We start from the raw sequence: 259,632 nt of genomic DNA, 5'->3' as shown, positions 1-259,632 counted from the left end.
TCTAGGACCTAGGGTCTTGTTCATGTGTAGTTTCTTCTCCCTTCCCCAGTATACCACGTAGCGCTTGTTCTAATGCTGATGAGTCACATGACAGAACAGGACACTTTCTCTGAATTTGGAAGCTGGTGAGATTTTTAAAACATGATTCCCGCCCCGCCCCCCATTTCCCCAAGATGACCTAAGCAACCATAAGAGGCTAGAAAGCTCCCACATCTAACTATGTCCTCTGTCCCTGAATTCTGACTAATAGGCTGTGCCTGTCCCCATCCCGTACGGGGGACATGTGATCAGTTTATCCACCTTGGAATTCTCCAATCCTCAAAAATCTCAGCGGTTAATTGCTTCACTTTCTGAGAGCATTCTCGCTAGGTCAGCTAAAGTTCTTTAAATAGCTGAGAGCCTTTTTAATACTTCTTTTGGTGACTTTTAAACAAGGTTCTGGATTCTTTTGCAATCACTCTTTGATGCCATTAAGCTTGTTGGTTGGTTGTTTTGTTCTTGTTTATACACCAGTATGGACCCCAGGTGGTTCCATTTTACGCTCTGAACAACTACCCTGCAAGGTAGCTTAGGTGGAGAGAAAATGACCAGCCAAAGCTTCCGTGGCAGAGTCTCCCAATCCCAATGTTATACTCTGATGTGGGCTCTCTGAAGCAACCAAATCGATATAGCAAGTATAATAAATGGTATACAACAACAACAAAATCCTATACCCGAGCTACAAAAAAAGAAGAACAGTTTGGATTTATATCCCACCTTTCTCTCCTGCCAAGGAGACTCAAAGGAGCTTACAGACTTCTTTGCCTTCCTCTCCTCACAACAGACACCTTGTGAGGTTGGTGGGGCTGGGAGAGTTCAGAAAGAGCTGAGACTAGCCCAAGGTCACCCAGCTGGAATGCAGGTGTGCGGAAACAAATTCAGTTTACCAGATAAGAGTCTCCCACTCATGTGGAGGAGTTGAGAATCAAACCCAGTTCTCCAGAATAAAGTCCACCTGCTCTTAACCACCAGGCCACGCTGGCTCTCAAATATAACCTTTGGGTACAAATTAAGTGCTAGAACATTTCTTGTGTGCTTGATAATCATTATCGCAGCAAACCCAAACTCAACATGTGAGTGAACACAAAAATATAGAGAAGAAACCATGAATATACAATCCATCAATGTTTGATAAAGTCCATAAAATGTTTAGTAGGCGACCCCCTTCCCCCCCAGTTTTCATGCCCCTTTCGTGATCATGATTCTTCTGCTTCGTCAGTTCAGATTTTATGCGTTGCCCACAAAAATGCTAAGAGTCACCTTCCATATACCCACATCTCATACAATCACAGGACTCTCTAAATGAATAGCGATTCTTCCATCTGCCAAGAAAGGGCTCTATCCAGCACAAAACTGAAATGCAAAGCCAACTTCCAATGCTGCCAACTTTTCAACCTTCCTCTGTGGTTGTTTCTTCAACGGTAGCTGTGACAGGCAAGAATTCTGCAGAGATAAACATTATCGCTTGCTGATGGCTGGCATTTGAAGGCATAGCGGAGTTAGAACTCTGAATAATCACTGGCATATAAACAGAGGTCTTACTTCCCCCCCACCCCCACGCTAGTTTTCTAACTCACTGCTAAATTTAAAGCTGTATTTCTAGGGAGCCTGGAAGCTCTTGCTGCTAGATCAGCGGCCCTCTTTTTATCCAAAAGAGCCCATGAATCCGAGCTCCCTTCCCCTCCCTCTCTATAAGACAGTCCAGGTACTCAGCAGCCTCTTACCATGACTCAGTGCTGGTTTCTGAGCCAAGAATCCACTTAGCTTAATATGAGAAAAAAAATATTTCTCCCCAAAGAGCTGCTGTTTTCCTCTTGTGGGTTAAGTCGCACTGCAGGTGCATAGCGGAGAGAATGCAGGAGCATTTAGATTTCCATTTGTACCGTCCTAGATACGATCATATTCTGTTTCCCTGGCGTTCCTGACCTTGGCCTATCGCTTCTAAACTCCTGTGCCATGAACTGAAGGTCCATCAAGGTGTTTTCTACTCAATAGAACCAGGGGGCATACATTGAAAATGCTTGGGGGGGGGGGGGGGAATTAGGACTCATAAAAGGAAACACTCCTTCACGCAACGTGTGATTGGTGTTTGGAATATGCTGCCACAGGAGGTGGTGATGGCCAGTAACCTGGATAGCTTTAAAAGGGGCTTGGACAGATTTATGGAGGAGAAGTCGATTTATGGCTACCAATCTTGATCCTCTTTGATCTGAGATTGCAAATGCCTTAGCAGACCAGGTGCTCAGGAGCAGCAACAGCAGCAGGCCATTGCTTTCACATCCTGCACGTGAGCTCCCAAAGGGACCTGGTGGGCCACTGCGAGTAGCAGAGAGCTGGACTAGATGGACTCTGGTCTGATCCAGCTGGCTTGTTCTTATGTTCTTATGTTCTTAACGGGTAGTGGCTTTTCAGCATCTCAGGTGGAGGTCTTTCCTATCACCGATCGTCAGTTTCTTGTAACTGGGGATGCCAGGAATTGAACCCGGGACCCTCTGCGTGCCCAGCAGGTGCTCTCAGGTGCACTTAGCCTCGTCCGTCAAAAGCCTGGGAGTAATCTTGGACCCGGCATTATCACTTGAGGCCCAGGTTACTCAGACTGCCCGGGCGGCATTCCATCACCTGCGGCAGGCACGGCAACTGGCCACATACCTCTCCCGTTCTGACCTGGCCGCAGTAATTCATGCAACGGTCACCTCCGGGCTTGATCATTGTAACGTGCTTTACGCTGGCCTGCCTTTGACTGTGATCTGGAAACTTAAATTCGTCCAGCAGACGGCAGTCAGACTCCTTATGGGGACGTCTAGTCGGGACCAGATTACACCGGTCCTGTACCATCTTCACTGCCTGCCCATCGAGTTCTGGGTCATGTTCAATGTGCTGGTTTTAACCTTCAAGGCTATAAGCAGGGACCATGTTTCCCCATATTGCCCCGTCAGGTCCCTCCGATCCTTGGAGGAGAGTCTATTGGAGGTCCCTGGTCCAAAACACATCCGGCTAGCCTCCACCAGGGCCAGGGCTTTTACAGCTCTGGCTCCTCTCTGGTGGAACAGGCTCCCTAGAGAGACCAGGGCCCTGCAGGACTTGCAGAGTTTCCATAGGGCCTGTAAAACGGACCTGCTCTGCCAGACATTTGGCCAGCCAGGCTGACTGTGAAGCCATTACATCTAGGCCTCCTGTGGGCTCGGTAGGAGGGTGGGTTTTTTTTTTTTAACCGCTGTCTGTTGCTATATATAGTTCCTATTTATATCATTTATCCTGGTTTTATTGTTTTAATTGTGAGTACCGTAGGTTTTAATGTGAAGTATATCATTAAATTATTGTATTTTATGTTCACTGCCCTGAGCCCTTCGGGGGAGGGCGGTCTAAAAATCTAATTCTAAATAAAAATAAAATAAATGCCACTGAGCCACAACTCCTCCTCATGGGCTATTACTGAGCCAGACCCCTGCCCCTTAATAGATGTTATGAGAGAGTCAACGAAAGCAAAGCTTTTCCTGCCATAAGAAGAAGAGGAGTTTGGATTTCTATCCCCCCTTTCTCTCCTGCAGGAGACTCAAAGGGGCTTACAATCTCCTTGCCCTTCCCCCCTCACAACAAACACCTGGTGAGGTTGGTGGGGCTGAGAGAGCTCCGAGAAGCTGTGACTAGCCCAAGGTAACCCAGCTGGCGTGTGTGGGAGTGCACAGGCTAATCTGAATTCCCCAGATAAGCCTCCACAGCTCAGGCGGCAGACCGGGGAATCAAACCCGGTTCCTCCAGATTAGATACACGAGCTCTTAACCTCCTACGCCACTGCTGCTCCCTTTAAATCTATAAATCTATTAAAAATCATTCCAGCTTGCTGGTTGAAAGAGCTGATACCTAAAACCAATCTGTTACATTTTTATCCTGTCCTCCTTCCAAAGAGTTCAGGAATAGCATATTATATCTCTCCCCCCCCCCCTTTTTTTTTAGCTTCATAACAATCCTGGTTATGTAGGGCAAGCTGAGAGTGACCTGCCTTAAGGTCACCTCGCGCCTTTCATGACCAGGTGGGTGCAGGTGGGAACCCAAGTTCTTCCCTGTCCAGTATTCTGACTAGGACACCATCTTGGCTGTTAAATGTGGCTGGGGACATCAGGAACGTGAGACGCACATGTGCTGCCTCGGAAATATTTCCCTCTCCTGTGGCAGGACACATATGAATTCACCTCATACTGAATCCGACTCCCTGTTCTATCAAGGTCAGTATTGTCTACTCAGACTGGTTCTCATGTCCTTCTACCTGGAGTAGTTAGGGGTTGATTTTGGGACCTTTTGTGGACAATTGAGGTGTAGTTCCTCTCCCGTGAGGAGCGTGAGGCTCCAACCCACGTCTCACAGCCAAGTTTGCTGAAACAGTTCAAAGCCATCCCTATCTGAAGGGTTCACAACTAAAATGTGTGGCTTCTCCTGTCCCCCATTTTATCTTCACCACCCTCTCTGAGAGATTGGCCTGACAGGAAAGGACAGGCCTAAAAGCCATCCAGTGTGCCCTGTGGCAGAGGAGAAGGGAGGTTTGAAACCCATGAACCCCTCCCCTCAAAGGGTGCATCTCCTAAAAATGGCCGCTAGCCTAGGGCAAGCAGTGCCCAGCATTGAACAACTTCCCCCTAACCTGAGAGAAGATGACAGTCATATATTAAAATGGAGTTTTTAATTCTGTATTAGAGCCAGACAGGGGATTTGTTGTTTATGATTGACAGGAAATGACAGTCTCCCAGGATGCCCAGTGGCCGGGGGTGGGGGGGTGCGAGACCAGGTCTCCCCCATCCACAAACCCTTCCCCTCAAGGATCTATCTACCAAAAAGGCACCAAGGGCAGGCAGTGCCCAGACTTGAACCACGTCCCTCCTAATCCTGACTTGTGCCCAGTGGTGGGATCCAAAAATTTTAATCACAGGTTCCGATGGTGGTGGGATTCAAACAGTGGCGCCACCGCACACACGCACCTCCAGTCCCTATTGGGCAGGGAGGTTGCTTTAGTAACCCCTTCTCGGCACTTGTAACCTCTATCTGTGGGTTCTGTGGGGCAGAACTTGGAAGGAGTTGCAAAGAACCAAATTTAAAACAAAATGGTTTACTTCCTTAACAAATAACACTTTTAACATTAACATTTAACAATGTACAGTCCTTTTAGGTTGCATTTCAAGTCCTTATATTTACAATCTACTGATAATGCCAAGTCCAATTCTTCCTGCTGGTGGTTGGCTTATGAAGACTTCAGAGGCTTGGTGAATGGGATCCAAGAGGATGAAGGTCCCCAAAAGAACTCCCATCAACTACATACATAGCAAGCCCTGAAACAAGGTGTTAAGAGCTTATAAAGGATTAAATCAAGGTCCCAGCCTGGCAGCCTTGCTTCCTCCAACTCCACCAGTTTTTGCAGCCTTCTGCTGCTTTCTCCACCCCTTTCTGGGTCAACCCATTCTGAACAGAGGGGTTCCACACTCAGAAAAAAAATTAGTAACCACTTCTAGAGAAGTGGTGAGAACTGGTTGGATCCCACCTCTGCTTGTGCCCATTATGTTGGTGAGGTAGGGGTGAGAAACAGAGCTTCTTGGGGGAAAGAGTGGGGGTACCCCATTATTCATAGGTTGGAGAACAGAGGGCGAGCTGTCGCAGGTGACAGAACTGTAGCAGGTGAGGTCGTTTCCCCCCTCCCCATTAAAGCAATTGAGGGGGGGGGGAGGGCGTTTCCTCTTTTTTGCTGTGCGTTGGGGGTCGTTGGGGGGAGGGGGTCAGCAGAGGCGACCCTGGGCTCCTCCTGGCAGGAGCCACCCGGAGGGGCGGGTTGGCAACTGGCGCCCTCCCGGCTCCGCCCTCCCGGCTCTCTGGGCGCCTCCCGGGGCGCGCCTCCCTGCCTGCACGTGCGCGCCTTTACAATTATAGCCCGTGACTGCAGCGGTGGCCCCGGATGGCTCTTGGACCCGCGGCGGGCTGGTTATTAATAGGGGCCGGCGGCCGGCGGCCGGGGCGGGGTCTCAGGCAGCCAGTAAACAGGGTGCAGCCCTATCGGCCAAAGGGTCTGGAAGGTGCCATCACCCCGGGACTCCCCCAGGGAAGGACCCCTGCGTCATTCTCGTGGCGATCTCTGCTGCCCGGTAGGTCGCGGTGAGGGGGCAGCTTATAGGGCGCATGGGTGATGGGAGAGGGGGGCGAACCTCCTAGGGGTGGGGAAGAGAATGGCGTGGCGTGGCTGCCAGTTGGGTTGCGTAAAGGCGCACCTGATACCGCAGCAGGCTTGACCCTTGTTTTGCCCTTGGGGACCCATCCTTGACTCTAACCTGCAAACACCCCTTGCAGATTTTGAGTGTGTGTCTCTGTGCGCGCCCGTCCTGTTGGCCATCTGCCTGCTCCTCTTTTTCTCGCCTCCTTTATAGAGATAACACCATGGGTGCCCTCACCACCCACTTTCCCTTGATCTCCTCCCCCCCCCCCGAGGGGGGTGTTATTTGCTAGCTGAGGGCATGGACTTGGAGGCTAGATGGAAGGCTAGATGGAAAGGACAGCTGGACCTCGTTGAGAGTTGCACAGAAGGTGGGAATTATTATAGCAGGTGCAGCGTTTGTGTTAGGGGAGCCAGGAAGCGGCACCTGTTGAAATGTCCCTGTTGCAGGAAGCCCTTGTTTGCTTTTGCACCTGCCCAGCTTGCATGGAGTCCAGGTGTGAGTTCCTGCTTCTCTGGTATCTCTTCAGGATGACATGATGTCCCACCCCCCCACCCCCCATGCACACACTTTTTTTTTTGTAATTGCAGCCCTCCTGGGTGCTTCAGCAGTGAGTGGAGGGGGGCTTGCAAAAAGAAATCAAGTGTGATTTCTTTTTTTTTCCTTTTCTCTTTGAATGTGTGCTTGTCTTTTTTGTATGTATGTATTTCTTTTGAAGAATTTAATAAAGACTTTTGTGCATTTAAAAATGTTAAAATGCATATATTTTTAATTTGTATTTTAAAAAAACAAATAAATAAAATTGGCCTAGTGTTTGGTAGGCAAATTTAGAAAAGCCAAGCTGGGCTTGGAAGGAGGGTTTTAATGGTTTTACAAACTTGCTTGGATAAATTATTAGGGACTGTTGTCTATACTGCTGTGTATAACCTATTGGAACTTGGCTCCAGTTATGTAATTTCTGTACCACTTAATGTGTCATGTGAATATAGCATATTTTTGGGTGGTTCCATATTTTTAAAATCCTAATGCATTGGCTATTGAATATCTCATTTTGTTGATAGTACTAACTTAGTATGTGTAATTCACCTTGAGTCGCTGTGAGAAAGGCAGACTATGGATAAATAAGTGAGCCTTGTATGGCATAATGTACTTAAGATTGCCCTTCTTCTTATAACTTTGTCTGTGTGTGTAACTTGCACAAAACATTTGCAAAGCTTGTGCCTTTGTGATCAAAGGTATTTTGTTGACCTGGCGACAGGTCCTAACAAAGAGTTTCAGGTACAGATTGAAACAATGGCTATACCAACACATTACGCGTGATAGTCCACAAAACACCGGTAGAAAAAAAGAAACAAACACAATACAGCTATTGAAATTTATCTTTATGGCAATTTGCGTTGTAGCTTTCTAGATAAGATTGACATAGTTTTCCCACTTCAAGAGCAATATTGTCACCTTTTTCTGTTGCACAGTTGGTCTCTGTAATCTAGAGCAGGGATGTTGAAGTCACTTGTTATGAGGGCCGGATATTATTATTATTATTATTATTATTATTATTATTATTATTATTATTATTATTATTATTATTATTATTATTATTATTACTATTACTATTACTATTACTATTACTATTACTATTATTACTATTATTACTATTATTACTATTACTATTACTATTATTATTATTATTATTATTATTATTATTATTATTATTATTATTATTAATTAGACTTTTATACCGCCCTATCCCCAAGGGGCTCCGGGCCGTGTACAACAATAAACATAATATAACATAGAATGGCTAAACCTTTAAAAGCAGCGATAAAACAAAAAAAGCTGAATCTAATAAATACAATACAATAAATACTAGCATAAATATAAATGGCGTCCAGCAACTCCGTATTCAGAATCCTCTCCCCAGGAGGGAGGAATGGCGAGTCCCGTTGAATGACAAACGGCCCAGGTGTAAAGGGCCAGGGAAAGGGGAAGGGGGCACCTTCAGCGGCCGGTTCCTCCGAAGGTCCGGCGGAACAGCTCCGTCTTGCAGGCCCTGTGGAACTCACTAAGGTCCCGCAGGGCCCAGACAGTTGGAGGGAGAGCATTCCACCAGGCTGGGGCCAGAGCCGTAAAGGCTCTGAATGATATGAAATAAATATGATGTGGTAGGGCCAGACTGGGGTGTGTGTGTGTGTTTGTGTGGCTCCCTGGGTTGGCAAGCTCAGAGCAGCCTCGCCAGTCCAGATCAACACTGGGGAAGGTGGCCAGCACTGGTGGGGAGGGTGGCTGTCTCAGCTAGTGAATTTGCAGTGGGCTCCCAGTCCAGAATGACTGGGGGAGATGGTCGGCACAGGAAGGGTGGTTGCCTCAGCTGGCAAACCCACAGTGGGGTGGCCAGCTGAGATTGGTCTGGGGACAGTGGCTCAGCAGGGTAGCTCAGGATGGGGTGGGCACCTGGATTGGCCTGCCTGGAATGGCCTCACCAGGCCAAATTGGGGTGGGGTGGGGTGGCTACCTGGGCTGGTGAACCTGCAGCAGGCTTTGGTGTGTATGTTACAACGGAGTAACGAAATAAATAAAGAAGCTCAAAGAAGCTCAAGCCAATACAGAATAAAATCAGAGATCTTTATTCGGCCAACTGCGGGCAAAGACAATAATCAGGGGAGCCACACTTAAAATGGTGGTGTGTTCACTTTTATAGTATTAATGACAAGCTATATCAAAATGGCAGCAAAGAATACACCCCAAAATGCCCACATCGTCAATCAATCACACAAAAGGTGGAGATTTTCCCTGTTCCCACAGCCCTTTGGGGTTGTCCAGAATCCCCATTGGAAGATGTCAGTATTTCACCCTTTGACGTTATATGAATCAAAAACCCTTGTTTCTCCTATCATGTATGTTTCAAGTTGCTTTATGTTTTAGATACAGAGCCTGAACTTTCCCATTGGCCTTCCTATTGTCTCAGGAAAGCAAAGGGCAACTTTAAGGTATCTTTTGGGTACAACAGGATCTTGAAAACAGTTTGGCTTGCACATTTTGTATAATTGTGAACAAAGGGGCATTTGGGAGCTATTTGGCTAAGCTAGCAATAGTAAAAGAATAGGTTTAAGGCCTGCATGATTTCTTTGGTCAGCAGCTTTTATGGTTGTCATCTCTCCATTATAGGAAAAATAATGGAGGGAAAGAAGAAATAACCTTTCTTGTTGAATCCAAAACCCTTTTCTCTGTCTCTCTCTGACTTTCTACCACTTGCTCTGACTTTCTACTACTTGCTCTGACTTTCTCTTTCTTCTGCGCCTACATCTACCTGGACTGCACCTGCTGCAGGGTGGGTGGGTGTTGGGACTGGTGAGCCCACAGTTGAGTGGGGTGGCTCCAGGCTGGCGAGGCCAGATCGGGAGCGGAGTTGGGGGGGGGGGGGTTCTGAACTTGCGAGGCTGCAGTGTGATGGGTTGTCTCTCTGGACTGGTGAGTCCACTGCGAGCTTGTCAGGCCAGAGAAGAAGTGGAGGTGAGCGATGGGTACCTGGACTTGCCAGGCCAAATTGGAAGTGGGGGGGGGGGTTGCCTCAGCTGCCTTGCAGGCCTGATAACCCCCCCTCAAGGGGCCAAATCCTGCCCCTGGGCAACATGTTTGACACCCCTGATCTAGAGTCCAGTGTAGTCTTTCCTCATGGGAACCAAAGGACAATAGATCCCTCACTCCATTCAATCACTGTTCTTATGGTCTTTGTGTTTTGTCCCAGAGCACCTTCCTGTGAGAAAAGATGGATGAAAATAGTGTTGCGGTTCTGTGGAGAGTAGCAGAACTTGGGGTAACCTGACGCCGATTGAAAGGAAATTCAAAATCGAGGGAACGCACTGCTAGCACGTCTGCTTTGCACAGGAGCATTTCTTACCACAGTACTTCATCGAGGACTGCCGTAGCGTGCGACTTAATAATAGCTATTCGTTTAGATGACTTTTTAAAGGGATATATTAGCCTTTTAAACCTATTCACTGGTCTCCATATACACAGGTAATATTCCTCTGATTCAGAAAACTATTATTTTCAGTGCACTTTTCAGTCAAAAATTGACTCCCCAAATGGCTCGTGGGAACCTTACCGTTTTGGGCTAAATTACTTTGAAAGTTCAATACAAAGAGGAAGGTGACTCTCAACTGAGCAGGCCTAAGACGTGGCAGGAAGGTGCCTTTTCTGAAGGCTGAATTGATGGGATTTGGAAGCTGAAGGGAAAGGGGGCCTCTCTGCTGGAGGTTAGCCCCAGCGTGATGGAGAATAGCAGAGGAAAGCTGCCGCGTCCTTCTGAGTTCTTAGCAGCATCTCTCTGGTTGCCATTGGAAACCAGATACTGGAGGAGACAGGCTCGGAGCTCGCACAGCGAGACAATTCTTGTGCTGTTCTGGCTACGTGTTCAGAAGTGTAATGAAAAATTAGCAAGGGGGGGGGGGCTCGGTCGTAGCTGAGCAGCAGCCTCTGAGGCACATTTCAAAGGCAGCCGGTCATGCCTGAGACACTGCCAGAATTTGAACTCGTGTGCTGCAGCAGCTTCCGGCACATCTGGCATGAAGGGAAAGTGTACCTCAAAACCGTCCCCTAGAGTTGCAGGGCCCTGTCCTGGATGATCCAGGCTAGCCCAATCTTGTGGGATTCTAGGAGCTAAGGAGAGTCTGCTCTGGCAGCTGTGAAAAATGCATGGCAGCTGTGAAAAAGGCAAACTCTATTCTGGGGATCATTAGGAAAGGAATTGATAATAAAACTGCAAAGATTGTCATGCCCTTATCTAAAGCCGTGGTGCGACTGCACTTGGAGTACTGTGTTCAGTTCTGGTCGCCACATCTCAAAAAGGGCATCGAAGAGATAGAAAAAGTGCAGAGAAGGGCAGGGAGGATGATTGAGGGACTGGAGCACCTTCCTTATGAGGAGAGGCTGCAGCGTTTGGGACTCTTTAGTTTGGAGAGGAGACGTCTGAGGGGGGATATGATTGAAGTCTATAAAATTATGCATGGGGTAGAAAATGTCGACAGAGAGAAATTTTTCTCTCTTTCTCACAATACTAGAACCAGGGGGCATTCATTGAAAATGCTGGGGGGGGTGGGGGGGGGGGAGAATTAGGACTAATAAAAGTAAACACTTCTTCACACAACGTGTGATTGGTGTTTGGAATATGCTGCCACAGGAGGTGGTGGATGGCCACTAACCTGGATAGCTTTAAAAGGGGCTTGGACAGATTTATGGAGAAGTCGATTTATGGCTACCAATCTTGATCCTCTTTGATCTGAGATTGCAAATGCCTTAACAGACCAGGTGATCGGGAGCAACAGCCACAGAAGGCCATTGCGTTCATATCTTGCATGTGAGCTCCCAATGGCACCTGGTGGGCCACTGAGAGTAGTAGAGTGCTAAACTAGATGGACTCTGGTCTGATCCAGCTGGCTTGTTCTTATGTTCTTATGCTCTGGTCAGCATTTGGATGGGAGATCACCAGGGTCGCTATGCAGAGGCCAGCAATGGCAAATTGTCTCTCAACAACGCTTGCCTCGAAGACACTGTGAGGTTGCCATAAGTCATCTGTGATTAGACAGCACTTTGCACAGAGAGAGAGAGAGTCGCAAGGCATTCTGGGCCACGTGTTAAGGGACACAGCCATGCAGGAAAGAGCGCACGTTCTGATCCACTTGCTTTCCTCAATACATGGTATCTGTTTATCAGTGCAGTTTTTTCCATTTGGCACATGTTTTCTCCAGAGCTGTTATCTTTCAAGCCAAGCTGCCTGCTTCAAAAGCCCAGTTCTAGGAAACCGCCAACAGCAGAGCTCAACTATCAGAGTGCAGAGTTTGTGTGTGTGGGGGGTGTCTTTTTAAGGGGAAGGGCCCCCGTTGCTAAATGTGAGACCTCACCTTCTCAGAACTGGAATCCAAGAAATGACGCTTGAATTTGATTGGGCAGTTTTGAAGGTAGCTACTGTCAAAATCAGGCAGGGAGATCAGGATGGAAATGATCAAGGTGGGGTGATCATTGGATGGTTTAGCACACGGGTGTCAAACTCGCCGCCCTCCAGATGTTATGGACTACAGTTCCCATCATCCCCTGCCAGCATATTGGTAAAGAGTGAATAATGGGTTTGATGGCTCATTCTGGGTGGATCAGATGTTAGACTGACTTTATCAATGGGTAGGTTGGGTTAGAGATACTTAAGGGTGGCCCAACTGTCTATAGTTGGAAATATTTCATATAGCCTTGCTGAAGTATCCCTCAGAGCAAGGAATATGGTTAGACTAGACATGCCAGAGAGGGGGGATGTAAAATGTTTTGTGCCTTTGTAACCTCTATCTGTGGGTTCTGTAGGGCAGAACTTGGAATGAGTTTGCAACAACAAATTTTAAAAACAAAATGGTTTACTTTCTTAACATATAACATCAAACATCAACATTAAACATCACACTTCAAGGTCCTGTTCAGGTTTCATTTCAAGTCCTTCTAGTTACAGTCTTCTGATATTGCCAAGTCCAAATCTTCCTGCAAGTGGGTTGGCTCCTGAAGACTCCAAGAGCTTGGTGAACAGGATTCAACATGATGAAGGTTTCCAGGAGAGCTCTCACCCATTACAAACACAAAAAACCCTTAACAAGGTGTTAAGGGCTTGTACAAATCAAGGTCCGAGTCTGGTAGCCTTGTCTCCTCCAAACTACATGAGCTCTGCAGCCTCCTGCTGCTTTGAGTCTCCACCCCTTTCTGGGTCAACCCATTCTGAGCATGGGGGTTACACATTCATGTGACACCCTTCCTCTGTGATAGAGTTTACCTGGGTCATGACAGACCAGGTGTGCTCTCAGGAAACCTGTCCCAGGGATCCTTGTGGCACTCATGCTTCAAGTGGGTGCCCCCCAAAACAACTAAGAGGAGACTTGGCATCAAATTGGGGTGTCTCAGCTGAGGAGCAGACAGGGGCCTTAGACTCCCAGATCTCAGTTTGAACCTCTAACCACTACACCACACTGGCTTTCATGGAGTGGCAGCTATTGAACAGTAGCAAGCATTCAGACTTAAGTATTGATCCTCCTTGATCTCAGATTGCAAATGCCTTAGCAGACCAGGTGCTCAGGAGCAGCAGCAGCAGAAGGCCATTGCTTTCACCTCCTGCACGTGAGCTCCCAAAGGCACCTGGTGGGCCACTGCGAGTAGCAGAGTGCTGGACTAGATGGACTCTGGTCTGATCCAGCAGGCTAGTTCTTATGTTCTTATGTGAGGTTTGTAGATCATGTGGTGGCAAGCCACCCAGGGGTTGCTAGTGGATCCGACCCCGTTAAGTCCTCCCTCAGTGGCCCCTCCTCTTTGCCTTTTACAGTCAGAAACCAAGAGTTGAAGGCTGGCAATATTATGTGGCTTCCAAGCAACAGCATCTGAGCACATTTGTTTCTTAAAGCTACTGGTTCTGCTTTTTTTATTTGGTGGCATTTAAGCACCTCAATATGGGGCTTTTTTTCGATGGGGTATGTTTAATTTCAGCTTTTTCTGCAAATCTGGGGTGTTTTTCTAATTTATAAAGAGATCTGCTTCGTATATTTAAGCATCCACAAATTTGGCCGTGTTGAGAACTAGGTGTGTAGATTTTAAGTAGACTGGCAGGAAGATAGTCCGGCTTGGAGCACATTTTGGTCACTTCACACATTATGCAGGCACGGGTTGCATTCTGGGATTACTCTTTGGATTGGATCTTGTTTGAAGCTGCTCTCTTTTTGGACCCCCTTCCCTTCCAGTTGGGCTTATCGATAGACATTTCAAAACATCTGATGCAGTGAGCTATGACTCATGAAAATTTATGCTGCAGTAAACTTTTGTGAGTCCTTAAGGTTCCACTGGTCACCTGTTTAATTCAGCCAGAGGTGGGATCCAGCAGGTTCTCGCAGGTTCCCGAGAGTAGGTTACTAATTATTTGTGTGTGCCGAGAGGGGGTTACTAATTGGTGATTTGGCCAATGATTTTTAGTTTTTATTACGCCTCTCCTCTCACAGTAGTGAGGCAGAACTTGAAGTAGGCCCAGTAGGAGGTGCACCGGCGTGCGTGGCAGCTCTGCACTCTGCGTGCATATGGTATCTGCTTCTCATTTATGACCATGCAGCGCCAAGGTCCTTTGCTACAGCTCCTGCCTAGGGAATGCCTCTGGGCTTCTCGAATGCTCTGGCTGCATTCCCTGGCGTGCCTCACCAGTCCCATTATGCTATGCTGCCTTGAATCCCACCACCATGGGAACCTGTTACTACAATTTTTGGATCCCACCACTGAATTCAGCTACCTGTGAGGGGCATATTTCTGCCAGCACAGTTCTGTCATATTCAAACCTTAAAAAGCATAAGTAGTCCTTTGCCTCCATGAGTTCCAGGAGTCTGGGATTCTTGTAGCTATATGCAGGTGATCATTTCTGCAAAATTCTCTGGCATGCTTTCTTAACCAAAGATAGATCGAAATCCACGGTGGGACACTTAGCACGTGTTGGGTGTTGAGACTCTTGCAAAGAACTCAGGACTAGGAATAAAAGACCATTTAGTATTGATCATCTGTGCCATAGATATTAGAAGTGTGTGTGTATGTCTTTAATTGTAGTTTGTCTTCAAAACTTTAATAAAATTTATAGCCTAATAAAAATTTATAACCCAGAAGAGTCTGAGAATGCACTCTAGCCTTCATAACACATTAGTGAACCATTGGGGGACTGCAGGGATTTGTACGTTGAAAGTAGACCGAGCAAGTGTGAAGTCAGCTTATTCTTGCTGTTAAGGCTGTTCAGAAAGCTGTGGGGAACAGGAAGCATACGGATATTTCTGTTACATCTTTAGAATGAAAAATGTTGTCTTAAATGTGGTGATGTATATTTTGAAGTTTAATGTTTCTCCGATTCCTTGAATTATTGTATCTATGCAGTAGGGATCCGTACTCTTAGTAATGCCAGGTCTTGATGCGGCTAGGATTCTAAACAGTGGTTAGCACCACTGGGGCTGGGCGGGTAATGATGTGGGGCGTGGCCAGGTGATTCCGGGGGTGGGGCATTCCTGGGCATGTGGTTAGAGACGCAGAGCGTGCACTGGATGCAGTTCCCCTTCACCTGTCTCTAGATTTCCTCCAAATAATTGACTGTTTAAAGCATTAAAAGTGTAATATATCAGGGTGGTAGTGTATTATTTCTTTTTTATATAATTATATTGATCGATTTTAAATAATAACATAAGTAAGGAGGGAAACCAAAAACTGTTTACAATTGTTTACATATTACAAACATATCTCTCCAATTGTCTATCTCTCTCTCAACCCCCCCCCCAACTAAAACATCCCATGTTAGCTCCTCCCTTCCCATATTTCCCTCCCTCCCAATTCTCTCACTTCCCCTTCAGATTCCTATAACTACTTTATCTATTCTACTTGAAAGAAAACTAATAGAGGGAGAGATCCAAAATCCTTAATCTAAAAGAGTAGTTTAAACATCTCTCTCTCCAGTATAAATTTCAAGGGGAAAAAAGTGAAAAATCTTTACCTATAATACTTTCCCAACCTTTATACCAATGAACAAAAAAAATAGAATTACTATATGAGCATTGTACATGTCATACAAAGCCCATACACACATGGGGGGTAGGGGAATTTGGGGGTTTATTTTGCATCCCCCACTTGACGAGATTTTTTGTACCCAGGGACAGAGATTACCCCCTTGTCCCTAGTTGAGTTAATCATTAATAACCAGTTCTCCGAACTGAGAAAATTTTAGTAACTGGTTCTACCAAATAGGTGTGAATAGACTGCATCCCACCTCTGTATCTGTGGCTAGGGTTGCCAGCGTTGAGTTGGGAAATAACTGGAGATTTTGTGGGTGGAGCCTGAGGAGGGCGGGGTTTGGTGAGGGGAGGGACTTATGTGGGGTATAATACCATAGAGTTCAGCTTCCAAAACAGCCATTTTCTGCAAGTGAGCCAATCTCTGTCGCCTGGAGATCAGTTGTAGTAGTGGGAGATCTCCAGCCATCACCTGGAGGATGGCAAGCACATCTTTAGTGTATTTTTTTATTGCTTCTTTTTGGTAAATCATCTTTATGATCCATCTTTCCTGTCTTGGAAAGGTTGTGGTTACGAAGCTGATATTCAGATTTCCTTTCTGGGGGAGATGCATCTTGACTATTCCACACATGGATGAAGATGCACACGCACTCACAAACACATATAAACGCAACAACGACAATCACCTTTATTGGTATATCAAGAAGAGGTTAAAACATAAACATGGCATTCTTAATAAAATATGGACAGAGATAGCAATTCAATATTGAAAATGTAATGATAATAATACGAATACTACGCCGATATATTACAACGTCATAGGCCTCTGGGTGAGGCTTGAATTGCAATGAAAGGCCAACTGGCAGCTGTGATATTAAACAAAATTAAGTAGTAATAATAATAATAATAATGACAACATACTACAAGGACTTATCTTTGTAGACCTTCGCCCAGAGGTGGGATCCAGCAGGTTCTCACCAGTTCCCGAGAGTGAGTTACCACTATTTGTGTGTACGAGATGGGTTGCTTCAATTGAGTCTGCTTTTCCGTTAGAAATTCCATTAGGTCCAAAAATCATGAAGTCCTGTTGTTTCCTATGTGGCTGGTTAGCGAAGGTAGAAAACGGGATAATTCTCTCTGTTGGGCTGTTTTAAAAACATGTTTTAGAAATATGGAAAAGTTCCTTGTTTAAGGAAAGTATCCTCCTTTTGATTTCTAGAAACAAAATTAAGTATTTGAAAGTATTAAGTATTTGACAGGCAGTCAATTAGAGGAGAATTAGTTGTTTCTGTTGGCAGTAGACAATAGGACTTGCTAGAATGAATTTAAATTATGGACAGAAAGATACCAGCTGGAAATTAGGAACTTTTTTTTTACAGTAAGAGTTTTTTACAGTAACAGAGAAATTATTAATGCCCCACCCCCGGAATGCCCAGCCACGCCCCCGTCGTGCCCCGCCCAGCCCCATTGGCGCTACGCCACTGTTTGAATCCCACCACCATGGGAACCTGTTACTAAAATTTTTGGATCCCACCACTGCCTTCGCCAGGACCTTTCCACCACCAGGGTGGTTTCAGGGACATGATAATTCAATAAGTACTGAATCATAAACTCCTTGTTTACAGATCCTTTAAACTGGAGTAAGGGGGAAAGAAATTCACTGGGGGGGAGGGGTCTTTGTGAATGTGACAGCCTAAAATTACATGATGTATTGAGTCAGTCAAACTCAATCCGCAAGGGCAGAGCCTCTCCTGAAAAGGAACTCCCCAACAACACACTTGAGGGAAATGCATTTAGTCCCGCCAACACGAAGGCTCTTCGTTGAAGGGAAATGTCAAAAAAGTAATGGGCCAGCATTCTAAACTGTTTTTATAGACCTGGTTTAGCAGATGAGCATAAATATGACTGTGTGGGAAAAAAGTTTATGGCGCTCATGATCCACGGCCTTCTGTTTAATAACACAAAAAATATGACTCATCAGATACTAGGAAGGAGATCTAACCCAATTTGGCCAAGGAGGGAGATATAACCCAATTTGATCAAGTTTTAACATAATTGTGGAAGACCAAACAGCGCTGTAGGGATCGCTGTAGTGGTGTTGATTATTGTCCTTGTTTCCCCAACCTATCATCTGATTTTAGCTCCTTATCAGAACATGCACTGAAAGTGACCATCGATGCTTCCTGCTGCTAATACAATGTAGGCAGAGTGCCAAGAACACTGAGATTCTGCATTCTTGGCATCAGCCCCACAACGTTCTCCAAAGAATGAAGTGGTCTCCATTATTAGATGAGGAATCGGCTGCTTTTTAAAAACCGGAAACGATGACAAGTTTGAGATCAGCTGTGGCTGATTCACTTCCGTCTGAAGACTCTATTTCCACCTATTCCCAGCTAATTATTTATTGTGAATCTAAGGCTAAACTGGTGTCTATGCCCACATCTAAGCCTTCTTCTTGGTTTGACCAGGAATGTCATATGAGAAAAAAGCTATATAAACACACAATGCCTGAGCATTCATTCTCTTCCCATCCCCAATAATCAGCTCAATGAGTGGTAACTTGAGGGGGGGAACGTAATCTTAATCCTTAATCTCCAGAGGGACTGGGTTATTTTGATAGAATAGCGACAACTCTGATGCAGTGAGGCTTATTTTATTTTTTCAAAAATTATCTTGCTGTCTCTGGTCAAAGCTTCCAAAGTCAACTCCTTGGTGAAGCGATTCCCAACACATTCTCCCAGTAGAAATTCATCCCCCTAGAAATGTTACTACCGCGTTTCTCCGAAAATAAGACAGTGTCTTATATTAATTTTTGCTCCCAAAGATGCGCTGTGTCTTATTTTCAGGGGATGTCTTATTTTTCTGCTCCACAGCTGCGTGCTCTGGTGTTCTGTTCGACAGGCATGCTTCCAAACAAAAACTTTGCTACGTCTTACTTTTGGGGGATGTTTTATATTTAGCACTTCAGCAAAACCTCTACTACGTCTTATTCTCAGGGGATGTCTTATTTTCGGAGAAACAGGGTAGATCTACATAAGCGCCTGAATCACCTGGTCAAGCAGGCTTCATTTTGTCATTCTGCAAAATGGAAGAGTGCCAATTTTTTTTCTCATGCTCCTAAAGGAGCAGCAGTGGCGTAGGAGGTTAAGAGCTCGTGTATCTAATCTGGAGGAACCGGGTTTGATTCCCAGCTCTGCCGCCTGAGCTGTGGAGGCTTATCTGGGGAATTCGGATTAGCCTGTGCACTCCCATACACGCCAGCTGGGTGACCTGGGGCTAGTCACAGCTTCCTGGAGCTCTCTCAGCCCCACCTACCTCACAGGGTGTTTGTTGTGAGGGGGGAAGGGCAAGGAGATTGTAAGCCCCTTTGAGTCTCCTGCAGGAGAGAAAGGGGGGATATAAATCCAAACTCCTCTTCTTCTTCTTCTTCTTCTTCTTCTTCTTCTTCTTCTTCTTCTTCTTCTTCTTCTTCTTCTTCTTCTTCTTCTTCTTCTTCTTCTTCTTCTTCTTCTAAATACTTTTAAAAAAATCCTGAAGGAAGGTTCCTTAAAAAAAAAAAGGTCTGGAAGGGGTAAGTGATTCACAAAGCTACTTGAATACATTATTAGGACCTATAATCTATACTACTGTGTGTAGTTTGCTGTATATTGGATCCTACTGTGCAAATTTGCTTCATTTGATGAGTCATGCCAACAATTGGCTTTGTTTCACTTCTGTTTTTAGATTTCTGGTTGGTTCGACCTCCTAAATCCTGTTTAATGGCTTCTTGAATGTCTCATCGTGTTGCTTTTATTGACTCACTCTGTATAATCCCTCTTGAATCCCAATGAGAAAAGTGGACTATAAATAGTGGAAATAAAAAATACTTTTAAAATCTGTATGGTCTGGTGATCTGTTGTAATTCTCCCAGTACCACCTGGAGATTGGCAAGCCTAGTTGGACAAGTCAAGACAATGAGGCCTTTCTTTTGAAGAAGAAGAATTTGGATTTATTTCCCCTTTCTCTCCTGTAAGAAGACTCAAAGGGGTTTACAATCTCCTTTCCCTTCCCTCCCTCCCTCCCCCACAACAAACACCCTGTGAGTTGGGTGGGGCTGAGAGAGCTCTGAAGAGCTGTGACTAGCCCAAGGTCACCCAGCTGGCGTGTGTTGGAGACATGCGCAAGCTAATGTGGTTCACCAGATAAGCCTCCACAGCTCAAGTGGCAGAGCGGGGAAGCAAACCTGGTTCTCCAGATTAGATACACGAGCTCTTAACCTCCTACGCCACTGCTGCTCCTTTAGGAGCATGAGAAACACCTACTCTTAACCACCACGCCACCCTGGCTCTCTTTTGTTTATTTGAAGCCAGCACCTTATATTGCTGATCTTTCAAAATTGGTGTCTCTCTCTTGTAATGAAGTAGTCCAGTGTGTAGTCTCTAGATTCTTTTTCATATGTAGCTTCGCAGATATCTAGGAGGAAAGTGTGTCCCTGTCCAAGATGGTTGTGATAATGGCTCCCATGATCCTACTGTATCCCAGTAATTTATTATTTCTTCCCACCACTGTGATGGGCTTTAGAGTGAATAGGGTCAGTGCAGGAATATACCAGGAGTCATACTGTTCTTTCTGTGCTTGCCTGCTTGAAATGCTTGTAGACCAGTAGTTCTCAACCTTCCTAATGCCGCTACCCTTTAATACAGTTCCTCATGTTGTGGTGACCCCCAACCCTAACATTTATCCATTTTACAGATGGAGAACACTGATGCAGAGAGTCTTAGGCGACCCCTGTGAATGGGTCGTTCGACCCCCAAAGGGGTCCCGACCCCCAGGTTGAGAACCGCTGTTGTAGATCTTTGCTGGAGGAACTTGGAATGGGGCCTGTGCTAAAGCAATTCAGAACAATGAGCGGCTGGCCGTTCCAATTCCCGCTTTGTTCTCTGTGCAGATAAATGTATCCAATATGGACCATATGCTGGGCAGCTTCTGGGGCCTCTTGTGGACTCTGCTGCTGCTGTGTTTGCCGCCACAAGAAGTCCACGGATTCTTCCCCAACTTCTGGTCTCGTGCGATGGCTTTTGCCTGGGGCTCCATCACCCACCAAGACATGACCGAAGAGGCGATTCTCAGCGTCACCGTGCGTCTTTTCGTGGAAATGCCTCATCCCAAGGGGAAGCGCATCCGAGAAGAGGACTTCAAGGTGAGAGGAAACGAGTCTGGGTTTCTTAAACAGTGACCAAATATGAGATCCTGGAAGAAGTGTTATTAGGGGGTGAAGCAGCAAATAGAACACTCTCTCCGAGAACACAATCGGTTGTTGCGAGTTTTCCAGTCTGTGCGGCCAGCCACGGTCTGGTAGTTTTTCCTCCTAACATTTTGCCCACATCTATAAGAACATAAGAACAAGCCAGCTGGATCAGATCAGAGTCCATCTAGTCCAGCTCTCTGCTACTCGCAGTGGCCCACCAGGTGCCTGGCATCTTCAGAGGGACGTCATGGTAAGATGTGTCTTCTCCATGGCACAGTCACTGAAAAACACATCTCACCGTGACATACGTCTGAAGATGCCAGTCATAGGCGTGGGCAAAATGTTAGGAGCAAAAACTACCAGACGATGGCTATGCAGCTCAGAAAATTCACAACAGCAGTGGATTCTGACTGTGAAAGCCTTCAACAATATGCACTCCTTTATCTTTAACTAGCAGTAAAGCCTGGTCAGTCAGTCAGTGCCTTTTATTAGCATAAAAGTAAAGCCTGTTGTGCTAAACAATACAACAGGTTCTAGACAACTATTGGTGGCGGGCAGAGGCGTAGCTGGGCCAAACTGCGCCCAGTGCGCTGTCTATATTTTCCGGCACCCCCCATGGCCCCCCGCAGTGCCCCCCCACCCCACGGCATCCCCCCTTCCCACACTTACCTCAGTTCCTTTCCTTTTCCTAGAACTTTTTCAGGCTGAGAAAAAGGCCTATTCGCAGTTCAGGCTTAAAAACGGCCTGATGGGAACTATACTTCCCAGGAGACCTTGTGAGCCCCAAGGTCTCCTGGGAACTGTAGTTCCTCAGGCCGTTTTTAGCCTGTACTGCGAACAGGCCTTTTTTTCAGCCTGAAAAGTTCTAGGAAAAGGAAAGGAACTAAGGTAAATGTGGGAAGGGGGTGGGAGCTCCGCAAGGGGGCACGGGGGGAGGGGGTGCCAGGGGGAAGGGGGAGGGGCCTGGTGGTGGGTGCAGCAGTGAGGCAGAATTTGTTTAAATCAGTAGTGTTTGTCCCTTTGCGCAAATGGATGGGACAACAGACTTACGTCACCCAAAAACATGGCATAAGTCTACTTCAGCGGAGTGGCAGGGCAGCGCTGCATTGGCGCCGTGCCCTACCACCCCGTGTTTGGATGGGGCTGTAAGAAGGGGTTCTTTCAGTTTAGGATAGCACTGTAAATATTGCAACAGGCAATGCTTCCAAGTCTGGTTTTTATGGTGGAAAGGGCCATCAAGTCAGAGACAAGTCATGGCAGCCTAGTGTGACCTGACATCCCGCTTTTGGCGGGACAGTCCCACTTTTGACTGATTTGTCCCATGTCCCGCGGAGTTTTTTAAATGTCCCAATTTTTGGAAGGCTGCTGCACTGCCTTCTGTGGCGCTCCCCTTTTCCCGCCCTGTCACAGGGCGGGAAACGGGAGTGCCCCAGAAGGCAGCGCGGGAGGCTGCCACACTGCCAAACCCCTGTTTCCTGCCCTGATTCATAAAAAGAGGAGATGCTCTTATTCTGGACCTCCCCCCTCAGAGCTTCCAAGCAAACAGTTTTACATTGATAACTACACGCGAATTACCATGCGCCAAGTAAGTATCACATATTCGCGCAAGACGAAATGCGCAGGAGCGCATCTTCATCTTTCTGGGGCGCTTCCTCCCATCAAGGGAAATGGGAGTGCCCCATAATGGTGTCCCGCTTTTAAAAGGTGAAAATCTGGTCACCTTATGGCAGCCTGATAGGGTTTTCAAAACAAGGGATTAATATAGATCATTTGCCATTGCCTGCCTCTGCCTCAGACTTCCTTGGAGGTCTCCCATCCAATAATTAACCAAGGCCCACCCTACTTAGCTTTTGAAATTGGACAAGGTCAGGTTAGCCTGGGCCATCCATGTCAGGGCCTGCTGTTTATGGCCATTGCTGTAGCTAAGACACTACACTTTCCTTACCTGATCCCCCTCTCCTCTCTCACCTAGGACAGGACCCTCCTGGCTGATGATGTCTTTGCAGCTTTCTTTGGTCCTAAGGTATCCGCCAAGCGTTTCCGTGGAGCCATTGCCCAGGTGGCCAACGCCAATGCCGCCATGGACTTCCTGAACACCACGCGGGACGACCCTGTGCTTCACTTCGATTCGGAGCTCATCCATTCCGCCAATGCCTGGCTGTTGCAAACTCGTAAGGAGGTCTTGCAAGCTGTGCGCTCAGAGCAGTATGGCATTGCCCGGGAAAAGTTGGGGCAGCTGCTGCATACATTACAGGTGCCGATCAAACTACATCATTGTCATTTTTATTTATTATCATTATTTATTATCATTACTAATAATATTTTTACTAATAATATTACTAATAATATTCAGAAACCTGCTTGGTGAGTGAAAAATGGAGGAAGGCGCGCCATGTATGCAATCCCAGGGTCCTCAGAAGAATGGGGGAATTCGGTTGTGGCTTTAGAGGTTTTACTCTATGGGTGATCCCAAGGAAAGGGAGCAAAGAAGAAATGGGTATCTGATTCTCCCACCAGGACCTTTGCGCCTGCTCAACTTACCCCCATCCCAGGTTTTCTACTGTGAGAGGGGCTGAGACTCTCCATTCTTCTTCTGTCTGGGAACTGTTCATCTTCTGTATATTTGCTGATTTATGGTTACTAAGCAATGAAGGAAAGGCATTCAGTGCCTCCGAGCATGGAAAACCTTATTTGCATAATAAAGAGGTTTGGAACCCACCAAGGATTGAATGCTGAATTCCCACCGCATCTACTTAATTAATGCTAGCAGCTTGAGTGCCAGCTATGTTGATTCTACCCCTTTATTTCACCGTCTGTTAACCTTTATATTATCTCTCTCTCTCTTTACCTTTATTCTGATTTATCTTAGCAGATTGCATGGTAGTGAGGATATAGACAAGTGATCTGTGGCCTTATTGACTTGCTTAGTTCTCTAATGAAACTTCTTCAATTCTCACATCTCTATTATCTTTGGACAGGATTTTTATAGCCACAGCAATTGGGTAGAACTCGGATACCAGCACATTCACCAACACCTGCTCAAGCCAGGACAGGAAATCAAGTCAATCGCAGAAGGTAACAGACCGGTGGTGTTTTCACAGATTTCTACCATGCCTCTCTGTTTTAAGGCCCTCAAAGTGACTTCCAGTGGTTGTATTAGAAAACTCAGATCAGTAATCTGAGATAAAAAAAAAATACAAAGCAGAGGTGGGATCCAGCAGGTTCTCACCAGTTCCCGAGAGTGGGTTACTAATTATGTGTGCCGAGAGGGGGTTACTAATTGGGTCCGCTTTTCCATCGCCACGCCCTCGCCTCCCCGAGAGGCATACTGCCTTTGAACATGAAGGTTCCATATAGCAATTGTGACTAATAATGTAACTTCCTGAACTGGGTTAATCCCTTTCAGGTACTGTAATTCATTGATTCTCAGCCTTTCGTACCTTTTATCTCACCAGTCTCTATCAAAGAACCTGTGTGTTTCACCATTGCTGTGTTCAGATTTTTGAGTTGGGGCATTTTCTATAATGTGATGATGATTTAGAAATGACCTGGTGCAAAAAAATTTTTTGAGGTCGTGGTGGGGTGGCTGCCCATGAGGGGGAAGCAAATTCAACCTGTGGCTTTGCCTTCCAGAACTCAGGCTCTGGTTCAGGCAATGCCTCCTGCCCCCTTTGCTGAGGGGGGGCTGGCGAGGGAACCTGTTACTAAAATTTTTGGATCCCACCACTGCTTTAAAGGAAGAGATATGAAGAAAATCATCCTTCTGTGGATTTACCACAGAAAAGATTCTGAAACTTGGGAGCCTTCTTTTCACCTTTCATCCAATAGGGTGGGGTCCCCCCCCCCACAGTTTTAAAATTATTATTGTCTGTTGCTTTTTGTTTATCTTTAAAAAAAGTCGTAACAATAACAAATTATTCCTCCACAAAAGAAAAAGGTCTTAAAGTGATATAATATCAGATCAGCCGATGCAGAAACAAGAGCAGACGTTGTATTGATTTGTTTTTACTTTCCATTTTTGTTTATAAAAGATAACATATTATTATATAATTTTTAGCTAGAGAAAACAATTTGGCTTCTGTCTAGTTTGATGTCCTCGGCAGCTGCCTGTTTTACTGGCTGTCGTAGGTTTTTTGGCTTGTGGTCTGGTAGTTTTTGCTGCAAATGTTTTGCCTGCGTCTGGGGCTGGCATCTTTAGAGGCACGTCACAATGAGATGTGGGGTTTTTTTGTGTGGCACAGAAATACACGAGTAATTTCTGTGTAACTGGGATTATATTCTTGTAGAATACTGAAAATACCTTAACCAAGAAGCAGAGGTGTAACTGGGCCAGAGTGCGCCCGGTGCACACTCTGGCTTTTTTGTGCCCCCCTTCCCCCCCTGCGGTGCCCCCCCTTGGCGCCCCCCCACTTACTTTAGCAAACCAAGCAGGCTGGAGAAGAGGCCTGCCTGTTCCCTTCCAGGCTGCAAACGACCTGGTGGGAACTACATTTCCCAGGGTCTCCTGGGGAATGTAGTTCCTACCAGGCTTTTTGCAGCCTGGAAGGGAACACAGGCAGGCCTTCTCTGCCGCCTGCTCCATTTGTTAAAGTAAGTGTGGGGGGGGCATCGCCGGGGGGGGAAGGGGTGAGCTGAGTGGCCGACTGACGAGGGGGGAGGGGTCAGGGGGAATTTTCTGCTCCCCACGTGACCCAAAGCCGTGCACCCAGTGCGTGGTTCACCCCCCTGTCCCCTGGTAGCCCCGCCACTGCCAAGAAGAGGTGATTGTCTTGAGAACACGTTGCCCAAAGTGGAGGTGGCCTCCGAGAACTCAGCAGTCCAGTCCATTTTTCCATTCCATTCCATAACCTTTGTTGGCATCACATACATATGAACAGTACACAAATCACAAAAAATAGGGTTACATAGTTTAAAATTAAGTTATAAAACTTCAAAATACAATATTATTAAAAGGGGGGAAGGAAATAAACCCATGGAATCCATCCTGGGATCACTTAAAATATGGGAACTGTAGTAAAAAGTCCTACAGTAAGGTAAACCGGGACTGGTGGGTAGGCGGGCGGCTGCATGCGCGCAGCCGCAGGAGCTCACTGCCTTCTGGGGCGCTCCCGTTTCCCGCCCTGTCACAGAGGCTGCCGCACTGCCTTGCGCCCCAGAAAGCAGTGCGGCAGCCTTCCAAAAATCAGGACACTTGAAAAAACCCGCAGGACGTGGGACAAATTGTTTTAAGGCGGGACTGTCCCACCAAAAGCGGGACGTCTGGTCAGCCTATCCTACAGATTAACACCATGACGAAGCTCTATTGCTGCTTGCGAGAACCTATCTACTTCTTCACGTTGGTTTGATCAGAAGTATTTAATAAATAAGATAGCTTTAAAATATCAGGAAGTCCAACTCTACAGATTAAAAGGGGATTTATGAACTCCTCGCAGATCACCTCATAAAAAGGACAGGAAAAAAAGAAGTTTCAACACCATCCGCCCCACAGGGACATATCCTCTGTGTTCCTGAGGGACATTATGAAACCTTCCATGCACTAATGCAGAAGGCATAACATTAAATCTAGCTAGCAAGAAAGCTCTGCATTGGGTACGTTTCCGCAGGAGATAATCAGCCAGCAGTTCAATCCACAAGTCATAGGGGGAAGGGAAACTGGAGCTCGTGCTGGATTGTGTGTGTTGCTCAAATCTAGTAACCGAACCCAGGACTACTGGATCACGGCCTTGTCCATTTACTTCTTGTGTCTTTCCTACACTTGCAGCTGACACCCAGACTTGCAGCAGCTGTTCTTACTGGACCTGTGAAGGGAACCTCTTAGAAAGCCTTGCTGCTAAGGGACTTTTGACCACCGGTTACTATGGTACCAAGCCGGAAAAGCCAATAGGTATGTTTTTAATTGTCAGGGAAACAGGTTTGAGCCAGAGGTTGCGTCATAAAGTATGTTTGTTCTTCGTATATGTATGTTGCCCGTGTGTTTTTCTATCTTAAAAATCAAGAAGGTTAAAAAGGGCTTTACCAAAACATAGAGAAGCATCCCCCCCCCCTCACCAGCCCATTTTGCACAACCAAGATTTTCTTTGCCTTCATCATAACTGCTGGTCGGTAAACGGGGTTATCAGCTCAAATATCAGCCCCCCAGTCCCTTACATTTGGGCCTCTTGCCATCTTGGGACTTGCCGCTCCTCCCTTTCAAGAGAGGATTTTTAAAAATGGGGTTGCTGGACGCCACTTTTATTCATTAGTCTTCGTTTATCGCTGCTTTTAAAGGTTTTAGTTGTTTTATCTTTATATGTGACTGTCTGTTGTGCACTGCCCAGAGCCCTTCGGGGATGGGGCGGTATAAAAGTTGAAAGGAAGGAAGGAAGGATGGATGGATGGATGGATGGATGGATGGATGGATGGATGGATGGATGGATGGATGGATGGATGGATGGATGGATGGATGGATGGATGGATGGATGGATGGATGGATGGATGGATGGATGGATGGATGGATGGATGGATGGATATTCGAGTTCTTCGTTTTCTTATGGAAGCCGATGTCTTTTTGCTTCTGGGAATATGCAAAGTGCTTTTCTCCTCAGGAACCAGCTTTTCAAAGAAATCAGTCTAAGAAGAAGAAGAAGAAGAGTTTGGATTTATATCCCCCCTTTCTCTCCTGCAGGAGACTCAAAGGGGCTTACAATCTCCTTGCCCTCCCCCCCCCAACAAACACCCTGTGAGGTAGGTGGGGCTGAGAGAGCTCCGAGAAGCTATGGCTAGCCCAAGGTCACCCAGCTGGCGTGTGTGGGAGTGCACAGGCTAATCTGAATTCCCCAGATCAGCCTCCACAGCTCAGGCGGCCGAGCTGGGAATCAAACCCGGTTCCTCCAGATTAGATACACGAGCTCTTAACCTCCTACGCCACTGCTGCTCACTGCTGCTAAGGACAATATTCTTCTGAAACAGGGTTGCCAATGGCCAAACGGGGCCTGGGGATCCCCTGGAATTCCAATTCATCCCCAGACTGCAGAGGTCAGTAACCCTGGAGAAAATGGCCGCTTTAGAAGATGGACTGAACAGCATTATACCCTGTTAAGGTCCCTCCTCTCTACAAACCCTGCCCTCTCCAGGGTCCTTCCAGGGTACTGGCAGAGGCTGATGGGAATCATAGCCCATTAATGTCTGGGGGGCCAGAGTTTGACGCTCCTGATAACTCACACTGAAATAGATGAAATATGTGGATAGGATTTTTGTGTGTGTGTGTATTGGGCGTGAGAGTCCATTTTCCTCCTCTCCTGTGTCATCTCTCCCTGTTTTGCAGGGAAGTGTAGTCACGGTGGGAAGTTTGACGACAGCCGCCACAGAGACCCTCACGGTGGCATCAATAAGGACAGTTCATCCTTGCTCTTCTCGCCCCACCACTATCTGCACCACAAAGCAGCTGCGCTGGCCCAGGAGGCTTCCACCCACTTCCTGGAGATGCTGTGGCGAGAAATTGGGAACAAGCCTTTCATGAGGTAGTGGGCCATTCTGTGACCCTGTGTTCAACTCTGTAATTCTTCCCTTCTCCTCATTCCCCTCTTGTACATGGGTCACGCCCCAAAGCCCTTCTCCGCTCCAAATTAACAGCAAGATCTCAGTGTGTCCTGTAACATTCCGCATTTGATGTGTACTGGGTTAAACAAAATGTCTGCACCCGATGGCTGGATTAATTACGCCACACTGATAACGTAGTCTTCCTTCTACCTTTTATTTTGGTCTGTCTTCTCTGTTGAGCCCTCAGCACCCATTCATAACATGTGTAAATGTTTAGATGAGCAAAATCTAAATGACAGCTGGACCCTCCGTCTAACACAGGGGTGGGCAATTATTTTTTTCCATGGGCCGCATAAGAAACAGAAAATACTGTGGAAGGCCGGGCCAAAAGGCAGGGGGGTGAGGTGCTTTTGAAAGCCCCGCAGAAGCTAGCAGCCAAGGCAACCGGCTTCTGCAGGGCTTTCAAAGGCGCTTCGCTCCCCAGCACAGCAGGGGGGCCAGTCAGGGTCATCCGGCAGGCCGGATGTGGCCCGCGGGCCATATAATGCACAGGTCTGGTCTAACAGGTGCCGTGTGCAGATTACAAATCTGCACAGCTGGTACCGCGTGCAAACCTGATAAGGTGAGGGCACCTGATTGGTACCAATTTTGTATATAGATAGCACGGACAGCAGTGTGATGTGTGCCTGAAAACACCTGTGGTCTGGCGAAGCACTTTGTCAGTAGATAGCAATAAATAGGACTGCACTGGTGACTGTGTGTCTGTCAGTTCTTGTCTACATTGCGTCCTGCAAGGTGGTCTACTCCGAGTAAATCCGCTGCTTCAACATTCCCTTCCGGCAAAGAGCAGATAGCCATTTGCTCACACACACACATATTCTTTCCTTATTTTCAAGGGCTGCGTGAGTTTTCTTTTCCAGCCTGCCTTTCCCACTGCTTTCTTCGACCACTGACTTATCTTCTGCCTTCCCAAGCTGCTTTTCTGCGCCCGCTGACTGCTTTGCCACCTTATTTTCATCTTCTCCCACATCAGCACTCAGTGACGACCAATATTCTATTGCTGACACTGTCTTTCTCAGGAGGTGACAGAATGTTTATGAACATTCCATAGGTTGCAACAGCTCAGGCAATGAGAGGGCTTTCAGACAAGACAGACAGATGATAGATCTTATACAAGATTTAAGCAGCACTGAATGCTTAATAATAATATGTATGTGGCGGGGGGAAATGTTCAGGGACTGAAGCGGGGCAAGGCGCACAGAAAAAGATTAGGAGACTTTGGTGGAGAACAGCAAGCAAAAGGCCATTCCTGATCTGGAAGCTTTTATGGAAACAATGTCTTATGACATGAGTTGCTGTGGCCCCACAGGTGACGCAGAGACTCTGCACATCTGGCTCGTGTGGAGTCCCATGTTCAGGATAGAATTTGGAGATGGCTTACAGGCTGAATCTCAACCTGACATGCCTTAATTTCAGAGCATGCTTCAGGCCTGAGTCCTGGTAGTTGTATAATAAGCATATAGGTCGGACTTGAATTTCTTTGGGTGGCTTTGAATATAGGTCCATGGTGACGAACCTATGGCATTCCAGATGTTCATGAACTACAGTTCCCATCAGCCCCTGCCAGCATGCTGATGGGAATTGTAGTCCATGAACATCTGTAGTGCCATACCCTGTTTCCCCAAATATAAGACATCCCTGAAAGAAAATAAAGAGGATGGTAGAGGTTTTGCTGAAGTGCGAAATATAAGGCATCCCCCAAAAGTAAGACATAGCAAAGTTTTTGTTTGGAAGCATGCCCGACGAACAGAACACAAAAAAATAAGACATCCCCTGAAAATAGCGCATCTTTGGGAGCAAAAATTAATATAAGACGCTGTCTTATTTTCGGGGAAACACGGCAGGTTCGCCACCACTGATATAGGTTATCCTGTTGTGTGACAGGAACCCTGACCCAGTGAGTTAAGAGGTGCTGTCCTACTCCCCATAGAATGAAATCGACTCTTCTAGCTGAAAAGACATTTTAGGTTTAATCCTGAGTGTGTATCTTTTTTCTTCCTGTGCCCAAAAGACTTTTAGATAAAGGCTCACCCACAGTTTCTGGGTTCTGTTCTCAGGTTACTAGATATCAGTCCAGCCACGGGTTTGAGCTTTGTTGTGGACACCACTGGGAGCATGGGAGAAGAGATCAACGCGGCCAAGTCCCAGGCACGGAAGATCATCGACTCGCGCCGTGGCACTCTCCAGGAGCCAGATTTCTATCTCTTAGTGCCGTTCAATGACCCTGGTGAGATAAGACTGGAGTGAGTGGAAGATTGCGGTGTGTAATAAATAGGTCTCTGTTCTATGAATCGATAGACGTGGGTATCATTCAGTGCCAGAGGCGTACCGGGGGTAAATGGTGCCTAGAGACAAATTGTGTCTGGGACACCCCCAGGCTCCACCCCCCACCACTGCCGGTGCCCTCAACCACGCCCATGTCACCACCTCCCCCCCAAGACTCCCCCTGCTGGCTGGGCTCAGAGACCTGCTTTTATAAGAACTGAGGCCAGGTGGTAGGGCTTGGGGAGCAGGAAGGGGTGGGACTTCCTGCTCACCAAGCCCCACCCCCGGCCTCAGTGCTTATAAAAGTAGGTCTCCAAGGCCGGGACTGCAAGGCTGGGACTGGTCCGGAATGGAGGTCAGAAGAAACTGCAGGCTGCTGGCTACTCCCAGCCGGCAGGGGAGGGAGGGGGGAGTCCAGGGTGGGGTTGAAGGCACATGGAGGCAGGAAGTCTGCTGCCCCGTTGTTTTCGCGTGCCTTGACCCCGTCCATGTGTCACTGACATGGGCGGGGTCAGGGGTTCTTGGAGACAATGAGGTAGCAGGACTTCCTGCTGCCTCATGGTCTTTGAGTGCCCTGACCCCGCCCATGTAGATGACGGGGTCGAGGCACGCGAAAACGATGAGGTGGCAGGACTTCCTGGTCATGTGGGGGGCTGATTTTGCGCCCCCCACGTGACCAGAAGAGTGGCGCCCCTTGTCCCTAGGTAGATACACCCAGATACGCCCCTTGTCCCTAGGTAGATATGCCCACCAGAAGAGTGGCGCCCCCAAGGTGTACCCTTTATCCCTAGGTAGATACGCCACTGTTCAGTGCCCTCTTCATCGGTTGTCACTACAGATCACTTCTTCCTATCCCTAATGCTGCTTTGCATCAAAGAAGAGGTTGTCAGCATGGGCAGTGGTGTTATGTGTGGTGGGAGTCAGAAGATAACTCTAAACAGGGGCAGACAAGTTCACAGAAGGTAGCTTTGCCTGGTTCTTGGCTGTAATAGGAAAATGGAACCTCCAGGTTCCAAAGTGGTATACCTCAGTGCTAGAGTCTGTAGATAAGCCATGGGGGAAATACCGCCTTGATGCTCTCCTTAAAGCTAGAAGTTCAAGACAGCACGGAAAAGGAAGACCCACCAGGAGATGGATTGACTCTACAAAGGAAGCCATGGCCTTCAGTGTCCAAGATCTGAGCAGGGCTGTTAATGATGGGATGTTTTGAAGGATATCGATTCATTGGGTTGCCTTGAGTCAGAAGGGACTTGATGGCACATGACACGCTTGTAAGCTTCCTGGGTGCATCCTGGGAACAGAATGTTGGACCGGGAAGGCGGAGCATAGTTTTGCTCCTGCAACACTTTTTGAATGGTCTCCATGTAAGTTTCATCTGTCCTGGCCCTACAGTGGTTGGAATGAAGTGCACAGCCTGAGGGTGCATTTTTTAGAATATTTCTTTCTTTCAAAAAGAAAAGGAGAAAAAAATTCAAGGGAAAAATCTCAAAATCCAGCAATTACGTAGAATAAAATTAGAAAAAGGGGGAAAAAATGCAAGATAGAGACGAAAATATAACAGTGATTTCAGATCTATGCTAAATTTCTATAAAGGTTTTCCACGTATCTGAAAATAAGTCGATGCACAATAGTCTATATACCGTGCATTCAAATATTAATGTCTCCCTTTTGTTTCTTCCAGAATTTGGCCCTGCGCTGAAGACCAGTGACCAGAAAAAGTTCTGGGAATTCCTTGACACTATCCATCCTTTGGGTGGCAAGGATGAGCCAGAAATGTGCCTTTCTGCCCTCGAGGTAGGCCAGTGTGGAGACCACCACCACCCTTCCCCGCTCCATCTGATATCTGCAGAATTGAAAGATCTTAGCTTATGAGAGGGATTTGTCTCCTGAAACTTTACTTTCAGACATCTCTGAGCTTCACCAAGCATCTATGCCCTGTCTATCTATTTAAAAATCTATCAGGGTGCCCTGCAAGGCAACGGGAGAGAGGGAGGAGAGCAAGAGGCCCCTTGCCCCTCCCTTGCAAGCATTGTGCAATGACACATGTTTGAACAGTTCGCTTCCCCTTTTCTTTCTTTTCCACTTCACCAGACTGAGCCACAGCAATGCTTGGCCGGGCCCGCTAGTTCAGGATAAAGATGACAGGAGATTTGTGCATTCATCCGCCATTTCCTGGACTTTCTTTGTTCTAGGATGCTCCATTTGGGTCCGGGTGCCTGGGGGACTGAACTAGGTAAGCAGGAGGACCCCAGCGGAGCATTCTAGAACAAAGAGGGTCCAGGAAATGGTGGGTGAACCCACAGATCTCCGGTCATCTTTACTGAGCTGCAGAGGATTGTAGGTAAAAATGCTGATACCTCAATTTGTCTTCGCAAGCTCATGGCAGCTGTCAAAACAGCAAAAGTTGCAAGGCCCAAATATTGTAAGCATCCAGCAAGTGAAAAGCAAATTAATGCCCTATGTGCACACTTAACGCAGCCAAAAAAATGACTTCCCAGCTAAATGCCCCTCTGCCCTGGAATATGATAGTCTTACAAGCCTTCCTGGACATGGCAGGCAAAGGAACCCACTGTAGTCCATAACTGGGAACTGTAGTCCATAACATCTGGAGGGGTGCAAGTTCGACGCCTATGGTCTAAATGAAGAGGTGAGATCAAAGGGAAACAGCACTTCTTTTATTACTCCCATTATCCAAATATTCTTATCAGCCCAGTCTTAATTTGACAAATGTATTACACCACAGCAAAGAAATAAAAACAGTTATAGTTTTTTATTTATCTCCTCCTGTCAGTCGCATTCTCTTTGCTGCAAGGAATTACTCTTCCTGCCTTTAGCCTTGTGGTCTTTAGTCATCAATATGCTGAAAAACCAGTAACCTTTGTTGAAATTATATGATGGGAGACTGGGGTAATATAATGTATGAGACTTGTTTCAAAAATGGAGGACAACCTCAAAGCCCCCCAAAGCAGTGGCGGGATTCAAATAATTTAACAACTGGCTGTTTACAAGGACCATTTTAGCAATGGTTCTGTCGAAGTGGTTCAAATCTGCTGAATCCCACCACTGCCCCATAGCACCCACGAATGAGCTTGTCTTTTTGTTCTGGGGGGAAGAATTAGGACTAATAAAAGGAAACACTTCTTCACGCAACGTGTGATTGGTGTTTGGAATATGCTGCCACAGGAGGTGGTGATGGCCACTAACCTGGATAGCTTTAAAAGGGGCTTGGACAGATTTATGGAGGAGAAGTCAATCTATGGCTACCAATCTTGATCCTCCTTGATCTGAGACTGCAAATGCCTTAGCAGACCAGGTGCTCAGGAGCAGCAGCAGCAGCAGGCCATTGCTTTCACCTCCTGCATGTGAGCTCCCAAAGGCACCTGGTGGGCCACTGCGAGTAGCAGAGTGCTGGACTAGATGGACTCTGGTCTGATCCAGCAGGCTAGTTCTTATGTTCTTATGTGGTCCTGTGTTTGCCATTGTGGTCAAAGCCAGTTATGTGCCTGACTTGTATCTGTCCTTGTTCCCAGCTTGCCCTCCAGAACTCACCTCCGTATTCTGAGATCTTCGTCTTTACCGACGCATCAGCTAAAGATGCTCACCTCCAGAACAGCGTGGAAGCCCTTATCCAGGAGCAGAAATGCAAGGTTTGGCTGAGGGGTTTGCTTCTGATGGGATTTGGGTTTCTGGAATTTATCTGGATTTCAATTGATGCAAAAGCCGTGTCTTGCGGCGACTTGGTGCAAAATTTTTCAACCCTTTCCTTTTAGAATACAAACTCCCAAAGGAGGACATAACATTTTTCCCCCTTTTTTTCCCCCTCCTCACCTCAGGTGACCTTCCTAATTACAGAAGATCCCTCCAGGACCCGGGTGAAACGGGAAACGCTTGCCCCGGACCGGTTCAACCTCTACATAAACTTAGCCCACAGCTCTGGCGGCCAGATCATATTTACAAACAACGAGAATATCCGCCGGGTGACTGAAATAATTGGTGAATCCAGCGTATCTTCGGTAAGGAGGGAGGAAATAAAGGAATACTTTGGATTTGAAAACAACTTGTAAAATACACACAAAAAACACATCATAACGTGCTTCTTTGTGGGTGTGCTGCAACTCACTAAATCTACAATTCAGAACACGGTGACCAGGTTGCCAGACACAGATGCAGGCGAAATGTTAGGAACAAGATCTACCAGACCACGGCCACACAGCCCGGAAAACCCACAACAACCAATCACTGGAAACTCTATGGCTCATTCCGCACATGCAGAATAATGCACTTTCAAACTGCTTTCAGTGCTCTTTGAAGCTGTGCGGAATTGCAAAATCCACTTGCAAACAGTTGTGAAAGTGGTTTGAAAACGCATTATTTTGCGTGTGCGGAAGGGGCCTATGATTTTACCACAGTTTCTGCCGACTCAGAAAGTGACATGGCATGATTTCTTGCTTTCTCCAGAAGTGCTGTAATGCATGTGTTGCCAGTACCTCCACCCCACAAGCTCCCACCAGCCTGGTAATCTTTTTGTTTAGCCTAACTGGCAGTGGCTGTGTAGGAGTTCAGGTTAGAGATCTTTTGTATCTCCTGCTACTTGATCCTTTTAACTGGAGATTCCAAGGGTTGAATTTAGCAACTTTTAACAGAGTAGACCTTTTAACAAGCGGAAGCTGTGTTACCGAGGTAGAATAAGTGCGGCTGCAACAGGCTTAGCACGGCAGAAGAAACAACACAACACCATAAAGCAGTTTCACTTCCAAAGAAGACTTTATCTTTAGGTGCAGGTTATTTACAGTGTAGACAGTATCAGTAAACAATCGGGCAGCATGCTCCGCAGCGACCCAGAAATCCCTAGACACAGTACAGTGGAACATGCTCTACCTATATACTACTGTTAGCCAATCACAGTAAAGGTCAGTGAACAGGATTAAACTGGTTCTGTACAGTTCCATCAGGTTCTGGCAGGTGTTTCTGTCTGACAAGTACTGTCACCTAGATCACAATGATCTGTCTGCTCACAAGATGCACACCACATATTTTTTTTATTCCCTGACAACTTTGGCCTGCAAAGCAGGTGTTCTACTACTGAACCATGGCCCCTCCCCAACCATGGTGATATTATTTTAGTATTGTAAATTGTCTATTTATTTCTAAATGTAAATATGCTAATAAATGGGCTGATTCATAGTGATCTTTTTTGGGGGGGCGGGGGTCTCTTTCTAGGTGACCCTCTTCAATTACCAGAAAGGAGCCAGCTTCAGCCTGGGGGGCTCTCGCAAGAGGATGAGAAGGCAAGCGACAATACAGGAGGTTCACCCATTTTGGATTGACAGCTTGGTTGACCAAGTGGTCATGACTATCCAAGGTGCCATTTGGGCCTTCACCATCCAGGATCCTACAGGTTTAATTCAGTTACTCCACAACTTCTGTCAGCTTTCTCACGTGCATCGGTCTTAGGATTCCCCCCCTCCCCAATATTGTATTACTTTGGGTGGTAAAATGTATATGAAATAATTACGGCGTTAATAGAGTTAGTGTTTTGGCTGTTTGTCTCCTGGTGGAGTCTAAATGGAAGGACAGGAAGTAGGTTTTGTGAGATGGCTTCTGGGAGCGGTTGCAAGTTGCAGCCTGTAGACCCAAATTGAATTATATACAGTGGTGGGATTCGGCAGGTTCGCACCACTTCGGCAGAACCGGTTGTTAAAATGGTGCTTGTAAACAACCAGTTGTTTCTCTCATGCTACAGACTTCTCTGTGACTCACGTGCCAGGCTACTCTATTCAGATGGCCTCACCTTTTCACCTCACAGTATATATACTCCACAGTATATATACTCCACTTGCTTTATTATGGGGCTTTCCCCACTCACCTTCTTCAAGGCGCATCGCTTCAAGACTCCCTCAGGCGCACATCATTCCTGGCGCTGTTGGGGTTCCCCATCACTACCGCTTCAGCGCCTAAGCGTAGATTAAATCAAAGTCGTGCCAAGCTTCTTCAGCGCCAGGAATGACGCTACTGAGGTGGTGCAAAAGCGCAGCTGCCAAAGGCTGCTGGGTTGCCGCCTACTTGCAGAATTAGTGGCGAGCTGGACCCCGCTGCACTTTTCCCCGGAGTAGCGCGCAGCAGAAGGTAAGTGGGGAAAGCCCCAATATACACAGTATATATACTCCACAGTATATATCAGGGGTAGGGAACCTGCGGCTCTCCAGATGTTCAGGAACTACAATTCCCATCAGCCTCTGTCAGCATGGCCAATTGGCCATGCTGGTAGGGGCTGATGGGAATTGTAGTTCCTGAACATCTGGAGAGCCGCAGGTTCCCTACCCCTGGTATATATACTCCACTTGCTTTCCATTCCTACCATCAGATCCTCTGAAGATGCCAGCCACAGATGCAGGCGAAACGTCCAGGAGAGGAATGCTGCTAACAGAATACTTCTACATACAGCCCTGGAAACCACAGCACCCCCCAAATTCAGTTGTTGGGAATTATTGCTGTATCCCACCACCGAACCCGCCTAAATTCCATCATTTGAATCCCACCACTGATTATGTATTGTAAATAATATATTGAATTCTTTCATCAGGGTCCAGGGTCAGTTCTTTGTAGGGTTGCTGCTAGCTCCAGGTTGGGAAATTCCTGGATTTCAGAGATGTAGCTGGGGTTGGGTTTGGGAGAAGGGGGTTGGGGGAAGGAACATAACTGGGCTACAGTGCCTCTGTAAGCTCAGAATGCCATTTCATCTAGGAAAGTTTCATTCCTGTTGGGGATCATTTTAATTCTGGGAGATCCATTCCCACTGGAGATTTCCTGATTGGCAACCCTAGTTCCTCAGGGAATGGGAAGGCTTTTTATAAAGCCCCATTACAACAACCTGTAGGGCAGATAAAAAAGAGCACATAGTGAACTGAACACAGTGGAAGCTTGCTGGATGACCTTGGACCACTCAGATGCTCTCAGTCTAACCTACCTCACAAAATTATTGTAAGGGTAACATGGAGGAAAAGAGAAGCCTAGGAGAGACATGTCAGCTGAGTTGGGTCCTCGCTGGAGGGAAATGCAGGGGTCCTAATGAAGAAAAATAGAATAAATAACATGTACACACTGATCCACACATTCAATCTTTGTCAAAGCCTATTTATAGGGAACGGTGGTTGTCAGACTCTGTTCCAAGGAATATCAGAACTGCTTGAATCTTTTCCTCAGCAAGAAGATGACAGCCAACTATGGACTATGATGCCTTCTTGAATAACCAGAAAGTTCTGTCTGGGTCCTTGTACTTTTTGCCTCATAGTTAAACCAGCCCTTTCCCGGCAGGTTCAACCCAGAATTCTACATCGGTTCGTGGTCCTTTAGCTGAGATCCAGTCCATCGGAGGCGTCTACAGAGTGTTACTTTCTTCCCCTCTCCGTCCTGGAGAATGGACTTTGGCGCTTCATTCTAAAGGAAACTATTCTGTGCACATCCAGGGTGAGCAAAAGATTAAAACGGAAATGTTTGCTCTCTAGCCAGTGTTGCCAACAGCCTGGAAGAGAAATGCCTCGCCCTTTGGGAGGGAGGCTTAATGGCACAGTAAGTGCCAGGCGAGATTATTTTCCTCAGGGCCGTGAAAAGCTTCAGCCGCCATTTCTATAGATTAAGCCTGTCCTGGAGGGACAGGCCATTCATGGTTCTAGGTTGCTGGCAACCTGAGCTCTAGCCAGTTACCTGCTCGTTTTCCACATGATCAATTTTAAAAAGCTCTTAGATAAATCATTTGTGAGTTGCATTTGTAACCTCAGCTTGTGGGTTCTGTGGGGCAGAACTTGGAATGAGTTTGCAACAACAAATTTTAAAAACAACATGGTTTCCTTTCTAACATATAACATCAACCATCAACATTTAACATCACACTTCAAGGTCCTTGTTCAGGTTGCATTTTCAAGTCCCATTTACAGCTCCTGATACTGCCAAGTCCAATTTTTCTTGCAAGGGTTGGCTCCTGAAGACCTTAAGGGCTGGATGAACAGGCTTCAATATGATGAAGGTTTGTGAGAACTCTCACCATTACAACCACAAAGAAACTTGAAACAATAAACCTAACATTTACAACATAGCAATAAGAAACAATTACCTTCCTAGTAGTTCCTAATAATATGGCAGTTACGTTAACAAGGTAAGTTAAGGGCTTATACAAATCAAGGTCCAGTCTGGTAAATTTCTGCCCTCCAACTACATGAGCTCTGCAGCCTTCTCCTGCTTTGGGTCTCCACCCCTTTCTGGGTCAACCCATTCTGAGCATGGGGGTTACACATTCTCACAGGATCTGTGGTTGGGCTGCTCTTTTGGGCTTGCACTTGGGATCTGCAGTTCAGGATTCCTACCCATCCACTCCGATGAAGGGAGTTTCAACTCTTTTAAAGCTTATACCACAGAAATGTTGCAAGTCTCCAAGATGCTACTGGACTTGAATCGAACAACTCTGAATTGGGACATTTCCGAAGGTGTGAGGGTGGAGATGGGGGAGGATGGCGTTTGGGGCTGGATTGACGGTGAGTTCACCCTCTAAAGCTGCCATTTCCCCCTGGGGGGTGGAGTAGTCTGGAGATCAGCTCTAATTCTGGTAGAATGCCACGCCTCACCTACCCTGTTTCCCCGAATATAAGACATCCCCTAAAAATAAGACGTAGTAGAGGTTTTGGTGAAGTGCGAAATATAAGGCATCCCCCGGAAGTAAGACATAGCAAAAGTTTTGCTCTGAAGCATGCCCAACAAACAGAACACAGAAAAATAAAACATCCCCTGAAAATAAGACGTAGCACATCTTTTGGGAGCAAAAATTAATATAGGACACTGTCTTATATTCGGGGAAACACGGTAAAAGTTGGCAACTTTATACCTAAGATGGCTTCTGCTCTGGGATGAATCCATGTGAAGCTCAGTCCTCCAGAGCCAGTGATTTCTCGGGGATAGAGTGACTTATTCGATGCCAGGCGACCCTTTTGAGCCACCTGACCTACAGCTGGAAATGGAAGGAACCTCTCCTTTCAGAGTTCCAGATCTCTCTTCTTTTGCTCGCAGGCCAGAGCACGCTTGACTTCCTGCATTACTTTGCAGTTCAAGTGGATGGACGGCACCCTGGGCTTTTGAAAATGGACAGCAACCCCGTAGAAGGTGTGTACGAGACCATTTCCTTTAGTGCAGGGGTCTTCAAACTATGGCCCTCCAGATGTCCATGGACTACAATTCCCATCAGCCCCTGCCAGCATGGCCAAGAACATAAGAACTAGCTTGCTGGATCAGACCAGAGTCCATCTAGTCCAGCATTCTGCTACTCGCAGTGGCCCACCAGGCCAAGTGGTAGGGCTCATGGGAATTGTAGTCTATGAACATCTGGAGGGCCATAGTTTTAAGACCCCTGCTTTAGTGGATTGGGCACTGGTTTGTGCAGGCGTTAAGAAAGCAGCAGGCAGTGCTTTCTTTGTTGGTTTTTTAAAATAGCACCTCGGTCTGTGTTGCAGTAGTTGCATATTATGGCGGAGTATAGCTGCCCCAGAGGGACTGAAAAATATCACCTTTGCTGCCAGTTTCCACGCACGACGCCATTTTCCCCAAGTAATCATAGAGGTTATGCCTCTCTAGAACACACATATTTGGTTCTTCGGGAGTGGGACCTGATGAGCTTTCAACTTCATTTTAAACAGGGGTTCCTGTATTCTTGGTTGTTATGGCAACAGGCTTGAGCCAGCCGGAGTCTGGCTCAGTCGATCTACAGGCCGTGAACTTGGCGGGGAAGGCGGGCAGCCTCGGGGAGCTGAGCCAGAGAGGCGCCAACAAGACTGATTTGTCTTGATGGCCGAGCCAGTTCCCCATCCCTATTGGCCGGCAGCTTCACAGTAATATTGCGCTGGACAGCAAGGGCTGAAGGTGGAGAGTCGCCCTCAGGCTGCTGCCACTGTTATGTGGATCCCTTCTGGAGGTAAGACAAGGGGCGGGTAGCAAAGTGGCAGGGCATGCTGTTGGATTCAAAGGAACGGACAAACGTTCGGTCTATTTCTTCTTCCCTGTGTCTCCATAGAGTTTCGGTCCTGCATCGAATTTTAGGGTTTTGACTCTGTTGTGCTTGACTCTCAGCCAACATGAATCAAAATGTCTGCATGCTACTGTGAGCCTTTGAGGGCTGTCCATGAGGGACCGCCAGTGAAATAAAACATGATTCCCTCTTCATTTATGTTGTTAATGACATGAGGTTATATATGTTACGAAGTTAATAACACATTTGAACCATATAAATATGAATGGTAAATGGTAACAAAATATGTATAGTAAATATAACCTCGAAATTGCCTTTATTATGATGCAGATAGTTAGTTGATAATGTATTAGTAGCAAGAAATTAAATTTGAAGGTGAAGTCCCATAAGTAATAATGTAAGATAAAAGACAAGAAACACGATTAATGTTTAGGTTAGAGTCTGGGAGAAGAAGGGTCAGAAGCAGACGTTGCCAGACGGTTGGTATCTTCAGAGGATCTTCGAAGATGATCCTCTGAAGATGCCAGCCACAGATGCAGGCGAAACGTCAGGAGAATGCTGCTAGAACACGGCCATACAGCCCGGAAACCACACAGCACCCAAGTGATTCCGGCCGTGAAAGCCTTCGACAATACAATGTGTTTCTCCTTATTTTCTCTCCTTTTAACCATCTCTACTCTCTCTCCTTTTCTTCTCAATATGATACTCTCATAGTAACTCTTCTTCTCTTTCTTCTCTCTATTTCTCTCTTTTTTATCTTCCAAATATGCGGTGTGACCTGAAGAATTTGTCAGTTTGTAGAACTATAACCAGATTACCTATTTTAATCATTCTATTTGTTTTGTTTTTCTGTAACGTCTTATTTGAATTTAATAAAGCATATTTTTTTTAAAAAAACATGATTCCCCATTTCAGGCAGAGCAGCCGCCATGCCAGGTTGCAGGTGGTGGTGGTACATTCGTGCCAGAATTGGCTTGCTATCAGATCCCTAGGTGAGGTGGGGTTGCATGTGTGAATTGAAAGCACACCGTGTGGAGGAAGGTCACGTGGAGCCAAGCTCTTCGCTTTCTCTGTGAAGCCAGTTTCCCTCCCAGTCGGGCTTAGTGATCTGAAATAATCAGAACACACATACCCTTTAAAACAAAACAAACAAAAAAATCTCGTTTTGATTGTGTTTGATTCCTCTGTTTTTCTCTCTTGATTTTCCCCCATCTTAGTATTTCTAAGATTTGTTCTTTTTCTTTTACCTTGTAATACTATAACATGTTTGTTCTCGCATCAGGGGAAGTCTTTTCTCCCTTCTCCATGTTATGCTTTAAAATACACGCACGCACGCACGCACGCACACACACACACACACACACACCCAGTGCAAAGGGGTAAGCTGGAGCACTTACCTCCTAACAACCTAGCCCCCATTCTCACCTTTATAGGGCTCCCCCCTTTCAGCAGGTTCGCACCACTTCGGCAGAACCGGTTATTAAAATGGCGCTTGTAAACAACCAGTTGTTACATTATTTGAATCCCACCACCGGAACCGGTTGTTAAATTATTTGAATCCCACCACTTTGAAAACGCCAGCTCCAGCCACAGTTCGAGCAATCCTACACCCTGGTTTGTTCTAGCTGAGCAGAGACACTCCTGTGTTCCCAGGGAAGCCGGTTTCCATCGTCTGGAAGTTAACAAATCCGGGTTCACTCAAGCAGTACGGTCTGAAAGCAAGCAGTGTTCCCCGGCTCCCAGTAAACATCTCCAGCTCCAGGTAATTCTGGGAAATGAGCCTGCATTGGGAGAAGCCGGCTTCCTATGTTGTGACTTGATGTGATTTAGCAGCCGATTCACACATTAAGGAGTACAGAGGCTGAGTTTGGGGTCCCCACCTTATGCAACAGTCGGATGTGAGTTGGGGGTTCCTGTGCATGGCAGCCCTAGTTTGGATTGGGATTGCAGTGCACATTGGGAAGACACTTCGGACTGCCTCCTCCCCATATCTCTTTTTTTGTGACTGGAAAGGATCTGGGGAGGCACTGGGGAGCAGCAGTGGCGTAGAAGGTTAAGAGCAGGTGCACTCTGATCTGGACGAACCGGGTTTGACTCCCAGCTCTGCCGCTTGAGCTGTGGAGGCTTATCCGGGGAATTCAGATTAGCCTGTTCACTCCCACACACGCCAGCTGGGTGACCTTGGGCTAGTCACAGCTTCTCGGAGCTCTCTCAGCCCCACCCACCTCACAGGGTGTTTGTTGTGAGGGGGGAAGGGCAAGGAGATTGTCAGCCCCTTTGAGTCTCCTGCAGGAGAGAAAGGGGGGATATAAATCCACAGAAGTCTTCCTTTATGTGTTTACTAAATTAACCAACTTTCCCTAAAAGCCAGGCTCTGACATCAGTATAGTCTCCTGAGGAAGGATTTTCAGCCTCCCTCTCGGAAGGCACAAACAGCGAAACTGAACTAACCGATTTTTTTCTTGCCCTCTCCTCCTATTTGGCCCATGGGCCCTGATTGGCTATTATTTGCTCTCCCCATACACGTCACAGATTTTTAAAAACTGTCTCTGGAACCCTTTTAAGTCAGGAAAACAGCTTAGAAGTGCAGGGCTGAAGACCCTTCTCCGTACATTTCATGGTCCCAATGCAAATTTGGTTTCCCATGCCTGGGAATTGAAAAGAACCTAGCACTCACACCTGGTGGGGACCCCAGACCCAACCTGAGTGCATAATAGGTGAATTGTCACTTGCCATCCTTGCGGCCATCTTTGATTTTTTTCCCCTCTGTTCTCCACAGGCTACAGTTAGGCCATAACCAGTCAGCCACGGGGCAGGTCACTCTTCACATACCCAGCGCTGCTGTTCCAGGATCCGTGGTCACCGTAACTCTCCAAGCCAGTTCTTTGCACCCAGCGGAGGATCCTGCATTTGCCCATATCCGCTTGCTTGTGATGCCCCCCTCTCCAGTAAGTCTTGGGGCAGAGGGGTGGGGTGGGGGGGTAGGAAGGAGTTGTAAGAAGAAGGCAATCGCTTGGAGGGATTGTGACGTGATTCTTCACCTTCATTAAATGGTGTTTTGTGGACCATCTTCTCCAATCTTGTCCAGTCCATGAGTTTAAGATTTGGTTCCCAAGCCTAGTTCTCTCTCCCTCCAAGAATGTGCAGCCTTTCGAGTTCTCTGAAAAGCTTCATCTGGCTGGATGTTTTGGAAAACATGTGTGCAGGAGAAGCAAATACAGTGGAACCTCGGTTTTCGTCGGTAATCCGTCCAAATTACCTCAGCGAAAACCAAAACTGACGAAAACCGAGGTTCCCATTGGCAAGCAATGGAGCCTGCATGGGTTGCCATTTTTCGTCGTGAAATTGGCGCGCACGCGTAGACGAAAACCGAAGCCCTCAACGATCACCGAGACGACATTTTCGCTGAAAGAATCGGCGAAAACCGAAACCGGGATTTAACTCCGGCGGCGCATTTAAAACCGAGGTCTTCGCTGCAGAGCACCTACCGAGTGCCTGGCCTGCATCTTAGGACCGATCTCAAAAGTTTCATCCCGCGGAGGCCGGCGTTACCAAGGCAAGGTCCCAGCTATTTTCTCCTGCACCAGCCTGATTTTGCAGCAGTGGCGTAGGAGGTTCCGAGCTCATGTATCCGATCCGGAGAACCCGGCCCCGAGTTCCCAGCTCTGCCCGCCCGAGCCGTGGAGGCTGGTCTCGGGCGTGGCCCAGGACAGCCTCGGCACTCCCACACACGCCTTTGCCGGCATCTCTGCCAGTCACTGCTTCTCGCAGCTCTCTCAGGGTGTTTGCAGCCAGCCGCGAAGGGCAAGAGGATTGTAGGTTCTTCTTGAGGCCTCCAGGAGAGAAAGGTGGAATATAGGGTCCAAACTCTTCTTCTTCTTCTTCTTCTGATTAAGAAGTTCTGGAGTAAGAAGAAGAAGAAGCACTTTGGATGGGCATACCCTGCCTTTCTCCCAGGTAATGAGTATTCAAGTTACATTGGAGAGTTCCCTTCTATTACTGGCCCCTCAAAGGACACACCTGTAGGAAGAACTATGACTTGAAGCCCAAATGACACAGTCGGAATGTAGAATCTGGTTCACCAGGTAAGACTCTGCTGCTCATGTGGAGGAGGTGTGGAATCAAACCCAGTTCTCCAGATTAGAGTCTTCTTCTCTTAACCACTCCACCATGTTGGCTTGTATGTTTTCTGTGTTGTGTCCGTTGAGCCTAATAAAAGGTGTGAGACGACTTCTGGTTTTGGCTTTGGGCCCATGTGGCTCTCTGCTTTGGGAATGCGTTAACATGTTCTCATTTCTGCTTCCTTTCAGGTGCATAACCTCTCCTTGCCGTTCTGCAACGTCTCTCGGGTCGATGGTTCCTGCGGTCCTTCTCTGCCCCGCTGCCACACCCGCCATTGGACGGTCACTTTGCAAATCTGGGATGAAGCCGGAGTTCGCTCTGTGCAGGTGGAGGGAGGAGGGGCGGTCCCCCACCAAGCTGATGGGCCGGCAGAGTTGGTCAGCCACACCTCAGACTGCTGCTTGCAGGAGGCCAGGCTGGTGGTCACCAACCGGCTCGGGGAAAAATATCTGTGCCGAGTGGAAGCGCCCCCAGAGGTTCCTGGGAAGGTGGTGGCAATGCTGCCCAACGTCCCTAGCAAGGAAGCTGCTGCTGTGTCTATCGCCACCCGGGTATAGGGTGTTGATTGGTTTCCCATGTCCTACGGGTTCTTTCAGACTTCAGGCCAGGCGTGCCACTGGAGCAGAGTTCGAGGCTGCCTCTCAACTCCCAGGCAATTTGGCCCAGGCCAAATTATGGACTTGGCTAAGGGGTGTGCTGCTAAGCAAGAGGAGAGACCGCATGGACGGTGGGAATAGGTGACCCATCTCAGAAGGACTTCTGGTGGGCCACTGGGGGCCAACTGGCAAGAAGCTGAGGACTTTGGGTTGGACTTGATGGCCCTTGGGGGTCCCTCCAACTTTATGTCTCCATTCAGTTGCCTGATTCTCAAGCTGCTCTCTGGTCTGGACTCGGCGATACATCCAGCAACAGATCCGAAGACTTTGCTGCTCTTGCGGAAGGCGCACAAGAGACAAAACTATGGTGACATCGAGCCAGACTGGAATCTCCTGCTCTGTGTGGCAGCCCCTCTCCTAGACCTGCTGTCTTTTCTGCTGTCCAAGGTTCTGCAGCGGACTGGTTTCTTCCTCTGGCAAAGCTTATGCTTGGCCAGAGAACTGTGGTTGCTCCCAGGGCAGAGCGTGGTAGTGACTGGTATAGGACCAGAGCTCATGGCTGTGGCATTACTATCCTCCGGTTCTGACCACATGAGCTTCCAAGCCACATCCGAAGCATCTTTCTCCCACCCCCAACGTTCTTGTCCTCCACGTTTTATGTCTCGATGGATTCTTGCCGAGTGAGCGAGCGCTTGTTTGGATCTCTCCCGCCTCCCTGTGATTCCATACCCTCCTGTTGCCTGGCTGCTTGAAGGTATTTCCTCCCAATTCTAGGCATGCGTTCAACGGCCTCAGTTGTGGCCCCTGAGAGCCTTGGCGGGCAAAGGAGGTACTTCCTTCCGCACATGCATCAGCAAGAAGCCTAATGAGAATTCATGGCTTCCAGACTGCAGGAGGAGAAGGTGGTTCCGTTTACACTGCATTTATTACATCACTCTTAAAGTCAACGCTACGAGGAAGAAGAAGAGGAAGAAGAGTTTGGATTTATATCCCCCCTTTCTCTCCTGTAGGAGACTCAAAGGGGCTGACAATCTCCTTGCCCTTCCCCCCCCTCACAACAAACACCCTGTGAGGTGGGTGGGGCTGAGAGAGCTCCAAGAAGCTGTGACTAGCCCAAGGTCACCCAGCTGGCGTGTGTGGGAGTGCACAGGCTAATCTGAATTCCCTGATAAGCTTCCACAGGTCAAGCGGCAGAGCTGGGAATCAAACCCGGTTCCTCCAGATCAGAGTGCACCTGCTTTTAACCACTGCTCTTAGCCACTACGCCACTGCTGCTCCCCAACGGCCGCCACTTGCTGGTGCTCCTGTCAGCATGCCGATTTACGCCTGTGAAGTTAAATTGGTCTGATCGCAGAAGCCAGAACAAATTCTGAGATGCGAACTAAAAAATAAGTCACTAGATAACTCAGGGCAAATCTTAGCAGGCTGCCGGCTGTTTTTCAGTGTCCTTGGAGCAGCTTAGTCTTGTCTGGAGTAAATCCTGCCATTCTTTGCTTTGTTGGGTGGACGCTCTGTAATTACAAGCGGATCTGCCACCTTCCGGCCCTTTCCGCACATGCAAAATGATTCACTTTCAACCCACTTTCAATGCACTTTGCAGCTGTGCGGGAGACCAGAATCCACTTTGAAACAATTGTCAAGGGTCGAATCCCCACTTGAAATTTGCACGCAGATCGAAACCTGTTTGTTGTGAAACCGTGTCCTCTTCATCGGAGTTTCTCCCTCCCCACCACAGCCAGCACACAGCAGACACACCCGGTTGCAGAACTCTTAGCAATCCCCACTACCAGGCGAGCTCGCTTCACCGCTCTCCCCTGATTGGCTGGCGTGCCTTGATGGGGTGGGACCTTTTCTCACTGCGGAAACGTACATTGTAGGGGCGTGATAAAAAAAAGCCAGCGTGTAAAAGTTTAACGTTTAACTGTTTAACTGTGCAAGCAGTTGATTGTTACCTGTGTAAACCATTAACAATTTAAGGTTACACCTTTGACTGATTAATGTTTACGTCCCCTTCTGCTGGCCGATCGCAAAAGCGGAAACGAAACCAAGGAAAGGCTGCGGGTGCATCGCAGCGCTGATTGGTTGCCCAAATTCCGTGTCACACTCCAGGGCGGGAAACGAGTCAAGGTTTCAACCCCCATCCCTCCCCTCGGATCAGCCCTGAACCGTGTCAATGGGGTCTATGCCACTTGCAACCAGGTCCTGCCAGAACGCAGATTAACGGGGAGAACGAGTGCCAGAAACGGAATCTGCCACGCCAGCCATGGGGAGGTTGTCCCTCAAACCTGGTTAGTTTGTGTTCTGAAACCTGGCTAAGATGGTAGTGGGGATTCGACCAAGGAGAGTTGAAAGTGCATTATTCTTCATGTGCGGAAGGGGCCTGTGTCTATTTCAAATCACCCTCCTTGGTGACTGGTAGTAAAAATGACTTCCTTTTTGGGAAGTGGATAACTTCCCTTTTAAGGTAGTTCCGGAGGTTAGCTGTGTTGCCTGCGGTCCAAGAGCCAGATTCGATTCCAGCAGCACCTTAAGAGACCAACAAGGTTTTCGGCTTCCAAGTTTTCGATGGTCAAAGCTCCCTTTTCCAGATCACTTTCATTCCTGAAAGCTTAAACCCTGAAAATCTTTTTTTTTTTTGGTTTCTAAGGTGCTGTGGGATTCATAAGAACATAAGAACAAGCCAGCTGGATCAGACCAGAGTCCATCTAGTCCAGCACTCTGCTACTCGCAGTGGCCCACCAGGTGCCTTTGGGAGCTCACGTGCAGGAGGTGAAAGCAATGGCCTGCTGCTGCTGCTGCTGCTCCTGAGCACCTGGTCTGCTAAGGCATTTGCAATCTGAGATCAAGGAGGATCAAGATTGGTAGCCACATAGATCGACTTCTCCTCCATAAATCTGTCCAAGCCCCTTTTAAAGCTATCCAGGTTAGTGGCCATCACCACCTCCTGTGGCAGCATATTCCAAACACCAATCACACGTTGCGTGAAGAAGTGTTTCCTTTTATTAGTCCTCATTCTTCCCCCCAGCATTTTCAATGAATGCCCCCTGGTTCTAGTATTGTGAGAAAGAGAGAAAAACTTCTCTCTGTCAACATTTTCCACCCCATGCATAATTTTATAGACTTCAATCATATCCCCCCTCAGACGTCTCCTCTCCAAACTAAAGAGTCCCAAACACTGCAGCCTCTCCTCATAAGGAAGGTGCTTCAGATCGCACTCTTCCCTTTTAAGGTAAGAACTGGCATGAATTTTTGTCAGAATAGCATTCACCTGACTTCTCTTCGTGTTGCTCTTATCACATTGGTGTTCAACTGTGAACCAGTTGAACTCTGGCCTTGATAGACCTTTTCCCCTTCCTAGGCGAACGCCCTCACTCGTGCGTTCTTGCATTATGCCCTCCTCTCTGCACCCCTCCTGCATTCCTTCAATTGCTCAGGAGATTCCTGCTTTTGCTGTACCTGGATCCAGGATTGCCTGTTGGTTCAGATATTTAGCCTGGCCCATCTTTCACAGGGTGGGAACCAAAAATGTGTGAAGATATAAGATTTTCATCTGATCCAACCCCACAATTGCCTTGCCCGGCTTCTCTGTAAGCCCTGAAGGCCATTTCCCAGCAGGTTAGATGTTTGTGGGAGGTGCAGTGAGAGAAATTCCGGCTTTTCATTTCTGTCGCCATGCCTTCTCGGAGCAAAATAATTTTAGAGAAGGGAAGGTGGGGGGAGGTATAGCGATGGGGAACGTTTACCACGTGGAGGCAGTCACGTGTCCTTTCTCTCTTGCTGCTGTAGCTTCCATTGTAGTAGTTTTGCTGTGGGACTTCCACATACCAAGTTTCCTCACAGTTTTGCTGTCCCAGCCCTCACCCAGCCCCCACCCCGGTGTGACTAAGGAACTTTTCAGTTTTTTAAAAAAAACTAACATTGAATATCGTTAATACCATCATAACCTGATATACATGATATGTTTAAACAAAACCTAAAAACTGCCCAGGGGTGGACCAAGGCCCTTTTCCCACTTACCTTTTTCCGAGGGTTGCTGCCCGCAATTCCCAGCGCGTGGCATCCCTGGCGCGCGCCCGGGTGTCCCCACGACCCCGCACTCTGTGCGGGGTCATCAAAAGGCGCCCTTTGAAAGAGCGCCAGGGATGCCTCGCGCTGAGGGGGCACGACAGCAGCAGCATCGGGGCGGCTGCGCTGTTGCCGCCCCTGTCGTGGGGAATGCCGGGGGACCCCGCGCTACTCTCCTCAAGTAGCGCGGGGCTTAAGGTAAGTGGGGAAAGGCCCCAAGAGGGCAAAACCGTCCTGGAAAAGGGCCCGTCTTCTGAGGGAGGGAGGAAGATAAAAACTACATGGCCAGCCCCCGGTCCATCTTGTCCCCGCTGACCAAAAGAAGGGAGGGTGAAGGCAGTGTGCCTGCTCAGGTGGATGTGTGGCACCTGTCCCCTGACCAGGTGAGCTGTGTGAGAGTTTGACAGGCACCACCTGTCCCTCACCCTGTAAAAGTTGGTTGGGCACCGCATAAGCCATTGCTGTGTGAGTGACGAACGAGGGCTGGACGGGCCCAGTGTCCTCACTGGCTAAGGACTGGGCAGACACTGGTTTCCCCTCACACTGCAAGGGCCAAATGGGTGCCATCTCCCCTTTGCTGTACATACAGAACAGCCCTTCTGCCTATAGGCTGGCATGATCAAGGTTGGAAGTAGGCCATTAGCCTACTGGGAAAGGTTCCAGTGGCTATAAGGGCCAGTTTGCTTCTGCTCTAGCTGCTTTCTTGTAAAGATATGCCTTTTCCTTTACATCTCCACAATGAAAGGTGCTAGCAGTGGTGGCGAACCTTTGGCACTCCAGATGTTATGGACTACAATTCCCATCAGCCCCTACAATTGGCCATGCTGGCAGGGGCTGATGGGAATTGCAGTCCATAACATCTGGAGTGCCAAAGGTTCGCCACCACTGTGCTAGAGACTTACTTTTTTGTTTGTTTGGATGAAACCTGAGGGTTCAGAGAATATGTTGGACATGCTAGTCTATGCAATAACAATATTCAGCTGCTGCTTTAAAAAAATTAAAATGGCTTCTTGTGGTGGATGGAAGGAATCACCGCTGTGGGGAAAATGGCTACTAAGCCTGTGAGACTGGGAAAATCCAAACGTCCGTGTCAAATGACAGCTGTCCAGGCTTTACCATGATTTCCCCCAAAGTTTTGCATAGAAGCAGGTTTGGGAGAGATTGAGGAAAAGATGGGGAAACCTCAGGGGGTGCCATGATGCTGTAAAGAAGAAAGACCCTCCACACTTCCCCGATAGATTCAAATAACCTGTGTGGAAAATTTCCCTGATGAAGAGAGAAAATGCCCCCAATGAAGAGAGGGTTTTGGGTAGATACGCCTGTGAGCTGGAAATTACATCTTCTTAAGTGTGAGAATGGGAAACTGCACATGGGGCGCACATTTTGAAGCATGCACATCCTGCAAGGTGACACGGGTCTTGTTGGCACATGTACATTTATCATGTGACTTGTTCATAAATGCCCTGCCACAGACAAACTACATGTCACCTTGCATCGCCTCAAGGGCAATGCGTTTTCAGTGGAATCTGTGTACAATTAAGAGATGTGCGCTCGCGTGTATTGTGCACTAATGTGTGGGTGGACGCAGCTGCTGTGCCGGTCCTTGGGCGGGAAACGAATGCACGCAGGCGCAGACTGCCATGCACACCGGTGCACCTCCTCCTAGACTGCTTCACGTTCTGTGCGCTACTGCTGAGAGGAGGGGCGTAACTAAGGCCAAAATCCCGTGGCAAAATCACCAATTAGTCACCCCCTCTCGGCACACACAAATAATTAGTAACCTACTCTCGGGAACCTGTGAGAACCTGCTGGATCCTACCTCTGGTGGAGCCCCAAAAAATACATGGGTGGGTGTGGGGTAACGGTTATGAGTGGTGGACTCTAAGTTGGAGAACGAAGTTTGATTCCCCACTCCTCCACATGAACGGCTGACTCTAATCTGCTGAACTGTGTTTGTTTCCCCACTCCTCTACATGAAGCCTGTTGGGTGACCTTGGGCCAGTCACAGTTCTCTCAGAAACCCCCGCCTACCTCACGAGATGCCTGCTGTGAGGAGACGAAGGGAAGGAGTTTGTAAGCCGCCTTGACACTCCTTATGCTTGAGAAAAGCATGATATAAAAAACAACTCTTCTTCTAAGAACATAAGAACAAGCCAGCTGGATCAGACCAGAGTCCATCTAGTCCAGCTCTCTGCTACTCGCAGTGGCCCACCAGATGCCTTTGGGAGCTCACATGCAGGATGTGAAAGCAATGGCCTTCTGCTGCTGCTCCTGCTCCTGAGCACCTGGTCTGCTAAGGCATTTGCAATCTGAGATCAAGGAGGATCAAAATTGGTAGCCATACATCGACTTCTCCTCCATAAATCTGTCCAAGCCCCTTTTAAAGCTATCCAGGTTAGTAGCCATCACCACCTCCTGTGGCAGCATATTCCAAACACCAATCACACGTTGCGTGAAGAAGTGTTTCCTTTTATTAGTCCTCATTCTTCCCCCCAGCATTTTCAATGGATGCCCCCTGGTTCCAGTATTGTGAGAAAGAGAGAAAAATTTCTCTCTGTCAACATTTTCTACCCCATGCATAATTTTATAGACTTCAATCATATCCCCCCTCAGACATCTCCTCTCCAAACTAAAGAGTCCCAAATGCTGCATCCTCTCCTCATAAGGAAGGTGCTCCAGTCCTTCTATATGTTGGGAGGGAGTGGGTAAGATAATCCAGGTTGCTCACTACACAATTTTGACTCTGAGCCGCTTGCTGAAACAGCAGGTTTTAAATATTAAATTAGTGCAGGATTCTCACAGTTGCTGATTGTCGGGATGATTAAATTCGAGCCCAAGAGCACCATAAAGACCAACACCCTGAAAATCTTGTTAGTCTCTAACTACTGGACTCGAACCTCACCATCCCAACTTCTATCATTTCAAGGAGGTATCTGATGGTGGTGTGCTGAGTTTTCTCTCAACGCGGCACACGTGAGAAGGTGAAGCAGGTGTTTTGCACCTCCAGAGAGCTGAGGGGGTGCGTTCTCTAGAACCGGGTAGTGAATGCCGGTGTGAGGAGATGGTGGAATCTAGATTCTTGTTGGTTTTTTTATTACATGTATGAAAGTTTTTGGCAGTCTTTGAATCCTCTATAAACATGTTCTTGCGCATCATGCAAAGAGAGAACGTGAATCTGTGTAATTTGATACAAAAGGGGAGTTAACCAAATCCACCCCCACCTTCTAATAGTCAAAATTACACTGGAACTCAAGAACATCTTAAAGGCTCATTCCGCACATGCAGAATAACGCACTTTCAAACTGCTTTCAATGCTCTTTGAAGCTGTGTGGAATACCAAAATCCACTTGCAAACAGTTGTGAAAGTGGTTTGAAAACGCATTATTCTGCATGTGCGGAAGCGGCCAAAGGAGCAGCAGTGGCGTAGGAGGTTAGGAGCTCGTGTATCTAATCTGGAGGAACCGGGTTTGATTCCCTGCTCTGCCGCTTCAGCTGTGGAGGCTTATCTGGGGAATTCAGATTAGCCTGTTCACTCCCACACAGGCCAGCTGGGTGACCTTGGGCTAGTCACGGCTTCTCGGAGCTCTCTCAGCCCCACCCACCTCACAGGGTGTTTGTTGTGAGGGGGGAAGGGCAAGGAGATGGTAAGCCTCTTTGAGTCTCCTGCAGGAGAGAAAGGGGGGATATAAATCCAAACTCCTCCTCCTCCTCCTCCTCCTCCTCTTCTTCTTCTTCTGACTAGCAAAATTTATTCCATTTCCTCCCATGCATTCTGACAGTATTTTTCTTGAGTACCTGTACATTATTGGCAATTGATCCTCCCCGCCCCCACCCTTTCCAATTCTTTTAGGTCCGGCTTCTTGAAATTAAAGCCGATCCGCACCTTTTGCCTACTGATCTAAACTCTCTATTTTTATGAAAATTATTTTTCATTTCCAGATGTTATCTTTTTTGCTATATGAGAAGGTTCCGCTCCCCCTGGGGGGGTTTAAAAGGTGAATGTCTGTTAACGCCAAGCAAACATTTTTTAAAAAGTGTATTTCTCAATAAATTAAATCTAAATCTAAATTGAGATGTTTGCTTTCTTTATTGCTAATTGGCTGCAGTGGAGTGTCATTTTTCTTTTGTCGGGGGGGGGGGGCGGTGAGTGGGACTTGGAAGTAGTGTTACCAGACTGACCTGTGGTGGACCAAGGGGGCCTGTTTTAATACAGTGGGACGTCTACCACCTCAGCTCAACCTTGGCTGCTTGCCAGCACAGCGCCTCGAAATGGGGGAACCTATTTTGGGCATTGGCTCAATGTACTTCCGAAGAAAAAAGAACTTGAGCTCCTTCCGCACATGCAGACTAATGCACTTTCAAACTGCTTTCAGTGCTCTTTGAAGCTGTGCGGAATGGCAAAATCCACTTGCAAACAGTTGTGAAAGTGGTTTGAAAACGCGTTATTTTGCGTGTGCGGAAGGGGCCTTGGTCTGAACTCTCTCCTTGTGAAGCAACTTGCATAATGTTCCCCCACACTCTTCCTGACAGGATGAAGTCTACACACAAAGATCTTGTGTGGAGAGAGTTCCCATTGTCAGCTCTGGACCATACACCCCAGAGAAGACAAAGGAAAGGTGCTTACCTGCCCCATATCAGGCTGATGTCTCAACCCATTAGACTGATGACCCACCTTTCAGGTGATGGCTGTCTCTTGTCCCTCCCAGGAAGGGCAAGAAATCCCTTTTGCCTACGGAGATTTAGGATCCCTCTGCGTAACCCCGAGGGTCCATTTTTCCCTACAGGAAGCCCACTGTCCCAATAGACAGTGTTCAGTATCTCTGGATGACTGTCTGTGATGCTGTTCCACAGAGCTAAGCATGAGTCGCTCAGATCTGTTCTTTGGACCATCCCACTCCTAGATCAGGTGACTTTAACTTCTGTTGCCCCTCCCTATATTCCTTATCTCTTAGGAGCAGCAGTGGCGTAGGAGGTTAAGAGCAGGTGCATTCTAATCTGGAGGAACCGGGTTTGATTCCCCGCTCTGCCACCTGAGATGTGGAGGCTTATCTGGGGAATTCAGATTAGCCTGTGCACTCCCACACACGCCAGTTGGGTGACCTTGGGCGAGTCACAGCTTCTCGGAGCTCTCTCGCCCCCCCCCCCCCTCACAGGGTGTTTGTTGAGGGTGAGGGGGGAAGGGCAAGGAGATTGTAAGCCCCTTTGAGTCTCCTGCAGGAGAGAAATGGAGGATATAAATCCAAACTACTACTCCTCCTCCTCCTCTTCTTCTTCTTCTTCTTCTTCTTCTTCTTCTTCTTCTTCTTCTTCTTCTTCTTCTTCTTCTTCTTCTTCTTCTTCTTCTTCTTCTTCTTCTTCTTCTTCTTCTTCTTCTTCTTCCAGATCTACCCCCTCACAACTATCTATATCCTAGGACTGTGTGTGTGTTCTGCTGCATTGTGTGCTTGGGTTTATCCCTTAATACAGTTTGTTAAACTTTGACCCACCCTCCTGTGTGTTTCTATATAAAAGCTGACTCTCATATAAATAGGCAGTCAAGACCCCATGCTGCCCGGCCTTTTGCAACGCCCAGAGTCTGCTCGGGCTAATTTCCCGCACACTAAAAGGGAGAGACTTCCCACCACTTCGGGTAACAGTAGGGTAGGATGTTAAAATGACTGCACACATTTAAATAAGTTTGTTCTTTAATCACACATTAACTCCAGTCCTTTGCGATGTGATAAACAGCAGAATTAAATACTCAGTCCTTGAACGGAGGAGGAGGGATCTGAGTACAATTTAAAGAGGAAGGGTCAAGAAATTAACATGTAATTATAAATATGGCCAGCCTCCAGGTGGGTCCTGGTATTACAACTGATCTCCTCCAGACCACAGAGATCAGTTCTGTAGAGGAAACGGCTGCTTTGGAGCATGGACTCTATGGCATTAACACTACGGTTGCCAGTTTCAGTTTGGGAAATACTAGCCGATTTTGGAGGTGGAACTTGAGGATGCCAAGATTCGCAGAGGGACTTCAATAAAGTATACCATAGAGTCTACCTCCCAAAGCAGCCATTTTCCCCGGGAGTCCATAAATTGGAGTTCAGTTGTAACAATGGGCGATCTCCAGCCACTACCTGGAGGTTGGTAATCCTGCATTATACCTGCTGAAGTGCTTCCCCAGATCCTGCCCACAAATCTCCAGGACTTTCTCATCACAGAGTTGGCAACCATAAGTTACACAGCAAAAAAAAAACACACAACCCTTTGCAATCTATTAAAGTTTTCATGTGGCATAGCCCTGTTAGGCGGGTGCCGCAAAAATGAAACAACAAAGCACCTTAAAAGACAGATTTATCCAGCACACCAAATTTTGAATGTATTCAATCAAACCTTTTATACGCTACAGCTCCCAAAAGTTTATGCTTTGATAAGTTTTGTTAGTCTGCAAAGTATCTGGATATTTCTTGAACTGGAGGAAGCTGCTTGTTATGCTCGTTCTAGCCAGTAGGGGGACCCAGTGACTCACAGAAGTGGATTGCTTCTGTGGTTACTAGTAAGGGAAGGAACAGGTCAAAGAGAAAATGTCCCCTTAAAAATCCCAGGTTTATTCATCAAAAGATCAGATATCAAACCTGAAAATACTATTTGGCAATAGCAGATGCTACTTCTCACCTTTCAGGGCTGTCCATGGTCACCTAATTTAAGCTGTTTTACCTGGTATTTTTCTTTTGTATTAGATAGCTGGCATTTTGTTAAATTTCTATGTGTTTCATAGTGAATTTTGAATGAAAAGTAATAGCATAGCACTATAGTACTTGATTTATGCCTATCATCAGCTTGAGACCCCCAAAATCCACATGAGGGGGTACTGACTTCATGGACCTAAGAGGAAAGTGACCATTTCAGAGAAAAACAAAATGGGGGAAAGTAACTGTGATTAAAAATCAGAGGTGAGTCCAGGGACCTAACAAAATTTGGGGATATGAAAATTTCTAGAGCCAACATTGCCTTAGCCCGATGAACAGATTTTCAACCCTTGCAAGCATATAAACCGAAAGTCTCAATAGTTTTGGGTTATTAGCTTTCAAGAGTCAAAACTCCCTTCGTCTGACTAAGGCAGCATTGGCTCTTGAAATTTTCATACCCCGAAAATTTTCTAAATGCTACTGGACTCCAACAGAGCTCTTCTAAAGCAGGTCAACACGGCAACACTCTGAAACTACGATGGAGAATGTTATGCAGAGAAACAATAGTGGTAACTTTTTAAGAATACTAAAGAGCGCCTCAAGGAGCAGCAGTGGCATAGGAGGTTAAGAGCTCATGTATCTAATCTGGAGGAACTGGGTTTGATTCCCAGCTCTTCTGCCTGAGCTGTGGAAGCTTATCTGGGGAATTCAGATTAGCCTGTGCACTCCCACACACGCCAGCTGGGTGACCTTGGGCTAGTCACAGCTTCTGGGAGCTCTCTCAGCCCCACCCACCTCACAGGGTGTTTGTTGTGAGGGGGGAAGGGCAAGGAGATTGTAAGCCCTTTGAGTCTCCTACAGGAGAGAAAGGGGGGATATAAATCCAAACTCTTCTCTTCTTCTTATTCAATGTAATGAACCTTCAGAAAAAAGGAAATAATCCCCTAAGGTTTAAAAAAAAATTCAAAATCTCCCAGAGGGCCCAATGTCTGACAGGACTGGACATGGAGCTGGGTTCATATTCTTACTAAGTCAGGCATAAGGAAGGATCTGTCAGCCTCAGTTCCTTGAATTGTGCAGAATGGGAATAACAACACTTTTTTGGTGCGGGGTTGAAGAACAGAAAGATGGCTACAGTGCAATCCTAAGGAGACGTATGCCCCGATCTGGGGAGGGGGGGGATCCACCCAGTGGTGGGATCCAAAAATTTTAGTAACAGGTTCCCATGGTGGTGAGATTCAAACTGTGGCGTAGCACCAATGGGACTGGGCGGGGCACAACGGGGGGCGTGGCCGGGCATTCCGGGGGCGGGGCATTCCTGGGAGGGGCTGTGGCAAGGAGGCAGCCGCTGCGCCAGTCCTTGGGCGGGAAACGAATGCACGTAGGCGCAGGCTGCCACGCACGCCGGTGCACCCCCTGCTAGACTGCTTCAAGTTCTGCGTGCTACTGCTGAGAGGAGGGGCGTAACTAAGGCAAAAATCACATGGCAAAATCACCAATTAGTAACCCCCCTCAGCACACACAAATAATTAGTAACCTACTCTCGGGAACCTGTGAGAACCTGCTGCATCCCACCTCTGGATCCGCCTATGGAGGCAGAGTGGGGCTGTGCCAGTGGATTTGCCCTCCCCGGGGCACTTACCCTGCGGGGGGCAAATCTGCTGGAAGGCAGCTGCCACGGCCCTCCACGGCAGCCAGGCGCAGCACAGAATTCCACATCAGCGCTCCTGCATCCTTGCCAGTATGGCCGGGGAGTAGACATTAGTTGGCTTCCACCCAGCCTTTGCCTGCCAGAATGTCAGCACCAGGAGCTTGGGCTTATGTCACCCTTTTGGGTGTCTTAAGCCCAAGCTCCTGGTGGTGACCTTCTGGGTGACATAAGTCCATAGACCCCACTGGAAGTCTTTTTGGGTGGAAGGGTGCTTTTTCTGTTTTTTGACTTCCCACGTCACTGAGAAGCCCTTTTGGAGGGAGCAGGGCGGCGCCAAAGCAGCACTGCGTCTCACCACTGGAGGCCCTGAAATGGGCTGCCCTTCCAGTTTAAGCCAGTGGTGGGATCCAAAAATTTTAGTAACAGGTTCCCATGGTGGTGGGATTCAAAAAGTGGCGTAGCGCCAATGGGGCTGGGCGGGGCACGATGGGGGCGTGGCCGGGCATTCCGGGGGCGGGGCATTAATAATTTCTATGTTACTGTAAAAAACTCTTACTGTAAAAAAAAGTTCCTAATTTCCAGCTGGGATCTTTCTGTCCATAATTTAAACTCATTATAGCAAGTCCTATCGTCTACTGCCAACAGAAACAACTACTTCTCCTCTAATTGACTGCCTGTCAAATACTTAATACTTTCAAATACTTAATTTTGTTTCTAGAAATCAAAAGAAGGATACTTTCCTTAAACAAGGAACTTTACCATATTTCTAAAACATGTTTTTAAAATAGCTCAACAGGGAGAATTATCCCGTTTTCTACCTTCGCGAACCAGCCACATAGGAAACAACAGGACTTTATGATTTTTGGACCTAATGGAATTTCTAGCGGAAAAGCAGACCCAATTAGTAACCCCCTCTCGGCACACAGAAATAATTAGTAACCCACTCTCGGGAACTGGTGAGAATCTGCTGGATCCCACCTCTGGTTTGAGCCCATTCATTTCAAAGGGCTTAGACTGGAGTAACTCTGCATAGGATTGCACTGTTAAATTGATGCTTACTAAAAGTGTAAAAATATTAGCAATGACACCTAGTCAGAGGCTGCCAAAGAGAACTGCCACGTCTTGTCTCGGGCGGAAAGCCAAACTTGGTGGTAGCCGGAAAGCCGTGTAAGCAAGAAGGAAATATCATTTAACCTCTAGGGGGAAGTGTGCAGTTAAGACAGTGCTTGCTGAAATTGACATTCTAGCCCCATTCCCACGCCACGCTGGAGAAATTTCAAAATATTGTTACCGCCAGGAAAATAAAATATTTTCCTAAAGTCAGGTTGCCTGGCTACACTGGCTCCATGCCCGGACGCGGAGACTTGTGTGGTTCAGAAGCCTCCATAAGGCTCACAGAGAACGTATATGTGTGTTTGTGCCAATGTTATACGGTTTGCTGAGCTGAAATCACTTATTGTTACCTGGCGAACAGCGGTAACAATATGATGGCAGATGAGAAGCGGGGCAGATGTAGAACAGCCCATAATAAATGTGCAAACTGAGAACAATTCTCTGCGGTCTCTTTTCCCCTAAATTTCCCCCTAATATGCACAATTTGGGCTATGGCAGAATGGGAGGAGGTCACAAAACAGGGAATAAAGTTTTTGTCCAGAAGTCCACGGTAGAAGCTCTGTTTGCAGAAACGATGCAGTGGCATAAAAGAGTAGACAAGGCAGTGGTGTCCTTGAATGGAAAAGATATGCCAGAAATACTGTCCTTTGACTGCAAAGGGCACAATGTCACAGAAGCTGAGCCAGAGGAGAAAGGGCTGCAGAAATATCAAACGAGAAGGATATCATGTTCGACTTCAAGAGGAAGCAACCTCCGCTGTCAGATAAAGGTGGACTCTTTGTGGCTGGCGAGGCGGTAGCCCCGGATCTCTTTCAGCTGTTTGCAAAGGGCTGCTTTCTCTTGTTCCAGTTGAGCGATGCGGTCGCTTTTCTCAGACACTTCCTGTGAGCCAGGCAGAGATGTTATGGTTAGGAATGCTAGCTGTCGTTACCCCACCCTTCCAAAGATGACCTCCTGGCCTCTCTAATCCCACCCAGATTCCACCCCAAATATACTACACGAGTTGCACAACTCCACAGATCCCATTTGTGTTCCTCTACTTCTCCTTCTTTATCAACCGAAACCAGTGGCGGAGCTACAAGGGGATGGGGGGTGCGCTGTGCACCGGGCACATGCCTGAGCACAGAAAATTGCCCCCAGGCCCCTCCCCCTTTCCCCTGCCCCCCACATGGCGCCCCCACCCTCTTCCCACACTTACTTTAGTCCCCCCCGTGGTGCCCCCCACCCCCTTCCCACACTTACCTTAGTTCGCCCCCCACCCCCCTTCCCACACTTACCTTAGTTCCTTTTCTTTTTCTTGAGTTTTTTCAGGCTACAAAAGGCCTGTTCACAGTAAAAACAGCCTGAGGAACTACAGTTCCCAGGAGACCTTGGGGCTCACAAGGTCTCCTGGGAAGTATAGTTCCCATCAGGCTGTTTTTACTGTGAACAGGCCTTTTGCAGCCTGAAAAAACTCAAGAAAAAGAAAAGGAACTAAGGTAAGTGTGGGAAGGGGGGAAAGGGGGGCGCCGTGGGGGGAATGCCACGGGGGGCCATGGGGGGCGGAAAATATAGAATGTGCACCGGGCGCAGTTTGGCCCAGCTACACCTCTGCCCGAAACTATAATAAAAGTCATTCATCAACCTGTGGCCAATTTCACAGCAATAAGCGCTGACAAGCTGCAACCTGTGTATGGTGATCTCTCATGGCGTTTTCAAGGCAAGAGATAAGCAGAGGTAGTTTGCCATTGCCTGGCTTTGCATTGCAATCCTGGACATTGTAAGTGGTCTCCCATCCTGGTCACCTTCCAAGCTCTCACAAGGTTTCTCGGGCTGTTGTACCCTAGACACCCAGAGACAATCCTGTATGCAAACGTCTCCGAAGAAGCTGGGTGCAAAGCAAGGGATCATGTAGGAAAATATGCCATGCACTATGCTGGTGCTTTTGCTGTCTGCATAAGGGAGAGGGTGGAGACTTATCTTTAATTGTATGTCCCCTCTTTCAGACTATAGAAGGTGTTTTCATATGGTAGAGTCAGCCTGGATTGATGTTACTGATTTTTTTTTAAAAAAAGATTGTCAATATGTTTAGTAACAGGGTGCATAAATAATCTGACTGATGTTTGAAAACATCTTCTAGATGGCAGAGAAATGTTAGTCTTAAAGAAGAAATCTTGCTTGCATAATTTCTCTCCCACCCAACCTCCCATGACAGCTGTTCCGTTATGAAACTTGCCATACGATAGATGCGCTATACCAGAGGTGGGATCCAGCAGATTCTCACCAGTTCCCGAGAGTGGGTTACTAATTATTTGTGTGTGCCGAGAGGGGGTTACTAATTGGGTCTGCTTTTCCATTAGAAATTCCATTAGGTCCAAAAATCATAAAGTCCTGTTCTTTCCTATGTGGCTAGTTAGCGAAGGTAGAAAACGGGATAATTCTCCCTGTTAGGCTGTTTTAAAAACATGTTTTAGAAATATGGTAAAGTTCCTTGTTTAAGGAAAGTATCCTTCTTTTGATTTCTAGAAACAAAATTCAGTATTTGAAAGTATTAAGTATTTCACATGCAGTCAATTAGAGGAGAAGTAGTTGTTTCTGTTGGCAGTAGACGATAGGACTTGCTATAATGAGTTTAAATTATGGACAGAAAGATACCAGCTGGAAATTAGGAACTTTTTTTTACAGTAAGAGTTTTTTTTTACAGTAACAGAGAAATTATTAACGCCCCGCCCCCGGAATGCCCGGCCATGCCCCCGTCGTGCCCCGCCCATCCCCATTGGCGCTACGCCACTGTTTGAATCCCACCACCATGGGAACCTGTTACAAAATTTTTTGGATCCCACCACTGCGCTATACGTTTGATGTGAAAGAAGTGTTGCCTTTGGTCTTGCTTTAGAAAGGTTCAAGTTGGGCTGAGTTTAAGGGTTCAGATCTTAGAACACTGTCCTAAGTCTGGGCTTGAGGAGATTACCTCACAGTGCGGGGGTGGGTTCAGATCTTGTATGTTAGAAAAGCCATGAAAATATCTATTTTTTTAAAAAAAGAAGGCCAGGTATTTTATATTACCTTGATCAACAGGTGGTTCTGTTCCTTCAGGACGTTGACTGCTTGCTGGCGAAACTCCTTGCCTGGCGGATAAAGGGGAACCCCAAACCCAGAAGGTGGGACCTCTGGCTGGAGAAGAAAGAAAACCCATGTGACTTATCTAAATGTGACTAGGCTACAGTCACGTGGCTGACTGGGGATCTGAACTTTGGTTGTCCTAATCCAGTACTCTAAACTCCACTGGTTCTCAGGAAATGGCAATGGAAGATCGGGTCAAGTAAAACTTCAGGGTCCAGTCACAAGTTTGCATACACACCTGGTGGGCCCTGAGAGTGCACCTTGCCACTCCTTAGCGCTTTCGATGCAACATCTGAATGGCCCATAAGAACATGAATTCCAACTCACGCACACCCTGTGATGTGCTATCCTTGCCGCTCATAATGAATGATTTGCAGACTGACTGTACGGCACACAGAACTCCATCCATGCCAAACAGAATTACATTCGAAATGGGAGGGAGGAGGAAGGCTAAGACGGAACGGGTGCAATCCTGGTGCCTTCCCCGCCCCCCCCCCCCCCGGTGAATTCATGAAAAGCTCTTTCCGAGGTTTAAAGGGGGATCATCTAAATAAGTGGGCTTAAAGAGGGAAAAGAAATAAGTGAGTCAGCCCTGGTCCATCAAGGCCACTGCTGCCTAAAATGCCTGGCAGAGGCAGTTCGGGGTCTTTCCCATCACTGCCTGACTGCCCAACTGAGCCTTTTAATTGGAGATACCACAGAGGCGTAGCTAGGGAAAATGGAGCCCGGTGCAAAATCTGAGTTTTGCTTCCCCCCCCCCCCATTTTTGTGGGTTTTTTGTATTTTTTAGTGTTTTTTCAGTTTTAGGCCTGCAGGGGGAGCAGTTGTTAGGCTAGCAGCATCAAAATTTCAGGGTACCTTTAGGAGACCATCCTGATGATACCAGCCAGGATTTGTGAAGTTTGGTTCAAGGGGTCCAAAGTTATGGACTCTCAAAGGTGTAGCCCCCATCTCCTATTAGCTCCCTTTAGAAACAATGGGGGATGGGGCACCCCTTTGGGAGCCCATAACTTTGGACCCCCTGAACCAAGCATCACCAAACTTGGGTGGTATCATCAGAAGAGTCCCCCAAAAACTCCCTGATCCTGCTAGCCTAAAAACTGCATCCCTTGCAGGCCAAAAACTGAAAAACACTAAAAAAAAAACCAAAAAAACCCCTGAAATCTTGGCCACCCCCAGGCGCGCCCGGTGCAACGTGCACCCCCGGTGCCCTTGTAGCTACGCCTCTGGATACCAGGGATCAAACTAGACATTCGCCATGCCAAGTGGATGCTCTGTCAGCAAGCCACAGCTTTCTTCTACCGTGTTTCCAGCTCCCATCCTTTCCTGCATCTTCTCCTTGCAGGCCTGGTCTTCCCATGTGCCACACCTCTAGTAAATTCAGAATGAATTCAGATGATGACTGTCCTCTGGTCATCGCCCACCCACCCTGGGGGGAAGGGTAGGGAGGGATAGGGGAGCCCATCAACTGGTTGTAACCCACCCACCCTGGGGGAAGTGTAGGGAGGGGTAACGCTAAAGCAGGGGTAGGGAACCTGCGGCTCTCCAGATGTTCAGGAACTACAATTCCCATCAGCCTCTGTCAGCATGGCCAATAGGCCATGCTGGTAGGGGTTGATGGGAATTGTAGTTCCTGAAAATCTGGAGAGCCGCAGGTTCCCTACCCCTGCGCTAAAGTTACCTTTGCCTTCTGTCACCATGACAACGCCTGCTCTCTCCTCAAGACCTCATGCTCACATTGTCTGGCTTTACATTCATTTCAAGTTTCTAGTCCACCTTAGCTTTCCACACTCTTCATTTCAAAACTGAATGTAGCCTGTTGGCTCCCTTTCCCTCCTCAGTGGGGGGGAGATACAGTAGGTTGAAATGGTTGGATCCAAAATGGCTCTTCTGAATAAGGGAGTCGTCAAAGTTGACTTCGAGTTTTCTGTATTTCACTTCCCTAGCCAATGCCGGCTTTAGGGCCCAAGGCAGAAAATCAATATCAATCCCCCGTCTCTCCAAATTAAAATGTCCAGGTTGTCTCTGGCAACCAACAGGAGCTTGGGAGGGTGGGAATATGAAGAGGTGCGTGCTGTCACATGCACCAGGACGACACTTCCGAGAAAGGGATGACGGCTGTAGAGATGGCAGAGGGGGGGATGGCAGAAGGAGAGGGGAGTGGAGGGGACGCAAAAAGCAACGCCCTCACGCACAGAGCCGCCTCCGGTTCGGCCCTCCACTCACCTTTCCTTCCAGCGCTGCTCTGGAAGGACACGCCCACACTACCCTTTGACCTCCAGGCCATGTGGAGCCGCAGTATAAGGCTGAAAGAGCCGCATGCGGCTCCGGAGCCGCAGGTTGCAGACCCCTGCTCTAGCATAATTTCTCCCAGTCAGCGGGGTATAATGGTTAAGGGCAGCAGACTCTAATCGGGGTTTGATTCCCTACTCCAGGGATGTCAAACTTGCGGCCCTCCAGATGTTCATGAACTACAATTCCCATCAGTCCCTCCCAACATAAGCATTGGCTAAACTGGCAAGGGCTGATGGGAATTGTAGTTCATGAACATCTGGAGGGCCGCAAGTTTGACACCTGTGCCCTACTCCATCACATGAAGCCTCCTGGGTGACCTTGGGCCAGTCACAGTTCTCTCAGAACTCTCTCAGCCCCCCCACCCCCCGCCTCACAAGGTGCCTGTTGTGGAGAGGGGAAGGGAAGGTGGTTTCAAGCCACTTTGAGACAAGGTAGGAAAAACGTGGTATAAAACCCTACTCTTCTGCCTACTCTTCCCAGAAGTTATGCATATAAGATTCATTAACATGAACAGGAATTGTGGTTCTCTTCATTTATACCGCAGTGGTGGCGAACCTTTGGCACTCCAGATGTTATGGACTACAATTCCCACCAGCCCCTGCCAGCATGGCCAATTTGCCATGCTGGCAGGGGCTGATGGGAATTGTAGTCCATAACATCTGGCGTGCCAAAGGTTCGCCACCACGGATTTATAGGAGGCTAGCATAGGAGACCTTATGCCCTGTGGTCTAGATCAATATAAGCCCCCTTCTGTAGTACCTTCTAAACTGCAAGCCTTCCATCTCAGCCAGCCACCTCACCTCATTCCACGATAGGGTCACCTCTGCGACACAATTTTCACCCCCTCCCTGCATTTTGGTGATAGCCCCTGGTCTTCCTCACCTTGCCGGAGGAGGTGAGCAAGTTTTTCAAGCACATGTTCACTTCCTGGATCCTGGCAAGCAGCTGGCAGCTCTGGTTGGCATAAGACTCCGGAATATAGTTCTGCAAATGTGCAAAATGCAGGCATGGGAATCTAGAATTCAGATCCAACGTTAGCCCGAAGGCTGGGTTTGAGAAAAGCGTGTGTTGAAAGGAGGCACTTTGGCGTTTGCTCTGCCACACATGTACTGTTTACACAGTTGTGTGGGTTTATTCAAATTGGCCAGCTGGTCAGTGGCAGGGGGGCCATGACAGCTGGAAGATCCCTTGCCCTCTCAGTAGGCCATCTGACCATGATCTTTAACCTGCACAGAGTGTTGGCAATGGGAAATGGCTCCTGGTTTTGCTATTCGGATTTTAAAGGGAAACAAAATCAATCGTGAAATCTTCACCTGGACTTTCTGAGCCCTTTCTGTTGCCCATCAGCCTTTTCAATAAATTCAGGCCCAAGATGTGTCCTGGACCATAGCGCTTATCTTCTGAGCTCAGGAGGTCCTTGAGCGCTTGCAATCTTGCGGCTCCTTCACTCAGGAGTTCCCCAGCAATTAAGGTTCCTTAGGTCGAATCCCCCACTGAGAAATCAAAACTAGATACAAGCAGGTTTCAAAATAAACTGCACCTTTTCATCGGGGTTTCAATGTCCCTACCGCAGCATGTATTCAGCGAAGACATGTAGGCCTATCTCAGCTTCCAGAAATGCAGCAATCCTAAAGTGACCAGCTGTCCCGCTTTTGGCGGGACAGTCACGCTTTTCAGCAATGTGTCCCGCGTCCCGTGGGGTTTTTAAATCCTCCCGATTAGGCAGTGCGGCAGCACGGGAGCGTGCACGAGGCCGCAGGAGCACATTGCTTTTTGCGACGCTCCCCGAACAGGGAAGCGCCACAGAAGGCAGTGCGGCAGCGCGGGAGCGCGCACGCGGCCACAGGAGCACACTGCCTTTTGCGGCGCTCCCCGGTAGGGAAACAGGGAAGCGCCCCAGAAGGCAGTGCGCTCCTGCGGCCGCGTGCGCCTCCCGCACTGCTGCACTGCCTTCTGGGGCGTTTCCCTGTTTCCCGACCGGGGAGCGCCGCAAAAGGCAGTGTGGTCCTGCGGCCATGTGGGTGTGTACGCACGCGCGCCCCACGTTGCAAAGGTGAAAATCTGGTCACCTTAAGCAATCCCCACTACCAAGCGATCTCCTTTGCGTGTCTCTCCAGATTGGCTGCCGTGCCGTGTTGGGGTGGGACCTTTTCCCCCGCAAAAACATGATCACATCATGACGTCATGACATTAGAATACTAACACATCTACCCCCCACTTTCTGGTTGGTTATCATTTTCTCGTGTTCACATGTGTTCTGGTGTTCTCGCGCTTTTGTTAGTGGCTAGTTTTTTAAAAGTTTTAAACATTTTTTAAAGGGTGAATGATTAAGCGTTTAAGCGTTTTCTCGATCTCCTGTGGCAACGGTTGACCGGTTCACATCTCCTCGTGCACGCGCTTGCCGAGACTAAAGGGGAAATCAAAACCCAGGCAAGGTTGCGCACGCATCGACCTTAACCTCAAGGTTGTGGCTGGTGATCCCCTGGGATTACAACTGATCTCCAGGTGACAGAGATCAGTTCACTTGGAGAAAACGGCTGCTTCGGAAGGGGGACTCCATAGCATTATACCCCATTGAAGCCCCTCCCCTCTCCAAACCCCACCTTCCTCAGACTCCACCCCCAAATCTCCAGGTGTTTCCCAATCTGGAGCTGGCAACCATAGTGGCAACAGATGAATCTCCACAAAAAAGAATGTCTGCTGTTAGGAAAGCCCAGAACCCACAAGATGCAGATCTGTAACTTCTCCACCCACTCTGGGGCTCATACTTACCATGTCAGTCCCCATGTGCTTATGACGCCTCTGGGCTTCCAGTAGGTGGTGCTGGAACCAGTTTCGCACCTGGTCGACCATCTCCAGCCCTTGCAACAAAGCATCTCGCTCCCGTTCCAGCTCCTGCATCCGCTTCAGCTGCAAGACAGAATAGAGAATTGGGATTCCTAGAGAGGGTTCTATTCCACCCTTAGCATCTTCAAGAGCAGCAGTGGCGTAGGAGGTTAAGAGCTCGTGTATCTAATCTGGAGGAACAGGGTTTGATTCCCCGCTCTGCCACCTGAGCTGTGGAGGCTTATCTGGGGAATTCAGATTAGGCTGTGCACTCCCACACACGCCAGCTGGGTGACCTTGGGCTAGTCACAGCTTCTCGGAGCTCTCTCAGCCCCACCTACCTCACAGGGTGTTTGTTGTGAGGGGGGAAGGGCAAGGAGATTGTAAGCCCCTTTGAGTCTCCTGCAGGAGAGAAAGGGGGGATATAAATCCAAACTACTCCTCCTCCTCTTCTTCTTCGATTAAAATTTACCAGGCTTAGGATAGCCAGAATCAACATCGCTAGCTGGCTAACAGAGGCTCTGGGCGTTTATGAACTTGTGGTCTCTTTTGCATTGAGCATACCTACCCGTTGGGTTGGTTTATTGGTTATGCACACGGTTGCCCTCTCCGGAACTCACTGCACTCTCAGATCAGAGAATGCCCACAGCTTTTCAGGGAAAGTGAAGGAAATCAACACGTTTTTCTCTTTTTTCGAGTTTTCTTGTTCCTGCCCACACAAGAGAAGTTCCTCCCGCACAGATTGAACAAGGAAGTGAGGGGGCGGGCCAAATGTCAGCTTTGTTTGGTTGTGTATGCTTCCCAGTGGGTTCTTCCCATATACACAAAAACCTGCTGGAAAAAAACCCACTGTGAAACACATCGTGAGGAGGGAAACACTGCGTGCATAAATGACCCCTGAGTCTGAATGAAACCAAGGCAGCCACCTTTAAAAATATATATCTATTTATCTTTTGGGCCTTGGAACCCGTTTGCAATACTCTGAAGCCTTAAGATGGGCAGAAGCCATTTAAATGAATGGGTGACACCTTGACCAGAAATGAAGGACATCGACATTTCAGTACAATCTACATTTTTCTACAGCAATCTCTTGCACCTACATATCAGGGACTTGGGGGGGGGGGGGAAGCGGGGGCGCAACTCCAGTTAGAAGCCATGGTTTATTCATGTATTTGTACATAAGCTTTCACCCTCCTTTCAGATTAGGTTAAACTACATATAACAGGGATTCACTAGTAGAGCATCATTTTAAATTAGGTAGGTAGGTAGGTCTGTGTATGTGTGAGTATTTATTTATTTATATTGTGTGTGTATGCATATGTATATATGTGTGTGTGTATATATAATGTATGTACGTGTGTGTGCGTGTAAGTATGTGTGTGAGCATCTATATATATAAAAATCTATCAGTGCGTTTTTCTGCTGACAGGTAATCTCCCAAACTACTGGACCAATTGCTTTGAAATTTTCACACAACATTGCATTCACATGCGGCCAGGTTTTCATACTGTTTCCACACCTCCTGTTGTGTACACGTCACAACTGTGCCAGTTATTGTGTACATGCCACACCTGTGACAGTTGGAACCACAGTTCTGTTCCGCAACAGCGCCATCTGCTGGCCGTCAAAGCAACACCCTCTGATAAAAGGGAAACAACCCTTGAAAATCCTCTGCCATCTGGAGTGAAAGGAATGGGTCTCGCCATCTGGACATGGCCCACCCAGCCTAGCAGAGGAAGGGGAAGGTGAGGGACGGTCCGGGGGTTTGCTGGACCAAACGCTCTGAAATTTGAACACAACGTAGCTCATGCCTCCCAGCGTGTTTTCAGCTAGGTCAGTCAGTCACAAGCCTTTATTGGCATAAAATAAACATACAAAATCAGCATACAAAATTTGCCCATTATTGCTCACAATTATAGACACTGGTACTAAAATACTAAATACTAAAATATATACATGGTCCTTCTGTAACTATAGGACATTCCTTCAGCTAAGTTAACTCACTTAAACGTCATCGGATACTGACAGAAGCTAGCAAAATTACTGCTGGCTATATGTGGTCATAATACATAGACATTGGTTGGTATTCATCTAGACTTACGTCTATTATTGTTAGCAGAAATTTTGCTACATTCTCACACACTGTGGGATCCATGTTGTTCAAAAGCATAGGTATCTTAAGAGCATCAGTTAGATTGTTATACAGAAATGGGATAAGTGCAGATTCGTGACATTCTGATTTTTGCAAACCTTTACACAAATGAAAGCAGGGTATGATCAAGTATTCCACCTGACCCATATTGCAGTTTTGGACATTATAGCCTCCTCCTGTTTATCAATTTGTTGATATCTGCCATAGAGCAGCATAGAAGGCATTAATTTGAATCTGGCCAGTAGTTAGTAAACTCTTCTTAATTTAGGGTTGGTGGTCCACTGTAAATAATTGGCCATGTGTCCTTTGTTCAAATTGGAATAAGCAGGGTCAGGGGGAAACACGTTTCCTCGCCGCGAGCTGTTATCATATCCCCATACTCTTTGTTCTAATAGCTTAGTTTTCAAGCAGCTATATGCTTCTTGATAGGGGAAAGAGGGACTAACCTAACTCTAATGAAAAGCTTCAAGAGTGTTGATTTTTCCCTCAACTAGTTTCCTGTAGCCACCTAGAATTTCCAAAGCAATAAATGGAAAGCATGAGGTGTAACAAACTGGAAAGTGATCCTGCAGATAGGTGGATAATGTGAGCTGCATCTGGACAGTTCTCAGCCAGGCCATCGGCATGCTTTTGAGATATTTGCCCGAAGTTCTAAACACATAGGGCTGCCATGAAGCACAATTTGGTAAGTTTCTCCATAATTTTGTGGAAGAAACGGGACTGGGCTGTGTTTATATTTTTTTGTTTATAGCTCCTATCCAAATAGGTGCTCCATAGAGGTGAGCTGGGAGAGTTTCCATTTAGCATTGGAACACCCCCAATGCGGATGGTATATACTGGGTGGCCCACAGTGAAAAAGAAACGGGCCACTTGAAATTGCTAGGGCACCGTTGTTGTTAGCTGCAGCGAAAAGCACTCGCTAAAAAAAATTCTGCCCTGTAAATTTACGCAGTTTGTTGAAGTGGTAAGAGGCTATGCCCCAAAATTGATTTCGGAACCGGTTTAACTCTGTTCTATGGGTCTGTTATTGATGGTCCATGTATGACTCAGGGGGTCTTTCAGCTACGGGTTAATTCATTATTTTGGTTTCCTTTTTTCTATAGTTAATTACCAGTTCGCTCCTCTTGCCACAATATTCAGTACAGCAATTTAAGAGACGAAAGTGAGACCAAACTTTAGTGTGGGAAATGAAGAACGGTGTCGCCAGCATACAGTAACGCTGGCACGTAGTTTAGTGCTTAGTTTGGGGAACATGCCCATTGGCCTTCTGAGGGTTGGCACTAGATCAATACTCAAGGAATATATTGAACAAAGTGGGGCCAATGTACAGCCTTGTTTGACCCTGGTTGTGATGATATCTTTCTGTGAGCGGTCCTTTGTTGCTGCTCTTATTCTGGCAGTTAGTGCAAGTGTGTAAAGGGCTGTTTTATAAGAAACAGTACGTCTGTGGGGTCCATGTGTAACGCCGCCTAATTTTCCTCCACAGTAGGGCTACCTCTAGATATGGGAGTCAAATCGCCCCTTTTAAACTCCAGGAAGGCTGCAACAGTTTTACGGTTATTATGAGTTATATCTCTTTTGTTAGCTAAGTGTGCAAGCAAACTGTTACATGATCCAGTGTTGATTTATTTTTAGTGAATCCAATTTGCTCCGGTCCTATTACTTCTGCTTGCTTGACCCAATCTTCCACTCTCCTAAGGAGTAGTTTTGCATATAGTTTGCCAATTACAGATAATAGGCTTATAGGACGATAGTTTGAAGGATTTGTAATATCACCCTTTTTGTAGATTGGGACAACTATAGACGCCAGCCACATCTTTGGGATGCGGCCCGTGTTATTTACATGGGTAAATAAGGAAGCCAGAGTTTTCAGCTAGGTAATTCGTCTGCAAGGGACGGGAGTGAAAGGGATAGGCTCAGCCACCTGGACATGGCCCTCCCACCCTAGCAGAGGAAGGGGAACGTTAGGGAGGGACGGGGTGGGGTGCCATGCAAGGGAACGGGAGACAGGGAGGGGAGCAAGGGGCCCCTTGCCCCTCCCCTCCCTTGCAAGCATTGTGCAATGCCACATGTTCAAACCATTCACTTCCCCTTTTCTTTCTTTTCCACTTCACCAGGCTCAGCCACAGCAACGCGTGGCCAGGCCCGCTAATATATATATATGCACATGTGTGTATATACATGCCTGATGTTTTATTGTATTGATAAATTATGTAACCTATGCAGTTAGTTACCCTGAGACCAGATTATGATAGGGATAGGGTGGGGTAGAAATCAAATAAATAAACCAAAAATATGCCAGCCACAGATGCAGGCGAAATGTTAGGAACAAGATCCACCAGACCACGGCCACACAGCTGGGAAAACCCACCACAACCAGTTGAATCCGGACGTGAAAGCCTTCGACAATACAAACAAAAAAAATAATTACAGTACTTTTTATAACACCATATCTGTTTGTGGTATCACTAAATAACAGAAGCACACAGAGAAAGAGAGAAATCTGTCCTTAGACGGCATAGTGATTACAGAGAGAAGAATCTGGGAGGCCCGGGTGAAAAACCTCACTCTGCCCCCGGAAGTTCCCTGGGTTTGACCTTAGACTAGTGTTCTCCATCAGCCTAACCTGCCTCACAGGACGGTTGTGATGCTAAACACAGGAGGGGGAAAGGATGCTGTAAGCCTCTTTGATCTCCAAATGATAAAGGGAGAAAGACAATAGAGGGAGGCTGCAGGGCAAGACGAAGGCAGAAAGGGACAGTTTGAGGAGATGCAGTGACAGGTTATGAGCCTAGTCACTGTGATAGTTTGGTGTGGTGAAAGCGGAGGGGTTCAGCGGTCACCCAAGAGGTGGCTTTAAGGGTCAATTCGAAGGAAGAAGAAGAAGAAGAGTTTGGATTTATATCCCCCCTTTCTCTCCTGCAGGAGACTCAAAGGGGCTTACAATCTCCTTGCCCTTCCCCCCTCACAACAAGCACCCTGTGAGGTAGGTGGGGCTGAGAGAGCTCCGAGAAGCTGTGACTAGCCCAAGGTCACCCAGCTGGCGTGTGGGGCAGTGTACAGGCAAATCTGAATTCCCCAGATAAGCCTCCACAGCTCAGGCGGCAGAGCTGGGAATCAAACCCGGTCCCTCCAGATTAGATACACGAGCTCTTAACCTCCTACGCCACGCTGGCCGCTGAGGCAAGATTTTCAGGACTAGGAGCACCACAGAAGGAAGAATAAAACCAGTCTGACAAGAAGGATAAACCCAACAGAGTGAGAAGCACAAAAGGTCATAGGTAGAGAGAGATGTCTCAGGTCAACACCAGGGAAACTTTGAAGGGAAGAACCAGGAGCCAGAACTAAATAAAGCAGAAGTTTGGTAGCCAGGGGAAAGCATTCCTACAGAAACAGTCTAATTTTTTGTCCAGTAAAATTCTAACACTCGGCTAGGCAGTTCACCCATATTACACAACCCATGACTCGAGGATAAAAGAGATCAAAATGAAAAATCCCCCCACGATTTGCAAGAGCAGCCTGGAAACATTGCCAGCTACCCTGTTTCCCCGAATATAAGACATCCCCTGAAAATAAGACGTAGTAGAGGTTTTGCTGAAGTGCAAAATATAAGGCATCCCCCGAAAGTAAGACATAGCACAGTTTTTGTTTGGAAGCATGCCCGACAAACAGAACACAGAAAAACAAGACATCCCCTGAAAATAAGACATAGCGCATCTTTGGGAGCAAACATTAATATAAGACACTGTCTTATATTCGGGGAAACACGGTAGCTCTGCCGAGAGAGAATCCCACAGACGAGACCCCAAGGCGGAGAAGTCCTTGGCACGGGCAGCAGCTGTAGATTGGGCCCACGCACCAGGGGCCTTCTCGCAGATTTCCACGGTCAGCAACTTTCCTTTCCTCAGGCTGACTGGCCGAGAGTCGTTCTCTGCATAAATTAAGTCCCAGCCCCCTGCCAAAGCCAGCAGCTTAGAGGCAGTGTGTGCGGAAGAAGGGGGTGGAAGTGAGGTGGTGATCCCAAAGAGGCGTGCCCCACGATCACTCACCCAGAAGAAGACCCGTAGAGCCTCCAGACTTCCGAGGGCTGTCCCCAGCGGGACGATGAGGATGGTGTAGCCTCTTTGCACCACCATGGAGGCACTGGTGTGGCAGGAGGACAGCAGTGCCAAGAGGACAAGAGGCGGGGGCCAGCCTGGCATTCCTGCAAGACACAGGGGACCCCCGCTCTGATGGAACTCCTCAGTTGGGGAAGGGTCTCTGAGGAAGCTCTGAGGATGCTTTCCTGGCCACTCTCCGCTCCAAATGGCCTCTTTTCCCCCTTTCTTTTCCTCTTTTCCTCACGCTTCTTTCACTTCCCCAAAAGACACTAAAACATCCAACCCGGATTTGTCCCGAACGCTCGCATCATTTCTCATTCCGGCCAGTCTCGTTGCACTGTCCCCTTTTCCATAAACCTTTGCTACAAAACCTTTCTCTCAACAGTTACTACTACCCCCTCCTGCACCCTCTCCTGCCCTGGGGCAAACTGACCCAGTAAGTGAAACTGTTTTTTCCCCCTCCTCTGTCTGCCCCGATTTGCTGAATTCAGCCATTTCCCAAAGCGTCCCAGGATACACTGTAAAGCCTCAGTTGCCTCAGACAATGGTGGCGCTAATCCCGGCCTTTCCGGCTGGCCGAATGAGCTCAGGGGACGGAGAGGCGCAAGCTGAGCATCTGCTTCGCCACAGGATTAACCCCTTTGGCCTCAGCACAGCCTCGTCCCACACTTTCTGGTCTCCAGCCAGCTCAGGGACGGCAGCTTTGGGTTCGGAAATTCATGGGAATTTTGGGTGTAAAGCCTGGGGAAGGCAGGGTTTGTGGACAGGAGGGGCCTCTGAGTGGTATAATGCCACACAACCCACCCTTGAAAGCAGCCATGTTCTCCAGGGAAATTGATTATTCTAACCTGGAAACCAGCCGTCATTCTGGGAGATTTCTACCCACTACCCAGATGCTGGCAACCCTAAGCCAACTAGGAGCTACTGACTGGAAATTGATCGTGTTTTGGGGGCACATCCCGGGATAAGCAGGATATGAGAAAGGGAGGGACCTCAGTGGGGTCTAATCAGAGGTGGGATCCAGCAGGTTCTCACAGGTTCCCGAGAGTAGGTTACTAATTATTTGTGTGTGCCGAGAGGGGGCTACTAATTGGTGATTTTGCCACGTGATTTTTGCCTTAGTTACACCCCTCCTCCGCTCCTCAGCAGTAGCGCGCAGAACTTGAAGCAGTCTAGCAGGAGGTGCACCGGCGTGCGTGGCAGCCAGCGCCTGCGTGCATTCGTTTCCCGCCCAAGGACCGGCGCAGTGGCTGCCTCCTTGCCACAGCCCTGCCCAGGAATACCCTGCCCCCGGAATTCCCGGCCACGCCCCCATCATGCCCTGCCCAGCCCCATTGGCGCTACGCCACAGTTTGAATCCCACCACCATGGGAACCTGTTACTAAAATTTTTGGATCCCACCACTGGGTCTAATGCGATGAAGGCAACCCTAAAAAGCAGGTATTTTCTCCTGAGGAACAGATTTCATAGTTTGGAGATCAGTTGTCATTCTGGGGAAGGGGGGATCTCTAGGCCCCATGTCTTGGTTGGCAACTCCAGGAAAACAGAATGTTCTGGAAGATGTTTATGAACAAAAAGCAGGGTTGCGGCATATTGGGATAATTCAGGAGGCTGCTTTTATAAGGGTATAATATTGTTGTCTACTGGACTGTTTATTCTATACATTATCTTCCCTTTACCACCTTGTGCGCTATTTTTAAGCCCAATTCCAGCATGATTTGTGGAATATTATGCCTTAGATCTTTTTATGTTCTTATTTTCTAAACCTAGCCCTGTTGCATAGTTAACTGGATGTCTTATGCTGTTTGACAGCTCTTGAAAAAATTGTAATCCACTTCATATCTCAGCAAGAAAGGCAGGCTATAAAGGAAGTAAATAAGGGAGACGAAATCACATAAGGAGACCATGAAGCTGGACAAATAGGGATGGCCAGGAGTCTGGAAACAGACATATGGAGGGGGTGGGCTGGCGATACAGATGCCATGATGTCACTTCTGGGAAAACCAGGAAGTGAGGTAGCCTTAGGAATTGCCGTTATGGTAAAACCATAGAATTTCCAGCAAGTCCTAGAATCTCCCAAGGTCACTTCCAGGTGTTCCCCAGAAGTGATGCCACAGTGCACACGACACCTTGGAGTGACCTGGACAAATTGTGATGGATGTTTACGCAAAGTCTAGTTTGGGTTAAGGTGATGGGGAAAGGTCCCATAAGGAATTTTTGCAGCATCTGTGCTCATGGTTCAAAGAAAACCAAAGCAAATAAAACACCTCAACTTTGTGGTGCAAACATAGCCTGAAGCAAAGGAGAATCAAAAGATAACTGGAGCCCAAGGCTGCAGAATGTAAATTAATTTTATAGGACTGATTAGAGTTTCAGGAAGCTTGCATAAAATTATGAACATGTCTGTTACTCGGAAGTATCTCCCATTTGCAATGAGAGTGCAAACTAAACAGGGCAAGGAAACTAAGTTGGTTTGGGCTGGTATGGGGCACTACTACTAGTAAGAAAACAGCCAGAGTGAGAAGAACATAAGAATATAAGAGCCATGCTGGATCAGACCAGTGGTCCATTTAGTCCAGAATCCTGTCTCACACAGTTGGCAACCCACTGAACTTCCTTCCATGAAAAAGACGCTGGCAGCATCCTACCACCCATGTATGTACAGCAGGCACACACTTCTCACCTATCATTCCTTCTTGTTTTTCTGTAACAATTGCATAATTGTTATTGTTATTGGGCATATATAGCACTGTAGTTTTAATTTTTGTATGGTTTTTATTTTAAAATGTTTTTAATGAATTGTTATTGATTTTGTTGTAACTCACCCTGAGCCCTGCAGGATATTCTTGGGGTTGAAGGATCCATGCAGATGAACCCCATGAGGTTGAAACGTGGAGGACATGAGACCCCTTTCCTCTTGTGGCAATTTCATCTCTTTCTCACTTGGTCTCCTCCAGTCTATAACTCTGAGAATTATCTTTCCAGAGGTCAGAAACAGCCGAAAAAACCAGAAAGGATGGCAAGAAAATGAGGCACTCGCTGCAGAGTTGCAGGATATTGGATAGTATGACTAAGGAATATAAGTTACTCAGAGGTGGGATCCAGCAGGTTCTCACCAGTTCCCGAGAGTGGGTTACTAATTATTTGTGTGTGCCGAGAGGGGGTTACTAATTGGGTCTGCTTTTCCGTTAGAAATTCCATTAAGTCAAAAAATCATAAAGTCCTGTTGTTTCCTATGTGGCTGGTTAGCGAAGGGAGAAAACGGGATAATTCTCCCTGTTGGGCTGTTTTAAAAACATGTTTTAGAAATATGGTAAAGTTCCTTGTTTAAGGAAAGTATCCTTCTTTTGATTTCTAGAAACAAAATTAAGTATTTGAAAGTATTAAGTATTTGACAGGCAGTCAATTAGAGGAGAAGTAGTTTCTGTTGGCAGTAGACGATAGGACTTGCTATAATGAGTTTAAATTATGGACAGAAAGATACCAGCTGGAAATTAGGAACTTTTTTTTAGAGTAAGAGTTTTTTACAGTAACAGAGAAATTATTAATGCCCCGCCCCCGGAATGCCTGGTCACGCCCCCATCATGCCCCGCCCAGTCCCATTGGCGCTACGCCACTGTTTGAATCCCACCACCATGGGAACCTGTTACTAACATTTTTGGATCCCACCACTGTCATCTCTATGATAAGAGCCCCTGGATTGGACAGAATACTTTGGCAACATGTTCATCTTTAGAGACATATCCTAAAAACCACTCACCACATCATATTCCAAGGCATTGGAAATGGTATGTCTGCGTGGCTCCTTGGGAATCCGAATGCCCCGATGTCGTCCAGCTTGGCAGAGAGAGCTGTTGATACTACGGGACCGAGTGACTCCTTTTCCACTGGATTCTCCTGCAGAAAAAAACCCCAGAAGCACACAGTTGTATTTTTATATATATTTATCATGCTTGTAAAAATCTTTTCTCACAGGATTTTTTTAAAAAATTAAGAACATATTCATTAGCAGATTAGGACTAAGTCCAAGGCACAGATACTTTAAAACAAAAAATCCAAACGAGGGATCTACTACATTCGTTATCAAAAGATTTTTGTTCCCTGTCAGCTAGGAGGCCTCACCCTTCCCTAAATAGACACCTTTTGATGTCCCTCCAAAATGACAACAATAACTAATGGAAGTTGCCCGTGAATATACTGTACAGACATTAAATGAAAGTCTAGTGCCAGTCCAACTAGAAGATTTTCTAACTTTACAGGAAGCGTAGTTACCTACTGAGTCTAATAATCCATCTCCAAAATCAAGTGAGCCATATAATTGTTCCACCCGGCTTTTGGTGGGGCTGGCCGCGGATCCACTGCCCCCCAGTGAGGCTGCCATATTCCATCTTGGCAGGGCCATGACTTCCATCTTGGGCTTGGCCCTTCCCCTCCCGGCTTTTAGATCAGGCGCCTGATTTTATTTATTTCTTTTTTTAAAATTCTGATGTATCTGTTGCTGCTGAAATATTTGTTGTTGCTGTAATTGTGTCATTTTATTGGGTTAACTTATATTTATGTTTTTATGTAACTGTTATTGAGTATAGTTATGACTGTGAGCCGCCTCAAGCCCTTTGGGGGTGAGACGGCCTATAAAATCCAATGAATGAATGAATGAATGAATGAATGAATGAGATGAGATGAGATGAGATGAGATGAGATGAGATGAGATGAGATGAGATGAGATGAGATGAGATGAGATGAGATGAGATGAATGGGCTGAGGGCCATTGAAGAAAATATGGCAAATATAATTCTACAGTATAGAGATGTGAAAGATTCCATCTCAAGAAACCAGTGAAGGGCATCGTGCGGCACAGACTCCCCAAGAATCAGAAATGATGGACAGGGAAAAGGAGGCTGACCTGGAAGCCCAAATGGAAGAACTTTCTTGTCCTGTGTAGTGGAATGAGTGCCCAAGGCCATAAAGGGTCATCAGCGAGTCACTGGATGAGCGAGTCACCCATGATGAGCCCCACTTGAACATAATAAGGACTAAAACAGCAATGCTAACTGAAAAATTTCAAACTTAGCTCCGAGCCCGAGAGGGGAGGAGCAGAATAGAAATCTAATAAAATGGACCTTTTCCCAGAGGCGTAGCTCCAAGGGACCGTGGGTGTGATGCACCAGGGGGGAGCCTCTGTGCGGGTGTGGTGAGGGCATTCCGGGGCGTGGCAGGGCATTCCGGGGTGGGAGGAGGCATTCCAGGGCTGGGGCAGATGGGGGCGTGGCAGGGGTGGAGGATGCACCAATGCACCGGACGCTTCCCCCCTTGCTACACCTCTGCCTTTTCCCTTCTGAATGATCAAAGTTTTAAAGCATACTACATGCAAATCCTCCATGACTGTTCCAACTACTACACAGCTGCCCATAAAAAATGCTGTAAAATGTTCAGGTGCGTGTTGGGTACATTTGATTAATATAGCAGAGTTTGCCCAGTCGTGGAAGCGTGATACTGAGTGCAGTAAAATCGGTCCTCCAAAAGTAAATTACAAAAACGTATATTCACTGGTATTCAAGTAGATTTTGTTCACGTTGTTGCAGTTGAAAGAAAGATAGAAGTCCTAATCTAAGGAATACACTTCCTTATACAAATAGCCAGCTAATCTGACATCACGAAATATTTGCTACAGACTGACTCCACGCACGTCTGTGTGGAAAAGCATGAAATATTTGCTACAGAGAGTTTTGGACAAGCGTCTGACTCCGTGCAGGTCCATGTAGAAAGCGATACAAAGAACAACGGCTACTAAGAGAGAAAGACGAGGGGTCAGGGAGCAGCTCCCAGATGCAGACAAAGAGAGGAACATCCTACCAAGAGATAACAGATTTAGCACCCCTCAATCTCCAGGCGTGCTGAGTTGCTCTCACTCCAACAGCGAGGACTATAGCAGTGGTGGCGAACCTTTGGCACTCCAGATGTTATGGACTACAATTCCCCTCAGCCCCTTCCAGCATGGCCAATTGGCCATGCTGGCAGGGGCTGATGGGAATTGTAGTCCATAACATCTGGAGTGCCAAAGGTTCGCCACCACGGGACTATAGCTACCCTCGCTAAGTTCTGTGGAGTAAAAGTGGAAGGTATTTTTCTCCAGGTCTTTTGTGCTGCATTTATGGAAGGCCTCAGATCTCCTCATCCGACCAGAACAGCTGTTGGGTTTTCTACAGGCCTCGCTTCAGTGCTGATATGCTTTTGCAAAGGAGTTGGGCGCACAAAATGTCCACAGATGAAGCTTTTCCTTGACACAGAGAAAGCGCACCTGCTTCGTTGTCGACTGCGGGGCGCCTTTTGCCGTTTATACGGTTAAAGGCATGGCAGCAAGGTCAGTCGCAGGGCGAGAACCGTGATTGCCCCAGAAACGTCCGGTTCCCCCGTTTCCATAGATTTCTACCCGGCCGCATTCACACTGCTGTAATTAAAGTCACTAATTACAGGCCCTCATTGATTAACTGAGCCAGGCCTGGCTTGGGTTCAGTGGGATTGATTGCCCCTGCCGATGTCCTCGAGACAGAATTAATGAGGGACCGACTGCACACGATGAAAGGAAACGAAGGACCCCGGGGGACTCCCCCTCTGGTCTGTGCTGCTGAATCCTGATCTCTGACTCCATCGCGCCAACTCCAATGTGATACTCCTCACTGACAGTAACCAGATTCAAAGAAGGATGTGGGTTCGTGAACTTTACAGTTGGGCAGCGTAGGGAATTGCAGTTGGAGAGTTCATCAAGCAAGGGTGGAAAAGGCTCAGTTGGCCAACTATCTATCTATCTATCTATCTATCTATCTATCTATCTATCTATCTATCTATCTATCTATCTATCTATCTATCTATCTATCTATCTATCTATCTATCTATCTATCTATCTATCTATCTATCTATCTATCTATCTATCTATCTATCTATCTATTTCTTCGATTTTTATACCGCCCGATCCCCAGGGGGCTCCGGGCGGTGAACAACACAGTTCAACATCAAACAGGAGCAAGTCATACACAAAAATATAAATACATAGGCTCCATCTCATAATCATCAATAAAACAACCCTAAAACTCATAAAACAGCGAATAACAATTAATACATAAAATTTCTTCCTCATGATTGGAAGAACAGGTATGACCAGCGTATAACCACACCTGTCATCTAGTCATGGCCCAGCTACCCTGGGGGGAGGGGCAGGGAAGGGGAAAACGGGGAGGGAGGGGGCCTGTCCTCCGGTTGAGGACCACCCACCCTGGGGCAAGGAGAGGGAGGGGGAGGGCCCCATCATCTGGTCATGGCCTGGGGAGGAGGGTCGGGTAGGGGTAGGGGGGAAAGGTAGGGAAGGGGCAGGGGGTCCGTCATCTGGTTGTGACCCACCCACCCTGGGGAGGAGGGGGAAGGAGGAGTCGGGGAAAGGAGGTCCATCATCTGGTCATGACCCACCCATCCTGGGGGAGGGGGTGGGCCACGATCAGTTGACACTGTGATGAGCAGTCAGAATTTCAGATTAGGGTCTGGAAGATTCAGGATTGAATTCTCACTCTCTACCATGGAAGCTTATTGGATGACTACGCCCAGTCACACCCTCTCTGTGTAACCTACCTCACAGGGTTGTTGTTGATTATGATAAAACAGAACTACATGTTCACTCCAGTCATTTTTAGAAGCCCTGCTTCGGTTACCCTCGCCATTAGAAGCTAGACAGATTCTGACCCAAGACAGGGCTTTCTCAGTCATGGCACCAAAACCAGAGGTGGGATCCAGCAGGTTCTCACCAGTTCCCGAGAGTGGGTTACTAATTATTTGTGTGTGCCGAGAGGGGGTTACTAACTGGGTCCGCTTTTGCATTAGAAATTCCATTAGGTCCAAGAATCATAAAGTCCTGTTGTTTCCTATGTGGCTGGTTAGCGAAGGTAGAAAACGGGATAATTCTCCCTGTTGGGCTGTTTTAAAAACATGTTTCAGAAATATGATAAAGTTCCTTGTTTAACGAAAGCATCCTTCTTTTGATTTCTAGAAACAAAATTAAGTATTTGAAAGTATGAAGTATTTGACAGGCAGTCAATTAGAGGAGAAGTAGTTGTTTCTGTTGGCAGTAGACGATAGGACTTGCTATAATGAGTTTAAATTATGGACAGAAAGATACCAGCTGGAAATTAGGAACTTTTTTTCTACAGTAAGAGTTTTTTACAGTAACAGAGAAATTATTAATGCCCCGCCCCCGGAATGCCCGGCCATGCCCCCGGAATGCCCCGCCCAGCCCCATTGGCCACTGTTTGAATCCCACCACCATGGGAACCTGTTACTAAAATTTTTGGATCCCACCACTGACCAAAACCAAACAAAAAATATTTCTCCCCAGGGAGATTTGTCTGTGTCCTTCTACTGGTGAATTCCACCCAGTGGAAAGGGAAGGAATTTGACATCTCCAATAGTGGTTATTGGCTCTCCTCTCTAGATCGGGTATTGTTTGCTTATGTGCTTTTGTTGAATTATTTTATCATTTTAAATGTTTTTAATTGTTCAGATGTTTTAAGGTATGCAGCTTTGAAGACCCCGATTGAGCGGAAAGTTGGCGTAACAATCTTTGAAACAAATAAAAGGGAGAATGGCATCATAAGCCACTCTTGGGTTTCAATGGGGAGAAAAGTGGAGTATAAATATCTAATGAAACGTAACTGCCCCAGTCTCTGCTGTAATTCCAAATTCCATGCCTATTTCTGTCCTGCGACGGATATTTAGGAGCGATGGTGATAACTCTCTCCTTCTTTCCCCTTCTTTTTAATTCATGCATCAGTGTAGAATCAGAAATTAAGTGGGGAGTGGAGGAAGCAGAGAGGGCCCAAACTGGAGGTCAACTATAGAGAGAAAGAGGCTATGGGCAGTGCAGAAAAAGGCCAAGAACACTACCCAAATCTCAGCTGATGCACAAAATCTACAGAGGGCAGGAATGTGTGGTGCCAGTCAATAGTCCTGGACTGATTGGCAGCCATCCAGGCAATGAGACAGCTCTGTGCCAACTCAGCAGATGGAGAGATGCCCGTGGCCCTGTGCCAAACACCGAGAGCTGCCAATTCTCCCTGTTCCAGAGATCACAGCTGGGGCAGCAGCAACGGCTGATCCACACACTCTTGTGAGACTTTATTTCCCAACCGGGAACCCTTGGCTGCTTTCTGAACCCTAACTCTACCGCCCGCTATTCCTCCCTCCAAAAATTCCCTCCATTCCAAGCTCACTTGCTTTCCATTCTCCCTGCAATGAATTGATTTTAATCTACTCTTTCATGTTTTGGGGAATTTTCTGTAAGGACTAAATAAGTAAAATGTGAGCCGTGGTATCGCCCTTCTGAGTGCCTCTCAAAAGAAACAGGTGTTTGCCAAATTAAAAACAAATGGCAATTTAATTTAAAAACTGTAAGCATGTTGGACTGGCCCAGCCTTTGGCCAACATGGGCCGAATTTGCCATGCTGGGAGTTGCCTCGGAAATATTTTCAAAGTTTAGTTGCCTCTCCGTCTATAAACTGCATATGATGGGCAACTTTTTCTTCCTAGATAATAGCAAAGCTAGATGGGGATCAGCAGATGTGAAGAAAGATGGTCCTTAGGGCCATTTGGCACGTTTTCCTCACAACCAGGTTGCTGCCGAGAACCATTCTTCATATTTAACTCCTGCATTGCTGTGGTGATGTGTAAAAAAAGTGTTACATGGATCACCTGGACCAGGTGGGTACTTATGTTGCCGATGGACCTGAGGGCCAGTGTGGCGTAGTGATTAAGAACAGTAGACTCCAATCTGGAGAACTTGGTTTGTTTCCCTACTCCTCCACATGAAGCCTGTTGGATGACTATGGGCTAGTCACAGTTCTCTCAGAACTCTTTCAGCCCCACCTACCCCACAAGATGTCTGTTGTGGGGAGGGGAAGAGAAGGTGATTGAAAGCCTCTTTGAGACTCCTTAATCAGAACATAAGAACTTGCCTGCTGGATCAGACCAGAATCTATCTAGTCCAGCACTCTGCTACTCACAGTGGCCCACCAGGTACCTTTGGGAGCTCACATGCAGGATGTGAAAGCAATGGCCTTCTGTGGCTGCTGCTTCTGAGCACCTGGTCTGCTAAGGCATTTGCAATCTGAGATCAAGGAGGATCAAGATTGGTAGCCATAGATCGACTTCTCCTCCATAAATCTGTCCAAGCCCCTTTTAAAGCTATCCAGGTTAGTGGCCATCACCTCCTCCTGTGGCAGCATATTCCAAACACCAATCAGACGTTGCGTGAAGAAGTGTTTCCTTTGATTAGTCCTAATTCTTCCCCCCAGCATTTTCAATGAATGCCCCCTGGTTCTAGTATTGTGAGAAAGAGAGAAAAATTTCTCTCTGTCAACATTTTCTACCCCATGCATAATTTTATAGACTTCAATCATATCCCCCCTCAGACGTCTCCTCTCCAAACTAAAGAGTCCCAAACGCTGCAGCCTCTCCTCATAAGGAAGGTGCTCCAGTCCCTCAATCATCCTCGTTGCCCTTCTCTGCACTTTTTCTATCTCTTCAATATCCTTTTTGAGAGTTTTCTCTGTGTACACAGTGGCGTAGCACCAAGGGGACATGGGGGTGCACGATGCACCAAGCGTGCGCCGGTGCAGGGGCGGGGCGCAAGGCACATGCCTGCCCTGGGCACAGTTTCTCCCAGCTCTGACCCTGTATGTACAACATGCATAAAGGGTCTCTGTTGCTAGTGTGAATTTCCTGCATGATAGGAGAATGGAGACTCCCCGGTGTGTGGCTGCAGGCAAAATCTGTCATGTGTAGGTTTCAATGTAAAACAATCTCTCACTTTGCAGAAGGATCATTTCAGTCACAAATGGTGTAAACAAACAAATACTTTTTTTTCCAGTTGGCAGAATCAGAGGCAGAAAGAACACATTTCAGCATGTCAGGTACTGTGAGGACGGGCGTGGAGACGGAGTGGCACTCCAAAGGCCAGCTCTCTGGCAAAGAAAGATAAGACGTGATAAATGGAATGACAGAGCAACAAATTCAAATATGCCCAAGTCTGCTATGCAAATAAACCGCACACAGGCAAGGAAAACACATGTCACTCATATGGAAGCCAGACACACCTTGGGTGGCCAGGTGCTAACATGAAGATTTGCTTTGTTCCTCGGAATTACCGCCTAAGCAGGAGACCGTTTCCCAGGCCTCCCTTTTTCTGCCTAATCAGCGTCTCACCTGCAGCAGGTCAGGGACGAGGTGGGGTGGAGTTAATGAAAAGTTCAGTGCTGGGGGCAGCTGCAGGTGCTGTTCATGCAGAAAGCTGCGTTATTTTGCAGCCCGTTTGCTTCCGTTCCGCGAGTCGCATTTCCCTCATTCCCGCAGCCGATCATCTGCCTATTCTGGTGGAATTAAGAAAGGGGTGTTGCAGCACCTCAAAGACTGACATAATATATTCCAGCAGAAGCTTTCATGAGTCAGAGCTCACTTCATCAGGTGCACCAGAGTGTGATTCCAACAGGCTGCCGCTACGCGCAACAATTATTTTGGTTAGATATACGAGTTTTAATTATTTATATGCTATTCTGCTTCAGCTGCTTTTAAAACTACATGTATGGAATGGTTTATATATGTTTACTAACTGAAAGGATAGGTTTACATGGAATAAAAACAAATAAATGCTATATTGCTCTGTTACATATTTAGAGTAGTAACTATGCACTTAAGACTATGTCTTGCTCTATGCACCAGAACAAAGAAAATAAGTCAGTGGTGGGATTCAAATAATTTAACAACTGGTTGTTTACAAACACCATTTTAACCGGTTCTGCCGAAGTGGTGCGAACCTGCTGAATCCCACCACTGAAATAAGTTAACTTTTTAACTTCTGATGTACGTGCTCACTAACATTTAAGCAACAGCTAATCAACAGGTCAACTAATTACAATATCACCTCAGCATCCTGTTTACATACAAACAGATGCTAACCTTTTCATGACTGTTTGTGACTGACACTTGTAAATACCAACAGTTTTCGAAGCTACAAAATCTGTGAAGCCTTGCCAGTCGTGACAGTGAACCTACGTAACATCGAATCCACTACACACAAAATAATTTTAAAAGGAAAAAACAGCACGTTCATGTAATTGGCACTGGAAATTGAATTTATTTGTGTACAGCAATGATGGAAATGATGGGCAGCCGCAATGCCAGAGGAGAAAACATATGTGGGAAATGTCAGCAAATGGAGAACAGCCAGAGAATCTATGAAGCGCCAGAAAATGGCGGGCGGCAGAGAAATGAACACAGAGGTACACATTCGGGCGGGAGCAATTAAACGTTTTCTGTTTTTCTGCACAAGCAAGCAGGAAACATTTTGAAAAAGTTTTAGGAAAAAAGATCGCTAGTTTACCTTATCCAAATAAAATGGTTTCAGGTTGAAATAAAATGTTTTCAAAATGTTTTGGGGGGAAAACCATGTGGACCTCCTGCATGAAAAGTTTTATTTTATTTTCTGCCTCAAAATGTTTTATTGGTGTTGTGCGGAAAAGACCAAGGTCAGGACGACAGGGCAGCAGATCAAAATATCAGCAGACAAAAAACACAAGTCAAGGACCAGGAGATAAGAAACAAGCCGAAAGTTCGAGTCGTGGAGCACTCTTCCCTGCCATGGATTGACCTCACCTGCCTGTTCTGGCGTTCTTCATAGCAAGTATGTGAAGATATGTGAGAAACATAATACCATTGCTACACAGCAAGATCCACGGCAAGATTCTACACAGCTGATCCAAAAGGCATTCAAAAATGGCTGCTCTTGGTCGAATCCCCACTACCGTCTTAGCCAGGTTTCAAAACACAAACTAACCAGGTTTGAGGGACGACCTCCCCGGTCGAATCCCCACTACCGTCTTAGCCAGGTTTCAGAACACAAATGACCTCAAACCTGGTTAGTTTGTGTTCTGAAACCTGGCTAAGACGGTAGTGAGGATTCGACCCTTTAGTGCTTCATGACTCAGTTGGAGGGGCTCCACAACCCATCTCACGGCCCTGACCAAGAGCTGAAAAATATGGTTTGGGCTCAAGATACCTGAGGCACAATCTACTGCTCTATGCATCTTTCTGTTCTTTAAGACGTGCCAACAAAACCATGCCCTGACCTGGATAGCCCAGGCTAGTCTCATCAGATCGCAGAAGCTAAGCAGGGTTTGCCCTGGCCAACATTTGGATGGGAGATCTTCAAGAGATACCAGGGTTGTGATATGGAGACAGGCAATGGCAAATGACATCTGAATGTCTCTTGCCTTGAAAACCCTCCAGGGTCACCATAGCTTAATGAGGAGGAGGAGGAGGAGGAGGAGGAGAAGGAGAAGGAGAAGGAGAAGGAGAAGGAGAAGGAGAAGGAGAAGGAGAAGGAGAAGGAGAAGGAGAAGGAGAAGGAGAAGAAGAAGAAGAAGAAGAAGAAGAAGAAGAAGAAGAAGAAGAAGAAGAAGAAGAAGAAGAAGAAGAAGAAGAAGAAGAAGAAGAAGAAGAAGAAGAAGAAGAAGAAGAAGAAGAAGAAGAGTGCCAAACTCTGAATTAGGGTACAAAGCTGCCATTTTCTCCAGAGGAACTAATCTCTGACATCTGCGGGTCAGCTGTAATTCTGAATGATTTCCCGGCCCCACGTGGAGATTGACAACCTTGTATGAAAATCACTCTCTAATTCTGTTCACCTGACCGGCCCCTCTTTGCCCTTTGCCAAACGGCAGGTCGAGAGACTGTGCTCTTCCCCCGATAATCAGATTTCATTAAGCCATGAACCCCTTTTTTGCCGCTAAAGTTTTGATTCTCCGCTTCATGGTGGTTTTTACATCCACATATATATGGGGGTTTTTATATCCACCTACCTCACAGGGTGTTTGTTGTGAGGGGGGAAGGGTAAGGAGTTTGTAAGCCCCTTTGAGTCTCCTATAGGAGAGGAAGGGCGGATATAAATCCAACTCTTCTTCTTCTTCTTCTTCCCACGTTTTAATTGCTATTATTTAACTATTGTGAACTGCTTTTAAAACCTTTTGGGCTTGTGGAGTGGGGAGGGTACATTAAAAACAGATTTTTTTAAAAAAATGAAATCTGAATTCCACGAAAGTGAGCAAAATGAGAGAGAGAGAAAAACAGAAAAAAAGATACATGTGAAGAGACAGAAGAGATAGTCTGGGTGGTTATTTATTCAGTCTAATCCGTCGTCTCCTCCTCCCAGCCTCCATTCTTTGTCCCATTAACCAAAGCTCCTTAGCAGCAGGCAGTTTGGCTCAGAGCAGCCGGCTAAGAGGATTGGTCGTCTCTATGGCTGGGGAGACGGGATCAGGAGCGCTAAACCTCTGGCCGTATGCTGTCTTGACCAAACGGTAGGCTGGGACGGGGCTTTGCCCGAGTGCTTGCAAAGCAGGGGACGGAAAAGTAATCTCAATCCTTGTATATTACTTGCAACGATTTCTCTCTTCATTTATTTCCTGAACAGACTCCTCCATGTGCATATTTACACACCTGTGCGCTTGCACACACAAACACACACACACACCACTAGCGTCGTGTCATGGTTACGAGTGGCATGCTCTAATTTGGAGAACCAAGTTTGATTCCCTCTCGTTCACATGTGTGAGGGGCTCTAATTTGGAGGAGCTGTACATGAAGCTCGCTGGGTGACCTTGGGCCGGTCCCAGTTCTCTCAGAACTCTCTCAGCCCCACCTTCCTCACAAGGGCTCATTCCGCACATGCAGAATAATGCACTTTCAAACTGCTTTCAGTGCTCTTTGAAGCTGTGCGGAATGGCAAAATCCACTTGCAAACAGTTGTGAAAGTGGTTTGAAAACGCATTATTTTGCGTGTGCGGAAGGGGCCAAGAAGGTGTCTGTTGTGGGCAGGGAAATGGAAGGTGATTGTAAGCTGCTTTGAGACTCTTTAAAAGTAGAGAAAAGCGGGGTACAAAAAATTTACACCACAGAATGAGAAGTGCATGGAATTTCCTCTATTCAGAACCTGCGATACCGAACTACATTCTATCCACCAGCATGGCCAATTGGCCATGATGACAGAGGCTGATGGGAATTGTAGTTCCTGAACATCTGGAGAGCCGCAGGTTCCCATACTTCCGTTCGTCCAGGGGTAGGGAACCTGCGGCTCTCCAGATGTTCAGGAACTACAATTCCCATCAGCCCCTACCAGCATGGCCAATTGGCCATGATGACAGAGGCTGATGGGAATTATGGTCCTGAACATCACGATTCTACTGTAAAGCATTTGACTTTGGGCCCCATAACTTCTAATGGCCTCTTCCAAATCACCCAGAAGTGATCTAAATGAGCATATCCCATACCAAGAGGAGAAGAGAATTAAACTTCCCTAGTCAAGAGGCACTTCCATGATGAAAAATAAAAAACCCCAAAAGATTTGACTCAGGTCATTTCCCCACTCATTTCCCATTTCCCCACTAAAAATGATGTCAGTTTCATCCGGCGTGGACGTTTTCAGCGCGGGGATTGTGTTCCCCGGCTTCCCCACTGCCCTGCATCAAAAGGCACCGATTTCAGCAGCGCCAGAAATGACGCGTGCTGAGGGGGCGCAAGAGCGGCAGAGTTGGGGCGGCTGCGTTGTCGCCACCCCTGTAGTGGGGAGTGCCGCTGGACCCGGCTCTACTTGGCAAGAGTTGCGCGCAGCAAATGGTGAGTGGGGAAAGGCCCACCGTTGAAGGATAGGCTTTCTTACTTAAATGTTCCCTCTCACATCAGTTTCCCTGCATGTAGCAAGTTAGCACATCAAGCAGAAAGGAACCTGAGCCTTTTCCTGGTGTGTGTACAAAAAGAGACAGAGAGAGTCTTATAAAGGGAAGCTGTGTGAACACTTGAAGCTGCCTCAAATAAGACCATTGATCCAGCAAGGCTTTCTCAAGCAAGCACCCCAAGATCTCTGGTGGAGACAGTTCATCTTGCCCTTGACCCAATCCTTTTACCAGCAGATGCCAGAGATTCAGGATACCAGGTGCCAGGTGGGAACTGGGAACCCCCAGAATTACAAATATGCTCCCCTTTTTAATATTCCACAGTGAAATAGTTCTCAGAAAGTCACATCACACATAGGATTGACAGCTTATGAACTGGCCTCTCTAGTTAACCCTTTAACATCAGTTTGACCTGCAGCACATACCAAGCGACGTTATGATTTTCCTACATCACCACTATCTTTAAGAGTGCAATGTCAACGTCAGCCCAAATAAACTCAAAAATACACACGTTGTACTCTGGCTGCGTCCAATCTTATATATTGATCTTACATATAATTAAACAACTTAACGCTTCTATTTGTATTTACATTTCCTTATTTCTCTGACAAAGTTCTTAAAGATACAACATACGTCTTCCAACTCTTAGAACTAAACATAAATAATCACTTAGTCCATTCAATTCTTTGTGCAGTTTGATCTGCAGCACATACCAAGCGATGCTATGATTTTCCTACGTGCCATAAAAAAACCTCCAATGTTCATTTCTACACATTAAGCCTCTATTAAAATGGCATTTTTTTTCCTGGCCAGTTGATACCCTGATCCCAATAGACATTCTCAAAGAAGGATAAAATCCCACGTACACAAAATGCTGGGGCAGAGTCATACTAAGGTCTACCGGCTTTTTGAGGTTTCACTCAAATTACCTCTGGGCATCTTGTTTGTGAAGGAATAATGCCAAATGCAAAACAGGAGACTTACGTTTGGTCAACTTTTTGACCAGACTTGCTCCTGTGCCTTTTACGGGGGTTAGATCTGCAGACGATAGCAGGTTTTATTCTGTACTTCTCCATTCCACGAAAATGTCTCCTAATGTATTGTCGAAGGCTTTCACGGCCGGAATCACTGGGGTGCTGTGTGGTTTCCGGGCTGTATGGCTGTGTTCTAGCAGCATTCTCTCCTGACGTTTCGCCTGCATCTGTGGCTGGCATCTTCAGAGGATCTGTGGCTGGCATCTTCAGAGGATCCTCTGAAGATGCCAGCCACAGATGCAGGCGAAACGTCAGGAGAGAATGCTGCTAGAACACGGCCATACAGCCCGGAAACCACACAGCACCCAAATGTCTCCTAATGATTTCTGCAGAGCAAGTGACTATTAAAGACACATCCCAGCTATTTGGCAACAACAGAAGGCTTACAAAACCCGGGGGTCATTTTATCTCTTTCATGCAATGCTGACAAGACCAACTCAGGTTGCCAACCTAGAGGCCGGAGCTCTCCTGGAATTACAGATGATTTCCAAATGACATAAATCTTTTCCCCCTAGAGAAAAGGGCTGTTTAGGAGGGTAGACTCTATGGTGTTATACCTGGCTGCAGTTCCACACTTCCCTAAACCCCACCCTTTCCAGGCCTCACCCGAAATCTCCAGGAATTTTCTGACCAAGAGCTGGCAACCCTGAGACAAATCAAGTTCTGCCACAATGAGGCGGAACTATCCTTTCCATAACCCTCGCACTGATCAGCACAACTACTTGGAGAAACCAGGAAGTTCTCCCTGCAGGCCCCTCATTTCTGTTTCACTTCTACCGGACCCCTTGCCCGTGCCAAAGAACTTCTGGCTCCTGTATCTTGTCTCGCCGAAAGGTAGAAGCTCAATTGTGACCACATACCCTGCTTCTTCCTGTGGAATGCTCCGCTGTGGGCATGGTTCTTCAGGAGTGGAGCATTCCACAGGAGGGGTATTTGGTCACAACTGAGTTTCTATCTTTCAGTGAGACAAGGTATAGTCTCTACATTCAATCGCACTATATCACACTTATTTCCCACAACCAGGCAACGGTGGAATTCTGGCCTTGTGATCCCAACCCACCACAATCACTCCCTTTACATCAAGCCTAGGTCTTCCTGGTGTGTCCCCCCCCCCCATTCCCACCGGTGGCCAGGGGGGTACCTGACCACCTTCCTTGTCACTTACTTATCCGGCTCAAATTCTTCATGGACTGTGACGAACTCCGTCCACTTTCGGCAGGCCGGGCACCGGATCTCTCCCTGGTCTTCTCTTCCTCTTCCTCAGCTCGGAGGAGGGCGATTCTCAATCCGGCCACCAAGCGGGGGAAACTCAAGTAGCCCCCACAGGGCTCGGCCACTTGCTGTAGAGCCTGGAGGACCCCCGCCGGGAGCTGACATCTCTCTTTGTCGCCCTGGGGGGTCACCCCGGAGCCTCCGCAACCCCAGCGGCTTTCGATTTCCGAGAGGTGGACGGTCCCACTCCGTTGATCGTCCAGGATTTCAAAGAGGGTCCGCAGGCTGCGGAGAAAGGGACGTGGCAGGCGGGTGGCCCGAGTCGGAGAGGGGTCCTCTGGGTTGGAGGGGAGGGATGGGGCAGCCAGCACAGAGCTCATTTGAAACAGGCCTACGGGTCCCACTGGATTCCTCGGGATGTGGAGCAGGGAGCTTTGGGAACAGGGATTCTTTGGTGCTTTGGGAGGCCAAAGAAACCAAGGAATGCGCAGCAGAGAGAGCTAGAGACAGGGCCTCAGTGATAGTCTCAGTGCAATGCTGGGGACTGAAAGCCAGAACCTCCGGGTTCCTAAGAGCAGGGAAGTAATTCTGCATCAGTGTGTGTGGGTGTGTGGACACCTGGGTTCTCTGGGAGGCCACCAGCTTGCAGCGGCTTAGCGCAGAAGGTCCAGAAAGCTGGGCGGCAGAGTTTCCCCGTCTCCCTTTCTGCGCTGCCCGGGTCGCTCTGATGTTTTGCTTCGGTCTCTGGCTTGTCAGAGCAGGAATATCTGATTGAGTCAGATTGGCCAAGCTGGTCCAGGAAGGGGGGGGGGAGGTTTGCTGGGGATGGAATCATGTGACCCATCCAGATAATCACCCTGGACGCCAGATGATTAGCGGCTCTGTGTCTAACAAGGTGGCTTCCCCTCTGGGGGAGAAAAGCAGAGATGGAGGAGAAGGCACAGGAGTCAGCTATCCCTGGTGGGACACGGTGAAATCAGAGCCCAGGGTCAGTGGGGGTCATCGTTCTCATTTCATTCTATTGTTCTTCTTTCCTTCTTTGTGGTCCCTCCCCTTTCCCCCCTCACCGAGGTGACAATATTGTCGAAGGACCCCCGAAGGGACGCAAGAATTTGGCAGGTACCTTCAGCAAACGAGGGCCTCATCCTGACCTTTTCTGGTCAAGGAAAGGCAGAAGGAAGCCAAATACACCATTTCCTGCAGCTGAACTGACCCGCGGAACCATTGTTTGTTCTCTTAGGATACTTAAACAACATTGCAGGGAAGGAAGTTTGGAACCAGTGTTGGATAATGTTCTTTCAGTGCGTTCGGCATTGTTTGCGGCTGGATTTTCCTGTGTAAAATGCATACCGGGTTATGCAGGCAGAGGTTAGATTATTTTAGCAGCCTCTCTCCACCTCTGCCTTGTCCAATGTAATTCCAACACAGAGAGAGATAAAGCCGCTGTTTGTAAAATCTGGGAGGCAGACAGGCTACTGGAAAACTGACAGAGGGCAAATAAAAACAAATGGTCCCTTCTCCCACTACAGAATGGTCAAAGCAGATAAAATTGCAAATGAGGGAGGATTTGGGAGCTCCGAACGAACGTGAGAAATCACAGAAGACTGAACTTCTGGAAGCTCTCAGCACCTTTATTTCCAAGTCAAGCCAGCTAGAGTGTTTCCTCCATACAGATCTCCCTTACTGCTATTAGCTCCAGTAGGGGTGCCCGTTTGTGGGAAGCTCACGCAAAACTGGATCCTGTAGATAAGGTCTGGCATAGTGGCTAGTGTCTGACTAGGATCTGGGAGACTCAGGTTCGAATCACTGCTTTGCCATGGAAGCTTGAAGGGTGGCCTTGGGCCAGTCACACTGTCTCCACCTAACCTACCTCACAGGGCTGTTGTGAGAATAAAATGCAGAAAAGAACAACGTAAGACCAGGTGGCAACGCTTGGGTACAAGCACAGAAAATGCCATTGTAGCAAAAAGCTGAAAGAGCCAAGTTATAGCCAGCAATGCATTTCCCACTGAAATAAAGAATTCAGACAGGTGTGAAGGGGTGTGTGTGTGGCTGAATGATAAAGCTGGGTGTGTGGAGAAGTAGTCCCATGTTTGCTTTCACATGTTCTAAATACTGCGTGGATCCATTCAGGCTCCACATTCATAACACACCTGGGTGGACACAAGAAATGAACAAAAAGCTTTATGAGTAGATCCAAAAGAAAAGAAAAGAAAACAATGTCACATTCTTGAACTTGGCACAGATCCACTGAGCACTCAGCAAATGCTGACAAGACCGGAGGTAACAAATGGTGGAAACAAGAAAGGGACAAACTGAACCCCTTCTGAGCCCCCTCCACATTTCCATGCAAATCTAATAAGTACTTCAGATACCACTGGTTGTTTCCGTAAGGGTGCAAACAGATAAGATGCTCCTTGAATAGAAGAAGAAGAAGAGTTTGGATTTATATCCCCCCTTTCTCTCTTGCAGGAGACTCAAAGGGGCTGACAATCTCCTTGCCCTTCCCCCCTCACAACAAACACCCTGTGAGGTAGGTGGGGCTGAGAGAGCGCCGAGAAGCTGTGACTAGCCCAAGGTCACCCAGCTGGCGTGTGTGGGAGTGCACAGGCTAATCTGAATTCCCCAGATAAGCCTCCACAGCTCAGGCGGCAGAGCTGGGAATCAAACCCTGTAGATACAAGAGCTCTTAACTTCCTACGCCACTGCTGAATACAGCAATTAGTATTTATTTTTCTCTGAAAACCAAATACACAGGTGCCCAATTCAGACTGGGACCAAGGCTCAAGGTAGGGTTGCTAATGCTAGACTAGGGAAATCCTGCATGATTGAGGGTGGAACTTGGGGCGGTTGGGGTTTGGGAAGGAGCCATTTCTGCCATCTCTGGAGATCAGTTGATTAATTATTGATCCCGGTTTTCCGCTGGGATATTTTGGCCGGGTCGCCTGCGTCTCAAGTCAGTCTGTGCCCTAGTTGTCCCTACCAGTCCATTAAGAGGCAGCATGGTGTAGTGGATAAGAGCAGGTGGACTCTAATCTGGAGAACTGGGTTTAATTTCCCACTCCTCCATCTGAGTGGCAGAATGGCAGACTCCTCCATTTGAGTGGCAGGGTGAAGTGGAATGGTTTCCCTGCTCCTCCACATAAAGTCTGATATGAATATGCTGAGCTTATAATGTTTTAAGCCATTGTATTTAATCATATAACTTATATGGGTGTAATTCACGGGGCACCAAGCACTTCAAAAACTTACTTTCGTTGGAAGAAACGAAACTCGTAGAGCAGCCTGACACTGAGCTTTGATTTGGGAAAACAGGGCCCCTCAGTAGAGATTAGAAGTTAGCAGAAGCTCACAAATACAGATAAAGATAAAATAGAAACCAGTAGTTGTTATAGAAACCTTTTACGCAAGGTGTTTTTGACTTAAGTTTCACCAAATATGGGAATGGGCAAGGTGTGGTAAAAGGCGGGATGAGATGACCAGGTCTGTACGTCTTCTTGACTCAAACCAATGGTCAGAAGACAAGGAGGGATGTTTGTAAGAGGGTATAAATTCTGTTACGCAAGCAACAGCCCCTTGAACCTCCTCCCTGCTGCTAACAGAGGAGAGTTCCCTCTTCTGCGCAGAATTGAAAGAAAACAATAAATCTCTGAACACTGAAGAAGCTTTTGGATGGTTATTTTTGTAACCGGTCAGAGCTTTTGCTCTGTGGACAAGGCCTTTGCCCTGTGCCTATCAAGTCTGCTGGGTGACTTTGGGCTAGTCACAGTTCTCTCAGGACTCTCTCAGTCCCACCTACCTCACAAGGTGTTTGAGTCTCCTTATATGCTGGGCATTCCCCGGCTGGTCACTCAAGTCTGCCAGGCCCACCTTGGCGGGATGACGGGCTGCTCTGTCGGTGTTGGACTTCCGCACTTCTTTGGCCGGCTTGCCCGCTCTTCTTTTCCTTTCCTCAGGGCAGAGCAGAAGGAAGATGCAGGGGATGGAACAGCCCTTGATGGAACAGCCCATCACCCCACCAGTGAGAACCTGGCCGATTGAAGTGGCCAGAGATTTCCCAGCATGCGAACTCGTCTCCCACCCATCCTCCAAGCACTTTGCCAGCAGTGCACACAGTTCTTTATCCCTCATTTTACCCACACAATAGCCCTGTGGGGTAGTGACTGACAGTTTGTGACTGGCCCAAGGCCATCCAGGAAGTTTCAAAGTGGATATCTGAATCCAGCTCTGCTAGATCCTAACCACACCAGCTGTAGTATAATAGAGATAGAATGGCCCAAACCAGCCATAATTCTCTAACATACTTTCATTTTCAACTACAGTAGCTTCAGGCATGATGAACAAGAAAAGATAGCTCAATGTGTCCTGCTTCCCTTTTCCTCTGTATTCCACTCCTGGAGAAATCAGAAATCTCACGTCTCTCTGCTGACATTTTAAACCTGGTTTATTCCCATCACGCTTTTCAGTTTGGAGAGGAGCTGGTATGGGATGGCAGACTCAGAGCCACAAAAATTCCACCTAGTGGCCAGAGGCAGACTTTCCCCTTCCAAGTTAATTAGTTTTTAAACAACCCCCCACCCAATGATGGGATCCAAAAATTTTAGTAACAGGTTCCCATGGTGGTGGGATTCAAATTGTGGCGTAGCGCCAATGGAGCTGGGCGGGGCACGACGGGGGCGTGGCCGGGCATTCTGGGGGCGGGGCATTCCTGGGCGGGGCTGTGGCAAAGATGCGGCTGCTGCGCCAGTCCTTGGGCGGGAAACAAATGCATGCAGGCGCAGGCTGCCACGCACGCCGGTGCGCCTCCTGCTAGACTGCTTCAAGTTCTGTGCGCTACTGCTGAGAGGAGGGGCGTAACTAAGGCAAAAATCCCGTGGCAAAATCACCAATTAGTAACCCCCTCTCGGTACACACAAATAATTAGTAACCTACCCTCGGGAACCTGTGAGAACCTGCTGGATCCCACCTCTGCCCCCACCCCCACACATGTGAGAACCTGATGGATCCAAATCATGCAAAGATGTCTCTTTTCTGGAACCACATCTGTTGATTTAAAAAAACAACTTCTGTAAAGCCAAAGAAGTTTATTGTGGCTGAAGCTTTTGTAGGCCACAGTCCTTCTTATCAGATGTGCAAAGGTCAGCATTTATTCAAAGTGCAGGTTTCGTAGCTGATATTCACACAGATCCCCGCCTTGGGAAGAAGCACAAGCAGCAGAAATTTAAAGGTTGTGTTATTTTCTGGCAGGAAAATGAGGCAGGAAGGGAAATTTCCCCTTTTTTAATTTCTGCCTATTTCACAGCAAGCAAAAAGTAATAAAAACCGCAGTCATGAGCAATTTTGTGCTTTTAGAGTAAAACTAGAAACGACAGATAATGTGAGAGATTCAAATGCCACATAGTACCCTGAAAAACAAGCGAAAAGACTCCTCCAAAAAGAAAATACTATCAAAATAAAGTTGCATAAATTATTAAAACAATAATAGGCAGAATTAATATGTCACCATTTTTATGGTACCCTGACTTGGAAAGCCTGGGCTAGTGTGAACTTGTCAGAGCTTGGAAGCTAAGCAGGGTCAGTCCTCACTTGTACTGGGATGGGAGACCTCCAGAAACATGCACGGTTACTACCCAGAGGCAGGCAATGGCAAATTATCTTTGGTCGAATCCCCACTACCGTCTTAGCCAGGTTTCAGAACATAAACTAACCTGGTTTGAGGGACGACCTCCCCATTGCTTGCGTGGCAGATTCCGTTTCTGGCGCTCGTTCTCCCCGTTAATCCGCGTTCCGGCAGGACCTGGTTGCAAGTGGCATAGACCCCATTAACACGGCTCAGAGCTGATCTGAGGGGAGGGATGAGGGTTGACACCCTGACTCATTTCCCACCCTGTAGTGTGACGCGGAATTCAGGCAACCAATCAGCGCTGCGATGCACATATAGCCTTTCCTTGGTCTCGTTTCCGCTTTTGCCATCGGCCAGCAGAAGGGGACGCAAATGTTAAATGTTTGCACAGTTAAACAGTTACACGTTAAACTTTTACACACTGGTTTTATTTATCACGCCCCTACAATGTATGTTTCCGCAGTGGGAAAAGGTCCCGCCCCATCAAGGCACGCCAGCCAATCAGGGGAGATCGGCAAAGCAAGCTCACCTGGTAGTGGGGATTGCTAAGAGTTCTGCAACTGGGTGTGTCTGCTGTGTGCTTGCTGCGGTGGGGAGGGAGAAACTCCGATGAAGAGGACACGGTCTCACAACGAACAGGTTTGGATCTGCGTGCAAATTTCAAGTGGGGATTCGACCTCCGTCCATCTCTTACTTTGAAACTCTATGAGGTCACCCTATGTTGGCTGCAACTTGGCAGAAATTTTCACCGCAATATGAAAGGAACTGAAGGTCATCCACATATTTATCTCAGTAGGCCTTACAACAACAGTGTCAAGTAGATGAATATTATTCTAGGGACTGACCCAAACTCAGAAATGTTATGACGAAGGGGAAGAAGTCCACTGCTGATATGCTGGGTGACGATCCAGTAACATCACATAGAACAGTTTATTGGTAGTAGTACTTCCCTACATATTCTAAGTAGGTAGGAGCAGCAGTGGCGTAGTGGTTAAGAGCAGGTGCATTCTAATCTGGAGGAACCGGGCTTGATTCCCCACTCTGCTGCTTGAGCTGTGGAGGCTTATCTGGGGAATTCAGATTAGCCTGTGCACTCCCACACATGCCAGCTGGGTGACCTTGGGCTAGTCACAGTTCTTCTGAGCTCTCTCAGCCCCACCTACCTCACAGGGTATTTGTTGTGAGGGGGGAAGGGCAAGGAGATTGTAAGCCCCTTTGAGTCTCCCTGCAGGAGAGAAAGGGGGGATATAAATCCAAACTACTCCTCCTCCTCCTTTTCTTCTTCTTCTTCTTCTTCTTCTTCTTCTTCTTCTTCTTCTTCTTCTTCTTCTTCTTCTTCTTCTTCTTCTTCTTCTTCTTCTTCTTCTTCTTCTTCTTCTTCTTCTTCTTCTCGTGATATCTCCCATTGTTTTGAAGAGACTGACTATTTGCCAGACTAGAAGAATAAAAAACATGGAAATTATGTGCCAAATGTCATATGCACTCGGCACAAAATCAGCATTTATTGTCAATTATTTTCTCCAGCTTTCTGTGTACATGGGCAGTGCCACAACTAGCTATGTGTAGAAGTTGTAGAAGAAACTATGCATCCACAATACTGGCAATCCAGGGAGAAGAGATTTGCTCATGATCACACGAAGAGCCCTATGATTGACGATACCTGCCCTCCTTCTGAAGACATATCGCAGGGCATAAGGCTTTAGGATAAGATTCAAAATTTACTGGGGAAGAAGCTGGATGGGGTGCTTGAGGAAGAATTAGTCCACACCATAATTACTACAATCAGAGATTCCTAAATTACACCTGCTTGCAAATATCCTCCTCCATCCTAGAAGTTATTCCCTAATACAAGGGAGGCAGCTGCCTGTGGTTAGTTGTGTTGATCCATTCTTAAGCCAGGGGTATTTCTTCTGGCTTGAGGATCTGTCCTCCAATTTAAGTGGCTCTGTTGTCAGAAGAAGGCCTCAACATTTTACTGAGTAGGGTGTAAGAAAACAGGCCACTGTGTACTGAAGGAACTTATTGGCAGCCACAGAACTGATTATTCGTGACCCAAATTTATTCAGATCATCCCAGAGTTCTGATTTTTCTGTAGTGAGAACCTGAGAGGTGATGGTGCTCTAAGACTGTTACACATTATGTCCCCTCAGCCCTTTGGCCTTCTGTGGTAAAGCTCTGCTTTTTCACCAGCTAAAGGTTCTGGAGCTACAACCTGGTTGAGCAATATGCTTGTTTGCTGATTTAGCCCCAGCCCTTGATTTCGAGGATAAGGACCAGAGCTTAGCAATGGTTTTACCAGTGAGTAAAAGACATTCTTATGTATTGAGAGAAGGCTTGCCAGTTGTAGCTGGCCAACCTACCAGGAGAAATGGGCTGCATTCGAGATATGCGCCGATATTGTGCTGATGTATGACATTACATTAAGGTGACCAGACGTCCCGCTTTTGGTGGGACAGTCCCGCCTTAAGCCAATCTGTCCCGCGTCCCATGGGGTTTTTTTACTGTCCTGATTTTGCCTTCTGGGGCACTCCCCTTTTACCGCCCTGTGACAGGGCGGGAAACGGGAGCACCCCAAAAGGCAGTGCATCAGCCTCCTCAAGCAAGATCGCTGGCTGTCACTGCATGTAGAAAAACGGGGAGCGCCCCAAAAGGCAGTGCGCTCCTGCGGCCACGCGCGCGCGCACACACACATGCACGCCCCTACATTACATCCAAGTGAGTGTGAGCATGGATTCGTCTGCTCCTCCAATCCCCCACCTCACCCACCTTGATGCAAATTTTCCAATCCAAACAGAGGAGGCATCCGTGATAGCATGTCTTACTCCAATTTTGTTCCGTGCCGGACCCACTGTTCCCGGCTTAACACTCTGGATGTCAAGAAGGGCAAAAGATTGCAGCGAAGGGTGCAGAAAGACAGGGTGATGGCACAGAGCAGAATTAAAGGGGCGCAGTTTATGATGCTTTATGTTTTCATCATCTTTTGTTTGTAAGCTGCCTCAGGCAACTTCCTTGGAGAGATGGACAGAAATCTTCCACGTAGATGAAAATAAATAAACCAAAAAGAGCTAGGGGCTTACCTAAAAAGAAAAGAAAGCTGGTACGTTGAGGAGGAACATGGCATATAGCTGAGGGCAGAGGAAAGGAACATTGCCCTAAATGTCTTCCTGTGGCTGCAGGTATAACGCTACATAAGAATGAAATCAGCCAGGAAGGGATGGAGCCTATAGAAGTGGCAGGGTGCAGAATGTATGGAAAGCAGAAGGAAGCAACAGCGCCTGCCTGGGAGCTTCAAGTAGAATTATAGGCTCTTGACACCTGTGTTGGTTTGGTGGGACTTCTCTTGGGACCTTCATCTTCTGAAGCCAAACAACCAAGACTTCACTTGAACAGTTCCTGGGCCACCTACAAGAAAGAGGAATTTAACTTGGGATTGGCAAGCTGTGAAAAGTGGAAAAGTGAATTGTTAAACTTGAAGAAGATCATGGCTTTGTTTGTTGTACTCCTAAGGTCTATGTTGATATATGTTGCGTTAAGTGAAAAGTTAAAAGGAAAGTTTGTTTTAAATTGTTTTGCAAGATTCATTCCAAGTTTGGCCCCACAGAACTCACAAGCTGAGGATACACATTGATTTTGCCCGTTTGCAAGGAAGAACAGAAAAAGTGTTTGGATTCATACCCCGCCTTTCTCTCCTGCAAGGAGTCTCAAAGCAGTTTACAAACTCCTTTCCCTTCCTCTCCCTACAACAGATACCTTGTGAGGTAGGTGGGGCAGAGAGAGTTCTGAGAGAACCATGACTATCCCAGCAAGCTTTATGTGTAGGAGCGGGGAAACAAATCCAGTTCAATAGCCACCACTCAAGTGGAGGAGCGGGGAATCAAACCTGCTCTTAACCACTGCAAATTTTGGGCCCTGCCCAAATAAGCAAAGCTTTCAGAGTGGTGCATAGCTGGCTCTGCAGATATGAAGGTCGAAGGTTGCCTACCGAAACCAGAAGAAAAGAGACTGACTTTCTCATAACCGTTTGTTTATTTCGATGGACTTTTATGGCTATACAATGAATGGCTTGCAGCTACTTGTTAAAAGCTACACTGAATTTTATTGTCTTTGGTGTTGAAGTCTAGCTTTCTTCTGACCACCATTCTCCCTTGTACTTGGGTTTTTCTGCTTGTTATTACTGCATTTGCATTCATTGTGAGTTCTGGTTTTTTATTTTTCTTTATGATCCGTGTAGGGTTGCCAGTTCTGGGTTGGAAAATTCTGGAGCATGAGGAGGGTGAGGCGTGAGGCCTAATCGAAAAGGATTTTCAGTGAAGCTTACAGAGAAGGAAAACTTGGAGAACTGCCTTAAATTATAATAATTAGGGTGAATGAAACATTAGCAAGTTTCCTAGTAGTACACCAGTAAATCCCTGTCACCATTTGCAATAAAAAATAATTGACGCACACACACAAACAAACCTGATGGATTTGTCAAATAACAGCCTCTCCCACATTTTGGGATTCAAAAGCAGGAAAGGCGATAGGGTTTGAACTGTGATATTCACATCGCGTGTTCTGCTTCGCAGCTCATCTTTCCTGATTTTTCTTATTAGCTGGGTTTGCAGAGAGGGGTGGGATGAAGTGCAGAGGCAGCAGCTGCTGAATACAGCCTGGAGCCTGGGAACCCCCCTTGCTAATCCGTCCCAGAAGGGGGAGGATGGGGTGGCTGAGGTAGCAGATGCTACATGGATGGAAGCCTCTAGAGTTTTGGCTGACCGGCCTCGTTTTCTTGCAGTAGCCCTCAAGGGCCCAGGGAAACACGAGGCGGCAGGCTGGGCTTGAACAAATATCAGAATTTATAGTGGCTGGATCAGATTTACGAAGGGGGCAGACGGCAGCTTCTACTCCCTTTCCTTGACAAAGGCGTTGCCCTTTTAACAGCATTGCCCTTTTAACAGCATTGCAGACCCCCATCACAAATCAACCACTGAAGCTCTTCCCGACCTCAAGTTGGGGAAAAGTGGCCCAAAGTTACCCAGCAGGCTTCACGTGGAGGAGCAGGGAAACAAACCTGATCCACTCAATTAAGAGTCTGCCGCTCATGTGGAAGAGTGGGGAATCAAACCCAGTTCTCCCGATCAGAGTTTGCTGCTCACATGGAGGAGTGGAGAATCACACCCGGTTCTTCATATGAGAACCGGCCGCTTCACATCACGTCGGGTGGCTGTGAAGTGTTAATTTTTCCCAAACACAAATCACAGGACATTCAATCTATTCCCCTCCCCTTCCGCCCAGAGAACCTGCAGAGAGCTCAGAAGGCTAAAAAACAAATCAAAACTGTGTGAGGGGTGTATCATTACACTTTTATTGCATGATAATGGAAAGCAAGGCATTGTGTATGCTACGACTGGGAACCCAAGGGAAACCTAGACCACACCCTGTGTTCAGTGGCTCACGTGGCCTTGCATTAATGTAGCGGGAACTTTACTAACAGCCTTCTCCTTGTTTAAAAGGTGCCTGTCATTTGGGTTTTACTGCACCAGGCAGCAGGTGAGTCTGGCTTAGAGAGCTGTGCAAGAGTTGATCCATGTGGTGGGTGTTCTTCCAAAATGGCACGACCCTTTTCCTCACATATGTTGTGGAGGAAACACAGGCTGCCCTTCCCTGTTGAATGGAGTGCGGGCGGCTCACATCAGGGATGTCACAATTCTCCTCAGTTGCACACCAAGTCAAGGTCATCTCTCTTTAAACCTGCCAAAAGCACACTCCACAACATTCCAGGCAGGGCACAAGGTGTAATTAAAGTTCCTTTCACACCTGTCCCTGCAGGATTCATAGGGTTCGGGAGCCAGGGCATCGGTGGAAATGCCCCATCCACAACCATTATCAGTGGCACAGCAATGCCTTCCAAAATTAGGGTAGCACTTCCTGGCACAAACACGCAGTTGTCTGTGGCATCACATATTAAGGAGTTGATAAACATGAAGACATCATGCAGTGGCGTAGGAGGTTAAGAGCTCGTGTATCTAATCTGGAGGAACCGGGTTTGATTCCCAGCTCTGCCGCCTGAGCTGTGGAGGCTTATCTGGGGAATTCAGATTAGCCTGGGCACTCCCACACACGCCAGCTGGGTGACCTTGGGCTAGTCACAGTTCTTCTGAGCTCTCTCAGCCCCACCCACCTCACAGGGTGTTTGTTGTGAGGGGGGAAGGGCAAGGAGATTGTCAGCCCCTTTGAGTCTCCTGCAGGAGAGAAAGGGGGGATATAAATCCAAACTCTTCTTCTTTTTAAAAAAGTTCCGTGTTGAATCAATGCTTCACAGGCTTACGCGGCTTTCCATCTGCCTCGTACACTTGATGCTTCAAAGGTTCCCCCCAGATATCACCAAGCAATCGGTACACCCTTGCCCACTACAACTGCTTTGGGCGTGGTTGTCCTCTGCTACTGCAGGTGTCCTTGCCAGGCTTCCGTGATTTCGATGAAGATTTGGTGCATCATGTGGAAATTGAACAATCATTGTGGAAGTGCATAATTCCATTATGGAAGCACATTATGGAAGAATCGTTCCATTATGGAAGCACAGAATTCTCCTGCCAGTTCCTACTTCTTGAGTAAACCCAATGTGGGATCCAAAAATTTTAGTAACAGGTTCCCCTGGTGGTGGGATTCAAATTGTGGCATAGCGCCAATGGGGCTGGGCGGGGCACAATGGGGGCATGGCCGGGCAATCCGGGGGCATGGCATTCCTGGGCGGGGCTGTGGCAAGGACGCAGCCGCTGCGCCGGTCCTTGGGCAGGAAACGAATGCACGCAGGCGCAGGCTGCCACACACACCGGTGCACCTCCTGCTAGACTGCTTCAAGTTCTGCATGCTACTGCTGAGAGGAGGGGCGTAACTAAGACAAAAATCACGTGGCAAAATCACCCATTAGTAACCCCCTCTCGGCACACACAAATATTTAGTAACCTACTCTCGGGAACCTGTGAGAACCTGCTGGATCCCACCTCTGCCAATAACAATGTGGGGCAGGCACACAAGCAAGAGTATACCACTGCATCTGCGCTGCCTGTGTAGGGCGAGCCGTGCCGTCTGCCGGCGCAACCTGTCTTGCTGTGGCTCTTGTCCTGCAGGAATGGTTGCGGCATATAAAGCTCTGCTCCTAATCTGCATCCTGTAAAGGTAAATCTGCAGAATAATCTGAAAGTTTATCTAAAGCAGAAGCATCAGATACACAGCTGCTGTGACTGAAAAATCCTGCGGCTCCCTCGAGACTGTACTCCAAACACAGAGATTCTCCAACGTGCAGTCAAAATGGTGTCCAGCTTTATTTGTTTGTTTGATTTATAGGCTGCCCTTCCCTGTCGAATGGACTCAGGACGTTTGGGTGCTGTGTGGTTTCCGGGCTGTATGGCCGTGTTCTAGCAGCATTCTCTCCTGACGTTTCGCCTGCATCTGTGGCTGGCATCTTCAGAGGATCTGATGTTGGGAAAGCAAGTGGAGTATATATATCTGTTGGAGTGTCCAGGGTTGGTAGACAAACACAGTCTGTGAGTAACAAAGAAGGCAACCAGGTCAATAGTTGAGGGCATCTGAATAGAAGTATGAGTAACAATGAAGACTATAGCATGGGAGTGTCAATGGAGATAGCAAGGTCACTGGTGGGAGCATCTGTAACAGAAGTATCCTGGCCTTTTGTTCTCTTTGTGGTCTATGGTCATCCTGTGTTCGTGTGGAGTTGGTTAGACACTGCCCTGAATCTAGTATTTTTCAACACTGGTAGCCAAGTCTCCCTGTTCATTTTCAGAGTTTCTTCCTTCCTAAGTTAAAATTATCCATGTGCTTATGGATTTCAATTGCTTCCTGTGTAGTCTCGACGTAGTGGCTTCTCAGAGTGGTCCAGAATTTCTGTTTTTTCAAATAATATTCCTATGTCCAGGTTGGTTTTATCATGTGTTCTGCTATTGGCAGATTTTTTTCTGGCATTGAAATAGTCTGCAGTGCCTTTCGTGGCAGCCTCTTTGATAATGCGTGGTTCAAGCCACCGCGCTTGGTGGTTCCTATGCGTAGACTCTGTCCACAGCTGCATGGTATGCTATAGATCCTCTGCAGTAGCCTAGCAGGATCCTCTTATCCCTTTGCTGAACGTGAGCATCTGTTGAATTTTCTTAGTGGGTCTGTAGATTGTTTGTAGGTTGTGCTTCTTCATCAGTTTTCCTATGCGATCCGTAGTTCCCTTTGATGTATGGTGGTAAGCAACACTTTCCCTTTCTAGGATGGCTCTTTTACTCTTTGTTCATGTGGTTTGTTCGTGGTCTTGGCAGCCCTTCTGATTTCTGTATGAGAGCAGCCATTAGCCTGTAGAGCCCTGTTTAGGTGATTCAATTCATCTTGTAGGAAGTGAGGTTCACAGATTCTGTTTATGATGTACCAAAAGTTTCTTTTATGGTGCTCCTTGCCCTGGATGCAGTGATTGGAGTTTTTGGTGTAGATATCTGTCCGTGGACGCGAGGGTTTTCTGTATACTTCGTGTGTCCCAATTGCTGGTTTGGTTTATGGATGACTAAAACATTCATAAAAATGGCAGTTTTCCTTCATTTTCTTTTTCCATAGTAAATTGGATGTTTGGGTGGATCTTGTTGATATGGTCCAGGAACTTGTTTAGTTCTTCTTCTCCGTGGCTCCAAATGGTGAATGTGTCATCCACATAACGGAACCATATGGTGGGCTTTTTTGGTGCTGTTTTCAGGGCTTGTTCCTCAAAATGTTCCATAATACAGAAATCAGAAGGGCTGCAAGACCACGAACAAGCCACACGAACAAAGATAAAGAGCCATCTAGAGGGAAACTGTTCTTACCGTACATCAAGGGAACCACGGATCGCATAGGAAAACTGATGAAGAAGCACAACCTACAAACAATCTACAGACCCACTAAGAAAATTCAACAGATGCTACGTTCAGCAAAGGATAAGAGGGATCCTGTAGTACTGCAGGAGTCTATCGCATACCATGCAGCTGTGGACAAGTCTACATAGGAACCACCAAACGCAGCGCGCAGACACGTATCAAAGAACACGAAAGGCACTGCAGACTATTTCAGCCAGAAAAATCACCAATAGCAGAACACTTGATAAACCAACCTGGACATAGAATATTATTTGAAAAAACAGAAATTCTGGACCACTCTGAAAGCCACTACGTCAGACTACACAGAGAAGCAATTGAAATCCATAAGCACATGGATAATTTTAACAGGAAGGAAGAAACTCTGAAAATGAACAGAACTTGGCTGCCAGTGTTGAAAAATACTAGAGTCAAGACAGTGTCTAACCAGCTCCACACAAACACAGGATGACCATAGACAAAAGAAACAAAGGCCAGGATACTTCTATTCAGATGCTCCCACCAGTGACCTTGCTATCTCCATTGACACTCCCATGCTATAGTCTTCATTGTTACTCATACTTCTATTCAGATGCCCTCAACTATTGACCTGGTTGCCTTCTTTGTTACTCACAGACTATGTTTCTCCACCCACCCTGGACACTCCAACAGATATATATACTCCACTTGCTTTCCCAACATCAGATCCTCTGAAGATGCCAGCCACAGATGCAGGCGAAACGTCAGGAGAGAATGCTGCTAGAACACGGCCATACAGCCCGGAAACCACACAGCACCCAAATGATTCCGGCCGTGAAAGCCTTCGACAATACATAGGACTCAGGACGGCTCACAACAGTTACATATTGCAATAGTAAAATCAAGCATATTTATAAAACCAGTATTTCTGTGCTCGAGAACTAAGAGGAAGTGTGACCGCGCTGCCTGGGTAACTTTTATTTCCCCAGATCCGCCAGCTCTCAGCAGCGCAGAGGAACAGAAACAGGACCCAACACAGCGAGAATATTGAAAATAAAAATGAGTTTATTGAGATGCTGACCTACGTGTCAGCACCTCCACACCACACCACTGCAACTGCAGCTGCCTAGCAGCTGTACAACAACTTAAATACACTTTCTCCCGCCCGGGAATCCGGGGGAATACAGGACAGCCTACAACCATTCATTTACAGATACATAGCAACCAATTAGAGTCTGGAGGGCAGTCCTTTCTTGAATTTTGCAGCAGAAATGGGGCGAGGCGATGACGTAGGCACAGGCGGGAAAAACACAAAAGAATCCTATGGGTGCTTGGGGTCAGGAAACGAAACCTAACGATGACAGCACCCTTATCTGCCTGCTGGTGGGATTAAGGCAGATGGATGTGCTTCTTCCGGGGTCCCTTTTGTCAAACGTCCATTCATGGTTTTTGCAAATGAAAGGGTCGTGCCCAGGTGGAGCAGAGGTGGATTCCTGCCTTGGGCAAAGGAGGCTCCATACAGATACAAATACAGAATACAACTTTAATTCCTACATTCTACCTAATACAACTTGTTCCTATCTAACTTATAATGAAATAAAACATGATTTCACCTCTATTAACAGCAAGATCAGAAATGGAACAATTCATCTCCGCTATCAGAAGGATACCAATTGGGAGGGAAAGCAAAGAAAATAAAGGAAGGAGATAGTGCAGTAAAGTGAAAAAGAAGGGATAGGAAAGAAAGAGACGGGGGAAGGGAGGTCGGTTAAGTTGAACACCATTGCTGTCCTCAACCATATGTCTGGCCGAACAGCTCCGTCTTACGGTCCCTGAAGAACTGAAGCAGATCCCGCAGAGGCCACCCAGGTCTCATCTGAAAGAGTCATAAAGCTTTAAGACCAGATCTAAGATTCTCAGGAAACAAAGAAGGCTCCTTTTCAAAAAGAAAATCATGGCCGCAGTGACCAATCATAGCAGACACAACAGACCCTACACAAGCGCGAGGTGTTATTGCATTAGCGACAATGCGCTAACGTGCAGGCACAATAGCATGTTTTCTCACTCAGCTGTAGCATGCATCATTATAAGAATGCATGCCCAGCCCCTCCCTCCCCCGCAAAAAAAAATTAGGGGAAAATAATGAGTGTCTAGCACCGTGGTGGCGAACCTATAGCACTCCAGAAGTCCATGGACTACAATTCCCATCTGCCCCTGCCAGCATGGCCAAGTGGCCATTCGAAGAGTTAAACGGTTGCTTCAAAGCAAAGCCACCGACTACCAACAAGCTTACTCCCGAGTAACGCACGCCTCGGAGTCAACCGTTTTTTCTAAATTTAAACCTCAGTATTCAGGTTAAATTTCCATGTTGGCACTTTTCGATAAATAAGTGGGTTTTGGGTTGCAGTTGGGTACTTGGTCTCGAAAAGGTTCGCTATCATGGTGATAGGCAGTATTCAAGCCTGACCACTCCCATTTTATTTACAGCCCATCTTCTCCTGAGAGCAAGGCAGATTGACTATTTAGTCTACATTGTGAACCAGTCAATTAACCAATTTTAATTAGTTGAATTAATGAAAATCTGGTAGGGTTGAGAAAGGCCAGATACGAGCACCTAATGTGAGTAAGAAATGACAGATCCCTATTAGGATCTGATTGAAAGATAGTGGAAAGCTTGGTAGGGAATGGTACACCATTCTTTTTAACATTCAGTCCAGCTTTCTGCAGTCCTATTCCTATTACATTGCTTACTGAATGTCCCACCCTGATGACTGTATTGAATTACATGGTATCACCTGCCTTTGAAACCCCAGAAAGAAAAGTGGACTATAAATAACTTAATTATTTAAAACACACACATGCACATATCCTCCTCCAAAATAAACATTATCCCTTTGTCATTCTGCTGTGTATATAAATCAAGCCTCCTAGTACAGTGAGTTCTGAACTCATAAAAGCTTATGCCGGAATAAATCTCGTTAGCTGGATTTGTTTTATTTTGCTGCTACAGACTGACATGGTTACCCACATGGAATCTTCGTTCTCTTCCCTACCCTTGGCAGACAGCTTTGCATAAGAAACACGGGAGTGTTCAAAAAAACAAGGGAGTGTCCGGAAGGAAACTGGGATAGGCAGGGCTGGATCTAGGGGATGAGGGGGGTAGGTGCCCCAGGGGGCAAGCAGAAAAGGGGGGGCAGCAGGAAGTGGGGGAAACTCAATTGACCGGAAGAGGTAGGCTCTAACTGAATGGAGGGCCTGTTCACATGCATTATGTGCTATCAAGTAACTTCTGACTGGTGAATCGATGACCTGCAAAATATCCTCTCATTGGGGCTTTCCCCTCTACGGAAGGGAGCTAAGGTCGACTCGGTTCCCTTCCGTGGAGGGCGATTCCAGGCTGTCCCCACAGCAACTGAGTTGGCCCCCTGGAACCGAGCTAAGTGGGCGGGATCATCTTGGTGCCTGTTCGCTCCTCGATCGTGATTGGCGCTTGTGTTACCGCGGGAAACGGGAGCAGTCTTTTTTTTTTTACAGTTTTTACAGTTTACAGTTACATGCGCTTTTCGCTCTGAATTTACTCTCCGTTTCAAGAGCGTGCCACAAAAGCGGCTCGTGATTGGTTGAACGGATGAGGTGTCGTTTCGATGCTTCCCCACTTCGAAGCCTCGAAGCGGTATCGACCTTGTTCCGGCAGAAAAGTGTAGTTCATAACTGCGACAAGGATGTCGCAGTTCTGAGGGGGGGGGGGGAACTGAGACAAAACAATGCTGAGCTCGGTGGCAGTGGGGATTCACTGAGGCGAACCTAGGTAGAAACCAATTCAACTCTGTCAGTGGGGAAAGCCCCATTAACAGCCCTTCTCAGCTCATGCCAAGGAAGGGCTGTGGCTTCCTTTATTATTGAATCAATCCATTTTATGGTGTGCCTTCCTCTTTTCCTATTGTCTTCAACATTTCCTAGCATTATTGTCTTTTTCAATGAGTCTTTTCCAATGACTAAAGCACAGTAGCTTCATTGCAGTCATTTGAGCTTTTAGTAGCATAATGACTAGACAAAGGTTTTCTTGAGCTGTACTTTATCAGGCTTCAAAGGAGGGTGACGTCAAAATGACGTGAGTTGTATATTTTTTTAATGTGCAGGAAAAAAAATGGGCTGAAAACTTTCTCCTTGATTGGATTTTTATGTTGGCAGAGTGATTGAGGAAATATTCAAACATTATAGATAAAATTGTGTAAAGGTGTCATTAGTCATTAAAAGTTCATAGACATAAATATATTTATTCTCCCATTTAAAAGCATTGTTGATTATATACATATGTACAAAGAAAAATATCTATATAATATGAGGGGGGTGTCATTTTGAACTCCCCCCTTTCAAAAATGTAGATCCAGCCCTGGGTACAGAATACAGCGTCATCTCTGGCGATTCTCTCCCCCCACCCAATAGTCTTCCTTGTTTAACAAGTTAGAACCCTTTCACAATATGTTCCCTCAGGTTAAACAATTACAAATGTCACAACCAGTTCATATGAAAACCTGGACTGGATTCTTTCTCCTCCAACACTGCTCCTTGCACAACAGTGCCTCCTCGCGCCACACAAGGGTTAATTACTGACACTAGAGGAAAGTATCACTCTCCGGGTCCAGTTTGGGATTTGCTTTCCATGTTTTTCTTTCTCCCTCGAAAGAACCTAGAAATGAATGATGAGTTGTGTTAAATGCAATGGCTTCTGGCCAGCTAGCCTCCCTTTCACCACAGCGCACAGAGGTTTATTGTGCTGTTCGCACTTCGCAGCCCATATCTACCTATTTCCATGTCCCTGCAGATTCCCTGGCGGGGGTCAGGAAATCATGACTGTTTAACTGGGAATAGGACCCAGTGAGCTGCCTCCTCTCACAAGGAACCTATGTGCATTCTTGATTTAAGTTTAACCACAAAAACCCTTAGGGTTGCCAGGCTCTAGGTGGGCCCTGGAGATCTCCTAGAACACAGGTGTCAAACTCGCGGCCCTCCAGATGTTATGTACTACAGTTCCCATCATCCCCTGCCAGCATGATGGAGGGGGGAAGGAACTCCATGAAATGATACCCTTCTATGGCCTCTCCCCTCCCCAAACATCACATTCCCCAGGCTCCACTAGCAACAATTGGGGGGCCCAGTCCTGAGTTGGCATCCCCCTGCCCCCAATATCTCTCAGAGTCCTTAAAAGGGCAAGCCAGTGGTCAGATCTCTCTAGATGTGTGTGAGAAGGCTGGAGCTTTGGAGAGAGGCCCTTTTCACATGCACAGAGACACCAGCTTCATTATTTTTTCTTTATGCTTCAGGTGAGCCTTGGCTGAGATAAAGTGTGGCCCCTTCCGCACATGCAGAATAATCCACTTTCAATCCGCTTTCAATGCTCTTTGAAGCTGTGCAGAATAGCAAAATCCACTTACAAACTGTTGTGAAACTGGATTGAAAACGCATGATTCTGCGTGTGTGGAAGGGGCCAAGGGTGAAGAGGGCAGGAGTAAAAGTCGGGGAGAAAAGACCACCCCTGTCCAAGGCAACCCTTTCCTTCCTCACGTGGTCTCCCCTCCAAGTACTAACCAGGTGGGCTAGGCTACAAGCTAATGCTGACCTCAAAAGTCACCCAATGAGTTTCCGTGGCGGAGCGGGGGATTCGAACCCGAGTCTACCCATACTAAAACCACAGTGCTGCACTGGATTTTTATAGGAGAAAGAAAGAAAGATGGCAGCAGCGGCTTGTGGGCAGAAAAAAAAATAATCGGAAGGACAGAGGGGGCAAAAAACAGGAGAGATGCATGCATGTTATTAAGTGCCCCCCCCCCCGCGCCAAGTCCCCCCTCCCCCCCCCCCCCCCCCCCCCCCGGCTCTTCTCCCGTCCGCCCATCTTGGGTGACTCAACCGGGCTCAGTTCCTGGGCGTGTCTGGAGCTCCGCGGAGGGAAGTTGCTTGAAGTTGTAAGAGGCTACTCAGAGCTGCGAGATCCGACCGCCCTCCCCCCCTCCTCCTCCTCCTCCTCCTCCTCCTGCACTTAAGTCAATAGAAACTTCATTTTTCTTCTTGCAACCCGGAGGAGCTTTCCCCCAGACTACCCCCGTCATGGCTGAAGACCAGCCTCAGGTGGAGCTCTTTGTAAAGGTAAGGGTCGCTGCAAGGGGGCGCAGGGATGACACAGTGGGGGGCTGACTTTTCCCCCTCCCAGGACGGAAGCGAGACAACGTGGAGAAAAGGGAAGGGGGGGGAGCTCTTCAGTTGCATTTCACTCTCTCCTTCCCCCCCCCCCCCCTTTGCCGGTTACAGGATCCCCCCCCCCCCACTCCCTTTCCCACTCTTCCCGCCCCCTCCCCACTTCCTCTCTTAGCCGATCGCCCAGGGAGGGGCAGAGAAACCCCACCACGCCCTGGGTTTGCTGGACGGCTCTTCTTGACAGCATCTGGCTCGCCGTCTGCTCCGCGCATCCAACGCGCCACTTTCTCTCCCCTGAGATCAGGGCGCAGTTTCAGGCGGGCAAAGTCCCGGGGAAGAGCCGAAGGAAACAAAGGGAACTTGCGGCTCTCTCAAGCACCGGGTTGCACGATTGCCCCCCACCCCCCATTTCTCAGGGTGTTTCTTTTGGAGAGTGGGGAGGAGATGCCTTCCCCCTAACTTCTAAATCTGCTGGTGCAAAGGCTGCAAGCGATCAGGGGGTCTCCAGTTACCATTTATAGACACCCCCCCCCATTATTTTTTGCTGATGGGGGACAGTATTGGTGCATACTTAACCCCCCCTTTTCTCTTGCAGCATCTAATTAGGGCCCCTTCCGCACATACTGAATAATGCATTTTAAATCCACTTTCAATGCACTTTGCAGCTGTGTGGAATAGCAAAATCCACTTGCAAACAATTGTGAAAGTGGATTGAAAGTGTATTCTTCTGCATGTGTGGAAGGGGCCAACGTCTCTTAATGCTCCTGTGGTTTCCTAATTTGGAATATAGAGTAATGGTAGCGGTAGGTAATCTGTGTGTTTCTTTTTCTAAAAAAATATTTTTTATAATGAAGTATCTTTTTGTTCATTATGCCTCTTGGGTGGACCTAAAGGCAGGATGTATAAGATTACATTCAGGCCCTGAGCAGAGGTACCCCTCCCCGCCCCCCAGTTATTTTTGCTGATGCATACTTAACCCCCATCCCCCAAATCTTCCGTTGTAGCATTTAATATCCTCCCTTTTTGCTCCTGTGCTTTCCTAATTTTGGAATATAGAGTAATGATAGTGGTAGGTAAGCCATATGTTTCTCTTTTTTTTAATCCTTTTTTTTAAATAATGAGGCTTCTTTTTTGGTTCTTTATGTTTCTTCAGCAGATCGAAAGGCAGGATGTGTAAGATTACATTCAGGCCCTGAGCAGGGCCAGAGGTAGTTAGCTTCGGCAACAAAGGCAGAGACACCTCAGAGACTCTTGCCAACGTTTTATTGCGGGATATTACTCCGGTGTTGTTTTCCTCGGGGGCAGGAACTGCCTGGTAAGGGGTGAGACGATGCCCATTTCTTCCCAGGTCTCAAGTGAAATCCCCCCTGCCCAGTTGGATGGATTCTGGAGCCCATCTTTTTTTTAACCTTATGGGTGGAGAGATGATAATGTAAGACTCCTTGGAAGCGAAATAGATTTCCCTGAACATCAGTTTCTGATCTGTCCATCGTCGGTCCTCCTTTTCCGTCCTTTGGTGCATGAATTGATGATATTGCATGTTAGGAAAAAAAAAGGTGGGCAAAGGATTCCGCACGTCAGATGCCGAGCAGTGTTCACGCCGTTTCTGCCACGGAGACAACACGGTTCATACAGTGCTTTTGTGATGTTCTGAACTTTAAAACTGGAGTGGAGACTGGGGTTATGATCTTACCAAGACTGATGAAGGGGCTGAATGGGAATTTCCATCCACTCGTGAAAATGCCACATACTTGCTTCGGTGGCTAGTTCCGGCGGTGCTGTTCTTTGCGGCGGATTTGTGTCACGTCTCTGATCTGTCGGCTTGATCGGTGGCAAAAAGGAAACGAGACTTTGTTTAGTTCAGTCTTCACGGGGCTGGGTGTGGTGTGTAGGGCCAGGCCTGTCGGTCCGCCTATTTCTTTAGCACTGGAGCGACAGGTCTTGTTTACATTATTAGGGAGGCCAGCACTGAATGGGGGGTTCTCAGAGGATGCCAGGAATCGAACCCGGGACGGTCAACACATGCTGTGCCGCGGAAGCGTGGCCTCTCCCCTTTACACCACACTTTCCAAATGGCAGCCGTTCTTCTGGCCTTTCTTCAATCTGCCCAACCCCAGATTGCTGTTTTCTACGCAGGCCTTTTTGGACTTTCTTCCCTCTTTTGGCCTGTTGTGCGTTTGGTGCTGTCTGTAATTGCTGTGGGGACAGTATAAAACGTTTCTAAGCAGAGGCCTAGTAAATCTGTTCTGTATTCCTTTAACTTAGTGTTTACTAGCTTGCCTTTCTCCTGTCGGAACCCAAGGCTGGCATATTTTTGAAGCCATTTTTGCTTAAAATCTGGAGAGAGGTGTGGGAGGGGCAGTGAGGAACTGATGTGTTCCTCCTCACGCCGCCACAACAGCCTTCCTTATGGGTACTGCCAACTGTTGTTGCTATTTGTGCTTTCCCAGTGTAACGTCCTCTTATTGCAGGACACCATTCTGGGGAGGGGGGGGGTGTTCTTCCTCTCTGCAGTATGCCAGACCACGTCTAATAGTTGGTTGTACCCCCTCAGCAGCAATTACTATATATAAGTTAAATAAGTACCTGGTTGTGCCAGAATTTTTGTGTGAGCTGATATGGTTCTAAATTTGAGGATCTGCAGTCTGCCACACAGCTTGGTAGGTGACTTTGCATCAGCCATTTTCCGTCTCACTTATCTAGCCTACCTCTCAGGGAGGCTGTGAAGATAAAATCAGGAGGAGGGAACTATCTTGCATCCTTCGTGCCTTTATGGGGTAGAAGAAGAAGAGTTTGGATTTATACCCCCCCCTTTCTCTCCTGTAGGAGACTCAAAGGGGCTGACAATCTCCTTGCCCTTCTCCCCTCACAACAAACACCCTGTGAGGTGGGTGGGGCTGAGAGAGCTCCGAGAAGCTGTGACTAGCCCAAGGTCACCCAGCTGGCGTGTGTGGGAGTGCACAGGCTAATCTGAATTCCCCAGATAAACCTCCACAGCTCAGGCGGCAGAGCTGGGAATCAAACCCGGTTCCTCCAGATTAGAATGCACCTGCTCTTAACCGCTACGCCTACTCTGATTCAGCTATGTCTCAGGATACTTCATGGCTCTGTAATATATGCCTTATAATGGTCAGATCTCCGGTCCTTCTATTTCAGCACCGTCTCGACCAGTGTCAGATAGAGTGGACCCGGATTTGAATCCTGCCATAGGAGCTTGCTGGGTGACCTTAGGCACATCTCAAACTGATGGGTCTATCACACAGGATTGTTGTTGTGTGAGAATGGGGTGGGGTAAAGAACGATGTTCTGAACCTTTTTGAGTGCCAGCTAAGGAGAAAAAAGGTAAAGTTTCCCCTCGAGTTGTATCCGACCCTGGGGTACCACTGCAAGCCGTTTTTGTGGGGTAGTTTGCCATTGCTTTCCCCGGCTATTCCTTACCCCCCAGCTATGTGCTAGGTACTCATTTACCAACCAAGGAATGGATGGATGGCTGAATTGACCATGAGCCAGCTGCCAGGATATCTGACCCACAGGGGGCTCGAACTCCTGACCGTGTAAGTGGCAGTGCAAGCACTTAACCACTACACCAAAGTGGGCTATACATAAATAATGCATTCCCTTGCCTGACTGGGATCTCGGTAGAGATTTCTCCCAGCCTTTCTTCCAGATACTGTATTGCAGATTCCGGGGACTGGACTGTGTGACTTCTTGCAGTGCAAAGCCTGGACTTTGCTGTTCCATTAATGCTTTCTTTACAACTTGCTGCTTCTCTCATTCTCGCTTTCCTTTTCTCCTCTGGCAAGCCATCCACCTGAGAGGTTTATCTTCACATTAAACTCTCCCCCGCACTCTCAGCCATGTGACTATCTTCCCAGAAGGGAGAGTAAAGGTAAGGAGTCTTGAGTTCATATATACCTTTGTGGTTTCCATTTTAGCTTGGATGTTTTGAGCAGATTCTGGAAGCTGGTGTGTGTGAGCTGGTGGGGAGATGGGGAGATACCTTTCTGTCTGAGGCACACAGTTGTGTTTCCCGTAGCTGTTGTGTTGTATTGTGTTTTCCCATAGGAACACTCTCTCTAGACCAGTGATGGCGAACCTTTCCGAGACCGGGTGCCCAAATTGCAACCCAAAACCCACTTATTTATCGCAAAGTGCCAACACTGCAATTTAACTTGAATACTGAGGTTTTACTGGGGTGCTGTGTGGTTTCCGGGCTGTATGGCCATGTTCTAGCAGCATTCTCTCCTGACATTTCGCCTGCATCTGTGGCTGGCATCTTCAGAGGATCTGAAACGTCAGGAGAGAATGCTGCTAGAATACGGCCATACAGCCCGGAAACCACACAGCACCCCAGTGATTTCGGCCGTGAAAGCCTTCAACAATACACTGAGGTTTTAGTTTAGGAAAAACGGTTGGCTCCGAGGTGCGCGTTACTCGGGAGTAAGCGTGGTGAAGCAACTGTGCAATGCTTTGAATGGGTGAATCACGACCCTAGGAGGGTTTACTCAGAAGCAAGCCCCATTGCCAGCAACCGAGCTTACTCCCACATCATGCCCAGGCCAGCCTAGATGTGTGTGTATGGGGGGGGGGTGATTTTCCACCCCCCAATGACAAACTCTGTGCACGTGTGCCCACAGAAAGGGCTCTGAGTGCCACCTCTGGCATCCATGCCATAGGTTCGCCACCACTGCTCTAGACAAACACTTTTAGCATCCTGAAGCAAGCTCTGTCTTGGTTTCTGCTGTTGGTGAGAATGCTGATGGTAAAAGAGACTCACTCCCACCCACCCAGCATTTTCAATCTCTAATGGACCCGGGGAACGCTTACCTTCTGAGGCTGTTATAGTGTTAACTGAAGTCTTGGAGTGAAGGAGACTGCTTAAGAATTTCATATTGCTTCTGAGGTGTTTTTTTTTTTTTAATGGAGGAGTAGGATCGGAATCTTGCCCATTTTATTGGTTTACACACGTTCTCTCCCACCTTTCTGTTAAAGCTAGCCCACAGGACGGCTTCAGACATTTAATGCCCAAGGAAAAGTCCAAAAGTGCCCCGAAACCCAGCAGAAAATAAAATATGAAATAGCAGCAATAGAATGTAAACTAGAAGTAAAAAAAAACATGTTGGAGGATATGACTGGGCCTTGTCCTAGCTTTCTGCTACACCTGCTTCTTGGAAATCTGTTTTCCCCCACTTCTTTTTGGTTTTTGTTTGGCCTTTGAGTTTCCTTCTCATCCTCCCTGATGGAACCTCCGTATTTAGAAGCAGTATACCGCTGGATCACAGATACTGAAGCCAAATAGCGGAAGGGATGGACTGCCTTCCCGGTTCTGAGCTTTCCGAAAGCATCCGATTGACTTCTGTTGGGAAGGAGATTGTGGCTGTTTGATCATTTAACCATACTTTATGCTGTTTGCTGCAACCTCCCTGTATAGGCTGCGAATGCTTTGATTCCCTTTTCCAAGACATATGAGTGCATATCTAACCACTTGACTTCCATATCATAATGTGATGCTGAGTAAAATTGTGAGACGTGTGTGTAGACCTTTAGTGTCTAATTATGCAATTTAGGACATATATTACAAGAATCCAATCCCCAGTGGAGATAAAAGATTTGGAGTTATTTTACTGGGTACAATATAGCTCTGGAAATCTTGCTAGAGGCCACTGTGTTCTTTGGGCGGAAAGCACTAATTAAAAAATAATATGCAGGTCTTTTGGGGTTTTGTTTTTTGCTTTTTAAAGGAAGAGGAAGTTACTCTTTACCCATAATGCCAGGTTACTTGGACTTCGTTTGCATGAGATGCTGAGTTTGTTGGATTTTTTTTTGTCATAAAGGTTCTGTAGGATTTAAATGCCATTCAAATAAGAATTTGAAAGAAGTTCCTAAGAGATAAGAGAATTCAATGACAGCATCATCATATATTTGCCTAACTTGTGCCCTCCGAACATGGACATTTACATTCATTTTGGTGAAAATTATAAAACTAAAACTCTATGTCCTGTCAACCTGTTCCAGGGAGTGGCTGAGATACTGTCACGTTAGCCGTATTTTATTCACCTTTTCCAGGCGTTTTTGTCTACTTTTCTCCCCAGTGGAGACCCAAAGCAACTTACACTATTGCTCTTCCCTTCTTCCATTTTATCCTTACAACAACTCTGTTGTGAAAAAAAGACTGAGAGGTGTGCAGGCCCAAGGTCTCCCAGTGGACTCCATGGAAGGGTAGGGATTCAAACATCTCACAGGACCTTCAGGGCAAAAGGAGGACATATTAAAATATCTGATTTACAGTCGCTTGAAGATTCTTTAAAAGTGTTGATTTTAACCTTGCCCAACCTGAAGTTTTACAACAAGCGAACATTTCCACATCCTTATAACTACCTGTAAAGGTAGGTCTGTGTAATTAGTTGCATTCCACAAAGGGAAGAGTAGAGGCTTGGCAGATAATTGACCTTCCAGAGGCTATCCCTAGTGACGATGACTGAGCTAGAGACACACTTTTCATGCGTTGCTTTTCCCTTTTAAAAATAGATGGATGGAAATAAACAGGAAAAGGGTTTGGAACAACACATCCCTAGATTTTAAAGGGTGAAGGCATGAGGTTTTGTTTTTATTTCAAAGGACTGCGTAATTGTTTTAAAGGAGTTCATAAACCTTCAGGTTATGAGCGAAGCCGTTCATGATAGGACATTTTGGAGGTCATGAATTCACGGGGTCACTGCTAGCTGGAAGCAACTTGTCTGCACATGACATACAACATCAGCATTCTAGACCTTTCGACAGCTGTTAGGCATGGTAGCTAAAAGGAACTTCCATGTGTAGAGGCAACAGACCTCCAAATACCAGATATGGGGGGATAGGTTGCAAGGGGGGATGCTTTTTTGAGCTTCCAGAGGCATATCTGGTAATGTCTTGGAACAGAATGGGCGATTCCGCACACGAGTAAAATAGGTTCGACCCAGTTCCCTGAGAAGGGTACTAACCTAGGTCGAAGCCATTGTTGTTCCCCACTGCAACCAGCTTGATCCCAGCTTGGAGGGCGGAATCATCCTGTGCCTCTTCGCCGCTCTGTTCTGATTGGCTACTGTTCTACGGCCATGTTCCGTCTATGCCCACACACGTTATAAAAAAAACTGCTACAGGAATGGAGGGACGAAGGTGGCGTTTTTTGATTGGCCAGCTGTACGCATGCCCGAAATGCTCAGCTGTGATTGGCTGAATGGGGGACTCCTGGCACCAGAGATTCCGCACTTTACTGGAATCGAGCTGAGTTTGAGCGTGGTTCCCTGAAAAGTAGTAGTTCCCAACTGGAGTCGGAAATTTGACCGTTACACGGGGCGAAGGTGGTACAAAACCACATCGATCCCAGTGGCTTGGCAGAGCACCTAGGTCGAGCGCAGCTCAAACTTAGGTCGATAACCCAAGTGCGGAATCGACCAACGTTGGACAAAATGGAACTTGGCTTGATATACAAGGGCAATTACGAACCCAGCGTGGCATGAGTATGTTTTTTTTTCCCTCTTGGATATCTGCACCTGAGTATGAAATATCTCTCGAGGAGATAGACCTCCAGATCCGTTTCGTGTAGCCCCTGCAGCGGTGCCGGATCCATCCCTGTGGGAGCTCTGTCATTTGTCCAGTATTCAGAGTTGCCAGGAAGCTGAATCAGAGACACAGAAGCAGAAGTGTTTATACCATCTGTGCCAGCATTAGAAAAGCGGTGGTAACCACACTGGAAATGGTTTACACAAGGAGGGGTGGGTGGGGCTGAATTCAGCAGAGCCAATGTGATAGGGCTTCTTGATCCTGTCATGAAGATAGTGGGCCTTTCCCCACTTACCTTAAGCCCCGCGCTACTCTCCTCAAGTAGCGCGGGGTCCCCCTGCACTCCCCATGACAGGGGCGGCGACAGCGAAGCCGCCCTGCCGCTGTCGCGCCCCCTCAGCGCGCGGCATCCCTGGCGCTGGAGAAAACGGCGCCTTTTGATGACCCCGCACAGAGCGCGGGGTTGTGGGGACGCCTGGGCGCGCTGCATGGGGGGATCGTGGTGAGTGGGGAAATGCCCAGTGACATAAGGGAACAGATGAACATAGCTGTGGGGACAAAATGGAGGAGAAGGAAACGATGTTAGCCACTTTGAATCTCCACTGGGGTGGAAGGTGTGGGTATGAAGAAGAGGTGTTCGGATTTATACCCCGCCTTTCTCTCCTGTAAGGAATCTTAAAGGGGGCTTACAAACTCCTCCCCTTTCTCACCTCACAACAGGCACCTTGTGAAGTTGGTGGGGCTGAGAGAGTTATGACAGAACTGTGACTATCACAAGGTCACCCGACAGACTTCATTTGTAGGAGCGGGAAACAAACTCAGTTCACCAGAAAGAGACGGAGGATGTCTCTTGCATTTCCTGAATTCATATGGCATCACTTAAAGCACAGGTGTCAAACTCGTGGCCCTCCAGATGTTATGGTCTACAGTTCCCATCATCCCCTGCCAGAATCATGCTGGCAGGGGATGATGGGAGTTGTAGTCCATAACATCTGGAGGGCCACGAGTTTGACTCCTATGACTTAGAGGGTGGTATTGAGAGAGAGAAGGAGCTCTTTTACAGTGTTGTTTATCCTTCCAGAGGCTGGAAGACAAAGCTCCATCTTAAGGAAATATCTTCCAAATTAAGTGGCTTTTCCTGAAGAGGAAGAACCACTTAACTTGAAGGAATGCTCCTCAGGCAGAGGAACCCTTCAAGCTTTGCTCCGTGAAGGGACAGAATACATATTATTGGCTTATCTCATAGACAAGAGCTGCAGACTGAAGTGTGAAATGCACTTGGGGCTTACCTCCATAGGCACCTCAGCTCTGTCAGGAAACTCGCTGATGGATGTTTGGTTACAAATAAGGGTTTTGATCATAACCTGCTGTTCTATTTCTTGGGATACAGGCCGGACAGAGATAAACTGCCTTCTGGAAACGTCTCCGGCGGAGCCACTGTTTTGACAGTTAGATTGTGACCGAAAAGGAGAAAGTAAACAGAGCACTGTTGTGATGGGTCAATCTAGTTGTGGGTGCCTGGAAGCTGTTTTTGTTTGCCGTAGGCAAAGCAGGACTTCAGTGGAAACAGCTGTTAGGGAAAGGAGTGTGAAAATAGAACAGGTCAGCCCCGTCGACTTAAGGGGCAGACACAAAGTACTGTTTTGCTCTTGAGGCCAAACGCTTTGGGCCTGCAAAAGGGGTGGGCACATGGACCGTGGAGTCACACTACATGGTTAGTGTGATGTGGCCTTAATTTGCGCTGCCGTCTTTTGTTTTTGCTGATACTTTTCCTTTATTGCTTGCTCTGCTCCAGCTTTTAAAATGGGGGGAGGTAAAACTTGCCTCAGGTAGGTTCTGGAGAGGCAGACCCCCCCCCCAAAAAAATATAGGAGGGGACACACAAAGAAAGAGAATATGAAGAAATTTCATAAACAGGTGATTTGTGGAGACCTGGGAGGAAATTCAGCTACAACAGGGGTCTTCAACCTGCGGCTCTCCAGACGTTCATGGACTACAAATCCCATCAGCCCCTGGGGGTTGGCCATGTTGGCAGTGGCTGATGGGAATTGTAGTCCATGAACATCTGGAGAGCTGCAGGTTGCAGACCCCTGAGCTAGAAGACCCCCATGAGTCTGCTGCAGCTGTTATGGAAGCTTTCTCAGTGATCTCAGGCCAAGTGATCTCAGCCTCATAGGGGTGCTCTGAGGATAAAATGGAGGAAGAAGAACAATCTTATGTATTGTCGAAGGCTTTCACGGCCGGAATCACTGGGGTGCTGTGTGGTTTCCGGGCTGTATGGCCGTGTTCCAGCAGCATTCTCTCCTGACGTTTCGCCTGCATCTGTCGCTGGCATCTTCAGAGGATCATCTGATATCAATCTTATAAGTTGATTTGGACCCCACTGGGGAGAAAAGCAAGGTAGATAAATAAGAAATTGGTTCACTTGCTCTTCCTTTGACATGGCTGTGCAACCTGTTTACTTTCTAGCTTATTTCCCCTTCCTCAATTCACACTGAAACTGAAACAGAAGAGCTCGGCTGATTCTTATCACTCGATGAGCTGGAATTTAGGGCTGTCAACAAATTTTAGTCACCTGTCTGGCTTTTTATTTTTTTTCTTTCTATTTTGAAATTCTGCCCAACCTTTCCAGTTGCTCAGAGCGATTCACGATAAAAGCAGGTTTGCATAGGGATGCCAGGTAAGGCATGACAGCTGGTGGGGAGACTTATGGGTAGTGGAGGCTCTTGTCTGTGACTGGTGATGTGTCAATGTCACTCCCTTGCGCCTGGTATGCCTGGAAGTGACTTCAGGACCCTGTGTGCCTTCCAGAGTTGTAGCAAGGGGGGAAAGCGCCCGGTTCTCCGTCCCCTGCCCCGTAATGCCCCCATCACCGTGCCCGGTGCGTCTCTCCCCCCGCCCCCGGTCCCCTTTGGAGCTACGCTTCTGGTTCCTTCCTGTTTGCTACCATTTTTACCCCATTGGTCAGCTGAGTAATGGCAGGGAAACACACTGGGTGCAAGGGATGCTGGGAGGCCAGCTTTGCTCACTAAACGAGCCAGTCACTACTATAGTATTTCTCAAACTGGGTAATGTGGCACGCTTTACAGGTCTGCAAAGTTGTTTATAAGCAAAGAGGTCAAATCCTTCTGCCAGGCCACGGAAATCAAAACATGATTAACTGAGAGCAGATCTTAATTTGAGTAACGTTTTAAAGACAAAAGAGCCGTTAAAGTTTTCCAAATAATGTTCCACAAAATCGACAAAATAATATTCTACAAAAGAATGAACTTACGGTAATTTGCTATGCTAACTAAAAAGTGTCAACGTACTGGTATGGATATTATTTTCTAAACTCGTATTATAAATCCTACTGTATTTCAAATCACCTTTTAAACTTTTGATTTTAAACCTCGTTGTTAATCATTTTCAGTGTAAAAGAACTTAGCACATATTAGTAATAAATAAATAAAAATCCATAATTTGTATGTTGCTTGGTAGAAAGGGCAGGGTTAACTGTCCCATATTTTGTCGGCAGGCTGTTACACATTTGCTGTTGCCAGCAATCCTTGAGTTTCCAGACGATCTGTGAGCACTAACAAGGAAAAGTGCTGACTGATTGTTGACATTCCGTAGCTCCGTCTTACCTAAGAAAGATAACTTGGGCTGATTCCGCATGGGCCAAAAACAGCAGTGTGAAAACGGTGTGAAAATGGTGTAAAAGGGTTTAAAATGGTGTAAAAGGGTTTAGACTGTTTTCACACCATTTTCACACCACTGTTTTTGGCCCATGCGGAGTCAGCCTTGGTGAGTGAAGCCTAATTCTAATTCAGACATCACAGTTATATCTGGTATAAAATGGAACTGTGCAAAGGGTTTCAGCGCAGATACAGAGAGATGCTGCTGCTATACATGCAATAAAATCCAAAGGCAGTTTTCTGACTAACACCATAAGTTTCGGTCTTGTTTGTTTCCGGTGTTTCCATGAGCAGCTCTGGATATTTTCCCAGGACCTTCTCCACTCCAGTACATCTCATATCTGTCTAGAAATTATTAACTAAATAAGTTTCTTGCTGTCTCTGATACACAGTCCCTTCAAATCAAATGACCACGATTAATTAAAACCTGGGTCAGGGCCATTTGAGTTATGATCCTATAGCATCAGCTGCCTTGTCACATTGCGTCTCGTACAAACAATAGAATAATTTCCCCCCACTAAACTTCCTTTTAAAGAATAGCTGATAAGGTTCTCACTGTATCCACGTGGCTAGAAGAAATAGCTGACTATGTGCAGGCTCATAAATGGAGATTTTTAGCTCCCAATTAGAGTTGCTAGCTAGCTGCTGGCACCCAGTGGGAAACCGAGGGGGGGGGGAAGCAGGGACATGGGGGGTGGGGGGACATTGCCAGGATGGTGTGTCACTTCTGGGATGAACTTCTGACACAGAGGAGATACTTTAGGATTCACCCTAAACACTATGGTTTTACCATAAAGTGTCAAGAGAATCCCAGATTGTCATGCCAGCTCAATTATGTCACTTCCAGGCTTGCCCTGGAAGTGGTGTCACTGCAGCTATTTTCCCACCACTTATTTCCCCGTTGTCCTATACAGCAGCAGCAGCAGCGGAGAAAAATGGCTGCAGAAGTAGGAAGTCTCTCACTATAGTGGGAAACCTGGCAGCCCTTCTCCCAGACTATGGAAGGGTTTAAAGCACAGGTGTCAAACTCGCGCCCCTCCAGATGTTATGGACTACAGTTCCCATCATCCCCTGCCAGAATCATGCTGGCAGGGGCTGATGGGAACTGTAGACCATAACATCTGGAGGGCCACGAGTTTGACACATATGGTTTAAAGGTAAGTACAAGAGATTGGGTCTGGAAGCAAAATGACATCTCATGAGGCTGTTTCAATAGAGCCATAATATTAACATTATGGCAAACCTTTTCACCCCCCCCCCCCCCCACCCCCCCCCCCCCCCCCCCCCCCCCCCCCCCACCCCCCCCCCCCCCCCCCCCCCCCCCCCCCCACCCCCCCCCCCCCCCACCCCCCCCCCCCCCCACCCCCCCCCCCCCCCACCCCCCCCCCCCCCCACCCCCCCCCCCCCCCACCCCCCCCCCCCCCCACCCCCCCCCCCCCCCACCCCCCCCCCCCCCCACCCCCCCCCCCCCCCACCCCCCCCCCCCCCCACCCCCCCCCCCCCCCACCCCCCCCCCCCCCCACCCCCCCCCCCCCCCACCCCCCCCCCCCCCCACCCCCCCCCCCCCCCACCCCCCCCCCCCCCCACCCCCCCCCCCCCCCACCCCCCCCCCCCCCCACCCCCCCCCCCCCCCACCCCCCCCCCCCCCCACCCCCCCCCCCCCCCACCCCCCCCCCCCCCCACCCCCCCCCCCCCCCACCCCCCCCCCCCCCCACCCCCCCCCCCCCCCACCCCCCCCCCCCCCCACCCCCCCCCCCCCCCACCCCCCCCCCCCCCCACCCCCCCCCCCCCCCACCCCCCCCCCCCCCCACCCCCCCCCCCCCCCACCCCCCCCCCCCCCCACCCCCCCCCCCCCCCACCCCCCCCCCCCCCCACCCCCCCCCCCCCCCACCCCCCCCCCCCCCCACCCCCCCCCCCCCCCACCCCCCCCCCCCCCCACCCCCCCCCCCCCCCACCCCCCCCCCCCCCCACCCCCCCCCCCCCCCACCCCCCCCCCCCCCCACCCCCCCCCCCCCCCACCCCCCCCCCCCCCCACCCCCCCCCCCCCCCACCCCCCCCCCCCCCCACCCCCCCCCCCCCCCACCCCCCCCCCCCCCCACCCCCCCCCCCCCCCACCCCCCCCCCCCCCCACCCCCCCCCCCCCCCACCCCCCCCCCCCCCCACCCCCCCCCCCCCCCACCCCCCCCCCCCCCCACCCCCCCCCCCCCCCACCCCCCCCCCCCCCCACCCCCCCCCCCCCCCACCCCCCCCCCCCCCCACCCCCCCCCCCCCCCACCCCCCCCCCCCCCCACCCCCCCCCCCCCCCACCCCCCCCCCCCCCCACCCCCCCCCCCCCCCACCCCCCCCCCCCCCCACCCCCCCCCCCCCCCACCCCCCCCCCCCCCCACCCCCCCCCCCCCCCACCCCCCCCCCCCCCCACCCCCCCCCCCCCCCACCCCCCCCCCCCCCCACCCCCCCCCCCCCCCACCCCCCCCCCCCCCCACCCCCCCCCCCCCCCACCCCCCCCCCCCCCCACCCCCCCCCCCCCCCACCCCCCCCCCCCCCCACCCCCCCCCCCCCCCACCCCCCCCCCCCCCCACCCCCCCCCCCCCCCACCCCCCCCCCCCCCCACCCCCCCCCCCCCCCACCCCCCCCCCCCCCCACCCCCCCCCCCCCCCACCCCCCCCCCCCCCCACCCCCCCCCCCCCCCACCCCCCCCCCCCCCCACCCCCCCCCCCCCCCACCCCCCCCCCCCCCCACCCCCCCCCCCCCCCACCCCCCCCCCCCCCCACCCCCCCCCCCCCCCACCCCCCCCCCCCCCCACCCCCCCCCCCCCCCACCCCCCCCCCCCCCCACCCCCCCCCCCCCCCACCCCCCCCCCCCCCCACCCCCCCCCCCCCCCACCCCCCCCCCCCCCCACCCCCCCCCCCCCCCACCCCCCCCCCCCCCCACCCCCCCCCCCCCCCACCCCCCCCCCCCCCCACCCCCCCCCCCCCCCACCCCCCCCCCCCCCCACCCCCCCCCCCCCCCACCCCCCCCCCCCCCCACCCCCCCCCCCCCCCACCCCCCCCCCCCCCCACCCCCCCCCCCCCCCACCCCCCCCCCCCCCCACCCCCCCCCCCCCCCACCCCCCCCCCCCCCCACCCCCCCCCCCCCCCACCCCCCCCCCCCCCCACCCCCCCCCCCCCCCACCCCCCCCCCCCCCCACCCCCCCCCCCCCCCACCCCCCCCCCCCCCCACCCCCCCCCCCCCCCACCCCCCCCCCCCCCCACCCCCCCCCCCCCCCACCCCCCCCCCCCCCCACCCCCCCCCCCCCCCACCCCCCCCCCCCCCCACCCCCCCCCCCCCCCACCCCCCCCCCCCCCCACCCCCCCCCCCCCCCACCCCCCCCCCCCCCCACCCCCCCCCCCCCCCACCCCCCCCCCCCCCCACCCCCCCCCCCCCCCACCCCCCCCCCCCCCCACCCCCCCCCCCCCCCACCCCCCCCCCCCCCCACCCCCCCCCCCCCCCACCCCCCCCCCCCCCCACCCCCCCCCCCCCCCACCCCCCCCCCCCCCCACCCCCCCCCCCCCCCACCCCCCCCCCCCCCCACCCCCCCCCCCCCCCACCCCCCCCCCCCCCCACCCCCCCCCCCCCCCACCCCCCCCCCCCCCCACCCCCCCCCCCCCCCACCCCCCCCCCCCCCCACCCCCCCCCCCCCCCACCCCCCCCCCCCCCCACCCCCCCCCCCCCCCACCCCCCCCCCCCCCCACCCCCCCCCCCCCCCACCCCCCCCCCCCCCCACCCCCCCCCCCCCCCACCCCCCCCCCCCCCCACCCCCCCCCCCCCCCACCCCCCCCCCCCCCCACCCCCCCCCCCCCCCACCCCCCCCCCCCCCCACCCCCCCCCCCCCCCACCCCCCCCCCCCCCCACCCCCCCCCCCCCCCACCCCCCCCCCCCCCCACCCCCCCCCCCCCCCACCCCCCCCCCCCCCCACCCCCCCCCCCCCCCACCCCCCCCCCCCCCCACCCCCCCCCCCCCCCACCCCCCCCCCCCCCCACCCCCCCCCCCCCCCACCCCCCCCCCCCCCCACCCCCCCCCCCCCCCACCCCCCCCCCCCCCCACCCCCCCCCCCCCCCACCCCCCCCCCCCCCCACCCCCCCCCCCCCCCACCCCCCCCCCCCCCCACCCCCCCCCCCCCCCACCCCCCCCCCCCCCCACCCCCCCCCCCCCCCACCCCCCCCCCCCCCCACCCCCCCCCCCCCCCACCCCCCCCCCCCCCCACCCCCCCCCCCCCCCACCCCCCCCCCCCCCCACCCCCCCCCCCCCCCACCCCCCCCCCCCCCCACCCCCCCCCCCCCCCACCCCCCCCCCCCCCCACCCCCCCCCCCCCCCACCCCCCCCCCCCCCCACCCCCCCCCCCCCCCACCCCCCCCCCCCCCCACCCCCCCCCCCCCCCACCCCCCCCCCCCCCCACCCCCCCCCCCCCCCACCCCCCCCCCCCCCCACCCCCCCCCCCCCCCACCCCCCCCCCCCCCCACCCCCCCCCCCCCCCACCCCCCCCCCCCCCCACCCCCCCCCCCCCCCACCCCCCCCCCCCCCCACCCCCCCCCCCCCCCACCCCCCCCCCCCCCCACCCCCCCCCCCCCCCACCCCCCCCCCCCCCCACCCCCCCCCCCCCCCACCCCCCCCCCCCCCCACCCCCCCCCCCCCCCACCCCCCCCCCCCCCCACCCCCCCCCCCCCCCACCCCCCCCCCCCCCCACCCCCCCCCCCCCCCACCCCCCCCCCCCCCCACCCCCCCCCCCCCCCACCCCCCCCCCCCCCCACCCCCCCCCCCCCCCACCCCCCCCCCCCCCCACCCCCCCCCCCCCCCACCCCCCCCCCCCCCCACCCCCCCCCCCCCCCACCCCCCCCCCCCCCCACCCCCCCCCCCCCCCACCCCCCCCCCCCCCCACCCCCCCCCCCCCCCACCCCCCCCCCCCCCCACCCCCCCCCCCCCCCACCCCCCCCCCCCCCCACCCCCCCCCCCCCCCACCCCCCCCCCCCCCCACCCCCCCCCCCCCCCACCCCCCCCCCCCCCCACCCCCCCCCCCCCCCACCCCCCCCCCCCCCCACCCCCCCCCCCCCCCACCCCCCCCCCCCCCCACCCCCCCCCCCCCCCACCCCCCCCCCCCCCCACCCCCCCCCCCCCCCACCCCCCCCCCCCCCCACCCCCCCCCCCCCCCACCCCCCCCCCCCCCCACCCCCCCCCCCCCCCACCCCCCCCCCCCCCCACCCCCCCCCCCCCCCACCCCCCCCCCCCCCCACCCCCCCCCCCCCCCACCCCCCCCCCCCCCCACCCCCCCCCCCCCCCACCCCCCCCCCCCCCCACCCCCCCCCCCCCCCACCCCCCCCCCCCCCCACCCCCCCCCCCCCCCACCCCCCCCCCCCCCCACCCCCCCCCCCCCCCACCCCCCCCCCCCCCCACCCCCCCCCCCCCCCACCCCCCCCCCCCCCCACCCCCCCCCCCCCCCACCCCCCCCCCCCCCCACCCCCCCCCCCCCCCACCCCCCCCCCCCCCCACCCCCCCCCCCCCCCACCCCCCCCCCCCCCCACCCCCCCCCCCCCCCACCCCCCCCCCCCCCCACCCCCCCCCCCCCCCACCCCCCCCCCCCCCCACCCCCCCCCCCCCCCACCCCCCCCCCCCCCCACCCCCCCCCCCCCCCACCCCCCCCCCCCCCCACCCCCCCCCCCCCCCACCCCCCCCCCCCCCCACCCCCCCCCCCCCCCACCCCCCCCCCCCCCCACCCCCCCCCCCCCCCACCCCCCCCCCCCCCCACCCCCCCCCCCCCCCACCCCCCCCCCCCCCCACCCCCCCCCCCCCCCACCCCCCCCCCCCCCCACCCCCCCCCCCCCCCACCCCCCCCCCCCCCCACCCCCCCCCCCCCCCACCCCCCCCCCCCCCCACCCCCCCCCCCCCCCACCCCCCCCCCCCCCCACCCCCCCCCCCCCCCACCCCCCCCCCCCCCCACCCCCCCCCCCCCCCACCCCCCCCCCCCCCCACCCCCCCCCCCCCCCACCCCCCCCCCCCCCCACCCCCCCCCCCCCCCACCCCCCCCCCCCCCCACCCCCCCCCCCCCCCACCCCCCCCCCCCCCCACCCCCCCCCCCCCCCACCCCCCCCCCCCCCCACCCCCCCCCCCCCCCACCCCCCCCCCCCCCCACCCCCCCCCCCCCCCACCCCCCCCCCCCCCCACCCCCCCCCCCCCCCACCCCCCCCCCCCCCCACCCCCCCCCCCCCCCACCCCCCCCCCCCCCCACCCCCCCCCCCCCCCACCCCCCCCCCCCCCCACCCCCCCCCCCCCCCACCCCCCCCCCCCCCCACCCCCCCCCCCCCCCACCCCCCCCCCCCCCCACCCCCCCCCCCCCCCACCCCCCCCCCCCCCCACCCCCCCCCCCCCCCACCCCCCCCCCCCCCCACCCCCCCCCCCCCCCACCCCCCCCCCCCCCCACCCCCCCCCCCCCCCACCCCCCCCCCCCCCCACCCCCCCCCCCCCCCACCCCCCCCCCCCCCCACCCCCCCCCCCCCCCACCCCCCCCCCCCCCCACCCCCCCCCCCCCCCACCCCCCCCCCCCCCCACCCCCCCCCCCCCCCACCCCCCCCCCCCCCCACCCCCCCCCCCCCCCACCCCCCCCCCCCCCCACCCCCCCCCCCCCCCACCCCCCCCCCCCCCCACCCCCCCCCCCCCCCACCCCCCCCCCCCCCCACCCCCCCCCCCCCCCACCCCCCCCCCCCCCCACCCCCCCCCCCCCCCACCCCCCCCCCCCCCCACCCCCCCCCCCCCCCACCCCCCCCCCCCCCCACCCCCCCCCCCCCCCACCCCCCCCCCCCCCCACCCCCCCCCCCCCCCACCCCCCCCCCCCCCCACCCCCCCCCCCCCCCACCCCCCCCCCCCCCCACCCCCCCCCCCCCCCACCCCCCCCCCCCCCCACCCCCCCCCCCCCCCACCCCCCCCCCCCCCCACCCCCCCCCCCCCCCACCCCCCCCCCCCCCCACCCCCCCCCCCCCCCACCCCCCCCCCCCCCCACCCCCCCCCCCCCCCACCCCCCCCCCCCCCCACCCCCCCCCCCCCCCACCCCCCCCCCCCCCCACCCCCCCCCCCCCCCACCCCCCCCCCCCCCCACCCCCCCCCCCCCCCACCCCCCCCCCCCCCCACCCCCCCCCCCCCCCACCCCCCCCCCCCCCCACCCCCCCCCCCCCCCACCCCCCCCCCCCCCCACCCCCCCCCCCCCCCACCCCCCCCCCCCCCCACCCCCCCCCCCCCCCACCCCCCCCCCCCCCCACCCCCCCCCCCCCCCACCCCCCCCCCCCCCCACCCCCCCCCCCCCCCACCCCCCCCCCCCCCCACCCCCCCCCCCCCCCACCCCCCCCCCCCCCCACCCCCCCCCCCCCCCACCCCCCCCCCCCCCCACCCCCCCCCCCCCCCACCCCCCCCCCCCCCCACCCCCCCCCCCCCCCACCCCCCCCCCCCCCCACCCCCCCCCCCCCCCACCCCCCCCCCCCCCCACCCCCCCCCCCCCCCACCCCCCCCCCCCCCCACCCCCCCCCCCCCCCACCCCCCCCCCCCCCCACCCCCCCCCCCCCCCACCCCCCCCCCCCCCCACCCCCCCCCCCCCCCACCCCCCCCCCCCCCCACCCCCCCCCCCCCCCACCCCCCCCCCCCCCCACCCCCCCCCCCCCCCACCCCCCCCCCCCCCCACCCCCCCCCCCCCCCACCCCCCCCCCCCCCCACCCCCCCCCCCCCCCACCCCCCCCCCCCCCCACCCCCCCCCCCCCCCACCCCCCCCCCCCCCCACCCCCCCCCCCCCCCACCCCCCCCCCCCCCCACCCCCCCCCCCCCCCACCCCCCCCCCCCCCCACCCCCCCCCCCCCCCACCCCCCCCCCCCCCCACCCCCCCCCCCCCCCACCCCCCCCCCCCCCCACCCCCCCCCCCCCCCACCCCCCCCCCCCCCCACCCCCCCCCCCCCCCACCCCCCCCCCCCCCCACCCCCCCCCCCCCCCACCCCCCCCCCCCCCCACCCCCCCCCCCCCCCACCCCCCCCCCCCCCCACCCCCCCCCCCCCCCACCCCCCCCCCCCCCCACCCCCCCCCCCCCCCACCCCCCCCCCCCCCCACCCCCCCCCCCCCCCACCCCCCCCCCCCCCCACCCCCCCCCCCCCCCACCCCCCCCCCCCCCCACCCCCCCCCCCCCCCACCCCCCCCCCCCCCCACCCCCCCCCCCCCCCACCCCCCCCCCCCCCCACCCCCCCCCCCCCCCACCCCCCCCCCCCCCCACCCCCCCCCCCCCCCACCCCCCCCCCCCCCCACCCCCCCCCCCCCCCACCCCCCCCCCCCCCCACCCCCCCCCCCCCCCACCCCCCCCCCCCCCCACCCCCCCCCCCCCCCACCCCCCCCCCCCCCCACCCCCCCCCCCCCCCACCCCCCCCCCCCCCCACCCCCCCCCCCCCCCACCCCCCCCCCCCCCCACCCCCCCCCCCCCCCACCCCCCCCCCCCCCCACCCCCCCCCCCCCCCACCCCCCCCCCCCCCCACCCCCCCCCCCCCCCACCCCCCCCCCCCCCCACCCCCCCCCCCCCCCACCCCCCCCCCCCCCCACCCCCCCCCCCCCCCACCCCCCCCCCCCCCCACCCCCCCCCCCCCCCACCCCCCCCCCCCCCCACCCCCCCCCCCCCCCACCCCCCCCCCCCCCCACCCCCCCCCCCCCCCACCCCCCCCCCCCCCCACCCCCCCCCCCCCCCACCCCCCCCCCCCCCCACCCCCCCCCCCCCCCACCCCCCCCCCCCCCCACCCCCCCCCCCCCCCACCCCCCCCCCCCCCCACCCCCCCCCCCCCCCACCCCCCCCCCCCCCCACCCCCCCCCCCCCCCACCCCCCCCCCCCCCCACCCCCCCCCCCCCCCACCCCCCCCCCCCCCCACCCCCCCCCCCCCCCACCCCCCCCCCCCCCCACCCCCCCCCCCCCCCACCCCCCCCCCCCCCCACCCCCCCCCCCCCCCACCCCCCCCCCCCCCCACCCCCCCCCCCCCCCACCCCCCCCCCCCCCCACCCCCCCCCCCCCCCACCCCCCCCCCCCCCCACCCCCCCCCCCCCCCACCCCCCCCCCCCCCCACCCCCCCCCCCCCCCACCCCCCCCCCCCCCCACCCCCCCCCCCCCCCACCCCCCCCCCCCCCCACCCCCCCCCCCCCCCACCCCCCCCCCCCCCCACCCCCCCCCCCCCCCACCCCCCCCCCCCCCCACCCCCCCCCCCCCCCACCCCCCCCCCCCCCCACCCCCCCCCCCCCCCACCCCCCCCCCCCCCCACCCCCCCCCCCCCCCACCCCCCCCCCCCCCCACCCCCCCCCCCCCCCACCCCCCCCCCCCCCCACCCCCCCCCCCCCCCACCCCCCCCCCCCCCCACCCCCCCCCCCCCCCACCCCCCCCCCCCCCCACCCCCCCCCCCCCCCACCCCCCCCCCCCCCCACCCCCCCCCCCCCCCACCCCCCCCCCCCCCCACCCCCCCCCCCCCCCACCCCCCCCCCCCCCCACCCCCCCCCCCCCCCACCCCCCCCCCCCCCCACCCCCCCCCCCCCCCACCCCCCCCCCCCCCCACCCCCCCCCCCCCCCACCCCCCCCCCCCCCCACCCCCCCCCCCCCCCACCCCCCCCCCCCCCCACCCCCCCCCCCCCCCACCCCCCCCCCCCCCCACCCCCCCCCCCCCCCACCCCCCCCCCCCCCCACCCCCCCCCCCCCCCACCCCCCCCCCCCCCCACCCCCCCCCCCCCCCACCCCCCCCCCCCCCCACCCCCCCCCCCCCCCACCCCCCCCCCCCCCCACCCCCCCCCCCCCCCACCCCCCCCCCCCCCCACCCCCCCCCCCCCCCACCCCCCCCCCCCCCCACCCCCCCCCCCCCCCACCCCCCCCCCCCCCCACCCCCCCCCCCCCCCACCCCCCCCCCCCCCCACCCCCCCCCCCCCCCACCCCCCCCCCCCCCCACCCCCCCCCCCCCCCACCCCCCCCCCCCCCCACCCCCCCCCCCCCCCACCCCCCCCCCCCCCCACCCCCCCCCCCCCCCACCCCCCCCCCCCCCCACCCCCCCCCCCCCCCACCCCCCCCCCCCCCCACCCCCCCCCCCCCCCACCCCCCCCCCCCCCCACCCCCCCCCCCCCCCACCCCCCCCCCCCCCCACCCCCCCCCCCCCCCACCCCCCCCCCCCCCCACCCCCCCCCCCCCCCACCCCCCCCCCCCCCCACCCCCCCCCCCCCCCACCCCCCCCCCCCCCCACCCCCCCCCCCCCCCACCCCCCCCCCCCCCCACCCCCCCCCCCCCCCACCCCCCCCCCCCCCCACCCCCCCCCCCCCCCACCCCCCCCCCCCCCCACCCCCCCCCCCCCCCACCCCCCCCCCCCCCCACCCCCCCCCCCCCCCACCCCCCCCCCCCCCCACCCCCCCCCCCCCCCACCCCCCCCCCCCCCCACCCCCCCCCCCCCCCACCCCCCCCCCCCCCCACCCCCCCCCCCCCCCACCCCCCCCCCCCCCCACCCCCCCCCCCCCCCACCCCCCCCCCCCCCCACCCCCCCCCCCCCCCACCCCCCCCCCCCCCCACCCCCCCCCCCCCCCACCCCCCCCCCCCCCCACCCCCCCCCCCCCCCACCCCCCCCCCCCCCCACCCCCCCCCCCCCCCACCCCCCCCCCCCCCCACCCCCCCCCCCCCCCACCCCCCCCCCCCCCCACCCCCCCCCCCCCCCACCCCCCCCCCCCCCCACCCCCCCCCCCCCCCACCCCCCCCCCCCCCCACCCCCCCCCCCCCCCACCCCCCCCCCCCCCCACCCCCCCCCCCCCCCACCCCCCCCCCCCCCCACCCCCCCCCCCCCCCACCCCCCCCCCCCCCCACCCCCCCCCCCCCCCACCCCCCCCCCCCCCCACCCCCCCCCCCCCCCACCCCCCCCCCCCCCCACCCCCCCCCCCCCCCACCCCCCCCCCCCCCCACCCCCCCCCCCCCCCACCCCCCCCCCCCCCCACCCCCCCCCCCCCCCACCCCCCCCCCCCCCCACCCCCCCCCCCCCCCACCCCCCCCCCCCCCCACCCCCCCCCCCCCCCACCCCCCCCCCCCCCCACCCCCCCCCCCCCCCACCCCCCCCCCCCCCCACCCCCCCCCCCCCCCACCCCCCCCCCCCCCCACCCCCCGTCCACCCCCCGCCCCCCCCCACCCCCACCCCCCCCCCCCACAACCCCCTCCACCCCCCACCCCCCCCCCACCCCCCACCCCCCCCCCCCCAAGGGGCTGATGGGAATTGTAGTCCATAGCATCTGGAGTGCCAAAGGTTCGCCACCACTGATCTAGTCCAGCATCCTGTTTCACACAGCAGCTAGCGAACAGGACACAGGCCCCTTCCGCACACGCAAAATAATGCATTTTCAAACCACTTCCACAACTGTTTGCAAGTGGATTTTGCCATTCCGCACAGCTTCAAAGAGCACCGGAAGCAGTTTGAAAGTGCATTATTCTGCATGTGCGGAATGAGCCATAATAGAGGTGAAGGCCTTTCCCCCTGTCAGCTCTGGTATTCTTGTTGCCTCTGAACGCCAGGTGCTTTTTTAGCTTCGTGGCTAGTCGCCACTGATGGCCCACTCCTCTGCGAATCTGCCTGACTTCCCTGTTTGTTTGCAGCCATTACTACCTCCATTGGGCGTGAATCCCACAATTTACAAAGTGTGCTGAAGCTGTTTTGTCTTTCATTCTTTCCCCATTCCTTGCTTCCCCGGTATGTTTTTTTACCCTGGTTTCCATTCACTCATCCATGAAGCTCAGGTCAAGGGAGGGCAAAGGAGGAAAATGCTGGCTGCTCACCCACAGAGTCTGGGCAGAGAGATGGTACGGGAGTGGCTGTGTCTAGTCAGGTGCCTAGGACAGTGATGGCAAACCTTTTCGAGACCGAGTGCCTAAATTGCAACCCAAAACCCACTTTTGTATCGCAAAGTGCCAACGTGGCAATTTAACCTGAATACTGAGGTTTTAGTTTAGAAAAAACAGTTGGCTCTGAGGCGTGCATTGCTCAGGAGTAAGCTTGGTGGTAGTTGGTGGCTTTGCTTTGAAGCAACTGTGCAACTCTTCCAACGGGTGAATCACGACCCTAGGAGGGTTTACTCGGAAGCAAGCCCCATTGCCAGCAACCGAGCTTACTCCCAGGTAAAGGATCGCGCTTTAGTTCTTCTTCCCATGAAAATCAGTGGGGTTTAACAGCACTTAACAGGGTTACCTACGCTGCTTCCCCAAAACTAGGTCTTAGGTTTAATGCTAATAATCGAGCCCAGCGGCCCAGGCCAGCCTAGATGTGTGTGTGGGGGGGGGGGGGGCTCTGCGCGTGCCCACAGAGAGGGCTCTTGAGTACCACCTCTGGCACCCGTGCCATAGGTTCGCCACCACTGGCCTAGGCTGTGGAGGCTGACAGGGAAAGGCCTGCCGGATTTCAGAAAACGAACCAAGAGCCTCCCATCTCTTGTTGCGGTTTGAATTCTTGCTCACAGCCTCCTTCATTACTCCCACGTTCTCACGCTTCCCTACACTTACTGGAATCAGGGCTGAATCTCTCTCTGTGAGTGTGTCTACGCAATGGGGAATAAACACCACGGGAACACCCAGAAGAGAGCACTGCCCTACCACATCCTTGGATCCTTCCCAGAGTGGTGGCGCTGGTTTCTACAGAGAGCTGCAGGGCAGAAGGGGTGGGCGGCAACTGGGACTTCTAGCTCTTCGTGGAGAGACCAGGTCGTGTTGCTGCCTTCTGATGCCCAAGGTTGAGCTACGCTCAGGCTAGGGGTGGATATTCCATCATTTTCTTCGAGGGCATGACCCAGGCATGAACAGCCAGTGTGGCCAGTTTGTCTGTTGTTGTTGTTGGAAGGTTCCTGAAATTGCTTAGGGGTAGAAGTAGCACTTGTTAGTCTGCAACGTAGAGGCAAATGTTTGTCCTGTTTAATTTAACATAAAGTGTTAATTGATCTTAAGACTGCCAGGTTGGTTCCTGGTCGCCCTTAGGCTGCCCTCAGTAGCATCCAGAAGGTCTGTAATACTTTCCCCCCCTCTGACTAGATCCTGGTTTTGAACATGAAGTTGCCACAGGAGGTGGTGATGGCCACTCACCTGGATAGCTTTAAAAGGGGCTTGGACAGATTTATGGAGGAGAAGTCGATCTATGGCTACCAATCTTGATCCTCTTTGATCTGAGGTTGCAAATGCCTTAGCAGACCAGGTGCTCGGGAGCAGCAGCAGCAGAAGGCCATTGCTTTCACCTCCTGCATGTGAGCTCCCAAAGGCACCTGGTGGGCCACTGCGAGTAGCAGAGAGCTGGACTAGATGGACTCTGGTCTGATCCAGCTGGCTTGTTCTTATGTTCTTATGTTCTTAAGTTGGTGGGACAGAAGGATTTACTAGTCCATCTTGGCAAGAGCTCAGGGTCTCATTGGAATGCTTTAGTACAGCAGCTAAAATGTGAAATCTTGATACTATGGAGGTCTGTAACTTGGATGGGCTTTGGTTGGTGTGTTCTCCGACTCAGATACTTTGCATGGATAGTGGCCCAGTTTAAATAAGGCACTGGGGAAGTTCAGGGCTGTCCAGGTGTATTAGTTTCTCTGCCAACTCTATCAGTTCATCTAATTCTAAACCTGCCCCTCATAGATTGACAGAGCCAGCAAGTGGGACCAGATTCAGAAGGGAGTCAAATTTTCCACTACCCTGGAGGGAGGACAAGGGAGCGGGTTTACCTGTGAGTTTTTCATGTGTCTCTAATTCTTCTGTTTAAATTGAGTGTTACATATGTCACTAGGAGCAGCAGTGGCATAGGAGGTTAAGAGCTCGTGTATCTAATCTGGAGGAACCGGGTTTGATTCCCAGCTCTGCTGCCTGAGCTGTGGAGGCTTATCTGGGGAATTCAGATTATCCTGTACACTCCCTCACACGCCAGCTGGGTGACCTTGGGCTAGTCACAGCTTCTCGGAGCTCTCTCAGCCCCACCCACCTCACAGGGTGTTTGTTGTGAGGGGGGAAGGGCAAGGAGATTGTAAGCCCCTTTGAGTCTCCCGCAGGAGAGAAAGGGGGGATATAAATCCAAACTCCTCCTCCTCTTCCTCTTCTTCTTCCTCTTCTTCTTCTTCTTCTTCTTCTTCCTCTTCTTCTTCTTCTTCTTCTTCTTCTTCTTCTTCTTCTTCTTCTTCTTCTTCTTCTTCTTCTTCTTCTTCTTCTTCTTCTTCTTCTTCTTCTAGGAATATAGCATTGTTAGCTTCTCTAAGAGGAGAGCAGGGTTAAGAACATAAGAACTAACCTGCTGGATCAGACCAGAGTCCATCTAGTCCAGCACTCTGCTACTTGCAGTGGCCCACCAGGTGCCTTTGGGAGCTCACGTGCAGGAGGTGAAAGCAATGGCCTTCTGCTGCTGCTGCTCCTGAGCACCTGGTCCGCGAAGGAATTTGCAATTTCAGATCAAGGAGGATCAAGATTGGTACATCGACTTCTCCATAAATCTGTCCAAGCCCTTTTTAAAGCTATCCAGGTTAGTGGCCATCACCACCTCCTGTGGCAGCATATTCCAAACACCAATCACTCGTCGTTTGAGCACGGTTGTTTGAGCACGGGTCCAGGCTGGGAGCAAAGTGATTCTGTGAACCTGCGTGTTCACGGTGTGCACCTGCTTTACTAGCACAGACAAGGAAAAGGTGATTCCCGATTCCTATCTGTGCCTGTATTTAGCAACAGCAAAAAGTTGCTTGCCAGTCAGCGTCTGTGTCATCGAGTAGTTTTCAAGTCTGGAGGACAGGTTCCCCCTGAGAATAGAAACCTCTGCTGGGCTGAGGTCCAGGCGTTTGTTTACAGTTCAGAATCGCTTCAGGGTGAAGCTCTGTTGGTTACCAATTTCCACCTGCTCTTGTTCCCTTTCAGCAGGCAGGGATACTTAATCCACAATCTGACAGGGCCGTCTGAAGTTAAGAGGTGAACAGAAAAAGAGAGTCCTGTTAAGGACGGCATCTTTCATCACTGCTTAGCTGCTGCAAAAGAGATACCTTTGAAAGGTTTGGCAGCCATCTCAGTCTGTACCTGGCAATTGAGTTACCACAGCAGATGAGCAGAGTTTCATTTCGTTTACAAGCAGTGTAATGTGGCATCTATTCAAATGCAAACACCAGATTATCTATGCGATCGTTAAAATTGGCCACAATCTTACAATACCCAGTAAAAACCAAAATTGGGTAGCAAATTACAACTTACATTGTGGGGTTAAAAATGTAAAATAGTCTTAACAACATGGAAAATTATTTAAAAATATATATCGTAAACGTGTTTGTTTCCTAATTAATCCGGCAGTGCACCACGGGTTTGACGCGTCTTATAAATTATTGCACAGTACTTAGCAACCTGGATGGAAAGATGGCTGTTTCCTGCCGTTAGCAGCATTTTAGTCCAGTCTTCTTCCAAGCCTCAAGAGATTTTTGATCTGCAGGGATCAACTAGTTGGCAGATGAGCAGAGATCAAGTGAACCGAAAGAACTCTAGGAAAGGTGTTAGTGGAAAGGCCTGTCAAGTCACAGCTGGTTTTTGGTGACCCATAGGGTTTCAGCCAGAGATACGCAGAGGTCGTTTCCCCACTTACCATCTGCTGTGCACTACTCTCCCCAAGTAGTGCAGGGTCCCGCAGCACTCCCCACTACAGGGGCAGCGACAACGCAGCTACCCCGATTCTGCCGCTCTCGCGCCCCCTCAGTGCGTGTCATTCCTGGCGCTCCTCAAAACAGCGCCTTTTGATGACGTCGTGGGGAAGCCCGGGAGCACGCCAGAAATGACGCGCGCTGAGAGTAGCACGCAGCAAGGGTGGTGGATGGTAAGTGGGGAAACGACCAGAGATGAGTTGTCATTGGCTGCCTCTGCGTGGTGTCCCATCCAGTTATTGACCAGGACTGACCCTGCTTAGCTTCTGAGATCTGACGAGATTGGATTAATCTGGGCCATCCAGGTTAAAGCAGGTTAAACCCGGGCCATCCAGGTTAAAGTTGGACTGGGAACAGTCGGCTCCTAAGTTTTCTGGAAAGGGAGTGGATTAAAGTAGGCATGGGTAGCATGGTGGCCAAGTTTGCGGATGATACCAAATTATGTAGGGTGGTGAGAACCACAAAGGTTTGCAAAGAGCTCCAAGCGGACCTTGATAAATTAGGTCAGTGGGCTAAGAAATGGCAAATGCAGTTCAATGTAGCAAAATGTAAAGTGATGCACATTGGGGCAAAAAACCCAAACTTCACATACACGCTACAGGGGTCAGTGCTATCAGTCACAGACCAGGAAAGGGATTTGGGCGTCTTAGTTGATAGTTCCCTGGGAATGTCAACTCAATGCATGGCAGCTGTGAAAAAGGCAAACTCTATGCTGGAGATAATTAGGAAAGGAGTTGATAATAAAACTGCAAAGGTTGTCATGCCCTTATATAAAGCCGTGGTGCGACCGCACTTGGAGTACTGTGTTCAGTTCTGGTCGCCACATCTCAAAAGGATATTGAAGAGATAGAAAAAGTGCAGAGAAGGGCAACGAGGATGATTGAGGGACTGGAGCACCTTCCCTATGAGGAGAGGCTGCAGCGTTTGGGACTCTTTAGTTTGGAGAGGAGACGTCTGAGGGGGGATATGATTGAAGTCTACAAAATTATGCATGGGTAGAAAATGTTGACAGAGAGAAATTTTTCTCTCTTTCTCACAATACTAAAACCAAGGGGCATACATTGAAAATGCTGGGGGGAAGAATTAGGACTAATAAAAGGAAACACTTCTTCACGCAACGTGTGATTGGTGTTTGGAATATGCTGCCACAGGAGGTGGTGATAGTCAGTAATCTGGATAGCTTTAAAAAGGGCTTGGACAGATTTATGGAGGAGAAGTCGATTTATGGCTACCAATCTTGATCCTCCTTGATCTGAGATTGCAAATGCCTTAGCATACCAGGTGCTCGGGTGCAGCAGCAGCAGAAGGCCGTTGCTTTCACCTCCTGCATGTGAGCTCCCAAAGGTATCTGATGGGCCACTGCGAGAAGCAGAGAGCTGGACTAGATGGACTCTGGTCTGATCCAGCAGGCTCTTTCTTATGTCCTTAAAGTTGACAGCAGGTTCAGGAGGTGCTAAATAAGTCCCTTTGCCGAATGCTGTTGGGTCTGTAACCCTAGTGAAATAATAGAAAGGGTGACAGAGGTTTTTTTAGGAGAACACTAGGAGCCATGTTCTTTGCCTACTACTGCAAGCTCAGCCGAACAAATTCCTTAATAGGGAAACGGGGTTTTGGTGCATTCTATTAAATGACTGGGTTTTCTGAGAACAGAGTTGAGTCTTGTTGCATGGGAAGTGAGGGTTTGTAGGCCGGATCCTTCAGGAATGGCGCATGCGGTAGCCATAGATCCATAGCCATGGATCAGGGCTTCTGGCTTTTTGGAGGAGCAGAACGTAGGAGGCGAAGATCAGCGGACGGCTGAATGCTGACCTGGTAGCTTCTGACTGCTGCGAGTGGAATTTCCTGTCTGCCATCCAAAGGTTGGATTCAAAGTCTCTTTCTGAGCAAAGCTTGAAGTCTAAGAATGACATCAGCTCAGGAAATCAGCCTCCCTCGCACAAGCCGGAGCAGACGGGCCCAGGCGGCAATTTCAGTTTCCCCGCACCCCTCGCGCACACCCATTTCCCCCAGAAGCTGCTTTTGACTTTACGGATTTATGACTCCTTCTTGCTTGAGCTTGTTCCAGGGCTGGGCCTGTAATTTTATTTCCATGTATGGTTCTGTGGTTTTGTTTTTTTCGAACTGATGGACAACCAGAGCGTTGGTTGGAGCTGGCAAATAAATGGTTCTTTAATAAGGACAATTAGCCACTGTGAAGGAAAGGGGTTGTTTTAAAAGCACGGGTGGAGTAGGAAAAGTGAGAGAGACCACTAGAGGGAGCTCCCATTTTTAAAAACAAAGATGAAGCAAAAATAAGAGCGAGTCGACTGGGTATTTAGGGGATTCCCTTGAAGAGGGCTTGTGTAGTGTTAATATTCGTGATGACGTGGTACTGTCTTTGGAGAGAAGTCAAATATCCGTGAGCGGAATGGACGTTCAATTCAAGAATATATGAAGACATTAAGTTATTTTGAATCTCTCCCTCTGCTAGCTTTCAAACTAACTTAGTTAGTTTGAATCTCTCCCTCTGTTAGGAGCAGCAGTGGCGTAGGAGGTTAAGAGCTTGTGTATCTAATCTGGAGGAACCAGGTTTGATTCTCCGCTCTGCCGCCTGAGCTGTGGAGGCTTATCTGGGGAATTCAGATTAGCCTGTGCACTCCCACACACGCCCGCTGGGTGACCTTGGGCTAGTCACAGTTTCTCGGAGCTCTCTCAGCCCCAACCACCTCACAGGGTGTTTGTTGTGAGGGGGGAAGGGAAAGGAGATTGTAAGCCCCTTTGAGTCTCCTGCAGGAGAGAAAGGGGGGATATAAATCCAAACTCCTCCTCCTCCTCCTCCTCCTCCTCTTCTTTTTCTTCTTCTTCTTCTTCCAATTGGAATAGATAAAGTAATTATAGGAATCTGAAGGGGAAATAGAAAGTAGGGAGGGAGGGAAATATGGGAAGGAGGGAGGCAATATAGGATGTTTTGGTTGGGGGGGTTGAGAGAGATAGACAATTAGATATGTTTGTAATATGTTAACAATTGTAAACAGTTTTGGGTTTCTCTCCTTACTTATGTTATTATTTAAAATCAATCAATATAATTATATAAAAAAGAAATAATACACTACCATACGGTATATTGCTTTTTTAATACTTTAAACAGTCTATTTGAATCTAGAGTCGGGGCGAAGGGGAACTGCACCTGGAATGCGGGCCCCCTGCGTCTTTGCCAAAGCCCCGCCCAGGAATGCCCCACCCCTGGAATGCCCGGCCACGCTCCCATCATGCCCCACCCAGCCCCATCCACGCTACGCCACTGTTTGAATCCCACCACCATCGGAACCTGTTACTAAAATTTTTGAATCCCACCACTGGCTTACACCGGATGTTTGCCCAACCCACCAATGTAAGGGGCATAGCTCTGTGGTGCCCAAATCCAGAACAGACTACTGCTCTGAGGCTTTGCTGGCATTGGAGACCACACCAGTGCCAAGGGCAGCAGACCGGGGGCTTTCCCAGGAGTGAAGCCCGTGTTAATCAGCTTCCAGCAGGCTTGCATCATGGGAATCCCCCCTCCCCGTCTGATTGCAGACTTACACCACCAGAAAGTGTTGTGCAAGTCCTTTTTTCAAAGAGGCTATGAGGGGGGGGGGGGGCTGTTTTGGTTTTGGGCCTTCCCGTGCCAGCTGGCACCCCTTTGGAGGCGATTGCAGGGGTACAGAAGTGGCACTGTCCCTGGCTGCCGTTTCTGGATCGGGCTGCCTGCCACCACGCCAATTGGCTGGACTTTTCCTGGAGAGAGGCTGCCCATGGGAGGATGGAAGGAAAAGCTGAAGAGGGGGAACAAATAAAAGGAGGGTGTCTGGTAAATGGACAAAAAAGAAAATGAAGCAGGAAAAGGCTATGTTGGTTGCCTGGTAAGGGGAAATAGTGAGCGATGTAGGGGGAAATGAGTTGCCTCCTGCAAGACTTTGTGGGTCCCCTTGTTGTTCCATTAAGCTTCAGGATAGGTAGTCAGAGTTCAGTGGTAGAACATACATGCACTGAAAGAAGAGGATCCCAGGTTCAGTTCATGTAATCTCCTGGGAATTTCAGGTAGCAGGTTTTAGGAAAGATCTCTGTCTGGCAGAGATGCTGGAGAGCCCCACCAGTTGAATGGTGTGTATGATGCATTGGTATATGGTCTGCCTTGGTATACAGCAGTGGCGGCGAATCTATGGCATGGGTGCCAGAGGTGGCACTCAGAGCGCTCTCTGTGGGCACGCGCAAACAGAGTTCCCCCCACACACATCTAGGCTGTTCTGGGCCGCTGGGCTCGATTATTAGCATTAAACCTAAGACCTAGTTTTGGAGAAGCAGTGTAGGTCACCCTGTTAAGCGCTGTTAAACCCCACTGATTTTCATGCGAAGAGTCTAAGGCGCAATCCTTTGCCTGGGAGTAAGCTTGGTTGCTGGCAATGGGGCTTGCTTCTGAGTAAACCCTTCTAGGGTTGTGATTCACCCATTGGAAGAGTTGCACGGTTGCGTCAAAGCAAAGCCACTGACTACCACTAAGCTTACTCCCGAGTAACGCACACCTCGGAGCTAACCATTTTTTTCTAAACGAAAACTACCGTATTCAGGTTAAATTGCCGGGTTGGCACTTTATGATAAATAAGTGGGTTTTGGGTTGCAATTTGGGCACTCGGTCTCGAAAAGGTTCGCCATCACTGGTCTACAGGGCCTTCGTATGGGAACTGTGTCACTGTGGCTTTATGTAATCCCGAAGCTGATAATCCTTCCAGACTGATTAATCTTGAGTGAAAGAGTGTGATGCTGCATTTTGTGTCTCATTCACTTCCAAAGATCCCACAGATACCTTTTGACAAGGTAGTTTTTGAACTTGGATATAATTGTAGATTTGCAAGAATAAACACTAGCGTGGCATTTAAGAATAAAACACTTTGATTCCACAGATGGGGAAAACAAAGCCCTCAGATTCTGGTCTCCTCTTCTTCCGTTCAGTCCGTTAGCGTGACTTTTTCCTTGCCCGCTGTGTTGGGAACAGGAACTCATCCTTTTATTTTGGTAAATCTCAGACACTTCTCCCTATGCAGTTTCAGTGGGACAAAATACATTTCTGGATTTTCCCACTTACTGTAACTCCAGGTGATATCCTGTATCTCTTATTTCTGACTTTGCATTACTGAATAAGAAAGTAAAACATGTATGCCATTAGAATTGTTGTTGTACCTTTGCAAAAAATACTCTATGGCCAATCAGAGGCAGAGGACCACTATAATATAATAATTATGTTGATGTATAGTATGTTTTATTTATAGCCGAGAGCTCCCAAAACAGACACAATCCGTTAAAAATTAAGGACTTCTCGCAACTCTTGAGGTGGGAAGACCATTTTGGTTACAACCTCATAAGAACATAAGAACTAGCCTGCTGGATCAGACCAGAGTCCATCTAGTCCAGCAGTCTGCTACTCGCAGTGGCCCACCAGGCGCCTTTGGGAGCTCACGTGCAGGAGGTGAAAGCAATGGCCTTCTGCTGCTGCTGCTCCTGAGCACCTGGTCTGCTAAGGCATTTGCAACCTGAGATCAAGGAGGATCAAGATTGGTAGCCATAGATGGTAGCCATAACCTCCTGGGTGCTCAGCCCATTTGGGTGCCGCCATAGCAACTCAGTATCCCCCAGTATTTCCTGTTAGGTTGGTGGGTTATTGCTCTGGGGTCGAAAAATGTGTGTTGGCTACCCCTCAATCCACCAGAGGCAATAAATTTCCTTGAGGAGAAGCATCTTGTTCTCATAACTATACATGGTTGCTGTAGGCCTCTAATAGCTTGTCTGTCTCCATAGCAACAGACTGCCGCTTGGTTTCCAAGGCTGAGGTCCTCCACTCCCTGGTAACTGTTGCCAAGAGGGGAGTTCCCTGTTCTTTCAGCCACCAACTGTTTAATGTAACCCATGTCATATAGCAGTGGTGGCGAACCTATGGCACGGGTGCCAGAGGTGGCACTCAGAGCCCTCTCTGTGGGCATGCGCAAACAGAGTCTCTTCCCCCCCACACACACACACACATCTAGGCTGGCCTGGGCCGCTGGGCTCGATTATTAACATTAAACCTAAGACCTAGTTTTGGGGAAGCAGTGTAGGTAACCTTGTTAAGTGCTGTTAAACTCCACTGATTTTCATGCAAAGAACTAAAGTGCGATCCTTTACCTGGGAGTAATCTCAGTTGCTGGCAATGGGGCTTGCTTCTGAGTAAACCCTCCTAGGGTCATGATTCACCCGTTGGAAGAGTTGCACGGTTGCTTCAAAGCAAAGCCATCGACTACCACCAACCTTTACTCCTGAGTAACGCACGCCTCGGAGCCAACCATTTTTCTAAACTAAAACCTCAGTATTCAGGTTAAATTGCCGTGTTGGCACTTTGTGATAAATAAGTGGGTTTTGGGTTGCAATTTGGGCACTTGCCCTCGAAAAGGTTCGCCATCACTGTCATATAGGTTACATAAAGAAAAATTGGTGCCCGAACAGGGGCCAAGTTCCGGAGGGCGTACACTTTCATTTTGGCTTTGTGTGACTGGATGTTTCTGAAGAGGCCGATGACAAGGGAACAGACTTTGCGGGACTCATCGTCGAAGAGGGGCAGCACTTCCAGGGGTCAGGGAGGTGACCCTCAGCTCAGGGAGGTGACCTTCACCAGCTTGAGCACCTTCACAGTCACCTCCCAGTCTGGGTTCCCCTTCCGCACGTGCAAAATAATGTGCTTTCAAACCACTTTCACAACTGTTTGCAAGTGGATTTTGCCATTCCGCACAGCTTCAACGAGCACTGAAAGCAGTTTGAAAGTGCATTATTCTGCGTGTACGGAATGAGCCTGGCTCCTGAAATCTTTTCTGAATTTCTGGTGAAAGAATCGGCAGCTTCGTCCCCTGGTCTGGATAGTTGGCCGGGTGGATCGTGCCATCCAGAGCAAGTGAGCGAAAGACGGCCTTGCGGGCGGCGAGCTGCTGGCCGAGGTGGTGAAGGAGGTCTTTGTCTCGCATGGAGTCAGTGTCAGAGCTCCGGAGAGACTCGGCAAATAAGACCATGGCGGTGACGTGTGCATTTCTATCTGGGCCATCGAGCACGGCCATGACGTGTTCCACCATCCATTTGTGCTTCAGTGGACTGGTCCTGACAGTCACTCAAGTAAAGAGTGACACTCCTTGGTGGAAAGTCTCTCCTCTGGAAAGAAGCTCCCAGCATCCCGTCTTCTTGATCAAGGAGCTTTTGCTCCCACAGATGACATGTTGCCGAACAGCTCGCAGAGTAGCAGCGGCTGACCTTGCGACGCTCAAAGAAGCAGATTCGGTGCTCTGTGAGATTTACGTCTTCACGCTCATGTTATTCTTTGCCCATGAAAGTCAGGGTCCTGAGCACTTCTTGCTGAGCCAAGGGATCAGTGATGGATTCCATGAGTTGATCTGACCTGCAATAGGAACAACTTGATAGGCAGAGGTTAGGGCTGTTGACTCTGGATTGGGAAATCCCTACAAGGTTGGGGCTGGGTCTCGGAGAGGGTGGGGTTTGGGGAGGAGAGGGATTTCAGTGGGGAATAACCCCGCAAAGCCCACCCTCCAAAGCATCCATTTCCTCCAGGGAAATTGATCCTTGTATCTGGAAATCAGTTGTAATTCTAGGGCAGGGGTAGGGAACCTGCGGCTCTCCAGATGTTCAGGAACTACAATTCCCATCAGCCTCTACCAGCATGGCCAATTGGCCATGCTGACAGAAGCTGATGGGAATTGTAGTTCCTGAACATCTGGAGAGCCGCAGGTTCCCTACCCCTGTTCTAGGGGATCCCCCAATACGCCCCCTAGAGGTGGGCAACCCCAGCAGGGGTGGAGAGAATCTTCACTTTATAGAGTCCTACTCGGTCAGAGCTGAACTATATTTCCCCACTATAGGAGTGCCTGTGGGTTTGGATCTGGACTAAAATTTGCACTCGTGGAATAGAACTTTCCTGGCTCTTCCCGTCGACTGCAGCCAATGATCTCTGTGAAAAGATGCTTCTGGAGGGTAGGGGACCCAGGGAAAATGGTGGGAATGGTCAGTTTAGTCTGGATCCAGGTGTCATCACTGCAAGAGTGCTACCTGATGACCATGAGAACCAACTGCTCAGTTCCTTGGAGTAGCCATGGTGCTTTGGTGACAGCCATTACGGTGACCTTTCATAGTTTGTTGCTCCCCTCTAGTGGTTTTAGGCAGTACTGCATCTCCTTTCCTGTAGATCTGTGTTTCCCAACCTTTTCGATGTTCCGGTACCCTTGACCTCGCTCTTCATATCTCACAGTACCCCATGGGTGGTATGCTCCTGACCTGGACAGCCCAAGGTAGCTCATCTCGTCAGATCTTGGAAGCTAAGAAGGACCAGTTCTGGTCAGCATTTGGATGGGAGACTACCAAAGAAGCCCAGGGTCGCCGCCAATGGCAAACTGAATAGCTCTTGCCTTGAAAACACTGTGGAGTTTCCATAAATTAGCTGTGACTTTATGGCAAAAAAGAGAACCTTCTCACATTGCTTGCCTCAGCTTATCTTTATACCAAAGGAAGTGTTGACAGGACAAAAGAGAACAGGCAGGAGTCTTTGGAGAGATAAACACTGAGTTGATGGTATAAAGAAGAAGAGTTTGGATTTATATCCCCCCTTTCTCTCCTGCAGGAGACTCAAAGGGGCTGACAATCTCCTTGCCCTTCCCCCCTCACAACAAACACCCTGTGAGGTAGGTGGGGCTGAGAGAGCTCCGAGAAGCTGTGACTAGCCCAAGGTCACCCAGCTGGCGTGTTTGGGAGTGCACAGGCTAATCTGAATTCCCCAGATAAGCCTCCACAGCTCAAGCGGCAGAGCGGGGAATCAAACCCGGTTCCTCCAGATCAGAGTGCACCTGCTCTTAGCCACTACGCCACTGCATAAAGACCCTGTGATGGGACACCTTGGAAGAGAAGGACACGTGGGTGGGATGAGACAAGGTTGTGGAGAACTTTAGAACAGCAGTTCTCAACCTGGGGGTCGGGACCCCTTTGGGGGTCGAACAACCGTTTTCAGGGGTCGCCTAAGACTCTCTGCATCAGTGCTCTCCATCTGTAAAATGGATAAAAGTTAGGGTTGGGGGTCACCACAACGTGAGGAACTGTATTAAAGGGTCGCGGCATTAGGAAGGTTGAGGACCACTGCTTTAGAGCATTCATGTGGTGTGTTTTATTTATTTAATAAATATTTAGGAGCAGCAGTGGCGTAGGAGGTTAAGAGCTCATGTATCTAATCTGGAGGAACCACTTGAGCTGCCGCTTGAGCTCTGCCGCTTGAGCTGTGGAGGCTTCTCTGGGGAATTCAGATTAGCCTGTGCACTCCCACACACGCCAGCTGGGTGACCTTGGGCTAGTCACAGCTTCTCGGAGCTCTCTCAGCCCCACCCACCTCACAGGGTGTTTGTTGTGAGGGGGGAAGGGCAAGGAGATTGTAAGCCCCTTTGAGTCTCCTGCAGGAGAGAAAGAGGAGATATAAATCCAAACTTTTCTTCTACGTCTTCTTCTAATTTGTACCCTGCTCTTTCAAGAAGCTTAGTGGGGTATATCCAGTCCTGCCCCCCCCCCCCACCACCTTATCCCCTCACCACAACCAGGTGAGATTGGTTAGAATAAGGAAGCTACTAGACACTTAGTAAGAAATAGTTTAAGGAAGGCGGTCACATTGGTACGCAGTAGAAGAGCTAGATTCAAGTCCAGAAACACTTGAGAGACCAACGAGATTTTTGAGATACAGACTTTTAAGAGTCAGAGCTCCCTTTGACAATGTGATTCTTCAGAGCTTATACTCCCCGAATCTATTGGTCTCCTAGGGCTTGAATCTATTTAGTGATCAATAGCCAAATAGACACCAGATCTGCCCAGCAGGTTCAAATTCTGTGCTCAAAGCATGCATGCCCATGTGAGCAAAAACAGCGTAAATCCCATTAAAAATACAAAAAAAAATCAAACCCATTAAAACTAGAGCTAAAATACATATAAAAACATGACAATAATAATTAAAACGTTGAACAAGGAGGAGGGAATTCTGAGGGAATGTCAAACAAAACAACAAAGTACTAGCTTGTACCATGTTTCTCTGAAAATAAGACAGTGTCTTATATTAATTTTTGCTCCCAAAGATGTGCTATGTCTCATTTTCAGGGGACGTCTTATTTTTCCGCTCCACAGCTGCATGCTGTGGTGTTCTGTTCGACGGGCATGCTTCCAAAGAAAAACTTTGCTACGTCTTACTTTCGGGGGATGTTTTATATTTAGCACTCCAGCAAAACCTCTATTACTATGATTGGTGTTTGGAATATGCTGCCACAGGAGGTGGTGATGGCCACTCACCTGGATAGCTTTAAAAAGGGCTTGGACAGATTTATGGAGAAGTCGATGTATGGCTACCAATCTTGATCCTCCTTGATCTCAGATTGCAAATGCCTTAGCAGACCAGGTGCTCGGGGGGAGCAGCAGCAGCAGAAGGCCATTGCTTTCACATCCTGCACATGAGCTCCCAAAGGCACCTGGTGGGCCACTGCAAGTAGCAGAGTGCTGGACTAGATGGACTCTGGTCTGATCCAGCAGGCTAGTTCTTATGTTCTTATTACGTCTTATTCTCAGGGGATGTCTTGTTTTCGGAGAAACAGAGTAGTAAAGTCACATCAGAGGAATGGAGTCTGGTCTCCAATCTCTGTGAACCTGAAGCGAAGGAGATCAGCTTGATTTGGTTTTCAGTGAATGATGGGACATGGTTTGGTAACGTCTGCGCCCCTGTGTTTTGTTTTCGTAGGCTGGCAGTGATGGAGCCAAAATTGGGAACTGCCCCTTCTCTCAGCGGCTCTTCATGGTCCTTTGGCTCAAGGGAGTGACCTTCAATGTCACCACAGTGGACACCAAAAGGTAGGTGAAGTGCTACTGATTCTGACCAGGACTTTCCCTCCTTGTCTCACAACTGTCTCCCTTATCCCGTTAGTTTTGCCTATTTCAACTCAGCTGCTCCCCTTTTCCCCTTGTAGGAGGACTGAGACGGTGCAGAAGCTGTGTCCTGGAGGTCAGCTGCCGTTCTTGATGTACGGCCACGAGGTCCACACAGACACCAACAAGATCGAGGAGTTTCTGGAAGAGGTTCTGTGCCCTCCCAGGTATGAGCTCCCTGAAGCCATGGGGCTGACTGGAACAGGGGCGTAACGAGGCAAACTGTAGCCCTGGGCAAAACCTGAGTTGGATGCCCGCCCTCATGGGCGGCCACTCCACCGCAACCAACTTTTTTGCACCAGGACATTGGTGCCTGCAGGGGGTGCATTTTTAGACATATCAGCACCAAAATTTTGGTGCTGCTAGCCTAAAAACTGCGCCCCTGCAGGCCAAAAATGGAAAACCCCTAAAAATACCCAAAAACAAACCTTGCATTTTGATGTCCCCCACAAGGTGGTGCCCTGGGCAGCTGCCCACCTTGCCCGATGGGCATTACGCCTCTGGACTGGAAGAGGGGAATTTCTTCCAGGAGGGGCTGGGGATGAGGTTTCTTAACAGTGAATGTTGATGCCCTTTTCCACAGGTACCCCAGACTGGCTGCTCGCAACCCAGAGTCCAACACAGCTGGGCTTGATGTCTTTGCCAGGTTTTCTGGCTACATCAAGAACTCAAATCCAGCCCTTGACTGCAGTGAGTATCTCGTCGTTCATCAAATCCTCACGGACAGCCTCTGGTCTCACTTTCAATTTCTGAACTGTACCTACCCCTCCGTTCCCTTACCTTGACTCCCACATCCTTGGTTTATCACTGGCTCCCTCCCACCATGCATTTCAGCTCTTGCTTTCCATTGGCTAGCCGCTTCTTCCTCCTCCACCCTGCCTTTTCTGATTCTAAATTTGTTCTGGTTTTCATTGGCTGTTAAATGACACTTTCTGATCATCTGCTTTTGTCCCTTCTTTCTCATTGGTTGCTGTCCAGCACTCTGGGCGTTCTTATTGGTTTCTTCCACCTCTTTCCACCTTTATCCGAGGAGTTTCAGAGCGGTTCTCTTGAAGCCTCATTCTCCTTCTCCTTCTTTGGGGAACAGTGGGATTTTAATAAGTAAAAAAATGGGCTGACTGCATTCTTCCTTTCACATAATTAGCACTGCAGCCCTTCTCATTGTTCAACTGCTTCATTTTCCCATTTGCTATCTTCTCCCCATTTTTGAGAGGAGGTGGGTCTTTTCCCACCCAGGCTATCCCAATCAAATCAGATCTCAGAAGCTAAGTAGTAGTGTTGGCCCTGGTTAGTAGGTAGGATAGACCAAGACACTCAGGCAGTGGTAAACCACCACCTCTATTTAGCTCTTACCTTGAAAACCCTATGGGTCACCATAAGTTAGCTGTGACTTGATGGCATTTCCCACCACCTGGTCTTTTCCTGGTGCTGTTACTGGTTTTCTCTCTTAATTCTTTACTCTCATCGATCCCATAAGAACATAAGAACAAGCCAGCTGGATCAGACCAGAGTCCATCTAGTCCAGCTCTCTGCTACTCGCAGTGGCCCACCAGGTGCCTTTGGGAGCTCACGTGCTGTACTGATGTGAAAGCAATGGCCTTCTGCGGCTGCTGCTCCCGAGCACCTGGACCGTTAAGGCATTTGCAATCTCAGATCAAAGAGGATCAAGATTGGTAACCATAAATCGACTTCTCCTCCATAAATCTGTCCAATCCCTTTTAAAGCTATCCAGGTTAGTGGCCATCACCACCTCCTGTGGCAGCATATTCCAAACACCAATCACACGTTGCGTGAAGAAGTGTTTCCTTTTATTAGTCCTAATTCTTCCCCCCAGCATTTTCAATGGATGCCCCCTGGTTCTAGTATTGTGAGAAAGAGAGAAAAATTTCTCTCTGTCAACATTTTCAACCCCATGCATAATTTTACAGACTTCAATCATATCCCCCCTCAGACGTCTCCTCTCCAAACTAGAGTGTCCCAAACGCTGCAGCCTCTCCTCATAAGGAAGGTGCTCCAGTCCCTCAATCATCCTCATTGCCCTTCTCTGCACTTTTTCTATCTCTTCAATATCCTTTTTGAGATGTGGCAACCAGAACTGAACTCAGTACTCCAAGTGCGGTCAGTACCCATCATTCTCTTACCTTGGCTCGGTTTGTTCTCTTCATCCTTCCTTGAACCCCATTGGCTCCCTTTCTACCTCAGTTGTCATCTCCTAGATATGTGTGTTGTATTCCTTGGATTTTCATTGGTCCCACATGTTCCTTCTCCTCCCTGCCCCCCAACTTTCCCTCATCCCCTAGACCTTGAGAAAGGTTTGCTGAAGGCTCTGAAGGTGCTGGACAACTATTTGATGACGCCGCTCCCTGAGGAGGTGGACGAGAACAGTGCTGAGGACGAGGGCCAGTCGAACCGCAAATTCCTCGACGGGGATGAACTCACACTGGCCGACTGCAACCTGCTGCCGAAGCTTCACATTGTCAAGGTGACGTCCTGTTCTTGAGTCTGTGGTGCGATGGATGAGGAGTTCTGGCATTTTCAGTCTCAAGTCAGGTGGAAGGAGCTTTCAGAAGTTGAGCTGGGAAAAGGAGATCTTGTGGAGGAGGCCACCCCTCCCCTTCCGGGCTCGGGGCAGCTTACAACATAATTTTAAAAGTTCATAAGCATGTTGAAGCAGCGGATTTACTCGGAGTAGACCACCTTGTAGGACGCAATGTAGACAAGAACTGACAGACGCACAGTCACCAGTGCAGTTCTATTTATTGCTATCTACTGACAAAGTGCTTCGCCAGACCACAGGTGTCTCTAGGCCAGGGGGTCTTCAAACTATGGCCCTCCAGATGTTCATAGACTACAATTCCCATGAGCCCTACCACTTGGCCATGCTGGCAGGGGCTGATGGGAACTGTAGTCCATGAACATCTGGAGGGCCATAGTTTGAAGACCCCTGCTCTAGGCACCCACCACACTGCTGTCTGTGCTAACTATATACAAAAATGGTACCAATCAGGTACCCTCGCCTTATCAGGTTTGCACACGGTACAAGCTGTGCACTCGGTCCTAATCTGCACACGGCACCTGCTAGAAGGAGGGTCCAGATGTCATTTAGATTTTGCTCATCTAAACATTTACACATGTTCTGACACCCCTTCCAAAATCGGCATAACAGCATGTAGATTATTTACAACATTGACAGACACCACATTTAGCTGTTCACACAGTAGATCGCATTTGTCTTTCGAAGTAGGTTTCGTTAATGCATCAGCCACATTTAATTTTGAATCAACATGTTTCAGTTTGATGAACCCACTCTGTACTAGTTCACGTACCTGTTCATGTTTGACACCTATATATTTACACATGTTCTGACAAAGCAAAACACCTAATTGTTTAATGAAAATATTCCAGCAATTCAATCAATGCAGCTAATCCAAGAGCTGCAGCGATCCTATAGGGGTGTAGATAACTCATCAATGTCCCAACTAGTTGGCAGAAAAGATAAGGAGGAGAAGGGAGAAAGCGGGGAGCTAAGGGAGAGAAAAAATGGGAAAAGAAAGGGGGAAAGAAAGGGGTGAAAGGCCAGATGAAAAGATGGCTGCCTCAACTATACACCTGGTGGAACATCTCTGCTTTACAGGTCCTGCAGAATTGCATGGGTTATTGGAATGTCTCACTTCAGGGAGAAATCCCATCTGTGCATCCATCCCATAGTGCCTGCAGCATCATACCATACTTGGCACATGTGAAAATGGTCCTCGCATCCTAGACTGTGTTTTTATACCGTCTCACATCATCTTTGACGCAAAACTGTACAAAATTTGTACAAAATTTGCCTTGGGCCCATGAAAATGGTGCCGTTTTTACAGATTGGTATTTGGGATGGTGAAGTCTTTGCACAATTAACACCTTTGAGAGAGCAGCAGTGGCGTAGTGGTTAAGAGCAGGTGCATTCTAATCTGGAGGAACCGGGTTTGATTCCCCGTTCTGCTGCTTGAGCTGTGGAGGCTTATCTGGGGAATTCAGATTAGCCTGTACACTCCCACACATGCCAGCTGGGTGGCCTTGGGCTAGTCACAGCTTCTCGGAGCTCTCTCAGCCCCACCCACCTCACAGGGTGTTTGTTGTGAGGGGGGAAGGGCAAGGAGATTGTCAGCCCCTTTGAGTCTCCTACAGGAGAGAAAGGGAGGATATAAATCTAAACTTCTTCTTCTTCTTCTTCTTCTTCTCCTCCTCCTCCTCCTCCTCCTCCTCCTCTTCCTCTCTGCCTCTCCCTCTACCCCCCCACCCCCCCAATCTCTGAAATTACTCCCTTGGGTGTTTTTAACACTCCTATTTCCTCCCTTCAAACAACCTTGCTGGAGGGCTGAGGTTGACTTCTAAAATAACAGCCAACCTGGTTAAAACCTGTGTATCCCATGCAGAAAGTCCTTTGCTTCCAAAGGTACAGGGAACTGCTGGAGGTTGACTCGGTGGCAAAGAAAAATGAGCCCTGTAGGACTTTCAGAGGTTCTCTCTTTATCATTGGCTGCTACACATAATCCGTAATGGGATTATCCTGGCGGGCCACTGCGAGTAGCAGAGAGCTGGACTAGATGGACTCTGGTCTGATCCAGTTGGCTTGTTCTTATGTTCTTATGAACCTGAGCATAGAAATGGGAATCTTTGTGACCTTGGCATCAGCTTCACAGAAAGAGAGAGAGAGTCTAGCAGTTCAAATGGCTGAGGGTGACTGGGAAATAGGAGGAAGAGGGGACCGGTGATAGGTGGGGCGGCGGCAGCGGGGGGGGGGGGGGCGGCTAGCAGCCAGTATTCGCCAGAGGCACAGAAGCAGCATGCTGTGCGGAAATGGCTCTTGCAGCTCCATGAGGTTGCTGGAGACACCACATAAAATGGATCCCAGCTTTCCGGTGGCTGTCGTGGCTTTAGCCACCTATGAACAGCAGTGTGGCGGGAAAGGAGATTTTGTGAGCAGTGCAGATAGAAAGATTTGCATCCTTTTGCTCAATGCATCCTGTCAGCTGCATAGAGAGGGTGACGCATTCTGCGAGGGACTTGCGCCCCACCGTCTGGTCCCTGGGGGTCCAGTTCCTGCCATCACCGTCACTCCACTCTTAAAGAGTTCACCAGGAGGAGGAGCAGTGGTGTAGGAGGTTAAGAGCTCGTGTATCTAATCTGGAGAAACCGGGTTTGATTCCCAGCTCTGCCGCCTGAGCTGTGGAGGCTTATCTGGGGAATTCAGATTAGCCTGTGCACTCCCACACACGCCAGCTGGGTGACCTTGGGCTAGTCACAGCTCTTCTGAGCTCTCTCAGCCCCACCCACCTCACAGGGTGTTTGTTGTGAGGGGGGAAGGGCAAGGAGATTGTAAGCCCCTTTGAGTCTCCTGCAGGAGAGAAAGGGGGGATATTAATCCAAACTCTTCTTCTTCTTCTACCAGTAAATGAGTACTTTCATTGCCTGTCTTGGCAGTCCTAAGAGCTAGAAACTTGGTTCTTTAAAGTGAAAGCGGAGAGCCTTAGGATACACTTGTTCCCTTTGTGGAGTCTCCGAATGCATAAAGGCCTGTTTATAAGCACAGTGGATTTTAACACATGTTATTTCTCAATTCCTACAGGTAGTGTGCAAAAAATACCGCGGTTTCGTCATCCCCGAAGAATTCCGCGGCATTCACCGTTACCTCAAGAATGCTTATGCCCGCGAGGAATTTGCCAGCACCTGCCCGGACAATGAAGAAATCGAAATAGCTTATGAGCTGGTTGCCAAAGCTTTGAAATAACAAACTTCAGCAGATGGAAAAGGATTGGGGAGGGGGGGGGCTTCCGTACCAGGATAATGGGGGAGGGGACCATTGGATAATATTTTTATGTACGGGCTTGCGTTTGGGGGTGAGGAATGTCTTGTTTCCCAAGCAGGAACAAACCCATTTTGAATTTAAATGTAAATGAGAATAAAATGCATGTTTTTAAAAACACCACATTTTGTTTTGTACCTCCCCCCCCCCCCCAAAAAAAAAGTAGCCAAAAATAATGTATCAGTTAAAAGCAATTGTAGCCTGTGTTGGGGGTGATTTTCACTACTATAACAGTAAAGCGTTGGACAGTTCAGCAAAAGGGTGGAGCTAAGAAGTAGGGCCGTCGCCATTGGTGTAATAAGCCTTGAAGTGGATTGTGGGTAAAATATTCTGAGGGGTTAATTGAGGGTCAGAGGTGGGTAATGTTTGGCATGCTGGAATCCTGCTCTTGATTTCTAGAGATCACCTTGCTCCAGTTTTTTTTAAAGGGATCTCTGGTATGGGAAAGCAATTTCTCTACCTGAGATCGTGGACAGCCACTTCCCCTCCAAGTAGAATACCAAGTCCCATAGCTCCCCGGTGGCTTGAAAGCCATGTGTGGCTCTTCCGAGCCCCCTTCCCCATTATCTGCCCCATATTTCAGGCAGGTGTGGTTGGCAGGTGGTTCCCCCATTGAAACTGCTGCCCGAGGGATGGGTAACCTGTGAGCCATCCTGAGGCGCAGGCCTGATGCCAGGGATGGAAATCAATGTGGCTGTTTCGGTTGATGGCAACTGCTAACGTGGCTCTCCGCAGCCATGGAGTGAGTGCCACACAAGCCAGATGAGCCTGTGGCGTAAGAGAGCTTTGTGTATTCAGTTTGTTGTGTGACCAGATCTGTGGCTGAGTGTTCGAGCACAATTCTTTCCACACACAAATTCAGTCCTTGGTGAAAAGATCTCAGGAAGTGGGTGTTGCCACAGATACTTTTTCCTGATACCGTCAGTTCTTCTAGGTCAGGATTGTTCAATCTCTGACTCTGTATATGGCAGTATCACATGTTCATATAGCCCCGTGGTGGTGAACCGTTGGCACTCCAGATGTTATGGACTACAATTCCCATCAGCCCCTGCCAGCATGGTCAATTGGCCATGCTGGCAGGGGCTGGTGGGAATTGTAGTTCATAACATCTGGAGTGCCAAAGGTTCGCCACCACTGATATAGCCTGTGGTTGGCTGCCTAGGGTCAGGAGGTTAGAAACGTTCAGAGGTTCATTGGGTTTTGATTGTGTACCGTTGGCCAACGGCCAAATGGCTACCATTGTCGGATGCGCTGTGGAAACCGTTACTGCTGACTAGAATTTGATGCCTTAGTGGGTCTCGAATAGCAGTTTGAAATATTTGGCTGTGGATTTTTTTATCATGAAAAAACTCGAGTTATTTATGTCACGAAAAAACCAAAGATTTCAAAACGTTGCAGATGTGTAGAATGTGGTGTCAACCGGGCTGTGAGGGAATACAGGATCTCCCCTTTTAATTTACTCTCAGCTGTTCTTAACGGTCTCCGCTCTGGAGGCATTTCCGGTCCTCTACAGGCCTTTTCTTAAGGCTCCCCTTTTCTTCAGCTTGATGGGTAAAGAATGTACAAATGATTTCTGTTTAAATTGAGCTGAATTTCAGTTTGACGCTTTGGTTGGTCCTGAATATCAGTTTGAAATGTTTTGAGTATAAATTTTTTCTGTCATGAAAAACTCAGACGTTCTTTACATTGCAATAGAAATTATTAATAAAATTATTATAGTGCTGCCAATTTTTTTCCTTCACTTTGAAAGTTCCTATTCCGCACTAACTGCTTCTTACTACCTGGTGAACCATTTCCTCATTTGTCGTGCGTGCCTTGTAGAATCCAGCTAGAATTCTTCTGAAATTCACTTTTCCTTAAACTGCTTCGACCTGTAAATTGGGATCTGCGAGAGAAGAAATAAAATCTCACATGGTTCTTAAATTTGGCAAAATATGATGATTGAAATGTTTTTTACCAGTGGATTCAGTGATGTAACACTTAGCTAAAGCTGGTTTGCTATTTTCTACCTCTGCATCACAACCCTGGTATTCCTTGAAGGTTGCCCACCCAAATACTAACCAGGGCCAACATGTAACATCAACATTTAACATCACACTTCAAGGTCCTGTTCAGGTTACATTTTCAAGTCCTTATATTTACAGTCTACTGATACTTCCAAGTCCAATTCTTCTTTGCAAGTGGGTTGGCTCCTAAAGACTCCAAGGGCTTGATGAACAGGATTCAACATGATGAAGGTTTCCAGGAGAACTCTCACCCATTACAACCACAAAAAGAACCCTGAAACAATAAACTCCAACATTTACAACATAGCAAAAATAAACAACTACCTTCACAGTAGTTCCCAACAACATTGCAGTTACCTTAAAAAGGTGTTAAGGGCTTATACAATCCAAGGTCCGAGTCTGGTAGCCTTGTCTCCTCCAAACTACATGAGCTCTGCAGCCTTCTGCTGCTTTGAGTCTCCACCCCTCTCTGGGTCAACCCATTCTGAGCATGGGGGTTACACGTGCAATCCCTGAGCCCAGTATCTGATTGAGGATGCCCACCCTTGATTTCAGTTCTGTTTAAAACATTGCTAAAGGCATAGTTTCAAAAGAAGTGACTCATGTAAAGTTAAGATGCATCCAACCAGACTAGAGGCGGAGCTACCTGGGGGATTGGGGGGGCATTGCACCGGGTGCATGCCTGGGAGCAAAAAATCACACACACACACACACACCACAGTGCGCCCCCACCCACTTACCTTAGTGAAACAGTGCAGGCTGGAGAAGTGGCCTGTTCCCTCCAGGCTGAAAATGGCCTGCTGGGAACTACACTTCCCAGGAGACCCTGCGAGCCCCAAGGTCTCATGGGAAGTCTCATGGGAAGTGTCGTTCCCACCAGGCCATTTTCAGCCTGAACGGAACAGGCGGATTCTCCAGTCTGCACTGTTTCACTAAAGTAAGTGTGTGCATGGTGCGGGGGGTCTCATGGGAAGTGTCATTCCCACCAGGCCGTTTTCAGCCTGAACGGAACAGGCGGATTCTCCAGTCTGCACTGTTTCATTAAATAAGTGAGTGCGTGGTGCAGGGGGACAGGGCGCCACGAAGGGTTGGGCAGAAAACAGTGCGCACCGGGCACAGTATGGCCCAGCTATGCCTCTGAACCAGACAGGTAGGTTCCAAAAGCTCTAGAAACTTATTGCTCAAGTATATTATTCCTTTGCAAGGGCAAAATAAAACACACGATCTGTAAAGTCATGATCTAATTTAAGGGCAGATATCCAGTCTCCTGGCTTGTAGGTTCAAGGGGGAAGGCAGGGGAGTGAAGTCAGGAAATCCCATCTGAACGGGGCCTCCTATAAGACCAGCTGCACCCCGACCCTGCCAAATTGATTTGCTAGTTAGACGATAAAAAAATCTGTTGACAATAAAAAAGAACTGAACAATATCTTATTTGATTTTTCATATTAAATATATAATTTAAGAATGATTAAGTCTGATAAAGTTAAGGGCCAATAACATACTTTCAGCTTAACGTATCTCAGGGTGGGTATGTTGACAAAATTGAAGACATAATAATGATGTAAGTCACTCTGGGTTCCTACTGGAAAGAAGAGTGGAGTATAAATCAGGGAAATAAAAATGAATACATAATGCTAAGACCAAGTTACATTTTTCACAAAGCAGTTTATAGTAACCTTTATCGGCATATAGATTGTACCATAACAAACTCATGTTAAATTTATGTTAAAAATATTAAAAACTATATTAAAAACTAAAGCTGTACATTGTTGATTATATTGAGATATATGTCAATGGAGAGAAGTGATTGAGAATCTTCCCTTTGAGGGCTTCCAGCAGATATTATGCAACAACAGCTGTAACTTCAGGATCACAATCGTTCCGTAAAAATGGAATTATTTGAATTTTATTTGCAAATTCTTTTGACTGAATTAAAGCAAAAGGTATATTTCGCCGGGGGCCTCATGCAAACGACAGCCCAGGATTATACGCCGCATGGAGCCCATCATAGTTTATTCCTATAAATAAGAGAATCTGTGTTGAAATCCAAATTTTTGTGCAATATAGTGCCACTAGTCTCCATATACTGAAAAAAAATACTTTGCACCCCCTGCCAAAACTGTAATTCTGTTAAGATATCAATCTCCAGTTATCTGCAGCACAGTCAAAAAGATCTAAGGATCAATATAAAAAAGGCAAACTATTCTGTTTAAGATATCAATCTCCAGTTATCTGCAGCACAGTCAAAAAGATCTAAGGATCAATATAAAAAAGGCAAACTATTCTAGAAAAGTCTTGAATACGACAATCTGCACACTTTGCCCGATCACTGATTGTCTTCTACGAGGGGGAAGTGATTGGAGGGATCAAATAGTGTTATTTTTATATCGATATTTCAATATACTGGAGATCCCTGGCCCCTCAATGATGCGGCTGGCCTGCACTCGGGCCAGGGCCTTTACGGCTCTGGCCCCTGCCTGGTGGAACACTCTCCCTCCAACTGTCCGGGCCCTGCGGGACCTTGGTGACTTCCACAGGGCCTGCAAGACTGAGTTGTTCCACCGGGCTTTTGGAGAAACCAGCCGCTGAGTGTGCCCCCCCCCCCCAGTTTAGGGGCCCAATATCAGCGAGACCCATTATTGAGACTTATGGGTCCCTAATACCATCAGGACCCATCATCTCTCCCTCCTCCTTCTAGGAGGATTAGGTTTAGGTGGGATGCCATCTTAGGATACAACAACTGCTGTTTTTATTATAATTATGGAAGTGATTGCGATGATTTTATGTGGTTTTACGTTGTACACCGCCCAGAGTCCTTCGGGGATGGGGCGGTACATCAAATTAAATAAATAAATTCAATAAATCAATAAATCAATATGAACATCTAAAAATTACGTTACAGTAAAAGTTAAAGCACGCATGCACAATTGCGAACCCACAAAAACAAGCAGAGATCTTCCTCCCCTGGATACAAACAAAAAAGCCAGCCAATGGGCAATAATGCTGAATAATACTGAATATCCCCAGGAACAAATTCTCTTTGGGGTCTTAAGAAGCGTGTGCATAATCAGCCAATGGTTGTTTGGCTACAATAAAGGCTGGAGCCATCCAATAGGGACGCTCACAGTTGTGCCTTCATTTGCATACTAGTCTCTATAAATGGCCATGCCTAGCAGAAGTCCGGTAGCATTTGAAGGCAGGGCCTTGAAGAAAGCAGAGATCAGCATGCCTGCCAGGGACCAAAACAGCAAAACCAGGAGGATGAACAACAAGAAACCTCAGAAGAGGGGTCAAAAGGCCACAAGGAAACAGAAGGGACTCCAACCTAAGAAGCAGAAGAAGCGCCAGGCCACAAACGGGAGGAAGGTGCTGAACCTCTCTTCCCCACAGATTTTAGCCACCAAGATCCTGCAGGACATAAACGTCCGCATGGAAACCAAGGCCAGGGGGCTGATGACGAAGTTGCTGATGGACATGGTGTATGACCACGCATTGAAGGAGATGGCGAGCCAAAGCCAAAACAAGCAGCTGCCCGCCATCGACCCCGCTGAGGTTCAAGCGATTTTTCAGGAGGCTGTGGTCACAGTGCTGGCCAAAGACTCTGCCGAGCCCACCAGCAGTGAGACTCTTCTTGGCCCTGGGGGCAACCCAGAAGCTGCTGCAGCGTAGAGGAACGTCCCTCCTCAAGATGGGAGAGAACCCGTGAAATATCTCTGTAGGATATTCTTAGTCAATCGAGAGTATTTTGGAATCTGCCCTTTGCCGGCCTCCAGCCTCACATCCACAAACCCTCATTTGCAGCATGGTTGGGACACTTCTGAAGGGGATACTCATCACTATGCTGTCGAGCCTCAACTCTCTGGTCAGGGGTGTTCCCTGCATATGAGCTAAGGACCTTCCTTCCCTCCGCTGTCCACCAGAACCAACAGAGGCAAAGCAAAACAAATACCACACAAAAAAGAATGGCTCGTGAGGAGATTTACAAAAAAAAGGATAAAGCAACAGCATTTGTTATCTTTCTCCGCTAATAAATCAGAGGCGGCAGATTTTGTGACTGGATTTTCCCGCATTTGTGTTTTGTTCTGTGGACCAATGTCGCACCAGAAAGCTGTCCAAAGAGGTCTGTTTCTGACGCCTCTTTAAGATTTGTCTGAAATGGGGCAAGACATTGTCATTAAACAAGTTGCAGACACGGCCTGCAACAGCTTTGTCCGGGTGATTTTTCTCCACAAACCCCTGCACCTTACTGCAAATCGATGAAAACCGAGGCAAATCGATGAAAACCGAGACAAATTTTTCACTAAAATCAATGAAAACCGAAACCAATGAAAACCGAAACCGATGAAAACGGAGGTTCCAATGTAGATGGAGGATTTGGCTGGGGAAGAGAACGGGGGGGGGGGGTGTTAAATGGGCGGAGAAAAGAAAAGGGTACATGTTATGTGGAAGAAGAAAACGTCTTGTTTAAGGGCAATAGTTAGAGTTTTCCCCAGCACTGGACAGACCAATGTGATTGGCAAAAATCTTGTGGTACTCTGTGTCTGAGGAAAGGAGCTTTGATTGTCCAAAGCTTAGATCTTGCCGATCTCTAATGTGCTCCTGAACTCAGTGCTACCTGCCCCTCCTTTAATATCCTCCAGACCAGTTGAGGAATCTACCTAACACTGTAAACAGTGGTCTCATCGCTTGGGTGAAGGCAATAGCATTTGTGCATGGAAAGCAGAGAGGTCTAATCAGTGGTGGGATCCAAAATTTTTAGTAACAGGTTCCCATGGTGGTGGGATTCAAACTGTGGCGTAGCGCCAATGGGGCGGGGTGGGGCACGACGGGGGCACGGCCGGGCATTCCGGGGGCGGGGCATTCCTGGGCGGGGCTGTGGCAAGGACTCAGCCGCTGCGCCGGTCCTTGGGTGGGAAACGAATGCACGCAGGCGCAGGCTGCCGCGCATGCCGGTGCACCTCCTGCTAGACTGCTTCAAGTGCTGCGCGCTACTGCTGAGAGGAGGGGCGTAACTAAGGCAAAAATCACGTGGCAAAATCACCCATTAGTAACCCCCTCTCGGCACACGCAAATAATTAGTCACCTACTTTCGGGAACCTGTGAGAACCTGCTGGATCCCACCTCTGGGTCTAATGAATTTCTTTCTGATTTCTTTCTCTGCCTTTTGTTTCACACCTTGGGAGAAAAATCTAGATTCAGATCTAGATTCAGATCTAGGCAGTCCAAAAAACATACCCCAAACACATTTTTTGGTGAATAAACATAGTATTTAATGCTGAAAACAGTAACAAACAATAACACCAGGACCAGCTTCAGAGCCAGTGGACCAATGCCTCACCAGAAAGCTGTCCAAAGAGATTCAGATCGCTCTCCTTTAAAAAACTGCTTCTTATATCTGAAACCTCCACTAGTCAGTGGAGCGCATGCTCGTCGATAATATTTATCTGCGCCGCAAGAGGACAGAACAAAGCATCCCACAAATAACTTTCCAGAATACCTTAACTGGAACATAGTTCCCTGCTCCAGTTTCCCTGGTTTCAGCTACAAAGCTGTCTTGTGACTTTGTGGCGTAGGAGGTTAAGAGCTCGTGTATCTAATCTGGAGGAACCGGGTTTGATTCCCTGCTCTGCCGCCTGAGCTGTGGAGGCTTACTTGGGGCTTAATAAAATCAATCAAGGTCCCAGCCTGGTAGCCTTGCTTCCTCCAACCTCATGAGTTCTGCAGCCTTCTGCTTCTTTTCAGACTCCACCCCTTTCTGGGTCATCCCATTCTTACATAGGGGTTACACATGCAAACATCCTCTATACCAGGGGTAGGGAACCTGCGGCTCTCCAGATGTTCAGGAACTACAATTCCCATCAGCCCCTACCAGCATGGCCAATTGGCCATGCTGACAGAGGCTGATGGGAATTGTAGTTCCTTACCCCACCCCCCCCCCCCCCCCCCCCCCCCCCCCCCCCCCCCCCCCCACCCCCCCCCCCCCCCCCCCCCCCCCCCCCACCCCTCCCCGCCCACCATCCACCCCCCTACCCCCCCCCCCCGTCCCCCCCCCACCCCCACCCACCCCGGCCACCCCCCCCCCCCCCCACCCCCCCCCCCCCCCACCCCCGAACCCCGCCCCCACCCCCCTCCCCCCACCACCCCCCCCCCCCGCCTACCCCCCACCCACACCCACCCCCCCCCCCCCCACCCCCCCCCCCCCCCCCCCCCCCCCCCCCCCCCCCCCCCCCCCCACCCCCCCCCCTCCCCAGCCCCCCCCCCCCCCCCCCCCCCCCCCCCCCACCCCCCCCCCCCCACACCCCCCCCCCCCCCCACCCCCCCCCCCCCCACCTTATAAAGGATGGTGAGAACAGAAGCATTGTTTAAGGACAGGTGTTTCACTCTTACGGAAGAAGGCAGATAAGAGTAGATGGTTAAGCTCTATTGACTAGTTAACATGCGAACGGGGGAGGCCTCCTTAGCCTCAAGAAATGTTAATAGCTGGGCCAGCTGTTGCCTTAATGCAGATGTACTAGATGCCAGGCCAAGAATGGCAAGGCTACAGATGGACTACTGTGAATTGAGCTGAAAATGGACTATGTAATTTCCACCAGGTGACTCATTTAAGAAGGTTTCTCTTAGTGGTTCTGGACAGCCAGCATAAAAGGTTGCTCTATACCATAGGTGTCAAACTCGTGGCCCTCCAGATGTTATGGACTACAGTTCCCATCATCCCATGCCAGCTGGCAGGGGATGATGGGAACTGTAGTCCATAACATCTGGAGGGCCGCGAGTTTGACACCTGTGCTCTATACTAATTGCTAAGACAACTAAAGAGTCGATATAGGAAATAATCTGGAGAGTGCTGTGTGGTTTCCAGGCTGTGTGGCCGTGTTCTAGCAACATTCTCTCCTGACGTTTCGCCTGCATCTGTGGCTGGCATCTTCAGACGTCAGGAGATAATGCTGCTAGAACACGGCCATACAGCCCGGAATTAGATTAAGACACCAGATTGTGTTCTTATGCCTATTTTATTGAAATGGATAATACTGAAGTTAGTGGCTCTGACTTGTGACGGGGAGAGCAGGACAATAAGCAGTGCCTCTGGAGATGTGAAAGCTGAAGAATATTTTATTTGAGAAGTTTGACATTTCAGCACAACAATCCGCTTAATTAATGCTTCCTGGAACCTTGTGAAAACCAAATTTGTGGGCATCTCTGCATTAGATGATTCAGAATTAAGGGTGTCAATTTCCAGGTGGGGCCTAGTGATTTCCAGGTGATCAAGATCAGTTCCTCTGGAGAAAATGCCTGTTTTTTTGGGGTGGTGGTGGTGGTGGAGGAGGATACAGTATGGCATTACACTCCACTGAGGTTCTTTACTTCCCAATCCTTGCCTTCTCCAGTCTCTACCTCCAAATCTCAAGGAATGTCCCAACCTGGAATTGACAACTCTAAACCTTTGGAGATTGTGTATGTAGCAAAAAATAAACAGCACTGCTGAAAATAGTTTTAGGGAGGCAGGAGAGAGAAGGATGTTGCTCCCCACCCCTCTAGACAGAAGTACTGATACCAACCCTGCAAATAGGCCCATCCTGTGACCATATCTGAGCCCAATCTGCAGGGTCTCAGGGGTTCATTGTGGGAGAAGGCCTGGAGCACGAAATGTCATAGCAAAAGATAGTTGATTTGAGGAAAACTCAGGAGTGACAAAGTCCTATCAGTCACAAAGTAGCTGAGGCAATATCTCCTATCTTCTGCTTTGAGCCTTCTGAGAGAGACTGAAAGGGTACGGGCAAGAAATTTAAAGATGTGTTCATCCCTGGTGAAAGGCAGGGCTTCTAGTGACTATGCTAAACTACGGAGGTACACAATGAAGGGACGCCAAGGCTAACGGAACAATAGACCCTTATTCTCCCAACTCACTGTTAGCAAATTCACACACATACACCTTTTCCTTCAAGTATCCAGTTGTTGAATCAAGCAGGTTTATTGCAACTTATTTACTTTCCATCGGCATTTCTGGTTGGGAAGAGAGAGAAAGAAGGCGTGGGAAATGGCGACATAATCGTAAACGAGTCATCCCAAAATGAGCTGTTTAGGGGTCTGGTGGGGAGCTGGGAGTGAGCAGTGATGTTGGGAGAGAGTGGTCTGAAGCCACCCATGTTCTCAGATAAGGCAGCTGCCTCAGTGGAGGTAAACCATAACAACTGACAGAAGGGGGATTGTCAACAGCTTCCAGGAAGTGCCTAGCCCCATGGCGCCTCTGTTGCAGAAGTCGGTAGAACAGCAAGAAGTGGAGTAGGTGAAATTGGTTCCTAGCATGGAGCGGGTGCCGCGGGCCCAACACATCGAAGGATCTCCACAGCTCTTCTCCTGGATCACCAGCTCAAGGGCACCTGTCGGGGAGGCAAGCCGACAGGAGAACGAAGTAAGTCCTACAGCCGTTTTTGGGCACCACAGATTAATATCTGGGGTACTTCTAGAGTAAGATGACCAGATTTTTACTCCTGTAAAGTGGGGGGCGCATGCACACCCGTGCGGCCGCAGGAGCACACTGCCTTTTGCGGTGCTCCCCGGTCAGGAAACAGGGAAGCCCCCCAGAAGGCAGTGCGGCAGCGTGGGAGGCGCACACGGCCGCAGGAGTGCATTGCCTAATCAGGACAATTTTAAAACCCCGCGGGACGCGGGATACATTGCGGAAAAGTGTGAGTGTCCCACCAAAAGCGGGACAGCTGGCCACCTTATTCTAGAGATATCCAAATCCATGCATACAATTTATCCGAGATCAATTGTGCCCTAATTTGCCTAGCCAAGGCTGGCCGGATCTCATCAGATCCCAGAAACTAAACCAGGCAGCCCTCGTTAGTATGCAAATGAGAGACCACCAAGGAAGCAGAAAAAATGTATTATCAAAAGTTTGCAACCAAGAAAGAAGAAACCCAGAAAATAACATTTAGCGAAACAGCTTCTGATTTCATCTGTACTATTAACACACTTTACAAAATTACTACTTGCTCTCTAATTACCTTTTTAAAATGAATTCTTAATTATCATTACTTATAACCTTCACATTTTTTCTATTATATCTTTTTTCTTAATCTTCAAATCCTCAAATCCACAAACCATTTATTTATTTTTCTTTTTTATGCAAGGAAGTCTGCTACACAGAGGCAGGCAATGACAAACCAGCTCTGTTCATCTCTTGCCTTGAAAATCCTCAGGGGTTTCAACTGGGAGTTGGAAGGGGTGGTAGTGGTGATATCTAATGGGTTTTCATGACTCAGCTGCAGAGGCGTAGCAAGGGGAAGAGCCCGGTGCACTGGTGAATCCTCTGCCCCCGGAACGCCCTGCTATGCCCCGGAACACCCCTGCCACACCCTTGCCACCCTACAGGGGCGTATGCCCGGTACGTCGCATACCCCCCTGTCCCCTTGGAGCTACGCCTCTGCTCAGCTTTGACTTAATAGCAAAACAAAATCACGATGACCCAATATGTTGCGGCAAGCTCTTTTCAGTTCTCCAGAATGATTTACCCAGCCTGATAATGACTTTTGGAGAACATGAAAATTTGCACGCTATCTGGTCAGTCTTAATCCAAAACATCAAATCAGTTTTGTTCCGGGGTGATTATTTCTTTGATCAACACAGCCGCGGAGAGCTCCTAATAATATTGTACGGCGAAAATTGTGGGCTGCGCTTTGGCACCTGAAAATATATAATTTCTTTTCCTTTTTTGGTAAACAAGTTGCTAGGCAGAGGTGGGATCCAACCAGTTCTCGCCACTTCCCTAGAAGCGGTTACTCATTTTTTCCGAGTGCCAAGAAGGGGTTACGAAAGCAACCTCCCTGCCCAATAGGGACTGGAGGTGCGTGTGTGCAGCGGTGCCACTGTTTGAATTCCACCACCATCGGAACCTGTGATTAAAATTTTTGGATCCCACCACTGTTGCTAGGGCTTACAAAAATATGTAGGTGGTGTCTAGTGAACCTTGGAGTTAAAAGGGGTGGTAGTGGTGGGCGGTTTATTAAATCTAACAAATAAATGAACAAGTTTGTCTATGTCACCTTTGCCTTTACCTAACTTTTATTTTGTATTTATTTTTTTTTAAAAAAAAATATTAGCGGCTTTTTGTCTTACGGCGCACAAGGTGGCTTACAATGCAGATAAAATACATTTAAAAACCATAAAACCCCAAAATTTAAAACCATAGTTTGGGACTGCACTAAACTTACTCAACTGCAATTCTAAATAAATGTCAACAATGGCCCTTGCTGCACAAACCTTTTAAAATGTTTTCAGACAGGAAATGGAACTTTTCCTCTGTGGAGTTCTATATTGTTCCCACCCCTACCCCCCGGTTCCAAAAACATTTTATTTCCAGCCTGGAAACATTTTATCTGAATCGCCTTTCAAAATGATTTTTTTGGTTCAAAAAGTTTGAAAGACGTCTTCCCTTCCTGTGCGGGCATATTTAAAACGTTTCCTGTTTCCCGCTGACATTTTCCGCACCTCTGTGCCATCCCCAAACTTTCTCCTTGGTGCCATTTTATCGTATCCCTGAACTCACTTCTTTTCCTCTTTATTTTTGTCATTTCTGTGGGGTTTTTTTTCTTTTGGGGTGGGGGTGTTAAATCTTTGAACCATCGCAGCTACAGAGAATCACAACTAGGAAGCATTGAAGCAACAATTCTACAAAGAGCATAAAAAAGGGGGGGCATCTCACAGCGGCCCTAAATCATTTTGAGGGGGTGAGTGTGGACAAAATGTTTTTATTTATTTATTTATTTATTATTAGGCTTGTATACCGCCCTCCCCTGGAGGGCTCAGGGCGGTTCACAGCATACATATACAACACAAATAAAGATGGATAAAGTCGGGACGTTTACTACTGGTTCTTATTAAAATGCAGCATTCAATTATGACATTTCATTATAAAACAACAACAGATGGCGTCCAACAGCTTAAAACTCCCCTAGTCGGGGGGGACGGGGACAGTAGGGCTCCCACTGTTAAAAGGGGGGCGGGGGGCACACATCAGCGGCTGGCCTCCCCAAAAGCCCGGTGGAACAGCTCAGTCTTACAGGCCTTGCGGAATTAATTAAGGTCCCGCAGGGCCTGGACAGCTGGAGGGAGAGCGTTCCACCAGGCAGGGGCCAGGGCTGTAAAAGCCCTGGCCCGAGTGGAAGCCAGCCGCATCATAGAGGGGCCGGGGACCACCAGCAAATTGGCCTCTGCCGAACGCAGAGGTCGATTTGGGACGTATGGGGCCAGATGGTCCCGTAAGTACGAGGGTCCCAGACCGCATGGTGAAGGGGGGAATCAAAAATGTTTCACAAATGTTTTAGGTGATTTGTGCAGAAGGAGCCAATGGGAGGGCCAGGCGCACTTCCTTGGGGGGGTTGTTCCATAATTCTGACGCTACCACAGCCAAGACCCTCTCGTATCAAATGACCTTCTTTAATTGATGGGACAGAAGAGTGACTCTCAGTGATCTTAGTTCATGGGCAGAAGTATATGGGTGAAGATGATCGAGTCCCAAGTCATGTTGGGCTTTAAAGGTCAAAACAACACATTGAATTGCGTTTGGGACTAGATTGGTAGCTGGCGTAATTGCTGTAGTGTTGGGGTTGCCACATCTCAAACAGGATATCGAAGAGATAGAAAAAGTGCAGAGAAAGGCAACGAGGATGATTGAAGGATTGGAGCACCTTCCTTATGACGAGAGGCTGCAGCATTTGGGACTCTTTAGTTTGGAGAGGAGACGTCTGAGGGGGGATATGATTGAAGTCTATAAAATGATGCATGGGGTAGAAAATGTTGACAGAGAGAAATTTTTCTCTCTTTCTCACAATGCTAGAACCAGAGGGCATCCACTGAAAATGCTGGGGGGAAGAATTAGGACTAATAAAAGGAAACACTTCTTCACGCAACGTGTGATTGGTGTTTGGAATATGCTGCCACAGGAGGTGGTGATGGCCACTAACCTGGATAGCTTTAAAAAGGGCTTGGACAGATTTATGGAGGAGAAGTCGATCTCTGGCTACCAATCTTGATCCTCCTTGATATGAGGTTGCAAATGCCTTAGCAGACCAGGTGCTCAGGAGCAGCAGCAGCAGAAGGCCATTGCTTTCAACTCCTGCACGTGAGCTCCCAAAGGCACCTGGTGCAGAGTGCTGGACTAGATGGACTCTGGTCTGATCCAGCAGGCTAGTTCTTATGTTCTTATGAGGTCACGTGCTCCTGCTTATTGATCCCAACTAGCAGTCTAGCTAGAGCTGCAGAACACTTTTCAAGGGTAGCCCCAAGCAGAGGATATTGCAGTAGTCCAGTCTCCTTGCTTCTATTCAGCCTGTTAGCCCCCCAGAGTAAGGTGCCTCTTCCCCATGAGAACAACTTGCATCCTAAGAGCCCTGTCTACTTTTGTTCATCCCTGTTTCTGTGATGACTAGAAAAGTTTGCATTTTTTCTGGGGATTCCCCATTCTCTTTTCTTTATGAATGGACCTCTGCTGCTGCCTCAGCGAATTTCACTGGAGACAAACTATGAAGAGAAAATAGGATTCCATAAAGCAGGGGTGTCCAACTCTGGTGCCCCAGATGTTCATGGACTACAATTCCCATCAGTTATGGTCAGTTGGTCACTCCTTTTGTAGAGGATTGCTTTCAGCCCATTTCTGTGCCTCTTTCGTGTCACCCTCACCCAGCCCCTGAGGAAACAAAGCCAACTTTGCTAATATCTCAACAGCTTCTGCAACACAACCTCTGTGCCCTCTTGCCACCGATGTGAGGCATTTCTGGGATGGGCCACACGGTGTGGAAAACTTCAAGCAGTCCATTGGAGAAATGGTAGGGAACAGGCACGTGTAACACCGCAAGGGGAACCCTGAGGGCAAAAAGAGCAACACAAATTTGTTACAGTGAAAAACCTGAAAAACAACAGTCTCACCCTAATACAATGAATACTCGATGGAGAGGCTGTCGCTCAGTGGGAGAGCTCCAGTCCTTCGTATTTCCACGTAAAGGATCTGGCAGTAGGTCATGTGAAAGCCTTCTGCTGCCAGCCTGTGTGGAAAATACTGACCTCAGCAGACCAATGGTCTGATTCGGCGTTAGGCAGCTTCATGTCTGACTTGAGAGACCTGGATTCTGATTCCCTGTGTAGCTGCTAAAACTCTCTTGGGCCAACCCCTCTTTTAACCTGACCTTTAAGGAAGATAAATTAAGAATACCACGTGCGGCCCAGTGGTGGGATCCAAAAATTTTAGTAACAGGTTCCCATGGTGGTGGGATTCAAACTGTGGCGTAGCGCCAATGGGGCTGGGCGGGGCACAACGGAGGCGTGGCCGGGCATTCTGGGGGCAGGGCATTCCTGGGCAGGGCTGTGGCAAGGACGCAGCCGCTGCGCCGGTCCTTGGGTGGGAAACGAATGCACGCAGGCGCAGGCTGCCACGCACGCCAGTGCACCTCCTGCTAGACTGCTTCAAGTTCTGTGAACTACTGCTGAGAGGAGGGGCGTAACTAAGGCAAAAATCACGTGGCAAAATCACCAATTAGTACCCCCCTCTCGGCACACACAAATAATTAGTAACCTACTCTTGGGAACCTGTGAGAACCTGCTGGATCCCACCTCTGCATGTGCCCCAGCCCTTGTTAGAGACAGATGGGATAAAAAAGCGGCAGAGCAGAGACTGTCAGACTTTAGCAACCTATGAACTCCTTTTTCAATTTTTTTTTAATGTCACCCTCTCACTTTCATAGCAAAAATGGGGCCTGGCCCAGGGTGGGGAAAACTGGCAGGAGAAGACATAAACAGCACATTTTGGCACAGTTTTGAAGAACAACCTCAAAACTCCTTTTTTTACCATGCTGCACATGTGCCGATCTCTCTCTCTCTCTCTTTCGATTTGGAATTTATCCCTTCCCCCTCCAATTGATTTTTAAAACTGTTTTACCACTAGAAAAGATACAGAAAAATAAAAAAGTTATTAAAAGGGTGGGGGAAAAAAAGAAAGAGAAACTTTTTTGGGGGGGGGGGAGGTATGAGGAAAAAAGCAGAGGGAGAAAGCAGCTTCTAAGAGTTTACCGGTAACTGTTCACGCACACTTGCTGATCCTAGTTGTTTTCAGAACTAGCGGGTCTAATAACAAAACCTAACTAGTCCCCCTGTTGAACTGAAGATCCCCAGATCTTGGGGAACTGAGGGCTAAATTTCATTCATTTACAAGCTGGCGAGATTGCCTCTTTCAACAGCGTTTGGCTGGGATTTGTTCTGAGCTCAGACTAGATAAACCACCATTTCTCCGGAAGTCCCTCCGATTTATTTTTAACAGTTTAGATTTTTGAACATAGGTTGGGATTCTCTGGGAGTTTCAGAACTCTACAAGGTAGCCATAGCTAGCCATGTCCTGCAGATTTTTTGATCCGCACAACCAGAGGTGGGATCCAGCAGGTTCTCACCAGTTCCCAAGATGGGTTACTAATTATTTGTGAGTGCCGAGAGGGGGTTACTAATTGGGTCTGCTTTTCTGCTAGAAATTCCATTAGGTCCAAAAATCATAAAGTCCTGTTGTTTCCTATGTGGCTGGTTAGCGAAGGTAGAAAACGGGATAATTCTCCCTGTTGGGCTGTTGTAAAAACATGTTTTAGAAGTATGGTAAAGTTCCTTGTTTAAGGAAAGTATCCTTCTTTTGATTTCTAGAAACAAAATTAAGTATTTGAAAGTATTAAGTATTTGACAGGCAGTCAATTGGAGGAGAAGTAGTTGTTTCTGTTGGCAGTAGACGATAGGACTTGCTAGGATGAGTTTAAATTATGGACAAAAAGATATCAGCTGGAAATTAGGAACTTTTTTTACAGTAAGAGTTTTTTACAGTAACAAAGAAATTATTAATTCCCCGCCCCAGAATGCCAGGCCTCGCCCCCGTCGTGCCCCGCCCAGCCCCATTGGCGCTACGCCATTGTTTGAATCCCACCACCATGGGAACCTGTTACTAAAATTTTTGGATCCCACCACTGCGCACAACCATCCCTGGGATTTTAGATACAAGGATTTGTCCATAATTCACTGCTAGGAAATGCTGGCCGAAACAGTGATTTGATTGGGATACATGATGGTTGCAGTGAGCTTTGACTACCACAAGAGGGAATTCTTTTTCTCCAAATTCTTCAAATCCTGTACTCTGGGGTGTGATGCTTATTTTCTCATTAAAAAACGGTCATGAGACCGTCTCCTTTTCCAACTCTGCCAGATGTTCCCAATTTTAAAGGACTGCCCTTATTTTAAACAGCTGTCATTTCCTTCCAAAAGATCACAGTTTGATAATTTAATCAAGGAAATGACTTATTGCAAAAACATCAGGGCTAGGCCCCTCGTGAGCTGTTCCGGGTGGAGGCCTGATACGGGTTGCTCTTCTCAGTCCTTCCCCCTTCCTCACTGAACAATATCCTTTATACTCAGTTAGATCATTGGTCCACTGAGCTAGGTGTAGCCTGCTCTGTCGAGCAGTGCCTCTCCAGATTCCCAGCAGCTACCTGAAGTCCTTCAACTGGAGATGTCAGGAATTGAACCAGGGTCCCTCTGCATGCTCTGCTATTATTCTTCCCTCTAGCTCTGCAGATGACCCTTCAGTTCCTACCTGGAGAGTTGCCAGCCTCATCTATATATATAAAAAGCTAGCAGTGTTTTTGTTGATGACAGTATACCTCAGCAACTGCTGGGCCAATTCCTCTGAAAATTCCCAGCCACTATAGTCAGCCAGGCGAGAGTGTTTTTAGATGTTCACATACCTGAAATTTCACACCTGGCCCAGGTAAAATGCATTTTTCCTGGTGCTCCATGGTGAAGGACATGCAGCTGCCTGTGTGTAACTGTCACCCTTAGAATGTTCGTGCCCTTAGAATGTTCACTCAGATGGCCAAATATGAGCAGTGGAAACAGTACATAGGCAGTAACTCGAGTGGAAGTGAAACACATACACACACATACACACGAGGGAGAGGGGAGGGAGGGGTGGCATGCAAGGGAAGAAAGGGAGGGAGAGGGAAGGGACGGAGGGGGAGGCATGCAAGGGAAGAGCAGTGAGAGAGGGGAGACAGTGAGGGGTGGCATGCAAGGGAGGGGAGGCAGGGGGCCCAGCATCTAGATATGACCCACCCACTCTAGTAAGAACTTAAGAACATAAGAACTAGCCTGCTGGATCAGGCCAGAGTCCATCTAGTCCAGCACTCTGCTACTCTGCCTCAGAGTTCATGTCTTGAATAGGCATGTGCAGAAGACAAAATGTCGGGGGTACGGCATCTCTCACCCCATAAGAGCCCTGGGGCAGTGCTAGGAGAAGCGACATTTCTTCCTTTGTGTCTCCTTAATGCGCAGAGGCCTTGTCACACACCTGAGGTGGAAACCCAGCTCCTTTACTCACTCTTTGCTTACTCTACTTTGGTCTTCTTGACCTGTTTCATGCTAGCCCAGCTAAGCAGGAGAGTTGTGGTGGTTGGGCCTATTTCCTTCTTACATCAAAATGGCTGCTCTATAAATGGCTGCATTATATTGGGGAGGAGAGGATGTCCCAGCCTAGATTTGAAAATAAGCTGACAAAAATGTATAAGCCCATTTGATTGTATAGATACTGTTATTATGACCCCATGCAGATTTTCCTGAGGTAATTTCCCCCTCTCATACATGACCAGCAGTGGTGGGATCCAACAATTTTAGAAACAGGTTCCCATAGTGGTGGGATTCAAACTGTGGCGTAGCACCAACGGGGCTGGGCGGGGCACAACGGGGGCGTGGCCGGGCATTCCGGGGGCGGGGCATTCCTGGGCGGGGCTGAGGCAAGGACGCAGCCGCTGCGCTGGTCCTTGGGTGGGAAACGAATGCACGCAGGCACAGGCTGCCACGCAGGCCGGTGCACCTCCTGCTAGACTGCTTCAAGTTCTGCGCGCTACTGCTGAGAGGAGGGGCGTAACTAAGGCAAAAATCAGGTGGCAAAATCACCAATTAGTAACCCCCTTTCGGCACACACAAATAATCCCCCCCCACCCCCCCCCCCCCCCACCCCCCCCCCCCCCCACCCCCCCCCCCCCCCACCCCCCCCCCCCCCCACCCCCCCCCCCCCCCACCCCCCCCCCCCCCCACCCCCCCCCCCCCCCACCCCCCCCCCCCCCCACCCCCCCCCCCCCCCACCCCCCCCCCCCCCCACCCCCCCCCCCCCCCACCCCCCCCCCCCCCCACCCCCCCCCCCCCCCACCCCCCCCCCCCCCCACCCCCCCCCCCCCCCACCCCCCCCCCCCCCCACCCCCCCCCCCCCCCACCCCCCCCCCCCCCCACCCCCCCCCCCCCCCACCCCCCCCCCCCCCCACCCCCCCCCCCCCCCACCCCCCCCCCCCCCCACCCCCCCCCCCCCCCACCCCCCCCCCCCCCCACCCCCCCCCCCCCCCACCCCCCCCCCCCCCCACCCCCCCCCCCCCCCACCCCCCCCCCCCCCCACCCCCCCCCCCCCCCACCCCCCCCCCCCCCCACCCCCCCCCCCCCCCACCCCCCCCCCCCCCCACCCCCCCCCCCCCCCACCCCCCCCCCCCCCCACCCCCCCCCCCCCCCACCCCCCCCCCCCCCCACCCCCCCCCCCCCCCACCCCCCCCCCCCCCCACCCCCCCCCCCCCCCACCCCCCCCCCCCCCCACCCCCCCCCCCCCCCACCCCCCCCCCCCCCCACCCCCCCCCCCCCCCACCCCCCCCCCCCCCCACCCCCCCCCCCCCCCACCCCCCCCCCCCCCCACCCCCCCCCCCCCCCACCCCCCCCCCCCCCCACCCCCCCCCCCCCCCACCCCCCCCCCCCCCCACCCCCCCCCCCCCCCACCCCCCCCCCCCCCCACCCCCCCCCCCCCCCACCCCCCCCCCCCCCCACCCCCCCCCCCCCCCACCCCCCCCCCCCCCCACCCCCCCCCCCCCCCACCCCCCCCCCCCCCCACCCCCCCCCCCCCCCACCCCCCCCCCCCCCCACCCCCCCCCCCCCCCACCCCCCCCCCCCCCCACCCCCCCCCCCCCCCACCCCCCCCCCCCCCCACCCCCCCCCCCCCCCACCCCCCCCCCCCCCCACCCCCCCCCCCCCCCACCCCCCCCCCCCCCCACCCCCCCCCCCCCCCACCCCCCCCCCCCCCCACCCCCCCCCCCCCCCACCCCCCCCCCCCCCCACCCCCCCCCCCCCCCACCCCCCCCCCCCCCCACCCCCCCCCCCCCCCACCCCCCCCCCCCCCCACCCCCCCCCCCCCCCACCCCCCCCCCCCCCCACCCCCCCCCCCCCCCACCCCCCCCCCCCCCCACCCCCCCCCCCCCCCACCCCCCCCCCCCCCCACCCCCCCCCCCCCCCACCCCCCCCCCCCCCCACCCCCCCCCCCCCCCACCCCCCCCCCCCCCCACCCCCCCCCCCCCCCACCCCCCCCCCCCCCCACCCCCCCCCCCCCCCACCCCCCCCCCCCCCCACCCCCCCCCCCCCCCACCCCCCCCCCCCCCCACCCCCCCCCCCCCCCACCCCCCCCCCCCCCCACCCCCCCCCCCCCCCACCCCCCCCCCCCCCCACCCCCCCCCCCCCCCACCCCCCCCCCCCCCCACCCCCCCCCCCCCCCACCCCCCCCCCCCCCCACCCCCCCCCCCCCCCACCCCCCCCCCCCCCCACCCCCCCCCCCCCCCACCCCCCCCCCCCCCCACCCCCCCCCCCCCCCACCCCCCCCCCCCCCCACCCCCCCCCCCCCCCACCCCCCCCCCCCCCCACCCCCCCCCCCCCCCACCCCCCCCCCCCCCCACCCCCCCCCCCCCCCACCCCCCCCCCCCCCCACCCCCCCCCCCCCCCACCCCCCCCCCCCCCCACCCCCCCCCCCCCCCACCCCCCCCCCCCCCCACCCCCCCCCCCCCCCACCCCCCCCCCCCCCCACCCCCCCCCCCCCCCACCCCCCCCCCCCCCCACCCCCCCCCCCCCCCACCCCCCCCCCCCCCCACCCCCCCCCCCCCCCACCCCCCCCCCCCCCCACCCCCCCCCCCCCCCACCCCCCCCCCCCCCCACCCCCCCCCCCCCCCACCCCCCCCCCCCCCCACCCCCCCCCCCCCCCACCCCCCCCCCCCCCCACCCCCCCCCCCCCCCACCCCCCCCCCCCCCCACCCCCCCCCCCCCCCACCCCCCCCCCCCCCCACCCCCCCCCCCCCCCACCCCCCCCCCCCCCCACCCCCCCCCCCCCCCACCCCCCCCCCCCCCCACCCCCCCCCCCCCCCACCCCCCCCCCCCCCCACCCCCCCCCCCCCCCACCCCCCCCCCCCCCCACCCCCCCCCCCCCCCACCCCCCCCCCCCCCCACCCCCCCCCCCCCCCACCCCCCCCCCCCCCCACCCCCCCCCCCCCCCACCCCCCCCCCCCCCCACCCCCCCCCCCCCCCACCCCCCCCCCCCCCCACCCCCCCCCCCCCCCACCCCCCCCCCCCCCCACCCCCCCCCCCCCCCACCCCCCCCCCCCCCCACCCCCCCCCCCCCCCACCCCCCCCCCCCCCCACCCCCCCCCCCCCCCACCCCCCCCCCCCCCCACCCCCCCCCCCCCCCACCCCCCCCCCCCCCCACCCCCCCCCCCCCCCACCCCCCCCCCCCCCCACCCCCCCCCCCCCCCACCCCCCCCCCCCCCCACCCCCCCCCCCCCCCACCCCCCCCCCCCCCCACCCCCCCCCCCCCCCACCCCCCCCCCCCCCCACCCCCCCCCCCCCCCACCCCCCCCCCCCCCCACCCCCCCCCCCCCCCACCCCCCCCCCCCCCCACCCCCCCCCCCCCCCACCCCCCCCCCCCCCCACCCCCCCCCCCCCCCACCCCCCCCCCCCCCCACCCCCCCCCCCCCCCACCCCCCCCCCCCCCCACCCCCCCCCCCCCCCACCCCCCCCCCCCCCCACCCCCCCCCCCCCCCACCCCCCCCCCCCCCCACCCCCCCCCCCCCCCACCCCCCCCCCCCCCCACCCCCCCCCCCCCCCACCCCCCCCCCCCCCCACCCCCCCCCCCCCCCACCCCCCCCCCCCCCCACCCCCCCCCCCCCCCACCCCCCCCCCCCCCCACCCCCCCCCCCCCCCACCCCCCCCCCCCCCCACCCCCCCCCCCCCCCACCCCCCCCCCCCCCCACCCCCCCCCCCCCCCACCCCCCCCCCCCCCCACCCCCCCCCCCCCCCACCCCCCCCCCCCCCCACCCCCCCCCCCCCCCACCCCCCCCCCCCCCCACCCCCCCCCCCCCCCACCCCCCCCCCCCCCCACCCCCCCCCCCCCCCACCCCCCCCCCCCCCCACCCCCCCCCCCCCCCACCCCCCCCCCCCCCCACCCCCCCCCCCCCCCACCCCCCCCCCCCCCCACCCCCCCCCCCCCCCACCCCCCCCCCCCCCCACCCCCCCCCCCCCCCACCCCCCCCCCCCCCCACCCCCCCCCCCCCCCACCCCCCCCCCCCCCCACCCCCCCCCCCCCCCACCCCCCCCCCCCCCCACCCCCCCCCCCCCCCACCCCCCCCCCCCCCCACCCCCCCCCCCCCCCACCCCCCCCCCCCCCCACCCCCCCCCCCCCCCACCCCCCCCCCCCCCCACCCCCCCCCCCCCCCACCCCCCCCCCCCCCCACCCCCCCCCCCCCCCACCCCCCCCCCCCCCCACCCCCCCCCCCCCCCACCCCCCCCCCCCCCCACCCCCCCCCCCCCCCACCCCCCCCCCCCCCCACCCCCCCCCCCCCCCACCCCCCCCCCCCCCCACCCCCCCCCCCCCCCACCCCCCCCCCCCCCCACCCCCCCCCCCCCCCACCCCCCCCCCCCCCCACCCCCCCCCCCCCCCACCCCCCCCCCCCCCCACCCCCCCCCCCCCCCACCCCCCCCCCCCCCCACCCCCCCCCCCCCCCACCCCCCCCCCCCCCCACCCCCCCCCCCCCCCACCCCCCCCCCCCCCCACCCCCCCCCCCCCCCACCCCCCCCCCCCCCCACCCCCCCCCCCCCCCACCCCCCCCCCCCCCCACCCCCCCCCCCCCCCACCCCCCCCCCCCCCCACCCCCCCCCCCCCCCACCCCCCCCCCCCCCCACCCCCCCCCCCCCCCACCCCCCCCCCCCCCCACCCCCCCCCCCCCCCACCCCCCCCCCCCCCCACCCCCCCCCCCCCCCACCCCCCCCCCCCCCCACCCCCCCCCCCCCCCACCCCCCCCCCCCCCCACCCCCCCCCCCCCCCACCCCCCCCCCCCCCCACCCCCCCCCCCCCCCACCCCCCCCCCCCCCCACCCCCCCCCCCCCCCACCCCCCCCCCCCCCCACCCCCCCCCCCCCCCACCCCCCCCCCCCCCCACCCCCCCCCCCCCCCACCCCCCCCCCCCCCCACCCCCCCCCCCCCCCACCCCCCCCCCCCCCCACCCCCCCCCCCCCCCACCCCCCCCCCCCCCCACCCCCCCCCCCCCCCACCCCCCCCCCCCCCCACCCCCCCCCCCCCCCACCCCCCCCCCCCCCCACCCCCCCCCCCCCCCACCCCCCCCCCCCCCCACCCCCCCCCCCCCCCACCCCCCCCCCCCCCCACCCCCCCCCCCCCCCACCCCCCCCCCCCCCCACCCCCCCCCCCCCCCACCCCCCCCCCCCCCCACCCCCCCCCCCCCCCACCCCCCCCCCCCCCCACCCCCCCCCCCCCCCACCCCCCCCCCCCCCCACCCCCCCCCCCCCCCACCCCCCCCCCCCCCCACCCCCCCCCCCCCCCACCCCCCCCCCCCCCCACCCCCCCCCCCCCCCACCCCCCCCCCCCCCCACCCCCCCCCCCCCCCACCCCCCCCCCCCCCCACCCCCCCCCCCCCCCACCCCCCCCCCCCCCCACCCCCCCCCCCCCCCACCCCCCCCCCCCCCCACCCCCCCCCCCCCCCACCCCCCCCCCCCCCCACCCCCCCCCCCCCCCACCCCCCCCCCCCCCCACCCCCCCCCCCCCCCACCCCCCCCCCCCCCCACCCCCCCCCCCCCCCACCCCCCCCCCCCCCCACCCCCCCCCCCCCCCACCCCCCCCCCCCCCCACCCCCCCCCCCCCCCACCCCCCCCCCCCCCCACCCCCCCCCCCCCCCACCCCCCCCCCCCCCCACCCCCCCCCCCCCCCACCCCCCCCCCCCCCCACCCCCCCCCCCCCCCACCCCCCCCCCCCCCCACCCCCCCCCCCCCCCACCCCCCCCCCCCCCCACCCCCCCCCCCCCCCACCCCCCCCCCCCCCCACCCCCCCCCCCCCCCACCCCCCCCCCCCCCCACCCCCCCCCCCCCCCACCCCCCCCCCCCCCCACCCCCCCCCCCCCCCACCCCCCCCCCCCCCCACCCCCCCCCCCCCCCACCCCCCCCCCCCCCCACCCCCCCCCCCCCCCACCCCCCCCCCCCCCCACCCCCCCCCCCCCCCACCCCCCCCCCCCCCCACCCCCCCCCCCCCCCACCCCCCCCCCCCCCCACCCCCCCCCCCCCCCACCCCCCCCCCCCCCCACCCCCCCCCCCCCCCACCCCCCCCCCCCCCCACCCCCCCCCCCCCCCACCCCCCCCCCCCCCCACCCCCCCCCCCCCCCACCCCCCCCCCCCCCCACCCCCCCCCCCCCCCACCCCCCCCCCCCCCCACCCCCCCCCCCCCCCACCCCCCCCCCCCCCCACCCCCCCCCCCCCCCACCCCCCCCCCCCCCCACCCCCCCCCCCCCCCACCCCCCCCCCCCCCCACCCCCCCCCCCCCCCACCCCCCCCCCCCCCCACCCCCCCCCCCCCCCACCCCCCCCCCCCCCCACCCCCCCCCCCCCCCACCCCCCCCCCCCCCCACCCCCCCCCCCCCCCACCCCCCCCCCCCCCCACCCCCCCCCCCCCCCACCCCCCCCCCCCCCCACCCCCCCCCCCCCCCACCCCCCCCCCCCCCCACCCCCCCCCCCCCCCACCCCCCCCCCCCCCCACCCCCCCCCCCCCCCACCCCCCCCCCCCCCCACCCCCCCCCCCCCCCACCCCCCCCCCCCCCCACCCCCCCCCCCCCCCACCCCCCCCCCCCCCCACCCCCCCCCCCCCCCACCCCCCCCCCCCCCCACCCCCCCCCCCCCCCACCCCCCCCCCCCCCCACCCCCCCCCCCCCCCACCCCCCCCCCCCCCCACCCCCCCCCCCCCCCACCCCCCCCCCCCCCCACCCCCCCCCCCCCCCACCCCCCCCCCCCCCCACCCCCCCCCCCCCCCACCCCCCCCCCCCCCCACCCCCCCCCCCCCCCACCCCCCCCCCCCCCCACCCCCCCCCCCCCCCACCCCCCCCCCCCCCCACCCCCCCCCCCCCCCACCCCCCCCCCCCCCCACCCCCCCCCCCCCCCACCCCCCCCCCCCCCCACCCCCCCCCCCCCCCACCCCCCCCCCCCCCCACCCCCCCCCCCCCCCACCCCCCCCCCCCCCCACCCCCCCCCCCCCCCACCCCCCCCCCCCCCCACCCCCCCCCCCCCCCACCCCCCCCCCCCCCCACCCCCCCCCCCCCCCACCCCCCCCCCCCCCCACCCCCCCCCCCCCCCACCCCCCCCCCCCCCCACCCCCCCCCCCCCCCACCCCCCCCCCCCCCCACCCCCCCCCCCCCCCACCCCCCCCCCCCCCCACCCCCCCCCCCCCCCACCCCCCCCCCCCCCCACCCCCCCCCCCCCCCACCCCCCCCCCCCCCCACCCCCCCCCCCCCCCACCCCCCCCCCCCCCCACCCCCCCCCCCCCCCACCCCCCCCCCCCCCCACCCCCCCCCCCCCCCACCCCCCCCCCCCCCCACCCCCCCCCCCCCCCACCCCCCCCCCCCCCCACCCCCCCCCCCCCCCACCCCCCCCCCCCCCCACCCCCCCCCCCCCCCACCCCCCCCCCCCCCCACCCCCCCCCCCCCCCACCCCCCCCCCCCCCCACCCCCCCCCCCCCCCACCCCCCCCCCCCCCCACCCCCCCCCCCCCCCACCCCCCCCCCCCCCCACCCCCCCCCCCCCCCACCCCCCCCCCCCCCCACCCCCCCCCCCCCCCACCCCCCCCCCCCCCCACCCCCCCCCCCCCCCACCCCCCCCCCCCCCCACCCCCCCCCCCCCCCACCCCCCCCCCCCCCCACCCCCCCCCCCCCCCACCCCCCCCCCCCCCCACCCCCCCCCCCCCCCACCCCCCCCCCCCCCCACCCCCCCCCCCCCCCACCCCCCCCCCCCCCCACCCCCCCCCCCCCCCACCCCCCCCCCCCCCCACCCCCCCCCCCCCCCACCCCCCCCCCCCCCCACCCCCCCCCCCCCCCACCCCCCCCCCCCCCCACCCCCCCCCCCCCCCACCCCCCCCCCCCCCCACCCCCCCCCCCCCCCACCCCCCCCCCCCCCCACCCCCCCCCCCCCCCACCCCCCCCCCCCCCCACCCCCCCCCCCCCCCACCCCCCCCCCCCCCCACCCCCCCCCCCCCCCACCCCCCCCCCCCCCCACCCCCCCCCCCCCCCACCCCCCCCCCCCCCCACCCCCCCCCCCCCCCACCCCCCCCCCCCCCCACCCCCCCCCCCCCCCACCCCCCCCCCCCCCCACCCCCCCCCCCCCCCACCCCCCCCCCCCCCCACCCCCCCCCCCCCCCACCCCCCCCCCCCCCCACCCCCCCCCCCCCCCACCCCCCCCCCCCCCCACCCCCCCCCCCCCCCACCCCCCCCCCCCCCCACCCCCCCCCCCCCCCACCCCCCCCCCCCCCCACCCCCCCCCCCCCCCACCCCCCCCCCCCCCCACCCCCCCCCCCCCCCACCCCCCCCCCCCCCCACCCCCCCCCCCCCCCACCCCCCCCCCCCCCCACCCCCCCCCCCCCCCACCCCCCCCCCCCCCCACCCCCCCCCCCCCCCACCCCCCCCCCCCCCCACCCCCCCCCCCCCCCACCCCCCCCCCCCCCCACCCCCCCCCCCCCCCACCCCCCCCCCCCCCCACCCCCCCCCCCCCCCACCCCCCCCCCCCCCCACCCCCCCCCCCCCCCACCCCCCCCCCCCCCCACCCCCCCCCCCCCCCACCCCCCCCCCCCCCCACCCCCCCCCCCCCCCACCCCCCCCCCCCCCCACCCCCCCCCCCCCCCACCCCCCCCCCCCCCCACCCCCCCCCCCCCCCACCCCCCCCCCCCCCCACCCCCCCCCCCCCCCACCCCCCCCCCCCCCCACCCCCCCCCCCCCCCACCCCCCCCCCCCCCCACCCCCCCCCCCCCCCACCCCCCCCCCCCCCCACCCCCCCCCCCCCCCACCCCCCCCCCCCCCCACCCCCCCCCCCCCCCACCCCCCCCCCCCCCCACCCCCCCCCCCCCCCACCCCCCCCCCCCCCCACCCCCCCCCCCCCCCACCCCCCCCCCCCCCCACCCCCCCCCCCCCCCACCCCCCCCCCCCCCCACCCCCCCCCCCCCCCACCCCCCCCCCCCCCCACCCCCCCCCCCCCCCACCCCCCCCCCCCCCCACCCCCCCCCCCCCCCACCCCCCCCCCCCCCCACCCCCCCCCCCCCCCACCCCCCCCCCCCCCCACCCCCCCCCCCCCCCACCCCCCCCCCCCCCCACCCCCCCCCCCCCCCACCCCCCCCCCCCCCCACCCCCCCCCCCCCCCACCCCCCCCCCCCCCCACCCCCCCCCCCCCCCACCCCCCCCCCCCCCCACCCCCCCCCCCCCCCACCCCCCCCCCCCCCCACCCCCCCCCCCCCCCACCCCCCCCCCCCCCCACCCCCCCCCCCCCCCACCCCCCCCCCCCCCCACCCCCCCCCCCCCCCACCCCCCCCCCCCCCCACCCCCCCCCCCCCCCACCCCCCCCCCCCCCCACCCCCCCCCCCCCCCACCCCCCCCCCCCCCCACCCCCCCCCCCCCCCACCCCCCCCCCCCCCCACCCCCCCCCCCCCCCACCCCCCCCCCCCCCCACCCCCCCCCCCCCCCACCCCCCCCCCCCCCCACCCCCCCCCCCCCCCACCCCCCCCCCCCCCCACCCCCCCCCCCCCCCACCCCCCCCCCCCCCCACCCCCCCCCCCCCCCACCCCCCCCCCCCCCCACCCCCCCCCCCCCCCACCCCCCCCCCCCCCCACCCCCCCCCCCCCCCACCCCCCCCCCCCCCCACCCCCCCCCCCCCCCACCCCCCCCCCCCCCCACCCCCCCCCCCCCCCACCCCCCCCCCCCCCCACCCCCCCCCCCCCCCACCCCCCCCCCCCCCCACCCCCCCCCCCCCCCACCCCCCCCCCCCCCCACCCCCCCCCCCCCCCACCCCCCCCCCCCCCCACCCCCCCCCCCCCCCACCCCCCCCCCCCCCCACCCCCCCCCCCCCCCACCCCCCCCCCCCCCCACCCCCCCCCCCCCCCACCCCCCCCCCCCCCCACCCCCCCCCCCCCCCACCCCCCCCCCCCCCCACCCCCCCCCCCCCCCACCCCCCCCCCCCCCCACCCCCCCCCCCCCCCACCCCCCCCCCCCCCCACCCCCCCCCCCCCCCACCCCCCCCCCCCCCCACCCCCCCCCCCCCCCACCCCCCCCCCCCCCCACCCCCCCCCCCCCCCACCCCCCCCCCCCCCCACCCCCCCCCCCCCCCACCCCCCCCCCCCCCCACCCCCCCCCCCCCCCACCCCCCCCCCCCCCCACCCCCCCCCCCCCCCACCCCCCCCCCCCCCCACCCCCCCCCCCCCCCACCCCCCCCCCCCCCCACCCCCCCCCCCCCCCACCCCCCCCCCCCCCCACCCCCCCCCCCCCCCACCCCCCCCCCCCCCCACCCCCCCCCCCCCCCACCCCCCCCCCCCCCCACCCCCCCCCCCCCCCACCCCCCCCCCCCCCCACCCCCCCCCCCCCCCACCCCCCCCCCCCCCCACCCCCCCCCCCCCCCACCCCCCCCCCCCCCCACCCCCCCCCCCCCCCACCCCCCCCCCCCCCCACCCCCCCCCCCCCCCACCCCCCCCCCCCCCCACCCCCCCCCCCCCCCACCCCCCCCCCCCCCCACCCCCCCCCCCCCCCACCCCCCCCCCCCCCCACCCCCCCCCCCCCCCACCCCCCCCCCCCCCCACCCCCCCCCCCCCCCACCCCCCCCCCCCCCCACCCCCCCCCCCCCCCACCCCCCCCCCCCCCCACCCCCCCCCCCCCCCACCCCCCCCCCCCCCCACCCCCCCCCCCCCCCACCCCCCCCCCCCCCCACCCCCCCCCCCCCCCACCCCCCCCCCCCCCCACCCCCCCCCCCCCCCACCCCCCCCCCCCCCCACCCCCCCCCCCCCCCACCCCCCCCCCCCCCCACCCCCCCCCCCCCCCACCCCCCCCCCCCCCCACCCCCCCCCCCCCCCACCCCCCCCCCCCCCCACCCCCCCCCCCCCCCACCCCCCCCCCCCCCCACCCCCCCCCCCCCCCACCCCCCCCCCCCCCCACCCCCCCCCCCCCCCACCCCCCCCCCCCCCCACCCCCCCCCCCCCCCACCCCCCCCCCCCCCCACCCCCCCCCCCCCCCACCCCCCCCCCCCCCCACCCCCCCCCCCCCCCACCCCCCCCCCCCCCCACCCCCCCCCCCCCCCACCCCCCCCCCCCCCCACCCCCCCCCCCCCCCACCCCCCCCCCCCCCCACCCCCCCCCCCCCCCACCCCCCCCCCCCCCCACCCCCCCCCCCCCCCACCCCCCCCCCCCCCCACCCCCCCCCCCCCCCACCCCCCCCCCCCCCCACCCCCCCCCCCCCCCACCCCCCCCCCCCCCCACCCCCCCCCCCCCCCACCCCCCCCCCCCCCCACCCCCCCCCCCCCCCACCCCCCCCCCCCCCCACCCCCCCCCCCCCCCACCCCCCCCCCCCCCCACCCCCCCCCCCCCCCACCCCCCCCCCCCCCCACCCCCCCCCCCCCCCACCCCCCCCCCCCCCCACCCCCCCCCCCCCCCACCCCCCCCCCCCCCCACCCCCCCCCCCCCCCACCCCCCCCCCCCCCCACCCCCCCCCCCCCCCACCCCCCCCCCCCCCCACCCCCCCCCCCCCCCACCCCCCCCCCCCCCCACCCCCCCCCCCCCCCACCCCCCCCCCCCCCCACCCCCCCCCCCCCCCACCCCCCCCCCCCCCCACCCCCCCCCCCCCCCACCCCCCCCCCCCCCCACCCCCCCCCCCCCCCACCCCCCCCCCCCCCCACCCCCCCCCCCCCCCACCCCCCCCCCCCCCCACCCCCCCCCCCCCCCACCCCCCCCCCCCCCCACCCCCCCCCCCCCCCACCCCCCCCCCCCCCCACCCCCCCCCCCCCCCACCCCCCCCCCCCCCCACCCCCCCCCCCCCCCACCCCCCCCCCCCCCCACCCCCCCCCCCCCCCACCCCCCCCCCCCCCCACCCCCCCCCCCCCCCACCCCCCCCCCCCCCCACCCCCCCCCCCCCCCACCCCCCCCCCCCCCCACCCCCCCCCCCCCCCACCCCCCCCCCCCCCCACCCCCCCCCCCCCCCACCCCCCCCCCCCCCCACCCCCCCCCCCCCCCACCCCCCCCCCCCCCCACCCCCCCCCCCCCCCACCCCCCCCCCCCCCCACCCCCCCCCCCCCCCACCCCCCCCCCCCCCCACCCCCCCCCCCCCCCACCCCCCCCCCCCCCCACCCCCCCCCCCCCCCACCCCCCCCCCCCCCCACCCCCCCCCCCCCCCACCCCCCCCCCCCCCCACCCCCCCCCCCCCCCACCCCCCCCCCCCCCCACCCCCCCCCCCCCCCACCCCCCCCCCCCCCCACCCCCCCCCCCCCCCACCCCCCCCCCCCCCCACCCCCCCCCCCCCCCACCCCCCCCCCCCCCCACCCCCCCCCCCCCCCACCCCCCCCCCCCCCCACCCCCCCCCCCCCCCACCCCCCCCCCCCCCCACCCCCCCCCCCCCCCACCCCCCCCCCCCCCCACCCCCCCCCCCCCCCACCCCCCCCCCCCCCCACCCCCCCCCCCCCCCACCCCCCCCCCCCCCCACCCCCCCCCCCCCCCACCCCCCCCCCCCCCCACCCCCCCCCCCCCCCACCCCCCCCCCCCCCCACCCCCCCCCCCCCCCACCCCCCCCCCCCCCCACCCCCCCCCCCCCCCACCCCCCCCCCCCCCCACCCCCCCCCCCCCCCACCCCCCCCCCCCCCCACCCCCCCCCCCCCCCACCCCCCCCCCCCCCCACCCCCCCCCCCCCCCACCCCCCCCCCCCCCCACCCCCCCCCCCCCCCACCCCCCCCCCCCCCCACCCCCCCCCCCCCCCACCCCCCCCCCCCCCCACCCCCCCCCCCCCCCACCCCCCCCCCCCCCCACCCCCCCCCCCCCCCACCCCCCCCCCCCCCCACCCCCCCCCCCCCCCACCCCCCCCCCCCCCCACCCCCCCCCCCCCCCACCCCCCCCCCCCCCCACCCCCCCCCCCCCCCACCCCCCCCCCCCCCCACCCCCCCCCCCCCCCACCCCCCCCCCCCCCCACCCCCCCCCCCCCCCACCCCCCCCCCCCCCCACCCCCCCCCCCCCCCACCCCCCCCCCCCCCCACCCCCCCCCCCCCCCACCCCCCCCCCCCCCCACCCCCCCCCCCCCCCACCCCCCCCCCCCCCCACCCCCCCCCCCCCCCACCCCCCCCCCCCCCCACCCCCCCCCCCCCCCACCCCCCCCCCCCCCCACCCCCCCCCCCCCCCACCCCCCCCCCCCCCCACCCCCCCCCCCCCCCACCCCCCCCCCCCCCCACCCCCCCCCCCCCCCACCCCCCCCCCCCCCCACCCCCCCCCCCCCCCACCCCCCCCCCCCCCCACCCCCCCCCCCCCCCACCCCCCCCCCCCCCCACCCCCCCCCCCCCCCACCCCCCCCCCCCCCCACCCCCCCCCCCCCCCACCCCCCCCCCCCCCCACCCCCCCCCCCCCCCACCCCCCCCCCCCCCCACCCCCCCCCCCCCCCACCCCCCCCCCCCCCCACCCCCCCCCCCCCCCACCCCCCCCCCCCCCCACCCCCCCCCCCCCCCACCCCCCCCCCCCCCCACCCCCCCCCCCCCCCACCCCCCCCCCCCCCCACCCCCCCCCCCCCCCACCCCCCCCCCCCCCCACCCCCCCCCCCCCCCACCCCCCCCCCCCCCCACCCCCCCCCCCCCCCACCCCCCCCCCCCCCCACCCCCCCCCCCCCCCACCCCCCCCCCCCCCCACCCCCCCCCCCCCCCACCCCCCCCCCCCCCCACCCCCCCCCCCCCCCACCCCCCCCCCCCCCCACCCCCCCCCCCCCCCACCCCCCCCCCCCCCCACCCCCCCCCCCCCCCACCCCCCCCCCCCCCCACCCCCCCCCCCCCCCACCCCCCCCCCCCCCCACCCCCCCCCCCCCCCACCCCCCCCCCCCCCCACCCCCCCCCCCCCCCACCCCCCCCCCCCCCCACCCCCCCCCCCCCCCACCCCCCCCCCCCCCCACCCCCCCCCCCCCCCACCCCCCCCCCCCCCCACCCCCCCCCCCCCCCACCCCCCCCCCCCCCCACCCCCCCCCCCCCCCACCCCCCCCCCCCCCCACCCCCCCCCCCCCCCACCCCCCCCCCCCCCCACCCCCCCCCCCCCCCACCCCCCCCCCCCCCCACCCCCCCCCCCCCCCACCCCCCCCCCCCCCCACCCCCCCCCCCCCCCACCCCCCCCCCCCCCCACCCCCCCCCCCCCCCACCCCCCCCCCCCCCCACCCCCCCCCCCCCCCACCCCCCCCCCCCCCCACCCCCCCCCCCCCCCACCCCCCCCCCCCCCCACCCCCCCCCCCCCCCACCCCCCCCCCCCCCCACCCCCCCCCCCCCCCACCCCCCCCCCCCCCCACCCCCCCCCCCCCCCACCCCCCCCCCCCCCCACCCCCCCCCCCCCCCACCCCCCCCCCCCCCCACCCCCCCCCCCCCCCACCCCCCCCCCCCCCCACCCCCCCCCCCCCCCACCCCCCCCCCCCCCCACCCCCCCCCCCCCCCACCCCCCCCCCCCCCCACCCCCCCCCCCCCCCACCCCCCCCCCCCCCCACCCCCCCCCCCCCCCACCCCCCCCCCCCCCCACCCCCCCCCCCCCCCACCCCCCCCCCCCCCCACCCCCCCCCCCCCCCACCCCCCCCCCCCCCCACCCCCCCCCCCCCCCACCCCCCCCCCCCCCCACCCCCCCCCCCCCCCACCCCCCCCCCCCCCCACCCCCCCCCCCCCCCACCCCCCCCCCCCCCCACCCCCCCCCCCCCCCACCCCCCCCCCCCCCCACCCCCCCCCCCCCCCACCCCCCCCCCCCCCCACCCCCCCCCCCCCCCACCCCCCCCCCCCCCCACCCCCCCCCCCCCCCACCCCCCCCCCCCCCCACCCCCCCCCCCCCCCACCCCCCCCCCCCCCCACCCCCCCCCCCCCCCACCCCCCCCCCCCCCCACCCCCCCCCCCCCCCACCCCCCCCCCCCCCCACCCCCCCCCCCCCCCACCCCCCCCCCCCCCCACCCCCCCCCCCCCCCACCCCCCCCCCCCCCCACCCCCCCCCCCCCCCACCCCCCCCCCCCCCCACCCCCCCCCCCCCCCACCCCCCCCCCCCCCCACCCCCCCCCCCCCCCACCCCCCCCCCCCCCCACCCCCCCCCCCCCCCACCCCCCCCCCCCCCCACCCCCCCCCCCCCCCACCCCCCCCCCCCCCCACCCCCCCCCCCCCCCACCCCCCCCCCCCCCCACCCCCCCCCCCCCCCACCCCCCCCCCCCCCCACCCCCCCCCCCCCCCACCCCCCCCCCCCCCCACCCCCCCCCCCCCCCACCCCCCCCCCCCCCCACCCCCCCCCCCCCCCACCCCCCCCCCCCCCCACCCCCCCCCCCCCCCACCCCCCCCCCCCCCCATCCCCCCCCCCCCCCACCCCTCCACCCCTTTACCCCCCCTTCCCACCCCCCCCCCCCCCTTCCCCCCCCCCCCCCAACCCCCCCCCCCCCTCCACCCCCCCCCCCCCCCCCCCCCCCCCCCCCCCCCCCCCCCCCCCCCCACCCCACCACCCCCCCCCCCACCCCCCCCCCCCCCACCCCCCCCCCCCCCCCCCCACCCCCACCCCCCCCCCCCCCCCCCCCCCCCCCCCCCCCCCCAACCCCACCCCCCCCCCCTCCCCCACCCCCACCCCCCACCCCCCCCCCCCCCCCCCACCCCCCACCCCACCACCCCCCCCCCCCCCACCAGTGGTGGCGCACCCGCGCACGCCTGGGTGCCAGAGGTGGCACTCAGAGCCCCCTCTTTGGGCACGCGACAGAGTGCTCCCCCCCCCATCTATAGGCTGGCTCTGGGCTAAGCTGGGCTCGAATATTAGCATTAAACCTAAGAACTAATTTTGGGGAAGCAGTGTAGGTAACCCTGTTAAGCGCTGTTAAACCCCACTGATTTTCATGCGAAGAGTCTAAGGCGCAATCCTTTACCTGGGAGTAAGCTCGGTTGGTGGCAATGGGGCTTGCTTCTGAGTAAACCCTCCTGAGTAAACCCTCCGTGTTGGCACTTTGCGATAAATAAGTGGGTTTTGAGTTGCAATTTGGGCACTCGGTCTCAAAAAGGTCTGCCATCACTGCCCTACTCCTACATACTTGCTGGGTGACCTTGGGCTAATCACAGTTCTGTCAGAACTCTGTCAGCTCCACCTGCCTCACAAGGTGTCTGTTGTGAAAAGATGAAGGGACAGGAGTTTGTAAGCCGCCTTGAGTCTCCTTGCAGGAGAGAAAGGTGAGCTATAAATCCAAACTCTTCTTTTTTTATGTGTTCTTGAAATAAAATTCTTTTAAAATTGTCTTTTTTGTCACTTCCTCAACAGAAGCTCTTGAGAGGGGCCCTTGTGAATCCAAACGCTAGACCTGCGTGCAGTGTAGCTCCACCATTAAATGCAATCCTTTTGGCAATAAGAACAGAAGAAGAGACCTGCTGGGTCAGACTAGTGTATATAAGTCCAACTCCAAGTATATAATTTCTACCAAGTCACCATTAGCTACAAGCTTGGTCACTTTCTCGAAAAGCTCTTCAAAAGTTTGTGAGACAGAAGCTATGCTGATTTTCCCGCTGCAGCCTTTAAAAAAAATGTACCTAGTAACTCTATCTTTTATTATATTTGCCTGGGTCAGGCTGACTGGCCTGTAATTTTCTGGTTTTTAAAAATTGGTGTAATGTTTGCTTCTCTCCAGCCTTCTGGTACAGTTGGTGAATTTAGTGACAAGCGACATATACAGGTTAGTATATATCACCTATTTCACATTTGAGTTCCCTAAGAACTCTCGGGTGTTGGTCATCAGGACTCAGAGAATTGTTTACCGTTTGTCTTGATGCGTTTAGCAACCTGCTTCTCAAATTCTCTTTTTGTGTGCAGAATGATCGACTTGCATTTCTTTTGCCAGAGCCTGCATCCCCAGCCTCTTTTTTTTATGTCTAAAGCTTCCTTGACTTGTGTTAACCATGCAGGCATTCTTTTAGGTTTGGCAGTGCCTTTCCTAACCTGGGCGATGCATTCTTGCTGAGCTTCGAATTAGTTTGGCTTCAAATAGCTTCCAAGCATCCTCTTGGGATTTGACTCTCTTGCGCTTCCTTTTAGTTTCTTTTTAACTGCTCTCCTCGTTTTTTGTAAAGTTCCCTCTTTTGAAATACTAGAGCGTTGGACCGTAGGGGTTTTTGCAATGGGTGCACCAACCTCTATATCTCTCATTAGGTCTTTTACACTCTCTCTCTCTCACACACACACACACACACACACACACACACTCAGAGAGAGAGAGAGAGAGAGAGCAGGTGGCTGAATAATAAAAATAATAAGAACATAAGAACAAGCCAGCTGGATCAGACCAGAGTCCATCTAGTCCAGCTCTCTGCTACTCGCAGTGGCCCACCAGGTGCCTTTGGGAGCTCACGTGCAGGATATGAAAGCAATGGCCTTCTGCGGCTGTTGCTCCCGAGCACCTGGTCTGCTAAGGCATTTGCAATCTCAGATCAAAGAGGATCAAGATTGGTAGCCATAAATCGACTTCTCCTCCATAAATCTGTCCAAGCCCCTTTTGAAGCTATCCAGGTTAGTGGCCATCACCACCTCCTGTGGCAGCATATTCCAAACACCAATCACACGTTGTGTGAAGAAGTGTTTCCTTTTATTAGTCCTAATTCTCTCCCCAGCATTTTCAATGGACTGCCCCCCCTGGTTTCTCAGATTGTGAGAAAGAGAGAAAAATTTCTCTCTGTCAACATTTTCTACCCCATGCATAATTTTATAGACTTCAATCATATCCCCCCTCAGACGTCTCCTCTCCAAACTAAAGAGTCCCAAACGCTGCAGTATGCATTGGTAATGCCATTCCCAAATTCCAAAAAGAAACTAGCATCTCCCAGTAGAACACGTCTCACCCACCAAAATCTAATCCCAGCTCCAAACTATCCAGTCTCCCTCCCCTTCCAACATCTAGAATCCAGTTTCTCCCAGTAAAGCACCAATTCTGCCTCCTAACTCTCAGCCCAATAGGGCATACACTCACATCTTTCCCAACAGCACTCCAGATAACTTCCAACAGCCAGTCTCAGAAAACAGATGTCTTCTCCTGAGCATTAGAAGAGTGCACCCCCATCCTGCTCCAAATAACCTGAAATTATAAGGCAGAGCAGCTTTCTCTAACCGAGACCCTCTCTTACCATTTTGTATTTCCCCAAAGGGAAGAGGGGTGCTGTTTAATATCAGACGTGTGGAAGATCTTTGTGAAACCTGGAAGCCAGCTCACTTTTTTTTAAAGCGATTCCCCCCCCTCCCCCCCGCTGGTGCTCTTCAATCGGGTTCGGCTTCTGCTCCAGCTGAGAGAGGGTGTGGTTTGTAAGCAAGCAGCGTTTTCCACCACGACCAGTTGCTACTACTCTTAAAGGGGCCAATAAAAACCTTAGGACTCCCCCCCACAAAAAAAAAACCCCACACACCCTACAAATTGCTCTGCTGTAGTTTTAACTTCACCATTAATTGTGCATGCTTGCCACCATCTCTGGGGGTGGGGAATGAATAGGGTGTTTGCTTTTAAAGCAACCCTCCCCCGGGGGGCGTGGCTCGAGGAAGCCCCGCCCCTCCTCCCAGCCCCAGCCTGGAGACAATGCGATCCCGACCCCGCTTTGCGCTAGCAATGGCGAAGCCGGCGCGCCCCTCGCCCCGCGGCTGCCTCTGGGGGTGAGCAGTCCGGCCGATCCCCGTCCCGTTGCTCCGGAGGACATCCGAAAGGCCCGCGGGGGAAGCTCCAGGGATCTCTTCATCCCTCGGCAGGGAGGATCTGCAGGAGATCAGCGGGACCCCAAGACTACCCCCCACCCGATCCCTCTTTCTTGGGCCGGGAGATCTTCCTCGTGGATGGATTCGCATTGCAAAAGGTAGGCGAAGAGATGGGATCCTAAAACCAGAGAGGGGGTGCTGGAGGGTGCTTTCTTGGGTTCCTTATTCATGGGAGGGGAGGGGACCGAGCCAGGACTCCGGGGTTCTCCTGGAAAGAGGGTGGGGGGGGGGGGGGGTCTAGCAGGTTGGAACCAGGACTCACGTCTTTAAGGAAAGATGCCTCCTGGGGCGGGGTCAGGTCTCCTCTGGGGTTTGTCCTTTTGCAGCGGGGGCCATAGGTGGGAATGGGCGCGAGCAGGGGGCTGTTCATATTAAAGGGGGATTAGGGGGTCTCAATCTGCAGGAAACCACGACATCTTAGGTCCTCACCGAGGGGAGTTTTGGGAGTGTTTAGCTGGGAAAGCCTGCGGGCTGGACGCTTGGGTTCCCTGGCTCATGGGGGGGGGGGGTCACAGTTTGGGCTGGGCGTTGTGTGAGGCTGTCAGAACGAGGGGATCTTGCCTTCCTGGCTAGGGAGTGGGCTTGTGGTTTTGCAGCGATGCCAGGTGGGCGTGGGCGCCTGGGGAGTTGAGCAGAGGGAATCCAGCCGGTTTCCTTGGCAAAGGACAGGTTGCCGAGGGGTTGGCGACAAGTTATTTGGATGCCAGTCCTGGGTCCTCAAAGGCAGAGCATCTCACCAGTGCGGAGGGATGTTTGCTCAGGCGTCAGCCCAGTTGGGTACCATGGGGTGCACCTGTAGTGATCTGAGCGTGGCAGGTTCCCTTCACATCTGGGGCCCAGCAGGGCAAAGTTGACTCCTCGATTAGTCTGAGGAGGGGCGCTCTGACTCTCGAAAACTCATTTCCCGGGAAAACTTGCTAGTCTCTGGGGTGCTACTGGGCTCAAATCTAGTCCTCCTTCTGCACCTCTCCTCAATTCAGGGATTGAATTCCAGAGTACAGAGAAAGATGCATTGGAGGATCATAAAAACAACTCTGGGGGGCTCCGCAGAAACGTTTCTTGGTTTCCACCATCCATAAGGTCTTCCCAGCCTTCTTTGGAACTCTTAAAACCCTTTTCAAGCAGGACTTTCAAAGACGTCTGTGGAAGGATTTTTTTAAAAGTGTAACTGTAGTGGCATAAACTTTTTTCACCTGGGAGTAAAGTCTTTTTAAGGTACAACCTTGTTGTAGTGTCAGAGAGTAGCCATGCTGGTCTGCAGTAGAAGAACAAGCCCAGTAGCATGTTAAGAGACCAGCAAGAATTTGGGGGTATTTGAGAGTATCCGATGACGGGAGTCAAAGTTTTTGTGGACTCTATGGTGTGACTAAACTCCAATCCAGCCTTGTAGACGTTCTGGGATTCCTAGAATCTCTGGAAGGGAAGGAGATCTGGATTGGGGCCAGAATTCCTGGGGCGTTTGGGAGGGCAGTGAATTGTCAACAGGTCTTTGTTTCTAAAAAGGGAGGAGGTTGGACCAGGTTATTGTCATGCCCCTGGACCCGTTCGACAACAAGACTCTGTGTTCAGATGATTTCTTTATTATGAAACGGCACCAGGAATAAACATTTAGACTTCGACTGCCGGAACTAAAGCACAAGCAACAAAGCGCCCTCCATTATACCCCACGTCATGCCTCCACGTCACACAACACCACCCCTGACTACCAGTTCCCAAAGGGGAATGGCACCTCCCACATCTCACCATCCAGACACAAGGCAGTCTCCCCCGGGGTCAAAACCAGAGGTGGGATCCAGCAGGTTCTCACAGGTTCCCGAGAGTAAGTTACTAATTATTTGTGTGTGCCGAGAAGGGGTTACTAATTGGTGATTTTGCCACGTGATTTTGGCCTTAGTTACGCCCCTCCTCTCAGCAGTAGCGCACAGAACTTGAAGCAGTCTAGCAGGAGGTGCACCGGCGTGCGTGGCAGCCTGCGCCTGTGTGCATTCATTTCCCGCCCAAGGACCGGCGCAGTGGCTGTGTCCTTGCCACAGCCCCGCCCAGGAATGCCCCACCCCCGGAATGCCTGGCCACACCCCCATCGTGGCCCGCCCAGCCCCATTGGCGCTACGCCACAGTTTGAATCCCACCACCATGGGAACTTGTTACTAAAATTTTTGGTTCCCATCACTGGTCAAAACAACCTACATTTCACACTACTGACAGAACCACAACAGCAAGTGTCTAATGATCTGATACGCCATTGTCTGGGAAATGCAGAAAATGAGCAGTAATGAACTAATGAAGAGCGTGGGGGGAAGAGGAGTTTGGCGGATCCCACATCTGGCCGGGAGACATGGCAGGATCACAGCAGAAATGGGCTGATCATGCCACAGTTGCTCAAGTTGAATTTACGGATTGCACAAAAAGAGACTGGTGTGACTTTGCAGGCCACCGTAGGTGTGGCCGTTGTCTGTTCACCCGGCAGTAGCTCCTGGACTGGGGTTGTGCCTTCTGAATTTGAAGCACCCGGTCCTCTTTGAACAGATGGATGGGCTGATCATGACGGTTATCCTTGTTCGGTGGCCAAGAAAATGCACTAGGCGCATATTCAGAAGAATGCGCCTGTTGTTTCATGTGCCGCCAGCGCTTGGTTGCGGGTTTGCACTTGTCTGCCAATATGGCACAAGGACGATCTGGGAGATATAATCCTCACTCTGCTGCGAAAGCTCGTTGGTCAAACTTGAACCAGTCATCCTTTCTCAACCTGACACACCTTGCAGGGTTGTTGTCACAATAAATTGGGGGAGGGGAATGAGATGCTGTAAGCCACTTTGGCTTCTCATCGAGGAGATAACCAGGATATCTAAATACACAAAATTCACATTTTATTATTTTTTTTAAATTCCAGAGCTCTGCTTGCTGATGGGCGCCCAAAAGCAATCCTATAGACAGGCCTTAAAAAAAAAAAACCTATTATCTCACACTGCCCCCTCCCAAAACTCCTCTAAGGACCCTCCTGGTGTCCTTTTACCGCTGTGCTATAGAGAGTGTCTTAACCTACTGCATCCGTGTATGGTTCTCCAGTTGCACAGTGGCAGATAGGAAGGTGCTCCAAAGGGTGATCACTACTGCACAGAGGATTATCGGCTGCCCTCTCCCCTCCTTGGAAGAACTCTATCATTCCCGAAGCCTAAAGAAAGCCCAAAATATTCTGAGAGACCCGTCTCATCCAGCACACTCTCTTTTTGAACTGTTACCATCCGGCAGACGATACAGGTCTATCAAAACTAGGACAGAGAGGCTTAGAGACAGCTTCTACTCTAGAGCTGTGGCGATGCTGAACTCCGTGGCTTCGTGTTGATGTGTTTGGGGCTGTGTAGGGATGGGTGGAGGAAGGGGAAAGTGAGGATGGGGTATGAGTCTGAAATTGTGTGCATCGAGGGTTGCTGCTGTAAATTTCATTGTGCGTGCGCAATGACAATAAAATGCTTATGCTTATGCTTCCGCACACGCAAAATAATGTGTTTTCAAACCACTTTCACAACTGTTTGCAAGTGGATTTTGCTATTCCGCACAGCTTCAAAGAGCATTGAAAGCAGTTTGAAAGTCCATTATTCTGCATGTGCGGAAGGAGCCTAGGCTTCCCAAATTTCTATTATCTGATAACCGTTTCTTAGCAAAGGGTGGGATGTCTCTCCAGTGCCAGCTGGAAACTTGGCACCTCTCGGAGTTCAAGTTACAGAGCGGGATTTCTGAAGCATCCAAAGTTTATTATTTCTGATCCCACACAGGATTGATTCCCTCCCTTTCCTCCAGCCAAAACCAAGATCCACTGATTGATGGATTAGGCGGCCTCGTCTTCTTTTCTTTTTTTATGTGAGGGGATTAGGATATAATGGACAACCTGTTCCCTTCTCTGGCCTTGGAGGCAATGAGATAAAAATAATGAATTGGCCACTCAGAAGGGAGTCAGAAAGAGCAGAAACTCTGTGATTCTTCTCCATACTCCGTCCCTTTTTTTTGTATTTAAGAAATGGGAAAGATATATAACCTACTCAGACAAGGCTTTACGAGGCGCGTTCTCTGTCTGAAGGCCTTTCCCTCATTTGGGGTTTTGCCTTCCAGCTGCTCTTGATTGCTTCCTTGCTTTATGGATCCGCTTGGGGTGGTGATTTGTATCGCCGAGGAGGCTGCCTTAGATTTGCTTTCCAGTTGATTAGCGGAGGCTAATTCTGGGCCACCTTGTGCATGCGCTCGCGCTTTGGACAAGGAATGCTGGTTCTACGGCCAGTGGGAGTAAATCACTGCACCCAGGAGTATCCCCCAGGAGTTTCTGCAACACAAGGATAAATTCAAGAGGAAGGTGTGTATTCAAGGCTGAGCTCTTTGGACTCTGAATAATTAAAACAGCCATTCTCAACCAGGGTTCCCTGGTACCCTGGGGTGCCGTGAGCATGTCCCAGGGGTACCGCGGCAACACTACCGCCCCCCCTCATTTTTGTGGTATCTCCCACTGGCGCCAGCAAGGACATGGAGCTGGCCCATGGGGCAGGGCCTGCCACAAGGTCAGCAGCCACCACCACCCCCAGTGCTTCCCTTCACCCTGGGAGGAAAGGTGGGAGGTGTGGCAAGCAGGGGCAATGGGAGGGGAAGGTGGAGGGTGGCGGCAGGGGTACCGTGAGATATGAAGAGTGAGGTCAAGGGTACCCTGACCTCAAAAAGGTTGGGAAACACTGAATTAAAATGTGGGCCGTGCACAGGGCAGCTGGAATCTGTCCCCTACCCTTTTCGCGACAGCCCCCTTTTAGAAAACTGGGGGGCAGAGATTGGGGATGCTGGGGGAGTGGACTTTGACTATCTCGTGTTTATTGTCTTCATGTATATCCTGCCTTTCTCCCTGATGAGGACTCAAAGTGGTTTTCAGCATTCGGTTCTCCTCTGCTTCAACCTCACAATAGCCCTGTAGGGAAGGCAGAAAGAGAGGACACCCAGGAAGTTTTTACACAGAGTGGGATTTTGATCCTGGTTCAGCGTGGTGTAGTGGTTAAGAGCAGGCACACTCTAATCTGGGGAACCGGGTTTGATTCCCAGCTTTGCCACTTGAGCTTTGGAGGCTTATCTGGTGAATCAGGTTGGCTGCACTGGCGTAATGCCCATTGGGCAAGGTGGGCAGCTGCCCAGGGCATCACTTTGTGGGGGGCATCAAAATGCTGGGTTCGTTTTTGGGTATTTTTAGTGGTTTTCCATTTTTGGCCTGCAGGGGGCGCAGTTTTTAGGCTAGCGGCACCAAAATTTCAGCGTATCATCAGGAGACTGTCCTTATGATACCCCCCAAGTTTGGTGAGGTTTGGTTCAGGGTCCAGGGAGGGTTCAAGGAGGTTTGGTTTGATTCAGGGAGTCCAAAGTTATGGACTCCCAATGGGGGTGCCCCTATCCCCCATTGTTTCCAATGGGAGCTAATAGGAGATGGGGGCTACAGTTTTGAGGGTCCATAACTTTGGCCCCCCTGAACCAAACTGCACCAAACCTGGGGGGTATCATTAGGGAAGTCTCCTTATGAGACCCTGAAAGTTTTGAGACTGTGCCTTCAGAAATGTGCCCCCCCCCAGCTTGCAACACCCATTGACAGCAATGCAGAAAACTCAATGCAGAGCAAAGATTCTTGGGCAAATTTCGGGATGTTCTTGCAGGGATGGCATTCTTGGACATATCAGCACCAAAATTTCAGGATATCATCTGGAGACTGTCATGATGGCACCCCCACGGTTTGGTGCAGTTTGGTTCAGGGGGTCCAAAGTTATGGACCCTCAAAATGGTAGCCCCCATCTCCTTAGCAAAGAATGGGGATGGGGCACCCCATTTGAGGGTACATAACTTTGGACCCCTTAAACCAAACTGCACCAAACTTTGGGGGTACCATAAGGACAGTTTCCAGATGATACCCTGAAATTTTGGTGCCGATACATCCACAAATGCACCCCCTGCAGGCACCAATGTCCTGGTGCAAAAAAAATTTGGTCGTGGTGGAGTGGCCGCCCATGGGGGGGGGCATCCAACTCAGGTTTTGCCCAGGGCTACAGTTTGCCCAGGGCTGCCTCGTTACGCCCCTGGTTAGCTGGCACACTCCAACACATGCCAGCTGGGTGACCTTGGGCTAGTCACAGCTCTTCAGAGCTCTTTCAGCCCCACCCACCTCACAGGGTGTGTGTTGTATAAAGAGAAGGTAAAGGAGATTGTAAGCCCCTTTGAGCCTCCTCCTCCTCCTCCTCTTCTTCTCAGAGCCTAGTCTGACACTAACCACTATAATACACTGCCCCCATCATTTCCCACAAAAATTTGAACACTGATTGTGATCTTGTGTATAGTCAGTCTTATGGGCCTTGCGTGTAGGGGTTCCTCATTCCGATCTCCTAACTTTCTCTTTCCTTCACAGCAGTGGTGGGATCCAAAAATTTTAGTAACAGGTTCCCATGGTGGTGGGATTCAAACTGGCGTAGCGCCAATGGGACTGGGCGGGGCACGACGGGGGCTTGGCCGGGCATTCCGGGGGCAGAGCATTCCTGGGCAGGGCTGTGGCAAGGATGCAGCCACTGCGCCGGTCCTTGGGTTGGAAACGAATGCATGCAGGCGCAGGCTGCCACGCATGCCGGTGCACCTCCTGCTAGACTGCTTCAAGTTCTGCGCGCTACTACTGAGAGGAGGGGCGTAACTAAGGCAAAAATCACGTGGCAAAATCACCCATTAGTAACCCCCTCTCGGCACACACAAATAATTAGTAACCTACTCTCGGGAACCTGTGAGAACCTGCTGGATCCCACCTCTGGATGAGACCCAAGGCAGGTGACAAGTGCATTATAAAAATGTCCAAGAATGCCCCTTAAACTGACCAGAAATAAATCTGAAACAGACTCCAAGCAGTTGTCCTTCAACTTCAGTGTGTTATAAATGGTTCACGCTCGGATGTAGCAAAAGCCATTCTGAACTGTTCAGGCTTCCATCCTCTCTGAAACAGCAGAAGGCCTTTGGGTTTCTGTTGTCCTCTGGGTGATTGTCTCACAGCGCTGAAGTGGTTACTGGAAAAGCCCCCAGATGGGCAATCCTTCTGGGTATTTCCCGGCACTACTGAGTGTAGGAAACGTAAGATTGAAGACGGAGCTTCTGTACTTCTGGGATGTATAAGAAACTGGAAATCCAGGAAACAGCTTCATCCTCATGGCAGGAGAACGATAGTTCTCTTGGAAGAGATAAGACGAAAGTATACCAGGATCTGAGATCGCTACATGACTGGTGGTTGAACTTCAAAACAGTTCCACTGACCCTGCAGGAATTCACAAAACTGTTGCATACTGGACAAGTATTTCATGTAGCTAAGTATCGTGTAGCAGTGAATGTCCACTGTTTTGGGTACAAATTTGCTAGATAAGATCTTTTCTGCAAAGAAGGTTTTCTGAGGGGTGGGCTGCCTGATTGGGGTGGTGGGGAGGAGGCTAAGTGCGCTCATTTTGGCGGGGCTTATTTTAGTGGAGTGGCTAGTGATCTGTGTCCGGTCACAAAATGAGGCAGCTTGCTAGAGATCCACTTGTTTTTCCTTTTCTCCTCAGCGTAGGTCTGTCTTTTCTCTCTCTGCCTCCAACATGAATTTAAACGGAAACATATGTTACATTTTTTCCGCCTTAGCGCATCCTGGCTTCTCCCCTTGGCTCAAATTCCTTCCTCCGCAGGGTCCTGGTTTCCTTTCTCTAAACACCTCCAGCTGCAGAACGGCCTCCGCTGGCGACCCTTGCTGACCTGGGCTGTCAACTTTCGACCAACCTGTCCCCGCCCGGGAAACGGCGAGGCCAGGTTTTGTGGCTGAGAAGGGCTCGTCCCCGGCAACAAACTGATCTTTTAGTCTAAACATCCTCCGTTCCGAAAGAAGTGGCGTCTCTTGCTATCATTTGGCTAGAAAAGCCTTCTCTGTTGACCAAGATATGGTCTTAGTGTATTATAAGGCTCTCTACCCTGTTTTCCCGAATATAAGACATCCCCTAAAAATAAGACATTAGTAGAGGTTTTGCTGAAGTGCAAAATATAAGGCATCCCCCGAAAGTAAGACATAGCAAAGTTTTTGTTTGGAAGCATGCCCGACGAACAGAACACAGAAAAATAAGACATCCCCTGAAAATAAGACCTAGCGCATCTTTGGGAGCAAAAATTAGTATAAGACACTGTCTTATATTCGGGGAAACACAGTAAAAGATTGCTTCCTTCCTCTTCGTACATCCCAGTCTCAAAGGCAAACTGAAAAAGCCCTCTTGACTGTCGATGTCATATTGGAAACAAAATTTGGAATGGCGGAAAATTCGGAGAAGTGGAATTGATAAATAGGAATGCGGAAGGGTGTGACGGAATGTTTTGTTTACCCATTAGCCAAGAGATGTATGCGTTCTGTGCTTCTGTTTTTTTTCCAGATGTGAGGAACGAGCAGGGATTTTGTGGCCAGCATATCATTCCAAATTTGAAACCGCTGTGTTGAAGTAGTCAAATATAGACACCCGAGTGAAATGGGGTTTCTGTTTCTCCGAGCATCCATGGTCCTAAAACCAGAATAAAACTCTGAGTTAGAAGGTTATTGGGAAAAATCCAGCTTCAAATGGTTGAAGTAGCTGCGTCTTGATAGTGCAACAATCCAAGTTAGTCTGAACCACCAAGTATCCAATAGTACTTCTTTCTAGGCTATTTTCCCAGTGGAGGGGTTAGCACCGACTATCGTTTCCACAGGTCTCTGTATTGTGCATCCGCAGGGCTCAGGTTGGCAGCACGTATGTCTTCATTGATGGTGCCCATTCATCTTTTCTTTGGCCGTCCATGTGGTCGTCGTCCTGCTGTCTCCAGGAGGACGCAGGAGCAGCAGTGGCGTAGGAGGTTAAGAACTCATGTATCTAATCTGGAGGAACCGGGTTTGATTCCCAGCTCTGCCGCCTGAGCTGTGGATTCTTATCTGGGGAATTCAGATTAGCCTGTGCACTCCCACACACGCCAGCTGGGTGACCTTGGGCTAGTCACAGCTTCTTGGAGCTCTCTTAGCCCCACCTACCTCACAGGGTGTTTGTTGTGAGGGGGGAAAGGCAAGGAGATTGTAAACCCCTTTGAGTCTCCTACAGGAGAGAAAGGGGGATATAAATCCAAACTCTTCTTCTTCTTCTTCCTCCAAATGTAGAGCTCTTTGAGCTACTGATGTTGGTTCTCTTCTCATGACATGGCCGTACCACCGTAGTCTGCCTTCCTGCATTTTCTTGCTGATTGCTTTTAGTCTTTGACGGATGTCATCATTTGGCACATGGGCAAGAAGTGTCAAGCCAAGTGTCCATCTCAGCATTTCCATTTCCACTGTGTTAAGGGCTTGTTCGTGTTTCTTTGTTGCTGGCCAGCACTCTGCCCCGTAGAGGGCTACTGGGCGTACAACTGTAGTGCAGGTCTTCGACTTGAGTTTTTCAGGCATTTTAGAGTCACATAGAATGCCAGTAGTTGGCCGCCATTTCAACCATGCTGCAGAAGAAGGAGGAGGAGGAAACGGGCCATGCAGAGGTATGGCGGTGGCTCAGTGGGGGCGTGGCCTTCCATGTGTAAGGTTCCAAGTTCGATTCCCTTCTCCGGTCGAAAGGATCTGGCGGTAGATGATATGGAAGACGTTCACCTGACATTTTGAACAGCCACTGCCAATCAGAGTAGACCAGTGGTGGCGAACCTATGGCACTCCAGATGTTCATGAACTACAATTCCCATCAGCCCCTGCCAGCATGGCCAATTTTCTTGCTAATTGCTTTTATTCCTATTCCAATTGGCCATGCTGACAGGGGCTGATGGGAATTGTAGTTCATGAACATCTGGAGTGCCATAGGTTCGCCACCTTGGGAGTAGACAGAACTGACTTTAGGTCAGGGGTCTGTCAGATTAGTAGAAGGCACCCTTTTGTGTTCAAATCTGACAATAAGCCATGAAATATTCTGGGTTTGTTTGGCTTTTTTTACCATGGAAACTCAAGTTTGTGACATAAATCTTTCTTGGCAGATATCTAGATCTGCTTGTTGCTGAACAAGTCCAAGTTGAAGCCAGTCTGTATTGAGTACAACCAGATCCACAGAGAAATCAAACATTCTGATAATCATTTTTCCCCCCCTACGGAAATGATTACGCTCAGTTTGCTAACATGCTGTTTCAGAAGCTGGTGCTGACCAGGCAGCGGCCAAGTAAATGATTACACTGTCTAGCAGGAGAAAAAGAGCCTTAGCAAGATTTAACAGTGGAGTGTTGGCGGGGAGAGGGGGGGTCACCGTTCTTTCACAAGTATGCAAGAAGTGCCTCAGTTTTGTCCTGGGAAATCTAGCAGCATCCCTGTGTCTTTGGTGATGAGGTTAAAAGGATATGGGCATTGTTCAGTGAAGTTTCAGGAAGTCAGAGTAGTGTATAGTGAGTTAAAACAGGGGACGAGGATCGGGCGGCCAGCGTGGCGTAGTGGTTAAGAGCAGTGGACTATAACCGGAAGAACTGGGTTTGATTCCCCACTCCTCCACCTGAGCGGCAAACTCTAATCTGGTGAGCTGGATTTGTTTCCCCACACCTCCACACGAAACCTGCGAGGTGACTTTGGGCTAGTCACAGTTCTCTCAGGACTCTCTCAGCCCCACCTACCTCACAAGGTGCCTGTTGTAGGGAGAGGAAGGGATGGAGTGTGTAAGCCACTTTGAGATTACTTACAGTTGCGAAAAGCAAGGTATAAATCCAAAACTCTTCTAGGTTCAAATCTCTGTGCTGCCATGAAGCTTTCTGGGCAAGTCCTTTCTCTCTGTATAAACTGTATGACTAAGGTGACCAGATGGTCACCTTTGTGATCCGGGACGGGAAGTGGCTGCGCACAGGGTAGCAAATGGCAAGCCCCAGAAGCCTGTGCACGTGGCCGCAGAAGCGCACGGGCTTCTGGGGCTTGCTGTTTGCAGCCCTGTGACAGAGCGGCAAACGGCAAGCCCCAGAAGGCCATGCGCTCCTGCGGCCGGGCGCACGGGAGGCTGCCACACTGCCTTGCGCCCCCAAGGCAGTGCAGCAGCCTCCCAAAAATTGGGACAATTTGTAGAACCCGCAGGACGCAGGACAAATTGTCTAAAGGCGTGACGGTCCCGCCAAAAGCGGGACGGCTGGTCAGCCTATGTATGACAGAGGAGGCAAGAAACGTGTGTAGTACTCCGAACTCTCTGAAGAAAGAATTGGATAAAACGGTGATAGAAACTGAGGGGGGTGGGCAGTAGAGTAAATAGGGACTGTAATGGCTGACATAACTCTGCCTTAAACCACAATAATCCATACAAATGGGCGCAGTCAAAAGAATGCAGTGTACATAGTGGTGGACTTAGGCCATTAAACATCCACAGCAGAGGTTAGGAAAACATAAACCAAAATTAGAGTGTGTACGTGCATATCTTAAGACGAGACACAGTGTGCTGAGCTTTTTCTCCCTCACACGGTGGTCGTTTGACTTCCAACCACCTTCGCAATGCCTTTGCTACAGGGCTGGCCAAACTTGTTTCACATAAGCATAAACTTTAGATCTTTGAGAGCCAAAAGACTTGAACAAATATGACACGTACATTTTTATTGTTACATGCACGTTTTGTTACAAAGCTTTTATGTAAGTATTAAGAAATGCAAGTGCATAGGCCCCTTCCACACATGCAAAATAATGTATTTTTTTGCAAATTTATTTTATTGTAATATTTCACATAATACAAATATTCCGAACAAACTAATAAAAATATGAAAAATAAAAAACACAATAGTTTCATGACAGTATACTTCCATATTACAGGAGGATTAATTTATCTCGTTACTTAATATTTATTAGCTCTTATCTTTAGTAACTTTATTGTTTGTCTTCTTCATATTGATTAGTCTACTCTTCATATTGATTAGTCTACTCTTAATTCTTACTTTTTAACCAGAAATAATAAAATTACTACTAAACTATATAACATACTAATACATCTAACACATATCTAAGAACATAAGAAAGTCTGCTGGATCAGACCAATTGGCCATGCTGGCAGGGGCTGATGGGAATTGTAGTCCATAACATCTGGAGTGCAAAAGGTTCGCCACCACTGATCTAGTCCAACTCTCTGCTACTCGCAGTGGCCCATCAGGTACCTTTGGGAGCTCACATGCAGGAGGTGAAAGCAATGGCCTTCTGCGGCTGTTGCTCCCGAGCACCTGGTCTGTTAAGGGCTTGTTCGTAGTCATCTACAATAAATATGGAATTAACCATATATTCCTCTCTTTTTTTTGGTATCCTTAATAAAATAGACTTCTTCACCTGGCAAGGGAGACACCTTGATCAGAATAATGTATTTTCAATGCACTTTGCAGCTGCATTTTACTGTGTGAAATAGCAAAATCCACTTGCCAAAAATTGTGAAAGTGGATTGAAAGTGCATTATTTGGCAAGTGTGGAAAGAGCCATAGTCTCACTGCATGGCTGAAAAATAGATTTTATACATTTCTTGTCACCTCCCAGCATCAATTTCTGCAAGATGGCCATTTTTGCCTCCAACTCCTGCCCCGTGCCCCATGCTGCCCTTCCAGCCTCGCCGTGTCATAGCAAAGCATGGCAGTGGTGGGATCCAAAATTTTTAGTAACAGGTTCCCATGGTGGTGGGATTCAAACTGTGGTGTAGCGCCAATGGGGCTGGGCGGGGCACGACGGGGGTGTGGCCGGGCATTCCGGGGGCGGAGCATTTCTGGGCGGGGCTCTGGCAAGGATGCAGCCGCTGAGCTGGTCCTTGGGCAGGAAATGAATGAATGCAGGCACAGGCTGCCACGCACGCCGGTGCACCTTCTGCTAGACTGCTTCAAGTTCTGCGCGCTACTGCTGAGAGGAGGGGCGTAACTAAGGCAAAAATCACGTGGCAAAATCACCCATTAGTAACTCCCTCTCGGCACACACAAATAATTAGTCACCTACTCTCGGGAACCTGTGAGAACCTGCTGGATCCCACCTCTGGTTAAGGGCATGAACAGCAGGAGACAGGTTGAGAGAGGGGGGGTCCCAATCCACTAACCAGCCTCCCCAGCTGTGAGCCAGAGTTTGGCCGCCCCTGCTTCCCTGGACGTATTTCCCATCTTTCTGAATGCTGACTCCGACTTCTGCTTTGTAGTCCCCCTTGTACTTCAGACAAGATGCACACTTTCATTTTGAATCCCTCCCACCACCCACAAAAGCACCGCCTGTGAATATATTCAGTTATTTGTTCTCGACGTTTTTTTTTCAAGTTGGAAAAAAAAAGTCTTTGGGACCATAAGTTCATGACACTGCGGGAATTAGCCCATCAACGGTTAAGCCGACCTGATCAGCTTTGGAGAGGAGATGGTTCATTTGAACGTGGTAAGCATGCTTCCACAGTGACACAACCTCCCCCCCCCCCCATTTTCTTTAGGAAGGGCACACGTTTTTGGAGGCGCAGCTCAGAATAGGTCTCAGCCAGTTATATCTCCTGCCAGATTCCCTTTACCAAGAGAGGCTGAGAAACCCAGGACTGAATGCAATGGAGACAGGAATGGATAAGATGAATAAGACACATGTAATTGCCAGACAGGAATGGATAAGATGGAAGGGGAGTGAGGAAGGGGAGGGGAGGGAGGGAGGGGTGGCATGCAAGGGAAGGGAGGGAAGGGGAGGGGCATGGCATCTGGACATGTCCCACCCACCCTAGCAGAGGGAGGGGGAGGGGAAGGGGTGGCATGCAAGGGAGGGGGAGGGAGGGAGGGGAGGGAGTAAGGCAGAGGTGGGATCCAGCAGGTTCTTACAGGTTCCCGAGAGTAGGTGACTAATTATTTGTGTGTGCCGAGAGGGGGTTACTAATGGGTGATTTTGCCACGTGATTTTTGCCTTAGTTACGCCCCTCCTCTCAGCAGTAGCGCGCAGAACTTGAAGCAGTCTAGCAGGAGGTGCACCGGCGTGCGTGGCAGCCCTCAGCGCCTGCAGGCCGCATTCATTTCCACCTGCCCAAGGACCTACAAGCAGCGGCTAAGGCCTTGCCACAGCCCTCCTTGCCCCAGGAATGCACCCCTGCACCCCGGAATGCTGCCCAGCCACGCCCCATGCAGTGCCCTGCCCAGCCCTGACATTAGCTCACGCCTATTGACAGTTTGAATCCCACCACCATGGGAACCTGTGACTAAAATTTTTGAATCCCACCACTGGAGTAAGGGTTGGCATGCAAGGGAAGGGAGGGAAAGGGAGGGGGAGGGGGAGGGGGAGGGAGGGGAGGGCAATTACATGTGTCTCTGGGAGAATCTGGAGAACGGGGTTTAATTCCCCACTTCGTCTCATGAGCAGCGGAGTCTTACTGGTAAACCAGATTTGTTTCCCCACTCCTACACATGAAGCCTGCAGGGTGACCATGGGCCAGTTACACTTCTCTCACAACACTAGTAGCCCCACCTACCTCACAAGGTGTCTGTGACAGGGAGAGGAAGAGAAAGGAGTTTGTAACCTGCTTTGAGACTTATTACTTGAGAGAAAGGTGGGGTATAAATCCAAACTCTTCTTCTTCTGTGCTGGTTTCTAGGACCAGCAGTCCAAACATGGTCTGACAAGGAAACGGGGTTTCACCACTCTGTAAAAACATGGCAACCAATTGCCAGGAAACTGCCTAGTTGATTGAACAGTCTGCTGCACCAGGTGAGAGTGCTGCTGACCCTTTGCTCTGCCAAGGGTGGCTGTTCTTGCAATGGAGACTTGAGGCTTATTTGAAGACCAGCTACTAGTCCAGTGGTGGCGAACCTACGGCACGGGTGCCAGAGGTGGCACTCAGAGCCCTCTCTGTGGGCACGCATGCACAGAGCTCGTCATGTGATAATAGTGCAATTATTTCAGGGAGATTATTACACTAAACCTAAGACCTAGTTTTAGAGAAACAGTGTAGGTAACCCTGTTCAGCGCTGTTAAACCCTGTTGCTGTTGTCTGGGAGCAGGGCTCTGCATAGTCATCCAGTTTGTAAAAGCTATGGCTGTCACCCCATTGAAGACTTCCTAGTCCAGGGGTAGGGAACCTGCGGCTCTCCAGATGTTCAGGAACTACAATTCCCATCAGCCCCTGCCAGCATGGCCAATTGGCTATGCTGACAGGGGCTGATGGGAATTGTAGTTCCTGGACATCTGGAGAGCCGCAGGTTCCCTACCCCTGTCCTAGTCAATTAATTGTAATGGATGGATTGAGTAAATGTGGAGGAATGTGCGTGTGAATTTAGCTAATCCATCTTAACAGAGAAGGGGGTTCTTTTTTCTTTTTGGAATGACATATGCATGTAAGAGGCATCTCTCTCTTGCAGGGAAATGCCTCTTCTAACGTGATTCCTCCTACCTGCCATCTTCACAACTGCAGCACAGAGTAGTGGTTAGAATATCGGAAAAGGATCGAAGACTCAGGCTCAAATCCTCATTGTGCCATGCAGGGGTGGAGCGAAGAGGAACTGTGCCTGGGGCACACACGTGTCCTGTGCCCCTGCCGCGGCGCCCCCCACCCCACCCCCTCCATCATCTGGCCACGCCCCTGTTGTGGCGCATGCCTGGGGCGTTGCCCCCCTGTCCTGTTGGTGCTACGCCACTGGTGCCATGGAATTTCGCTGGCCCCGTCAGTCTCTCTTAGAGTAACCAACCTCACAAGATAGTTGTTGTGAGGATGGAATGGAGGAGGGTAGAATGCTGTTGTAAGCCACTTCCTTATCGAGGAGAAAAGCAGAGGCACAAATATCTAAAAATACATATAATTAATAACTAACTTCAGTTTACCAATGCAAAACCATCTTTACTGCACAGTTATTAGTTTTTTAAGCCTTACAATCTTTTCAAAAACGATATCTGATCAATCAGGGCCTCTTTTTTTTAAATAATTCAAAAGGAGATTCTTTAATAGTATTTTAATTGGTTATTTGAATAAAAGAATTGGTTATTTGAATAAGAGCATTTTAAAAAACATGCCATTTCTGAAATCGGCAGCTGTGTTCCTGGATTAATTTTAGAATTGTACTCGCTTCCCTTGGTTCTGGAAGCTGTTCAGCCAAAGGATGAACATACTCTGAGAAGCTGTCGCATATTTTTGCGCTCTGGCACAGTATTCTGATTTCTGTGCTGTGGAAACAAAAGAGACCTTGTCCACGAACAGAATCAAACAAACTGTTTTCTCAGCTTAGCGTGTGAAGCCTCTTTGGCATTAGCAGCAAGGCAGATCTTCATGACTTGGCCCGGCTGGCGCATATAATGAGGTTTGTGACTGGTTCGTGGTCCCTCTGGGTTCCAAATGCTTTATGTGGTTGTGTGTGGAAAGGTCAGGTCAGTAGCAGACTGTTTCTGAACAGAGCATGACCAGTGGTGGGATCCAAAAATTTTAGTAACAGGTTCCCATGGTGGTGGGATTCAAACAGTGGTGTAGCGCCAATGGGGCTGGGTGGGGCACGACGGGGGCGTGGCCGGGCATTCTGGGGGCAGGGCATTAATAATTTCTCTGTGACTGTAAAAAACTCTTACTGTAAAAAAAAGTTCCTCATTTCCAGCTGGTATCTTTCTGTCCATAATTTAAACTCATTATAGCAAGTCCTATCGTCTACTGCCAACAGAAACAACTACTTCTCCTCTGATTGACTGCCTGTCAAATACTTAATACTGCGTTTCAAATACTTAATTTTGTTTCTAGAAATCAAAAGAAGGGTACTTTCCTTAAACAAGGAGCTTTACCATATTTCTAAAACAGGTTTTTAAAACAGCCCAACAGGGAGAATGATCCCGTTTTCTACCTTCGCTAACCAGCCACATAGGAAACAACAGGACTTTATGATTTTTGGACCTAATGGAATTTCTAACGGAAAAGCAGACCCAATTAGTAACCCCCTCTCGGCACACACAAATAATTAGTAACCCACTCTCGGGAACTGGTGAGAACCTGCTGGATCCCACCTCTGAGCATGACTAAGATCTCATAATGTAACCAGGGCATAGTAATGATAATACTATCTGGCACACCACCCTGAGCCCAACTTTGGTTGGGAAGGGTGAGGTGTAATTTTAATAAAATAAATACAAATCGGGGGAGGGGCTGTGACTCAGGGGGATCCCATGATTTCTGCGTAACAGATCCCAGGTCCAACCTGTGGCTTCTCCAGTGGAAAGGTCACAGGTGTAGGCCTGAGCAGTGGTGGGATCCAAAAATTTTAGTAACAGGTTCCCATGGTGGTGGGATTCAAACTGTGGCGTAGCACCAATGGGGCTGCCTGGGGCACGACAGGGGCGTGGCCAGGCATTCCGGGGGCAGGGCATTCCTGGGCGGGGCTGTGGCAAGGACACAGCTGCTGCTCCGGTCCTTGGGCGGGAAACGAATGCACGCAGGCGCAGGCTGCCACGCACGCCGGTGCACCTCCTGCTAGACTGCTTCAAGTTCTGTGCGCTACTGCTGAGAGGAGGAGCGTAACTAAGGCAAAAATCACGTGGCAAAATCGCCAATTAGTAACCCCCTCTCGGCACACACAAATAATTAGTAACCTACTCTCGGGAACCTGTGAGAACCTGCTGCATCCCACCTCTGGGCCTGAGACCCTAAAGAGTCACTGTTAGACACAGCGGAGACAATAAAGAGCTAGATGGATCAATGATGGGATTTGGCGTGAAGCATCTTCATACTTTCGCATAAATACTGTAACGTCCTGTCATAGCTTTGCAGTAAAATAGATCCGTATTGTAATCCTTATATAGGATGTGTGTAGGGGGCTGAGTCCTGTGTTTGTGCTAAGGAACCTGAAGGGAAGGTAGGGGCCGGTCATGTCCACAGTGAACAGCCGGCCACTACAGCCTGCCAAAATGTGCGGATTTCTTTTTTTATTTTTAAAAGCACTAGCATCAAAACTATTTTTTTCCCTGTTACTAAGTAACAAAGCCCTATAGAATTGGTCTTCTGCTGGTTGAGTAGTGTCCCGCATCTAGGTTGATCGCTTCCATGGTACCGCTGGTATCTTTTTTATTTTGATTGTTTAAGAATGCACAATACGAAAGAAGTTGAAGAATGAAAGAGGTTAGAAAAACTGGGTTCAGTCCTGCCTAACATTTTTTGCGGCTGGAAGGGGGGGTTCGAATTTTTACCGTCCCTCCCCTCCCACTGCCAACTTCCAGCTTCCCCCTGATGGAGGTCCCCATGATCCCCAGGGACAGCATTTTGGGTGACATTTGAAAGTACAGTGGAAAGGGGCGGATGAGAAACTCGCATTCTGTTGTCAGCAGTCTTTCTATCAGTAGCAATTTTCAGCAGGATCCAAGCCCAGGAGGAGTGAAGAAAGGGAAAGCTGGAGAAGGGAATATTTGCTGCCGTACATTATGAGTAAGTCCTGTGTGTCAGGTTAGACATGTCCGTGGTCTAAAACAAGGCAAGCTGAGAGCAGAGTTAATACCCTTTAAACCCCTCGAAAGACAGCACTGTTGGCGAGCGATCCTGAGGAGATCTACTTGAGTTTGATCAGTTTGGTTTACTCCCAGAAACATGTCGTTAGGAGCACCCTGTTCATGTATTAGAGGTTGTTACGTGGGATGGATTTTAATCATGGATCTCGTTCTTTTTGGGGAAGTATGAGAGACGTTGGCGCTCTTACTCCAATCAAATCCCCTGGATCTATGTATCTCTACTGATGCAATAAGCGCTTCCTCTCAGTTCACAGCCTAATGAAGGGAAAGGATTTATAAACTTTTTTAAAAAAAAATTAAATCTACAATCTTAACATTACAAACAAACAAAAGGAAAATAAATAGAAAGGAAACAATAACAAAATAAAAAAGAAGGGAAGAAACAATACATATGCCATATTTTCCTATCACAAATAAATATGACTTCCTGCTAGAGTTGTAATTTTCTTTAAAAAATATTACAGTTTTGTTACATTTAATTACAAATTCAAAAACTATTAGCCTTAAACAAATTAATTCACTTACTTGAGTAATAATATGATTGCATATTTCTTTAAGTACTGACACCTTTACTTGTACATTGTTCTTTTATAACATCTAGCGACGACTTATAAAATATTCCCAATCCTAAAAAGTCAGTATTGCAAACTAAAAGTGGTTGTTATGGGCTTTCTGGGCTGTCTGTCTGGGGTCTGGTAGATCTTGTTCCTAATGTTTCGCCTGCATCTGTGGCTGGCATCTTCAGAGGTGTAACACAGATAGAAGTCTCTGTGATACACCTTTGAAGATGCCAGCCACAGATACAGGGAAAACCTTAGGAACAAGATGTACCAGACCACGGTCCCACAGCCCAGTTGAGTCCGGCCGTGAAAGCCTTCAACAATACATTAAACATAAAGTATTCACAGTCTTGTTCCGTTTTCAGGAAGACAGTTATTGGATCCCAAATTTCAACAATTTTTCCAGGTTGTGATATTAAATTACTGTTGATAATTGATCAATTGCTGAAAGATCTATTAATTTATTTATCCAGTTCTTTATCGTTGGTACATTCGAACATTTCCATTCTTTTGCTTTAAGTTCCTAGCAGCAGTAAACGCATAAAATATTAATGTTTCATTTTCTTCTTTTTTTACCAAGGAGTCTAGCTAGTTTAACAGCAATGTTTCTGGTTTAAATTTAAATTCGTAACCCAATGTATATTTCATTGTATTATGAATTTTGTGCCAGAATTTCTTAACCAGCATGTTTACGTCCTAGAGGGGATGGATATTAATCATGGATATCTTTCTTTTTGAGGAGGTGTGAGAGATGTTGGTGCTCTAACTTCAATCAAATCTCCTGGATCTACGTATCTCTGCTGATGCAATTTGCGCTTCCTGCCTCTCCATAGCCTAACAGGGGGAAAGGATTTTTCATTAACTTCCTGGCTGTTTCAGAATGTAACAGTAAGGGGGAAAAAAGCCTCCGTGGAGAAGAAAAGATTCATCAATTGGAGATGTGGACACAGAGAAGCAATTAACTTGATCCACTGATTAATGCACAGAAACCAGGAAGGAATTAACTGATCAGCGAAGTATATTTGGTTGATGAACTGGATCCTTCAGTTGCGTGCTAGAGAAGGGGGGGAAATCAATGCCGAGGGAATTCTTTGCCCAAGAAGAAAATTAATTCAGAGTTTGGAGGGCCGTGGTTGCCGATTGGAGGCCTTTTCGCTCAGGGGGTTGAAAGGGATCTCCCTGCGGCATCTGAAGGAATAATAGATCGGGATCAGCAGGAGACGGGCCCGTTGCAGCGAAAGGAGGAAACCGAACGAGGGAGCCCAGTGGTGAAGGTAAACATTTCCCCCTGCTGAGCTCTGAACGGCTTTAAGATGAGCGGTTAGACAGGAACAGCAGACTAGAAAACTGGATTATAAAGGGAAATTGGAGCAGATCTCTAACCGTTATGCGTATTTGGTGTGGTTTATCGCTGGGGCAAACTACTGGATATGCCTAGAATGATTTCTCTTCTGTGTTGTCACTCCGGCCGAGGAGATGCGTTCTTGTGTTTTCTTTTTTCTACACTCGCCTCTGTTAACGTCTGTGTGAAGGAACCATGCGGAGAGGGCGGAAAGTCGTAGGTGGGTGAGCTGGCCCGTGTGGTGCCCCGCGACTGACCTTACTTGCTCTGGAGGGGAAAAGGTCCTGGCTTCTGTGACTGGCAGCAGTAACACGTAGAAGGACTCTGTGCTCAGCCTGGCTTATTTTAATGCAAAAATTTCCCGCCTTTTCCATTGGGGTGCCTGAAAGGGATGAGATGGCTGGTTGGAGGGCAGAGAACAAAACTGCTTTAGTTTTCATGAGTGGATTTATTTAGCTGGAGTGTCCTTTTCAAAAACTGCGTCCTCCATGCTTCTAACATAGTGCAAAGAAATGTGGGATAGTTCTTGCTCCTAAAACCTCTGCCCCGCCCCCCCCACAAGGAGGAGGAGGAGGAGGAGGAGGAGAAGAAGAAGAAGAGTTTGGATTTATATCCCCCCTTTCTCTCCTGTAGGAGACTCAAAGGGGCTGACAATCTCCTTGCCCTTCCCCCCCTCACAACAAACACCCTGTGAGGTGGGTGGGGCTGAGAGAGCTCCGAGAAGCTGTGACTAGCCCAAGGTCACCCAGCTGGCGTGGGTGGGAGTGCACAGGCTAATCGGAATTCCCCAGATAAGCCTCCACAGCTCAGGCAGCAGAGCCGGGAATCAAACCCGGTTCCTCCAGATTAGATACACGAGCTCTTAACCTCCTACGCCACTGCTGCTGGAGGAACCCAATAACTAAAGTTGGATCTGACATTATAATTATAATTCTTTGTTATTTTTTTTAGTTTACTTCATTTGTACTCTGCCTTTTTCCCTAATGGGCATGCAAGGTGACTTATATGATTCTCCCCTTCTCTGCTTTTTCTTATGACAACCCTATGAGGTAGGTGAGACTGAGAGAGTGACTGGCCCAAGGTCTCCCAGTGAGCTTTCATGAATAAGTGGTGACTTGAACTTGGGTCTTCTCTTATCTGAAATTGATCTAGAGGGGGGAATTAGCTGTTAAAGGCATCTCCAAAAGGATTTTTCCTGTGCGTAAAGATAAAGGTAGTCCCGTGTGTAAGCACTGGAGGTTTTATTCCACAGCAATATTCCCACGAAAACAGGGACAGAGACTAACCAAATAGAACTAAATGAAGTATTTATTTACTAACAAACAAATACACAGCAAACCAACACAGCAAACCTTTGAAAGCACAAATACACCACACTATCCGTAGCAATGTACACTCACCCACACACTATAAGGCAGCGATGGTGAACCTGTTCGAGACCGAGTGCCCAAATTGCAACCCAAAACCCACTTATTTATAGCTAAGTGCCAACATGGCAATTTAACCTGAATACTGAGGTTTTAGTTTAGAAAAAACGGTTGGCTCCGAGGCGTGCGTTACTCAGGAGTAAGGTTGGTGGTAGTCGGTGGCTTTGCTTTGAAGCAACCGTGCAACTCTTCCAATGGGTGAATCATGACCCTAGGAGGGTTTACTCAGAAGCAAGCCCCATTGCCAGCAACTGAGCTTACTCCCAGGTAAAGATCACGCTTTAGTTCTTCGCATGAAAATCAGTGGGGTTTAACAGCGCTTAACAGGGTTACCTACATTGCTTCCCCAAAAGTAGGTCTTAGGTTTAATGCTAATAATCGAGCCCAGCGGCCCAGGCCAGCCTAGATGGGGGGGGGGGGCTCTGTTTGTGCATGCCCACAGAGAGGGCTCTGAGTGCCACCTCTGGCACCCGTGCCGTAGGTTTGCCATCACTGCTATAAGGGTAGGGTAAGGATGAGAGACGAAGTCGTGGCGTCGCACACCTGCTCCCCAATCGATGTTGTAATTGGAGGTGTCTGGGATGGAACTGGGAACCTTGCGTGTGTGCTGTTTCAGTGTCACCACCCCTCCCAGAGGATAACACAGTTAACCCTCTTCCATATGTTTCTGACAAATCGTAGTGAAGGCACCAGGCTATTAGCTGTTCTGTAAGCAAGAATAAGGAAGTTTTCTTGACTGGGAGGTTGGCAAAGGAAGGGTTGTTTTCTTGTCTAGGCATAATGCACCAGGGACACCTTGGCTAATTGGTTTATTGCGATGTAAGCTGTAGCTGCAGACTGCTTGCTAACCTCATTGGGCCTACCTGACTGGACAGTTGCCTCAGAAAGCTGAGCCTGGAGCAAGCCAATTAGGGCCTTCCCATATGAATATTCAGTTCCCACTGGGAGGGGAACTCAGCTGGCTGTTTGAGCGCTACGAAGCTATTCATCTGCATCCACGGCCCTATCTCCTATACTATAGCTACATGGGCATGGTTGGGTTGTCTATCAAATGATAGACAACACCCCCCCCCCCTAAAATAAATTCTAGACAAGCTGAACTCACAGCCCTCTGAAGGAAAATACATGGGAAGACAGGGGAATTATTGAAAATGCAACTAGTGACAACGGCACAGTCACTAGCCAGTAGGTTCTTGTGACAATTGATCAGCAACCTCACCGTCTGGTAGATTCGTAGTAGTAGGCAAGCCTTTATTGGCATTCCAAAATACAATAAAACAATTGTCCATAAAAGACAGATAGATACAACAAACATTCAGAGTCTTATCAATAGTGCAGTCCAAATGAACTCATCAAAAGTGCCAGTCCCATACACCTCTCCACAGACCAGACTGAAGACCCACCAACAGAGCCCAGGCGTCACAACAACATACAGTATCAACACTCCACTATAAAACGCAGAGTTTGTTGGAGTGGCACCAAACACAGAACAAGGGATGCGGGACAAGGAAATGGGCGAACAATTGATTTGACTCCAATAGGTTGCCACAGCCTCCAGTTGTCACACCATCTGGCAATCGATAACAAAACTACGGCATCTCTCTATGAATCACCCACAGGTTATTTGACTTTGGATGACTGTGAACCCACAGGTTATTGGCAGAGGTAGGCACTGTATACCCGTAGCAGTCTGGTAGATTCCTGTAACTCCTGTACAGTAACTAAAGAATGAACCATTCTTGTGCTTGAAAGCAAGTCTACTGGCAAAACTACAGTGGCCTGAATTGCTTCCCTCTTTCCGGTCCAATAATGGAGGACACTGGCTGGGATAATCTGAGTTGATTGTGTTGCTTTTGGTAGGAGAAATACTGTGTCTGCAAAGACCTTTGGGCCTCTGAGAACGCTGGCACCTGTTTGTACCTTTGCTTTCACCAACCCTTGCAATCAGTCTTGTGAAGTCAACAAATGTTTGAGGCACAGAAAACTGCTTTTATAGTGCCAGTTTCCTAGTAGGCTGTTCAGCAAGTTACTCAGTAGGCCTTGCCTGGTCACTTGTGGCGTGTGAGGATTTTTAAAATACAAAGTTGACTCATCTCCCTGCGTTACCCCCAGTGGTGGGATCCAAAAATTTTAGTAACAGATTCCCATGGTGGTGGGATTCAAACAGTGGCGTAGTGCCAGTGGGGCTGGGCGGGGCACGACGGGGGCGTGGCTGGGCATTCTGGGGGCGGGGCATTCATAATTTCTCTGTTACTGTAAAAAACTCTGACTGTAAAAAAAAGTGCCTAATTTCCAGCTGGTATCTTTCTGTCCATAATTTAAACTCATTCTAGCAAGTCCTATCGTCTACTGCCAACAGAAACAACTACTTCTCCTCTAATTGACTGTCTGTCAGATACTTAATACTTTCAAATACTTAATTTTGTTTCTAGAAATCAAAAGAAGGATACTTTCCTTAAACCAGGAACTTTACCATATTTCTAAAACATGTTTTCAAAACAGCCCAACAGGGAGAATTATCCCGTTTTCTACCTTCGCTAACCAGCCACATAGGAAACAACAGGACTTGATGATTTTTGGACCTCGTGGAATTTCTAACGGAAAAGCAGACCCAAATAGTAACCCCCTCTCGGCACACACAAATAATTAGTAACCCACTCTTGGGAACTGGTGAGAACCTGCTGGATCCCACCTCTGGTTACCCCCACCCCTCGTCACAAAGGCCCAATATTATAGGCAAGCGGGCCTGGCTAGAATGAATATATCCCGGGTAATAACTGATCTGAATTTATCTACTTCTGTTCTGCGACTCCAACTGCAGAGCTTGGTCATTATATAAATGTTCTGCAGCTCTCTGCAGACCATCTGACCTCTCACTGACTTCCTGCTCAGGGAGGGACAAGGGCAAAGTTTTGTAAAACATCACCCTAGGCTCATCCTGACTGCTGCTCCCCCATCTGGGCTCCGCCCCCTTGCAGCTGCTCCCGCCCCTGAACCCCCTGTGGAGTTTGGGGCCGGGGTGCAGTTGAACGCCAGCCAGGCTTGGCCCGCCCCTGAGCTCTATGTGGAGTTTTGGGAGCTGCACTGTGTAGGCCTGTCTGATGTGGCCTCGGGTCTCTTGGGCCCAGCTTTAAAATGCAGGCTTTGGGTCTGTAGTTCGAAGCTCAACTCAAGCCTCTCCAAGGCCAGGATCAAACTGAGCACCTGGGTGAACCGGCTCCAGCATTATACTGCCCACTAAGCTCCGCCTCCGGTCAAATGAAGCTTGGGGGCGGAGCCAACAGTATAAAGCTGGAGCCTGTTCGCCCAGGTGCTCAGTTTGATCCTGGCCTCCGCGGTGGCTTGCGTCGAGCTCACGGCCTGCAGTTTAAAGCTGGACCTGAGTGAATTGAGGTCAGCATCAAATGGGCCCAGCTCCAAAACTCCCCGTGGAGTTTGGGGGCTGGGTGAGGCTGGTCAGCCCTGATCCTGAGCTCCATTGACTGGCTACACCACTGGGAATGGAGCAGATACAAGCACGCTGGCCCATCTGTAGGATTGCTGTGTTGTCCACTCAGCGCAAATTCACAGAAGAAGTGTTCCCATCCCCGTGTGATTACCCAGAGGCAGCATATGGGGCCAGAGTATGGCAAGTATAGCCGGGCAAGCAGTGGGAGAAAGGGGGCAGGGAGTCTGTGCAGGGCCTTCTGTGGCAGCCATTTTGTGGTGACACCCGTTCCGTATCCTCAGAATTCCAAAAATGCCCACAGTTTCCACAGGACTGAGACCCCTTGAAAGTGAATGTTAAAAGGAAGTGTCAGAGGCATGGTTGTATTCATTTGTGGCTACAAGAACAACGTACATCCTTGTGCCATTTATTGTAGCATGAGATTTTGTGGACTGGATGGCCTGTTTGTCAGATGAAGGATCTGGTCTCTTGATTGATAGAGTTACCAACCTCCAGACAGTGGAGTTTTTTCAGTATTAAAACTGAGCGTCTGAGAAAAAGGCGGTTTCAGAGGGTGAACTGCCTGGCGTTGTATTCCTAGTGAGCTCTTTCCCCTCCCTAAACTCCACCCCTTCCAGACTCCACTCCCAAATCTCCAGGAATTTGCCAACCCTGCAGGGTAGAGCGGATTCTGGTCTACCAAAGCCGTGGAAAAAACCTGTTCGTTTTCAAGGAGCCGGAAGGTTGTCCAGTTTTCAAAGAAAGCCAAGACTCTTGAATGATTACATTTAGGGGAAGTGTTCACTTGGGGGTTTTGGCATTGCGGTTGGGTGGAAACGCGCCCGGCTCTGCTTTGACCCTTCTGCAGGCCATTGATCGGTTGGCTTCCTGTTGCTGGCAATTATCTAATCAGCTTGGTGGGCGGGTGGAATTGACCGTTGCCCTCCGGACCTTATCGATTCGGCTTTTGGAAACTGTTTGCGGCCTCTGGGGGAGTTGGGAGGGTTGGTGGGACCAGGGTGCTGCTGGGGAGGGGCTTGCAAGGTCGAGCCCAGACACGTGCAAGATATTTTGGGAAAGGAAGCGGGGTTTTTTTGGTGTTAAATCCAAGAGATGAGTCTGGCAAACGAAAGGATCAGTCTCAGAAATTTCAAGCTGGTCGAAATGGGGAAGGGGAGCCAAAATGAAGGTACGTTGAGGGGATTTTTGCTTGTACCTCACACTGGGCACGAGCTGTTGCCTCTTCCTAACCTTCAAGGATTCCCTGGGCCAGAGGAGACTCCTCTACTTCTCCACCTCCATATGGATAAAGGAGGAAAATACATGGAGCAGAATGTGCTTGGTGTGTTTATATCTACTTGCAATTATACTATTGCCATTGAGTTAAATGGGTATTGTAAGTGTGGTTTTAAATGTATTCATTGCACTATGGTTGCTATTTTTTGTATTTCTAGACCGTTGGATGCTGCCAGTGGTGGGATCTAAAATTTTTAGTAACAGGTTCCCATGGTGGTGGGATTCAAACTGTGGCGTAGCTCCAATGGGGCTGGGCGGGGCATGACGGGGGCGCGGCCGGGCATTCCGGGGAGCGGGGCAATCCGGGGCGGGGCTGTGGCAAGGACGCAGCCGCTGCGCCGGTCCTTGGGCGGGAAACGAATGCACGCAGGCGCAGGCTGCCACGCACGCCGGTGCACCCCCTGCTAGACTGCTTCAAGTTCTGCGCGCTACTGCTGAGAGGAGGGGCGTAACTAAGGCAAAAATCACGTGGCAAAATCACCAATTAGTAACCCCCTCTCGGCACCCCCTCTCAGAACCTGTGAGAACCTGCTGGATCCCACCTCTGGATGCTGCCCTGGGTTCTGAGTGGCTCATAGCAATTTCATTAAAGTCTCGTTTATCATTATCCCCGTGGGTCTCACGGCCTAAGTAGGGAGAGCCCCGAGCATCCAATGTGTGCCTGCATAAAACTACACCCTGGGGTTTGGGTTCTGGCAGCCTCAAAAAATGCGGATAGGGGGATAGCTTTGAGTATGATGAGGGGGATAGCAGGGATAGGGGGAAACCCTCTGTCAAAGACTTTAGAGAGCCGCTGCCATTCAGAGTACTGGAAAACCACTGTGGTTTAATTCAGATGCGGATATCACCGTTTTAATTCAGATGCGGATATCCCAGTTCTGTTGCATTTCTTCAGTTAATCCCAGCATTCCCTTTACTACAGACTGTTTCAGGGCATCTTCTGTTACCGCTTGGAGTGTTTGGCTCGGATATGAATGACATGTCATGTTTTCTTACAGCAGCTGGGAGGAGTGGCAATTTAAGGTCCACAGTAGCTCGGCCGCCTCTAGAATGGGGCAAATGGCTCCTCCCACAAGGACAATTCTAGCTCCGGAAAATGATACAAGGGGAAGAGGAAACACTGCCATACTGCAGCCCTGAACTGTTAGGATCCTGCAGATGTTTCAAATGCCTGACTTCTTAGGAAGCTGAATGTGTTGTTGGCCCTCATTCTTGTTGTCAAATTCCTCATCTTGACAACGCTTAACAATCCGGGCCAAGAGACACATAGTCACATGAACGTCACGCGACAGAATCCTTCCCCTTCATGCAAAACTCTGTCCTATGCATATCATTGTTTCTTTTTTGGAACCCTCCCACCCCACAAATTTTAAAGGCATGTTTGATTATATTTTTGTATTTAACAAGGGCTCTTTGCAGTGTTCAGAGTGTTTATCGTCTTTATATTGCGTTGAGGAAGGTTGAAGCTGCGATAAATTCAGCTGGTAGCTGAAAAACCACGCCCAGATGTGAGCTGGGCTGATAAAGCCTTCCTTGGGTGGAATTCAGAAACCAGAAGTTGAAATGGACTCATAATCTGTCCATCTATCCCGTGGGTCCTGAACATGGTTACCAGGGGGGCTACCACGGTGCCTGCCAAATATTTTTGGGGAGTGGATAGGACCAGCTGGGCTTTTTGCTCAGCAAAGCTTCTCTTTGCCTATTAGAGATTGGATTGGCTGTGCAGATTTTTAACAACATTATTTCCAGAGTAGCTGCCACCACAGCGCAAAGATCTTCGTTGTGTGACTGAAAGGAAGATGCGGCAGCCATCATGTGACTGGTTATGCCTCCTGCAGCCGCCATTTTGTGGATGTGCCTCCTGCAGCCGCCATATTGTGGATGCGCCTCCTGCAGCCGCCATTTTGTGGATGCGCCTCCTGCAGCCGCCATTTTGTGGCGGTGTCCAGGACTAAATTCCAGGTCAAAATTCCAGAGGTGCCCACCTCATGAAAAAGGTTGGGGGCTTCTGGTCTATCCGGATCTTTGGCTGCGCTGCCAAAAATGCATCTACGAACTGGTGTATGTGTTTTACTCTTGCTCTGAGGTATTCAGGACTTTGTTTTGAGAAAAAAAGTGGTGTAATCACTAGTGTCAGGCTAGGCCCTGGGAAACCCAGCTTCCAACCCACCCTCTGCCACGAAAAACTCAGTGGGTGTCCTTGGGTGATTATTGTGTCTCCCCCTCCTCTAGCTCTCAGGATTATTGTGAGGACAAAATGGCAAAAGGACAGGGAACAAGGTACACCACACTCTCCCCCTAGCAGGAGTAAAATGCCACCATTACAGCCTACCCTTTGTTTGAGTTTGGATGATTGGCTCAGGTTCCTTAAACAAACTTGCTGATTTGAGTAGGAATTTGAACCCAGGGCTGCCCGAGCCACTTCTCTTATTTTATTTACTGTGGCAGATTGTCTCTTAGTTAACAACATGCTTGACTACCGGTACTACTTAATTTTTTTTCCTTTGGGCCAAAAGGCACAGAACTGGGAGATATCTGGTCAGTACAAGAAAAGGAGTACCCCGTTGATGCAACTCAGACTTGACTAAGAAGTGTTGCGTTCTTGGTGGAGCGGTGGCTAAATGGCACGTCCTTTTGTTTCCCTTCCAGACCATGGCCTGCATCTCCTCTTTTGGGAAGTACACCCATGCCATTGTCCGGTGCATCCCTTCCTCGTTTGGTACCTTGGAGACCACAGCAGACGGGTCTGAAGGGGGGACTGAGCCGGTGGACCTGGCCAAAGCTCATCGACAGTATGGAGTCTATACGGGCATCCTGCGCCAGAAGTTGGGCCTGCAAGTCATTGAGTTGGCGGCAGACGAAAGCCTCCCTTGTTCAACGCTAGTTGGGGATTTGGCAGTCATACAAGGGGACACCGCACTGCTGACCCGACCTTGGGTGCCATCACGGCGAGATGAGGTAATGTCTAAGTGTGCTTAAAGGATAGTTGGGCTGTGTTCACTGCTTTTATTTGCTTCATTTATACCCCCACCCCCCCTTCTCCACAATGGGTCTCCAACGTGTCTCCAAATGCCTTAGCAGACCAGGTGCTCAGGAGCAGCAGCAGCAGAAGGCCATTGCTTTCACATCCTGCACGTGAGCCCCCAAAGGCACCTGGTGGGCCACTGCGAGTAGCAGAGTGCTGGACTAGATGGACTCTCGTCTGATCTAGCAGGCTCTTTCTTATGTTCTTAAGGTGCTACTGGACTTGACTCTTGTTACTTTAAGATGTCAGTGGTTCTTTCTATTTTCTGTGTTCTTATGCTGGGCTGGGATTTTAATTCTGAATCCTAATATTTATGGCTACCAATCTTGATCCTCCTTGATCTCAGATTGCAAATGCCTTAACAGACCAGGTGCTCGGGAGCAGCAGCAGCAGAAGGCCATTGCTTTCACCTCCTGCACATGAGCCCCCAAAGGCACCTGGTGGGCCACTGCGAGTAGCAGAGTGCTGGACTAGATGGACTCTGGTCTGATCCAGCAGGCTCGTTCTTATGTTGTTATGTTGTCTTCGCTTCCATTTTATCCTCACGCGTGTTCTCTTCTCCTCCATTTTATCCTGACAACAACCCTGTGAGTTGTGTTAGGCTGAGACTGCAACTGGCCCATGGTCACCAATGAGATTTCACGGCTGAGTGGAGATTTGAATCTGGGTCTCCCAAATCCTAATCTAGCACTCTAACCGTTACACTGTGCTGGCTTCTTTGCGAGGATTTTCAAGTAACTAGACCTGAATGTTTTTTAAAAGAAGATATACAGATATTCATAACAGATATAGAGACCCTCCTTCCTGCACACTCCCATATCAGTTATGTAGAGCCATCTGTCTTCCTATTTACCAAAACAGTTGTGTGATTGTGTGGTGGCAATTCTTACATGCGATTGGCAGTCAGACAAGAAGCTGTGTACATTCCTGGCTGTGACTCCTCATCCGGAGATGTAGGACTCCAACGCCTGTCTGTTCCCACTTACCTGTGGTGCTCATTGGGTCGTCTTGGGTCTGTCACAGTCTATCAGTATAACGCACCCTGCAGGATTGTTGTGAGGACAAAATGGAAGAGGGTAGCACTGTATACACAGTGGGGGGGGGAACATTAAGAGGAAAAAGGGGCATTCATTGAAAATGCTGGGGGGAAGAATTAGGACTAATAAAAGGAAACACTTCTTCACACAATGTGTGATTGGTGTTTGGAATATGCTGCCACAGGAGGTGGTGATGGCCACTAACCTGGATAGCTTTAAAAGGGGCTTGGACAGATTTATGGAGGAGAAGTCGATCTATGGCTACCAATCTTGATCCTCCTTGATCTGAGATTGCAAATGCCTTAGCAGACCAGGTGCTCAGGAGCAGCAGCAGCAGAAGGCCATTGCTTTCACATCCTGCATGTGAGCTCCCAAAGGCACCTGGTGGGCCACTGCGAGTAGCAGAGAGCTGGACTAGATGGACTCTGGTCTGATCCAGCAGGCTAGTTCTTATGTTCTTCTTAAAAACTACCAGACCACAGCCATGCAGCCTGGAAGACCCACAACAGCCAGTATACGCACAGCCCTGAGCAACTGTGGAATTTAAAATATAATCTTTAGTAGTAATATTTGTGGCAGACCCCTAGGGAGAGAGTGTGTGTGTGTGTGTGTGTGTGTTTAATTGAGCTTGATGTGTGTGTACTAATAGTTATGGAAATTGGTTCTTAACATTTGTCAGAGTATACTTAGGATGAAGTGAATTGTCGAAGGCTAGATCAACGTCTACTGCTTAGCTTGGATAATGTGGTCCAGTCTTATTAGATTTCTGGGGAAAGAGATGATGCCTGATGGAGGGGGTGGGGGGGGATGCAGAAAAATGTCCCAAACCTGTCAAAGATCGGATGCCGGCTATGAATAAAAGGAATATCCCCATCCAGAAGAAGAAGAAGAAGAAGAAGAAGAAGAGTTTGGATTTCTATCCCCCCCTTTCTCTCCTGCAGGAGACTCAAAGGGGCTGACAATCTCCTTGTCCTTCCCCCCTCACAACAAACACCCTGTGAGGTAGGTGGGGCTGAGAGAGCTCCGAGAAGCTGTGACTAGCCCAAGGTCACCCAGCTGGCGTGTGTGGGAGTGCACAGGCTAATCTGAATTCCCCAGATAAGCCACCACAGCTCAGGCGGCAGAGCTGGGGATCAAACCCGGTTCCTCCAGATTAGATACACGAGCTCTTAACCTCCTACGCCACTGCTGCTCCAGAGGTTGAAAAGCACTGAATACCACAGGCGTAGCTCCAAGGGGGCGGTGTGTGTGCGCGCGATACACTGGGCACATGCCCCTGTGGGGGCTTTCTGGGAGCATGGTGTGGCGGGACGGGATGTTCCAGGACGGGGGCGGATGGGGGCGTGGCAGGGGTGGAGGACGCACCAGGGCATCAAGCGCTTTCCCCCCCTTGCTACGCCTCTGCTGAATTCTAGCACCAGGCTTTGACTTCTGTTGTTGGAAGTAACAATGTCTAGTGTGCAAAGGAACTGAGAAGAAGACCCAGCAGGGGGTGGGCCAGTGGTCAGCAAGATAGGGCTGTAGAGTTAGAGACCCTTCTGTCCTACATTGTCTATCCTTAGACTGATAATCTGAGATCTAATTTCCTTTTTCTTGGAAGTCTTCTAGTCCTTCCCTAGCTGAAGGCAATCCCCGTCTCTCCGCTTAGTTCCCCAATAAACATTTAGCTTTATCTTTAATCATGGAGTCTGCCCCTTGTCTGCATAATTACCACTCTGCCAACAGCTGTGTCCTCTTTGTTGGCCCTCAGGCTAGAGGAATCTGTGGCCTGGTCCAACAGGTCACCTCTTACGTTTTTAAGGTTTTGTGCTTTTACTCCTCTGTCTGGAGGTGCAGAGAAAGAGGCCCAAATCCAAAGCTTCAGGTCAGCTTCTGTCAACCTTGAGCTTGGCACAAAGTACCACTGAACCCAGTGGGTCTTGGGATACAGGGTCAGGTTCTCAAACAGCGTGGGCAAACCAAGCATTGGACTGCAGCACTTTCATGCCCTCTTCGTAATTCATCGAGTTACATGGGATGGGCAGGATTATGGGTGAAGCTATATACTTTGTCCTTAAAATAATTGCTCAGCGAGGTCACCCAAGTTCCATGCCACAGTAGGCTTGTCCTTTTCTGATTAAACAAATCAAGCTGATTAACTTGGCATATGTTTGCTCTGCATAATTTATTCTGCGTCTGTCTGATGGCTGTGTGGAGAAGAGCCTGTAAGAGCTGTGGAGAGCAATGCAGCCAGAGGTGGCATCCAGCAGGTTCTCACAGGTTCCCGAGAGTAGGTTACTAATTATTTGTGTGTGCCGAGAGGGGGTTACTAATTGGTGATTTTGCCACGTGATTTTTGCCTTAGTTACGCCTCTCCTCTCAGCAGTAGCGCGCAGAACTTGAAGCAGTCTAGCAGGAGGTGCACCTGCGTGCATTCGTTTCCCGCCCAAGGACCGGCGCAGCGGCTTCATCCTTGCCACACCCCCGCCCCCGGAATGCCTGCCCATGCCCCCATCGTGCCCCGCCCAGTCCCATCAGCGCTACGCCACAGTTTGAATCCCACCACCATGGGAACCTGTTACCAAAATGTTTGGATCCCACCACTGGTTTATATCTCACTCAAGCCCAGCAAGACGGACTCAGGGCAGTGAACGACACAACATCACACTATAGGAATATACTTAGTAAAACCCAGTCTAATATTACTGTACTATAATTAAAACAAGTCATTTAGATCTGCATAGGGGAGGGTGAAAAGGGAAGGGGCGAGGGGAGGCCAGGTTAGATGTTGAATCACGGCTGCCTCAACCGTGGGCCTGGCGGAACATCTCTGTTTTCAGGGCCCTGTGGAATCGTACTTCATCCCACAGGGCTCCAATCTCGGAAGCCAAGACACGCTGAGTTCTTGGGGAAAGTCATCAGGGCCTTTGCAAGGGGAGGTTTTCTGAAACGGAGTCGTGAGCCAGGATCGCTGGTCTCCAAGGGAGGCAGGCTGCAGCCTTTAGCTGTGCATTAAACCCTGTCCCATCTGTTCCTCTGCTGAAACCTCTGGGATTAATTCTGCCCTTTTCCCTGAAGCGATTGGGCGGCTGCCTGACCTGTTGACTCCCCAGTTGGAGACATGCCTTATCCACCCCTCATGACCCAGTGCTCTGTTCCAATATCACTTAGTGCATGTAGGGAGGGGTGGTGGTTTCACCCCAGTCCTGGGTATGTTTGCTCTGAAGCAATCCCCATTGTCTCCCACGGATCTTATTCTGAGATTTGTTTACATAGGATTGCAGGCCCTGCCTTGCGATGCATGCGCCCCACCTAATTCCTAGGTAACGACTGGCCGGCTGTTGTTGGTTTTCCGGGCTGTGTGGCCATGGTCTAGTAGGAGCAGCAGTGGCGTAGTGGCTAAGAACAGTGGCTAAGAGCAGGTGCACTCTGATCTGGAGGAACCGGGTTTGATTCCCAGCTCTGCCGCTTGAGTTGTGGAGGCTTATCTGGGGAATTCAGATTAGCCTGTGCACCCCCTCACACGCCAGCTGGGTGACCTTGGGCTAGTCACAGCTTTTCGGAGCTCTCTCAGCCCCACCCACCTCACAGGGTGTTTGTTGTGAGGGGAAAAGGGCAAGGGAGATTGTAAGCCCCTTTGAGTCTCCTACAGGAGAGAAAGGGGGGATATAAATCCAAACTCCCTCCCTCCCTCCCTCCTCCTCCCTCCCTCCCTCCCTCTCCTCTTCTTCTTCCTTCTTTCTTCTTCTTCTTCTTCTTCTTTCTTCTTCTTCTTCTTCTTCTTCTTTCTTCTTCTTCCTTCCTCTTCTTCTTCTTCTTCCTTCTTCTTCTTCTTTCTTCTTCCTTCTTCTTCTTCTTCTTCTTCCTTCTTCTTCTTCTTCTTCTTCTTCTTCTTCTTCTTCTTCTTCTTCTTCTTCTTCTTCTTCTTCTTCTTCTTCTTCTTCTATTGCTGCTTTTGCTGGCATCTTCAAAGGCATGTAACAGTGAGATGTGTTTCTCTCCTTAGCACAGTATGGCGTGATCCTGTAGCCGGGTATATGTTTTGTGTTCCTCACAGGCAAATTGTTAGGAGCAAAAACTACCAGATCAGCACCACACAGCCCTGGAAAATTCACAACAGCTGGTTGATTCCAGCTGTGAAAGCCTTTGACAATAACAATTGGCCCTTTGTACAGAGGAAAGACCTCCATATCTCTCTTCCTCTCTGAGGAAGAAGGTGGTTCTGTATGTTTTTCACTCGTTGTTCTTCCATTTTTAATAAATATTTAATAATCTAATGCTTTCCACAAGTTTTGGTGCTGTCTCACATAGAATTTCCCCCAAGGATATTACTTGTGTGCAAAAAGAAAACAATTTGTGCATGTCAGGTTAACCTCTCTTTTTTTCCCCGCTCCCTGATCTGGTAATTTCCATTCGAGTGCTTTTGAAAACATCCCATTGGGAAGAAGGGAAGGGTGTCCATAAACAAACAGAAAAGAATAAATTTCTGCAGATTTATTACCCTGTTTCCCCAAATATAAGACATCCCCGGAAAATAAGACGTAGTAGAGGTTTTGTTGAAGTGTGAAATATAAGGCATCCCCCAAAAGTAAGATGTAGCAAAGTTTTTGTTTGGAAGCATGCCTGATGAACAGAATACAGAAATATAAGACATCCCCTGAAAATAAGACATACCGCATCTTTGGGAGCAAAAATTAATATAAGGCACTGTCTTATATTCGGGGAAACACGGTAAAACAAAATCCCTGTGAGCATGATTGCCTTGTAGCCTATGCAGGGTGCCTGAAAAGTATCTTGTTCGATACTTGGGAAATCACACCCCAACTCCCTTTCCTGATACGGTATCCTCTGTAATTCTGTGTGAATTCTGTGTGAAAACTGTTGTGTCTAAGTGAACAGGAAGAAGAGGCCAAGGTTGAAGAGTTTACATTTGGCAAAACAGACATGTGTACTCTTTCTTTGTTTATAATGTGACTTCATGGGGATGGGGGAAAGGGAGTTTCCTCTATGCTACTGACATCCGTGTAAGAAATGTCATCTCGTGTGAAGCTGCCAGGAGTCTTGTGTGTGTGCGTGCGTGTGTGTAACGAACTCCCTGGTCCCGAAGTTCTGCAATTCCTTCTTGTGGGCGTTTTTGTGCGTGCGTGCAGAAATTTAGACAGCGACTGGCTCGTTGCCCTACATTCCCGCAGAATGAGAGTAGAGGCAACTCTCGTCCGCTGTCCCCACCCCTTCTGGTACCGACCCCTCTTCCCTAGCCGCTGCAACTTATCTTTGTAAAGAAGCAACAAAGCTGTTTGCCTGAGCAGATGAGATCATCTCCTCCAAAAGCAAACCAGCAAACTGCTTCTTTTAAAAAGATAACAGCAACGGCTGCAGACCGCTGGGGCGATGTGGGGCCGGGTGTGCGTACTTTGCTTTTGTGTCGTCATCTTCTCTTACGGTTCAGTCATGACTTCGCAGCCCTTCCCCCCCCCCCTTCCAAAATAAAAAGTTAAATACATGGAACTTCTTTTATCTTACACGCCTAGTAAAATTTTAAATGCAGGCTCCTAGGGGGAAAGGACTCTTCTCAGTCATTTAGATTATTGTGCTTTTACAAGGCCCAAGTGAACCTTGATGTTGCTATATAAATAAAGTGATGGGTGACATCTAGAAACCTCTGGCGTAGGAGGTTAAGAGCTCGTGTATCTAACCTGGAGGAACCGGGTTTGATTCCCCGCTCTGCCGCCGAGCTGTGGAGGCTTATCTGGGGAATTCAGATTAGCCTCTACACTCCCACACACGCCAGCTGGGTGACCTTGGGCTAGTCACAGTTTCTCAGAGCTCTCTCAGCCCCACCTACCTCACAGGGTGTTTGTTGTGAGGGGGGAAGGGCAAGGAGGTTGTAAGCCCCTTTGAGTCTCCTGCAGGAGAGAAAGGGGGGATATAATTCCAAACTCTTCTCCTTCTTTTGGGGTAGTAGAAAGCTGTGAGGATATTGCCCATTTGAATTAGTTCAGCACATTGATTTGTCACCATGTGTTGCTGGCACGTTTGAAATAACTGCAAAGAGGAGGCTGCTGCTGTTGGGTCCTATCGGTGACTGGGTCCATTTGGTAAACCATCGTGTGTATGACGATTTGTTTATCCTTTTGTGGTGATTTTTTTCTCTATCTTGTAAAGGTATGGGGTGAGTAAACCTATGTCAGCGGCACACCTTGAAAGCTTCCTTCACAGTCTGAAACAGCTGCCACGTAGTGAATGGTTTATATAGCCTTTCATGCAGTGGTCATTTTGTGTACTGTCCATATGTGTAGAAGAAGAAGAAGATGAGTTTGGATTTATATCCCCCCCTTTCTTTCCTGTAGGAGACTCAAAGGGGCTTACAATCTCCTTTCCCTTCCCCTCTCACAACAAACACCCTGTGAGGTAGGTGGGGCTGAGAGAGCTCTGAAGAACTGTGACTAGCCCAAGGTCACTAGCCCAAGGTCACCCTGTGAGGTAGGTGGGGCTGAGAGAGCTCTGAAGAACTGTGACTAGCCCAAGGTCACCCAAACACACCCATGGCGTGTTTGGGAGTGCACAGGCTAATCTGAATTCCCCAGATAAGCCTCCACAGCTCAGGCGGGAGAGCTGGGAATCCAACCTGGTTCCTCCAGATTAGATACATGAGCTCTTAACCTCCTACGCCACTGCTGCTCTGCTGCTCTGAAGGCCTCTGAAGCCTTTGTAGTAGTGATAAGACTAGTATAGGCTGACCAGACGTCCCGCTTTTGGCGGGACAGTCCCGCCTTAAAACAATTTGTCCCACGTCCCGCGGGTTTTTTTCAAGTGTCCCGATTTTTGGAAGGCTGCCGCACTGCCTTCTGGGGCGCAAGGCAGTGTGGCAGCCTCCCGCGTGCGCGGCCACTGGAGCGCACTGCCTCCTGGGGCGCTCCCGTTTCCTGCCCTGCGACAGCGCCCCAGGGCAGGAAACGGGAGCACCCCAAACCATCTGGTCACCTTAGACTAGTACTTAGGGAAGAAACCATTGGAAATTAAGAAAGAAAGAAGACTTATAAGGAAAGTGACAGGACAATGGCAAATATCCATCTTTTGATTGTGCTCTCTTTTTAAAAATATTTTTAAATTAATTTTCACAGTATAATTTAACAGACACAGTAAAAAGATTTGAAGCGGAAAAAAATCAAAACAGGCAGAAACAGAGCCAAAAAAAGAGAGAACACAATAGATCTACCCAAAACTGCACTGATGTAATCATAAGATGTTGGATCCCAAAGTAACATTCTAATATAATCAGAGAAACCATCATGAGATCTTAAATTCACTATCTTCTGTCAACCAACTGTGCAACGTCTTCACTAACCAGCCTCTTATATCTCAATCGTTATCAAATTAATAATCCTCCAGTTGTATTTATTTTCACATGATTTACCAGCTTCATCCTATAAAAAATAAAGTTCCCATCTCTCGTCACGTTTATCTCTCTCCTTTTCCCTTATATTCCCCCAGATCAGCAGCATCAAGAAGGTCTTGGAAGAACTGAAATTGCGTGTTGTGGAAATCACGGATGAGGGAGCCACCCTGGATGGGAGTGATGTACTTTTCACAGGTGAATGACATCTCCATTACGGGGAAGGTACCTTATATAAAGCCGTGGTGCGACCGCACTTGGAGTACTGTGTTCAGTTCTGGTCGCCACATCTCAAAAAGGATATCGAAGAGATAGAAAAAGTGCAGAGAAGGGCAACAAGAATGACTGAGGGATTGGAGCACCTTCCTTATGAGGAGAGGCTGCAGCGTTTGGGACTCTTTAGTTTGGAGAGGAGACGTCTGAGGGGGGATATGATTGAAGTCTATAAAATTATGCATGGAGTAGAAAATGTTGACAGAGAGACATTTTTCTCTCTTTCTCACAATACTCACAGAACCAGGGGACATCCATTGAAAATGCTGGGGGGAAGAATTAGGACTAATAAAAGGAAACACTTCTTCACGCAACGTGTGATTGGTGTTTGGAATATGCTGCCCCAGGAGGTGGTGATGGCCACTAACCTGGATAGCTTTAAAAAGGGTTTGGACAGATTTCTGGAGGAGAAGTCAATCTATGGCTACCAATCTTGATCCTCCTTGATCTCAGATTGCAGATGCCTTAGCAGACCAGGTGCTCGGGAGCAGCAGCAGCTGAAGGCCATTGCTTTCACCTCCTGCATGTGAGCTCCCAAAGGCACCTGGTGGGCCACTGCGAGTAGCAGAGTGCTGGACTAGATGGACTCTAGTCTGATCCAACAGGTTAGTTCAAAAACAAAAAAACAACCTCCAGGTGAGACCTGAAGTTCTCACAGAATTTCAGCTGAATTCCCACCTACAGAGATTACTTCCGCTGGAGAAAACAGCAGCTTCGGAGGGCTGACTGTGTGGTATACTGCAGCTTCCAAGTGAAATCCCTCTCCAAATTCTCACCTCCACACCCAAATCTTGAAGAATTTTCCAGGCTGGAGTTGGCAACCCTAAGCATTGATGGTTCACTAGACGGCTGAAAGTGAGCGACAAAGACCAAAGCAAGTTCAGCCTTGGGTCTTAGGTAAATCTCATCCTTGGTACCGAATCTGTGAAATATAGGGCCATCACTGCTTCAAGAAATCCTGGTAGATTTTTGAGTTTGTTTCATTCATTTAAGAACATAAGAACATAAGGACTAGCCTGCTGGATCAGACCAGAGTCCATCTAGTCCAGCTCTCTGCTACTCGCAGTGGCCCACCAGGTGCCATTGGGAGCTCACATGCAGGATGTAAAAGCAATGGCCTGCTGCTTCTGCTGCTGCTCCCGAGCACCTGGTCTGCTAAGGCATTTGCAATCTCAGATCAAGGAGGATCAAGATTGGTAGCCATACATCGACTTCTCCTCCATAAATCTGTCCAAGCCCCTTTTAAAGCTATCCAGGTTAGTGGCCATCACCACCTCCTGTGGCAGCATATTCCAAACACCAATCACACGTTGTGTGAAGAAGTGTTTCCTTTTATTAGTCCTAATTCTTCCCCCCAGCATTTTCAATGGATGTCCCCTGGTTCTAGTATTGTGGGAAAGAGAGAAAAATTTCTCTCTGTCAACATTTTCTACCCCATGCATAGTTTTATAGACTTCAATCCTATCCCCCCTCAGACGTCTCCTCTCCAAACTAAAGAGTCCCAAACGCTGCAGCCTCTCCTCATAAGGAAGGTGTTCCAGTCCCTCAATCATCCTCGTTGCCCTTCTCTGCACTTTTTCTATCTCTTCAATATCCTTAAGGAGGAAGAGGAGTTGGTTTTAATACCCTGTTTTTCTCCCCTGTGAGGAGTCTCAGAATGGCTTACAAACTCCTTCCCTTTCCCTCCCCACAACTGACACCTTGTGGGGTAGGTGGGGCTGAGAGATCTCTGAGAGAACTATCGCTGGCCCCAGGGTCACCCAGCAAGCTTTGTGTGGAGGAGTGGGGAATCAAACCTGGTTCACCAAATAAGAGTCCACCTCTCTTAACTATACCACACTGACTCCTATGAGGAAAACCTGGTCATGCTCAAAACACATTTTGACTTCAGATGATGGTTGCACTGACTGCAAATCATTGGGTAAGCAAGCTCCAAGCGTGATCTGGAGACCTCCCAGAGTTACGACCGAACTTCAAACTACAGAACTCAGTTCCTCTGGAGAAAACCTTTGGAATTCTGACACAGAATGGCTGGTGCAGCTACAAAATGGCTGCCATAAAGTGGCTGCCACAGGTGATGGAACCGGCCGGCAAACAGCTGCTGCCACTTATGTCGAGTCACACAGTGACTATCTTTGTACTGCTGCGGCAGCTGTTGCTATAACATGTTTACCAATATGCTCCACAAGTCAGAAATTTTGCTGGAGAAAAGCCCCATCTGCACCCATCTTGCCCTGCTGACTTTCTGAAAACGCTTGGCAGACCGTAGGAAAAATGTCCGCAGGTGCCCAGGTGCCCACGGACTCCATTTTGGGGACCTCTCATGATGCCTGGCTGAACTTCATTCCCTCTCCAGGCTCTACCACCCAAATTTCTGGGAATTTCCCAACACAGAGTTGGCAGGCTTTTAGCAGGTACTACCTTAGAAGTGGCTAAAAACAATAGGATAATGGCAATAGGATAAACAATAGGATTGTGGCATATGCTAAGAGATAGTATGGGATAATGGTTAGTGTGTCAGGCTAGGCTATAGGAGACGCAGTTTCAAATCCCATGGAAGCTCACTGACTGACCTTAATCTGGTCTCCTCTCACCCAAACCTACCTCACAGGGTTGTTTTGAGGTTACAATGGAGGAGGAGAAAATAATGCCCATTGTCCTGATCACCTTAGAGATAGTGTGGATTTAAACTGTCTTAGACAGATAACTGGGTACCACTGGGATGAATATATATTGTCTTTATCTTTCCTTCTACCTTCCTCCCCTCTCTTTTTAGAAGAAAAAGAAGAGTTTGGATTTCTATCCCCCCTTTCTCTCCTATAGGAGACTCAAAAGGGCTTACAAACTCCTTTCCCTTCCCCACCTCCACCAAACACTGTGTGAGGTGGGTGGGGCTGAGAGAGCTCCAAAGAACTGTGACTAGCCCAAGGTCACCCAGCTGGTGTGTGTTGGAGTGCCCAGGCTAATCTAGTTTCCCAGATAAGTCTCCACAGCTCAAGTGGCAGAGCAGGGAATCAAACCCGGTTCTCCAGATTAGAGCGCACCTGCTCTTAACCACTACACCAGTGCTGCTCTCTCTCTCTCTCTTTTTAAAAAATCTCCTTTAGGTCTAGTTTTAAGATGTTCAGCTCCTCAGAACAGGGGCCTGTTATCTTCAATTCCCTGGGCAGAGGTGTTGGGTAATAAATAATAATAATAATGCTGAGTAATGATAATGTGACGGATTAACTGCTTAATCAACTAAACTTTGCAGCCCTTGCCAAATGTGGAGTACCTTGAAGAGGTTTTTTTTTTTAATATGTGTGAGGGTGAGCCAGCATTATCAGTCACTTTTTGTATCAGAAGCGCTGTAGAAATGATTGACGATAGTTATGCCTTTCAAGGAGATGCCGGGAAGATTTCATGAAGCGTTTGTCCCCTGTGCGGTTAATTTATGTTTGACAAAAATACAAAGGAGGCACAAAGACTTTCTTTCTCCGATCTGGAATCCTTTCCTCCTATAATCTCCATGTGTGCACAGGGTATTTAGAGGTGTAGAACTCTGTGCATGCTCAGAGATGCAGTTTCCATAATTATACTGCTTTTTCCACGGCTGAGCCTCAGTACTCGAACACTGGTTTTATGGCAGACCCCAATTTCAGATTGAGCCTTTTCTCTTCTACTGCTGTGGTAGCCAGCTGACCTGGAGAAAAATGTCCGGTGCTTTTGACAGAAGCTGAATGTGTGGAAATGCTGGTTTCAAGTCCAGGGGCAACAATATTTTGGGGGTATAAGCTTTCGAGAACCAAAACTCCCTTCATCAGATGCTCTCAAAAGCGTATACTGTGAAAATCTTGTTGGTGTCTAAGATAGTACTATGGACTTGAGTTGAGTTGAGGTGTTCTACTGCAGACTCACACAGCTAGGAGCAGCAGTGGCGTAGGAGGTTAAGAACTCGTGTATCTAATCTGGAGGAACCAGGTTTGATTCCCAGCTCTGCCACCTGAGCTGTGGAGGCTTTTCTGGGGAATTCAGATTAGCCTGTACACTCCCACACACGCCAGCTGGGTGCCCTTGGGCTAGTCACAGCTTCTCGGAGCTCTCTCAGCCCCACCTACCTCACAGGGTGTTTGTTGTGAGGGGGGAAGGGCAAGGAGATTGTAAGCCTCTTTGAGTCTCCTGCAGGAGGGAAAGGGGGGATATAAATCCAAAAACTCTTCTCCTTCTCCTTCTCCTTCTCCTTCTCCTTCGCCTTCTTCTTCTCCTTCTCCTTCTCCTTCTCCTTCTCCTTCTCCTTCTCCTCCTCCTCCTCCTCCTCCTCCTTCTTCTTCTTCTTCTTCTTCTTCTTCTTCTTCTTCTTCTTCTTCTTCTTCTTCTTCTTCTTCTTCTTCTTCTTCTTCTTCTTCTTCTTCTTCTTCTTCTTCTTCTTCTTCTTCTTCTTCTTCTTCTTCTTCTTCTTCTTCTTCTTCTTCTTCTTCTTCTCCTTCTTCTTCTTCTTCCCTCTGAAACTATCTGTGTGGAAATGGGCAGCTAAAGCTTTTCATGACATGGAGGTCAATAGCATCACCTGGAAAATAACATTCCAGTAAACCGCTATTAAAGGCACAGAGCGCTTTTTTCTCCCCCTGCTGGCCACTCAGTTTACAGCTCCAAATCATATTGGAGCTAGCAAGAGAGAGAGAGAGATCAGTGTTGTTATGTGGGGCAACACATGGGAAGAGTGGGGCCCCAGCTTTTTCCTAAACCATTGATGACTTTGATCTTTACAGGTCGAGAGTTCTTCGTGGGGATTTCCAAGTGGACCAATCACAGAGGAGCGGAGATGGTTGCCGATGCTTTCAGGGTGAGCCTCAGTCTCAGAAGGGGGCTTTCCTCCTGTCCTCGTCACATTTCAGTTTTCTCTCTAATCCGAAGTTCTGTGCATCCCGTCTTCTTTTCGTATCCCATTAAGCTCGCCGGCCAATTTCCTAAAACCTAAAAATAGAGCGAACACAATGAGGTTCAGGATTTCTTTCCATGTTGACTCATCGGCTCAGGAAAGCCCCGCACAGCTGTCTGGGGACAGAAGGTTTCAGGGCACATTCCCTTCGTGTGCAGCACTGGCTAGCTTTGCTAGGCCTCTTTGCTTCCTTGACGTCCACGAGAATAAGAACAGCTAAATGTCCCCCTGCCTTTGTCCTTTGCAGGAGAAAATTTAAGACCTTCCTTCCCTCTGCAGCAGAGGTGTTCCTCTCATTGGGCAAAGTGGGCAGTTGCCCTGGGCACCGCCTTGTGGGGGGCTCAAAAACTGCTAGTTCGTTTGTGGGATTTTTTATATTTTCAGTGTTTTTCCGTTTTTGGCCTGCAGAGGGTGCAGTTTTTAGGATAGCAGCACCAGAATTTCAGGGAGTTTTCGGGAGACTGTCCTGATGATATCACCCAGGTTTGGTGAGGTTTGGTTCAGGGAGTCCAAAGTTATGGACTCCCAAAGGGAGTTCCCCCATCCCCCATTGTTTCCAATGGGAGCTAATAGGAGATGGGGGCTACACCTTTGAGGGTCCATAACTGTGGACCCCCCTGAACCAAACCTCACCAAACCTGGGTAGTATCATCAGTAGGGACTCACGAAGATACTCTGAAATTTTGGTGCTGCTATCTTAATAATTGCACCCCTGACAGCAGGCACCCCCTGACCACAGGCATTTCCCCAGATTTTCCTTTTAAATCCACCCCCTTCCTGCCAATGCTTGTTTTCTTTCTTTCTCAGGTTTTGCCCAGGGCTCCAGTTTGCCTAGGTACGCCACTGCTCTGCAGGTTCCAGAGTGTAGTTGGGAGGCCTGTGATGCCAAATGCGTTATAGAATGAGGGTCCCCAATATTTTTGAGCCTGCAGGCACCTTTATAATTCCAACACAATGGGGTGGGCACAGCACAAAATGGCTGCCGCAGCTTACTTCAAACACTCCACGAAAATCCTTCTCTCTCTCTCTGTGCACAGGATTTTGCTGTATCTACCGTTCCTGTCTCTGGCACGTTGCACCTCCGTAGCTTCTGCAGTATGGCTGGCTCCGACACAGTCGTGATTGGCAGCAGCGAGGTGGCCAAGAAAGCCATGAAGGTAATGGTTCGTGTCCCCGGGGGGGGAGAGGGGGTTCTGGAAGGAGATATAAAGTGGCTCCTCTATGGGATGCAACTGTTCACCAGCCCCGCCACCCCCGCTGTTCAAGGATCATTGTAGACAACTAAACCCCACTTGTGAGATTCTCTGCAACATCTGGAAGCCATTTTTGGTTGATGAAATTGACAGAAGATTTGTTAGAACAGATCCGGGGCACTTCAGTCCTTCATCCGATTGGCAGGCAGTGGCCAGCTAAAAGCCTGTGGGGCAGGTCACACACTGGGGTTGAAGCTGATGTCCTTTTCCAGCATCTTGTAAGGCTGAACACACTCAAACGAAGTTGATTTATTAAAAAAAGGAACGAATTTTATCGATCTGTGTCACCCTAGCTACAGGGTGCTGGAACTGAGGGTTCTTGCCCTCAGTTCCAGTATATATGAGGTGTGTGGGTGGACGGTTCTCCGTTGTGGCAAGAACTGGGGGATTTGGAGAAACAAAACTTAGTTCTGACACATCTAGCATTCAGAGATACACTACTAGGTGTCAATTCTGGCAGGGGATGATGAGAACTGTATTCCATAACATCTGGAGGGCTGCAAGTTTGACACCTGTGCGGGAGGTTCTGTTAGCTGTTGCAACTAATTGTAGCACACTACCTGTATTGCTTAATAAGCCCTGCTCAAAGGAGAGCCATAATGCTCGCCAGGTTTAATGTTATGCCTTCTGCCTTGTTACATGGCAGATTTAATAAGCAAGAAAAGGCTAAAAGATTGTGCCCATGTAACGATGGCTCAGTTGAATCTCTGGCCCACCAATTACTACACTGTCTCAGATTCAAGGAAATCAGATCCAAGTATGTGAATCTTATTCCTTTACATTTACCCCATCTCCCCGATTTAATTAGATTACACTACTTGTTGGACAACCCTGATCCTTCTCTCTGTATGATAGTGGCAGACTTTCTCCTGGAAATTACTAAACGCCAGTAGATTTCCTTCAACCTAACATTTATGTCCTGTATTGTATATGCTTTTTAAATCCGGTTTTTGTTATTGTTGTACTGTTGTCTATGCCAATAAAGGCTTGCTTCTAATTGTAGTTGGATTCCTCTGAATTCGTCTAAACTTGGCTGAAAGGCTTCTAAATTAACAGCATTCACTGTATTGTTTTGGCTAAGACTCTAGGTTCGTCACGCATTCTGAGAAAATGATTCCCCCCTGCACAAAGTAGATCATGATATCCAGCAAAGCAGTTTTAAATTACCTTCAGAGCAGGCAGCAGATTGCTTGAGATGCTGGAGCTAGAGAGAAAGACCAAAAGAAAAAGCAAACAGAAAGAGAACAAATTAAAAGTCAAGGTCATTGTCCAGGCTAAGGGGAGAGAAGTTGTCGCAGGACTTCATGCTGGAATTTAGAAACATAGAGCTGGGAGGGACCTCAGGGATCATCTAGTCCAACCCACTGCCTAATGCTGGAAATTCACAACTCCCTTCCTCCCCACACTCCCCCAGCGACCCTTGTTCTATGCCCAGAGGAAGGCAAAAACCCTCCAGGATGCCTCCCATTTCCCACCTTTTCTCTCTAGACTATGGAGCAACTAACCGATCACCACTATGAAACGCTGACTGTGCCCGATGACCCAGCCGCCAACTGCATCTACGCTCGGCTTGGACAGAAGACCAACGTCCTGTTGCATCGGAATACAGAGGAATACCCTAACAGCATACAGGTAAGAGGGAGGGGTGCGTCGGGGAAGTGGGGTGGAGGGTGCACAGTGGTGTGTATGTGTGTCTGGCCCAGCCCATCTAGAACAGTGGTTCCCAACTTGGGGCATGCGTACCCCTAGGAGTATGCACCAGAGCATTTGGGGATATGAAAAAAATACAATGGGTTTGCTAATATGGAGGTACAATTTAAGGGACATAGGTTGCCAAGGGGTGATCTAGAACAGGGCCTGCGACCTGCGGCTCTCCAGATGTTCATGGACTACAAATCCCATCAGCCCTTGCCAGCATGGAGAGCCGCAGGTTGCAGACCCCTGATCTAGAACTAATGTGTACTTGAGACAATTGAGGGTCAATTCAAATGCTGCCGTCTATCCTTGCCACGTGTAAATAGCTACAGCGTCTGGGAGGGTTTTGTGCACAGGGTCTTATTCCGTGAAAGGGCCCCCAATAAGCAATAGACCTTTCCACAGCTACAGGAACCACAGCTATATAGGAACCACAAAACGCAGCATTCAGACACTTATTAAGGAGCACGAAAGACACTGTCGGCTTAACCATCCTGAAAAATCTGCAGTTGCAGGACATGTGTTAAACAAAACTGGACATAACATTTTATTTGAGAACACTGAAATTCTGGACAATTCCGAAGCTTACTATGTCAGACTGCACAGGGAGGCCATTGAAATTCACAAATACCAGGACCACTTTAATAAGAAAGAAGAGACGTTCAAAATTAGCAAAGCCTGGCTCCCAGTACTTAAAAAATGGACTGATAACCCCACCCGCAATACAATGCACTCAACCACACCTTTGCATAGCAAGTTCCACCCAAACACTTAATGATTGGTTCCCCACTGTGGGACATGGACAATATACCACACTAAACTTTCCCCTCTCACCTAGACACAGTGTGAAACGGACTTTTCTCTGTGATACGCCTCTGAAGATGTCAGCCACAGATGCAGGCGACACGTTAGGAACAAAATCCACCAGACCACGGCCACACAGCCTGGAAAACCCACCAGAACCAGTTGAATCTGGCCGTGAAAGCCTTCGACAATCCTTTCTTTTCCCCTCTCACAACAACACTCTGTGAGGTAGTGAGATAGGAGAAGTAATATCTAGTCCCCCTAAGCATGGAGCAGGGCTACAGATGCCAGATGGGATCGGGGCATCCCCCAGAATTATAGACTACAGAGGTGAGTTGCTCTAGAGATGCTGGATTCTCTGGAGCATAGGTGTCAAACTCGTGGCCCTCCAGATGTTATGGATGACAGTTCCCATCATCCCCTGCCAGCATCATGCTGGCAGGGGATGATGGGAATTGTAGTCCATAACATCATGCTGGCAGGGGATGATGGGAACTGTAGTCCATAACATCTGGAGGGCTGCAAGTTTGACACCTGTGCTCTGGAGGGTGAACTCTCTGGCACTGACTTCCACTGAGGTCCCGGTCTTCCTCAGGTTCCACTGAGGTCCCGGTCTTCCTCAGGCAACTGTACCCCCATCTCCCGTTGGTGTCCAAGGCAGACCTGGCAACTCTGAGCAGGATTTTGGTTTGTGATGGCTGAAAGGTTCAAGTCCTTATGTGAGCTGTTAAGGGACAGGCTTGAAGTATATTTGTAGTTTCTAGCAGATGTGGCTAGGCCCACTATGAGAACCTTCCACTCCCTCGATTCTTTCTTACTAGGGTAGGGAAGAAAGGGGAAAATCATCTATCCTGCTATCTTGGGAATCCTTTAAAATCCTTTAAAAAAACAAACCTGAACTGGACTACCTTTTTTGCTTGAATTTTAAGGAACAAAGGAGGAAGTCTGTATTTGCTGAACATCTCAGGGCCAAAGGCAGACCGGAGACCCCCCCACTCCAGATGTTTGTGTTACCTTGCCAAAGAAAAGAAAAACTTGGAGATCCCTCTGTGCTCTGGACATGACTTGGGCTCTCTAGGATGAGAAATTAGGGTGGGTTTTTTTAAAAAACTGGAAAGAGGATTAATGTTTTTGTGCGCTTGCTTTTATAGCCTTTCCAGAAACTTCCGGACTACACCCTCATCCCAGCTGCTTGCACTGAAGTGGCCAAACTCGGTGGGACTCTCAGTTCCTGCTCTCTTCTTATCAACAAGAAGCTGGAGATCTAGTGCCTATGGAACCCCCCAACCCCCCCCCCCCCAAAAAAATGCAATCCTTGAAGAGGAATCTCTTTCTGTATTTCCTTTGTGCGAGCGTCCCTCTTTTTCTTAGTTTCACGAGGCAGGAATACCACCTTTCCTCCCCTAACGTGCTCACTTGTTTGGCCTTAAATTTTGCCATTTTCTTCTTGGAAAAAAGCAAACAACAACATTGGATCTTAGTCGCCGTGTAGTCCCACCAGTCTCTTCCTTCCTCTTTTCCTGATACTGCATACTCTTAAAAAAAGGTTTCCAGCTCTCAACAGACTGGTGATTTTATCTGGTTGTCCAGCGCCGAGGAAAATCTTGTAAGTGAATAGGAAAACTATAAGTTTTGTTTCTCTTCAGTCAGAGGTACAGTGCTTTTGTTCAAGTTCTCTCAGCACTGTAGCCTTGTAATTGATAAGTTGAAGTATTTTTGCTTTTTGCTCCTGCTAGGCTTTCTTTGGGACATGTTATTAAATCAACTATAGAGAACTACTTTTAGGCAGCCATTTTAATCGATTCTGTGAGCACCCATCTAAAATGATTTTGTCTCATGAAGTCTGCACGCTACATCAGCAAGTTCTGGAAGAGCCAAAGAGCAGAAAATGTTCTTTTAACGGAGGTAGCCCTCTTAAGTGTTATTACATATAGCTATCAACAGGAGGCTGCAGGTTTGGGGTAAAGGCCGATATTGGTTTGCTGCAGAGCTGGGTGATTTCATTGTTGCAGATATCCAGGATATAGGAAAAGCCTTTATTTGGGGGCTTTGCTTGATTAAATCATTCCAGCTATAGGAAAATGGCACAAGTACAACGCAAACCCCTCAGTCAGTACTACAGAGAAGTTTCCTTTCCCTCAGTAGCTTAGTCCTAATTCCAAAGCATCTCGAAACACTAGCCTGTATGGCCGTTCTGTCTGCCACATACATCTCTATGGTGCTGCTGTTTTGGGACAAGGGAGTTCAGAGTCAGGCCTACACTCCCGACCCCTGCATCTCGAACTCAGAACTGCTTCCTCACTGCCACCTCAACAAATAACTTCCGTGGATGTTCAGTGGTCATGGAAGAGCAGCTAGATTAAAAAAAATATGTATACAGGCTTGAGAAATGCTGCTTCCTCTTACCCAACGACACTGTGTATGTGTTTGTGTAACGTAGCTAGGAGGGGGCGTTCGTAGGAATGTTCTGGAAAGCAATAGGGGGAGAGGCCTATGTTGGGGAATAGGTGTGATGACAGAAGTAGGATTTTTAGAACCACGCACTGCCTCTTGAGAGCCCCTTGTGGAACCAATGACAATAATAATAATTAAAAAATTGAACCAACTTTGCATTTTGTTGAGTTGTTTTTTTTTTGTTTTTTGGCTTTCTTTTTGTGCATTTCGGCCTCTGCACCGGGCTCTTGCTTTAAAAGCAATTATCATTTCTCCAGGACAAAAAAACCCACCCTCAAAACAATTCCTTCTAATTTTAAGTGTCGCGTTCTAACACCATCTGCGGTTCTTAATTGTGGGTCTCACGCGTCAAATAATCACGGAAATGGCCTGCAGGGGTTATTTTGGGCAAGGCCTTTACGAAAGGGAAGAAATGCTACATTGTCATGGAAACAAAGCCTATTGTTAACTCAGGCATTATAGCGGGATGGTATATCACGCAATGCAACCTATGAGGGTAGCTCCTTGGCTGCTGCGAAACAAAATGCAGGAGTAGGTGGAGCACTGGTATCCCATTACGTTGTTCCAGGCCTCATGTGTCTAGTGTTGTCGAGCGGCAGCTGACTTATAATGGCCCCCTTGTGGGATTTTCATGATCAGCGATGAACAGAAGTGGTTTTTCGTTGCCTGCCTCTGTATTTCAGTCCTAGGCTGGACCCCAGCAAAGTATAGTGGTTAAGAGCAGAGGAAACTGGGTTTGACTCCCCACTCCTCCACAGGAGCAGCAGACTCTAATCCGGATTTGTTTCCCTGCTTCTACACATGAAGCCTGCAAGATGACCTTGGCCTAGTCACTGTTCAAACTCTCTCAGCCCCACCTACCTCACAAGGGGGCTTTCCCCACTGACAGAGTTGAACTGGTTTCTACCTAGGTTCGCCTCAGTGAATCCCCACTGCCACTGAGCTCAACATTGTTTTGTCTCAGTTCCCCGCCTCAGAACTGCGACATCCTTGTGGGATTTTCTACACTTTTCTGCCGGAACAAGGTCGATACTGCTTTGAAGCTTCAAAGTGGGGAAGCATCAAAATGACACCTCATCCGTTCAACCAATCACGAGCCGCTTTTGTGGCATGTGCAGAACGGGAGAGTCGTGGCGGGCAGAAAGCGCATGTAACTGTAAACTGTAAAAACTGTAAAAAAAAAAAAAGAACGCTCCAGTTTCCTGCCATAACACAAGCGCCAATCACGATCGAGGAGTGAAACAGGCACCAAGGTGATCCTGCCCACTTAGCTCGGTTCCAGGGGGCCAAGTAAGTTGCTGTGCGGACAGCCTTGAATTGCCCTCCACTGAAGGGAACCGAAGTCAATCTTTTGTAGCTCCCTTCTGTGGTGGGGAAAGCCCCAAGGTGTCTCTTCTTCCTTGGTCACCTTTCATCCAAATACTAGGGCTGCTCCTGCTTAGCTTTTGAGATCGGGCTTCACTGAGCCGTCCTAGACAGGACTTCAAATCTTAAGCAGATACAACCCCCCCCCCCCCCCAAAAAAAAACCTGAAAGATTTGTCACACTCCTAGTAGGTCACAACATATGGCTGGTGGACAGACTTCAACTTGTGGAGGGTCACACAATTGTTTAAGTGTCCCTGGTGGGTACAAGTTGTCCCCCTGTTTTTGAAAGCTATTCCCAGCAGGTTTTTTTTAAGGTCTTGTTTTGGGAAGATTAGGAACTCAGAAGGCCTTCCTTGGAAGACTTGCTGCAAAGCAGCTGCTGAGATTTTTTAACCAGCTAGCTTATGTCGCAGTTGTTGGGTTGGAAAACAAAACTGTTGCGGAGGAGTTTGTAGAGAAGTGGGAAGCAAGTATCGGCCTGATGAAAAATCTATAATTAACAAGACACGGCTGCTTTCAGCAGGGGCTGCGAAGAGGGAAGAAAGATATGCTCGGTGAAAACTTTGCACGCCCTCCTAGAAATAAGCCCGGTGAAATTGATGGGGCAATCAATTCCAGATGCCCAAAGGATGCCCTGTTTCATTCCATGATTAATGTATTGTGGGATTTGCTGCCAGAGGACGTAGTGATGGCTATGAGCACGGACGGACTTCAGAGTGGGGTTGTAAAGGCTTAAGGATGGTTAAGTCCATCGGTAGCTACTATGGGGCTAAAGGAAACCTCCATAGCTGTCATCAATAAACCTCTGGCTCCCATTGCTAGGAGGCAACATCAGGGGAAGATCTTAGCCTGAATGCCCTGCTTACTGGCCCCCCAGGGCAACTGGTGGCCACTGAGTGGAAAAGGATGCTGGACAGAATGGACCACTGGCATCATCTCGTGGGGCTTTTCTCGTGTTCTTGAGCAATCCTAAGTTCATGTTTCCCCAATAATAAGACATAAGAACTAGCCTGCTGGATCAGACCAGAGTCCATCTAGTCCAGCTCTCTGCTACTCGCAGTGGCCCACCAGGTGCCTTTAGGAGCTCACATTCAGGATGTGAAAGCAATGGCCTTCTGCTGCGGCTGCTGCTCCTGAGCACCTGGTCTGCTAAGGTATTTGCAATCTCAGATCAAGGAGGATCAAGATTGGTAGCCAGAGATCGACTTCTCCTCCATAAATCTGTCCAAGCCCTTTTTAAAGCTATCCAGGTTAGTGGCCATCACCACCTCCTGTGGCAGCATATTCCAAAAGACCTGCCCCCAAAATAAGCCCCAGCATGATTTTGGGGGCATTTTTGGAGGATGCTTGAAATATAAGCCTTGCTCCAAAATATATATAGCCCTAGTTCAGGGGGCTGCAACCTGCGGCTCTCCAGATGTTCGTGGACTACAATTCCCATCAGCCCCTGCCAGCATGCTAATGGGATTTGTAGTCCATGAGCATCTGGAGAGCCGCAGGTTGCAGACCTCTGCCCTAGTTACAGATTCCCCGGCACAGCTGATCTGGTCACGGGAGGGGCACATAATCATGGGAAAATAAATAAGAAATCCCCTGAAAATAAGCCCTAACGCATCTTTTGGAGCAAAAATTAATATAAGACCCTGCCTTATTTTTGGGGAAACGCTTGCTTTTTGCTCTTTCCTGAATTCAAGCCCATGCTCAACTATGGAAGCTCATGGGTGACGCTGGGCCATTCTCTCTCAGCCTAACCTACCTCACTAGATGGGATGGACAGTATGGGAGAGCCACATGCCCCTCTATGCTCTTTGGAGGAAGGATGGAGTAGAAATGTACTAAATAGAATATTCCCAACCCTGTGAAACAAGACACATGCCAAAGAAATAACACTATTCCTAGACATGAAAAATTTCAGTAAGTTGATGCAGCTTTGTACAAGTTTACATATAGTTTGAAATCAAAAATATATTTTAAAATAAAGGAAAAAGAAATCTGGCGTCTTCTAACAAGTCGTCGCAACAGATCTTGGAAAAAGTTGCAGCTGTGCCGACTACAAGAAGAAATCTTCAGGAATACAGTCTTTTGATGCCACCGAATCATTTTTTTCCCAGCGATATGTCAGAGCAACTGCCATCTCCGGCGCTGTACAGCGAGTGTCATCTGGAAGTCTAAGCCTTTGTGTCTATCACTGCTTGAATGGCTAATGTGTTGTTAACAATATAAGTTGTTTTTGAACCGTGGAGTAAGTTCAACGGGAAGAACTCTGGAAAGCCGCTGGCCACGTTGTTTTCGCTCACGGGACGCTGGAAGGAAGAGGATGATTGCAAAGGACGGAAGGAAGTGGAGAAGTGGTGCTTGTCGACTTGGTCCAGTAGAGTGAAGGTGACCTGTTGAAACAGGATAATTGAATGCATGGCTACATGACAAAAGTCAATTAAAGAAAAAGAAACATGATTGGGGTGCTGTGTGGTTTCCGGGCTGTATGGCCGTGTCCTAGCAGCATTCTCTCCTGACGTTTCGCCTGCATCTGTGGCTGGCATCTTCAGAGGATCAGATGTTTAGGCTAGCAGCATCAAATTTCAGGGTATCTTTAGGAGACTCTCCTGATTATACCACCCAGGTTTAGTGAAGTTTGGTTTGGGGGGTCCAAAGTTATGGACTCTCAAAGGTGTAGCCCCCATCTCCTATTAGCTCCCATTGGAAACAATGGGGGCACCCCTTTTGGGAGTCCATAACTTTGGACCCCCTGAACCAAATCTCACCTAACTGTGTTGGTATCATTAGGAGAGTCACCCGAAAACTCCCTGAAATTTTGGTGCTGCTAGCTAAAAACTGTTCCCCCTGCAGGCCAGAAACTGAAAAACACTAAAAAATACAAAAAAAAACAAACCTGAAATTTTTGCTGCCCCCCTTCAGGCGCGCACCCGGTACAACGTGCACCCCCGGCTCCCTTGTAGTTACGCCTCTGTGTCTTGTGTCTTTACAAATCTGGAGTGCTTAATCGTGCTCTCACGGGAGATAAGGTATAGCTAATCTGAGGTGAGTGAGCTTGGTTAGGGACCAACTCTGCCCAGACCAATGCTATTGGCAACAATATGAGCAACTGGCAGAAAAAAGCTGGTGTATCAGCAACTGGTTAGTGGTCCACTTATGGTCTTAACTTCCATCTGCCCTTGTTCTAGAGAGTTAAGATGTAACCCCACATTCCATCATCCTCAGCGGTCCTAAAATAGGAGCCAAAACTCTGAAATGGGGGAATGGCCCTGTCTCTGATCTCATAGCTCAGGTGTACCCAACCTTTTTGAATGTGTGGGCACCTTTGTAATTCTGACAGAGAGTTGTGAGCACAACCACAACATGGTTGCCAGAGGAGACACAGTCAACCACAAAATGATTCTTCAAGAGCCAAAGGCGACCCCAAAATGTCAGGTAGTTAGGTTATGCATAACTCTAAAAATGATTCTGTAGCATTTCAGGTAGAAGATCTGTTTGGTGGGATGCCTTTTAAAATGAACGTGCTTTTTCTTCTGGAGCAGCAGTGGCGTAGGAGGTTAAGAGCTCATGTATCTAATCTGGAGGAACCAGGTTTGATTCTCAGCTTTGCCGCCTGAGCTGTGGAGGCTTCTCTGGGGAATTCAGATTAGCCTGTGCACTCCCCCACATGCCAGCTGGGTGACCTTGGGCTAGTCACAGCTTCTCGGAGCTCTCTCAGCTCCAGCCACCTCACAGGGTGCTTGTTGTGAGGGGGGAGGGGCAAGGAGATTGTCAGCCCCTTTGAGTCTCCTGCAGGAGAGAAAGGGGGGATAGAAATCCAAACTCTTCTTCTTCTTCTTCTCCCCTTCAGTACATACGCAGCTTCAGTCGCCCATTGGAGACCCTGTGATGTGCTGGCAGTTTCTCCCGAAGCAACGTTTTAAAAGATATACACGGCCAATCGGATTTCCAATGGCCAAAACCCCGCCATTATGGGCACTCCAATGGCCATTAGCCCCATACCTTGTGCTGGAAGGGCCACTTGAGCTGGAAATCATATTCCCCTTTCATCAAGACCAGGAAAAGTGAGATGTGGGTCCTGTTGCCCGTCCCATCTCCATTCAAGAAGAGTTTGAGACGGAGTTTGTATCCGTAGCGGCTGGTATAAAAACCTTTATTTGGGTGAAGAGAAAAAGAACAGAGGGCATTAAAATGGGAAAAGATGTGTGACAGTGCCCTCTAGTGGACAAGTTATGGTAGTGTTCTGTTCCAAGGAGAACCTGAATAATCATACAATGTAATAATTGTATTTAGGGTGGTGACAGACGATTTTCTATGGAACAGATGAACAGGGAAGGTTTGCGATCGCCTTCCTCTGCACAGCAACCTTGGAATTGTTTGCTGGTCTCCCATCCAAATAATGACCAGCGCCAACCAGAGGCATATAAAGGTAAAATTGTCCCCGGGTGTCCCCCCACTGCGCCTGGGGGCAGGGCTCCACCTTCCCCCCTGCCCCAGCTCCCAGCTGGCAGTCCCTTCTACCCTCCCCTCTGGGGACAACAGAAGGACCTCCCCCTTCCTCCAAGAGCTGATTTTATAAGCACTGAGGGCAGGGGATGGGGCTCAGTGGGGGTCGGGCCCCGTCCCCACCCCCAGGGGCATGGCCCCGCCTCCCCAAGCCCCGCCTCCGCCCTTAGTGCTTATAAAAGCAGTTCCTGGAGGACGGCAGGGTGGGCGAGGCTGGGGGACAGTGTCCTCAGGCCTCCTTGGCCTCAATGACTACATGGGCAGGGCCGAGGGGGCCCGAAGATGACAAGGCAGCTGTCTTCCTCGTTGTGTGGGGGGCCGATTTCGCACCGCGTGTGTCCCACTGGACCAGATTAAACCTGGACTTGGTTGACAGAGAGGAGTACCCTAGGTTTACCTGGAGTGAAGATTCTACCTTGCAAAGAGGCCAAGCCCTGGGTAATACACCACTGGGGCCAACCCTGTTTAGCTTCTGAGGAGATTAGGCTAGCCTGGGTCATCCAGATCAGGGCAACAGTACCAGGTCCAAACTAAGCAACCACCCCAGAGCAACTGATGCCATCATGCTGGGTGGAGCATTCCAGCATTTAGCATTTGCCTCAAACTTTATGGTTTAACCATAGAATGTTGAGTGAATGCTTAGAGCGTCACCCAACATGAGGACATCACTTCTGGGTCATGCCGAAAGGTCAGTCGTCATGTTGTGGACACCAATTCCACTCCCCCCACATTTGGGTGGCCAATTTCCTCCCACTATTGCCCTCCCCCCATAGCCAATGTGGAGTAACAGAGGTGGCACAGAAGTGGGAAGACACCTTTTCAAATCCCCAGTCAGCCGCGATGCTGGTTTGGGCCAGCTATTCTCAACATATCTTATCTGACAGGATTGTTTGTAAGGATAAAAATAAAGAGGAGAGACCTGTCTCAGAATTAGCAGCCAATGAAGTGAGGAAGGAATGAGGCTGGGAGGGAAATGAGCCCAACAGTATCATATTCTGTTTCATCTTTCCCTAGAATTTGTCAGAGAGATATAAGGAGGTATACAGATGACTGGCAGTAATATGTTCCCTTCTCCCAGTCTCTAGCTTGGATTCCAGTGTGCCTTTGCTGAAATCTGTTTCAACTGCCGAGGGCCGCTCTGCTTCCAAAGAACAGCCATTTGAAGCAATTACAAATTATGACGCGAGGTACTTTTTGCCCTTAGAACTAAAATCCAGAGGGTTGCTTGGGGAAGCCGTGGAATTTAAATTGGCTTCAAAACTCATTCTAGGAAATGAACAGTGTTGGAGGAAGACAATCTTAGCAACCGAGGCTCCGGGGCTGTTAAAAATGCGACTCTCGCAAATTAGGAATCTGAAATATTTTTCCAGCACTGTGATAGATCCGTGATAGAAAACCAGCGGCCACTAGTATATCCCCTCAGCTCCTAGCAGGTCAAAATAATCCCCTGCAATAATTAATTGCTTCATGCGAAGGTGGTTGTTACAGTTGCAGCTTCTGAATGGGGGTGAAAGGCTTCCATTGACTCATAAAGATCGGCCATCTCATGCTTTAGTTTTCTTACCACCTGGCTGTTGGTCTATTGTACACAAGCTGGCTGTTGGTCTATTGTACACACACCCGTATATCATATACACTGTCTTGTTTATCCTCAAGAAAAGCACACACACACACACACACACACACATATATGGATTATATATATGTATGTGTGTGTGTGTATGTGTGTGTATGGATTATATATATATATATAAGGTATGTGTGTGTACACACACACACACACACACACACGTATACCATATACACTGGCTCTTGTTTATCCTCAAGAAAAGCGTGCGTGCGTGCGCGCGCACACACACACACACGTGTGTGTGTGTATATATATATATATGTGTGTGTGTGTGTGTGTGTATGTATGTATGTATGTATGTGTATGTATATGTATATGTATATGTATATATGAATGTATATATGTATATGTACATATATGTGTATGTATGTATATATATGTATATATGTGTGTATATATATGTGTGTGTATATATATATGCTTTTCTTGAGGATAAACAAGAGCCAGTGTGTTGTCGTGGTTAAGAGCATTGAATTCTAATCTGGAGAACAGGGTTTGATTCCCCACTTCTCCAAATGCGTGGTGGACTCTTACAGATTTGCTTCCACTCTCCTACATTCACGCTGGGTGACTTTTGGCCCGTCACAGTTGTCTCAGAACTCTCTCAGCCCCACCTGCCTCACAAGGTGTCTGTTGTGTGGAGGGGAAGGGGAAAGGAGTTTGTGAGCTGCCTTAAGTCTCCTTACAGGAGACAAAAAGTGGGGTATGAATCCAAATCCTTCTACTCTTTTTCTTCCCATAGCACTTAAAGACTAAAGACTAAAAAAAAATGTTGTGAAGTCTGCTGTCAATGGATGAAAGTTTTCTGGAGGGCAGCGTTCCAATCTCACTACTGAGGCTGTCATCTGTTCAGAAATGTTCAGACCAGGAAAAGAGCTGATAGATTGACCATTTGGTCCGCTTTCAGGAGGCTAAAGTCATCACACACCCCCAACCCGAGCTTGTGACCACTCACAGGGGGAGTAAAGTGCAGTCCTGTTAGTTGTTAGTGCCTCCTGAATTCTGAGCCCCACATCTGCGATCTTCCACAGAAAACACCCGTCGTACGTAGTTTGTTCCAGGGTGTGGAGCCGAGTCACTAAATTGCTGATCATGACATCCTTCATGGCTAAGAGTGTGTCCTGATGGTCCACCTGGAGAAATGGCGGGGACAGGGGGAGAGGAGATGAAAGGAAGGAAACAGGCATAATTTTGAAGAAGAGATGACACAGAGTTATGAGGAAGGAGTCCTCTTCTCCTGCAGGATCAAGCTGCTACCTTTTTGCCTCCATACATCATATGAAACCACCTTCCATTGAATCAGACCCTGACCAATCAGGGGTGCTACACTTGGAAGGTCCTGGGATAGATGAGGAAAGCTGGAGCACAACATTTGAACTGAAAACCGCAGGGAAACCTCGCTGCAAAGAACAGAGCAGCGGGGTAAGCCCTGCATGCACAATAGGCTTTAGATTCTTGAAGAGACAGAGGGAGAAGCAGATCAACACTGCTGCAAACTGACTGAAGCATTTGGGTGCTGTGTGGTTTCCGGGCTGTATGGCCGTGTTCTAGCAGCATTCTCTCCTGACGTTTCGCCTGCATCTGTGGCTGGCATCTTCCCCCCCCCCACCCCCCCCCCCCCCCACCCCCCCCCCCCCCCACCCCCCCCCCCCCCCACCCCCCCCCCCCCCCACCCCCCCCCCCCCCCACCCCCCCCCCCCCCCACCCCCCCCCCCCCCCACCCCCCCCCCCCCCCACCCCCCCCCCCCCCCACCCCCCCCCCCCCCCACCCCCCCCCCCCCCCACCCCCCCCCCCCCCCACCCCCCCCCCCCCCCACCCCCCCCCCCCCCCACCCCCCCCCCCCCCCACCCCCCCCCCCCCCCACCCCCCCCCCCCCCCCCCCCCCCCTCCCCCCACCCCCCCCCCCCACCACCCCCCCCCCTACCCCCACCCCCTTCCCCCCCCCCCCCCCCCCCACCCCCCCCCCCCCCACCCCCCCCACCACCCCTCCCCCCGCACCCCCCATGTAGTCCATGAACATCTGGAGAGGCGAAGGATGCAGACCCCTGGTCTCGCCCCTGTTGGCCTCAGCACCAGAAAGAATGTGTAACCCCCATGCTCAGAATGGGTTGACCCAGAAAGGGGTGGAGACTCAAAGCAGCAAGAGGCTGCAGAGCTCATGTAGTTTGGAGGAGACAAGGCTACCAGACTCGGACCTTGATTTCTATAAGCCCTTAACACCTTGTTAAGGTAACTGCAATGTTGTTGGGAACTAGTGGGAAGGGAGTTGTTTATTTTTGCTATGTTGTAAATGTTGGAGTTTATTGTTTCAGGGTTTTTTTTAATGTATGTAATGGGTGAGAGTTCTCCTGGAAACCTTCATCATGTTGAATCCTGTTCACCAAGCCCTTGGAGTCTTCAGGAGCCAACCCACTTGCAAAGAAGAATTGGACTTGGCAGTATCAGAAGACTGTAACTAGAAGGGCTTGAAATGAAACCTGAACAGGACCTTGAAGTGTGATGTTAAATGTTGATGTTTAATGTTGTATGTTAAGAAAGTAAACCATTTTGTTTTTAAAAATGGTTGTTGCAAACTCATTCCAAGTTCTGCCCCACAGAACCCACAAGCTGAGGTTACACATGCACCACTTGGGCACTGCCAAGAGAAAGGGCCACGGCTTGCAGCAGAGCGGTGCCATTACCCTGCTGAAATATTGCACCTTCTTGTGCAATAGTTCTGTGGGTCAGGACCCTCCCACAGGGGAGTCGTGTACCCCCAAATACTAGGAAAGGAAAGCAGAACAGGGTTAGCTGGGAATGGAAGAAGAGCTGATTGTTATACCCTGCTTCTCTCTAACTTTTAAGGAGTCTTAAAGCAGCTTACAATCACATTCCGTTCCCCCCACGCAACAGGCAACTTGCGAGGTCGGTGGGGTTGAGAGAGTTCTGAGAGAACTGTGATGGCCCAAGGTCGTCCGGCAGGCTTTGTGTGGAGGAGCAGGGAATCAAACCCGGTTCTCCGGATTAGAGCCCACCGCTCTTAACCGCAATGCCGCACTGATTTCGGGAAGGCAGACGGAAATTTGGGGCTGCCTCTGCAGAATGTGCAAAACAGCCAAGAAAGAGACAGCTTTGCTGCTCAGTAACGCTGTGGTGTTTGTAAATAGTAACACCTTCGCTTGTGCTTGTCGGAACGTGGAAGCTAAGTAGGGTAGGCGCTGGTTAAAAACTGGATGGGAGCTTATAAACGTTTTATAAAGCTCAGCCATTGTGATCATTTCAAAGGCACGTTACATTCTGTGACTGCATCGCAACAGACTTTCAACAAATACAAATTCCTGAAAAGAGAAAACTGCCAGTTTACCAGGGGAGAATTTTTGTTACCAGTTGATTACTGGGACATCCTAGGGCAGTGGTGGTGAACCTTTGGCACTCCAGATGTAATGGACTACAATTCCCATCAGCCCCTGCCAGCATGGCCAATTGGATGGCAATTGTAGTCCATAACATCTGGAGTGCCAAAGGTTCGCCACCACAGTCCTAGGGCTTTCTGCGTTTAGAGGTTTGGGTATATTGAAGAAGCATGGAAACATGAATTTGACAAACTAGTGCCTATGATTTACTTAATTTATGTTTGATAATAGTAGTAAGGGTTTTATGAATGTGGATTATTATTATTATTGTGCCAACAGCTGAGAATTGTTGTATGTATGTTGGCAGAAAAGAAAGAGTTCTTCTGCTTCCAAAGTTATTTAATTTTTTTCCCTCAGTGTTTGAATGTTTTTTCTGTTAATAAAAGTTAAAAAGGAAAAATATAAATATTACAAAAAAAACAACTGGATGGGAGACCATCAGGAAGACCCGGGGTTGCTGTGTGGAGGAAGGCAATGGCACGCCGCCGCTGCTTATCTCTTGCCTGCCAGGCTCCACAAATGAGATTACCAAGAGTTCGCTGTGACTCAGTGGCATGTTTGTCTTCTTCAGTATTAACTGGTGTGAGACTCCTGCCATATGTTTGGGGGCAGCAATAAAGCTGTTTTGCCATTGCCTTCCTTTCCTTGGAAGGGAAACCACCAAGGAAGGCGGTGCAAAGAAAGGCAAATGGTTGATTGATTGCCTCTGCTGCTCACTTGCCTTGAAAGCCCCTTGCTGGGGTCGCGATATGTCAGCTGTTACTTGATAACACTTCACACACTCACACACACACAAAATGTCCAGCGCAAGTGTAACCCCCATGCTCAGAATGGGTTGACCCAGAAAGGGGTGGAGACTCAAAGCAGCAAGAGGCTGCAGAGCTCATGTAGTTTGGAGGAGACAAGGCTACCAGACTCGGACCTTGGTTTGTATAAGCCCTTAACACCTTGTTAAGGTAACTGCAATGTTGTTGGGAACTACTGGGAAGGTAGTTGTTTGTTTTTGCTATGTTGTAAATGTTGGAGTTTATTGTTTCAGGGTTTTTTATATTTGTAATGGGTGAGAGTTCTCCTGGAAACCTTCATCATGTTGAATCCTGTTCATCCAGTCCTTGGAGTCTTCAGGAGCCAACCCACTTGCAAAGAAGAATTGGACTTGGCAGTATCAGTAGACTGTAAATAGAAGGACTTGAAAATGCAACCTGAACAGGACCTTGAAATGTGATGTTAAATGTTGATGTTTGATGTTATATGTTAAGAAAGTAAACCATTTTGTTTTTAAAAATTTGTTGTTGCAAACTCATTTTCAAGTACTGCCCCACAGAACCCACAGAAAGAGGTTACACAAGCTGCTTCTTAGAACCCACCTTGTCAAACTGGTTGAAGGGCTGCATTCTGTTCTCCTTCAGACATTCAGAGGCGGACAACGGCATCCTGCTACAGCTGCAAGTCAAAGGGGGAAAAGAACAGATTGGCCATTAGAGATGCTGTACTGTCGAAGGCTTTCGCGGCCGGATTCAACTGGTTGTGGTGGGTTTTCCGGGCCGTGTGGCCGTGGTCTGGTGGATCTTGTTCCTGACGTTTCGCCTGCCTCTGTGGCTGGCATCTTCAGAGGTGTATCACAGAGGGAAGTCTGGACACAGTGTGTAACAGACTTCCCTCTGTGATACTACACCTCTGGATGCAGGCGAAACGTTAGGAACAAGAGCCACCAGACCACGGCCACACAGCCCAGAAAACCCACCACAACCATTAGAGATGCTGTTCAGGGGGCACAAATAAGAATGGCCCAGGTTAGCCCGATCTCATTAGAAGAAGAAGAGTTTGGATTTATATCCCCCTTTCTCTCCTGCAGGAGACTCAAAGGGGCTGACAATCTCCTTGCCCTTCCCCCCTCACAACAAACACCCTGTGAGGTGGGTGGGGCTGAGAGAGCTCTGAGAAGCTGTGACTAGCCCAAGGCCACCCAGCTGGCATGTGTGGGAGTGCACAGGCTAATCCGAATTCCCCAGATAAGCCTCCACAGCTCAGGCGGCAGAGCGGGGAATCAAACCCGGTTCCTCCAGATTAGATACATGAGCTCCTAACCTCCTAAGCCGCAAGTACTGCAGTTTAATACTGGAAGCACTGTCAGTGGCTATAAGAAGTGGCCCCCTTCTTTAGTGGTTCCTTAAAAACCCTGCCCTGGTGAAAAGGGGGGACTAGAGGGTCAGGCTTGTATCTCTACAAGGTAATGCTAATTTCACCACAGCCTTGCTTGCAGTGTAGCTTGCGGGACCTGTTACATTCCCTCTCAGTTCCCCCTTATTAAAATGAGAACAACTTCCCTCAGAAGATTCAATTTTAATCTGCACCAGACCAAAATGCTCATTATTGAAGGTTTATCAGTGATAACACACAGGTAACGGGTCCCAAAGCTGTGACTTGGCAAATTATCTTTGCACAGTTATAATCATCCGTACTCAGTGAGAGACTTCACTAACCAGCAAATCCTCAAAGAGGCTCTCCCCACTACAGAAGGGACCTAAGGTCGACTCGGTTCCCTTCAGTGGAGGGCGATTCCAGGCTGTCCCCACAGCAACTGAGTTGGCCCCCTGGAACCGAGCTAAGTGTGCGGGATCATCTTGGTGCCTGTTTCGCTCCTCGATCGTGATTGGCGCTTGTGTTACCGCGGGAAACGGGAGCGTTCTTTTTTTTTTTTTTACAGTTTTTACAGTTTACAGTTACATGTGCTTTCTGCCCGCCACGACTCTCTCGTTCTGCGCATGCCACAAAATCGGCTCGTGATTGGTTGAACGGATGAGGTGTCATTTCGATGCTTCCCCACTTCGAAGCGGTATCGACCTTGTTCGGGCAGAAAAGTGTAGTTCATAACTGCGACAAGGATGTTGCAGTTCTGGGGGGGGGGGGGGAACTGAGACAAAACAATGTTGAGCTTGGTGGCAGTGGGGATTCACTGAGGCGAACCTAGGTAGAAACCAGTTCAACTCTGTTCAAGCAGTTCAAGCAGTTCAAGCACAAATCAATGCATTTTGCTTCCTAAATGCCAAATACTCTCACTGCAAAAGACTTTGCTGGAGTATTTGTGAATGTTCTATGCCATGGTTCTATATGTTCAGTAACACATGTTTAGTACAGTTATCCCTTTCACATCATGACTTTCCCCCTCATGGTTTTGATAAATTGCAGGTTGGCATAAGAAATTAAATGGGATGGGGGGGGGGGGGCGAGTTTTGTGGAAGCTGCAGGGGACACGCAAAAGCCAGCAGACGACACAGAAAAAGTTTAGGAACTCAGAAATGCATAAAACATATGTATAGTATTGTGTAATATCATCATGTTTTATCCTTTAATACCATTAATATACATAATTTATTTTTTGAAGATAAAAGAAAAGAAAAAATTCAGACTTATTTCCTGGTACAAAGAGATGGCCAAAAAGTTTGCGTGGATTTCCAGATCACGGGGGGGGGGGGGGCATTGTGCCACGCCCCTAACCCCAGCTATGTGGAAGGGATTACTATGCAGCATAGCTATCCTTCAGAACAATATCCTATACAGCACCCCCTAGTGGTGTCTTGGGGATTTCCAACCTGGGAACCCCCTTCTCATAGTTCAGTGATGGCAAACCTTTTAAAGACCGAGTGCCGGGGCGGAGCAAGGGAAAACTGCGTCCAGGGCACATGTGCGCCCTGCACCCCTGCCATGTCCCTGTCTGCCCCCGCCCTGCCCTGGAATGCCCCCAAACACCCCCGTCATACCCCTGGAACGCCCTCACCATGCCCCCGCAGGTGCACGCACCCAGTGCGTTGCGCCCCCCTCGTCCCCTTGACACTGTACCACTGCCGGGTGCCCACACTGGGGCGATGGCGCGCGTGCCCACAAAGAGGGCTCTGAGTGCCACCTCTGGCACCTGTGCCATAGGTTCGCCACCCCTGTCATAGTTCTTCCCATGGTTCAAGCCAGGCCTCTTGGGTTTCCCCCAGTTTCCTTTTAAACAGTGAGACATCAGCCTTTTCCTCCCCAGACACAGAACTCATTTCTTCCACACTCTTTATCACAAGATGACGTGGATAGATAACACGGGGGAATTTTTGTGCTGTCAGACAGAGAGCGAGAGAGAGAGAGAGATCCCAGGGGAAACCCGTTTCTGAGATGTGGGAGGAGAGAATAGATGTGGAACCGGCTGGTTATTTGACGGCAGGAAAAGTGAAGGGGAAATGTCGAGGGTGAGAGGATTTTCAGCAGCGCCACCGGGAGAGGTACAGTAATCCCTGCCCAGTGAGTTTAGTACATGATGAATTTCAAGTCTACTGTGCATGTAGACGATTCCTGGCATCCCTACATTAAAAAAAAAAAGAATCTCATGGAAAGTGCATTTCACAGCTTGTGAGGCAAGATGGCCGCTGCCCGTTCAAGTAGACAAAACAATTATGTGCTTCAGTTGCAGTCAGTTTTATATATGCGTTGCCTCAGGAATGGCTAACTTTCCGACCGGGTAACTGGGTCCCTACATGCTGAATAACAGTTCTCATGAACAATTCTACATAGAGCAGTGATGGCGAACCTATGGCACGGGTGATGGCGAACCTATGGCACAAACAGAGTTCATCATGTGGGGGGGGGGAATTGCTCCCCCCCACACATCTAGGCTGGCCTGGGCCGCTGGGCTCGATTATTAGCATTAAACCTAAGACCTAGTTTTGGGGAAGCCGTATAGGTAACCCTGTTAAGCGCTGTTAAACCCCCTGATTTTCATGCGAAGAACTAAAGCACGATCCTTTACCTGGGAGTAAGCTCAGTTGCTGGCAATGTGGCTTGCTTCTAAGTAAACCCTCCTAGGGTCGTGAGTCACCTGTTCGAAGAGTTGCATGGTTGCTTCAAAGCAAAGCCACCTTCTACCACCAAGCTTACTCCCGAGTAACGCACGCCTCAGAGCCAACCATTTTTCCTAAACTAAAACCTCAGTATTCAGGTTAAATTGCCGTGTTGGCACTTTGCGATAAATACATTGGTTTTGGGTTGCAGTTTGGGCACTCGGTCTCGAAAAGGTTCGCTATCACTGACATAGGGAGATACGAGCCACCAAGCCTCAAGTGACTTATGGCAACCCCAGCAAAGCGTTTTCAAGGCAAGTAAGAAGCAGTGGTGGTTTTGCCGTTGCCTTCCCCCGCAGAGCGTTCCTTGGTGGTCTCCCTTCCAAGTTCTGTCCCTGCTTAGCTTTCGAGGTCTGAGGAGATCAGGTTATACCTTGTTGCCTTCTCTCCATAAACAGTCCTCGTTTGGTATTAAAAAGGTACCCATTCCTTGCTTCATGACAGAAAAATATTTGAACGTTAATGACCTGTCTTATGAGGAATAAGCAAAATATAACCATCTGTTTTGGGTTTTAAATTTTTTTAGTATTGACTATAACCCAAAGTGGACTTTTGAATTTAGCTGTGACCAGTGGTGGGATCCAAAATTTTTAGTAACAGGTTCCCATGGTGGTGGGATTCAAACTGTGGCGTAGCGCCAATGGGGATGGGTGGGGCACGACGGGGGGGAGGTGGCCGGGCATTCCGGGGGCAGGGCATTCCTGGGCGGGGCGCTGGCCAGCAGGGCGCCGCTGCATGATCTTTAGGCCCGGGAAGCAAGATACGCGGCAGGCGCAGGCTGCCACGCACGCCGGTGCACCTCCTGCTAGACTGTTTCAAGTTCTGCACGCTACTGCTGAGAGGAGGGGCGTAACTAAGGCAAAAATCACGTGGCAAAATCACCAATTAGCAACCCCCTCTCGGCACACACAACCTACTCTCGGGAACCTGTGAGAACCTGCTGGATCCCACCTCTGGCTGTGACTCTCCCACTCCTCAAACGGAAATCTCTTTCATTCACCCTGACAACACCTGGGGCGATACCCTTGACATTATTCTGTTTCATGTGATTCATGGCCCAAGAACATGACCTTTGTACTAATTCTCTTCTGTCGCCAAATCTGCTTTATATGTAGGATTCCCAACAGCCTAGAGAGAAAAAATTCTGACTCTTTAGTAGATTTATATTGTCTTTAATAGATTCTTGGTGAGATATTACTTACCACCCTTCCATTAACAGCTGAACCTACCAATTTCCACACGACAAACTTTAGTTAACATGGTGTAGAGCAGGGGTCTGCAACCTGCGGCTCTCCAGATGTTCATGGACTAAAAGTCCCATCAGTCCCTGCCAGCATGACCAATTACCCATGGTGGCAGGGGCTGATGGGAATTGTAGTCCATGAACATCTGGAGAGCCGCAGGTTGCAGACCCCTGGTGTAGAGGTTTAGAGCAGTGGACTCTAATCTAGAAGACAGGGTTTGATTCC

General features: G+C 52.0%; 5 protein-coding genes and 1 long non-coding RNA gene across 10 annotated transcripts; 3 read left to right on the top strand and 3 right to left on the bottom strand.

The window, feature by feature from the left end:
• The first annotated feature begins 20,604 nt into the window (after nucleotides 1-20,604).
• Nucleotides 20,605-45,580, top strand: VWA7 (von Willebrand factor A domain containing 7). Its single transcript, XM_048490737.1, is given in 16 exon segments — nucleotides 20,605-20,951; nucleotides 22,972-23,253; nucleotides 23,978-24,074; nucleotides 26,761-26,883; nucleotides 28,303-28,498; nucleotides 30,635-30,804; nucleotides 32,524-32,636; nucleotides 34,373-34,489; nucleotides 34,676-34,855; nucleotides 36,063-36,240; nucleotides 38,157-38,309; nucleotides 39,900-39,992; nucleotides 40,523-40,797; nucleotides 42,477-42,613; nucleotides 43,631-43,799; nucleotides 45,162-45,580. Coding segments are annotated over 16 exon segments (2,889 nt in total). The 5' UTR covers nucleotides 20,605-20,714; the 3' UTR covers nucleotides 45,531-45,580.
• Nucleotides 45,581-58,900: 13,320 nt separating this feature from the next.
• Nucleotides 58,901-92,289, bottom strand: LOC125428095 (suppressor APC domain-containing protein 2-like). Of its 2 annotated transcripts, XM_048487715.1 has the most exons (6): nucleotides 91,502-92,289; nucleotides 77,302-77,438; nucleotides 67,236-67,373; nucleotides 65,346-65,447; nucleotides 62,112-62,219; nucleotides 58,901-59,948 (listed from the first exon to the last, which is right to left on the bottom strand). In XM_048487715.1, exons 1-6 carry the CDS (start codon nucleotides 91,926-91,928, stop codon nucleotides 59,826-59,828), a joined length of 1,035 nt encoding a protein of 344 aa, XP_048343672.1. In that variant the 5' UTR covers nucleotides 91,929-92,289; the 3' UTR covers nucleotides 58,901-59,825. The 2 variants fall into 2 exon arrangements, with proteins under 2 accessions (XP_048343672.1, XP_048343673.1); XM_048487716.1 differs by lacking the exon at nucleotides 65,346-65,447.
• Nucleotides 92,290-111,930: 19,641 nt separating this feature from the next.
• On the top strand, nucleotides 111,931-157,659 carry CLIC1 (chloride intracellular channel 1). 2 transcript variants are annotated; one of them, XM_048490761.1, is made up of 7 exons: nucleotides 111,931-112,155; nucleotides 116,007-116,092; nucleotides 149,899-150,008; nucleotides 150,125-150,250; nucleotides 150,667-150,773; nucleotides 152,384-152,565; nucleotides 155,695-157,659. In XM_048490761.1, the coding sequence occupies exons 3-7, from the start codon at nucleotides 149,953-149,955 to the stop codon at nucleotides 155,854-155,856; spliced, it is 633 nt and encodes a 210-aa protein (XP_048346718.1). In that variant the 5' UTR covers nucleotides 111,931-112,155; nucleotides 116,007-116,092; nucleotides 149,899-149,952; the 3' UTR covers nucleotides 155,857-157,659. The 2 variants fall into 2 exon arrangements, with proteins under 2 accessions (XP_048346718.1, XP_048346717.1); XM_048490760.1 differs by lacking the exon at nucleotides 116,007-116,092.
• An 8,215-nt stretch (nucleotides 157,660-165,874) lies between these two features.
• LOC125429824 lies at nucleotides 165,875-171,874 on the bottom strand. Its single transcript, XR_007244055.1, has 3 exons — nucleotides 171,781-171,874; nucleotides 170,679-170,801; nucleotides 165,875-166,315 (listed from the first exon to the last, which is right to left on the bottom strand). It is a non-coding gene; the product is annotated as an uncharacterized LOC125429824 (long non-coding RNA).
• A 20,980-nt stretch (nucleotides 171,875-192,854) lies between these two features.
• DDAH2 (dimethylarginine dimethylaminohydrolase 2) lies at nucleotides 192,855-242,547 on the top strand. 3 transcript variants are annotated; one of them, XM_048490411.1, is made up of 8 exons: nucleotides 192,855-193,154; nucleotides 212,813-213,344; nucleotides 222,212-222,520; nucleotides 231,098-231,197; nucleotides 236,021-236,094; nucleotides 237,228-237,347; nucleotides 238,932-239,075; nucleotides 241,094-242,547. In XM_048490411.1, exons 3-8 carry the CDS (start codon nucleotides 222,215-222,217, stop codon nucleotides 241,208-241,210), a joined length of 861 nt encoding a protein of 286 aa, XP_048346368.1. In that variant the 5' UTR covers nucleotides 192,855-193,154; nucleotides 212,813-213,344; nucleotides 222,212-222,214; the 3' UTR covers nucleotides 241,211-242,547. The 3 variants fall into 3 exon arrangements, with proteins under 3 accessions (XP_048346368.1, XP_048346369.1, XP_048346371.1); XM_048490412.1 differs by having other exon boundaries at nucleotides 212,810-213,344; XM_048490414.1 differs by lacking the exon at nucleotides 212,813-213,344.
• Nucleotides 242,548-245,664: 3,117 nt separating this feature from the next.
• LOC125429947 (TNF receptor-associated factor 1-like) lies at nucleotides 245,665-251,034 on the bottom strand. Its single transcript, XM_048491560.1, has 3 exons — nucleotides 250,849-251,034; nucleotides 247,760-247,908; nucleotides 245,665-246,150 (listed from the first exon to the last, which is right to left on the bottom strand). The coding sequence occupies exons 1-3, from the start codon at nucleotides 250,997-250,999 to the stop codon at nucleotides 245,932-245,934; spliced, it is 519 nt and encodes a 172-aa protein (XP_048347517.1). The 5' UTR covers nucleotides 251,000-251,034; the 3' UTR covers nucleotides 245,665-245,931.
• Between the last annotated feature and the right edge of the window lie 8,598 nt (nucleotides 251,035-259,632).

Source organism: Sphaerodactylus townsendi, linkage group LG03, assembly GCF_021028975.2.
Source record: "Sphaerodactylus townsendi isolate TG3544 linkage group LG03, MPM_Stown_v2.3, whole genome shotgun sequence".
NCBI classification, from domain to species: domain Eukaryota; kingdom Metazoa; phylum Chordata; class Lepidosauria; order Squamata; family Sphaerodactylidae; genus Sphaerodactylus; species Sphaerodactylus townsendi.
Note: the sequence above shows the minus strand (reverse complement) of the source record. Positions and strands in the feature narration are given on the sequence as shown.

What these genes read in the sequence shown, in the direction of transcription:
- LOC125428095 (XM_048487715.1), bottom strand. Translation starts at nt 91,928, where the DNA reads ATGAGCTCTGTGCTGGCTGCCCCATCCCTCCCCTCCAACCCAGAGGAC. An exon ending in ATGCCTTGGAATATGATGTG is followed by an intron (nt 67,374 to 77,301) that starts GTGAGTGGTTTT and finishes TCTGTCTTGCAG; the next exon opens with CTGAAGCGGATGCAGGAGCT. An exon ending in TGCTCACCTCCTCCGGCAAG is followed by an intron (nt 62,220 to 65,345) that starts GTGAGGAAGACC and finishes TTTCTTCTCCAG; the next exon opens with CCAGAGGTCCCACCTTCTGG.
- CLIC1 (XM_048490760.1), top strand. Translation starts at nt 112,117, where the DNA reads ATGGCTGAAGACCAGCCTCAGGTGGAGCTCTTTGTAAAG. An exon ending in AAATCCAGCCCTTGACTGCA is followed by an intron (nt 150,774 to 152,383) that starts GTGAGTATCTCG and finishes CTCATCCCCTAG; the next exon opens with ACCTTGAGAAAGGTTTGCTG. An exon ending in CGAAGCTTCACATTGTCAAG is followed by an intron (nt 152,566 to 155,694) that starts GTGACGTCCTGT and finishes CAATTCCTACAG; the next exon opens with GTAGTGTGCAAAAAATACCG.
- DDAH2 (XM_048490414.1), top strand. Translation starts at nt 222,215, where the DNA reads ATGGCCTGCATCTCCTCTTTTGGGAAGTACACCCATGCCATTGTCCGG. An exon ending in TGGCCAAGAAAGCCATGAAG is followed by an intron (nt 237,348 to 238,931) that starts GTAATGGTTCGT and finishes TTTTCTCTCTAG; the next exon opens with ACTATGGAGCAACTAACCGA. An exon ending in AATACCCTAACAGCATACAG is followed by an intron (nt 239,076 to 241,093) that starts GTAAGAGGGAGG and finishes TTGCTTTTATAG; the next exon opens with CCTTTCCAGAAACTTCCGGA.
- LOC125429947 (XM_048491560.1), bottom strand. Translation starts at nt 250,999, where the DNA reads ATGAAGGATGTCATGATCAGCAATTTAGTGACTCGGCTCCACACCCTG. An exon ending in GACTGCACTTTACTCCCCCT is followed by an intron (nt 247,909 to 250,848) that starts GTGAGTGGTCAC and finishes ACCCAAATAAAG; the next exon opens with GTTTTTATACCAGCCGCTAC. An exon ending in AGTGGCCCTTCCAGCACAAG is followed by an intron (nt 246,151 to 247,759) that starts GTATGGGGCTAA and finishes CTGTTTCAACAG; the next exon opens with GTCACCTTCACTCTACTGGA.